The sequence below is a fragment of the Mustelus asterias genome, chromosome 8 (genome assembly GCF_964213995.1).
Source record: "Mustelus asterias chromosome 8, sMusAst1.hap1.1, whole genome shotgun sequence".
NCBI classification, from domain to species: domain Eukaryota; kingdom Metazoa; phylum Chordata; class Chondrichthyes; order Carcharhiniformes; family Triakidae; genus Mustelus; species Mustelus asterias.
Window position 1 is genome coordinate 79627145 of NC_135808.1, and position 207959 is coordinate 79835103.

At 41.5% G+C, this 207959-nt stretch overlaps 3 protein-coding genes across 8 annotated transcripts; 2 read left to right on the forward strand and 1 right to left on the reverse strand.

The window, feature by feature from the left end:
- The first annotated feature begins 5033 nt into the window (after positions 1-5033).
- On the forward strand, positions 5034-54404 carry npl (N-acetylneuraminate pyruvate lyase (dihydrodipicolinate synthase)). Of its 5 annotated transcripts, none has more exons than XM_078218319.1 (13): positions 5253-5277; positions 15930-15997; positions 16079-16152; positions 20507-20594; positions 22640-22697; positions 32191-32266; positions 33909-34025; positions 35432-35524; positions 35603-35748; positions 41311-41357; positions 43225-43309; positions 44909-44948; positions 49339-54404. In XM_078218319.1, the coding sequence occupies exons 2-13, from the start codon at positions 15930-15932 to the stop codon at positions 49482-49484; spliced, it is 1038 nt and encodes a 345-aa protein (XP_078074445.1). In that variant the 5' UTR covers positions 5253-5277; the 3' UTR covers positions 49485-54404. The 5 variants fall into 5 exon arrangements, with proteins under 5 accessions (XP_078074448.1, XP_078074446.1, XP_078074447.1 ...); XM_078218318.1 differs by lacking the exon at positions 5253-5277 and adding an exon at positions 14626-14645; XM_078218322.1 differs by lacking the exons at positions 5253-5277; positions 33909-34025 and adding an exon at positions 5034-5097.
- A 16952-nt stretch (positions 54405-71356) lies between these two features.
- Positions 71357-143674, forward strand: dhx9 (DEAH (Asp-Glu-Ala-His) box helicase 9). 2 transcript variants are annotated; one of them, XM_078218323.1, is made up of 28 exons: positions 71357-71420; positions 80300-80456; positions 82344-82484; positions 84247-84349; positions 89937-90043; positions 90905-91053; positions 97353-97399; positions 101167-101303; positions 102275-102364; positions 105365-105526; positions 108450-108527; positions 109581-109772; positions 110481-110622; positions 116525-116607; positions 121640-121796; positions 122547-122650; positions 123767-123980; positions 125781-125875; positions 126557-126630; positions 129956-130108; positions 130320-130480; positions 131015-131126; positions 133741-133902; positions 134030-134157; positions 135264-135493; positions 136559-136674; positions 138581-138778; positions 140907-143674. In XM_078218323.1, exons 2-28 carry the CDS (start codon positions 80346-80348, stop codon positions 141244-141246), a joined length of 3786 nt encoding a protein of 1261 aa, XP_078074449.1. In that variant the 5' UTR covers positions 71357-71420; positions 80300-80345; the 3' UTR covers positions 141247-143674. The 2 variants fall into 2 exon arrangements, with proteins under 2 accessions (XP_078074449.1, XP_078074451.1); XM_078218325.1 differs by lacking the exons at positions 71357-71420; positions 80300-80456; positions 82344-82484; ... (1 more) ...; positions 89937-90043; positions 90905-91053 and adding an exon at positions 95550-95686.
- A 3503-nt stretch (positions 143675-147177) lies between these two features.
- On the reverse strand, positions 147178-207251 carry LOC144497756 (testicular spindle-associated protein SHCBP1L-like). The gene is made up of 10 exons (XM_078219195.1): positions 206964-207251; positions 199619-199768; positions 192290-192504; positions 192112-192198; positions 178414-178632; positions 168915-169020; positions 155821-155974; positions 152633-152883; positions 150891-151013; positions 147178-148209 (listed from the first exon to the last, which is right to left on the reverse strand). Exons 1-10 carry the CDS (start codon positions 207249-207251, stop codon positions 147964-147966), a joined length of 1839 nt encoding a protein of 612 aa, XP_078075321.1. The 3' UTR covers positions 147178-147963.
- Positions 207252-207959: the final 708 nt, after the last annotated feature.

Sequence of the window (207959 nt, forward strand, 5' to 3'; positions counted from 1 at the left end):
CAATAAGGAATATATCTCATTTGCGGCTGGAGAGAAACTTGGAAAGGGAGGGAGTCATTCCGGTTGTCGTGAAACAGGAAGGAGATGCTGCTGAAAGAGTAATCAAGTGTAGTATCGACATGCTGTGCTTGGTTGAAGTCATTAGGTTACATTTTAGCTTCATTTGAAGCAATTTTTAAAAGCGGCATCTCGGCCTTTTGGCTAAGATGCAAATGAGATCAAGCCTTGGAGGAGGAGCTATGCCTACTCCAATCAAGTTGGATCATTTTCAGATAAAGCTCGGCACTTTCAGATAAAGCTCGGCACAACATCGTGGGCCGAAGGGCCTGTTCTGTGCTGTTCTATGTAGATCAAGCCCAAGACAGGAGCTGTCCTGTCCTGTCTTGTCAGCTTGGATTGGGAATGTCTCAACTTGTTGAGACTCTGAATTGGACTTGATTTGATTGAATTGGAATAAAAATACAAAAAAAAGAGTAATGGGAATTCAGCTCAAAGTTAAAAAGCAGGATCTCTGGATTATTGCCCACGCCAAATGCAAATTGGCATAGGAGCAGGTTGTTTGGGGGAATTTATGGCTGGTATCGGACAGAAGGGATTTTTTTCGTGGGAAACGCAACAGGAAGTTTTACTCAAGGGAATGGGCGCCACCTAAATTGGGCTTGGACCTGAAGGGATGAACAGGGAGGTAGCTAAGGCATCAAATTAGTAGAATGAATCTTCTACAATAAACGTAAGCAGCATAAAAAGAAAAAAGTTAGATCAAAAGTTAAGCAAGGGAATACATTGAGTTATAGTACGGAGATCATTTTAAAAATCAGCTAAAATGCCTGTACAGTAGTACAATATCTAATAAAACAGGAGAGCTTGTGACAAACATGCATGCATTTCAGGGAATCAGAAATTGGAGGGATTACTGAGGCATGACTAACAGGGATGAAAAATTTCCACCATTTGGAAGAATTCTGACTTTTAGATCATGGAAGATCATTTTCATTTTTTTCTGACCTCTGTCTCCCCTTGACTGCCGCTGCCTCCAACACGAGCAAAGATTTGATTTATTACTGTCCCATGTATTAGTATGCAGTGAAAAGTATTGTTTCTTGTGCGCTATACAAAGCATACCGTTCATATAGTACATAGGTGAGAGGAAAAGGAGAGGGTGTAGAATGTAGTGTTACAGTCATAGCCAGGGTATAGAGAAAGATCAACTTAATGTGATGTAGGTCCATTCAAAAGTCTGATGGCAGCAGGGAAGAAGCTGTTCTTGATTTGGTTGGTACGTGACCTCAGACTTTTGTATCTTTTTCCGATGGAAGAATGTGGAAGAGAGTATGTCTAGGTTGCGTGGGGTCCTTGATTATGCTGGCTGCTGTTCCGAGGCAGCGGGAAGTGTAGAAGTGCCAAAAACAAGGCTGGGAGCAGGCTTGGGGGAGCCACCATTCATTCCACCAGGAGGACAAGATTTGCTGCTGGATGCTTGGTGGAGCCATGAAATCAACAAGTTGGACGGCACGGTGGTACAGTGGTTAGCACTGCTGCCTCACAGTGCCAGAGACCTGGGTTCAATTCCAGCCTCGGGTCACTGTCTGTGTGGAGTTTGCACGTTCTCCCCGTATCTACATGGGTTTCCTCCGGGTGCTCTGGTTTCCTCCCACAGTCCAAAGATGTGCAGGTTAGGCTAAATTGACGCAGTGTCAGTGAATTAGCAGGGTGAATAGGGCCTGGGTGGGATTGTGGTAAAGCTTGTCATAAACAGGTCCAGGCAGCAGGAGACCGAGGGAGTCGTCCAACCCGACTGTCTGCCCCTCTACCACGGCTATATTCATGGCCGGGTGTCCCTGAAGAGGGAGCATGTGGTGTCTGAGGGCACAGTTAATGCCTTCCATGCCTGCCACGCATCGCAGGGACTGGGGTGCATTATTGACCCCTTTAATCACATTTTGATTTGATGTTTTAAGTTTCCTTTCCACTTTGTCTTTTGTTTCAGATGATTCCCTCCTTTTGGGAGCTGCCCATTTTAATTTGTCCCCTTGTTAATTTGATTTAGGTTATTTGGTTGGCCCAAAAGATTGGTGGGATTGTGGTTGGTGCAGACTCAATGGGCCAAATGACCTCCATCTCCACCATTTGGATTCTATGAAGTTGGGTGGAGCAGTAGAACCCCAGGCTAAGTGGTCTGCTAGTATTTATTGCCCAAGCTCACAGGTGAAGAATGACTTTTTGAAGACTGCCTACGTAACGACCACTCTACTATACAAAGTAATCAATTTGCTGTACAAAGACAACAACTTGGGACATCTGATAAACTCATATCAATGGGAGTTCTTTACTGTTAAGTTAAATGGGAGTCCTCTGGGAGCACCATAGAGTTATACCCACTTTCCTAACACTAACTTTCCAATTAAGAAAATAATACTTTAACCATCAAAACTAACAGTGTCTCTGAAATCAGGAGAAAATGTAAAATCTCAGCAGGTCTGGCAGCATCTGTAAGGAGAGAAAACAGCTGACGCTTCGTGTCCAGATGACCCTTTGTCAAAGCTAAAAGGCATAGAAAGTGGGAGATATTTTTACTGTAGGGTGAGGGAATGAAAGATGAGTCATAGCCACAAAAACAAGGGGAAAGGCTAAGAGGTGCTAATGGCAGTCCATAGAGAGAATAGAAGGTGTGAATGGCCAAATGGCAGAGAAGCTGAAATCAGAGCGTAAACTGTGACAGATGAAGATGTGGAGGAAAACACTAAGCAGCTTGCACCTCTTTCAATTTGGTCTATTGCATTCGCTGCTCCCAATGTGGTCTCATCTACATCGGAGAGACCAAATGTGGATTGAGTGAACGCTTTGCTGAGCACCTTCGGTCTGTGCACAATCAGGAGCCTGATCTTCCTTCGCTTGCCGTTTTAACACACGATTCTGCTCTCATGCACACATGTCTGTCCTTGACCTGCTGCTCACCTGATGAAGACAGTAAGAAGTTTAACAACACCAGGCTAAAGTCCAACAGGTTTATTTGGTAGCAAAAGCCACACAAGCTTTCGGAGCTCCAAGCCCCTTCTTCAGGTGACTCACCTGAAGAAGGGGCTTGGAACTCCGAAAGCTTGTGTGGCTTTTGCTACCAAATAAACCTGTTGGACTTTAGCCTGGTGTTGTTAAACTTCTTACTGTGTTTACCCCAGTCCAACGCCGGCATCTCCACAACCTGATGAAGGAGCAGCGCTCTGAAAGCTTGTGGCTTGTGCTACCAAATAAACCTGTTGGACTTTAACCTGGTGTTGTGAGACTTCTTATTCTACTGCAATGTTCCAGTGAAGCTCAATGCAAATTGGAGGAACAGCATCTCATCTTCCGGCTAGGCACGTTACAGCCTTCCGGTCTCAGCATAAAATACAACAACTTCAGATGATTAGCTCTACCCCACCTTGACCCCTTTGTTTTCATTTTATTTAATTTTTAATGGTTCTCTACCTTTCATTTCTTTATTCTCTTTATTTTTCTTTCCCCCCACCCTTTCCCCTATTTTATCCTCCTTTTCCTTTTTCTCCCCCTTTGCTTCCCTTTCCCCCTTTTTTCTCAATTTTATCTCTCTCCCCCCACATCTTCATCTGTTACAGTTTACCCTCTGATTTCAGCTTCTCTGCTGTTTGGCCATTCACACCTATTCTCTCTTTGGACTGCTATTAGCACCTCTTAGCCTTTCCCTTGTTTTTGAGCCTATGACTCATCTTTCATTCCCTCACCCGACAGTATAAATATCTCCCACTTTCTATGCCTTTTGGCTTTCACAAAGGATCATCTGGACTCAAAATGTCAGCTGTTTTCTCTCCTTACAGATGCTGCCAGACCTGCTGAGATTTTCTAGCATTTTCTCTTTTGGTTTCAGATTCCAGCATCTGTGTAATTTGCTTTTATTAACTGTGTCTCTGCTCTAACAAAGGGTCATCTAGGCTCGAAATGTTGGTTCTATTCTCTCCCCACAGATGCTGTCAGACCTGCTGAGATTTCCCAGCATTTTCTGTTTTTGGCTAACTGTGTAATATATGCTTCTGTGGCATGATCAGAAAATACTGAGGGAGTGCAGTATTGTCATAGGAGCTGGTTTTTGGATGAGATGAGACTGTAATCTGCTCACAGGTGAATGTCAATGGTGCCATTATGCAACTTGGAGGCAGGAATGAGTTCTTCCCAAGTGCCCTGGCCAATATTCACTCAACCATCATCATCAAAAAAAAATTATCAGGTCATTTATCTCATTTGCAGGATTGGCTGTGTTATAGGAAATAGAGATTAATGGTTCATAGATGCTTTACAAACTGGAGTAAGGTTTGTAGTGGAGTTCCCAGGGGGCCCTTGCTTTTCCCGACATGTAAATGACCTAAACCTTGGCGTACAGGGCATAATTTGCAGCTGGTATGAAAGATGGAAGCATTATGGACAGTGAGGATGATTGGAACTTCAAAAGGACGTAGACAGGTTGGTGAAATTGCTCATTCAGGGAGCCAACACAGACATGACCGGCTGAATGGCCCCCTCCTCTTGCAGTTGTGACAATCCTGACTGCTCGGGGTTTCTTCACTGGCCCGCGAGGCTGACTGATCACCCACAGAGCTCATTGATCGGCTGCACTCGGGGTTGCGGGAACCCACTGGTCCTCGTGCAAGGGGCTATTCGGCCTTTTGGCTAAGATCAAGTGTAGTATCGACATGCTGTACTTGGTTGAAGTCTTTAGGTTACATTTTAGCTTCATTTGAAGCAATTTTTAAAAGTGGCATCTCGGCCTTTTGGCTAAGATGCAAATGAGATCAAGCCTTGGAGGAGGTGCAATGCCTACTCCAATCAGCTTGGATCATGTAGATCAAGCCCAAGACAGGAGGTGAGAGCCCCGTCTTGTCAGCTTGGATCGGGAATGTCTCAACTTGTTGAGACTCTGAATTGGACATGTTGGAATAAAAATACCAAAAAAAGTGGGTTAGTCAGCTGACCAACGCTGGTCATCTGACCAGGGGTTACAGATCAGAGGGTGACGCGGGGCTCAGAGACGGCGCATGCTCCGGAGGGATCCTTGCTGTTGGAGTGGTGCAGGAGAAGCCCCGCAGGTAGGTAAGCAAGCCGACACCATGGGCAATAAACAGGTCCTGGGGAGCTGTTCAGCTCGCTTGGTCAATCAGTCAAAGGCTTGTGTTTGATTGACCGCGAGCTCAGCAATTTGTTAAGGAACAAGGGATGGTAACTGTGCCAAGCTGTCTGTCGCTGCTGCTAGCCCGACTTCGTAAACTTAATGTGTATGTGATTTATTAACCTCTAATCTGAGAAAATATCTCTCTGTGTAAATGGATTTGCAATCTGCCTCATTTAAAACTAAAAGCAAAGTATTGCCGATACCGGAAATCCGAAATAACAACAATTCTGTATGAACTCAACACCTGACGGATCTACTTGATGCTTCTGAGCTGCTAACTCTTGCTTTCTCTACAGATGCTGTCAGATCTACTGGGTTTATCCAGCACTTTCTATATTTTAATTTAAAACTACCTGTGTTGGCCTTTCCTCTTTCAGGGTTCTCAGCTCACAACTCATGACATGACTTGTTTTCAGTCCCGTGACATTGCTCATGCGGTGGGTAGGCACTTTCCTTCTGTACAACGTTTGCCTTCAGTTGACATCTTGCCAGCTCTAACCTGCTTGACTTGATTTGAGGTTACTAACTTGTTATAAATCAAAACGCAAAAGAGTAGGAAGATTTATAATGAACCATATTTAAATAAACATTATATTGTCTACAGTGTTGACTAATAAACAACAAGTGAATACACTTGACGACAAAAACATCGTGGATGTATTTTTTGTAGCTTCTAATTGAGTTGTTATACATTTTTACATCAAGTTACAAAAAACCCAATTTATTTCAGTAAAGTAAGGCTCAGTCCGCAAGGAGAATGCTGTTTACACATTAAATAAAAACAGAAAAAAGTGCTGGACCTACTCAAACTAAAAACACCGCTGGAAAAACTCCATAGGTCCGGAAGAGAGAAAGAGTTAACAGTTCAAATCCAATATGACTTTTCTTTGGAACTGAGGTGGGAGAAATGCAATTTTCTTTTGGTCGAAAAAAAAGGAGGGGGGTACTGGGATGAGTGAGAAGAGGTTGAGGAAGATTAAATACCAAAGATATCAGGGAGCAAAAGGCAACCGGAGGAGTAATAGTTGTGTTAGCAGGGTTTGCAAGGTGACAGGGTATCGCCGAAACTTCAGACAATACAAGACTCTCAAAGCCAGTGTCTGTTTAAAGACGTATCTTTCATTTGACCAGCAGCTGCTCGGAGTAGTCACCAAAGGGTTGGGGCTCCTCCAAACATAGAGCAGCCAGACCTCACGGATGAATTCTGATGTATACAATTTGAAACTGATCAATTGTACATTTTTCTTATCAATTACTGGTGCATTTCATTAGCTTTAAAACAGTCATCTTCAATTCATAAGTTATTGAAAACACCTGTCATATACATTAGCCAATGGCAATTCACCTTTTGACATCAAGGAATTTTATTAGTCCGTACAATCCGGAAGCTAACCCCATTTCCTTTATCACTTAACAACCCCAGAAGCCTGACCTCAAAGGTTAGAGGTAAGATTCCCACCAGCTAGTTCCACGTCATCGGCCAAACCAGACGAATGCGGTTTTCCCATGTCTGGGTAGCATCTGTCTTATCTGGACAACGAATATCGAATGTTCCTCCATAAGAAACTTTACTGATAATTTGCACATTGAAATTTTCATTGTTCACTAAGAATGTGATCCTGCACTTTTCACCCTTTACCATCCTGCCTTACAGCAATTTACCTTTGACTAAATTAATGCATCAATTTAAAAAATACATTAATACATTCAAAATATCAGCATATATGTTTTAAATCCTAATCACTTGTTTAAATCTCTTGCTGCATTTCACGTGTGTAAACTGCTTTCTTGTTAGCTTATGAGTCTGTTTTTAAAGTCAATGCTGGTAGTTGTTAATATCTAATGGTTTAAAATCATTTCTAACCTATTAAGATTTTTTTCCCCTACATTGTACTCCCCTTCTGGCCATTGGCAAGCCCAATACTAGGCCAGTAAATAAAGGTATCTAAGGAAATATTCTTAAATCCTAAAGGGTGATTTGGCTTGATTTCTCTTTTTTTACTTTGATTGTCTTCACTAATGCTGTATTGGTTGTGCATAACTGCATTAAACTGATCATCCCCACTAATACTAAAATCATAAGGGAAAATAATATTACCTCATGTAGGCCCTGAAATGAATATTTGATAGTATGTATTCTCATACACTGGAGGAGCGCTTGGTACTGGGGACATCTTTGCCCACATGAATTGATGCAACTGCTGCTGCACTCCTCATAGACTTCCCTGCTGAAGAACAGCAGCATCTAAACATTCATATAATTACAATGAACATTAAAATAATGATGAAGAAAAGCACTATCCCTTGTACTATGGTTGTTCCCAGAAAACCCATCCAGCCAGTTGCCCAGTTCTATAGAAGAAAGGATGTTGGTTGGTTGAGCTTATCAACCTCCTTTCAAATTAGTTATGTTCTGTGAAGTATCTGGTATATATGTACAACACTGATCCAATAATGAAAGCATATGTTCCACCCTTAGTTGCCAAGATGAAGTCTAATGCCATTTGATTCTGTAGTACAAGAGTGCACATTTCAGTGAGGGCAAAACTATACCATTGGGAAACTTTTCCATATCATGGCTTCAATCTCAATTGACAGTCTTACACATGCATACAGGAGCATCATCATACCAAGGAAGTTGTTTAATCCCACAAGGGCATGTCGATTTCTCCCAGAAGGGAGCTGGTGAGAATGATAAATATATAGAACCACATATCCAAGGTAACATGACCCCCTTCTAGCCATGGGTATGCCTTGTTTCCACAAATTCAATATCTGCCATTGAGAGTTGGATAAGTGTTCTCCTTGAAACAATGCAGAATATTGCAGGATAGATCATTACTGGGTAGATCCATACACATCCGGCTGGTTAAACTGAGTGGTGGCATCCGCATGTGCCCAAGTCCCCTCTGGGCCTTTTCTCAACACACAATATACCTTTCGGTTTTGGTTCTACTTCATTTAAAATAAGGCTGGGTGCTGGACTGGATGTGTTATAAACAGGTGAGTACCTTTTCATGTGACCTGGCCTACCTGAAACAAGAACTACTACCATACAAGTCTACTCTATCACAAGATCTAGGAAAACCCAAAGCCAATTTTCAGGATCTCTGAAAGACTGAGTAAGCTGATCCCACACAATTAATTATGACCATGACAGAAACACTGAGTGCAAAGGTATTCCTCTCTCAGCATGTATAGGAATGTGCGAGCAAACCCAATATTTAGATAAATTGGCAGTTCTAGCACAAGTGTGTGCCATATACAGATAAGTGTTAGTATGCCTTTCTCGATGGACTGTATCAAAAATTGTAAATTGAACAACAAAAGAATAGAAAAGTTTACAATCGTTTTGATGATTATCAACTGACAGTCTCTATCCTCTCTTTTTTAAATGTATTTATAGATCCACGCCACAATCACAATGGTTTTAATTTCAGGTCTGGCACTTGATAATCAGTCTTGGGGCTTGACTACATCAGTTGTTGTCTTCTCTTGACCTTGTAACTGTCTTGAAATTTTCATGCACGTAATATTCTGTAAATATAAACAGAGTGCCCTTCGGCATTTAAGTTAGTATCACTTTCATTGAATTTCTATTTCTTCTAATATTCCCCTGATTTTTTTGGTGTCATGATTTGGTATCATCTAGTCACTCATCTGCAAATTCAAATTATCCCTATTATTAGTAATGCAGCTACAGGAGCCATGATGATCCCCTGTTCCACAGGATGATTATCCACTCACTGGGACAATTTCGTTATTACTGGATTGCTCATTAGGATGTGGTTTCAGCTGTGTCCAGTGCCACCATCACAGACTGTACTTTTCATCAATTAGGGCACATGTTTGTCCTGTGACAATCGTGCTATAAGGCCCCTCCCATCAGACCCCTAGCCCCCTTTGTCTGTCATGAGTTTCACCATTACCTTATCCCCTGATGTAGGTAACTTAGGAGTGTTCTCCTCTGCCAATCTCATCCAGTCTCTGTACTGCTGTTGTGATTACTGCTTTTTGAGAGAATGTAAACAGTCTCCTAATCCCTCACATCGAAACACTGCTTCTTGGCTAACTCCCTATCTTGTTACATCCTCTGGGAGGCGCATTGCCCTACCAGTCATCAGTTCAAAAGGGGTTAATCCTGTGTCTCGGGAAGGAGTAGCTCTCTGTCACAGCAATAGTGCAGGCAAAGCCTGTACCCAATTGTTTCCCTCTTCTAAAATAGCTTTAGCTAAACTATTCTTCAGTGTCTGTTTCATTTGTTCTCCCATTCCTGAACTCTGGGGGTGATATAGTATAGGAAACCTCTGTCTTATCCCTAACATTCGACAGACTTCTCTTAAAACTCTTCCTGTGAAGTTAGTTCCCTGGTCTAAGTCAAACTCATGGAGGTATTATTTCATTTACCAATATCATAACTACAGGTTTGACTATGGCATCTTTGCACAGGAATGCATCCACCCATCAATAATTACTAAACAATAGGTCTTCCCTTTTGCTCTAAGTCGTGGTCCTGTGAAATCTATCTGCAAATATTCCCATGGCCCTTTGGGTTTTGACTGGTTCCCCATCTTAACCCTTCAATGATGGCCTGGTTCCACCAGGGTGCACTGTAAACATCTTTGACAGAATTTTGCCATGTCTTCTCCCATACCTTTTCACCACCACCAATTTCGAACTAAACTAGTCATTTTATCACTTCCTGTATGAGCTAATCATGGTATACCTATAACAAGGTTTGCTGTACTGCTTCTGGAGATATTATTTTCCCCCCTTCTCCATGCGCCATCTTGACCTATCTGCCTCCCTTGTTTTTCCCACTTCTGCTTCTCTTCCTCTGACACTTGTTCCTGTATTGCTTCACATTAATGCCTGGAATATCATCAACTTGTAATGCTGCCACACCTACTGTTTGTGTCCCTTCCAAACTCTGTTCTAACAAATCTTTTGCTGCTTTGTCAGCTTGACTTTCCCTTCTGTGCTAATCTTGTATGCCGGCACTTTTATTACAGCTGCTTCTAAGGGACTATGAGCTGCTCGGATCAGATCTTTCATTAAATTCTTATGCAGTATATGCCCCCTACTAGATTTTATAAAACCATGTCTACTCCAAGCTGTCATATAATCATTCACTACCCCAAAAGCATACCGACTGTATAGATGTTAATTCGCTTCTCTTTACTCCATTCTAAAGCTAACAACTCTGCTACTTGTGCTGAGATTTGTTCTCATGCAATCACTGTTGCTTCATCATTTACCACTGCCCATGCAGTGCGGGGTTTATCTTCAACATATTTTCTAGCTCCATCTACTTATAGGTTGATTGCCCCTTTACCTGAGTGGTTCTTCTGCTAAGCCTTCTTGCTTTCTCAGTCAATTTTGCAACACATTCATGTTCCGTTCCCTGCACTGTCAACCCTCCTGCGGGAATTTCCCTAACATCTCTGCTAATTTCTATATGCCTGTCTCCCGGCAAGAGATTTGCTTCCCATTTTGAACGTCTTCCATCAGAAACTCCTTTCAATCTCCCAGCTTCTGAAATCTGGGCGATTGTGTGAGGACTGTGGAGGATTATTTTTCCCATCAGGACGAGTGGCTCTGAAGCACTTGCTGCCCAGGGTTAGGATATTTTCCCCCCTACAGATTGTAATAAAGTGACGCCACCTTTTTGGCACCACCTGTGCAAAGAGTTAACGGTGAAAGAAATGTTAACTTTTCTACCCACACAGGCTGCCCGGCTTTCTGAACATTTCCAGCACAGTTGTTGTTTCAGATTTCCAGCAGCCACAGTATTTTGCTCATTCTGCAATACGTTTATGTCATGTTCTTTGCCCCCAGTTCTACGATCAGGGTTTAGAATTGCTGATTATGTCAGCAATCTCAACCTGCAAATTGAAGCTCCATATCAGCGCAGGAACTAAAAGGGCTAAGAGAATGCGATTTGTTTGCAAGCCGTGATTGCTAGTGTAATACACGTGGCGTGTATCCCGCATATAGAGGTAGTTTTGCCCAAACCCCCATCAGTAGCAGCACTCGGGATGCTAATTGGTATTCTAGTCAACTCCCGCTGAAGTTATGAACCGTACTGTTGATACACCAGTAAGCAGTGACGGATGTGGACTTAATGGAGCCTTGTGCACAGTTCATTTTCGGTGATCCAGGTCATTTGGGTGGTCCAATGTGCTCTTTGTGAATACATTAACATGCACACCTGTTCATAGAACTTTTTTTTTCTCTCTGCCGACTTTCCTAATGATTGGATCCGATCTCTGTGTGGTTATTTAGTTTGCTTCTCTGACTGTATTTGTGATTTTTAAAAAAAATTCAGATGTGACTTTGCAAAGTTTTTTTTAAGAAGTGTTGTTGAAGATTTTCCCCCGTTTTTACAAACAGCATGGATTGGTACAATAAAGCATAATAATTTTTACACATGTGCATACAAAGTGACAAGACCATCAAAGCAGTTGGTTCAGATTATTCATTACAAGCGGCGCCTCCCAAGATACAAACAATAAAGGGGGAAAAAAGGGAAACCAGATAAAGCCTGAGAACATGGCATAACGGCGCATGATCTTGCTTATAGGATCTGGAGACAGAGCCACATAACTTAGATTCGAGGATTTTCAAAGTAGCTACTGCTATTGCATATTCAGTCAAGGAGAAAATAGGATACAGATACAAAGGCTGATCAGCCAAAGGCTCTCTCATGATGCTAGGCATGCACGAAAGCATACTTCCCCATCTCCAGCTATATCAGGGGTGCCACTGACACAAAACAATGACTTTTCCCAGGACATATGCTCTGACTGCACCTTTACAGGAGTTCATCAGAGATTCTTTGATCCCAAAATAAGGAAAATAAAATACTGAAACAAGCTGTGTGACACCAATAGTTCTGAGGGGGTTTTCCTCACCAGCTGTGTGGGCTTATTGAGCTATCCCCGCAACCTCCACCAAACAACCCAACCGCCTCCTCACAGTGGCGCTACTCATTAGTCCTGACAAGAATAAAGGATACCACTTAGTATATACCACCACCATTATAAACGCATGGATTATAAGAAGAAAAAATAGCACAACCCCAGTGTCATACAACCTACTTGGCGCGCTCCCCAAGACTCTCAAGCCGTTCAAAGATATTAAACCATGAGGATTAAATTTTGAAACCGGACCAGAAGCAATGCAGTAGTCCTCCATGCCACTTTGCATCCCTGGCATAATGAGGATATCGTCGGATCAGATCTGTGTCTTAAGCTTGGAATAATTAAACCATTGAAACTAGAAGCAGGAGTAGACTATTTGGCCCTTTGAGCCTTCTCTGCCTTTCATTTTGATCACGGCTTATCAAATTAAATATTCTGATTCTCCCCCCTCATATCCCTTGATCCTTTTAGCCCCAAGAGCGAGATCTAATTTCTTCCTGAAATATCTCAATGCTTTGGCCTCAACTACTTTCTGTGGTAGTGAATTCCACACATTCACCACCCTCTGGGTGAGGAAATTTCTTCTCACCTCAGTTCTAAAGGGTTTATCTCTTATCCCCAAACTACGACCGCTAGTTCTGGACTCCCCAACTAACATTCTTTCTGAATCTACCTTGTCTAACCCTGTTAGAATTTTATAACTTTCTATGAGATTCCATCTTACTCTTCTAAACTCCAATGAATGTAATTCTAACCAATTTAGTCTCTCCTCATATGACAGACTTGCCATCCCAGGAATCAGCCTTGTAAGCCTTCGCTGTACTCTCTCTATAGGAAGTACATCCTTTTTCAGATAAGGACACCAAAACTGCACATGATGCTCCTGGTGCGGCCTCATCAATGCCCTATACAATTGCAGTAAAACATTCCTATTCCTAAACTCAAATCCTCTTGCTATGAAAGCTAACATACCAGTTGCTGCCTTTACTTCCTGCTGAACCTGCACGCTTGCTTTCAGTGACTGATGCATGAGGCCACCAATGTCTCGCTGAGTATCCGCCTCTTTCAATTTACACCCATTCAAGTAATAATATGTCGTCTTATTGCTACCAAAGTGGATAACTTCACATTGATCCACATCTTACTGCATCTGCCATGCATACTCAGCCTGTCCAAATCATGCTGAGGGATGCATTCCATTATAAACAAATGGACATTCCTGGTATTCGAAGGATAACAGGTAAAATTCACCTGTGTTCGAACACCAGATCGCCCCCATCAGCTCAAAAAAGGAGTGTATCAACTTGGGTTAAAGTTCATCCACTGAGTTCAGAGAGACCAAAGTCTTAGTCGGATTGTCGAAGCCTTGAGGATCCATCAGATATCACCCTCAGGATAAAGCAGTGCAAACTGCAGTCAGATAGTTTTCGGATGCTTTACAGCCTCATTGAAATCTCTGTGACCAAAGCTTTGAAAAAGTATGATTACCAGCTGGGGTCAGACCTTGAAAACAGAATACAATGTGAGCTTTTTAGATTAATACCCACAGCTTTTCTGTCAAGATTAAGAAAATATGGTAGCCAGTTCTCAAAAAACTTAGCTAGGAGCTTACCCTCAGCTCCTTCTCCAGCCCTGTTTCTCCAGATTGATCAGAGTATCTGACATTCCATTTAGCTGAAAGCGGCCTCAACTGAGGAAGCTGCATACTCGACAATAAGGATTCTTCCTTCTGCTTCTTCAAATGTCTAATCGGTACTCTGCAGTTTACCAATATGAACACTGAAATTCTTTACCAAAAGCAGAGTTTGTCATGCAAGCTAGCTAATCACTATGGCAATAAATCTGCCTTGTATGCAGAAATAGAACTCCAATCATCCCAATGAGCAAGACAAACTTTGAAAAGAATGCAGTTTTATAAATAGTCATTCAATTGCAAATTGCAGTTGAGTTATTCTAATGCAGAAAAGTTTATTTTCATGGGTATTTGATTCTGAAGTCATTTCGTGAATTCTGTATATTACCTTAAATAACCTGTTCCTAATAGATGTGTTTACTATTTGATTATCAAGATATCACCCTCTCTTAAATAATATGCAAGTTAGCAAATATAAAAGTGAGATTTGCTAGCAGAGACCTGACTGACTATAGGCAGATGGAGATGCATCGGAGGTTTAGGCACATGACTACCAAATGATGTAGAGATATGTAGAGTTGTGCATGAGAGCAGGGTGAATATTGCTCCCTTCAGGGAAAGTTACTGAAGCTGGTGGGAGAGAAAAAAATCCGCTTGCTCTCACAAGATCTTGTAAGAGGACAATAAAAGTGTTTGATTTGCTCACAGCAGCCACAACTCGAGACATCGTGTGTGAGCAAGCGGATTTTTTTCTCTCCCACCAGCTTCAGTAATTTTCCCTGAAGGGAGCAATATTCACCCTGCTTTCATGCACAACTCTGAATATCTCTACATCATTTGGTAGTCATGTGCCTAAACCTCCGATGCATCTCCATCTGCCTATAGTCAGCAATATCACCAGACAGGATTAGTGGTAAATATTGAAGAATTATCACAGACAGCAAATTGGGAAGTAAAAACAACTGACCTTTCATTTTATAAATTTAATAGGGACTGCAATAGACTGGGACCGACAGATTATCATTAGTTTTAAAAAGAAATTGGAATTTGTAGAATTTTTTATTGTATTTGTCACAAATGTCAGATTTGGACAAGGGTTGTTCAGCAATAGTTATCACTTAGTACATTGTCACAACACATTCAGTGAGACATTTTTCAAGGCTCTTTAAACAGCACTATTGCAGTCTAAAAGGGGAAGTTCACATCCATTCAAGTGATTTCTAAGGGACTTCAACAATGTACCTGTGAGGAAATGCAGTTGTAGACAGCAGAAGGTTCTGTCAGTTTCATGCTTGATGACAAATTTGAGGACTAAGGTGGACATGTAGAGATCTGATTGATTTTTACCTGATCTCATGACCACCTTCTGTTTCTGTGCTGTCCCTGTAATCGGGAAGAAATGTCACAATGTTAGATTTGCCTACGTTTTTGGGGGATAAAATTATTTTGGGTGAACCCATATGACAGTGCAAGCTGTTTGAGACAGTTCCATCCAGAAGGCTGCACTGAACTGAATGACCTTTCCTCGTACAGCACAGTATGGACACTTTGAAGTACCTTATCATAACACCTCGTAATTTTGAATACCATATCAGACCTCGTGACCTTGCTCCAATTTCTCCTGTACAAAAGCAAAATATTGGAAACCTGAAAACACACTGCTGGAAATGCTCAACAGATCTGCTTCTCTTTCTATAGGTGCTGCCAATATTGCTGACTTTTTCCAGCATTTTCTAGTTTTCTCCACCTCTTCTAATAACTAAAGTTTGTCCTCCTTGTTGTCAATTTAGTGAATCATCTAAGAGCACCAGAGGTGCTCTTGCCGAGAACCAGCATGGATGTGATGTTTCAAATAGCTGCCTCCTGTACAGTAATCATTCTATGATTCTGCACCCTATTGATGGCCTTGATATTCTTGCTGGAGTCAAGTGCCGATGCAATATTCTATCCAGTTATGAATTATTTAATCATCTTGTAGTTCTGATGGAATATTACTAATTTTATTTTGCAGATGTACAAGCTATTTGTACTTATGGTTTCATAATGTCATGGGAACGCCAGCAGAAAACTGTGTGCATTTAAAGTTGGGCAGAGTTCTAACTGCCATGATGCACTGGTTAAATGCTATGCATTGCATGGTATCTGGCTGTTTAATTGAGGTTTCTGAGTATCGAATCAATATTAATTTTTATTTCAGATGGCAATGCCCAGGAACAAGCTTCATGGTTTAGTAGCGGCAACCTTTACACCCATGACACAAGATAAGTAAGAATGTTGGTGTTACTTAATATCTGATATCCACCTGTTTATTGTCATATTGGCCTAAAATTCTTTCTTGTCTTCCAGTGAAATAAATCTGTCTGTAATTGGTCAATATGTTGATTATCTGGTAAAAGTCCAGGGGATTAAAAATATTTTTGGTAAGTTTATGCCAGAGTTGCAGGTACTGTTTTTTTTTCCATTTTTATTCTTTACCTTCCCAATAATTCCAAGTAATTTATTCTCACTTTACTATCAGAACTGCAATATCAATTGAAAACTGCCATCTACTACAAATTGCTTCCAAATTGAAGTGGAATTATGGAAATGGGAATTGAGCATGGGTTGTTAATATATTTTTAAACTGTATGTTAGAAATATTTTAGTTAATTTGCAACTTAGTGAAATATACACTTTAAAAAATAAAGTCTTTCTATTCCACCTTTCCTGCCATGCTCCAACTGTCCCCAGGTAAAATATTGGAGTCCACCTATTTCACTGTCTTTGTCCATGATGCATTTTTATTTTTTCTTTGTTCATTTGCAGGGGTGGAGTTTTCACTCTGCATCTGTGGGGTTTAGCAGGAAAAATATTCTCTTTATTTGCATATCACAGAACACATGATCTGTATTGAACCAGTCCAACCAGGCAGTGTTTAAAAATGTAATACCTTCACTAAAACACTGTTCAATTTTCTTTCATGTATTCAAAATTGGATTTGATTAAAACTTTTTCAGTTATACTTTTATCACAACGTGTGTCTTGCACCATCTCCTTCCTGTGTAACATGATTTTACATTTCTGAAATGTGCAAGACTTCTAAGTTTTGGACAGGTGTAACTGATAAACCTCAACATAAATTTTACTTACACTAAACCCTGTCATTTGAATGAGCGAACAAGTTTCATGCCATAAATCTTGTGGGAATTCAAAACTCAAGCTATGTGGCCAGTGTTCCAACTTAATCTATCATCTGGTTCCCAAAATATGTGACCATTGACCATCTTGGACTTTCGGTGCCAATGCCTTTAACATACTGCACTCGGGTAGTAAAATAATTCAGAAATAAAATAGAGGACAATGCAGGAAAATTGGCATAAAGAGAGCTACTAGTTTTATTTTATGGAATGTTACGATCCCTGAATGGACTGATAAAATGTGAAATCTTGACATGTCATTCCTTCAGCTATTAACTGGAAGTTCGCAATTATTTTAAAGTTAAGCCATTTACTGAAACAAACGACTAAAAACACTATCCCTTTATAGGCAATCTTTATTTTAAACCACAGAACAGAATATTTATGCATATATTAGGAGCAAGAAGGTAGCAAGAGAAAGAGTAGACCTACTTGGACAATAGAGGGAAATTATGCATGGAGCCACAGAAAGTGTGAGATCCTTAATGAGTACTTTGTGTCGGTATTCACTAAGGAGAAGGACATGACAGATGTTGAGGTCAGGGATAGGTGTGTGAACGCTCTAGAGAATGTCAGCATATCGAAGGAGGAAATATTGGACATCCTAAATTGCATTATGGTTAGACAAGTTCCTGGGGCTGGATGGGATCTATCCTGGGTTACTGCAGGAGACAAGGGGAGAAATAGCTGGGGCCTTAACAAATATTTTCACATTTTCTTTGACCATAGGTGGGGTTCCAGAGGACTGGAGAATAACCAATATTGTTCCCTTGTTTAAGAAAGAAACAGGGATAATCCAGGAAATTATAGGCCGGTGAGCCTGACGGTGGTGGGAAAGCTTTTGGAGAAGATACTGAGGGACAGGATATATGCACATTTGGAAGAAAATGGACTAGTTAGTGACAGGCAGCATGGTTTTGCAGGGAAGGTCATGTCTCTCCAACTTGATTGAGTTTTTTGAAGAGGTGACAAAGATAATTGAGGGAAGGGCTGTGGATGTAGTTTATATGGACTTTAGTAAGGCATTTGACAAGGTCCCATATGGCAGACTGGTACAAAAACTAAAATCACATGGGATTCGTGGTGTGCTAGCTAGATGGATACTGAACTAGCTTGGTGATAGAAGACAGTAGTAGTGGAAGAGTGTTTCTCAGAATGGAGATCTGTATCTAATGGTGTTCACAGTAAGAGTTTTAACAACAGGTTAAAGTCCAACAGGTTTATTTGGTAGCAAACACCATTAGCTTTCAGAGCGCTGCTCCTTCGTCAGATGGAGTGGAAATGTGCTCTCAAACAGGGCACAGAGACACAAAAATCAAGTTACAGAATACTGATTAGAATGCGAATCCCTACAGCCAGCCAGATCTTAAAGATACAGAGAATGTGGGTGGAGGGAGCATTAAGCACAGGTAAAAGAGATGTGTATTGTCTCCAGACAGGACATAGGGTCAGTCACGGGCATTCAGCCTCTGATCTTCAGGTAAGCGTTCTCCAAGGCAGCCTTCATGACACGACAGCGCAGAGTCGCTGAGCAGAAACTGATAGCCAAGTTCCGCACACATGAGGACGGCCTAAACCGGGATGTTGGATTTATGTCACATTATCAGTAACACCCACAGCTTGCCTCCTGGACTTGCAGGCTGTCCTGTCTGGAGACAATACACATCTCTTTAACCTGTGCTTAATGCTCCCTCCACCCACATTCTCTGTATCTTTAAGATCTGGCTGGTTGTAGGGATTCGCATTCTCATCAGTATTCTGTAACTTGATTTTTGTGTCTCTGTGCCCTGTTTGAGAGCACATTTCCACTCCATCTGACGAAGGAGCAGCGCTCCGAAAGCTAATGGTGTTTGCTACCAAATAAACCTGTTGGACTTTAACCTGGTGTTGTTAAAACTCTTACTGTGTTTACCCCAGTCCAACGCCGGCATCTCCACATCATGTCTAATGGTGTTCCACAGAGATCAGTGCAGACAGTCCAGACAAATGCGAGATGATGCATTTTGGAGGATCAAATTTAGTTGTGAATTATACTGTAAGTGGCAGAACCCTTAGGAGCATTAACATGCAGAGGGATCTGGGCGTGCAGGTCCATAGATCCCTAAAAGTGTCAACACAGGTGGCCAAGGTGATTAAGATGGCATATGGCTTGCTTGTCTTCTTCAGTCAGGGTGTTGAGTGCAAGAGTTGTGAAATCATGTTGCAGCTATATCAAACCTTGGTTAGACCAAATTTGGAGTATTGCGTGCCATCCTGGTCACCACACTACCAGAAGGACACTGAAGCTTTGGAGAGAGTGCAAAGAAGATTCACCAGGATGTTGCCTGATCTCAAGGGTGTTGATTATGAGGTGAGGTTGAATAAACTGGAGTTGTTTTCCCTGGAAAGACTGAGGCTGAAGGAAAACCTGAAAGAGGTCTACAAAATTGGGAGCCATAAACAAGGTGGATAGTCAGAGGCTTTTTCCCAGGATGGTTTAAAAGGTTCAAGGTGAGAAGGGAAAATTTAAAGGAGGTATGTAGAGGACGTTTTTCAAGCTGAGTGGTGGGTGCCTGGAACAAGCTGCCAGAGGAGGTGGTGGAAGCAGGCACATTTGCAACATTTAAGAGACGTCTGGATGGGTACATGTATAGGGAGGGAAGAGAGGAAAATGGACCGAGTAAGGGAAGAAGTGGGGGGGGGGGGTGCCGCCCAAGGCCCATATCTATGCTGTATTTTCTTTGCCCTCTTTGCCTTTTATACTTACCACACATTGCACTCTCTCTAAAATTATAATCCTGATAGCAAACAGCCACAGTTGCTTTCTGAGAGTTCACATTTCCCCATTTTGCTATGGTCATGTTGTAACTTCAAGTGACTGCCTCCAGCTACTTTCCTTCATTTTTGGAGAGTTTTTTTTAAACCCGCTCCCAGCAGTACTCATGAGTTTTCCCCTTGGGCCACTCCATGACAAATCTGCAATCTGTAGATAGCTGTGGACTAAATTTCGTCTGCTTTACTCCCACGTTTTTTTTTATTCATTCGTGGCACATGCATTTATTGCCCATCCCTCATTTCCCCAAGGCAGTTGAGAGACTGCTGCCATTATCTCCAAAAAGAGCAACTTATACCATCAGCCAGTTACGCAACCTGGGCCTCCCTTTGATATTTACTGCCCTAGACCTGACGTCAAGCTGACTTACAGGTCACATGACTCCATTATATCTTAGATTAAAGACTCGGTTCCAAAACATAATCTTAAACCTCATAATTGTAACAGGAACAATAAACTATAGAAGTGCTAAGCATGGTGACTGGGACTGGTGGGGAAAAGGATTATAAAGATACAGAATACGATACCATTTCATCAACTTTAACTGAAACTTAAAAAATGAAAAACCACAGTTGGAGGAAAATTCGTCATGTCGGCTATGTCGTCAAAACGCAGCAATGTTTTTCTTCTGCATAATTGTACGCTTGTCCTCATCTTGTATGGTTTCCTTTCACCTATCAAATGTGATGCTGATTTCCACAATTGCACCTGGTTTGAGATTTTTTTTTGCCAGTCATAAACTGACTTCCAATATCTAGATAACGTGTTGTAACTGTTGCTTTTCAGTGAATGGCACAACTGGAGAGGGCCTGTCTCTGACTGTTGAAGAAAGAAAATTGCTTGCTGAAGAGTGGATTAACCAAGGAAAGGGCAAGTGAGTAGTCACATTTGGATCCAGTCTGTGGATAATAAATAATTAGCCTTGTTCAAGTCATTGATTTATTAAAATCTGTTTATTTTCCCCCTTCCAACTCCTAATGATCTGTCCTTTTCTGCTCCTCTCTCAAAGGTAGACACTTGGACTAGGATGTAGTTTCAAAGGCATGTTAATTTTAAGAAATGCAATGTGACTCAACAAATGACGTTAAATGCCCCAGTAAGAGGCTAGATATATAGGAGAGAATCATAGAACATCTGTAGTGCAGAAGGAGGCCATTTGGTCCATTGAGTCTCTACTGACTCTCCGACAGAGCATCTTACCCAGGCAATTTATGGTATTTTTGAAGTGTAGTCACTGTTGCAAGATGGGCAATATAGGAACTTTGCACAGCAAGCTCCCAAGCAGTAATATACAAGTTATCTGTTTAATTGTTGAAGGATAATTATTGATCAGCACACTGGGAGAATTACCATGCTGTTGAAAATGGTGCTAGTGAATCTTTAAGACCACCAATGAGAATAAATAACACCTTTGGCATAGTAGTTTAGATTTTGTACTTATTCTTTGGAGTAGGACTTGAAATCCTAACCTTCTGACTCGGGTGACAGTGCCACCATATGATCAGTGGACACATTGATCTATCTTGAATGGAAGATGATCAGTTTTCCTGTGTCTATCAGGATATCGAATATCAATGTGCAGTACAATTTTGGCCAATCATTGGACCAAATTATTCCTGCTAACTGAAAAATTGCCGAAGTAGATTGTTATGCCACTTTGTATTTTGTGGATTCAATTGTGAAACAGGAAATTTTCTGTAGAGCTTGTTTTTGTTAGTAATCTTGCTGAAATGTTTTCTTTTGAAATGTTGCAGCAAAAATGTGGATGTTATGCCGAAGTGCAGTTTATTCTATACCTGCCATTAAGATTTTTTGATCTCATTTCGTTATTGAGAATTGCAACACTAATATTATAGGCCTAATATTGTGGAGGATCTATCAGCATTCATATGAAATTATAGAAACCCTACAGTACAGAAAGAGGCCATTCGGCCCATCGAGTCTGCACCAAACACAATCCCACCCAGGCCCTACCCGCATACCCTACCCACTAATCCCTCTAACCTACGCATCTCAGGACACTAAGGGGCAATTTTTTTTAGCATAGCCAATCAACCTAACACGCACATCTTTGGACTGTGGGAGGAAACTGGAGCACCCGGAGGAAACCCACGCAGACACAAGGAGAATGTGTGAACTCCACACAGACAGTGACCCAAGCCGGGAATCGAACCCAGGTCCCTGGAGCTGTGAAGCAGCAGTGCTAACCACTGTGCTACTGTGCCGCCCGAGAGATATTTAATTTTTAAAAAAGGAACAAGGATTTGAAATTAAGTGTTGGGATTTGTTTTAGAAATAACGGTGAGATGATTGGTACTCCAAGCAAATTTTAGTGACTGTAAAATGCAGCTAAATGTTGAAATTTGCTGTCCCGTATTGTCCTGCTGCTCCAGAAGTTGCCCAGTTGTGCTTGTCCAACAATGGTATCTTGCTGAGAGCTTGGCACTGAACCAGGTGAAATGCCATGAAGTTGATGTACTCCCATAATAAACCATTCATGGATTCGGCGAAAGTTAAGGCTTATCCATTCTAATGCGAATACCCTGTTAACGGTGCAGTGAGATTAATTACAGCTGAACAAACTCACTGGTATCTGTGCAAAAATATCATTCCTTCAGATTTGAATTTTTTCAGAACTATTTCCTCTTCCCCTCAATCCAACCTTTTTTTTCCTTCTCTGTTTTTGGATTTCTGTACCCAACTTGACATTGAATTCAATAATCATCTGCTCATCAATAATTCTTCACAGATGTACAGTTCGAACTGCTGACAGAGGGTCACATTTTTTCAATATTTGCTTGACAGGGCCTTCCACTGCAAAGGATTGGCGTAGCCTGACAATTCAGCCAAATGTTAACCTCTCTGTTGCATTTTTTTGACTTAAATTAATTTAAGCATAATTGTCTTCTTTCTCTCTAGGTTAGATCAGGTGATAATCCATGTGGGTTCCTTGAGTATAAAAGATTCGCAACAGTTGGTGAGCTTAAATAATTTTAATATACTAACTGTAGTTAGATTTCATTTGAAAGAAATTAATATGAATGATAAAAGTTGCGTGTCCTGAAAGTCGCTACTTGGATAACACAACTAAAATCTGAGAATGCACAGAAGATTCATCAATCTGAAAATTAGGGGGAGGGAATGAGAAACCATGAAATACTGGATTTGAGCCACAATAAACAAGTGGATGACCACTGGAAGATGAGGGCTGTCATTAGATTATGTGGTTATGACACTATGATGTAATCCATACTTGGGCAGCATGCATACAAAGAAAGCTATGCTGACAAAATGTGAAAGAGCAGACCAGTGGGGTGTTGAAACAATGCTTTCACTGTCTGAATGCCTCTGGAGAAGTTCTGCATTTTCAGTATCTATGGTTCTGTAAGGCCTGTCTTCAGACATATGGAAAGGGTGGCAGCAGCCTGACCAGCTGCTTGGCTGAATGTCAAAAGCAGATGGAGCAGCAAGATGGGAGTCAAACACTGTCCTGAGACAGGAGAACAGACTAGTGCTCCATGGTGCCACTATCATTTGCCTGTGGCAATCTAATATTCTGGAGGACAGACTGCTGGTTGACATTCTGCAAGCCTCTTTTGAGCACTGATAAATTACCTGAGCTTCCATTACAGCACCGAGTTATTGAATGGCATCTTTTTATGCAGCAGTGGAATCTGGTTGCATCTGGAAGTGTGTTAATGGAGTTGGCCAGCACTTACAACTGGAAAGGATGGGCTCCAAACACTGTCCAAAGCTTTTTTCCTTTCCAAAAATATACTTTATTCATACAAGTCTGAAAAACTCATTACAAAACATTTCCAGTTATTGCAACAGTAAAGTTCAATGATATTTACACTTTCACTTGAAGTCAAAATTTATGCTGAGTTCAGTTTGAGACCATTACATTTCAATATTTTCGTTATAAATTCATTACAAACTATGTACATTGGTCATTTTGCATTCTTCAGTGCTTCAATAAAGTTAAAGTTCAATAAAGTGAGGGTTATACACAGTCCACAGGGTTTACAGTTACTAGCCCCTCAGTGTACATTGGCTGAAAGGCTTTACACAGTGGACTTTCCCCATTGCATCTTGGTGGTTGCTGCCCCAAGCTTGAGTCCCTCAGCACGTAGTCCTGGACCTTTTAGAATGTGCCAGTCTGCAACCCTCGTTCGAGGCTAGTTCTTTGCACTGGAAGATCAAGTTTCAGACAGACCAAAGAGCATCTTTCACTGAGTTGATGACCCTTGAATAGCAGTAGATGTTTGTCTTGGTGTGTGTGTGTCCCTGGCAACAACCTGAAGAGCATAGCATCCTGAGTCACAGAACTGAATGGGATGAACCTTGACAAATACCACGGCATCTCTCTCCTGACCGTCTTTGCAAAGAAGGTGGCATGAGACCATCTCTTCTCCCTGCAGCCACTTCGAGGGCAGCGCGCAGTGGCACTGAGATTACTGATGTGCATGAAGGGTCTGACAAGGAATGCCCTTCTCACTATGAGCCAAGCTAGGTCTTGGTGCTTGTTTGAAAGTTCTGGTGAAATTGTGTTCTGCCAATTGACTCTGACAGTCTGCTCAGGGAACCAACCGACAGGATCGGCCGTCTCCTTTTCCCTCGGCCCTGAGGACATTACGTACAGACCACTGCCTTCTGGTCCCAGGTGTTTTTCTGAATATATTTTTGCACAAGGATCAGGTGATACGGTATGGTTCAAAGACTTGAAGCGTTCCGCGGCAACGTGGCCAGACCGATCCTTCACTACACCAGGGACAGTAGAACCTCTGTTTGTAGTGACACTTGGTGTTTACATGCTGAGGGTCTACACACTGCTTGATGCGGCCGCACACAAAGGTGGCCATCAGGACGATGGTGGTGTGGGTACATTTCTGCCTCCCTTGTCCAGAGATTTGTGGATAGTGTCCCTCCGGACGTGATCCATCTTGGATCTCCAGATGAATTTGGAGATGGCTCAAGTGACTGCAAAGGCGCAGGATCACCGTATGGACCAGATCTGTTCAATGTATACAGCCCTGAGAGTACTTCACACCTGATGACCAGGTTTTTTCCCCCACAATAGAGAGGGAGTATTGCTCCCACATGCCTAGTTTCTGCTTTACCTGAGCAATGTGCTTCTCCCAGTTTTTGGTGCATGCCCCAGCCTCTCCAAACTATATCCCCAGCACCTCAGGGAATCTGACCAGATGGAGAAGGGGGGCAAAGAATTGGTCACCCCTGTTCCCAAGGAATATGGCCTCGCTCTTGCCATGGTTGACCTTGGCTCCCAAGGCCAGTTCAAACTGGTCACAGACGGTCAGGAGCCTATGCACCTGAGCAGAAGACGGCAATGTCATCCATACGCAGGGAGACTTTGACCTGCATGCCTCCACTGCCTTGGATTGTCACTCCGCTTATGCCCGGATCCCTCCTGATGGGCTCGGCAAAAGCTTCCATACAACATACCAGCAGGATAGTGGGGAGAGGGCAGCCCTGCCCAATGCCAGATTTGATATAGAAACTTTCTGATTCCCACCCACTGATTGAAACTGCGCTCCTGATGTTTGTGTCGAACAGTTGAATCCAATTGCGGATTTCCTCCCTGAAATCGATTTTGGAGACCACCTCCATCACATGATATTCTGTCAAAACTCTTCTCTGGTCCAGGCTGATGAGGCATGTGTCCACTCTTCTGTCCTACACATAGGCAATTGTGTCCCTGGGTAGTGCGAGGCTCTTACTGCTGGGTATAGAGCAGGTCTGGTTAAGGTGGATCACCGACTCCAGAGCAGGCTTGACCTGATTGGCAATGACCTTGGCAAGAATTTTATAGTCCACAAATTAATCGTGAAATGGGTTGCCAATTTCTTCTCTCTCCCTCTTATGCTTGTAAATGAGCGTAATGATGCCATTCCTCGTGGATTTTGACATGATGCTGTCCAGAAGCATACTCTTGTAAACTTCCAGCAGGTCTGGGTCGATCCAGTCCCAAAGATCCAAGTACAACTCAGCCGGTAAGCCGTCATTTCCAGGAGTTTTACTCCTCTTAAAGGACTTAACAGCCTTTGTCAGCTCATCCAAAGATAATGGCTTGTCCAGCCCCTCCTGCTCACAGTCATCTAAGACTTCCTTGATAGACGACAAGAAGAACTGGGAGGCCATGCTGTCTGGCTTCAGGTCATACAGTCCAGCATAGAAGGATTTACAGTTTCTTAGAATGTCAGACTGCGGTGACTTTACTGAGCTGCCATCTTCCTTCAGGCTACTGATCATAGAGCGCTCTGTGTGGAACTTTTGGAAGAAGAAACAGGAGCACATTTCATCCTGCTGCTTGGAGCAGACTCTGGTTCAGAAGACGACCATGAAGGCTTCCAAGACAGAGAGCAAAGCTGGCTGTCGCTTCACCTCCTGGAGATCCTCCTTGACATCGACCCCCATCGACAGCAGCTGAAGCAGATTCTGCATGTTTTTCTGGAGTCAGGACATCCCCCCCCCCCCCCCCCCCCCCCCCCCAAATCCCCGGTCTCTCTCTTGCCTTTTGAACACCTTTTAAGGTTGAAGAACCTCTTGATGATCCCCTTGATCGCTCCCACCAGAACAATGGAGACTCAAAGAAGGATTTCACGGCTCTTCAACGTCTCCCTTTTGAGTTCCTCAAGGTTTTACATTCAGCTTCCATTTCCACCTGACCACCTTCTGGTTTTCCTGTAGGAGGCAGTGGTCAGAGAAGAATACTGGCTTGATGTCGGTGGATCTGACCATGAGCACATGGGACACAAACGGGAAGTCTCTCCTGGAGCAGACTAACCCATCTGGCTGCAACCATGTGTATCTACGCTGCACTCCACCTGCAGGATTGCTGAAGACGTCGTGCAGCTTGGCATCTTTTACCGTTGTCATCAGGACTCTTAACATGGCGTCCATTTTGCTGTTGGTCCTGCTGGATCGTCCAACTGTGTTGATGAAGCAGTTGAAGTCACCGTCCAGAATGATTGGCCTGGAAGTGGTCAGCAGCAGTGGGAGCTGCTGAAGGTCTACCAGCTGCTCATTCTTTACGGCTGGGCCGTACACATTAATCAGTCTGAGGGGAGTGTTTTTCTACATCACGTCTGCTACAAGGAGGTGTCCTCCCATCGTCTCCTTAACTGCGGAGATGGTGAAGTTGCCCTCCTGCAGCAGAATATCCAGGCCGGAGAAACAGCAATCGTTTCCTCCTGATCAGATGGATGGCTCGTGGGACCACAAGCTCATCCAGTGCGGAGATGTGGTATCCCACGCTCCTGCAGGAGCAGCAGGTCGAGTTTGGTATTGGCTAGGTAAGTTAGGTTGGCCACACCGCAAAGTGTCTTTAATGCTTCACATGTTGATATTTTTAAACCCATTTTAAAGGAAGTGGATTTACCAGTCTCGAATGTCCAGAGTCTTTTCCATAGTAGGTACAAGTTGTGTCCCTGCATACCTGTTGTGTTGACAGGATTAGCTGTGAGAGAACGGTACAGCTGTATGTCCTCACATCAATTCAAGTGAGGGAGATTGTCATTATTGAAGTGGCCATGGCCAGCATTGTAACTGAAAACATCAAAAGGTGATCACGCCCTCAAACCTAATCCTATTTCTCGTACCTCACTCCGTTTCAATCCATAGTCTCTTCTGATTTACAAGCTGCAAATAGTGCAGGGCTGAAATCGAGTAGCTCTTTTTGAAAACTGATTTCTTGGCCTTGATCCAACACTTGATCTTAGCCTAAAGCCAAAAAGCTCCTTTCAAAACTTTTGACACCATGTTGATGCTGGACTCCTTTGTACACCATGACATTGCACTCCGGCTTTCTAACAGACCTTCCAAGGTACTAAGCATTTCATTGCACATATCCATCAGCATTCTTCCACATAAGCCTGTCCCACTAAAGTCCCCATCCAAGTCTTCTGCAGCAGGACTGGTGTGACATTATCCTCTGATATGCTGACACCTTTGCTACCCTTGTCCCCTACCCTAGCTGCAAGCCACTCTTACCCAGTGTCTCGCCATCTGCAGTCCTGTCTCCAGATTCTATCTGAGCTGGTGGCTGCACATGAGAGCAAGTGAAGGTATTTTTTCTTTGTTGTCTTCCCGCTTTTTAGTCACTACCTGACAGGCTATCTGAAAGGGGAAGGGCACAAGGATGGAGTTCAAGTGAGGGGACAGGGAAATGCTGGAAGTGAACTTGCACTATTTGCAGCTTGTAAATCAGAAGAGACTATGGATTGAAGGAAAGTGAGATGCGAGAAATAGGATTAGGTGTGAGGGCGTGAATACCTTATGATGTTTTCAGTTACAATGCTGGCCATGGCCACTTCAATAATGACAATCACCCTCACTTGAATTGAAGTGAGGACATATAGCTGTATCAATATCACACAGCTAATTACAACTGTCTGCAGTTATGTGCTAACTTCTACATGAGAGCAGAAAGTGCATCAATAGAAGTGGCGCCGTATGTTTGGGTGATATAGTTGCTGTGGTTCAATAGCTGGTAAATGTGTGCATGTTGAGATGTGGGTATGCATCTGAGTAGCACTAAGTGTGCAAGAGTGCAATGAAGCTATGAATGTTAGATACGTCATGATAAAGAAACTTGATTTGAGGTCACTGTGTCAATGGTGTCTGTGTGTGTGATGTAACATTAGCACAATTGGAAGCTTAATTTACAATTAGTCCATGAATGGCGGCTGTTGAGCATTTATGGACTTGTCAATAATGATTTCATCCATTTTTAAGGTACACTAAGCCGGCATTTTCCAACTATGGTATCCTGTGTAATGAGAATTATTTTATTAATGCTTCAAGTGTTCTGATAATTAGAATTTGAACAAGCATAACTTCAGACCCATTCCTAACTGCCCGAGACAATGTGGTAGTAATCCAGCTTCTTGAATTGCTGCAGTCTATTGGGCATGGGTACACCCACAGTGCTGATGGAGAGGGACTTCTGATTTTAATCCCATAAGATTGAAAGAAGGGTGATATAGTTCCATTCAGGATGATTTGGAGGGAAACTTGTAGGTGATGGTGTTCCCATGCACCTGCTGCTGTTGTTGTTCTAGGTGGTACTTGAAAGATGCTGTTGAAGGAGGCTTGGTGAGTTGCTGCAGTGCATCTTGTATCGAATAAACACTGCTGCCACAATGCATTGGTAGTGGAGGAGTGAATGTTTAAGTTCGTTGATGGAGTATCAATCAACCAGATTGTTTCTACCTTGAGTTTGTAGAGTATTCCATCACACTCCTCGCGACTTGTGTCTTGTGTGGTGAACAGACTTTGGGAAATCAGATGGTGAGTTGTTACTGCAAAATTCCCAGCCTCTGACCTGCTCTTGTAGCCAATGTGTTTGTATGGCTTGTCAAGTTCAATAGTAAACCCCCAGGATGTTGATAATAGGGAATTCAGCAATGGTAATGCTGCTGAATGTCAAGGATGATGGTTTGATTATGTGGTGGGATGATCATTATGTGGCAGATGTTTGGCGCACGTTACTTGCCATTTCTTGCCCAACCCTGAATGTCATCCAGGTCTTACTGCATGGTGATATGAACTGTTTCAGTGTCAGTTCTGAATGCAACTGAACATTCTGTAATCAATCCCCATTTCTTAGAGAGAAGGTGGTTGGGCCTAGAATACAACCCCATGGAGATGCTTGGCTGGGGCATGGTTAGTTGGAGAGCACAAGTCTTCAATACAATTGCCAGGCTGTTGTCAGAGCCCATAGTGTTTACAGAATCTATTGACTTCAGCCATTTCTTGATATCATGAATAAATTGAATTGGCTGAATTCTGGAATCTGTGATGCTGGGTACATTGAGAGGAGGCTGACATAGTTCATCCAACTAGTGCTACTGGTGGAAGGTAGTTGTAAATGCTTTAACCTTCTCTTTCACATTAAATGTGCTAGGCTCCTGAGTCAGAGGATGGGTTATTTGTGAAGCCGCCTCTGGCTGATTGTTTAATTGTTCACCAACATTAACGATTGCATGTGGCTGAACTGTAGAGCTTTGATTTGATCCATTGGTTGTAGGACAGTTCGCTTTGTCTATCACATGCTCTTCAACATGCAAATAGTCACGTTGTTGTAGCTTCACCAGATTGACACCTCCATTTTCATGTATGCTTGGTGCTGTTCTTTGCATACACCCCATCCCTATTCTGCCATTGCCATCAAGCCAAAGATCAACCCAGGTTCAAAGCAGAATGAGGGGTATGTTAGGCAATAAAGTTGCAGCTTGTGGTTGAATACCATTTTGCTGCTGCTGATGGCCCATGACACCATGTGGATGCACATCTTCAAACCGCTAGATTGGTTCTGAATCTCTCCCATTCACATGGTGGTAGTGCCACACCACATGCCTGAACAACTTTGTGTTAAAATTTCATACAAAAAGGAGACACTTGTTGATTTTAAACACATTATCAATATGTACAAACTAGCTCCAAATCGTTTTACTAGACATGATCTGATTGTTATCTATCCGCATTTGTGAATGAGACTTATACACTTCAGATGTTAGAAATCTGACATAAGAACAAAGTGCTGAAAATATTCAGTAGGTCTGGCTGTTTCTGTGGAGAGAGAAACAAAATTGATGCTTCAAGTCCAACGTGACAATTCTTTCGCACTCGCAGGAAGTGGAAAGCAACAAAGGTGAACAAGGTAAAAGAAATAAACAGAAGACGTGTTGGAGAGAAAAGCAAGAAGTTCTTGCAAAACTTGCATGCTGAAAGACGAGTCAAGATCCTTTTTAATCTATATGCTTATAGATATTACTTCCAAATTAATTTTTGTGGCCTTTGCTTCGTATCGAAGTGAAGAATGTTGATGTGGAATAGATCTCATGCCTTTACTACCAACCTAGCTGAGCCCTACTAACTTGGCCCAAGTTGAGATTTGCATGTTTTATATAGCTCCCTGGCACACAGCAATGCATTTTAGTTTCATCAATGTTTCAATGACTGACAAAGTGAAACCTTGTTGGTTACTCAGAAAGACTTCCAGAAGTGAAAGTCTTCATTAGGAAAGTTTCCACTTGTGTTTAAAAATGGCAATTTCCATGATAAAGAAATCAATACAGTTGTGACGAGCTTAAATGTGCTGTAAATTGAAATGTAAATGAATGTCCAGAAGAAGTTAGAAACTATCTCCAATAACGCACCAAAATGAAAATTTTCATCCCTTTCGAAATTGCAAATGCACTGACATGTTTTCTACAGTAAGAGTTTTAACAACACCAGGTTAAAGTCCAACAGGTTTATTTGGTAGCAAATGCCATTAGCTTTCGGAAGCCTGCTGCTTCGTCAGATGGAGTGGTACGTTTTCTACTGCAGGGTGCTTGCCATTCTTGTCAGCATCATCCTTATATGCCTTTTGGTTAATTCAGGGATAAAATGTAGGTATGCTAGCTCGGCCAATACTGCACAATAGTAATGTACAAAGCTGTCGTTTTTTTTTCCTTTGGATGTTATGAGAACTCAGCAACATTTCCACAAAGTGGCATCTGCTGCTATCATTCCCCAACATTATTAGTTTTTGACAAATTTAAAATTGTTCTTTGACTGTTTGCAATTACTGTAACTTTATTGCCTGAAATTTTGGAAACAAATCTCTATTTTTACATCCATTATTTCTGGTTGATGTATGCATTCTTATGTATCCATCTGAGCACCAAGACTGCATTTAACTTAACATTTCATACAAATGATGTAGACTATTGCAACTCTATCAGCCAAAATTGTATGCTGTAATCCAGGAATGAGGGTCCAGCTCATTACCTTTTGCCTGAGACCAAGCTGCTGACATGCTGATGCTAGCATAGTGGATGGCATCCTCCAGTAGATATCTCCCGATCAATTAATAGTATCAGAATCTTCGTGGAAAGAACCCATAACCACTAATCTCAAATTATAATGCGTTGTTTTAGAGCCTTTTGACAGTTTAATTGAAGATGGTGACCAGAACTTACTTTTCAAATATCATGGGCTGGAGTGGAGGGAAAGTTGATCATTTCCAATTTGATCAATGAAAGCACAAGGTGCGAATAGTTTCTTAAACCACACAAAAACTGAAGAGATGTTTTGATACTTGAAAGGGAAAGGTGTATGTTCCCTTTTGTGTCCTTTTAGCTTGCGTGAGGGCAAACATTCAAATCTCATATCATTGTCATATGTAATTTTGATTGTAGTATGACCTCATACAGAGGGCAGTTAGCTCAAGTGGATGGAGTGTGGTGCAGAATAATGCCAACAGGAAGGCTTCAATTCCATACTGCCTGATGTAGTTATTAAGACCTACTACTTTATCTTGGCCACATCATGTTGTCATAGTATAAGCCATGATTAATGATCCTCAGAAAATGAGGGTACCACATGAATAGAGAGTTGACTACATACAGCCATGACATTGAATAAGGTGATTAATAGTGTTGTTTCTTTGTATTTTGTTTCAGGCAAAACATGCTGCCGAGTACAATGCTTCTGGGATTGCAGTCATTTCACCGTTTTTCTTCAAACCTCAAAGTATAGGTTGTGTATTTATGTCAGTATTCCACAGATTACCACACAAATGCTGACTGGCTATTCAGTCAAAGTTCATAGTACACAACATAGATTGAACTTTTTGTAGAAGATTGGCATTTTTTATGCAGTGTAGGTGAAAAACTGCTTTTGAAATGAAATGTGTATGAACCTCGCATTGAAAGGAAATCACGCTGAAACTGGTCAATTTAAAGAACATTTTCAAGTGTATGAATGGTAAAATAAAATCCATGTTGAAAACCTGTATCTTCCTTGCAATAAGAAGTTTAACAGCACCAGGTTAAAGTCCAACAGGTTTATTTGGGAGCAAAAGCCACAAGCTTTCAGAGCGCTGCTCCTTCGTCAGGTGAGTGGGAATTCTGTTCACAAACAGGGCATATAAAGACACAAACTCAATTTACAGAATAATGGTTGGAATGCTAATACTTACAGCTAATCAAATCTTTAAAGGTACAGACAATGTGAGTGGAGAGAGCACCAAGACAGGTCAAAGAGATGTGTATTGTGTCCACACAGGACAGCCAGTGAAATTCTGCAAGTCCAGGCAAGCTATGGGGATTACCGATAGTGTGACATGAACCCAATATCCTGGTTGAAGCCGTCCTCATGTGTGCGGAACTTGGCTATCAGTTTCTGCTCAGCGACTCTGCGCCGTCGTGTGTCGTGAAGGCCGCTTTGGAGAACGCTTACCTGAATATCAGAGGCCGAATGCCTGTGACCGCTGAAGTGCTCCCCAACAGGAAGAGAACAGTCTTGCCTGGTGATTGTCGAGCGGTGTTCATTCATCCGTTGACGTAGCGTCTGCATGGTTTCCCCAATGTACCATGCCTCGGGACATCCTTTCCTGCAGCGTATCAGGTAGACAACGTTGGCCGAGTTGCAAGAGTATGTGTACCTGGTGGATGGTGTTCTCACGTGAAATGATGGCATCTGTGTCGATGATCCGGCACGTCTTGCAGAGGTTGCTGTGGCAGGGTTGTGTGGTGTCGTGGTCACTGTTCTCCTGAAGGCTGGGTAGTTTGCTGCGGACAATGGTCTGTTTGAGGTTGCGTGGTTGTTTGAAGGCAAGAAGTGGGGGTGTGGGGATGGCCTTGGCGAGATGTTCGTCTTCATCAATGACATGTTGAAGGCTCCGGAGGAGATGCCGTAGCTTCTCCGCTCCGGGGAAGCACTGGACGACAAAGGGTACTCTGTCCACCGTGTCCCGTGTTTGTCTTCTGAGGAGGTCAGTGCGGTTTTTCGCTGTGGCACGTCGGAACTGTTGATCAATGAGTGGAGCGCCCTATCCTGTTCTTATGAGGGCATCTTTCAGCGTCTGGAGGTGTCTGTTGCGATTACAGATTAGCTGTAAGTATTCGCATTCCAACCATTATTCTGTAAATTGAGTTTGTGTCTTTATATGCCCTGTTTGTGATCAGAATTCCCACTCACCTGACGAAGGAGCAGTGCTCTGAAAGCTTGTGGCTTTTGCTACCAAATAAACCTGTTGGACTTTAACCTGGTGTTGTTAAACTTCTTACTGTATTTACCCTAGTCCAACGCCGGCATCTCCACATGTCTTCCTTGCAATATCAGGGTAAGCTGTAGATGATGATCTGCTATGACAAGTGAACTATATTTCTCTTTTCAGTTTTCTACCCCTTTCTCTTAAAGGCAAACTTGTCACGGTTAACATCTTCAAGGGCAACCGGATTTGTCCAACACGTCACTGAGATTAGTCTCGGCTTTGAGTATCAAAGGATAAGCAGTTAAGCCTTATTCTGTTTGTATTGCAGCCGCATGTGCATTTTCTAATGGGGCAATTGGATAGCAATCAAAAGAAGCCATCTTGACTGATTTTTTTTCTCCTGTGACTTAGAGGATCTGAGGCCAGTTATAGCATTCACCTTAGAATAGTATAGGAATCAAACCTGCTCAGCTTCAGTACCACCCCAATGGATTACATATTTACCATAATGATCAGGTCACTTGGGATTCATTTCCCCTCATTATAATGAAAACGAATGTAAAATGTGATGAGTGGCAAACCCACCATCCTCCTGACCACTTCAAGCTGTCTCTTTAATACAGTAGTTGGGTGGACTCCCAAATCGACACCCTGCTTCACTCAATTATTTAAAAATGGCACTTGAACTTGTTAATTGGACAATATATCAGGATAATACACTGCCCAAGCCATAACATGGTTGGTGTGGGCAGGCCGTTTTTAAAATAAAAAAAATTAAGTCAGTAAGGAAGGGGGCGGCACAACATTTAGTGGGTTGCCGTTTGCTCATCATGAGCACCACCCCAATTAGTTACCTCCGCCTTGTTCTTTCCCATCTGGTCTCCAAAACACGTCCTCGCGCCTCCCTACCATAGGGTGTCGAATCCAGCTCCGTTCAAGAACCCTGGCCTGTTTGGGTCTGGATGCTGTTGTGGGCCTGCTTGTTGTTCCATCAGCAGCCACTACTCGGTTCTGGCACTGCTGGCCCATCGGATTGCACTCACAGGGACTTAAGTTCACTCTTTGCCTCTCCACATCATTCACACCGCTGCCAGCATGTTCTTCTCGGTATGTTGGCCACAAGCCAGCTCTAGCAATGAGGTGGGGTGAAAAATAACAGCACCAGCACTACATCCTGTGAAATCCAGTCAGTGCTTTCATTCTGCAACAAAATATCCTGCTACTTTTGGCTGTGGGTGCTTCTAAACTACTTTTGACAATTAAGTTGTAGATTTAGCTCCATAATCTCATGGGTATCTTTAGCACCGAAGCATTTGACTGTTCTTGTTTTGGTGTGTTCTCTGCCCCCTCTTCCTGTCCACTATGGCACTTTGGACCAAATCAGGAACACCTTCGTGTTATCCACTTTTACTAGTTCAAATTTTAAGCTAATTAAAAATAATTTTGATGAACTATTTTTTAAAAATTAACTACTCTTTTGATCTGACTTTCTTGCCACAGCATGCAAATCTCCTCTGCCCTTTATTTAAACCTGAGCAGCAACTTAAAAGATCCACAAGTTATGATATGCGCAATTATAGATTTTCTTTTCATGTTATGTCTTGGCATACTTCGCAGAATGAATTATTTTTGAAGTGCAGCAACTACTGTGTAAGAAAGGTTATGCCAATATTGCACAAAGTTGATAAATTAATTTGTTGTTACAGAGGCTTTGACAGAATTTTTAAAGGAAGTAGCAGCTGCTGCCCCCAGCACCCCTTTCTACTATTACCATCTCCCTGAACTCACTGGAGTATCTTGTAAGTATAAAAATGTGCAGCAGACTCTAGCTACTACAAGGATCTTCTCAAATCTAACATAACTTTTACTCATTGCAGTAAATATTGTGGAATTACTAGATGGAATTGAGAAAAGGATTCCCACATTCCAGGGATTAAAGTTCACCAGCAGTGACTTGTTGGACTTTGGTCAATGTGTTCACAAGTACAAGGATAAATTTGCTATGCTGTATGGGAAAGATGAGGTATGGAAGTTTTGATAATTTACAAATAACATATCTCATTCTTAATTAAATTGAGCAATAACATGTTTTAAAATAGTGATTGGGCTTGCATAACTTGAGGAATGGAAAGCCTTTGGAAAGGGGGAAAGGACGTCTATGCTCTTACTAAGGGAACAGATAAGTGATGGGCAGTGGCGGATTAACTACCACCCGGACCCCTCGGCTGAGCTTTAGTAAGGCCCCCTGACCTTGCCCCCTGCCCCACCCTTCGTTGAATAGAATAAAGTGACGTTAGATAACTTATATCATTGTACTATGTATAATGGACTACATGTATAATATCATAAAGTTATATGAATCAATTACAGCCCTTTTATTCATTTATTTTTCATTTTCTTTACATTTGTACTTTAAAAAGCTTCCGTGTTTTTTGGTTTACAAAAGTGTCGATAACAGCATGTAAATCAACAGATCGAACTGATTCAATGTGCCTGAGTGCCAGATGACTAAGTTTCTCATCGCTCATTGTTGAGCGCAAATAGATTTTGATCCTCTTCAGTGACGAAAATGAACGCTCACCTGAACAGTTAGTGATCATTAAGGACAGATAAATTCTAAAGCAAATGTATGTATTTGGATACACCTCGTGCAGTCGATCTCGTGAAAATTTATTCACTCTTAAAAGGGTGAAACCAATTTTATTTTGCTCTCGGGAGGGAGGGGTGGGGGAGGGGGGGGCGCGGCTCCCTTCTGGGCCCCTAGGCTTAAACCTACTCAGCCTAAAGGTTAATCCGCCACTGGTGATGGGGAGCATATCTGTATCAAACTCTGTTCCAAAATGTATGCTGAAGAGACCCCTGTCTAGCTTGGAGTATGTATTTTTATTGCAAACAATAAGAACATGGTCTGTTGAGGTTTTTTTTTTGCTGTCTGTAAATGTATTTCATTTTTGACATTAGATTAGTACACCTGTCTGGGTTGAAAATTATATAAGCTGATTTCTATTGTATAGAATTGTGCATTCTTTCTGCCTGAACTTGGCAAATCCCAACTAAGTGTGACACAATGCTAGGGGGAGATAATAAAAAAGCTAGGTTATACAACTTATATATAGTTGTACTAAAAATAGGGATGTGGACGTTCCTTCATTATCTGTTTTCTAAAATTTTCCTATTCCTTGAGGTTCTTCATGTGCTATGTAGCTATGCCCTACTACCACTGCAGTAAGTGATTTCCTTTTGTTTTCCTTTTGATGATGGTGCTCTATACTCATTGCATTGTTAGTTCCTACTTGATGGAAAAACACTCGAGATATAGAAAAACTGAAACTCCCAAGGTTCACATTAATAATTCCCTGAAGATACCCACGCACATAGATAAAGCTATATAAAAGGCCAACAGTGTTTTGGGCTTTATAAATTAGAGACATTTGCCTACTTGAGGAAAAAAGAAAAAAATTAGCACACTATTATTTGGGCTACGGTTCGAGTACACTCTGTAGTTTGAGGTACCAAATTAAAGAATTACCTTGAATCCATGCAGAACACACAGTAAAGATTTGCAAGGATGATGCCAGAGATGAGACACTGTTTATGACAAGATTATGTTTGGGTCTACAGTTGTACAAATTTGTTGCTGACCATTGTAAAATCCAAAAACAAACTTTGGTATATACGCATGGAAAAGTCACATTTTTGATATCAATTGTTCAGTTAAAAAGTTAGATGAGTGATGTCTTTGAGAGATTGACTTGCAAAATTGATTTGGGTCCAAAAAGGACCAAATGAACTGAAATAGTATTCATATTAGTTCTCTTTTTTTTTAAAGTACCTTTTTTTTTGTTTCATTTTATCACTTTACAAACGAATTCATGTCATCCAATATAAATAATCTGGTATAATGAAATAACCAGGGTGGTTAGCACTGCAGCTTCACAACGCCAGGGACCCGGATTCGATTCCGGCTTGGGTCACTGTCTGTGTGGAGTTTGTACGTTCACCACATGTCTGCGTGGATTTTTTCTGGGTGCTCCGGTTTCCTCCCACAGTCCAAAAGACATGCTGGCTAGGGTGTTAAATTCTCCCTCTGTGTACCCGAACAGGCACCAGTGCGTGGCAGCTAGGGGATTTTCACAGTAACTTCATTGCAGTGTTAATGTAAGCCTACTTGTGACAATAATAAAATGTTTTTTAAAAAATTGAAACAGATTACAGTAAAATATTTTAAAATCACACTGATCACTATCTGATTCACCAAACAATTCGCCCCAATCACCTGGTTGTATAATGTCGTCATACAAATCCACAAGTAATTGGCCTTAATATCGTTTAATTTTTCAGGTTTTAGAAATGATTTTTATCAATATTAGGATCAATTTTCCAAGCATCTGCGACCGATTGTCACAATCTTGCTCGTGAGGATTTTCACACATTGCTGCATTTAGTGAATGCTTCCAATTGTTCCACATATTTTTGATATTATCCTTGGGAGATTTATTTATGCGCACACACTCAAGGGCTGAACAACACTCATTGGACTGTGGGGAATAATACCACACTGGTGTTGGTTGATCTCGCATCATGAACCACATCGTTGACAAAGATGGTATTTGAATGTATTCCAGATGAGCAAACTTTTTTCCTTTGCATAGTCCTCCTGGACTCAAATTCCACACTACCTTTAATACATTTCTTGTAATGGCCTTCATCCATTCAGCCTTTGAACATTGATGACAATGCCTTTCTGAAATTTGCACTTGAATATCACCATTGGAGTTAATTTTGTGCTATTTGCCATAGTTAGAGACCAGATCAGAAACCCCAATGTATATTGTGAAGTTGTACTAGAACCCAACTTTTTTTACTTTGGCATTAGTGTGAGAATAAGGCATTTTACTTAGGTGTGATTCTATTGACACACTAGGAAGCTTTTAGCAAAACAAGTTTTATTTTAACAATACAGTTTAAATACAACAAATGAATCAGCTTACCGATTACCAATTAAAATACTTAAACATGATTAGATATAATTCTTAACTGCGAGCCTATCTCTATTAATTCCAATTTAAACAATATTCCTCATAGACTTAAACCCCTCACCAAAACCAGTCAGCAAACAGCACAGGCTTAAGTGCTTTTATTTGTTAGCAGTCTTAGAGCCTTTGAACACTTCCAGAGAGAGACAGTGAGACATCTGTCTTACACTCAGAACAGCAATCTTCAGAGAGAAAAGAAAACCCTTGCTTCTTTCAGGATCAAAATTAAGTTGAACAGGAATGAATGGAAAATTAACCGTTTTTCCCTGTAAGCTTAGCTCCACCTATTCAGATGACACTGTTTCGTCAATCAACCTACTTAAACCCTACTCTGAAACCCCAGGAGAAAACCCTGAAATGCACAAAAATGCATTGACTCAGATTAATACAAACACCCCATTATCTCAAAGGAATTATTCTCCTGCATTCTCAGCATGTGGACTGCCTTGTGCAGATAAATTGGCAGCATCAACACAACCGACTTCTAAATGTATCCTTCACAAGAAACATAATATAAATACATTTGTTAAAGCCACAGTATCATCACACCATACAACATGGAACTATTGTGAACCATTCCTTATGGTTCGTCTTTATAAGGACATTTTGTTCATTAATCTTGGTAATGCTCTTGTTTGCTGCTAAGTTGAAGTTCATTAATGTTTCACCCATATTTCCAATGCAAGGCAATCACTGTTGGATGGCAATAGAGTTGAATTTGATTATTATATTGTCGGGTTCAGGTGCTATGAAAATTTTGTTTCCTGAAGGAATACTAAATTGTATCTTTTCATGAATCTTGTGCACCATCTGGCACTGACCTTGAATTCCAGAGTACCATCTTTCTTTGCTTTTCTTTGGATGATAATATGAACATTTTGCTGATTCCCGTTCATCCATTCTGCCACATTTATTTTCTCCAGTTTAAATTGAGTTATTTGTTAATCTTTCTCAAAGGCATCGTGATAGATCATTTGGTACACATTAGTCCAGGAGTCAATTTGGTACTGTTTGCAGAGGGGAAATCCAAAAGGTTCCTGCATATATCTTTTTAAATTAATGAACTGTAGTGGTTACTGAGAAATAATAAATACTTGATCCTTGAAAAAGTAGGGCCAACTTTTACGCAAGGTATATGAAAAAGTGAAGGTTTTTTAGGCCAAAGATCATGGGGTCAACCTTTACATGAAATTAACTTTTAGACAAGTGTATATGCTGTGTTTAAATAAAGCAAATTACTGTGGATGCTGGAATCTGAAATGAGAACAGAAAATGCTGTAAAATCTTAACAGGTCTGACAGCAACTGTGGAGAGAACACAGCTAACCTATAGTGTGTGGATGACTCTTCATTGCTGAAGAAAAGTCATCTAGACTTGAAAATTATCTCTTTCCACAGATGCTGTCAGACCTCCTGAGATTTTACTGCATTTTCTGTTTTTGGTGTATATGCTGTGTGGTTCTTTTCACAACCATTGGACTTCTCAGTGTTTCACAGCCAATTACACTTTTTGGAGTGTAGGGAGCTGTTGTATGAAATAGCAAAACAAGTATATGAATTAGGAACAGGAATATGCCATTCAGGCCCTTCGAGCCATGAATGGCTGATCTGATTGTGGCCTCAACTCCACATTCCTGTCTATCCCAATACCTTTTCACTCCCTTGACAGTTAAAAATGTCTACCTCTGCCTTAAAAATATTCAATGACTCTGTCTCCACTGCAATCTGGCAAAGAGTGTTCCAAACCCCCATAATAAAAAAAAAAGGCCAGATAATTTGGTTTTTTTTGTAATGGTTATTGAGGTAATGGTTATTAATATTAATCAGAACACCTGGGATAACTCCCTAGCTCTGCAAAATAATACCATACAATCCTTTGCAGTCACCAACCAGTCAGATGGGTCTTTGGTTTAATGTCTCATCTGAAAGACAGTACCTCCTTCAGTACAGTACTCTTCTGCTGCACTGGGGTGTGGGACTTAATTTTTGTGCTCAAAAACTGGAGGGGGACTTTAACCCAGTGATGGCCGTATTATCACCCAGTCTTGAAACTTGTGACTCAGAGACACGAGTGCTACCAACTAAGCCACAGTGAACATGCAAGATAGATTGTGTCTTTCTATTCTGTTATCTTGAAATTACTTTCTGGTTATTTTTCCCCTAAAGTATTCCTTAATCCAGGTTCTCCAAGACCAAAGTTTTTTTATGAAGTGCTGATCTGTTTGTCTTACAGTTAAACAAAACAAAGTGTCCAAGCTTTTTGGCTTTTTATTGTTTTGAGTACCATGAAGCCTTGGGAAACAAATGTATTTTAACTTCTATGTTATTAACTTGCTTATAATAGACCTTATTCTGCTTAGGGATTTATCCATCTATAAGGCAAGAACATTAAGAATGGCTCTTTCAAACTTCTAGGCCCATAGCTTCAAACAGGAGAAAATATCAAGTAAACGAGTGAAGTACACTCAGCAGGTTGCCTAGGTTTTATGGACTTTTGCAGTTTGCTCACCTGCTTGTATACCAGTTTTAAACTCAGCTTTTGTTTTTCAGCTACTCTTGTCTGCAATGGTATTGGGAGCAAGTGGAGCTGTTGGCAGGTAAATCCTTAATATTCAAACCCTTACAATATATGAAATTTCATTAATTGTTTGCATAGCATTATTGACAAAACCACTGATTATTAGTGACAGATTAGTTAATTTTTAAGTATATAACATTCTGAGGTTTAAATTAGTGCTCCTGTGATTAGGTTCTGCAGTTCTATTTTGATATTAAAAGCACAAGCCCTTATCTTTAATAATAAATGGACTGCCTTGGTGTTTTTATTTTTCTGGGTGTCACAAAAGATACATTATATTTATGAATGATGGCATTTTGTCCCTCCAGATATTGCTACCTTTCAGCAATATCTGAGTCAATTTTCTTCTGTTACATTCTCTCTCAGAATATCAAATTGGAGAACCTGTTTTCCTGTTGGGTGAAAGTAAAACATTTTTTTGTGTGGTATGGCAAAATGTTTGGAGCTGTACATGATGAGTGTTGCTGCCTGTGCTAGTCAGGCCTCTGGAAGCAGACATAACTACATGTTTATATTAGAAAACATAATTTTATTTAGAAAGCTTTGTGTGGTTTCAACATCAGGTTCCCAAGACGTTGGGTAGTGATTGCAGAGAAGACTGCGTTTGGTGCAAATTGTAAATACACTCATATTATGCAACAAGATAAAAGGCTGGTCAAATTCGAAGAACAAATGCATTAAAGAATCATTTTTCCTTCACTGTATGCTCATGGGAGTTTAAGATCTTGGTTTCTATGAAAAGAAACAGCTGGAATGTCTAGTATTTCTATTCGAAAGGTGATTTTTCTTATTGTTAGGTATATCCCAAGTCTTTGAAATACAATTTTTACCATCAAATCTCACTTCCCCTGTCAAAATGTATAAATGTGCCACTGCAAAATTGTTCTTTTTCTGTATTAAGTTTTTTCTTCCTATGATACAGCTCCTGGAATTATGGGGTCACGATATTCCCATCTCAGAACATTCCCATTGTAACTACTGTTCCTTTTATGTAATCCTTGAGCCCATTCAGCTTCAGTTTTCATACAAAATGAGCTAAATTGTGGAATGTGATTTCAAAATACAAATTTTAAAAATTGAATCACGCGAGTTAAATTCAGTTTTATTTTTTGCAACGACTTTGAAACAGTGGCCTTGGTCATTGGCCTTCACTCACTGCTATTTTTCATGAGTGTTTCATTAGCCTGTTTAAAACTGTTAATCAGTTTTTGCAAGTTTTCACACTGCCATGTATGCCTCCTGGTTACTGGATTGCAGTGGCAGAGCTGAAGACCAAGGCTCAGTGTTGGTCTTTGCTGTTTTCACATTATCCCCGAGCATCTGCGGATTTCTGCAGATATGCACATAGTGCTATAATAGTTTTTAAAAAGCATGCACAGAAATGCTGTCATTTAAAATCTGAAAAATAGAAGAGAGAAAAGTATGGGAATACTCAGCAGACCGGGCAGCATCTGTGGAGACGACAAAGTCAGTCATAGCCAGTTCACATTTGTCTGAAAAATCAACTGTTTGGGTTTTCCAATCTAAAATGTAAATTAGCGGTTTCTCCAAAGATGCTGTCATCTCATTCAAAAATGAGATGCTGAAATGTTAGCTGGCTGAAGCCTAATGAATTGCAACTGTTGAGAGTGGTAGAATATTAGTTTCAATCAAATTTAAATGCATTATGGGTGCCTGACCAGGAGTCCAGTATTTGTCTGAGATGGGACCTAAGATCAACTTATTTTTCAAGATTACTTCTGAATACTTGGTGCAAAACAATAAGGAACAATAACAGCCTTAAATGTTTTTCCAGCTATTTATTGAAAATAAAGACTTGAATTTTGAAGATCAAAGTATTTGTGCAGTATTCTTGCTACTCACTGTGCTATGCTGTTTTCTTTCAGTACTTACAATTATATTGGAAATTTATGTAATAAGATGCTGACTGTTACGGAAAGAGGAGACTTCATCACGGCCAGGGAGCACCAGGTAAGCTCATTTTACAGCTTTTCTTTTATTTTCACTTCTAACAGTACAAAACATTTGTGTGTATCATTTCAGAATCTTGTGAAAAAGCTGAAAAGTGAAGGCCTTTAACTCGCAGCATGATGATGTAGAAGTTTTATCCCAGTTTTAAAGAAATGTAACTCTAACTTAAGAGTTGCTGTTTAAAAGTCATTTTGGTGACCTCTGATGAGGATAGTTTAAAATCTATCCCACACATTTTGTAGCTTCACTTCAAATTGCTATTTGTAGAGGGTGACCCATATATAAAATGACCTTATACTTTCCAGCCTCAAAACACCCTCAAGGTCTTGACTTATGACTAGGTACCCCTCTCCAGATTTGGCCTCCTTCAACAATGTCTCTGATCCTTTTCAATCTCCCTTTTCGTCCTCTATCTGGCATTTATTGTTTACCCCTAGAGTGCTTCAAGATGCCATCCTTTGGTGAGGAGATTGCTCGTGACTTTGGTATCGTGCTGTGCTTCCACCGCATATCTGTACCACTAAGGCTGCCTATCTCCACCTCTGACTTCACCCTGCCTCAGCGCATCTGCTGAAACACTTATTCATACCTCTAGACTATTCCAGCACATTCCCCACCTGCCTCCCATATTCTATCCTCTAAACTTTAAGCCATCCAAAACTCAGCCTATGTCCCCCCCCTTGTGCCATGTCACATTCATCTATCACCCCTGTGTTTGCTGATGTACATTGGTTTTTGGCTAAGCGATGCTTAGATTTAAAAAATTCCCATCTTAATTTTCAAATCCCCCCCACCCCGCCTTCCATGGCCTTGCCTCTACTCCATCTCCTCTCTGTAATCTCCTCCAGCCCCACAACCCTCAGATATCAACTTGCCTTTAATTCTAGCCTTGCGACCATCCCCAATTTTAATTGCTCCCCCAATGGTGGCTGTGCTTTCAGCTGCCTAGGCCCTAAGCCTGGAATTCCCTCATGAAACCTTTGTGCCTCTGTTGCATCCTTTAAAACTCTCAACGCCTAACTTTTGTCCAAGCATTTGGCTATCTGTCCTAATGTTGACTTACGTAGTTTGTTGGTTTAGAACATTCCTGTGAGTGGTTGTGTTTAGAACATTGCTGTGAGTGGTTGTGTTTCATTTTATGATGTTACTAGGTGCTAACTAAATATAATTTATTGTTACCGAGTACTATGAAAATGCAAGTTGTAAGGAATGCAGAGGGAGGGGGATGAAATCAGCTGGACCACTTCTGATTACTGTCTGGTATAAGGCATGGGTTTGTAAATATTGAATGAACACAATTGGTCTACGCTTGCATCCAGGATCAAATAGCCTGCCCACTGTCTTCGTTTGATATCATACATGGCAAATGCTGACTTGAATGAGGTCTCAGAACTGCTGGATTTATAGCCTAGCATGAATCTGCATATTTAACTCTGGAAGGGAGGGCAAGGTTTTGAATGAATGCAACAAAATATTTAAAGCCACACAAGTATATTTTGGTTCTGTTGCTTTTACTTTCTGCTTCCTTCCACACACCTACACCAAGGACAGCATAGTCATGCATACTAATCATTTTCTTTAATCTATCATCTTTTGCAGGCTGTAGTCCAGGAATTCATTGGTTCTGTGAGTCGATTTGGTGAGTAGATTGGGATTATTATTGAAGAGTCTCGACTATTTTTCCATTTACTGGATGCCAAGGCAAGGTCAGCATTTATTGTTGATCCCTAATGCTCGCTGGTCCCAAAACTGTGAAGTCCCAAAGGTTTCATAAGGGAATTCCAAATTGATCCCGAAGGCAACAGACCTTTCCATGTTCCGTCCCTCACCTGCTCCGATTCCCACGGCAGGCGGGGCAATAAAATTTGACCCATGTGATACTTAATATCCCAAGTGTTAATGTTATTCTGTTGTTGCTGTCTGTGGGTGTGGACTGTTACGATCCCAGTTGATGTTGCTACTGGATGGAAAGGTCCCAGAATGAAACCCTGCCTCAAAAGACCGTAACTTTTACTTTTTTTTGGAAAATGTGGATGAACAGAGGCACAGGACTGCTAATTAGCTTTTACCAGCAGAAAGATAATTATTAGACATGAAAAGTTTGAGTATAATGCACTGCTCCTTCAATTCCACTTATCTTCACAAATATACCCAGATTTATTGGATAACACAGTTTACAGGATATATCTTAGTACAATGTCCTCAGTAAATACAGTCCCTGTAACCCAGCAGTTCAAGCTTCTACATTTTTAAGATCTATTCAAACCATGGTTCTAATTAATGTCAACACTAACCTATCCTGATTGGACACATATGGGGAAGAAAATCACTTGCTGTTGATCCACTCAAGTGATTGAAATGCTTAATCATCGTGCTCTTAGCAATAGTGTCTTTCAATTCACTCTCTGGTGTATTTTTTGTCCGTTCTGTGTTTTTACTATTGGCCTTAAAAACAATTTTAAAGCAATATCGTCACAATTTCTTCCCAAGTAAATTCATTTGCAAGATAGAATAGAATCCCTACAGTGCAGAAGGGAGAAATTTGGCCCATCGAGCCTCCCACCCAAGCCCTATCCCCGTACCCCATGTATTTACCCTGCTAATCCCCCTGACACTAGGGGGCAGTTTAGCATGGCCAATCCACCTAACCTGTACATCTTTGGAATGTGGGAGGAAACCAGTACACCTGGAGGAAACCCATGCAGACAAAGAGAGAACATGCAAACTCCACACGGACAGTCACCCAAGGCCGGAATTGAACCCGAGTCCCAGGTGCGATGAGGCAGCAGTGCTAAATACTGTGTCACTGTGCTGGAGGTACTGTTCCTCCAGTTTGTTTTAGGCTTCATTAGAACATTGCAACAGGCCAAGGATGGACATGTGGATAACGGAGCAGGATGGTATGTTGAAATGACAAGCAACAGGAAAGTCTGGGTCCTGCAAAGCGGTCACCCAGTCTGCATTTGGTGTCTCCAATGTAGAGTAGACTACTGGGAGCAGCGAATGCAATGGACCAGATAAAGGAGGTGCACGTGAAATGCTATTTCACCCAAAATGAGTTTGGGTCCTGGGATGGTGAGCAGGAAGGAGGTAAAGGAGTTGCATCTTTTACAACTGCGTGGGTAAGGTGTTGGGTGTGATGGACAATTGCATGGGAAGGTGCGGTGGGCAAGATGTTGGGTGTGATAGAAGAGTGGGCCAGGTTATCCTGGAAGGAACAGTCCTTGCGGAATGCTGACAGGGGAGTGAGGGGAAGATGCGTTAGATGGTAGCATAATGCTGGAGTAGGCGGAAATGGTGGAGGTAATTCTTTGAATGCAGAAACTGGTGGGGTGAAAAGTGAAGACCAGGGGGACCCTAACCTGGTTCTGGGAGGGAGGGCAGGGAGTGAGAGCAATGGTGCAGGAGATGGGTTGGACACGGTTGAAAGCCCTGTCAACCGCAGGGAAACCATGATCAAGGAAGATGGAAGACAGCAGCAGCACTTCTGACATTTTGGAAAGTGGCATCATCAGAACAAATGCTGCGGGGGCGAAGGAACTGAGAGAATGGGATGGAGTCCTGACAAGATGTGATTTGTTTTGTTTTGATTTATTATTGTCACATGTATTAACATACAGTGAAAAGTTTTGTTTCTTGCGCGCTATATAGACAAAACATACCAATCATAGAGAAGGAAATGAGAGAGTGCAAAATGTAGTGTCACAGTCATAGCAAGGGTGTAGAGAAAGATCAACTTAATGCAAGGTAAGTCCATTCAAAAGTCTGGCAGCAGCAGGGGAGAAGTTGTTCTTGAGTCCGTTGGTACGTGACCTCAGACTTTTGTATCTTTTTCCCGAAGGAAGAAGGTGGAAGAGAGAATGTCCAGGGTGCGTGGGGTCCTTAATTATGCTGGCTGCTTTGCCAAGGCAGCGGAAAGTGTAGACAGAGTCGATGAATGGGAGACTGGTTTGCATGATGGATTGGGCTACATTCACGATATGGGTTGCAAAGAGCTGTAGTCGAGATAGCTGTGGGAGTCAGTTTGCTTGTAATGGATACTGGTGGACATTCTTATCACCAGAAATGTAGAGAGTCAAGGAAGGGAATAGAAATGTCAGGGATGGACCATGTGAAGGTGAGTTGGAGTGGAAATTGATAAATTTTTCCAAGTCCAGATGGGAGCATGAAGCGGTACCAAAATAGTAGTTGGTGTACCTTGTGGAAGGGGGCCAGAGTAGGACTGGAACAAGGAATGTTTCACATACCCCATAAAGGGACAGGCATAATGAAGACCCATGCAGTTACCCATGGCCACACCTTTTATTTGGAGGAAGTGAGACAAGTTAAAGGAGAAATTGTTGAGTGAGAGAACAATTTCGGCCGGACAGGGGAGAGTGATAGTGGATGGGGATTGTTCAGGCCCCGGTTCGAGAAAGAAGCGAAGAGCTCGGGCCACCCTGGTGGAGAATAGAGGTGTAGAGGGATTGGAATCCAGCATCTGCAGTATTTTGCTTTTGTCTGAGGGATTTTAGGGGTTTGGGTTCACAGGATTTAAAGTCGCACCTTTAGTTGATAAAGTCATAAACAAAACACAATTCTATGTTTCACCACAAGGTATAGTCTAAATGAAGAAGTACTGATAAGATTATATAAAACATTCAGTTAGAATTGTGTGCACTATTGAACAGTATATTGTTGAGAATTGGAGAGGATACAATGAACTTTCACTAGAATTCTGCATTGTGAGGAAATAGAAACGAGATGAAAGACTTGGAAAAAGTGGTTCTTTTTTCATTAGAACAGTACAAATTAGGAGACAAAACATTTGAAGTCCAAAGTTATGAAATAGAACTGGATAACTTGAGTAGAGATTGTTTGCAGTTGCTGAGGGGTATAGGCCACAGACAAAAGATCAAATGGAAGAGAATTAGAACCGAGGGCGGGGAAACTTTATTTCAAGAGTTAAGAGGCTGTGAAATTCTCAGATGAACAGCATCACATCCCTGATCAAAACTTTTGACAGGCAGCTTGCAAAATCCTGCGTACCTGGAAGATATTTCTTCAGTCAAAGTTTATATTTTACACAGTTTATGAACATTCAAAAGCTGTGAACTCAATCATTCCTGGTTATGATGATTCACATGTAATTTTCTCTTTCTATTCTAAGTCGGGTGTAAATGTTGGAATTTCTGGAATAGCAGCTTTTGTTAACATGCTGTCATTTGTGAAATATTCATTTTTTTTTTAAGCCAGTAGTTTGATTATATGTTATACTGGCAATGAAGCCATTTTTGCATGAACAATAAAATTCTGTTCTATTCCATTCATGTGCATACACTGTTTTGAGAGATTGATCACGTCTTAAATAGATCAAATACCACAGGTTAGTCAGATGTTAATTGTTGAGTTAAATTTCTAGAAATGCTAAACGAATCTTTTTGGGGACAGTAGAATTTAAGTTTTAAATTGAATTTCGGCATTTGAGTCAGAACTGTTTTCTTGTTGGAGGTTTTTGTGATTTTAATTTTCAGGCTTGAGGTTCACTTTCTAATTAGGTCTTGGTCACTTGTAGGCTGCAGTGCATTGAAGTATGTGCTCCTAACTGGTCTATCTACTTGTTAATACAAAAACATGACTTGATACAATTGCTCTCTCTCAAGCACTTTTTCAAACCTTGATTTATAATATAAATAGAAAATTATGGAATAGCTCAACATAACTGTAGGGATCCAGAAGAGAAAGGTGGGCTGAGCATTCCTTGGATGACCCTTCAACCAAATTGAGGAAATCGCAGTTCATATTTAAATCTTTTCTCCCGATTCTATTTTAGAACTGAACTGATCTGCACTTTTGTCTGACTCTTTATTCCTTTATTTACAATGGGCTATTTAGTGATTCGACAGTCCCAACCTGGAACCTTGATAGTTGGTAACGTAGGTCAGAGATAGTGTTATACTATTATATTATAAAACGTATCCAAGTTTGAATCAGTTTGTAAAATAATTCTTACATTTTTCAAGTCTTATGTTTGGTAATTCTTTCCACAGGTTTTGGAGTGGCTGAAAACAAGGTAACAATGATGCTTGTATCAGGAATTCCACTTGGACCCCCTCGCCTACCATTATTAGAATGCAGTGAAGAGAAGCGAGCAAAAATATTGGCCAAACTGAAAATCCTGGGAATATTGACATGAGCACTCCTTGTAACAATGGATGAAATTTAAGCTTTGGATACTCCTCCTATTATGGTGTATTATTATCATTCAGTTTTTCTTTGCTATTGTCAGTTGGATACAGGATAGACCAAGGAAGACTCTCAGAATCACAGAATTGTTACAGCATGGAAGGAGGCCATTCAACCTGTCGTGTGCATCAAATGAGCAATGCACCTGTTGCAATTCCCCTGGTTTCTCCCTGTAATCCTGCAATTCTTCCTTTTCAGATAATTCAATTCTTGAATGCCTTGATTAAACCTGCCTTCCTAAACTCTCAAGCAGTGCATTCCAGATCTTAACCACTCACTGTATAAAGAAGGATTTCCTCATTTTCCATTGCTTCTTTCGCCAGTTGCCTTAAATCTGTGCCCTTTCATTTTTGATTCTTCCAGCAGTTGGAACAGTTTTTCCCTGTCTACTCTGTCCAAATCCCTTACAATCCCTCATAATTTTGAACATCTCTAACAAGTGTCCTCTTGAGCTTCTCTTCTCCGAGGAAGACAGTTCCAACTTCTCTAATCTATATGCAACAGAACTTCCTCATCCCTGGAACCATTCTCATGAATCTTTTCTGCACTCTCAAATGCCTTCATACCTTTTGTAAAGCAAGGCACTTGGAATTGGACAAAATAGTCCAGTTGAGGCCAAACCAGTGTTTTAAACCAGTTTAACATGACCTCCTTGATCTTGTACTTTATGCCCCTATTAATGATGCCAAGGATACCATCTGCTTCATAAACCATGCTTGCAACCTGTCCTTCAACGTTCATTAATTTCAGCGTACATACACACAGGACCCTCTGCTCCTCATTTGGAATTGTACCCTTTATTTTATATTGTCTTGGTGTTCCTCCTATCAAAATGGATCACTTCACATTTCTCTGCATTGAATTTCATCCACATCTTGTTCGTCCATTCAAACTTGTCTATATCCTTTTGAAGTTCTACACTATCTCCTCACAGTTCATAATACTTCCAAGTTTTGTCTCATCCAATTAGTGTCCTGTACACCAAGGCCTAGGCCATTAATACTGTAGGAGCGTTTTTCAGAGACTATGTATTATGCTGGCTTTCACTTAATTATTTGAGATTTGGGGCAGTTCCAAATCACTCTGAAATTACATCATTCTCAGTATTGCAATTGTACAATTTTCAAAAGCCATTTTCCCATCCCTTGCTCACCCCAGCTGGGTATGAGCCAATAAATATTGGTATAGATTATTTACCTTGGCCAATAACACTTGTTCCTGGACAGCATGGGACTGCGTGATCAGCTCGTGGGCTTCAAGAGTCTTCCTCACCGTCTCCTGATGCTTACCAGACAGTTCTTATCTGGTGTAATGTATATCCTATTCATTAGAACTGTCTGGGACCTCTGGTGTGCCCTTGGTTAGTGAATATCCTATTCATTAGGACAGTCTAGAGATACTGATAAGAGTTGCTCTTCCCTTTGCTTAGTAGCTGCATTGTTCCAAGGAATGTGGTTCTTTTTACTTGACTGTCCCATCATGCCTTAGAACATTGTGCTATTGACCAGGATATATACTTTTAATATAGAATGTTTTTAAAAAATGCATGTCAAAATTCTCTAACCGTGGTTATATGTGCCCCTATGCAAGCAGTATATTTTTAGGCACTTTGTAACTTCTCTATACTCTCTTCACTCTGATTTAATCTACCCTGATCAGTTAGGCTTTTAATCCCAAATTATTCTAAATTTTGTCTTACAAATATATATCAAGAAAAGCAAGAGTCCTGACACTGACCCATGGGGAACTCCAAACCTTCCTCCAGTCCGAAAAACATCCATTAACTACTATTCTGTTTTCCTATCACTCAGCCTATTCCATATCCCTCTTGTTACTGTCCCTCTTATTCCATGAGCTATAACTTTGCTCACAAGTCTATTGTCTGGCATTATACCAAGTGCCTTTTGGATGTCCATGTAGAGCACAAGAATGACATTACCCTCCTCATTCCTCCGTTACTACTTCAAAAAATGATTTGTCCTTAAACCCTCAAGTAACAATTAAACTTAGTCCTGAATCATTGTTTCTAGAAGCTTCCCCACCATAGAAGTTAAACTGACTGGCCTATATAGTTGCTGGGCTTATCTTTACAATATAGTTTTAAAAAAAACACTTGCAGTTCTTCAGTCCTCCAGCACTAACCCCGAGTCTAAGGACGACTGGAAAATTATTCCTGTTCCGCTGCATTTTCTATTCTCCATTCCGTCGGTTTCCTTGGATACACCGAATCAGTTTTATCAGGTTTGTCTACAGACAGCCTATCAAATACCTCTGTCAATTTTAAACCCTTCAAGTGTCTGAATTACCTCTTTCACCATCACCCCAGCAGCATCCTCTTCCTTGGCAAAATAGATGAAAAGTCTTCCTCAACTATGTCCCCTTCCTCCATGAATAAATCCCCTTTTTGGTCCCTGATTGGTCCCACTCCTCCTTTTACCACCCTTTTACTTTGGCTGCTAACATAAATGAGAATCCCAATCTCTCTTCCTTCTCTTAGCTTCTCTTATTTGCTTTATCTCTTCCTCTCTGAACCTTCTGCATTCAGCCAGATACCTAGTTGGATTATCCATCTGACGTGTCAGAAGCACACTTTGTCGTCTTCATCGTAATTTCTATCTCTTTTGTCTATCTCGAGGGATTTGTTTGCCCTACGTTTCCCCTTTGTCAGAATATACCTTGACTGTACCTGAACTACTTTAATGGTGACCCATTGTTCCGTTACTGCCTTGCCTGTTAACTTTTGATTCTAATTTACCTGGCCCACGTCCATTCTCTGCACATTGTTTGCTTTCCCCAGTTAATTATACTGGACTGTTCTTTTCCATAGCCACCTAAAGCTTGTGATAGAATGATTAATGAGATCTAAATGTTTGCATACTAACCATTGAACCACTTCATTCCCAAGAACCATGTTGACCAGTGCTTCCTTTCTTGTTGGACTGGACACATACTGCTGCAGAAAGTTTCCCTGAACACACTCACTCCAGGAGCCCATGCCCCTCTGCCTTTTGCACAACTACTATCCTAGTCATCTTCCGATAAATATTGTCCCATTATAACTATACAATTCATGCATCTCTATAATCTCCTTGTGAATTGGCCCCTCTGCATCTTTTTGCACTATTTGATGGCCTATGAACAATACCAAGCAATGTTCCTTAACCCTAGCCAAATAGATTCTGCCCTTGACTCCTCTGGAAAACCCTCACTCTCCAACACTGCAATGATAATCAATAATCACTCTTCCCTCTGTTCTTCCATTTATACCTTTCCTGAGCATCTTGTATCCAAGAATATTTAGTTCCCAGACCTTTCCTTGAGGCTAAGTTTCTGTTGTAGCGACAACATTGTATTTCCACATGGTAACCTGAACCTGTAACTAACCATTTAACTTGCTACACTTGGTACATGCACAGTAACCTTGCTATAGATTTGTTTGTATCATAGAATCCCTACAATGCAGAAGGCGGCCATTTGGCCCATCAAGTGCACTGACTCTCCAAATGAGCATTTTACCCGTTTCCCACACAGTCACCCAAGACTGGAATCAAACCCAGATCCTTTATGCTGCGAGACAGCAGTGCTAACTACTGTGCCATCCTCCACTTTCTCCCTTACCCTGAACTCACCTAATAACTTATCTATGTTCTGTGCACTTTGGCATTCCTCTCTGATGTTGCCTCCTGGCTCCCACACCTAGCCAATTTTAAACACTCCCCACTGCAATCGGAGTAGTTCATTCATTTTATTTGTTACAATATATTAAAACTATTGCACTTTATATTGTTTGACATGCTTTAAAGGGCTGCAATGTGTTTTTATAACCAGTGTTGTCTTTAAGTTGCGCAGGTGGGTTGCCAAACAGCGATATGAAATTTGTTACACGGGGAACAAACAGGCCACACACACTGTGCACCTGTACAGCCACCCATTTAAAGAGACCACACACTGCAACAAAATAGACTGCGCAACGAAGAAAAAATAAAGGGAACATTGGTTATGCATCTTATTGTGGAAGTGTGACGACTGAAGAATCATTCCAGTTTTCTACTCTTGTAACCTTAGTTTATCCTCAGTTAAACTGAGGATAAAGTTTTCCCTATCTTGGCAGATTTAGGTAGCGCACTAACTTAGTTGAGTAACACAAACAGTTTACTGAAAAAGAGTCAAATTCAATTCGAAACATGAACTCTGTTTCTCTCTCCTTCAATGCTCCAGTCATGCTGATGATTTTCAGCACTTAAAGGCAGGGGATTAAATTTGGAATCTTCAATCTATTTATTATCGATTAAATAAGGTCTTATGAGGAAAGGTTGAGGGAGCTAGGGCTGTTCTCTCTGGAGCGGAGGAGGTTGAGGGGAGACTTAATAGAGGTTTATAAAATGATGAAGGGGATAGATAGAGTGAACGTTCAAAGACTATTTCCTCGGGTGGATGGAGCTATTACAAGGGGGCATAACTATAGGGTTCATGGTGGGAGATATAGGAAGGATGTCTGAGGTAGGTTCTTTACGCAGAGAGTTGTTGGGGTGTAGAATGGACTGCCTGCAGTGATAGTGGAGTCAGACACTTTAGGAACATTTAAGCGGTTATTGGATAGGCACATGGAGCACACCAGGATGATAGGGAGTGGGATAGCTTGATCTTGGTTTCAGATAAAGCTCGGCACAACATCGTGGGCCGAAGGGCCTGTTCTGTGCTGTACTGTTCTATGTTCTATGTTACTGAGGTGTCTTGGGAAACACTATGAAATTCATTTGAATGTCCATTTTCTAAAACTTGAGTGTTGTGCATATAAAATATGGTGCTTTCTTTATATCGATGGAATTGTAAACTGAAAGAATTAAAACTTGACTTCCAATTTCCTACCCTCCTGATTCACCCTCGTGCATTTATTCTTTTATTGCATTTTTGGACTATGTGACAAATTTCACAGTCTTGTATGTTTTTATCCATGCTTTTTGTTACTGGGCTGTCAAAATGTTTTGTTTGTTGCAGTTAAAACTACCGTTCCCCTCAAGTAGCGAGACAAAGTCACCGGAGTGGATTCAAGATGATTTATTGACTTGACAGATCTTTAAGATCTGTCAAGAGTACAGAATTCAGAAATACACAAGCAGTTATAGTTTCAAATTTGATTACAAGTCATTGGCAAATATCAATCAAGGTATGAGTTGCCTCTATTCACTCTGTTATTGATTAAGGTTACATCATTCAGATATTAAAACCAATCACGACCTCACAATTGCTTAATTATAATATCCAATCAGTGTGAGGTTTAATTACATCAATAGGCTTTTCCAATTGACTGGTTTAAAGGCCTTTCCCAGCATAAGTCATGAACAATCCCACACTATGGTATCTTTCTCCCTTTCTTATCTGAAGGTCTGACGTCTGGAACTAGCTGCTTACTATTCTGATATACATGTTTCTGCAGTTAAACTTTGTCTCGGCTTTTGTCTCTTCTAACCCTTTCACTGGACTTAGTTATTAATATTGCCACTATTCTCCATAATTAGTATCGGTATTATTCCCCCTCACTTTCCCTAGTTATTGGTTAAGTTTAGTTTCCTCCTCCTCACCAGCTTTCCATTAACTGATAAATAATAAAGCTATTGGGAGTTTTTCTTGTCTGTTGTAAGCGGGTGACCTATAATCTCAGGATGAAACTGAGCTGATTGCTTTTATGAGACTGATTTTCTATTAATACTGATCATTCCAGATGGTTTGAAGTCAAACTTTTTGCCAACAATTTATGCCAAGATAACATAAATGAGCATAATATAACATTTTGGGTACCAAATTTATTTTCTCTGAAGGCAATACAATTCAATTGATCATCCTAACCACCAACACACTATCTAGTGAAAAATCACCATTTACTTCAATGTGTAGATGTAGCTAACCAAAAATTTTCAAACTAGTTTGATTTAAATTTTAAGTTTAAGGCCAAAACAATCAGGGTTTCATTTTGTCATGTTGATTATTGATGCAAATATTAAAGTAATTGCTTTCACATTGTAGAATTTTATGCGCTACAATTGAAATACAAAATGAAAGGCTGTAGTTCCCAGTATGCTAAGAAGATGGGATAATTTCCCATTGCTGTTGTCAAAAAATCATTCATCAGCTGAGCAAAGACTTCCACAAATGTGTAATGTGTTCCTAACAACAGAATTAAAGCAAAAGTTAATTTTCGGTTTTAAAAATCACAGTATACTCTGTGCTAATTTATAGGGTGTTCCATGATCATCAAATTATATTGGGGAAATAGCTACAAGTGAACCATAAAATTATGGAAAAAATTTAATTTGGGGGCAAAATGGTATTTTGTAAACAGCACTTCAGTCGATTCAATTCAAATTATTTGCAACCTGACTATTAGCATTATATTCCTTCTGGATTGCATATATATAGCATAGTGTGTCCAATGTGCATTTGATCTGTGCTCTGTGACACTGAGGGATATCGCATCTTAAGGCCTCACCCCATCGTAGGGAGAAAAATAATTGGCTGAAATAAGCACTTCGTTATGTTAAGTTCTTAGTCAAAAATTGAAAAGCAACAAGTTACCAAGAGGGCCAAACAAAACAGCCTTTTTTTTTTGTTCAAATCTGTTAAATGTATGGAGGAACAACTACACAACCAATTAGCTACACTTCTTTTTTAACTTCTGTTTTCCTTCTCCATATGCATTGCTGTATATAATTTTTTTAAATGCTTTTGTGGAATGTGGGCATCATTTGCTAGGCCAGTGTTTGAAGCCTATTGTAAATTACCCTTGAGGAGGTGGTGGTGATGAGCTGCCTTCTTGAACTGCTGCAGGTGTAGCTACAACTACAATGCTGTTTGGAAAGGAGTTCCAAAATTATGGCTCAATGATAGTGAAGGAACAGCGATATCTTTCCAAATCAGGATTGTGAATGGCTTGGAGAGAAGCTTCTAAATGGTGGTTCCCATGTGTCTGCTGATATTTTAGATGGTAGCAGTGTGAAGTTTAGGAAACATTGGTGAGTTCCCGCAGTGTCATTTATAGATGGTTCACTGTGCGTTGGTGGTGGAGGGAGTGAATGTTTGTGGAAGGGATACCAATCAAGCGAACAGCTTTGTCCTGGGTGGTCTTGAGCTTGAGTGTTCTTGGAGCTGCACCCATCCAGATATGTGGACAGTATTCCCTTATACTCCTGACTTGTGCCTTGTCAATGGTGGACAGACTTTGGAGAGTTAGGATGCAAGTCACTCACCACAGGATTCCTAGTCTCTGACCGGCTCTTGTTGCCACAGTATTTCTTTGCTGAGTCCAGTTCACTCTCTGGTCAATGGTGACCCCCAGGATCTGGATAATGGGGCTTCAGCGGGAATAATGCCCTTGAATGTGCGATGGTTATATTCTTGTTATGGTCATTGTCTGGCACTCAAGTGGCATATATGCTAATTCCCACTTGTCAGCTTGAGCCTGGATATTGTCCAGGTCAACTGCATTTGGGTATGGACTGCTTTGTTGTCTGAGTCGTCGCGAATGGTTTTGAACATTGAGCAGTCATCAGCAAACATCCCCCACTTCTGACCTTATGATGGAAGGAAGGTCATTGATGAAGCAGCTGAAGATGGGCGAACCTAGGACACTACCCTGAGGAACTACTGCAGTGATGTCCTGAAACTGCAATAATTGATGAACAACCACAGCAATCCCTCTTTGTGCTAGGTATGAGTTTTCTCCTTGATTTTCATTGATTTCAGTTTTGCGAGGACTTTTTGACACCACAATTGGTCCAATGAAGCCTTGATTTCAAGGGCAGTCACTCTCCTCCCATCTTTGGAGTTCAGCTCTTTTGCCCATGTTTGGATCAAGGCTATAATGCAGTCGAGAGTTGATTAGCCCTGCCAGAGCCCAAACTGAACACTAAGTTATTGCTAAGTAAGTACTGCTTGATAGTACAGACGACACCTTTTATCATTTGCTGATGATCTAGAGTAGACTGATGAGATAATGATAAGTGGCTGGGTTGGATTTTTCCTGCTTTATGTGCACAGGGCATACCTGGGCAATTTTCCATATTGTATACCAGATTTGTAGCTAGAAATTGTTGTAACTAGAAATAATATTTCAAACTTAGAGATGCTGCAAATCAAAAAAATTATACATTCCTGGGAATTGTTTTTAATAAAAGTACTGCTGATAAATTTAGAATCTCAGCATTTTTTTAAAAACCATGTCTCCAAAGCCTTAGAAAAACATTCAATTATCAAGTAAAAATTTTGGTTTACAAGAAATCCCTGGCTTATTTTATAAAGCAATAATCAAGTGATTTTATTTGTTTTTGACAACAGGAATGTGAGGACATGTCCCTTTGCCTCCAATTATTTTTAAAATGATGGTCTGCCTCAATAGCCACGTGGGAAAATATTCCATGGTGTAATGTACCATGTCAGATATTGTCCACTTGTGATATCATAGAATCCCTACAGTGCAGAAGGAGATGATGTGGCCCACGAGCAACAATCCCACCCAGGCCCTCTTCCTATAACACCAAATATTTACCCTGCTAATCTCCCTGACACTATGGACAATTTAGCATAGCCAAACAACCTAATCTGCACCTCTTTGGACTATGGGAGGAAACCCACGCAGACACAGGGATAATGTGCAAACTCCACACAGGCAGTTACCCAAGACTCAATGTCACTTCTTCAAAGAAATTATGGTGTATAAAGCAAGATCAGGCATGATGGAATATTTGAGCTATAGCAATCACACCATAATAAGGTTCCAGAAAATGACTGAGAAGGACACAAGTAAGACAAAAATAATAACCTGGCAAATAAAAGCTGATTTGAAGATGATGAGAATGGAATAAACAAAATCAAATTAGCCAGTGCTGACACACGATGATTCAATAGGTAAGGGCAACACTGAAATTTAAAAAAGAATATACACTTGAGTACATAGACAGTAAAGAAGAGGATGACGGAAGGCAATACACAAAGGTTAAGAAAGAAGTTCTAAAAATTGGAAAGCAAAGAGAAAATGAAAAGTTAAACCAAAAGGGATATAAAAAGAAATGAGGTTTGGCAGACCCACAAATAAAAATCAGAACATGGATTGGGCTACTCAGGTTTGCATGATGATCTTGCTGGTGTGAAATAGCTGAATTGGAATTTACCAGGGAGATGAACAGGTGGACTTTAGAAGAAATCAAAAAAGATATAAAGGCATTTAAAATAGAAAAGGGGAGATTGTTGATAAACTAAACTGAATATAAAATCCTTGGTTATAGAGGCACTGGAAATGATGCAAAAACATTTACTGAATGATGCCACAACTGAGCAGCTATCAGAAAGATTGAATTGGCTGGGCTCTTTTTTTGCGATAGAAAAGAGAGGAAGGCATAGCCTGATAGAGGTCTTTAAGATTATGGAAGTATTTGGTGGGGCAGCTGTGGAGAGGATGTATCTAATTGTGACAATCATGCCACAGCTGAGCATTTTTACCGATCAGCAGACACCTACATATGTGGCATTTGTGCCAGACTTTGATGACCTGTTTGTACCGTAAGTACTATGTAACCCTACATGTGAAAATATTTATTCCAATTTCTTAATTATTTGAAACAATCTTGTTAATGTCTGTTTGTCACACAATCCCAAGTTATGAATGGAAGTGTACTAAGTTAGACGTAATTCAGTGGTCAGTCCACTCATTCACTCCTCTAACAATCACAGATAATACTGGAAACACTTCGCATCTGGAAAGAGAACCCGATGATTTAATATTTAAGATAAGGGGAATCAAACGCACTCCGCAGCAAAAATAAAGATTAAAGAGATAAGAGGAGACACAATGTCAGGGCAGATGATAGATACAGAGCATGTATTCAGCCCCTCTGATTTGTATCTATTCAGCTGTTCTTCCTTGGCTGTTGCTGGTTTATCTCACTCACTTGTGATGAAAGATTACGCTCTGAAAAGGACATGTTTGCCCCTACTGTTGATTGATAATCTCAGTGTTTCCAGCATTTTCTCCTTTTAAAGCTCACTATTCCATCATCCTGGACTGCAAAGATAACCCCCGGCTTCTTCTGCATACAGTCTTAACCACACCTCTCCTGTCAGTTCCACCTTCACCTCCAACAACATGTGAGGGGCTCATAGATTTCTTTATCACTAAGATTGAGGTCATCCAATCAGTTACCTCTGCAGCTACATTCGCTGAGCCATCAGTCTCTTAAGGTCTCTTAGCCCTAACCCTGAGCTTGCACATTTTTCAAGTTCATGTCCTTTTGGAGCTCATGTTGTCCATGAGACCCAACTGCTTTTTCTTTGTCACACTTCCTGCTAAATTGCTAACCACCTAGTTATTTTTTTTTTAGTTTATTTATTAGTCACAAGTAAGGCTTACATTAAAACTGCAATGAAGTTACTGTGAAATTCCCCTCGTCACCACAGTCCTGTTTGGGTCAATGTACCTAACCAGCATGTCTTTCAGAATGTGGGAGGAAACAGAAGCACCCAGAGGAAACCCACACATCTTTGGGGAGAACGTGTAAACTCCACACACAGTGACCCAAGCTGGGAATCGAATCCGGGTCCCTGGCACTGAAGCAGCAGTGCTAACCATTGTGCAACCGTGGCGCCTAACATCCCTTCCTTGCTCCCATGTCAACTGACATTATTAATCATCATCTGTCCTCAGGTTCTGTTATCTGCTCTTCTAAATCTACCACTATCACCCTTCTCATTAAACATCCTTCTTCTCATTAAACATCGTTAACACAGTTTCCTTGCAAATGACCATAGCGATCTTCAACTTTCCTTCTTCCCCACAGTCTGTGAACGTGTTGCCACTTCCCAACTCCCTGCCCATCTTTCCTGCAACTCCATGTTTGAATCACCCCAATCAGGTTTCCATCCCTACTACAGTTCTGAAACAGCTCTAATCAAAGTCACAAATGACATTCGATGTGTGACAAAGGAAAACTATCTCTCACCCGTCACAACCTGCCCACAGCCTTTGAGATACTTAACAAGAAAACAGAAATAGGAGAGGATTGGGCCATATGGTCTGTCTAGCCTGTCCTACTATTCAATGCAATCATGGTTGATCTTGGGGTCAATTCCACTTACCCACCCACTCCACATATCCCTTGATTCCCTGGGAGCCTTAAATGTATTCAGTAATGGAGAATCTTCAAATCTCTGAGGTAGAGAATACCAAAGATTGGCAATCATAGAATCTCTGCAGTGTAAAAAGAGGCCATTCAGTTCATCGAGTCTGCACTGACTGTCCAACAGAGCATCTTACCCAGGCCCACCCCCTGCCCTATCCCTACACATTTATCCCTGCTAATCCCCCTAACCTACACATCTTAGGACTGTGGGAGGAAACTGGAGCACCTGGAAGAAACCCACATAGATGGGGGGAATGCGCACCTCCACACAGTCACCCAAGGCTGGAATCGAACCTGGGTCCTTGGTGCTGTGAGGCAGCAGTGCTAACCCCTGTGTCACCATGCCACCAAACCCTTTGAAGTAGTTTCATTGTGGTGCTAAAAAATTGGCATCATATTCTGAGGCCGGCCCTGTGTTTTAGATTTCCCGGCCAATGGAAACAACCTCTGTGATTATCCCATCAAGCCCCTTCAAATTCTAATTGGGCCATAACTTCCGTCCCGAATCCCAACTTAGAGTCATAGAGATTTACAACATGGAAACAGGCCCTTTGGCCCAACTTGTCCATGCTGCCCTTTTTTAAAAAAAAACCCCAAAGCTAATCCCAATTGCCTGCATTTGACCCATATCCCTCTATACCCTTCATACCAATGTAACTATCTAAATGCTTTTTAAAAGACAAAATGTACCCACCTCTACTACTACCTCTGGCAGCTTGTTCCATACACTCAACACCCTCTGTGTGAAAGAATTGCCCCTCTGGACACTTGTATCTCTCCCCTCTCACCTTAAACCTATGCCCTCTAGTTTTAGACTCCCCTACCTTTGGGAAAAGATATTGACTATCTAACTGATCTGTGCCCCTCATTATTTTATAGACCTCTATAAGATCACCCTTCAGCCTTCATACGCTCCAGAGAAAAAAGTCCCAGTCTATCCAGCCTCTCCTTATAATTCAATCCATCAAGTCCCGGTAGCATCCTAGTAAATCTTTTCTGCACTCTTTTCTAGTTTAATAATATCCTTTCTATAATAGGGTGACCAGACTTGCACACAGTATTCCAAGTGTGGCCTTACCAATATCTTGTACAACTTCAACAAGACATTCCAACTCCTGTATTCAATGTTCTGACCGATGAAACCAAGCATGCCGAATGTCGTCTTCACCACTCTGTCCACCTGTGACTCCACTTTCAAGGAGCTATGAACATGTACCCCTAGATCTTTGTTCTGTAACTCTCCCCAACGCCCTACTATTAACTGAGTAAGTCCTGCCCTGGTTCAATCTACCAAAATGCATCACCTCGTATTTGTCTAAATTAAACTCCATCTGCCATTCGTCAGTCCACTGGCCCAGTTGATCAAGATCCCGTTGCAATTGGAGATAGCTTTCTTCACTATCCACTATGCCACCAATCTTAGTGTCATCTGCACACTTACTAACCATGCCTCCTATATTCTCATCCAAATCATTAATATAAATGACAAATAACAGTGGACCCAGCACTGATCCCTGAGGCACACCGCTGGTCATAGGCCTCCAATTTGAAAAACAACTCTCTACAACCACCTTCTGGCTTCTGTCAAGAATCCAATTTTGTATCCATTTAGATACCTCACCCTAGATCCCGTGAGATTTAACCTTGTGCAACAACTTACCATGCGGTACCTTGTCAAAGGCCTTGCTATAAAGTCCATGTAGACAACATCAACTACACTGCCCTCATCTACCTTCTTGGTTACCCCTTCAAAAAACTCAATTAAATTTGTGAGACATGATTTTCCACTCTCAAAGCCATGCTGACTGTCCCTAATCAGTCCTTGTGTCTCTAAATGCCTGTAGATCCTGTCTCTCAAAATACCTTCCAACAATTTACCCACCACAGATGTGAGGCTCACTGGCCTGTAGTTCCCAGGCTTTTCCCTGCAGCCCTTTTTAAACAAAGGCACAACATTTGCCACTCTCCAATCTTCAGGCACCTCACCCGTGTCTATCGATGATTCAAATATCTCGGCTAGGGGTCCTGCAATTTCCTTCCCAGCATCCCACAATGTCCTGGGATACACTTCATCAGGTCCTGGGGATTTATCTACCTTGATGCTTTAAGACTTCCAGCACCACCTTCTCTGTAATATGTACACTCCTCAAGACACCATTATTTATTTCCCCAAGTTCCCTAATATCCATGCTTTTCTCAACAGTAAATACTGATGAGAAATATTCATTTAGGATCTCACCCAACTCTTGAGGATCCACACATAGATGACCTTGTTGATCCTTAAGAGGCCCTACTCTCTCCCTTGTTACTCTTTTGCCCTTTATGTATTTGCAGAAGCTCTTTGGATTCTCCTTTGCCTTATCTGCCAAAACAATCTCGTGTCCCCTTTTTGCCCTCCTGATTTCTCTCTTAACTCTACTCCTACACCCACTATACTCTTCAAGGGATTCACTTGATCCCAGCTGCCTATGCATGTCATGTGCCTCTTTCTTCTTCTTGACCAGGGCCTCAATATCCTGAGTCATCCAGGGTTCCCTACTTCTGCCAGCCTTGCCCTTCACTCTAGGAGGAATGTGTTTACCCTGAACCCTGGTTAACACACTTTTGAAAGCGTGCCACTTACCAGATGTCCCTTTGCCTTCCCTCAGACTCCCCCAATTAACTTTTGAAAGTTCCTGCCTGATACCATCAAAATTGGCCTTGCCTCAATTTAGAATTTTAACTTTTGGGCCAGACCTATCATTCTCCATAGCTATCTTGAAACCAATAGAATTATGGTCACTGGTCCCAAAGTGATCCCTCACTAACACTTCTGTCACGTGCCCTTCCTTATTTCCCAAGAGGAGGTCATGTTTTGCCCCCTCTCTAGTCGGGCCATCCACATACTGAATGAGAAATTCCTCCTGAATACACTCAACAAATTTCTGTCCCAGTCAATGTTGGGAAAGTTAAAATCTCCGACTATTACCACCCTATTTTTCTTGGAGCTATCTGTAATCTCCTTACATATTTGCTCCTCAATTTCCCGCCAACTATTTGGGGGCCTATAGTACAACCCTATCAAAGTGATTTCCCTCTTCTTATTTCTCAGTTCTATCCATATAGACTCAGTGGCCGAACCCTCGGATATATCCCCTCAGTACGGCCGTGATGCTTTCCCTGATCAAAAGTGCAACTCCCCCTCCTCTCTTACCTCCTGTTCTATCTTTCCTATAGCATCTGTACCCTGGAACATTGAGCTGCCAGTCCTGTCCCTCCCTTAGTCATGTTTCGGTAATTGCTATAATATCCCAGTCCCACATACCCATCCATGCCCTGAGTTCATCTGCCTTGCTCGTCAGGCCTCTTGCATTGAAATAAATGCAGTTTAATCTGGACTACCCTTGTTCTCTGTCCTGCTTTTGCCTGATCTGTCTGGTACTAGGATTACTGACGCTGCCTTTAACTACTTAATGTGCTCTCTTTAACTTCTGTGCTGTCCTCACACTTCTCTTTTGTCTCCCTACTGCTTTGGATCCCACCCCCCTGCCAAACTAGTTTAAACCCTCCCGAATGGCTCTAGCAAATCTCTCCACCAAGATGTTAGTCCCCCTCCAGTCCAGATGCAACCTACCCCTCTTGAACAGGTCAGCCCTTCCCCAGAAAAGATCCCAATGATCCAAAAATCTAAATCCCTGCCCCCTGCACCAGCTCTCAAGCCAGGCATTCATCTGCCTAATCCTCCTATTCATAGTCTCACTAGCACGTGGCAGCGGTAGTAGTCCTGAAATTACTACCTTCGAGGTCCTGCACTTTAGCCTTCTGCCTAACTCTCTACATTCACATTTCAGGACCTCATCCCTTTTCCTACCTATGTACGGGGATTGTGCACTGCACATGCACTTCAGGACAATACGGAAGTCCCAACGCAAGATATGCGCATTGAAAGCATGCCAAGTTGAAACTTCTGGTAGAGCAATAAGGATTGAAGCGCTGAAGTCCCTCTTAGAAAAGTGTTGACTTTGCTTACTTGCCCTGATGATAGGTGAGTACGGTTATTTATTTGCACACTTTTGTTCTGCTCCAGCTGCAGCCAGTAGAGGGAGCAGACATTCTTTGAGTGGGTTAACCTTTTTTGTAAATGTGTTTAAAAGATATTTAAAATATATGTAATGTACAGAAAGTGAAAGATTTTTAAATTTTTTCACAACTTTGCTGCGACATACTGTTAATTCCATTCCTATATAACTGAGTGGGTTTAAAGTCTGTAATAAGTTTCATCTCAAGTTCATTTGGATTTTGCTATGTATTTTAATCAGTGTTGTTTATCACAATTTTAAGAGTCTCCCTGATGCAATGTTGTTCCTTCGAAGCCGCTTAAGACATAGGGTGAAATGATCTCTACATTTTCAGTGGGAGGCATGTGATTTGGCTATTTCAAATGCTTTAGGAAAGTGCATTCCTTAAGACGACATATACAAGCCTCCTGTAAGCTGATATGAACTATCTCTCTGATAGGTATTGCAAAGTTCAGTGCAGATTGGGGTGATGCTCCACCACTACTGGCACATCACACTTTTGGTTTGGCTTCTTAAAATTGCTGAAGTTCTTTTGAGGCTTTGACATAGGTTCAGAGATCATGAGAGAAGAGACAGGCTACTTGTAAAAAGTACAATTAATATGTCCAAACGCTCCCCTCCCCTCCCCCTCACTCCTCCTCCTCATCCTCATTCTTCCCTCCCTTTCTTCCTTGTTTACAGAGACAACAGAACCGTTCTTTTAAAATAAAAATAAATTATTGATCATTGTGTTAAAGAGAAAACAGTTCATTGTAAGAAAATTGGAAAAGATGAAGCAATTTAACAAAATGTCACGGCGTAGCTGCTAAAGTAAAATCAAAAGAGAAAATGCTGGAAAATCTCAGCAGGTCTGGCAACATCTGTAAGGAGAAAAAAGAGCTGATGTTTTGTGTCCAGATGGCCTTTTGTCAAAGCTCTTTTGGTTTCAGATTCTAGCATCCGCAGTAATTAATGCTAAAGTAAAATGTTTAGTTAAATGTTAACATGGTATCAAAGTTTTGTATTTATAGCATTATCTTTGTTAATATTTTCCATTAAACCTTACAAAATTCTGCAAATGCTTTATTGAAACATCAAAACATACAAACACTTACACACGCCATGTGTAAAGTTATATAATAATGTAATGCAGATTTAAATAGTAGCTTCACAGATTTAAAACAAATAAAACCTATGTTCATTTATACATATTAAAAGTACTCATCTTCAATCATAAAAATAAAAATTACACTTTAAATGAACAAATAATAGGATTAACTGCTTAAATGAAATAGCAAAAGAAAGGGAAAAATTCAACATACCTTTATAATAGCAGGGAATCCTTTTGATCTCTCTGCCCTCACTGTAAACTGCTGTTTCAAAGCTTGACCAAGCTGGCCCCGTCACAAGGGGGCAAAGCTTGAATCCTTCTGCGCCATGCTGACACCTGTGGAGATTGTCCCACTGAATGCTGCTGCTCCCATCGAGAGTAAGATCGCAATGTTTGCAGGTAAAAGTGCACAAAAATTCTCCTCTATTTGGTGGCCCATGGCTTTCCGCGGCTAGGTGGAAGTTATGGGCCATTTATGTTTTAATGTGATCGCCTCTCATTCTTTTAAACTTCAGAACATATAGAGCCCAATTTATTCACCCCCTCATGCTAGGAACCAATTTGGTGAACCATCCAATGTTTGGAAAGTTGTCAGATGCCTAATTGAGGTGTTGTTCCTCAAGTTTGATAGGGAACACTGCAGGAGGCCAAGGACTGAGATAAGCATGAGAGCAAAGTGGAGAATTAATCAGTACCTTGGGATCATTCTTGTGCAGAACAAAGGTGTTCTGCAAAACAGTTACCTATCTGTATTTGGTCTCATTATAATATGACAGATGTTTTTTTTAATAAAAAAAGATATTTCTAATTTTTCTGGCTGGATTTTAAAAAAATAAGATGTAATCCTATTAAGACAATGGAGGTCAGCCAGAATATACAATTTGCATTCCATCTGAGCAGCATGAAAAGAGAAAAGACACCCAAACCCTCTGAGGAGCTCGAAAAACCCCAGCTCCTTTTGATTTTCACATTATTGTAAGTTCTTGATACTATATAAACGCAGAGCCATAATCAGCATTTAAAGTCTCCTTATACATTAAGTTTTATTGCTTTCTTTTCACACAAGATAGCAGTCCATATATCCAATTGTGCTATAGGTATCAGTATTGTATGTCCTGTAGAATTTATTAAAACGGAGGCTTATCAATGTGTTTTTCTTGAGAGAACTGCTTTGCCTTATGTTTTTATTATATCTGTCAGTGCTTGGTATGAGTCAATTAAAATGCAGAATAGCTTTACAAAAATTACAAAGTTATAGAAATTACAAAGTCTATACAAGGTGCATATGAAACAAGTGCTTGAAAGTGATTGATGTGCTAAATATAACATGACACATTCAACTAATACATATTTCTAAGTAATGAAAATTAAAAGAACAATAGAGTTACAAAAACTAATTACAGAACTTGATTCTAAACTTACAAAATCAATGATGGTTCCATACTGTGAAAAAAATTGACTTTTTAAAATAATGTTTTTACTGAAAATTTTCAACTTTATGTTCCATACGGTACAGAACAAATTCCCAGGATTCAGTACAGTGCAGAATGATCATCATTTCACATACATACATTGAACAGGAATTTTGTGTCGGTCTTCACAGTGGAAGACACAAATAACGTGCCAAAAATTGATGACAAGGAGGCTATGGCAGGTGAGGACCCAGAAACTATCATTATCACAAAAGAGGTAGTGTTGGGCAAGCTAATGGGGCTAAAGGTAGACAAGTCTCCTGGCTCTGATGGAAAGCATCCCAGGGTACTGAAAAAGATTTTGGAAGGTCTAAGACAGTTAGGAAATATACAGTAAATGGCAGAACCCTTATGAGTATTGATAGACAGAGAGATCTGGGTGTACAGGTACACAGGTCACTGAAAGTGGCAACGCAGGTGGAGAAGGTAGTCAAGAAGACATACGGCATGCTTGCCTTCATCGCCCGGGGCATTGAGTTTAAAAATTGGCAAGTCATGTTGCAGCTTTATAGGATCTTAGTTAGGCCGCGCTTGGAATATAGTATTCAATTCTGGTCTCCACACTACCAGAAGGATATGGAGGCTTTGGAGAGGGTACAGAAAAGATTTACCAGGATGTTGCCTGATATGGAGGGCATTAGCTATGAGGAGAGGTTGGAGAAACTTGGTTTGTTCTCACTGGAACGATGGAAATTGAGAGGCAACCTCATAGATAGAAGTCTACAAGATTATGAGGGGCATGGACAGAGTGGATAGTCAGAAGCTTTTTTCCAGGGTGGAAGAGTCAATTACTAAGGGGCATTAGTTTAAGGTGCGAGGGGCAAAGTTTAAAGGAGACGTACGAGGCAAGTTTTTTACATAGAGGGTGGTGGGTGCCTGGAACTCGCTGCCGGGGGAAGTAGTGGAAGTAGATACAACAGTGACTTTTAAGGGGCGTCTTGACAAATACATGAATAGGATGGGAATAGAGGAAATTGTTCCCAGAAGGGTGGGGGGTTTTAGTCCAGTCGGGCAGCATGGTCGGTGCAGGCTTGGAGGGCTGAAGGGCCTGTTCCTGTGCTGTAATTTTCTTTGTTCTTTGTTAAAAGAGATGGCGAGAGAAATAGCAAATGCACTAGTGGTAATTTACCAAAGTTCGCTGGACTCTGGGGTGGTTCCTGCAGATTGGGAAACAGCAAATTGACGCCACTGTTTAAAAAAGAAGGTAGACAAAAGATCGGTAACTATAGGCTGGTTAGCTTAACTTTTGTAGTTGGGAAAATGCTTGAATCTATCATCAAGGAAGAAATAGCGAGACATCTGGATATAAATTGTCCCATTGGGAAGCTGCAGCATGGGTTCATGAAGGGCAGGTCATGTTTGACTAATTTGGTGGAATTCTTTGAGAACATTATGTGCGCAGTGGGCAATGGGGAACCGGTGGATGCGGTGTATCTGGATTTCCAGAAGGCATTTGACAAGGTGCCGCACCAAAGGCTGCTGCATAAGATAAAGGTGCACGGTGTTACGAGTAATGTATTAGCATGGATAGAGGATTGGTTAACTAACAGAAAATAAAGAGTGGGGATAAATGTTTTTCTGGTTGGCGATCAGTGACTAGTGGTGTGCCTCAGGGATCAGTGTTGGGACCACAATTGTTTACGATTTACGTAGATGAATTGGAGTTGGGGACCAAGTGTAGTGTGTCAAAATTCGCAGATGACACTGAAATGAGTGGCAGAGCAAAGTGTGCAGAGGACGCTGAAAGTCTGCAAAGGGATATAGATAGTCTAAGTGAGTGGGCAAGGGTCTGGCAGATGGAATACAATGTTGGTAAATGTGAGATCATCCATTTTGATAGGAATAACAGCAAAATGGACTATTATTTAAAGGGCAAAAAATTGCAGCATGCTGCTGTGCAGAGGGACCTGGCTGTCCTTGTGCATTAATCACACAAAGTTGGTTTACAGGTGCAGCAGGTAATTAAGAAGGCAAATGGAATTTTGTCCTTCATTGCTAGAGGGAGGTTATGTTGCAGCTATATAAGGTGGTGGTGAGGCCTCACCTGGAGTACTGTGTATAGTTTTGGTTTTCTTACTTGAGAAAGGATATACTGGCACTGGAGGAGGTGCAGAAGAGACTCACTAGGATGACTCTGGAGTTGAGAAGGTTGGCTTATTAGGAGACTCTGATTAGACTGGGGCTATACTCATATGCATTCAAAAGAATGAGGGGAGATCTTGTAGAAACATATAAGATTATTATAAAGGGAATAGATAAGATAGAAGCAGGGACGTTGTTTCCACTGGCAGGTGAAACTAGAACTAGGAGGCATGGTCTCAAAATAAGGGGAAGCAGATTTAGGACTGAGTTCAGGAGGAACTTCTTCACACAAAGGCTTGTGAATGTGTGGAATTGCCTGCCCAGTGAAGCAGTTGAGGCTACTTCATTGAATGTTTTTAAGGTAAGGATAGATAAATGTTTTAACAGTGAAGGAATTAAGGATTATGGTGAGTGGGCGGGTAAGTGGAGCTGAGTCCACGAAAAGATCAGCCATGATCTTATTGAATGGCGGAGCAGGCTTGAGGGGCCAGATGGCCTACTCCTGCTCCTAGTTCTTATGTTCTTAGATGGAGAAGACCATCAAAGATCAATGCAAATAATTCAAAGAATCAGACATCACAATCGCTGCCATCATGGTCAGTGCCTCCTCCTGTGTCGATATTGAAAGAACAACAGAAAAAGAGTGTGGAGAGTCAGGACAACAGGTTAAGGCCACAAAATCATAGCATTATGGTACATACCCTTTTGCAGGGCAACAAAATAGAAACTCAAAACTCAAACCCATCACCCATGCTTGGGCATGCACTACCGCACACCTTCCCCACACTCCCACCAACCACAAGCGCCAAGGGCAAGGAAAATAAGTCCTTTTATTCTACCAACTGTGCTAGTGTACATGTGGGCCCAGGGAATGTGTGACATATAAATGGTAGTTGTGAATTACCTATTTGTTTTAAATTTGGGAAGTATTTTCATTGTGCAAGATTAATATTTTCAATTAATATTTTCAAGATTACATTGTGAGCAGTGAATAGTACGCTGAACTAAAAGTGGCTCCCGTAAATCACTTTCCCTTGAAAGGAGTGCTAGCGCCTTGGATGAAGAGATAGAAGGGCTGGTTTCGTATTGCCTGCGCTTGAGTGGGAAGGCGCAGTGGGAGGGGGTATTGGGAGTGATTGAGGAGTGGATCATGGTGTTGCAGGAGGTTGGTGGTGATGTAAAGTTGGCTGTGGGTTGGAGGCTGGTGATATGGTTCTGGGAGGAAAAGGAAGAGCAGAAGCGTGGGAAATAGATGGGGCACGGTGGAGGAAGAGTTACACCCACCTCACTGACCAAACTGTTTAACTAAAGCTTTCTGTGCTTTGATGTTTCATTGTGCTTCATGGATTTTTTTTTTTGGTCATATCCAATTCAATCCAATCCAAGTCCAATTCAAAGTCTCACCAAGTGAGACATTCCAGATCCAAGCTGACGAGACAGGCAAGCCTCTTCCTGTCTTAGGCTTGATCTACATGATCCAAGCTGTTTGGAGCAGACATTGCACCTCCTCCAGTGCTTGATCTCATTTGCATCTTAGCCAAAAGGCCTAAATGCCGTTTTTTAAAAATACTTCATATAAAGCCTCAGTGTAACCTCATTGACTTCTATCAAGTGCAGGACACCAATACTACACCTGATCTTAGTTAATGGATTGCCAGTCTTGCTGAGACAGGCGCTTTCTAAATGTAAGTTGTTGTTGGTGTAGGCTGATGTCATCAGGTATTATCCTGAGACAAACCAACTGGCTCCAAGAGAAGGGGGAGTTCTATCAACTTTAAATAATAAATTACACGGCATACAGCTCAGTGTTAGATAATCGCATTTTAGTTTTTAAGAATTATCTATATATATTCGCATTGTAATTATTTCCAGCACTTAGTCAATGTATATCTTTTAAAATACAAGGAAGGTTTTCGGATTAATTCCCCCGTTGCTGCGGAAACCGCTGATCCGGGGGTCCAGTCGCCATTTTGATGTCCTGGGTCGGAGACCCGAGGATCAGAACCGCGGATCGGGGTGAGAGACCGAGACCGGGCCGGGGACGGGGAGAGACCGAGAGCCTGGTCAAGCCGGGGACGGGGAGAGAGAGAGACCGGGAGAGGACTGGGGAGGGGGAGCGGAGGATGGGGAGGGGAAAGAGAGACCGCGGCGGGGGCGGGAGGATGGTGAGGGGGGAGGGGAAGGAGAGACCGCGGCGGGGGCGGGAGGATGGATTTGGGTGGCGAGCATGCAGCATCAGGGGGTGAGGGGAGAATGCCTGGGGGAAGATTGGCTGCGTAGGGAGTGATCAGATGGCTGGTGCATGTCAGGGAGCAGGAGTGGGGGCGTGGTGCCAGGATTGGGCATAGGAGCTACATGCAAGGGAGCAGAGTGGGTTGGAGGATTGGGGAGGGGGTGGTGGTGTCGGGGAGCAGAAGTGTGAGTTCGGGGGGTGGGTAGGGGAGAGGGATGGTAGTTGGAGATGGGGCTGCCTTTGATGAAGGTGAATGAAGAGAAGTTGAGAATGGGGTTGCCCCGCTGATGTGAAGCTGATGACTGCCGATGGCCACCTCCCCCTGCTAATGTGGTGCTGTTGGCCCAGGGGCTTTGGGGCATGGGGTGGTGGAGGAACTGTGAGAATGGACAGGGGTCTGAGTGAGAGTGTCTGAGGTTGTGTGGCCACATTGCTTGGAGCTTTTGATTGTGGGGATGCGGATTGTAATCAACGGCAGGTTTTGTGATGTTTTCAGAGAACTGTTACCTTTCCAGAACTAGCTATATAAAGTAGAAGTTTGAGATTTGGACCTTAATGGAAGCTTTATGTTCGTACGGTTGCACCACCCTGTTAAATTTCGCTCTCTCTTGTGATGTGTGTCTTAAATCTTGTTTGAAAAAAAGTTGTCTTATTAATTGATATGACCGTATTAATAATTAAAACTGCCTTTGCAAGCTGGTCACACCTATTCCTGCTCTTGGTGTCGCTACAACAACCCCACTGTTGGAATTATATTGTGCCTGCTTCATCTGAGCACTTGGCCTTGACTCTCAGTGTGAAATACAAAGAACAAAGAGAAGTACAGCACAGGAACAGGCCCTTCAGCCCTCCAAGCCTGTGCCAATCATGATGTCCTAATGAAACAAAAAAAAACTTTCTGCCTTACTCGGTTCGTATCCCTCTATTTCCTCCGTGTTCATATACCCATCTCGATGTCTCTTAAATGTTGTAATGTGCCTGCTTCCACCATCTCCTTTGGCAGCGCATTCCAGGCACCCACCACTCTCTGTGAAAAATATCCTCCGCATATCTCCCTTAAACTTTCTCCCCTCACCTTAAACCTGTGCCCCCTTGTAGGGGAAAATGCCCCTTGACTATCTACCCTGTCTATGCCTTATAATTTTCTAGACATCTATCAGGTCTCCCCTCAGCCTCCATCTTTCCAGTGAATACAATCCTCCTCAACCTCTCCTCATAGTCAACACCCTCGAGACCAGGCAACATTCTGGAGAACCTTCCTTGCACACTCTCCAAAGCTTCCACGTCCTTCTGGTAGTGTGGTGACCAGAACAGCACGCAATATTCCAAATGCAGCCTAACCAAGATTTTATATAGCTGCAACATGATCTGCCAGGTCTTGTAATCAGTCTGCCGGTCGATGAAGACATGTTTGTCATATGCCTTCTTAATTACCTTGGTCACCTGTGTTCCTACTTTAGGGAACAGTGGACCTGCATGCCCAGATCCCTCTGTAAATGTTCCTCAGGGTTCAGCCACTTACAGTATAGTTCACAGCTAAATTTGATCCTCCAAAATGTGTCACCTCGCATTTGTCCAGATTAAACTCAATCTGTCATTTCTGTGCCCAAGTCTCCAATCTTATCTATATCCTATGCAATAGAAAATTGATTGGCAGCTTTACAGAGAAGCTTGTAGATTAGCTGGTTACATTTTTTACTTGCAACATAGTGTTCATGTGTTCAGTTGTTGCAAATATGGCATGCATTTTTTAACTTGTGAAATTAGAAGGATTTGTTACATTTGGGATATTGATATTAGGTTGTACATCCAGATGCAATGGGTTCTGTGCCCATTGTAAACTGTTTCAACTGGACAGCAACTTTCTTGCAGTTTAAATTTATTTTTATCGTGATAAAAGATTGAGATATTGCACGGCATAGCTGTAAGGGAGAACTACCATCTTTGTAACTGGAAAGGGCAAGTTGACAAGGCTGTTAAAAAAGGACACGGGATCCTTGGTTGGAAGGTTGTGTCCAGTGGGGTCCTGCAGGGGTCACTTGGGACCGTTGCTGTTTGTGTTTTATATCAATGATTTACACTTGAATGTAAGAGGGTTGATCAGTAAGTTCGTGGATGATATGAAAATTGGTAGGGTAGTAAATAGTGAGGAGGATAGCATTAGATTATAAAGTTTTTAAAGTTTATTTATCAGTGTCACAAGTAGGCTTACACTAACATTGCAATGAAGTTACTGTGAAAATTCTCTTGTCGCCACACACTCCGACGCCTGTTGGGGTACACTGAGGGAGAATTTAGCATGCACCTAACCAGTACGTCTTTCGGACCATGGGGGGAAACCGGAGGAAATTCACGCAGACACGGGGAGAACATGCAGACTCCGCACAGGCGGTTACCCAAGCCCAGAATTGAACCTGGGACCCTAGCGCCGTTAGACAGCAATACTAACCACTGTGCCAGCATGCTGCCTTTCAGGAGGATTAGATGGACTAGATTAGATGATCTGTGGCAGATGGATAAGTGTGAGGTGATGCATTTGGGCAGGATAAACAAGACAAGGGAATACATGATGAATGTCAGGACTCGGAAGCACTGAGGATCAGAGTGACCTTGGTGTCCATGTACATTGGTCCCATAAGGTAGTACAGGTGGATAAAGTGGTTGAGAAGGCATATGGTATTCTTGCCTTTAGTTGCCAAGGCATAGAGTTTAAGATGTGGAGATGCCGGCGTTGAACTGGGGTAAGCACAGTAAGAAGTCTCACAACACCAGGTTAAAGTCCAACAGGTTTATTTGGTAGCAAATACCATAAGCTTTCGGAGCACTGTTCCTTCGTCAGATGGAGTGGATATCTGCTCTCAAACAATGCACAGACACACAAATCAAGTTACAGAATACTAATTAGAATGCGAATCTCTTCAGCCAGCCAGGTCTTAAAGGTACAGACAATGTGGGTGGAGAGAACATTAAACACAGGTTAAAGAAATGTGTATTGTCTCCAGACAGAACAGCTAGTGAGATTCTACAAGCCCAGGAGGCAAGCTGTGGGGGTTACTGATAATGTGACATAAATCCAACATCCCGGTTTAGGCCGTCCTCATGTGTGCGGAACTTGGCTATCAGTTTCTGCTCAGCAACTCTGCGCTGTCGTGTGTCATGAAGGCCGCCTTGGAGAACGCTTACCTGAAGATCCAAGGCTGAATGCCCTTGACTGCTGAAGTGCTCCCCCACAGGAAGAGAACAGTCTTGCCTGGTGATTGTCGAGCGGTGTTCATTCATCCGTTGTCGTAGCTACAAACACAGTAAGAAGTTTAACAACACCAGGTTAAAGTCCAACAGGTTTATTTGGTAGCAAAAGCCACACAAGCTTTCGAGGCTCTGAGCCCCTTCTTCAGGTGAGTGACATACAAAGGGGCTCAGAGCCTCGAAAGCTTGTGTGGCTTTTGCTACCAAATAAACCTGTTGGACTTTAACCTGGTGTTGTTAAACTTCTTACTGTGTTTACCCCAGTCCAATCTTTTCCACCCAGAGGGTGGTGGGAGTCTGGAACTCATTGCCTGAAAGAATGGTGGAGGCAGAGAGACTCATACCATTTAAGAAATATTTAGATGTGCATTTGAGATGCCACGGTGTACAAGGCTATGGGGTTAGAATAGTTGTGTGGTTTGTTTTTGACCAGCACAGGCGCGAGGGGCTGAGGGGCCTTTTTCTCTGTTGTACATCTCGATGACTATGTATTGAGGTACAGGAGTATAAATACAAAGAAATGATGCCCAACCTTTATTAGTTACTGATTCAGCTTCAACCAAACTATTATCTCCAATTCTGGGAGAATTTCAAAGCTTTAGAGAGGGTTCAAAGGAGATTCCCTAGAATGCATTGGGACCATGGAAACAAGTCTTTAGAGAAAAGGAGCTAAAAGGGAAACCCATATGATGTCAGTAACCGGAGGGCACAACTTGAAGATCATTGATAAAAGAAACCGGAGGGCGGCACAGTAGCACAGTGGTTAGCACTGCCGCTTCACAGCTCCAGGGTCCCGGGTTCGATTCCCGGCTCGGGTCACTGTCTGTGTGGAGTTTGCACATTCTCCTCGTGTCTGCGTGGGTTTCCTCCGGGTGCTCCGGTTTCCTCCCACAGTCCAAAGATGTGCAGGTTAGGTTGATTGGCCAGGTTAGCGGGTAAAATATGAGGGGGTAGGGCCTGGGTGGGATTGTGGTCAGTGCAGACTTGATGGACCGAATGGCCTCCTTCTGCACTGTAGGGTTTCTATGATTTCTATGATTTCTATGAAACATACAGGAGATTATTTTTTTTAATCTTCAAGCTATTATGAAATGTAATGCCTGAAATGAGTGCTGGAACTGATTCATTAGTAAATTTTCAAAAGTTAATTGGATGCACACTTGAAATGGAAACATTTACTGAGCCCAAGGGAAAAAGGAAGTGACATTAATTGGATGCCCTTTAAAGAGCCAGCACAGTGTGATGGGCTGAATGGCTTACTTCTAAGCTGTCTGAATCTAAGATCTTTACAGCATCAATTCTAAAACATAAAATTAACGAAGCATAGAGGTCAGAAAAATTTGTTGATATCTTCAATTACATTATGTAAGTATTTACCTTTCTGGATGTTAAACCCACAGTGCAGGAACTTAGCGCAGCTACTGACTCGATTGCCATGGACAAAGTTTTAGGTGTTGATGTTGTATGGCTCGAACTCATCAAACGTGGGAAGCTTCTGCACAAACTTTTCTGTCTTTTCTGGAGGGTGTTGCAAAGATTGTGATCCCATACGAGAATATGGGTAACTGCAGTGATTCTAACAACTTTGGGGCGTCTCTCTGCTAAGCAAGGTGGAAAAATATTTGCCCATTTTGCCCTTGTCAGCCTGCAGTTCCTAGCTGAGTCTCAGTTTTGTTTCAGAACTGGGAGATCTACAATTGAGATGATCTTTTAAGTCCGGCAGCTGCAAGACAAATGCCATGAATCAAGGAGAGCACTATATATTGCCTTCATTGATCTCACCAACGTATTTGATACTATGAGCAGAAGTGGTCCATTTAAGCTACTGGAGCAAATTGGCTGCCTGCTGAAGTGGCTCCATGTGATTTCCTCTTTCCAGACAACATAATGGGTAAGGTCAGTTGTGATAGGGCAACAACCATTCAAACAGGATTGTGTTCTGGCACTGACATGCTTCGGCATATTCTTCTCTTTGCTGCTGTCATATGTCTTCAGATCATCCACTGAGAGTGTCTACTTACCTATCAGAACTGATGGAAAGCTGTTTAGTCTTCAGTAGCAAATGGAGATCCTTTCATGCCTGTAAATGGTTGATTTGACCAATAGCATCAGAACATCAAATGTTATGGTCTAGGTTGTTTCCATACACCATTTTCAGCATTGGCAATGTGGTGCTGGAAGTTGTTGATAGTGTCATGTATCCAGGTCCACAATTGACAGATATCTATTGCTTGATAGTGAAATGAACATGCATCATAAACGCTACAGCTGTTAAGTCCAAGCTGAGCAACAGTGTGGAACAACAGCAACCTGACTGAGAACACCAGACTGCGAGTCTATTGAAATCTGCTTTCTCTGTGCACTCCCCCACAATGGTGAGATCTGGACATTATATGCTAGGCACGAGAAAAGGTTGAACTGTTCCAACCTTCACTGTCTCAGATGTATCGTCAGCATCTCTTGGCAGGACGAAGTCACTAACTTTGAGATCCTGAAGGGGGCTAAGTCCATCAGCATACACTCATTGCTAAGCCAGTGAAATCTGCATTTGCTTAGCCACGTTCATCAATGAATGATGGCCATATACCCAAAGACCTTCACAACAGTGCATCACAACCTCCTGGGTGTTCATGCTTTTGCTACATGGGCACTCCCAAGTGAAATATAATGATGGTGAACATTTCCTGACAACTGAGAGATAGTCAGTAGTGGCCATGATGCCTGGGGGCTGTTTTGAAGAGGCGAGCAGAAAAGAATAGCACAGCTGACCGAGGAGAGTACCCAGAGAAATCAGGCCAGAGGATCGAATGCCCTGTCAGCCAACTGTCTAATTTTCAGCAAGTGTGGTAGAAACTTCCAAGCCAGAATGGGGCTTCTGAGCCACACTGGGCAATGCTTAACAGAGTTGACCACCATAGCGTGAGTCACTGCCTCATGAGAGGGAAGCCTGCCGCCATGTAAATATTTAAAACCGAAATGCAAATGCACAGGAAATCTGATAGCATCTGTAGAGAGAACAGGCATTCAGTTTTTTGATTTGTATCAAAAATAACACACAAGCCTAATAATGGAATTCGAAAAAGCTGCTGGGAGGGGAAAAACAAAATGGCAGAACATAAAAGCAGAGAAATATTAGTGTAATAATTGGATGGTGTAACTGATCTAGATATTTGAACACCATTTTTCAGACATTTTTGAAAGGAAGAGCCACAAGGAGAGTGGAACCTTCAGTCTTTTTTACATTTGTTTACATTGGGTCACATGAGTTGTCCTGGGATGCCCCAACATTGATTCTGGACCCCATGAACTCTCAACAGGTCAAATGTGGGCAAGGAAAGCAAATCAAATAAAAATACTGTGGCTACAAGAGCAGATAAAGGCTTGGAATCATATGGTGGGTAACTTGCCATCTAACTCCTCAAACCTGTCCACCATCTACAAGGCACAAGTCAGGAATGTGATGGAATACTCTTCACTTGCCTGGATGAGTGCAGTTGCAACAACACTCGAGAAGCTCAACACTATCCAGGACAAAGCAGCCCGCTTGGTTGGTACTCCTTCCACAAACGTTCACTCCCTCCACCACCGATGGAACAGTCGCATTAGTGTATACCATCTAAAAGATGTACTGCAGGAACTCACCAAGGCTTCCAAACCATGACCGCTACCATCTAGAAGGACAAGAGCAGCAGATACCTGGGAACACCACCACCTGAAGGTTCCCACCTAAGTTACTCACCATCCTGACTTGGAAATATATTGATGTCCCCCTTGATCATGGAGCGAATTTGAAGTACCTTGTCTAAGGGAAGTGACTGTCACCTGGCCCATGTAACCTCCCTCCCCAATGCACTGCACTGTCTGAAGCTGATCAACTCTGAACCACCAAGTTTGTCATGTTGCTGACACTTACTGTAGATGTGACTGTTGTGGATCACACTGATGTACACCAGCACGCACCCCCATCCCCATGCTGCAGATTCTACAAAGCATCTGCTCTCCATCTTTACTGTGTATGATGCAATAGAAATATTGCATTTAGAAATACCACTGAGCAATTATTTGTAGTTAGATCAAGAGGTTTATCTAGTTAACCTATAAATTTAATACAATACTATTTATCAGTATCTGTTTAAACTACTGCCCCCTTTATAGAGAGAAGAAAATAATATCAAAATAAATTACTGGGGAAAGTTGCCCCTGAGAGACACAGTACCTGTGAAGCTGTCTGCCCATTGAAAAAATAAATTGCCTTCTCTCAATGGCATTTTTAAAGGTGATGGTAGTTGACCACTGAGGAGCAAGAAAGAAATAAGGTAAAAAGGAAAATTTGCATTGACGTCACTTCACGACCATCACAATGTCTCAAAACGCTTACAACCAGTCATGTGTCACTGTAATGTAAGGAATATGGCAGCTTATTTTCACTCAGCAAATTCCCAAAAACAGCAATTGCTAATTGATTTTTTTGTGATGTTGATTAATAAATATTAGTTTGCACCGGTTCACGTGTTCCCCAGAAACTTGCCCTTTTTGCAATCTTGCTGAGTCCATGGACCATGTTATAGGCTGCACTCCCTTTTCAGTTACCTTAAAAACTTTTTATTGATGTTTTATTTGCACTTCAGTCCCACGCTCCTGGTCTATGGGCACCCAGTGGGGGGGGGGGGGGGGGGGGGGCGGGGGTAGGTGGGGGACCTCCTAGTGAACCTGCTCCTAGGCCTGGCCAAACTTGCCATCAACAGATCCAGTCAGCGGGTGACCGAGGGGATCATCCGACTGTGCTCCTCTACTGCGGCTACATTTGCAGTTGGGTATCTCTGGACAGGGCGCATGCGGTGTCCGAGGGTACTGTTTGTGGCCTTCTGTGCTCATTGGGCACACAAGAGCTGAGGTGTATTATTGACCCCTTCAATCACATTTTTAGTTTGATGTTTTAAGTTTCCTTTCTGCTTTGTTTTCTGTTTTGGGCGGTTCCCTTTTTGGGGCCTGGACCTTTTAATTTATCCCTCAGTTAATTTGATTTGATTTATTCATTTAGTCAAAAAGATTGACCAGTATCCCTGGTCCTCTTTGAAATAATGCAGTGGGATCTTTTACAACCAGTCAAACAGGCAGGTGGGGCCTCAGTTTAATGTCTCATCTAAAAGATAATGAAATGCTCCCTCCATACTGCATTGGGGTGTCTGCTTAGGTTTGTGCACCCAAGTCCTGAAGTGAGACTTGAACACATACCTGTGACCAAGAGGCATTTGCACTACCACTGGAAGCATAGCAGAGATGGGGTAATGTAAGCAAACAAAAAAAACACTTTCAAAAGTGGACTCGTAACAAAATGTTCTAATTAACTATGCCTTGCAAACTCCTTCCATGTTTCTATTTTGGTTTTTCATTTAATGCTGTTCCATTTTCACAGGGAGCAAATAATTTGCATTGATACTGGCAGGGACTGAAACGGAATCATGACAGATATAAAGAATTTTCTGTACGCTTGGTGCGGAAAGCGCAAGGTCACTCCAAGTTATGACATCCGTGCAGCTGGTAACAAGAATAGACAAAAGTTTGTTTGTGAGGTATGATACTTTTAGTTTTCTGTTTAAATTGGTGTCCATGGAAAAAACTGACTTGTTTGCAGAAATGTATCGATTAAGGAATAAATAATCTGTGGAGTGTGATATTTTGACCTTGACCCAGCTTTGATCATTATTGAAAGCTGTTTTTGGACCTGCGGTAATTGAAATTCTTTCCATGTAGAATTTTGATTTAATTTGATTCCCTTTGTAAGATGCTGGAAAGATTTCTTTTCATTAAATCACTTTCCTTTCTCTTTCCCTCGTGGGGCTGATTAACATTTCAATTTAATGTGTTTTAGCCAAGCAGGGCAATTTTACAATCGCCTTGACATTAGTCAAGTTGATTAAATGTCATGAGTCTTCCTCATGACCTGATGCAAAACTGTGGAGGGTGATTTTTTTTTTAACTGCAGTTTATCCATTAGGGTTTCCCTTCAGCTTTTCCTCATGAACATTTGTACTCTCTATGTTAACTATAATATTCATGCCATTTAAAAAGAAATCCTTGTAATTCTCAGATTAAGCAGCACCAATGGAGACAGAAACAAAGTTAACACAGGTTACTCTGTTTTTCTCTTTCCAAAAATGTTGTCAGAGCTGAGCTTTTCAAGTATTTTTTGCTTCTATTTCAGATTTTCAATAGCTGCAATTTTAAAAAATATTTTTGCCACTGTTTATTCTTCGCTATTTTTGCATGGGAGTGTATCCTGGTACGAGCTCATTATGTCCCATTTATTTACCCTTCAAACCTGGTAGTCAACTCTGAAGATTTATGTTTGACTGGGAACGGAATTGAATAGGAAATTTAGACTCACCTTAAGTCTCTGGAGTTTTGGTGCTTTTATGAGAGACCATATTTAAGAGTCTGTTTAATTCTAGCTAAATTTAGACTGGGTCTTTGTTTGTTTGAAATTTTCAGTGGTTTTGAATCTAATGGGATTCTTGGTCTTTTAATATCACCAATCAAGTAGTTATTGTCATGATGGATAGGATGGGAACCTAAGAAGCTATTGCAAGTACCTACCCTACTGATTGCTATCTCTGGTGAATCAGACTGCAGTTCACTTGCTCAAGGGAAGAGGATTCCTACATTAGGCTTACAGTTAACGGCACAAAAGAATAGATTAGTTTAAAATGTTTACTGTTCAGTAAAGAGGTATGATGTGGCAATGCTGGCATTGGATTGGAGTGGGCACAGTAAGAAGTCTCAACGCCAGGTTAAAGTCCAGCAAGTTTATTTGGTAGCACGAGCTTCCGGTGCGCTGTTGCTTCCTCAGATGAGTCACCTGATGAAGGAGCAGCGCTCCGGAAGCTCGTGCTACCGGATAAACCTGTTGGACTTTAACCTGGTGTTGTGAGACTTACAGTAAAAAGGTAGGCATTGAATGGAACAATTTATGCATGCAATTGCAAATAAAGCTACAAAATATGTTAGCTCAAGTACAGTTAATACATTGTCTGCCAAGTAGACAGCCACACATATTTGCAAAGCTTTCATTTCCCCTGGTGTTTGGTTTATATTCCATTTTAATTTGCAGCTGTGCCCTCTCTCCTGTAATGTAATTTTATGATATTGACCACTTTTTAAAACAAGTTATCATTTTCTTCCCTTTCCACAGCACTTGCTTCTTTGTGTTAAGTAGTTTTTTTCACAAGGTAAAGTCACTGATTACAAAATAATGGGCCCCATTCTTCTGTGACGTTGTTGGCAACATTAGGGTCGTTATTTTCAAAAGTGATCTGAAGTATCCACATCAAAATACAGACCCAACTTTTGATCTTTTACATGTCCTTGTATAAACTAGCTGCTTAGATGGACAGTCAACAAAAAGGTATTTGGAAAGCGGAAATGGAGACTGCATTCATCCACAACCCAATTTTATTTAGGTTCGGATAGATGGATTTAATTACACTGGTATGGGAAACTCTACCAGCAAGAAGGATGCCCAGACGAATGCTGCCAGAGACTTTGTCAATTATCTTGTTAGGACTGGAGCGATGAAAGCAGATGAGGTTCCCAATTTAAAGGTTAGTACATGTTTGCTCATTTTTTCCTTCAAACCTAGTTAATGCAGGTAACGAGTAAAATAGAAATTTTATTTGTGACCTTTACTACTTTTTGCGTTGTAGCAGGTCTTTGCTGTTGAGCCAATTCTATGTTAAAAATATTAAGGGATGCAGGCACTTTTTTAAGAAAAAGCTTTAATCATTCTTCTAGTAGTTGGGATGCTTTTAACTATATTCTTTTTCCTTTTCTCCTTGAACGCCTTTATAAAAAAATAGCTTTGATGTAAAAGTTTGTGGATTGTACACGGGTTTTAGAACAGTATTACAAATTACAGAGTAGAAATTTCATGTTTGCTGTTGCTTGAACTTTTATGTGAAATGTATGACTAAAACCTGCAAGTGTCTCTAGCTTGATTAATTACAAAATTTTAAAGTTTACATTAAAAGTTGCTTTGTCATACAGAACTTGAATATAGCTGAAAAGAGAGAGACGCAAGCAAGCACTAAGGCATTAGCTCATCACTGAGTACAGCTAATCACAGTGTGAATTCGGTGGGTGAGGGAATTCACTGCAGTGAAGGAGGAATAAAACATATAATGAGGGTGGTAGATGGGCCTTTTTTAACTGAATAGTGGAGAGACATGATGGTATGAGGGGAGATGTAGAAATCAAAGGATAATGATAAGGACCAGAACAGGGTTGTGATTTGGATGAAGGTAACCAGAATGTGACAGGAAGGGACAGAGTACAAACTTATTGCACCAGAGCAGGCCAGAAATTGCAAAAATGGTAAAAAGACAGGCTTAAAGACTTTGTATCTGAATACATTAACAAAATGAATGAACTGTTAGCAAAGGTAGTAATAAATATGTGAGACCTGATAACCATTACGGAGACATAGTTGCAGGGGGACCAAGGCTGGGACTTGAATATTGAAGGCTATTTGACATTTCAAAACAATGTGCTGGGGAAAGGTGTGGAGCAGCTCTACTTAAGGATGTCATTCGTACAGTGGTGAGAGATGACCTTAAATCAAAAGAGAAAGATGTGGAATCAGTTTAGGTAGACATAATTGTGGTCACATGTGGGAGTAGTTTGTAGGCTGTCCAGCAGTAGTTACACAGTAGGACAAAGTATACAGGAAAGAGGTAAATGGGGTAAGTGAGAAAGGTATTGCAATAATTAATCTACATGTATATTGAGTGAATCAGATTTCATAGAATTCATAGAATCTCTACAGTGCAGAAGGAGGCCATTTGGCTATTGAGCCTGCACCAACAACAATCCCACCCTATCCCCTTAATCCCCACCTATTTACTCTACTAGTTCCCTGACACTAAGGGGAAATTTAGCTTGGCCAATCAACTTAACCCGCACATCTTTGGATTGTGGGAGGAAACCGGAGCACCCGGATGAAACCCACACAGACATTGACTTGAGATTGGCAATCAATCAGCACCCTTTTCACCTGTGATATAAATTATGATAATTTGAAATTTGTTATTCTTGCATTTGTCCTGATGAGGGCAAGACAAAAGGCTTTGTTAATGTATCTCTCTTTTCAGCAAAATTGAACTTTATATAGATGTATGTGTTTAACTTCAGTTAGTTCCTTTAATCAAGTTCTTGGTTATGGCAGTAATTTTATGGCTTCAATTAGAACCACTCTTTACACTAATCTATCTGATGACTTGTCCATCCATGTATATGTGAGTAGGCTTTTGATAGATGTAATTTTAAATTTAAATCAATGTTGATGGTTGCCGCCTTTAATTTTGATAGGGAATTGAACCCGATGCTGTTGATAGTGGTCAAAGTGTTGTACCAGGAGAATTGCCATCCAGTGTTCCCAGTGCTCCTCACTTGGCTGTGAAGAGTGAAACCGGTGAGCCTTTCTGAAATTTTTTTGAAGTAGGGCTATTTCCGGCATTTATAGTACACTGAACAAATTCCTTCATGTTTGGGAGGTGCTGGTAGGAAATGAAAGCTAATTCAAAGAACATAAGAACATAACATAAGAAATAGGAGCAGGAGTAGGCCATCTAGCCCCTCAAGCATGCCCCGCCATTCAATAAGATCATGGCTGATCTGATAGTGGTTTAGTTCCACTTACCCGCCCGCTCCCCATAACCCTTAATTCCCTTATTGATCAGAAATCTATCTACCTGTGACTTAAACATATTTAACGAGGTCGCCTCCACTGCTTCAATGGGCAGAGGATTCCAGAAATTCACTACCCTCTGAGAGAAGAAGTTCCTCCTCAACTCTGTCCTAAGCTGACTCCCCCTTATTTTGAGGTGTGTCCTCTAGTTCTTGTGGAGTTGCAATCAAGTATTTTATTTAGTGAAGCATCAATTAACATTTTCACCAAATAAGCCAAAAACAGCTTATGTTCATGCAGTAATATCTGTTTTGATTCATCCACTTGGGTTTTTCTTTTCATACTTCATGCTAACTTTGTTGCAGTTACTTCCCTCACAGTTCAGAATTTGTCATATACTATGAAGCACTAATATAGTGCCATCTTTTTTTCTTGCAAGAACAAACTCATTACGCTTGAACTGTGTAGAATAACTGGCCAAGCTTCTCCTCATTTTTTTCGTATGTTTGAGTCTCTGGAAAGAACTTGTACAGTAGTTATTGTTGGATCGTATGTGAAACATTGTGAAAGTTGCAACAAAGAATTAAAAAAATAAGTTTGACTAAGTTCATAGATACACTAAGTATCTTTCTTGAGAATTATTCTGATATCTTACCCTCCCCAAAAGAAAACATTTCTATGTTTAATTAAGAAATGATACAGCGAATGACCGAGAAGTCAAAAACAAATTGATTTGACATGTTAATTGCCATATCTACTGTCTTCGTAGGATCCTTTTCCATATCACTTTTAAGCACTTTTACAATTTGTAAATGTTATTCTTTTGCTGCTTCCAACTTAACTTCCTTCTCAACTTTTATATTAACTTGTTTGACCAGTGCGTATTAGGATTTTAAATGCATCTCATTTAATGAATATTGGAAGCGATAGATGGCCCTTCAATGAATTCTGAAGTATTTTATTCCATACTTTTCCTTTCCTCCACTTTGACATCACTACCCCAATAAATGCTTCAGCAATTTTTTTAATCAACACCCAAATTTTACTGTGAGTTGCAATCCCCCAAGGGTCTCTAACAATGGCTTTTGGAAATTTAAATTTAAATTGTCCACTTGAAAAATACTCCTTTAAGACAAAAATCTGTGATCAGGCATGATTTTGTTCCTCTAAACCAGGGGTCTCCAAACTACGGCCCGCGGGCCACATCCGGCCCGCAGCGGGCTAACATCTGGCCCGCAGCCAGTGGGGCGGGACGGGATTCCCGCTGCCGAAAACATTCCCGCATCCGGAACCCTGCCGCTGACTCAGGATCCGGACGCAGGGACGGAAGCCACAGGCCGGACATTTGCTGTCGCTCCGCGCAGTGTCTGATGGACCCATGGGAATCCCCACCCTCTTTACCGGCCTGTTGTCCAATCAGAGCTGCTGTCCTGTGACTGACAGTTCATTAAACGAATCAGCAATTGAGACATCTGTTATCCAATTGCCCCTCTGCATTGACTGAGTGACAGCTGCTTTATCCAATCCGTAAGCTCCATCTGTTTGAAATGAGCAAGAACAATGACAATGATGGTGGCAATTCAGACCAATTCAGATATGGAAGGAAAAAATAAAAGAAAAGTGGTCAGTGAGTGCCACCTGTTTAATGAAGAATGGGGTGTAAAGTACTTCTTTGTACAAGCAGTTGATAAAGCCTTGTGTGTCATATGCAACGAAACTGTTGCAGTTTTGAAGGAGTACAATGTACGTCGGCACTATGAGACCAAACATGAACCAAGTTATTCCCAATTCACAGGAACACAGCGTTCAGAAACATTTGAATCAATGCAACGCAGATTGCTTTCCCAACAAGCTTTTTTTATGCCGAAGATAACTGAAAATGAAGCTTTAACCAGGGCCAGTTACAGACTAGCTTATGTGTTGGCTAAAAGAGGAAAGCCATTCACCGATGGAGATCTCATCAAAGAGTGTATAATGGAAGCAGTGGAAGAGTTATGCCCAGAAAAAGCAAATCTGTTCAAAATCATCAGTCTTGCGCCAAATACTGTTGCTCGTAGAATTGAGGATATAGGAAGCAATATATTTCATCAAATTGCAGACAAAGCAAGAAATTTTCAGTTGTATTCTCTCGCCCTTGATGAATCGACTGATGTGTGTGACACATCACAACTCCTAGTATTCATCCGTGGCGTCGACAGTGAATTTAATATGACGCAAGAATTAGCATCAATGCATAGCATGCACAGCACAGTAACTGGAGAAGACATCTTCAAAGAATTGCAAAAAACTGTTAGAATATAACCTGGAGTGGAATAAACTGCAATGCGTGACAATTGATGGAGGAAAGAACATGTCTGGGGTGAAGAAAGGTTTGGTTGGACAAATCACAAAAGCTTGTGAGGTTGTTGGATTCTCAAAGCCCATGTTTCTGCATTGCATTATCCATCAACAAGCATTGTGCGGAAAATATGTGGATATGTCTTGCGTTCTGAAACCTGTTGTTTCAACAGTGAATTTCATTCGATCTCACGGCCTTAATCATCATTTATAAAACTAATTTTTTTTCTTTGGCCCCCGAAAATGTGTAAAATATACAATGTGGCCCTCATACTGAAAAGTTTGGAGACCCCTGCTCTAAACCCAATGAGATGAAGTTCACATGTCATGCACAGTAAGAGACTTGCTTTTACAGAGCAACATTCACATCCTCTTGGACTCAAGTGATCTGAGAAAATGAACTTCTGAAGTACAATCATGAGCAATCAATTAGCATGCAGCAAGGTCTCACAACAATGAGCTAAATTACCAACTCATTTTTGTGGCTTTGGCTAAAACATATTGGGACAACTCTGCTTTTATTAAATAGTGCCTTAAGATCATTTTCATTCACTTAAGTAGGCAGAGAAGACACCTGTTTTATGTCCCAAGCCAAAGGCAACAGGTTTTCAGTACAGTAACTAGTCAGCCTAGATTATGTAGCCAAGTTTTGTAGAGGCTCCGAAATGAGACCCCAGCAAGTGCCAGGTAGTGATTATCTCCACTCGACATTGAATTCCATTGCCATCATTGAAATGTTCCAGCATATACATCCTGGAGGTCACTATTGACCAGAACCTTAACTGAACCAATCACGTAAATACTAATCGAGCAGATTAGAGGTTGGGTATTCTATGGGAGTAACTCCTTTCCGGACTCCTCAAACAAGTTCAGCATTTTCAAGGCAAAAAGCAGAAGTGTGAAGGAATACTTTCACTTGCCTAGATGAGTGCAGCTCTAATAAAATTCAAAAGGTTCAATAACATCCAGAGCAAACAAGCCCACACAATCAGTACCCTATCCACCATCGTAAAGCATTTGCTCCTTCCACCACTGGTGCATTGTGTTCAAAATCATGGATTGTTTTGATAGTCTCTTGGCAGTCTTCTGTATCGTGTGGCAATGATTTACAACTTGATCAATTATCTGCCCCATTCTGGCATCTGCTGCATATTCTGCAGATGAACACAATGGGCTGAGAGAGTGCAAGCTTTGCTGAGCTCTTTTCTCTAGGCTCTCTTCTCAGCCAGTTGAGATTTCCACTTCATGTTGCTGTCGGGACAAAAATACAAAAGTCTGAGGTCATGTACCAACTGACTCAAGAACAACCTCTTCCCTGCTGCCATCAGACTTTTATATTAAATTGATCTTTCTCTACACCCTAGCTATGACACTTAACACTCCATTCTGCACCCCGCTTTCTTCTCCTCTATCTACTCTATGAATGGGATGCTTTGTCTATAGTGCACAAGAAACAATGCTTCTCATTGTATGCCAATACATGTGACAAATCGAATCAAATCTTCCAATGTTCTTCCAGACAGTCAGCCTCTAGAGTTGTAGCTGTCGGCAACTCTCTCCAACTTGTCTGTTTTAGTGTATGCAGTCTCCATATCTTCATATCTCATTTGCACATGTTTTTGTAGCAGAGATGTTGATATCCAGTGGGTCGTGACCCAGTGGCTACTTCTGTGTACGGAAGGTTTTTGGGTATATAGTTGTCATCCATCTGATGAACATGGCTGAGCAAGCACAGATATAATTGGCTTAAATGTGAGTGTATGCTGGAGGAAGTAGCACCCTCCAGGACTTCTGACTTGATGATCTTGCTATGTCAAGAGATGCTGAGGATACATCAGAGACAGCAAAGTTGGAAACTGTTCAGCAGTTTCTTTTGCCTAGTATTTGTTGTCCAGGTCTCACCACTATAGATGAGGACACGGGCATGATAGACTTAGTTTGGTTTTCTCAGTCAGGCTGCTGCTGTTCCATGCTCTTGCTCAGCTTGGGCATAACAGCTGTAGCTTTTGAATCTGCATCAAGCAACAGATTGCTGGTGATTGTGGAGCCAAGCTATGTGAAACTATCAAAACCTCCAGCATCATATTGTCAGTGCTGATTCTTTTTGAATACTCTTTCACAGGATATGGGCAACACTAAGTGGGCCAGCATTTTGCTGCCCATCTCTAATTGCTCTTGAGATGTTTGATGGCAGTACCTTGGGCCATGATATTTGTCCGCCTGCTGCTGATTGGCAAACCCAACTCTTTACAGATGCGAGTGTGTCTGCCATGTGCAGGCGTTCCTCTACATGGAATGCTAGTGCGGTATCATTGTGTTGAGAAACTGTGTTGAGACGTGTCATGTCTTTGCCTTGGATCTGAGGCAGGCAAGGCTGAACACCTTCCCGTCAGGCCTGGAATGTTAGATGACATGAGGGCAGAGTAAATAAGGAAAAGCTCTCTGGTGGCAGAAGTGTTGATTATGGAGATCACAATTTAAGGTGATTGGCAAAAGAACCAGAGGTAACATGAAACATTTTTAAACCCAGTTGTTGTGATGGGTAACACACTGCCTGAAAGTGTTGTGGAGAAGTAGATTTAATAGAGAATTGGATAAATACCTAAAAAGGGAAAAAATATGATTGGGGGAGGAACAGGATTAATTAAATAGCTCTATCAAAGAGGCAGAATAGGCACAGTGGGCCCAATATCCTCTTATCCTCTTTCATTTTATGGTTCTATTAAGGTTGATCTGGATTTAAATGTGGTAAGTTTAAATCTCCAAGCACCACAGCTTAATTGAAGAGAATAAGCTAGCTTATGCATCGTGGTGCCATGTCCATCACTTGTAAGTCCAGTGAAAACAAGCTTGCCATGAGTCTAAAATAGCACTGGTTTGAATTGATAAGATTGTTGTCTGTGGGATGTATGCGTCAGGCACCAACAACTCGAAAGTAATATCAGAGTGCCTTTAAACTTGGTCTGAGTGTATTGTAGAAAAGGTTAATAATGTTCCTTAATAAATATTGCTTAAAATGATTTTGCTGTTATAGATTCTGGCTTTGGAGGAAGCGGGGCAGGAGGATTCGGTGGTTATTGGGAACGTGGAGCCAATCTGAAGGAATATTATGAGAAGAGAGATGAACAAGAAGCCCAAGCAGTAAGGGACATGTATATGATAAGTACAGCTGTAATGTGACTGTCTCCAGTAATTCAATATGTTCACTAAGATAGTTTGAGAAATATTTTCTACACAACGCATCCTAATAAAAACAAACACAATAGCATTTCCTGCAAGAAAAATACTGCGAATGCTGGAAATTGGAAATAAAAACAGAAATACACAGCAGGTCTGAACATTTTCGCTTGTTGCAATTTTGAATTCAGATTGAACCAAATTATATTGTAAAAAAGATGAAGTCTGAAATAAAAGTTTTACAGATGTCTTTAGTTGGAATTGTGAATTCAGAAATATATTTGTGCCTATTTGCATTTTAGTCTTCCTGATAAACTGCATAAATGATGGAATAGACAATCGGAAATGATACTCCCTGGTGTCTTAGTGGGTCAGTGCGTGGCATGGTGTGGCATTGGGTTACACAAAAAGTTTGATCTCTGATTTGTAATGAAGTAACTGAGTGATGATAGTGGCACTGCAATTGGTATTGATATTGTTGGGTTTGGAAATGAGCAGATTTTCACTTCTCGAAGGGTAGGGATATAAACTGCATGAAAACATGATTTTGCTCTAATGGATCCGAGGTGCAGGGATTCTGACCAACCTAGTTAGACCTGTCTTTCCCTTTCAAGGTATAGCACTGGTTGATAGCTAACCACAGACCAAGGGTGAGCCTGAGTACCTCAGCATGTTTGGCAGTCCACTTAGCCATTACAGAAATAATTCTATTTCTTCACAGTATTTTTTATGTGTTGAAAATATAGCCACGGCAATTTGTATAACAAAAAAATGAGGAAGATTACTTTTGCATAACTTTTTGTAACAAATAACTCTTTTTCCTAGACTCTGGAATCTGAAGGCTTGGATTTGAATGCTGGCCTTCATGGCAATTGGACACTTGAAAATGCCAAAGCTCAACTTAACCAATTCTTCCAAAAAGAGAAGATTCAAGCAGATTATAAGTATTTACAAGTGGGACCTGACCACAACAGGTTTGATATATTTTAATTGTGGACTAGTCAGTTGAGCAATGCAGCAATAATAATTTTCATGATTTTCATGTTGTGCAATTCTGAGATGGTAAATTAGTATCCCATTCATCCCCACTTTTCAAGTGAGGTTAAATGGGAACAATGCGACTATGGCTTCCCATGGATATGCCCGTAGTGGATTTGCAATTCTGCTTGAAATAAAAATAGTAATCCTTTTAGAAACCACATAATAAAGAATAGAGCAACTTTTAAAGTTCATCTAGTTAAATGAATAAATGTTCCAGAGTAATATTTTATCTGTCATATTCAGTAAATCAAATGTATATTATTCTTATAGATCCAGAAGATAATTACTTCAGTCATTTGTAAGAATTACAAAAGTTGCAAACTACTTAAGTGTAAAGTTGGTTCAGTGTAGTACATATGTCTCTGAATCAGAAGCTGAATTGAATACAGACTTCAGAGATTTAAGCACATATTCTAGACTGACACTTCAGTGCAGGACTGCAGAAGTGCTGCACAGTCAAGGATGCTGTCTTTTAGATTAAATGGTGAACTGAGTCCGTCTACCCCCTCTGATGAATATAAAAGATCCTGTGTAAAGATTGTCATACGAGTAACATCGTCCTGGCTAACATTTATCCCTCAACCAATCTCTCAAAGAAGAAGTAAGGACAGAAAATGCTTGAAAATCTCAGCAGATCTGACTGCATCTGCGGTGATAGAGAACAGAGCTAATGTTTCATAAGGGCCAACAAGTTCTAATTGTTTTTCTCATTATAACAATGAGAACATCTCAAATGTATTTTATTGAGAGGTGCTTGGTAAACTCAGAGGATATAAGTGGTGCTCTTCAAATGCTTATTTACTTTTTTCTTAAGCTGCTAGGATTTCTTGTATTTTTACTTTTCTAAATTGGGCACCAATTCACTTTATATTCAAAATTGAAAATAATTTGAAAATGCTTCAGGAATCGGTTGCAATGTTTTTTTTTTTGGCATGATTCAGACTTACCCAGATGGCAAAGATGCATTATGCATAAAAATGAACTTCTTTACTAATTACTCAAATTCGTTCTCCTTTCTTTTGGTTTTTACCTAGTTGTCCTGGGTCCTAGAGGATGTGTGAGTAGTAACTGAGAAAGATGACCCGGTAATCTCTCAGGACATTGCAATGCCTTTCTGAATAATACTAGTTTGCATAAAAGCTTGACCTTTTTTCAAAATGTATTTTTATTGAAGATTTTTTTCATTTTATACAAATAACGCAACAAACTCTCAAAGATTGGTGCAGTAAGGCAAGATCATTTTCAAACAAGCATGTGTAGGAAAAGAGAGGAAAAGGAAAATTACCAATCCAGTTGGTTCAGATTATTCATTGTATCCAGCACCTCCCATCTCACAAGGAACAAAAGGATATATTGAAGGTTGGGGGGAATATTAGGACAACAGGATACGGCCACAATTGGCTCAGTGGTGCACAACTAAGCTTGCAGGATAATGGCGACAGAGCCACGGAACTTACAGTAAACTTGTTGGAGTAAACTAGACCATGAAGAGTCCAGACTTTAAGATAAAGGGACCCATGCTTTACGGAATGTATCTGATTTAGCTCAAAGTAAACTAGTTACGAATTCCACTGGTATACATTCCAGAATGATTTTATGCCGTATCCGAATTGAAGGGGCTTATCACTAATCCATGGGCAAAGAATATTCTTCCGTGTTGCAAATAGGATCTTATACAGCCTTTTCTCATTCACATTACTGATCCCTTTGTCTGGGAGACCCAGTATCGAATGCAAGGGATTGAACTTTAAGGCCACATCAAAGATCCTCTAAAGCTATTTAAGAACATTGAACCAACAGGCTTTCATTTTGACACGGGACCAACAACAGTGCAGGTAATCCTCTGCGCCCACCTCGCATTTCTGGCACAATGAGGATTTGGCCAGGTCAACCCTGTGCACAAACTTGGAGTAATATGCAGGCAGTGCAGTATTTTAAGCTGAGTTTTTGTTTTGTTTTATTCCAAACTGAAATTTTATTACTACATTCTCAAATACCACCCTATGTCCCCTTGTCAAGATTTACTGCGAGGTCTCTTTCCCAAGACCACAGTGTCCAATGTATTGTAAAATCTAGAGCATAGTGGGTCGGAAAATTTGGGCTCCACAGATAGCATCTAAAAGAAGAGTTGTTTTAAGGACAAAGTCCCTAAGTTGCAAATATCTAAAAAGGAGTGTTTTGGAAAATCAACATAGCTGCTCAAAAGATAATAGGGTAATGCCATCAATTGTGCGCCTTAATCTACAGAGTCCTCTATCCTCCAGACATCAAACCACGATTCATGCGACCAGGCGGGAAATCTGGATTACCCTGATCTCCCCTCCAACTCATGGACAATGATGTACGTCCCACTTAATGGAGGCTAGTAATGGAGGAAAGTCCACCTTTGAGAACTGCTGAAAACCAGGGGCAATATGAATGCCCAGATAAGTAAACCCCAATGGGGGGGCTATCTGAAGGGAAAATGAGAAGAAGGAGGGGCCTACCCCTTAACATGCCCAGGGCATTGCCTCTGATTTCACAAAGTTAATCTTATAACCCAAAAAAATCTAAATCTAGCTACCACATCAATAATAGCAGGAACGGAGACAGCCACCATGGAAACAAGCAACAACATATCATCCGCATATTTTATGCTGTCTTCCTCTACTCTCGAACCCATAAACCTGGGGTCATGTCTAATGGCCTGCACCAAAGATTCAATAGCTAGATCAAACAAAAGAGATGAGAGACATCCCTGCCTTGTCCCTCTCGAGGCCAAAAATCTAAGATCTAAAACTATTTGTAAGGACCATCGCCACTGTGTTCTTAAGAGTACTTGAATCCACTTCACAATTCAAACACTCGCAAGCCAAACTTATCGAAGAAATAATTCTAATCTACCCTATTGAAGGCTTTTTCGGCATCCAAGAAGGATGAGATCTGACCCTTAATAAATCCAGTCTGATCACAGATAATCACAGGAAGGATTTTCTCCAGGCATCTTAGACAACACTTTCAAATCAACATTCAAGAAAGAAATTGGTCTGTGAGAAGTACACTGCTCAGAATTTTTGTCCAGTTTCAGGATTAAGGAAATATTCGGCTCCTGAAGCGACTGCAGTAGCAGACCTACGCCAAATGAATGATGAACACACCAATTAGTGGGTATAATTACAAGATGAAGTTTGATCAGCGAAAATACACTTTGTTTGTTTTTGGAATCTCCAGCAACTTTTTTCTTTTTTCTCATAATGCTGTTTTTGAACTTGGTGGCAGTGTTGCAAGGTGAACTTATAATGCTGAATGCATGCCAACAGACTGTAAAAGACAATTTGTCTCATTTGATCAGTTTGAAATGTACGGCAACTGTTCAATGTTTAGGGTCTTCAATCTGTAATTACTCAAATAAGGTTGATTTGAGTAATGGAAAGAAATTTCAGCTAAAATGTACTAGTTCGGTCACATCAAGTTTTTAAATTGGTTTTGAATACTTCAGCATTGAATCTCAAGGATTGACTCGTGAAGCTTCTTTAACTCAACTGACAGAATGTAATCCTAATACATTTAGAGCACTGAAGGAGCAGATAAGCAGGATATTGTACTAGCCAATGGGAAAGCTAGTGTGAGTGAAAAGTATTTTTAAAATTGTCATAGTAATGTTCCAGTTGTAGCTGATGGTTTCTGTTTGTTTGAAAACTGAGTTGTTCCATACTTCATGGTATGGTACCAGTATGTTTCTCAGCCAGCTTGCCTTGTTATATAGAGCTTTCTATGGGGTAGTTGCCCAGTACCCCTATGAATGCTAAGAACATTTTAAATATGATATAGTAGATTCCTGCTAATTGGAAAATAACAGATTGGTGAATTTCTATTGGATTTCAAGATGCAACATATTGTTCAAAGGTGATGATTTTCATTTATTTGGAGATTTTATGACTTTACAGGGCCAAATAGCAGGGATCTACTGTACAAGCACTTTCCTATGTTGCCCATACGTTTGGGAAGGTACTAAATTACCTAATTACATTCGACCTCCCAAAACATTGTGCATTTATGTTGAGTATGCAAAATTGTTTTAAAAACATAGGTGCACATAAGTTATGTACTTTGGAAACTCAGTGGGCAGAGTGTCTATAATGTGCAATGATATTATGATTTCAAAACTTATAGTGTGTTTGATTGCAAATATTTTTACAACATAGATGACAAATTGTAAGATAGAAAACTTAAACTAAATAAAAGTGACAAACCTGTCACTCCTTTAATATGTCATGGGGGTGAGGTGACACCAGAAACCGCTCTTGCAAACATGTGACGTTGCTTAGGCTGCACTAAGCTGTCACATGGTATCCTTCCATTGTAGGAATGATGGTACAAGCAATCATAGACAGCTGTTGATTTCTGGTGTCACTTTTCCTATAGGTTTTCTAGGGGACCTAGGGCTGATGGAGATTGGAACTTTACTAAGCTTGGCAGAGAAACATACTGGCATCCAAGAATGGTGGATAATGGGCCTATTAACAGGCTTCTCTGAATCGTGAAGTTGCTGTGCTTGATCTCAGTTGACCAAATATAGGATCAGAAGTGAGTTATACAGATTAAAACAAGATGCATGCATAGTACTGAAGAAAAGCTGTAGATGCCAAGAACTAGATTCCAGGACTGAACCATATATTGATGGCACATCATTTGCTTGTTATCTTTCAAACTGCATGGCCAAAACCTGTGTTTGGATGCATGTCAAAGCAATAGAAAATTCGGTTGATACGACAATACTGTGGTTTACTTTATTCTTTAATGAAATTGGTCAGTCAGGAAGCTAGTTCCAGCTCAATAGTTTTCCATTCAAATGCTAATGCACAGTTGAAATTAACCACATATACAATGCTGCAGTACCAAAGTGTGTTGGATGCAACTTTCCTCTTTTTTTCATACAAAGTGCAGGAATGTGTTTTTCTTAAAAGCAGCTCACTGACATTTTTTAAATTACAGGTATAAATAGAGAAAGTTTTAATACAGCTTAAAATCTTTGTATGTTGTGTTCCAATTCATTTATTTATATCAATGCATTTCTAAAAGTTTGCCTCTAATATAAAATGGCTGTCTTGGATTTAATGTATATGCGAATAGGTAGTTTGTGGCAATTAATTATGATTGGATTCAAAAAATTTTTTAAATTGCATGTCCATGCAAAAGCTTGCAAACTTGAGATTAGAGCACATGGTTCTAGAGCACATAGTTCTTCAAAGCTAGGAAATTCAATGCTTTCGGGTAACCATTGTTTTATTATGTACATCAATCATTTATTTTTGTATCACAGGTAGAAATGGATTCATAAATGAGTATGGAATTTATTAAATACTTCCACGCAAGTGTATGGCAAATATTTTCAAATACTTCTGAGCCTGTATATGGCAAAGGATGGGTTACATAAGCTGCTGTACTCAGCTGTGATGCACAGTAAGATGATGACATTTAACCACATTTGGCTCGTGGGACTTGTAAATAAGTTCCAAACAATGGATGCCCTATCAGTTATGGCTTTTTTTCTGTTTATGCCAAGACTGTGTTGCAAACCCAAGTAACCATTTAAATTAAGGATTTTTGTTTTTCAATTGATATTCAGTTTTCTCTGCTTCCATTCAATATTTTTGTGGTAAATGGTATGTACATAATCATCTATTAAGTTACTCTAATGCCTCTCTGTAATGCTCCCCAATGCCCCTCTGTAATCCTCCCCACGGAGGTCTGCAAGTAGAAGAACCCGACTTGCCTCTTGGGTTTCTACTTAATTGCATGCCTAAAATGAGATTGTCTCCTTGTGGGGAGACATTGGTATAAATGCTGTTCTGCATTTCCTGCACAGCAACCAGTAGTGTTGTGCCACTAATTGTGCACTATGGTAAAAATTTGCATTGCTTCACTAAAATTGTTTATATTTGACTTTGAAGCCCATTGATTTTTTATCTTATTGTTTTGATATGTCTTATTGTCACCTTTAGAAGCTAGAATAGATGGAATATTTAAACTCATTTTAAATTTCTAGATTACTATGTGCAGCGATTTTATCACTTACCTCTGAAGTATTTGCATAGTACTGTATTCCCACTTCACAAATCATGCCTTTTACCATTTGTTCAGGATGTGTTGGGCATTATTTCGTTAAATTTTATTATATGGTTCAGTATCACTGGGTTGGTGGAAGTGCTAAAATGGCAGATTTAATTTCATGTTGTGCATGTCATTTCAGGAGTTTTATTGCAGAGATGACTATTCACGTGAGACAGCTGGGAAGAAGTAAGTAGCCACTTACATTTTGAGGTGCCTAGTTTTACCCTTGACTCTAAGACTTGTAAACAATACTATTTTAACCAGCTGCAATAACAGCTCAGCTGCCATGAAATTGTCTGTATGGGACATTCAGCCCAGCAAATCAGTATGCATTATTAAACTATTGGAATATATCAGGAGCAAAATTGAAAAAAATACTTGATGTAACAAATCTTTGAAACTGCTTACAAAGGTGGGGGGAAATCATATTTTGGTGAAGGACTGAATCTAAGTGTGGCGATTAAGAGGAAAAAATCAGGGGGCGCTCTTACCAAAAGAATTCGAAATGCCGAATGAGTGTGAAAACGGGATAGAATCTCACCAATTTTTTGGGTGAGCTCTCAGACGGTAACTTATGCCACTTAGTGCAAAAAAGAGGCAAAGTGTGAATCACATCAGTAGGCAGAGTGGATGGAGTCTATTCTTGTCAGGAAGCCAGCTGCTGACTGCAAGGGGCACTGTTGCGCATGCACCTTGGATTTCTGTGTACGCTCCCCCTCCTCTCCCCTCAGCTGGCCTCCCCAGTCAATCGCCGCTCACCCCCCAATCCCCAATTTCAGTGTGCGCAGTCCCACCCCCTCCCCTTAGGCTCTGTCCCCTGCACTGCCCAGTGGGAAGTTCCAGGGTGCCAGGCTGGCACTGCCCAAGGGGCACTGCCCTTCCCACCCGAAGGCCATCACGTCTTGGCCCCTGTTGCTGGGACCATACATGATCCTCGCTGGTGAGGATCTCCTCCATGAGGCCGTTATGGCAAGTGATATTTAATTTGAGATTTAAATATTATAATCAGCCTCATGCCTTTCCTGGGCACAAGCCTGATCACGCCAGTGCTGGTAGTGTCCCAAGAGGTCAGAAACTGGGCACAAAGCCAGGTTTTTGCCTCTCTTGCGATTTTACTGGCTCACCACGCTGATTGACTGACACGATGAGTCGTAAGGTGCCCCCCCGCGCCCGCCAAATTGTTAACTGTATTTAAGAATACAGTTAACAATTAGCAATAACTTTTACCAATTACAAACAAGAAATAAACAACCATGATATTGTATAAACCTTAACCACTAAATGCACTGTTCCAAACAAGCACCCTTTTTGGGATTAGCACAGGAAGCTCTTATGTTCATGTTTTGTTGTGGGATTCTGCAGTTTTCTTAACACACACGCAGGAGTCAGACACTTTTTCTTGACAGTTTTTGTGACACGCACAAACTTGAAGTCAGAACAGCTTCCCAAAACACCACGTTGAAAGAGGCAGAACACGGCATCCAGCCTGAAGTCCAACCACCAGAATAAGAACTCTTCACAGAGAAAAAAAACTGTCCCACCTGGCCTGTCAATCATTCTTACCACAACAATTCAAAAGGTCGTAAACTCCCAAAAAGTGCATTAGGCCCAGAGTAAAAATGAACAAAACCCCATTTAAATCTCTGAAGCAGCAATAAAAAGGACATCTAATCAGGCAGCTGGTGCCACAACGAACAAAAACAAAGCTGCTTGTAACTGTAGAGAGCATGATTTTAAAAAAACATTTCCTAAAGGCACAGTAACGCCACAGAATGAAGCATAACATTTTCTATTTTTATGTAGATAAATTGGCAAGCTGAAAATTCCAGGTTTGTACTTCAGGCATGTAGAAATACAGTGGCTACTGTATATAAGACTAGAAATTTTATGTAAAGGCAAAATACTGTGAATGCTGGAATCTGAAACAAAAACAGAAAATGCTGGAAAATCTCAGCAGGATTGAGAATGATCAGATATGAAACGTTGGCTCTATTCTCTCCACAGATTCTGTCAAACCTGCTGAGATTTTCAGCATTTTCTGTTTTTGTTGTAAAGAATTTATGTACCTCATTTAGGATTAAAAGATAAGCAGTTCTCTGTACTTGGACCAAGCCCTCTTCCAGGTTTTTATGCTGGTCGGTTTCTTTTAAAACTATTTTGTTAAAGTTAAAGGCTGTAGATGGAGTACGCTACTGGTATATGGTTGAACACAAATGTTGTCATTGCTCTACTCTTCTGTTGCTTTGCTATTTAAATGGCAACTTGTTCTAAACTAATTTATAATTAGAAAATGTTGAGCTGATTAAATGCAATGAGATTAATATTAACATCAGGAGCCAGTGTCAGGTGTAACATTTGGAGGGAGTAATTAGGGTTGCACTGATTGGAAAGAGCGCAAATATATTTGTCCACATCAGTTAACGTGAAGATGAGAGTCTTGATTAGTATGTGTTGTATAGTGACCCACATCGTCATGGTATTTTTTGAGGTGGAGTTTTGGACAGACCTGTCTCGGATGTGAGTATATATGTCTGTCCCGCAGTTGCTGCCAAGTATAATGTTCATCATCACAGTGAAGAAAATAAAACAGTGGCTATATTCTGCATTGAAATGGGTGAAGATGACTGAAGCTTAATTTTACCTTTAAATAATTTTAATTTGATTTTTTTTAAAAATTCAATCCTGGGATGTGGTTGTTGCTGGTTGGGCCAGCTTTTATTGTCCATCCCTGAGAGCATTTGAGAGTCAACCACATTGCTGTGGATTAGGAGTCACATGTCGGCCAGACCAGGTAAAGATGACAGATTTTCTTCCCTAATAGATGTTAGTGAAACAGATGGGTTTTTTACGACGAGCGACAACTGTTTCATGGTCATCATCAAACTTGTATTTCCAGATTTTTTTTATTGAATTCAAATTCCAATTCTGCTGTGGTGGGATTTGAACCCAGGTCCACAGAGCATTACCCTGGGCCTCTGGATTACTAGTCCAACGCAATACTGCACCACTGCCTCCCCTACTGTTGAAATGCAGTAATAAATGTGTTCAAATTAGAATCCATGCATTGGTCCGAGGATTAGAAAGCATTCTTCACTCTGTATGCAAATACAAACTCTGTTCAGGATTGGGGCCATCACCCTGCTTCCCCGCTGAGCTGCGATCCAGACAGGTCCATTTGAATCCTCACTTGGAATTGGGGAACTTGAAAATGAGGCACATTTGAGTCTTGGTTGTGTCATAGACATTGGCAAATGATAATTCTTCTTAAAACTCAAGAGTATCTCCAGTTTATTTACAGTTGTCTGTCTAGATTACTAGCTTTTTAAAGACACACTAAATTCTTAATAAATTGTTTACATTGATAAGGTAACATGACAATTATGCCAAAGATTGTGGCTTATCCATATGAGTCGTGGGTAGTTTATCAGTTGCCATTATTGCTTGGCTCAGCTTTTTTTGCTTGAATGTTTGTTCCTTTTAGCCAGCTAAACATTTGTGGGTAGGTAGAATTTAGTGAAGTAAACAGCAATAAGTTAAAACAGACTGAAAAGTTACAAGTTTAGTTTACAATATTTAGGATGGTGAGTGCCACATTTTAAAAAAAGATTTTAAAAAAAATTTTCATTGACATTGGAAATTAATTTATTGTATAATTTCCGACAACAGTTTCTGACTGCAGAAGAATATGGTGGTGACGTGCATGAACATTCACATATGCCGATGATCGTGAAATTTGTGCACTACAGAAAAAAAATAGTAATTGCAATTTTATAGCCCAGTCATTATAATAGTTGCAGGTAGAATCATGGAGCATCTTGTTGGATGAAACAATTTATATTCATCTTTAAGTTCCTAGATTGGGCACCTTGTGAAACTGCATGTGCTGCATAAATAACGTTGTAAAATTCATGCTAAAAGATGAATTGGAACTTTGTATTGTTTCCTCTCTTAAGGAATCACAGCTCGTGAACATGGTTCAAATAAGAAACTGGCTGCACAGTCGTGTGCACTGTCGTTGGTCAGACAGCTTTACCATCTGGGGGTGTTTGAAGCTTTCACTGGACATACAAAGAAAAAAGAAACAGAAAAGGTGAACCATTTAATATTTTGAATGTTTCGTGACTTTACATGTTATTGTATTGCAAGGTAGACGTACATTTATGATTACATTTTCTTTAATCAAATTTTCCTTTCGTGATGGCAGTTTGAATTGTTTCATGATGCACAAACTGACTGACAAAATACCTATTGTAAAGGCTCCCACATTAACTCAATAGGTTTAACGATAAATATTGAGCAGATGTAGGAATGCCACATATTTGATTCTTTTGTCAATCCTCCACTCCCATTTCAGCTAAGTGAAAGAGACACAGCAATGAACTTTCTTGTCTCCTAATTAGGGAATAAAATGGATCAAGGTTCCTGTTCCTATTATCCACTAGTCCCTGCTGTAAGTGTGAATGTTGGATGAGTACAGGGGAAACAATTGAGGATTTCTGCTTTTCACTATCCTGGTGATCATTGTAACACACGAAGACTGACTGTGGGTGAGGTACTGGAGGATGATCAGCACCCATGGAATATTGTGCCTGCCATGAGTTCATGTCTTTAGGAAAAGAAGAGAAAACATTAGCCAGTATAAGGGAAATATTTGCTGTCGTGGCTTCAAGAAGGTAAGTGGCAGTGGATGAGGTGGGGTAATGTTCAGTATGAAGCACTTCATTTTCCCCTTCCAAGAAATTATGGTTAAAGCCAAGTCCCAGGTTTAAGCATTTTGAAATTTTATAACTTCCGAGCACAATGAGGGGTGTTCTGACCTGTATTAATCTCAAATACATGTGTTACAGAGTCTCTGCAAATCGCTCTGCAATATTCAATGAGGATAAGTGATAATTTGGGTTTTAGATCCATCCAAAATCTTAGCAATTGTGAAGTACACTACAGGAAACTATTTCTATTTTGAATAGTTTTCTGTAACTTGTTTCTCTGAGTTGCATTCTTTGTAAGTTAAAACGTATACTTGTAAGAAGGCTTTTATGTTGGTGTCATTTATTCTTCTAGGTGGAACCATATGAACTGAATATTGCTAGTGACTTGGAACGTCAGCTTGAATCTGTTGTAAGTGAGCTGGGATTGCAGCTTGTACCACCAGTAAGTATTCATAATAACTAAATCAATTTATTGGAAATATTGAGAGGAAAAAAGTGGTCTTGAGTGTACTATTATTAATTTGAAGTATTGTATCAATGTTGTCCGTGGTTTATCTTCGATATGGTAAAATTAAATTAATTTACTGTTTTTGATACTGCTCAAAGCAATCACATATTGGAGCACCATTGCAATAAAAAATGCACAGGCTGTTTTCCTTTCATAAACTTATTGCTGTACGTTTTTAAGATAAATCATTTGTTTTAAATTGTTATCCAGCTGTTAACCTCTATCCGCTGGCTTTGTTTCCCAGCAGATGCCTCATTTTATTAGCTTGATTGCTGTAAAGTTAATTTTGTGTGTAAGTTGGTTACATTTAAAAAAGTTTGGGATGTGCTGTGAGTTAGTTAAGGTTTTATCATTACTGAAAATTTAGAGAAAATATCTCAGACTCATGATGCTTATGCCTCGATAAATTTGTTGCCTCTACTTCCTTTTAGTGAATTAGCTCTCTTTAAAATGGAATAGAGTCATAGAGGTTTACAGCATGGAAACAGGCCATTCAGCCCAACTTGCCCATGCTGCCCTTTTTTTAACCACTATGCTCGTCCCAATTGCCTGCGTTTGCCCCATATCCCTCTATACCCATATTACCCATGTAACTGTCTAAATGCTTTTTAAAAGACAAAATTGTACACACACACACACACACACACACACACACACCACCCCCCCCCCCCCCCCCCTCACCAACCTCTGTGTGAAAAATCGCCCCTTTTGTATCTTTCCCCTCTCACCTTCAACCTGTGCCCGCTAGTTTTAGACTCCCCTACCTTTGGGAAAAGAAGTTGACTATCCACCTTATCTATGCCCTTCATTATTTTATAGACCTCTATTAGATCACCCCTAAGTCTCCTACGCTCCAGCGTAGGAATAGTGTTCAAGTTGAGCAAAATAGGAATGGCTGCCACCAATCCACAACTGTCCTGTTCTATTCCATCTAACCTTTAAATGGTTTGAGAGAGCGTTTGCTTTTGCTGTTACTTCTCTTTTGAGTTGTTATAAATCAGTGAGGAAAGTTGTGGGGTGTTGTTATGGCTCTAAGGCACTTAGTTATATTTACTTTTCTTCAATCCTGTCAAATTTCTCCAATAAGCACTATCTTTTTTGAAATTGAATATAATTAACTCACCTGAGTTTTTTTTTATATAGGATATTTGTTAGATTGAAATATTAGAAGTTTGACATAAGGCATGAGGTTGATTTCCTGATGTCCCAGCCAATATTTATCCTTTAACCGGCACCTAAAAACAGATGTGCTGGTCATTTACTTCATTGCTGTTTGTGGAATCTTGCTTTGCACAAATTTCATAGCTCCTACACTACAACACTGACTGCTTCAAAAGTATTTCTTCAACTGTAAAGTGCTTTGGGTCATCCTGAGGGAGTGAAATATAAATTCTTGACCAATCTGTCCTTGAAAATTGCCATGGTTTCTCCAATTTCCTTTTCTTTCATAAACCTTAATTGGATGTCATCTCTCAAATATTTTCCAGTCACTTCATGTTCGAGCAAGCAAGCCTCTGCAAGCAAGCCTCTGCCACAAGCCTAAAATAGCCCTAATCACAAATAACATGCTACAACTTTGCTGTCCATAACGACTTTTCACATGGTTGAAAACCATCCTCCTCCAGTGCCTCTCTTCCATTTTCCAGCTGAGGTGGCCTTTGTTTTATTCTTGTCTATCCAATTATGGCTACGTAATCTCCAGCAATGGCTTGCCTTCCTGACACTACCCCCTGTTGCCCCTGGAGGCATCCAAGGACATGGTGTGAGCACCCTTCCAGTTGTCATGTACATGCCCCTTGGTGACATTCATCACCTGAAGACATGACATCAGATTCAACATGTTTGCTGAAAAACACCCAGCTTTATCTCTGCGCCATAACTTGCTCTTGAATTTCCTGCAGTTAAACGATGGGGTGATCAAAACGATTATTCTTGGCCCCTGCCACAAGCTCTATACCCTTGCCAATTATTCCATCTCCTTCTGTTTTGGGCTAAACAAACTGCAGTGTCTCCATCATATCCTTACCACAATGGAGAATGCCTGTTTCAGTCTCAACTTCTGCTGTCACTGCCTTCTGTCTCAGCATGTTTGTTGCTGAAATTTGTTGTCACCTCTATAAATGTTTATTCCACTGCTGTCCATTGTCCATCCTCTATAAGCTTGAAATAAGCAAAAGCTGTGCTGCCCATATCCTAACCCACAGCAAATGCGCTCAGCCATCACCTCTTGCTAACCTACATTGACACATGATGCATCAATGTATCACATTTTAAAAATTCTCATTTGCATGTTTAAAACCCTTAAAGGTTTTTCCTCTCCCTTTCTCTGTAACTTCTTTCAAGAACTCTGCACCCTGATAACTCTAGTCTCTTAAGCTGGACCTTTAACTATGTGGGCCTGAAAATCTGAAATTCCCTTTCTAAAAGTGCCCGCTTTTCATTGCTCTATTTTTCTTTTGCATTGCTCAAAACTTACCACAGATGAAGTTATTAGCCATCCCCTTTCTCCAGCATAATATCCCCACAATATCTCCTCCTTTGACCCTCTCAATTTTGGCTAATTCCAAAGCACTTTTTAGAAGCATAATGTTTTCCAACATCAAAGGCACGAATCAACACAAGTTGTTATTTCAGTGTTCAGTTTTGGCCTTGTGGGGAAGCAGTTGAACAGGGAATGTTAGAATACATCGTCAGAATGGTGGTTCACCACAGATTGATCACCACCTTGATTTGGTTGGGTGTTTTCCATTTTTTTTAAGGAGGAGGAAAATAAAAAAAATTTAGAATTGCTCAACAGAGTACTTCCGGTGATTATGGTGAACAAAATAGTGTTGAGAGTCCTATGTAAGTGTACAATTTTTGCACACTTGATGCATTCAAAGCTATTTTGTATACACAGCATTAACGTTGATCTGCAATCATTTGATTCTATAGCCTGAAGACCCAGATAATCCGGTTTCACTTACTGTTGGCAAGCTTGCCCATTTTGAGCCATCAATTCGACAGAACTTTGCAGGGGTTGTACCGTGGTCACCTCCACAAGTCAACTGGAATCCTTGGACCAGTAGCAATATTGATGAAGGGCCTCTTGCATATGTAAGTAATTCCAGAAAATGGAGTGACTGTTGTTTGAAACTTGGGAATTGTAAAATGCACAATTATATAGCTACTAAATAGACGAGCACAATTGATATAATTTCCAAAAATTGTTTGTGATCCCATTATATGGGTGTGAGGAGCAATGTTCTTTTCTTTTTGCTGTGCAAGTTATAACTACTTCTGAGCAATTCTGTTTTTGTTCCTGAGTAACTTGCATTTTAAAAGTCGTTAAACTTGCACAGCTGTGTGAGCAGACTGCATACACGATTGCAGATTACCTATTCTATCTCTTCTCCCTCTCTGGTCCCTTTCTATCCCTGCTTACACATCCCACAACTGGACTGCTAGGTCCCCTTTTCACTTAAAAGTGAGGAGGATGTACAGAGTTTACAAGACTGGGACTAGATAATGCACAAGCTTAAATATCCATTCATCTCACCAGCCGAAATGGAACCTGTGACATGGTGTCTCATCCATTATCTATTAAGCTATATATGTCAATTAACTTGTCAGATTCCAGACTGGCTTTTTATTATTTAGTGAAAGCAAATCCCTGAATCTAAGCGATAGCCTCTTCATTTGCTGAGTTTAAAATAATTGGTCCTTTTGTCCTTGGTAATGTGCAGCATTGTTTTGTCTCTCCACTAGTGAATAAGGGGTTTGCACTGATGTCCCAGTAGTGAAGGTTGACTGCACAGGGATCTGGTCTGCCCTGAACCTGTTTAGCAAAGACCATTATTCCTGTAATCGTTCAAAGCCTGCCATTTGACAGATATAATTTGTCACAGAGAACCTGTTAGCGACTTCCAATATTTCCCATTCCTTGATCCAAAGGAACTCTGCTGGTGGATCTTGCTTGGCGTGGGTGCTCCATATGGGGCATTGAGATGGAAGATGGGCAGTTGGTGGGTTCAACAGGTCATTATCAAGTGGCGAGTAAGGTGCAGGGCAGATTGTTTCGATGTGAGTTTTTGTCAGTGTATGTGTGGGGGAGTGATCTTTTGAGAAGACTGGAAGCCGGGGAGGAGCATTGCGTGGAGGTTTTCAGTTTTGATGTAAATTGAGTTCCACAAGATGTGTGAGAGATGACCTTTGGCAGACAGGTGCCCAATACTCTGCTGGAGAGTATGATAGAGCAAATGCTGACGTCCAGAATGTTGCGGCAGGAACAACCTACTTAGATCCTGGCAAATTTGGTTAGCAGATTGTTTCTGGGTTTGAACATTGCTACTGTTTTGTTTCAAATGTTTCTGGAAGGACAAGGTACTATCTAGAGTCGCTCCCAAGCATGTTAGGGTGGGATCATGCTTTGGCTCTGGCCATTCATGTAGATATGCAATTTATTTTTTGGGTGCTGGCATTGGGGAGGTGGAATACACTACATATGGTTTTGGAGGGATTCAATGTGAGATGAGCTGCAGTAGTCAATTTTGTAACATCTTAATTAAGGGTCTGGTTGAGAGTGCAGGAGGGTAGATGGTTCAGTATTAGCAGACTGAATTCCAGGCTGGAATATATGACTCAGTCAGTGCTAAAGGTATGTCTTCTCGAAGCTCACTCCCACACACATACACTGACGAAAACCCATGTCGAAACAATCTGTGCTGCACCTTACTTGCCATTTGATAATGACCTATTCAACCCACCTACTGTCCATCTTAGTGCCCCTTATGGAGCACCCACCCCAAGCAAGATCCACCAGCAGAGCTCCTTTGGATCAAGGAATGTGAAACATTGGAAGTCACTAACAGATTCTCTGTAACAAATCGTATCTGTCAAATGGCAGGCTTTGAGCTATCACAGCAATAATGGTCTTTGTTGGCCATATGTATAAAATCTAATATCTTTCATAAACCTGCCCATCAGAAAGCATTGGTGAGGGTGAGGATAGTAAGATCCCCCTCGCTTTAAAATGGGCACTTTGCAGGGGAGTGCTCAGAAACTAATAACTCATCAGAGAGAGAAAATTTCCTCGTATTATTGGGATTGAAAGTACTGTGGGTTGGAGAGATGGTTGAAGGAGGTCTTTTGCAAATCTAGAGCAACAACAGTTTTTGTTTCACATTATACAAAAAGCAACTTGCACAAGGAGTAAACTAACGAGGAAGGCCATTAGATTCTCTAGTTCAGTAAAGTTTGTCTGGCTGTTTTGGAGCTTTGATGAAGAGGAACCTCACAAAGCTTTGACAGGCTGGCCAGTATGACAGTCCCTTGCAGGAAAACCATGCAGCAGCATCATTGTTTGATTTAGGCTTTCCATTCAAAAATTATATTTCCAGTAAAGATGAAATGGGAGTGGTGGAATCTCCCTTGTCATGAATTTCATGCTACCCTAAGAGGGGAGCACCATTTTGTTCTCTATATAAGGGTGTTGATAAAACTTGTTCTGTTACATTAAATATGCAGATTAAATTTTCAAGCAAATCTTTTAAAATCCAGTCTCAACATTTCATTAGAAGATCCTAGTCATAAATTACTCTTTGCATTTGGAAACTTGAATTTGTTGACGTAATGGCACACCATATTCTGATTTCATTGAAATTTGCATTACCTGTTATTATGGAGGAGAGGTCCCTGTGTGTAATCAAGAATACTCCTAGCACATGCGTAACTTCAGCTTTCCAATTTAACACAGAAGGAGCTCATTAAAAACACTGCTTTGAACATGACCATGTTCCTCTCCCCACAAACTCTGCCCGCACACACACACACACCACAGCATCCAAAGAGTAGATAGTACTCAATTATCACAATAATGCTGTCAATTAGTTTATTAATTTCAACAGCCCCAGTGACTTTGAAGGTGAAAAGAGAAGGTGCTTTTTCAGATTTTTTTTATTACTTACCTTTAACAACATTTTTGTCCTTGGCAGCCACATTAATTAGAAGTGCCATTGTAACTCAATTGTACTTTCTGTAGGCGGCACCAGAACAAATCAGTGCGGACTTAAAGAATGAGCTACAATACCAGGTGCAGAATGATAGCAACCTGCAACACGTACGTACTATTTTTCCTTTCTCATGTGTACTTTGTAGTTCTTTTGCATAATAACATCAGCTGTTATTTTTGAGCACTGACCTGGTGTTGAATCATTTGATAGTTTTGCATAGTACCCAGCACATTCATCTCTTAATTAAAAATTGAGTTCAGGCTCATTCGGGGTTTAAGCACACAATCTAGGCTGACAATTCCGTGCAATACTGAGGAGGAATACAGTATTTTCAGAGGTGCAGCTTATCGAATGAGACATAATCATCTCAATGAATCTCTGTCTCTTACTCCAAGACTTTGAAACCCTTCCTAAGTACTTTATAAGTACTTATATTAAAAATCCCACATCTGTCCCCACTACTAATGTTCACAATTTGATTTCAAGTTGTCTTTGTTTATTTATGTTGCTCTTTTCCAATTAGAAATTTCTGTCATTATTGTGACTATGCAAACTCTTCACTACTATCTGAGCACTGGATTCTCAGATTCCAAAATTGCTAACAAAAAATGATCATTATCAGAAAAGGGGAGCACGGGAAGCAATTTTGTTTCCAAACCAGTACTAACTTCACTCTTTACAGCTTACCTGAACTTAACATGGGAATTAAATTTTAAAATTCAGATCTCCCCATGGCCTTGTTCGCTCCCTCCCCACCTCTGTTGCTTCCAACTTTGCAATTCTCTGAAATTGCTGTGTTCCTCCAATTCATATAAATCCACAATTTCTCCCTAAATCTGATGTTCTCTTTCTGAAATGCTCCTTAAAGCCAACCCTTTTGACCAAGATATTGGTTCCGTGTCCTAATATCTCCTGATGCAACTTGGTGTCACATTTTGTTTAATAATGCTGCTGTGAAATGCTTTGTGATTTTTGCTACACTAAAGGTGCTGTATAAATGCTGGTTGTTACATCAGTAAGTTCTTGTTCTAAATTGTATGGGACTTTTGGGGTAATGCACCCTTGTGAGGATGAAACAAGCCCAATAGCATGTCCTTTTTTAAGCTTGTGTTTTTAAATCAAAAGTTGAGTATTGACAATTGTGTTTTGCCTCACTACAGATACTGAATGAAAGAAGCCAATTACCAGTCAAAAATTTTGAAAATGAAATCCTTAAATCAATCGGCTGTAGTCCAGTAATCATTATTCGAGGCCAAACTGGGTGTGGTAAAACTACTCAAGTCCCTCAGTACATCCTGGATGACTACATTAGAAGTGGCAGAGGTTCTGAGTGTAACATTGTAGTCACACAGGTGCGTGAGAAATACTAAGAGATGGATCTGTGAGAAATATACTTATTCGCTTTACAGACCATCTCCAAAGGGATGGATCTGTCCATTTGATTCCAGATAATCGTGCAGTAGGTAGGTGGTTCCAGTTGGGTAGATAACAGGAAGTTTGTGGTGCTGTCTGTTAGTAGCTGTAGTTTCAGACCTGACTAGGACCTCGCCCAAATCCTCTAGGTTCAGATAACTATAGAGTTCATTCTACATTAGGCATGTCGAAATTGCTGTGGTTTTGGAGACTCTTTTATAATTAAAATATTCTGATGCCAGAAAAATTACTCTTCCAAACCCATCTCCCAAAAAAAACTCCCTCGTAGAGGTATGCCATCTTGATATTTTAGGTTACTCAAATAGACATAACGTGTGCAGGTGGTTTGGAGTTGACTGCTTGTAGAATAAGACTAAATTACTATTGTAGTCTACATTTCAAATTTAGATTTAATCACTATTTTTGCACACGCAGACATGTTAATTAATTTTTAAAGTAGTCAGTCAAATAGTATTTTGAAAACCCAAAACAAATAATACAGTGCATTTTTAAAATTCTGCAAGCTGGTTAGTAGCATATATTGAAAGAATGCAACTTGATGTTTTGGGCATTGAACCTTTCTGCTACTAGAAATATTGCTTATGTTTGCAAACCTATATTTAATTTCTTGTTGTATTATTTTCCAGCCTCGACGTATTAGTGCTGTGTCAGTTGCAGAACGTGTTGGTTGTGAACGTGGAGAAGAATTAGGCAAGAGTTGTGGTTACAGTGTTCGTTTTGAATCCATATTGCCAAGACCACATGGCAGCATAATGTTCTGTACTGTAGGTTAGTATTGCATTGCAAGAAAACTGTCTTGTAATCAAATTGTTTTGTCAGAAAATATAAAGCTAACAAGCAAATTTTAAAATTTTGTTTCGGTTTTGAGGGAAGAGCTGTTGAGACGTCCTCATCTAAGTAAAGGATGTTGGTACCTGGGGCAAATTAGAATGCAGTTATACTTTTTAAAAATCCCATTGAAATTAAATGTTAATCTGACTGAAGGGGTTCCTGAGCAACAATCATAGAATCATTCAGCGCAGAAGAGACCCTTTGGCCCATCGAGTCCACACCGACGCATCAGAAACACCTAATCCCATCTGCCAGCACTTGGCCCAGAGCCCTGAGTGTTGGGGTGTGCCAAGTGCTCATCCAGATACTTTTTAAAGGATGTGAGGCAACTCGTGTCTACCATCCTCCCAGGCAGCACATGTCAGACTGTCACCACCCTCTGGGTAAAAAAGTTTTTCCTCACATCCCCCCTAGACCTCCTGCCCCTCACCTTGAATCTATGTCCCCTTGTGACTGACCCTTCAACACAGCACTAATAGCTGCTCTTTATCCACTCTGTCCATGTCTCTCATAATTTTGTGAACCTCAATCAGGTCACCCCTCAGTCTTCTCTGCTCTAATGAAAACAACCTAAGCCTATTCAACCTCTCTTAACCTAAATGTTCCATCCCAGGCAGCATCCTGGTGAATCTCCTCTGTATCCCCTCCACTGCAATCACATCCTTCCGATAATGTGGCGACTAGAACTGCACACAGTACTCTAGCTGTGGCCTCACCAAAGTCCTATGCAATTCCAACATGGTTTCCCTGCTTTTGTAATCTGTGCCTCAATTGATAAAGGCAGGTGTCCCATATGCTTTTTTCACCAACCTCCCAACATGCCCTTCCACTTTCAGAGACCTGTGGACAAATACGCCAAGGTCCCTTTGTTCCACAGAACTTCTTAGTGTCCTACCATTCATTGAATACTTTCTTGTCAAATTACTCCTTCCAAAGTGTATCACCACACCCTTTTCAGGGTTAGATTCCACCTGCCACTTATTTGCTCCTTTGACCATTTCGTCTATTTCTTCTTGTAGCCCAAGATACTCCATCTCACTTAACCACCCATCCGATAATGTCCAGGCCTTTTCCCTTTGTGGGTTACTTTGCTTTGTACCATAGAGACCTGTAGGCCACGTATAAAATTAATTTTCATAGATTTTAAGCTGCTCAAGTGAACAAATCTTGGTGCCATTGCCTCAAAAATGGCTACATCGACATAAGGATAAGTCTCTGCAGTCTCCAATATTAAGTAGAACAAAGCAGCAGGTCGTACATTATATCTGAAAGGAACTGAATTTCTTGTGTTTTGCGAGATGGAAATTGCCCCATGGAAATCCATGATTTAAATGCACAATGCGGAATATTTGTCTCTTGAAATACTTGTCAATCAATGCACCCTTACTGTTTGTTCCCTGTCGTAACAATCTCTGTTTATGAATTGCTTTCACATATCTATTCAATTACTTATTACATAGTAGTATGATAAGAAGCAAATGTTCTGGGAGAACTGGGTGGCACCAATTTCTAGTCTGTGGATCGGAAACCAGTTCATCATCATCATCATCATAAGGAAAAAAACTAGAAACATGAGCAGTTGGAATAGGGAATTTTTGGATTAGGATTGAGTGGGTAGGAAAAACTATTATTGACGATTAGTTTATTAATTGACCAAAATGTGTTATAGTTCAGTTAATGTAATGTGTATTTTTATTTTGCTGCCAGCAAGCTTCCCATTTGACTTCGGATTAAAGCAAAATACTGTGGATGCTGGAAATCTGAAATAAACACAGAAAATGCTGGATTAACTCAGGAGGCCTGGCAGCATCTGTAGACAGAGCAACAGTTAACATTTCAAGTCCATTGACCCTTCGACAGTAATAGAAGTATGATTAATTATATGGTGGGTGAGGGGGGTGGGGCAGAATAGAAAGTCAGTGACAGAATGGTAGAGATTATATGGGCATGAGACAGGGGGCTGTTAATTGTGCCATTAGGGACTGAAGAGTGCTAATTGTGGCAAAGGTAGGATAACAGAAGAGTTTATTAGTGACATAAATAGGCTTACATTCACACTGCAATGAAGTTACTATGAAAATTCCCTATTTGCCACACTCCAGCGCCTGTTCGGTTCCACTGAGGGAGAATTTAGCCAAATGTGTTAATAGGAAAACAGTTCAGTGCTCAGGGGGGCAAAACTGAACAAAGGACAGTGGCCATGTGGGGGAGGGGTGGGTAGTGTCGAGACAAGCCAGGGAAACTGAAGACAGAAAACAGGTCTGGGGGAGTCATGATGGAGGGGAAAGTACACGGTCAAAATTGTTGAACTCCTTGTTGAGTCCAGAGGACTGTAACATGCCTAACTGGAGGATGAGCTGGTGTTTTTCCAGTTTACGTTGGGCTTCACTGCAGCATTACAGCAAGGACAGACTTGGGCATGAGGACAAGGTGCTAAGTTGAAATTGTAAGTGACTGGAAGGTTGGGGTCGTGCTTGCGGACAAAGTGAAGATGTTCTGCAAAGCAGTCACCCAGTCTCCATTTAGTCTCCGCAACGTAGTGAAGACTGCATAGCGAGCAGCAAATACAGCAGACCCAGTTGAAGGAGATGCAAGTGAAATGCTGCTTTAACCTGAAAGGAGTGTTTAAGCCCTAGGACAGTGAGAAGGAAGGAGGTAAAGGAGCAAATGTTGCACTTTCTGCGATGGCATGGGAAAGGGATGAAGGGTTGGGGGCGATGGAGGAGTGGACACGTGTCAAGGAGGGAGTGGTCCCTGTGGAATGCTGATAATGGGGGAAGATGTGTTTAGTGATGACATCATGCAGGATGATCCTTTGAGTGTAACGGTGGTGGGGTGGAAAGTGAGAGTGAAAGTGAGAGCAAGAGGAACTCTCATGGTTCTGGGGGTGGGGAGGGGAAGCGGTGAGGACAGAAGTGTGGGAGATGAGTTGAACACATTGGTGGGAGAAAACCTCGGTTGAGAAAAAAGGCAAACAAGACCGAAGCACTGTTTTCGAAGGTGGCATCATCCGAACAAATGCAGTGGAGAAAGAGAAACTGGGAGATTGGGATGGAGTCCTTACAGGGAATGGGGTGTGAGGAGCTGTTGTCGAGGTAGCTGTGGGAGTCGATAGGTTTGTAATGAAATATTGATGGTCAGTCTATCACCAGAAATGGAGACAGAGAGGGGTCAAGAAAGGGACGTGGCGGAGATAGATCATGTGAAGGCTTGAGAGGGGTGGAAAATTAGAAGCAAATTCAATTGTTTTTTCCAGGTCTAGATGAAAGCATGAAGTGGCACCGATTTATAGTCATCGATGTAATGGAGAAAGAGTTGTGGGAAAGGACCGGAGTAAGACTGGAACAAGGGATGTTTCACATCCTCCATGAAAAGACAGTCAAAAGACAATGCCCATGCGGGCACCCATTGCCACACTTTGCATTTGCAGGAAGTGAAATAAGTTAAAGGGTTAGTTGTTAAGTGAGAGAACGATTTCACCTAGGCAGAGAAGAGTATAATGGTGGATGGGGATTGTTCGGATCACTGCTTGAGGAAGAAATGGAAAGCCCTTGGAACCTCCTGGTGTGGGGTGGAGGTGTAGAAAAATTGGAAGGCCATTGTGAAGTGGCGGTGATTGGGGCAGGAGGTGGAAACTGTTGATGTGACGTAGGGCATCAGTGGAATCACAAATGTAGAAGGGAACAGACTGGACAAGGACAATGAAAATTGAGTCAAGATAGGAAGAAAAGAAGTGGGCAGAAACAGGCTGATACGAAGGGCCTTCCTGGGCATCCCTATTTGTGGCCTTTGAGAACCAAGGAGTGAACTGTGTAGAGTTGGGGGACTATGAGGTTGACAGCTGTGGAGGGAAGATTTCCAGAGGTGTTGAGGTCAGTGACAGTCCTGAAAACAATGGCTTCATGTTCAGTGGTGGGGCCATGGTCCAATGGGAGGTAGGAGGAAATGTCAGAGTTGGCTCAGCCTCTGCATGGTAAAGGTCAGTCTGCCAGACAATACAAGCAACACCAGTACCCTTGACGGCAGGTTTGATAACCCACTCAGGATTTAACTTGAGAAAATGGAGTGTAGCAAGTTCAGAAGGAGTCAGGTTGTCATGGGTAAGAGCAATTGAGCCAGTCAAGGCTGCTCCGCCAGTTCTCAATGAAAAGATCAAAGGCTGGTTGGAGGCTAGAGGGAGAAGATTGGAGGCTGGTGAAAAAGTCAGTTGAATGAGGTACGTTCTCACGCCCAAAGAAGTGAGCACGGAAACGAAGGCAACAAGAAGAGTTCAGCATAGTGCCAACCTGCAGTTCATCAGGTGAGGGTGTAAAGAGATGAAGTGGAGTCCTTTGCTGAGTACGGAACGTTTGGCATCAGAGAGGAGAAGGTCAGAGGTCATAGTGAATACACGGCAAGGACTGAGATTGGAAGAAGGATGGGGTCAGAAGGACGAGAAAATGTGGAGGGTGTTGGATCGACATTGGTATCCGTAAGTTGCTGGAGCTTGCATTCTTTAACACCTAAAAGAAAGAGAGCTTTTTGTTAGTGTTGGATGACGTGAAGAATGAAATGAAGCTGGTGATAAAAAGTATGACTTTGAGGAAGTGAGTGGGTGCTGCTGGCGGCACATGGCACTGTGTGGATCTCCGAATGTGGCGAGAATACAGTCTGAGGAGCATTGTATGTCATGGAGATAACTGTAATCCTAGGTGGATTCAAATCATGAAGGATGGAACTTCAGTTGGAATCCACATGGGGTGACTGCCCATGTGCCCACTGTTAGTCCTCAGCCTGGTGCACTGCTCCAGTGAAGCCCAATGCAAGCTGATAGAGCAACACCTCATCTTCCAAATGGGCGTGTTACAGCCCATTGAACTAAACATTTGAGTTCAACAACTTAAGGCTGTGAACTCCCTCCCTCCCATTTGTATTCAGTTTCCCTGGCTTGCTCCAATGTGACTCACCCCTCCCCACATGGCCACTATTCCTTGTTGTTCAGCTTTGCCCCCACTGAGCACTGAACTGACCTTTGTTTTCCTATTAACACATTCTGCTATCCTACCTTTGTCACTATTGTCACTTTTCCGTCCCCAATGGCACCATTAACAGTCTCTTTGTTTCATGTCTATAACATCATTAGCAATCTATCTTTAGCTCCAATCTATCATTGACTTTCCATTCTGACCCACCCCCCTCCCCCAGTACATAATTAATCACATTTAATCACATTGTTATCACTTTTCAGCTCTATAGAAGGGTCAAATGGACTCAAAATGTTAACTGTGTTTCTCTCTCCATGGATGCTGCCAGACCTACTGAGTTAATCCAGTATTTTCTGCTTTTATTTCCCATTTGACCTACTTCAGAAACCAGTTCAGAGTATTTTGCTTTTAAAAGTGGAGTGTTTTATCGCCTGGAACAAAAATGAGGAAATTTGAACATAACAACAAGTGGTTAGGATCTCAAATGCATTTTCCTGAGTGTATGGTGGAGGTAAATTCAATGATGGCTTTCAAAATATAAGTGGATCAATATTTGAAGAGGAAAAAAATTCAGGATTATGTGGAGAGTGGGATTGGGTGAATTGCTCTTCCAGACACAACAGGTTGTATGCTCTCTCCATTCTCTGATTCTGTGGTAGGATTTTGAAAATTAATAGAAGGCTAGTGTGAGTACAGAGAAAGCTGCCTGTAGATATGTTATGGAAATTCTCAGCAGAGCCTGTGCAGGTTGCAAAAACGATATCTCATCTTTTAGTAGACCAGGAGTGACCTGATGCAATCTACCTGAAAGTTTGACATAGATGTCAAATAAATTTCTTTGTACTGAATGAAATTGATGATTGTTGTTATCTTAGGTGTACTGCTAAGGAAATTAGAAGCTGGCCTTCGTGGTATAAGCCATGTAATAGTGGATGAAATCCATGAGAGGGACATTAATGTGAGTATTTGCACATTCTTTGCTTCCAATGAGACATCCAATATGTCTGTCTTCCACGTTAATGTTTTTTTTCTGTCATTTCAATTTTTTTGATGGAGCCAGGGATTTCTTTTCTCTGTCAGTTGTCTTGCATTCTATGTGCTGTAGGCACCATCCCCAGCCAGGAAAGTATGCCTCTGCAGCATCAAGTCCATTTGTTTTTCCATCATTTTACAGAATTGGCAAAAACAGCATTTTGTGTTGACTACAGATTCCGATTCAGAAGGCCCGGGTTTTTGCAACTTCCTGCACATATTTACTTTGTAAGAAGTTTAACAACACCAGGTTAAAGTCCAACAGGTTTATTTGGTAGCAAAAGCCACACAAGCTTTCGAAGCTCTAAGCCCCTTCTTCAGGTGAGTGGGAATTCTGTTCACAAACAGCTTATAAAGACACAGACTCAATTTACATGAATAATGGTTGGAATGCGAATACTTACAACTAATCAAGTCTTTAAGAAACAAAACAATGGGAGTGGAGAGAGCATCAAGACAGGCTAAAAAGATGTGTATTGTCTCCAGACAAGACAGCCAGTGAAACTCTGCAGGTCCACGCAACTGTGGGAGTTACAAATAGTGTGACATGAACCCAATATCCCGGTTGAGGCCATCCTCGTGTGTGCGGAACTTGGCTATCAGTTTCTGCTCAGCGACTCTGCGCTGTCGTGTGTCGCGAAGGCCGCCTTGGAGAACGCTTACCCGAATATCAGAGGCCGAATGCCCGTGACCGCTGAAGTGCTCCCCAACAGGAAGAGAACAGTCTTGCCTGGTGATTGTCGAGCGGTGTTCATTCATCCGTTGTCGCAGCGTCTGCATAGTTTCCCCAATGTACCATGCCTCGGGACATCCTTTCTTGCAGCGTATCAGGTAGACAACTTTGGCCGAGTTGCAAGAGTATGTACCGTGTACCTGGTCGATGGTGTTCTCACGTGAGATGATGGCATCTGTGTCGATGATCCGGCACGTCTTGCAGAGGTTGCTGTGGCAGGGTTGTGTGGTGTCTTGGTCACTGTTCTCCTGAAGGCTGGGTAGTTTGCTGCGGACAATGGTCTGTTTGAGGTTGTGCGGTTGTTTGAAGGCAAGAAGTGGGGGTGTGGGGATGGCCTTGGCGAGATGTTCGTCTTCATCAATGACATGTTGAAGGCTCCGGAGGAGATGCCGTAGCTTCTCCGCTCCGGGGAAGTACTGGACAACGAAGGGTACTCTGTCCACTGTGTCCCGTGTTTGTCTTCTGAGGAGGTCGATGCGGTTTTTCGCTGTGGCGCGTTGGAACTGTTGATCAATGAGTCTAGCGCCATATCCTGTTCTTATGAGGGCATCTTTCAGCGTCTGGAGGTGTCTGTTGCGATCCTCCTCATCCGAGCAGATCCTGTGTATATGGAGGGCTTGTCCATAGGGGATGGCTTCTTTAACGTGTTTAGGGTGGAAGCTGGAGAAGTGGAGCATCGTGAGGTTATCCGTGGGCTTGCGGTACAGTGAGGTGCTGAGGTGACCGTCCTTAATGGAGATGCGCGTGTCCAAGAATGCAACCGATTCCGGAGAGTAGTCTATGGTGAGCCTGATGGTGGGATGGAACTTGTCGATGTCATCATAGAGTTGTTTCAGTGATTGTTCACCATGAGTCCAAAGGAAGAAAATGTCATCGATGTATCTAGTGTGTAGCATCGGTTGAAGGTCCCGTGCGGTGAAGAAGTCTTGTTCGAACCTGTGCATGAAGATGTTGGCATATTGAGGTGCAAATTTGGTCCCCATGGCTGTTCCGTGTGTCTGGATGAAGAACTGGTTGTTGAAGGTGAAGATATTGTGGTCCAGGATGAAGGGGATGAGATGTAAAATTGCATCTGGAAACTGGCAGTTGTTGGCGCTGAGCACTGAGGCCGTTGCAGCAATGCCATCGTCATGGGGGATGCTGGTGTAGAGTGCCGAGACATCCATTGTGACGAGGAGCGCTCCTGGTTCAACTGCTCCATGTGTGCCGAGTTTCTGTAGGAAGTCCGTCGTGTCGCGACAAAAGCTGGGGGTTCTTTGTACAATGGGTTTCAGGATGCCCTCGACATAGCCGGAGAGGTTCTCGCACAGGGTCCCATTGCCCGATACGATGGGACGGCCGGGTGTGTTTGCCTTGTGTATCTTCGGGAGGCAGTAGAGATCTCCTACGCGGGGAGTACGTGGGATGAGAGCACGGAGGGTGTTCTGAAGGTCCGGATCAAAGGTCTTGATCAGAGTGTTGAGTTGACGGGTGTGTTCTTTGGTTGGATCTGCAGGTAACTGTCTGTAGTGTTCCTCGTTGTTGAGTTGTCGGTACACTTCTTTGCAGTAATCCGTTCTGTTCAGTATGATGATGGCCCCTCCTTTGTCTGCTGGTTTGATGACAATGTTGCGGTTGGTCTTGAGAGCGTGGATGGCGTTACGTTGTGCTTGGGTGATGTTCGGGGCTGTCTTGTGAGTGCGGCTGATGAATTTGGCTGATACCTGCAGAGTTTCACTGGCTGTCTTGTCTGGAGACAATACACATCTTTTTAGCCTGTCTTGATGCTCTCTCCACTCCCATTGTTTTGTTTCTTAAAGACTTGATTAGTTTTAAGTATTCGCATTCCAACCATTATTCATGTAAATTGAGTCTGTGTCTTTATAAGCTCTGTTTGTGAACAGAATTCCCACTCACCTGAAGAAGGGGCTTAGAGCTTCGAAAGCTTGTGTGGCTTTTGCTACCAAATAAACCTGTTGGACTTTAACCTGGTGTTGTTAAACTTCTTACTGTGTTTACCCCAGTCCAACGCCGGCATCTCCACATCATATTTACTTTGTCAAGGTCTCATCCTGTGTAAAATCTTTACAAATTTTTGTGAACTACAGCAAGTCCCAGAAGTTAACGGTGCAGCAGTGTTTCAACTATTTTTCCAGATTATCAGCCAGAATCTTAGCTGAGCAAGGCCACGCATGAGACACTGCTTTGTTTTGTATGCTAATACCTGTCCTGTATTGTTTGGTATAAATTATCCCCATATCCAGAACAAAACATTCAATTCATGTCAGCATTATTCTTAGAATCATAGAATGTATGGCACGGAAACAGGCCCTTTGGCCCAAACTGGTCCATGCCAACCAAAATGCCCATCTAAGCTATCCCCACTTGCCTGCATTTGGCCCATATCCCTCTAAACCTTTCCTATCCATGTATCCAAAAGCATTTTAAATGCTGTCGATGTCCCTGCCTCAACCACTCCTCTGGCAGCTCATTCCACATACGTACCACCCTCTGTGTGAAAAAGTTGCTCCTCAGGTTCCCATTAATTCTTTCCCCTCTTAATTTAAAACCTATGTCCTCTAGTTCTCAATTCCCCAACCCTGGGAAAAGACTGAGTGCGTTCACCCTATCTATGCCTCTCATGATCTTATACACCTTTATAAGATCACTCCTCAGTCTCCTACACTCCAAAGAAAAAAGTCCTAGCCTGTCTAATCTCTCCCTATAACTCAGTCCCTTGAGTCCTAACAATATCCTTGTAAATCTCTTCTGCACTCTCCAGTTTAATAACATTTTTCCTATAGCAAGACGTCCAAAACTGAACACAACACTCCAAGTGCAGCCGCACCAACGTCCTGTACGACTGCAACATAACTACCCAACTTCTATACTCAATGCCCTGACTGATGAAGGCCAGCATGCCAAAAGCCTTCTTCACTGTGACTCCACCTTTGGAGAACCGTGCACCTGAACTCCAAAGACCCTTTGTTCACGGTACTTCCTAGGGTCCTACCATTCACTGTGAAAGTCCTACCTTGATTTGACTTTTCAAAATGCAACACCTCACACTTATCTGTATTGAACTCCATTTGCCATTTCTCGGCCCACTTCCCCAGCTGATCAAGATCCTGCTGCAATTTTTGATGAGCTTCCTCACTGTCTACAATACCACCTATTTTAGTGTCATCTGCAAACTTACTGACCATGCCTTGTACATTCTCATATAAATTGTTGATATAGATAATAAACAGCAATGGGCCCAGCACTGACCCCTGAGGCACACCACTAGTCACAGGCCTCCAGTCTGACAAGCATCCTTCCACTGTTACGCTCTGCTTCCTACCATCAGGCCAATTGTATGTCCAATTTGCCAGTTCTCCCTGGATTCTATATGATCTAACCTTCCAGAGCAGCTTTTGTGGAACTTTATCAAAGGCCTTACTGAAGTCCATATAGACTGCATCCACCGCCCTGCCCTCATCAACCTTCCTGGTCTTAGTTTCATTATTTGACTTAGAATATTGCTGTAGAATATGTTTGCTAGTGCTACTGGGGAGGGTTTAAACTAGAGCGATGGAAACCAAAATGAAACATTGGAAAGATAAAGCAAGCTGCACAAAAGATTTGCAGAGACTGATAGCACTATGTCAGAAATTGTGTAGTATTAGTTGGGATGAGAGTAAGATGGAATGCAATTAAGTCTGTTAGCTTTAAGATGCATGTTATGTGAATGATCAAAATTTGCAGACATTCAGTTATTCACCACTTTTCATTGACCATTGTTAGTGTAGATGTTTGGTTATTTAACACAAGGCACCTTTGACAAAGTGAAAAGGCGGCAAATTTACTTAGATATGGTAGATTTTTAAAAAGGGGACAAAAAGGTCACTGTCCTTTAGCACAGTAGGAGGCAATTTGGCCCACTGAGTCCCTGCTGTCTCTCTGGAGCAATCCTTTTCTTTGACTGAGGTTATAGGTATCTTTGTAAAATTAATTAATTCAATAAACTATGCCACATTAATTTGTTATGAATTACTGCTGTTATTTCTCTTCACATTTCAAAATGAGGATCACCCACACCAGCAGCTAACATTTTATACTCTGCGTATAATTCGGAAAGATATTTAGAGGCTGCAAAGGTTGACTTATATGCCATGATCTAAGATAGCCATTGCTTTTTTCCAAATGTGAACTCCTATGTAGTGAACTACTTTCATGGAACTCAAACTTCTTAAATCTCTTTCAGACTGATTTTCTCCTTGTGGTTTTGCGGGATGTTGTTCAAGCTTATCCTGATATCCGTGTTCTTCTCATGTCTGCCACTATTGACACCACCATGTTCAGAGAATATTACTTTAACTGTCCAATAATTGAAGTATTTGGAAGAACATTTCCTGTTCAAGGTGCGTAAAAACTGGTGTAATGCATTACACACAAGCTGCAAATTAAGGATTATACTTACTGTACAGTTACTTATTTTGTAACTTGAGGTTATGTATAATTTAAATTATACATATTTGTATCACTTTTTGATTAGTTGTTTGGGTAAATTTAATCACTGAAGAATTTTATTGGAATATCAAGTAGGTTTTAGGCAGCATCATTCACCAAGCTAATTTGAGGTTATCAAGGTTGGACTGTTTTTCAAGATGGGAGAGTGGGTGGTTAGCAAGAATAACTGATCTATTACTGTCATTGTCATTTTGATGCTTCAACATACAAGTCTAATCAAAATAAGTTGTTAAAAATCGCACTTTGGTATACTGTAAAAACTAGACATTCTCGAGAAATAGAGGTTTAGTGTAGCAACAGGGGTGCTTCAGTGCTGAAAGTGTTTTATGAAATAGCTGCTTTTTTAAAAAAAATGACTACCAAATCGTTTTCAAATTTTACTGTCGTATTTGTTTTAATGCTGTATGCAAGAGTTATAGAAAATAATATGAATCTTTGATCAAATTATGGAGTACGATCCCCAGAACTTTGGAAAATTTTCAAGAAATTTCTGGATTTTACGTCAGGCAGCATAAACCAATGGCAATTGCTGTAGATTTTCACCATTGTTAAACAGTGTCCTGCCTTTTCAGATTTCAAATTCATGTTACTAACTGCCTTGATGATTTTCATGCTTTAAATACCGTTGCTGATTATTTCAGAATATTTCTTAGAAGATTGCGTACAGATGACTCGATTTGTTCCTCCTCCAAGAGACAAGAAGAAGAAAGATAAAGATGAGGATGGTGGTGGAGATGATGAGGAGGTATAAAAAGATCTGAATTCTGATTGGGGATCTTTTAACTGTTATAATTTCCTTAACTTGTGCTTTTATAGCATACTTAAATTACTATTACTGCTCGAGTGGGAGAGCTCTGTATTTCCTCTCCACACACCAGCTTGGCTGTCACACTGATCCTCCAGAGAGCACCCATTGTACTGAGCAGATGTAGTACATCTACTGCTGTCCCAGTAATGATCAGGTAACAGCATAGATCAGTGAACAAACATAGGAACTTCTGTCTGCATATCTCAGTTAATCACTGGACAAACGAAGCCTTCGTGGAATCCACCTTGCAGTTTTAGTGGAAGAAGTTTTAGTGTACATTATATCCAGAGTCACATTTGCTTGTCTCATCTCCAACTGACAACTGCACTAGATTTTTTTTTAATGTGCAGTAACAAAATGCAATAGACATCGTTATTAAACTTTCTATTAGCAATGTGCAATTATTCTTGATACTTTGAATCCTGTACGCTTTATTCAGTCTGACAAACCTGAAATTCATGCAAACTCTTCTACATCTTTCAATCCAGAATTTTATTTGAGACATTGCACTGGAGGTTTGAATTTTTTATTGCCTAAAGATCTAAATTTGAAGTTGAAAAATGTAATCAAATGAGAAAAAATATATTTAATGGTAATTATGCAAAGAAATAGAACAATTTATGCTTTTCTTGGAGTTGCAGTTATCAGTTCGGATCTCTGGGCGACAGGGTGGCACATTAGTTAGCACTGCTGCCTCATGGCGCCAAGGACCCAGACTCAATTCCCGACTTGGGTCACTGTCTGTGCGGAGTCTGCATATTCTCCCCGTACCTGTGTGGGTTTCCTCTGGGTGATCCGGTTTCCTCCCACTGTCTGAAAGGTGTGCTGGTTAGGTGCATTTGCCATGCTAAATTCTCCCTCAGTGTACCCAAACAGGTGCCAAGTGTGACGATTAGGGCATTTTCACAGTAACTTCATTGCAATGTTAATGTAAGCCTATTTGTGACACCAATAAATAAATAAAATGGATATTGGTTGGGTTCGAAATAATGTCAGTTCGTTGATGTTGCAGTCGAGTTTTTTGAATTTAATGAAGAATCTCTACCTTACTAGGTGAACTGTAACAATATCTGTGGTGATGACTATGGGCCAGAAACCAAACGTGCTATGGCTCAAATGAGTGAAAAAGAGACCCCTTTTGAACTGATAGAAGCTTTACTCAAGTACATTGAAACACTGGATGTAGATGGGGCAGTTCTTGTTTTCTTACCAGGCTGGAACTTGATTTTCGCAATGCAAAGACATCTGGAAACAAACCCGTATTTTGGTATGTGTTTGTCTTATTTTATTGTACTTTTTTTTCAAGTATGTATGTTGACATCTTGAAATGATTGCTTATTGTGACCCATGGATTTAATAGTCTTTTCATGCTATTACTTCTTGGTTTGTCAATTTGCTAAGTGGGAGGAAGGAGTTGTTGACTTAAACTTTTGTTTCCCTTTAATGGATCATGCAAAAGACTTAAGATTTGCTTCCAAGCTTCGACCACTGATTCACAAAGAAGAATATGAGAAAGGCTTAAGGACAAGATTGCTTCTGCTATTTTCCCAATTATTAGCAAGCCTCATTTTTCAAAACTGTTTATATTTTACTTCTGTTTTTCTTGAAATTTATTTCTACATTCCGCCATCTTATTTCTCAATTCCCAAATTCATGCTTTTGTACAACTATATGGGTGCTGGTGCGCAGGCGTACTCATTCTTCAAGATAGATAATGGTTAGGAGCAGGAACTCTGGGTGATTTTCACTTGCCTAAATCAAAGGGCATTGCAACCAATTTTAGCATCTTCATAGGGATTCCATGCAGGATCAGATGACTCGAGGAACTGTGGCCAAAGGCTAGGACATTCCTGGTCTCCATGGCTCAGTTATTCACTGTGTGAATTCACTTAGCCATTTGGGAGTGGTAAACATTTTTCAATGCCTGAACAAAGGACACTTGTATTTGCCAAATCTGAATCATATCAGGGACCAGAGCAGAAACTCCAAGGTATATTATGAAGTTAGCCGAGACCCCCAACTGTTTTTGATTTTGGCATTAGTGTGAGCGTAATGAGTTTCACTCCGGGTGTGATTCTATTGACCCACTAGGAAGTTTTTATTAAAACAACCTTTATTTAACAATACAGTTTAAATAACAGAAAGAATTAGCATAACTTTTATCAATTGAAATACTTGAAAACAAGGTATAAATCTTAATTGTTAGCTATCTCTATTAGTTCCAATTTAAGCAATATTCATCACAGATGTAAACTCCTCTTCAGAATCAGTTAGCAAACACACATAGGCTTACGTGAGTTGCTAGTCTTCCAGCCTGTTAACACCTCTGGACAGATACAGAGAGACACCTGTCTTCTGACTCTCAGACAGCAGCCTCCACAGGAAAACCTGTTTTCACACAGCAGAACTCCAGAGCAGGTGAGGGAGAAAATATCTCTTGCCTTCTGGAGCGTTATACCTATTTTCTAGTAGGTCCCCAGAGTTCAATTTCCAGAAAGAGAGACAAGGTGCTCCTCCGTTCAAAACCAAATAGCAACTGCCTGCTTTTTTTTGCATGATTTTCTTGTCAATCAAACCCTACTCTAAAAACCCCAGGAGACAACCTTAACATAACAAAACTGCATTACCCCAGATTTTTAAAAAACACTTCAATAATCTTCTGCAGTATCAGCAGCTGGTGTGCTTTCAGTACTGACTACTCTGATTAACTTACTAATATAGTTGAGAATTTTGGCATGTTAAATCATAATGATTGAACTATGGAAGTTTAAAGTCTATGCAGAAAACTTGGGTATAGAATAACTTGAAAGAAATGACTGCTTAATAAATTGAAACTGTAAACCAAGTAAGTTTCCATTGCTTGACTTTTAGTCCTCGGATATTGAATGCACCTTTAATGTTGTTAAACTAATTGTTTTTTTAGGCTAACACAGCTTTAACATAATTTAAAAGACTTAGAATCACCAGATTTGTTTTCAATATTACTGATGCAATTTATAAGCCAGTTCCTTTTATAATGCCAGTACAGTTTATGGTACAATAAATGTTAAAACCTTCTACTTAACAGGAAACCACAGATACAGAATTTTGCCGTTACATTCGCAGATTCCAAGGGAAGAACAACGCAGAGTGTTTGATCCTGTGCCATCAGGAGTCAGAAAGGTTAGATAATAAATGATTATTTTGAGCCAAATGTGCATTTAACATGCAAGTAATGCTACTCGACTCTTAACTAGTTGGTAGTATAATAGTATTTTGAGTGCAGTGCTAAAATGTGAAGCTTGATGCTGTAGTTTTTCAATGGTAGGGGTGAGAAACATAAAGCCCCCTGGCAGTTTGGTTGTGGTGGTCTTTTTCTTAATATTGATTAAGATTGAGGTAGTGGCATTTCCTGGGTGCAATAATATGTGGCACACAAATATCTTTTTTTTAATTACTATTGGCAAAGAATTACGTTTTAGCAAACTAGCTTTTAAAATTTGAAGAAGGATGGTATGCATCTTGGATGTTGATCTTAGCCACTTAAAATTCAGGAAAAATACACATGTTTGAGATGTGGAAAGTACTTCTGCACCTCTGCCTCCTACTGCCCCAACACAATCCTTGATTAAGTTCTTTTTGGGAATGGTGGGAGAGATGATTGAAAGACTTGTCTTCTAGTTGCGATAATGCAATTTTAAGTCCAGCCTGTATTAAGTGATCAGCTTTTGAGATCTACAAAATAGATGACATTTTTTACATCCTGAGAAGTGTTGAACTGTTCTATGATTAGGACAATGCAATGAAGTTGTGAGCAGTGCACTTTGTTTTAATTATATATGCCATATGCTTTACCACCTCCAGGTTATTTTGGCCACAAACATTGCAGAAACGAGTATTACCATTAATGACGTGGTTTATGTCGTTGATTCGTGCAAGTGAGTGAGCAGCTTTGTATTTTGATTTTTGAGGAAATTATGGTTTGTACATGTTAACCGGCATCAGTATGTGTATTGTGTTCAGGATGATCCAAAGTGCTTCACAGCCAATCTTTGAAGTGTAGTAACTTAATTAAGAGGTGAATACAGCACCCAGTGTATATACTGTCATTTCCCACAATCAACAATGAGATAATGATCAGTTAATCTGTTTCTATGGTTTTGGTTGAAAGTGTGTCCAACAGGGCGATGTGATGAGTCTCGTGTGTTTGAATTGACTCATGTAGATCAGGCCCGGGACAGGGTGGTTTTGGTCTCCCGTCCTGTCTTGTCAGCCTGGATCTGAAATGTCTCAACTTGTTGAGACTCTGAATTGGATTTGATTTGATTGAATTGGAAAAGTATAAAAAAAAAGTCTTCTGCTTTTGTGAGTTTGTGCTAAAAATAGCCCCAAATGAATGGGCATGGGGAACAGCTGCTATGGCTTTCTCCAGTGGGAGGGACTTGGGTGTCTATTGGTCAACCTAGTCGGGCAGCCCCTGACTGTCCTGCCACAGTCCATCTGCTGCAATGGGTGTTTGAGCTTGGAGCTCCAGCAGCAGAAAACACAGGAGAGAAACATTCTGTGATTGGAGGAGCAACTACCTACAAAATCTGTCACTTCCATTTTGGTGTATTTTGAACTTTGGTTGGCAGGCTAAATGGAAACCGTTGAGGATCTGGACTCTGGCACACAGCGACGTATGTAAGACAAGAACAAAGATGACCACAACGATTGGAACAACTGCTGAGGCATCTCCCTGCTGAATATCATGAGGAAAGTATTTGCCTACGTTGACCTAGTCAGACTGCAGATCCTGGCTGAATGCATCTACCCCAAATTCCAATATGGTATCGAAACTGGGAGATCTACAGTTGACGTGATCTTCTCATTCCAACAGTTGCAAGAGAAATGCTGTGAACAAAGGAGACCACTGTATATTACCTTCATCAATCTCACCAAAGCATTCAACCATATGAGCAGAGGTGGTCTATTTGCTACTGGAAAAAATTGGCTTAATGTGATCTCCCCTTCCCATGGCAACTAGATGGGTAGGGTCAGTGATGCGAGGGCAACATTGGACTCCTTTGAGATCTGCAATGGGGTCAAACAGGTTTGTGGTGTGGTGCTGACACACTTTGGCATATTCTTTCTTGCTGGCATATGCCCCAGGTCATCTGAAGAGAGTTGCTCAATGCCACATGAGCATTCTATATTGAGGAACTACCTCAGCAGCAAATGGACAGACTCTCATTCTTGTAACAAGTTTGGTTTGACCATCAGCATCAGGAAGGTGAATGTCATGGTCCAGGATGTTGCCATACTACCAGCATTAACAATGTTGGAGGTTGCTCATAGTTCACATATCTGGCCTTCACAATCACCAGCAATCAGTCACTTAATGGTGAAATAAACTCGTGCATTTCAAAAGTTGCAGTTATATAATGTCCAAGCTGAGGAGGAGAGTGTGGAATAACAGCAACATGATGTTACTGTGTAATGATGCTGCAGTCAACCCAAAAAGACATTCTGCCTGCCATACAATTGAGCATCATCATGTATGAATATCAGTGCAGGTGCGATCCCGAGTGAGCTAATAGCTGCGTTAACAACCAATTTAAGATAATCAATTATAATAACTCAGGAAACCCAACTTGAAAGGAACATCATTTATTATCATTAATAAATCCACAACCATGGTGCACACACTAATCCTTGCTTGATACTGCAGTTCAGCAGGCTCAGTCCTGGGCCTAACTTATAAAAGACTTAGGTAATGAGTTCCAGCTAGGTCAGCTACTGCCTGTTATCAGGAGAACTCGTACTCAAAAAGCCCCACAGGGAGACCAATCAGTGATTCTCCATGGGCCTCGTGGGGGTTATCACATCAGCCAAGCGTATAACATGGGCTCATTTACTTTTGCTGGAAGAAAAATTAACAGTCACCTGTTCTCTGAAAACAGAAGGAATTAATTCAAGACTTGTGCATTTTTATTGAATAACTTGGGTACATGGAGTGTCTATAATTTTCCCCATTTCTTTTTCCATGGCAATGTCTTGGCCAATCAGAGTTGACTTGTTGACCAATCGGCACCCTTACCTTCTGTAGTTTAAATTGTTAGCGATCATTTGAAATTTGGCATTTTTCGTTTGTCCTGAGGAGTGTTAAATGAAAAGCTTCAGAAACTTGTCTCTTTTTCAGCAAATTCAAGTTTTGTATTACCAAATGGCTATTCGATAACGCATGTTCTGCCTGTCTGGTGCAGCAAACTAAACTAACAAATGAGTTATTGTGGACATTATTCTTTCTGGGATCATGCTGTGATAACTTTGGTTGCCACATTTGCACACAAAACAATTGACACATTTCAAAAGTCATATATTGGCTGTGAAATGCTTTGGGCTTTCTGAGGACATTAAAAGTGCTATATAAATTCTTTAATCCCTCTGCTATTCAGCTTGTTTAATGTCAAACATTAACACACGGCTCCACAATATCTTCAATAATTAAAACGAAGGACTGAGACTTCACACTTCTTAAAATTTCAGTGCTAGAGATAATTGCCTGTAATTACAATTTACACGGCTGTTTAAAAAATGATTTATACTGGAATGGATAAACACTACCATTGTCTGGAGTGTTTAACATTTGTTAGGTGGGTAAGCACTGCAACTTCACATACTGTGTGTTTTGATGCCAAGTCTCTTGTTGAGGTACCAGCATAGCTAAGTTTGTACGGGTGTTTTGCAGACCGTATAGCATCGTCCTGATTTCTACGCTTAACACATTTGTGGATGCTGCCAAGTTGCTATCTGATGTACTCCTTAAAGATGATGAGAACTGAGCCTTGTCATTGTTCTTGCACCAAAATCTGGGCTGTTGTGTTTCAGAAATGAAAAGCTTGCTGCACTGCCATCCAGTGGATTTGTGCTGAAACTGCATGCTAATTTACTGGACCAAAGTATAGTACAAGTGATTTATTATTACATGATAATTCAGCACTGATTGCTGTGATCCACCTATTGTTTTTAAAATATATTGTTACTTAAAATGCTGGTATTTGGAAAAAGCACAAGATAACTGACTAATTTGCTTGCAGAATGTGAATATAAGCAGCTGATCAGTATCTGCCAATTTGTTAGTGTTGACCATGTTCATACCACACTGTTTTTGTCATTGATACATATCCCTCAAGTAATCAAGATTATATCATGTCTTTACTGCACTTCTAAAAGTTACTTGATAACTGTCCAATTTTTGTCTTATTTGAACTTGCTTTTCAGGCAAAAAATGAAACTATTTACATCTCACAACAACATGACCAACTATGCTACAGTGTGGGCTTCAAAGACCAATTTGGAACAACGACGGGGTAGAGCAGGACGTGTCTGTCCTGGATTCTGCTTCCATCTCTGTAGCAGGGCACGGTTTGAGAGGTATGAATTAAATTTCAACTTCAATGCAAACAGACATGTGCCTGTGTGGTTTGCCTTGCAATGCAAGTCACTGAGCTTCCATCTTTTGTAGCTTTGTAGTCAGGTTCAAGTTTATTGAAATAGGTTTCAAATTTGCAGAGTTAATTTTAAAATTGTTCAAGGAAACAAGAGGTTCTTCTTTCATCATCAACCAATCTTTGCTCACTCTCAGACTTGAAACGCACATGACTCCGGAGATATTTCGCACACCTCTTCATGAAGTTGCTCTGAGCATCAAACTTCTTCGCCTAGGAGGAATTGGACCATTTTTGGCTAAAGCTATTGAACCCCCACCGCTGGATGCAGTTATTGAGGCAGAACACACTTTGCGAGGTGACTCCTAGTTACATGGTCATAAAGCTACTTCGTTTTTTAAAAAAAATTATTAAAACTGTAATGACCCTAAGATCCAAAGATGTGCGGGTTAGGTTGATTGGCCAGGTTAAAAATTGCCCCTTAGAGTCCTGGGATGCATAGGTTAGAGGGATTAGCAGGTAAATATGTGGGGGTAGGGCCTGGGTGGGATTGTGGTCGGTGCAGACTCGATGGGCCGAATGGCCTCCTTCTGCACTGTAGGGTTTCTATGATCTCTATGAGACTAGGGCACCTTACCTTGCAGTACATTAATATTTAATTTTAGATAAGATTGTGCCACTTTTTAACTTTACCTAATGTATGAAAAGTGATAGCTGTGAAAACTCATTTAGTAATATGTTCTCATAGTTTAAATTCAGAGATTGTGGAGCGTTTTTCCAGTGTAGTTCATCAGCCCTCACCGTAGTTGCAGCACCAAAGTTCCTACATTGAATGGTGCCATTTGATTGATCGCAACATCATCCTAATTCTCTCGTTTCTCCTCTTTCGCAGAACTTGATGCTTTAGATGCAAATGATGAGCTGACTCCCCTGGGCCGTATCTTGGCCAGACTTCCTATTGAACCACGCCTTGGCAAGATGATGATTATGGGTTGTATATTCCAGTGAGTCAATGCACAGAGAATGATGGTGTGAATTACTGGGAAAGGATCATATTCAATAGAGTAATATTGTCATTCTTTTCTGGCCTCAGGACTTAGAATTTAGAACAGAAAATGCAAATCACATATAGACAGTGACGTAGGCTTCATTAAATGTTCTCAATCTGTTACATAGATCCTCTAAGATACATGGAAGAAATGTAAAATTGTTGACCTGTTATTGGATGAACTAATAGTGTGCGGTCAACAATAGAAAAGTATTAATAACTGGGATTTTTTTCTGTTGATTTTGTGTTAATGGTCTTGTGCTGCTTTCATTATTCCTCATCAAGGAAAATTGATTAGTTAATATAAGAATGATCGGAGACAGTAAGCCTGCTTCCTGATCTAATGGCTTCCAGCATCCCTACCTATTGGTATAACAAATTAATTATTTCTGAAAGTAAAAGTTAATTTTAGAACCTGGAGATCAGCAACCCCTTGCAAAACCTGTTATATTTTTGACATGTCACGTTTCCATGCATATCCTTCCTGCTGTCGCAAAGTAGAAACAATTAAAGTTGCACTTTGAGGTGATGGGATTTCACTGTTAGGTTAACCTGAGGCTCATACATTTCAAATCTGAAGTGTATCTGCATGTTGTCTGATGATCCCCACAGAATTTTTTATATATTGTTTAAGCCACATTCAAAGGAAGTTTCATACAGATGCACATTTGATATAAAGACATAATGTCACACAGTCTGCTTCAAATATAATCATCCTATAATCTAGAATTAAATTAATTTCTGATATATTTTTAAGATATTGACATTCTAAAATTGCAATTATAAATCCTGTGTAAATTCAAAAACGTCAACAAAATAGCTTGAAATAGCAAAACATTAATGTACAGCAAAGTAAAGGGACAAGCTGTATGTTTAGTTCCCTCAGTCTCACTCACTCACTACTTAACAGTGTAATAGAGTAGGATATGCAGATGGTCACACTTCTTCCTGTCTTCTGTCAACTGGCCAAAGGGGGTTGCAGCGGGACATTGGGATTGGGATTTATTACGCGGTATGTCTGGTGGATCCAAAGTAGCAAATATAACCCTTCTATTCAAGAAGGGAGGAAGGCAGAAAACATGAAATTATAGGACAGTTAGCTTGATATCTGTCATGGGGGAGTATTAGAATCGATCATCAAAGTTTTAGGAGGGCACTTGGGAAAAGTTGAGGTAATGGGGAGGAGTCAGTATTGTTTGGTGAAAGGGAAATCATGTTTAACCAATTTATTGGAGTTATTTGAAGGTGCAACATGCATTGTGGATAAAGGGGAGCCTAAAGATATACTGTACTTGGATTTCAAGGCATTTGATAAGGTGCCACGTAAGGAGATCATGGTGTAGGTGGTTACATATTAGCATGGATAGAAGATTGGCTGGCTGACAGAAAACAACGTATACATAAATGGATATTTTACTGATTGGCAGGAAATGGCGAGTAGAGTCCCATAGGTCTGTGCTGGGGCCTCAGAGCTTAGGAGCACTGTTTTGAAATTAGGAGTTCTTTTTAGGACAGAGATGAGAAAAAATTCTTCCTCCTGAGGGTTGTGCGACTTTGGAACTTTCTGCCTCAGAAGGTGGTGGAGGCAAAGTCATTGAATATTTTTAAGGTGGTGGTAGGTGGATTCTTGTTAGCAAGAAAATCAAAGGTTATCAAGGGTAGGTGGGATTGTGGCATTTGAAACACTTCGGACTGCGGGCAAGTTGGACATTAGACATGGGATGAGCGTCTTGCTTGGTCAATTTGTGCAAAATCAGGTTGAGGAAAGCATAGACTTCATCTTGTATTATAGGCACAGTTGCAGTGAATGCTGAAATGCTGAGGACACTTTGGTGATCTTATACAAGTGCATTAATCCACAGTCTAGATGGTAATAGAAGGTATCAGAGGGAAAACACATATTTCCATCTGTTTTACGTCTAACAATTTAATCTATTTGAAGTGGTCTAAAAACATTTGCATTCACTATACATCATAAAGGGCTAAAATTAGATGATTTCTTGTTGCAAAATTTCAGACCACTGTCATCCCTGTTATTGCATTATGGGGTTTCTATTTGTGAATATCCCATCTTCTATCCTCCATAACTCAGTGTTCGCTGACCTACATTGGTTGATTTTAAAGATTCTCATGTTTTCAAATTCCCGCAAGACCTTATTCCTCCATATCTCTTTATTCTTCTCCAGTCCTGCAAACATCTGTGATAGCTGTGTACCTCCAGTTCATCCCTGATTTTAATTGCTCCACACTTGCTCTGATGCCAACAGCTGCCTACACCACAGATTCTGGAATTTCCCTCCCCATCCTTTCTCCTTCAAAACCTTCCTCTTCTACCTAATATCTCCTTATGTGACTAGCTGTCAAACTTTGTTTGATAATGCTCATGAGGTACTTTGTTGAAGGCACTATGCAAATACACGTTGTTGCAATGCTTGTTTTGTTTGAATAGTCACAACTGTTCCTAGCTTGACATTTGTATGATTTTATTTCTACATATGTCTTTGTCCTAAATAGGATTGGAAAGCTATTGCTTTTGATGACTATGTTATAGATTTTTTTATCTGTTACAGTGTTGGGGATGCAGTGTGCACCATATCTGCAGCTACCTGTTTTCCAGAGCCTTTTGTTAATGAAGGCAAGCGTCTTGGTTATGTGCACAGGAACTTTGCAGGAACCAGATTTTCGGACCATGTGGCTCTGCTTTCTGTTTTTCAGGCCTGGGATGATGCAAGGTATTATTCCAGCGATGAGCATGAGAACAAATCCCTGCCAAATTGTCTTTACGTTTTTGTATAGTACTTTATAGTACAATTTTGTAAGCTTCATCATCTCTGTATTTGTATTTCCATTTTTTCCTAGAATGGGAGGAGAAGATGCAGAAATGCGGTTTTGTGATCATAAAAGGTTAAATATGGCAACTTTGCGGATGACATGGGAAGCTAAGGTTCAGCTGAAGGATATCCTTATCAATTCTGGCTTCCCTGAAGGTAATGCTACATGTTTTTTTTATTGTTCATTAGATGTTATGAAGTCTAATATGTAATCTATTTTTATGTAGGATTCAGAAGTATTTTGTTTAGGTTATAAAACTGAGATAAAGTAGGGGCATTTCAAGTGATGTACTCTATTTGTGTTTTTTTCATTCAAAATAATGTGCACTATTCCTGTTTGATCTTATTAAAGATAATTTTTTTTTAAAAACTGGGTATATGTATCAACTTGATGACACGCTGTAATCATTCAATGTCTGGAAGGAATCAATTTCTTGCTTTAGAGTTTGGTGGTCTCAACAGTTTCAGAGCACTGTTGACAACCTGGGTGAAAGGTTTCCTTGCCCTCTCTCAGATAATGCTGTTTGCTGCAGGAGTTCTCAAAGCATGTCACACACAAGGAGGTTGTTTGGTCTATCTGTGCTTGTGTCTGCTCTTTGAAACAGCTGTCCCACACCCCTGCTCTTTTCCTATCACAATGCAATTTTTTCCCCTTCAAATATTTACCCAACTTCCTATGGATGTTACCTTTGTGTCTTCTTCCATCATTCTTCTCTGACAGTATATTTCAGATCATTGTAACTTAACTGCCTTAAAAAAAAGTTCCCGTCTCTCAGGTTCCTTTGTCAGTTACCTTAAAACTGTGACCCCCTTATTCCCTATCCTCCTGCCAGCAGAAACGGTTTATCCTTATTTACTCCAAAACCCATAATACGTTAGAACATTATGGAGAACAATTCAACTTCTCCAATCTCTCCACCAAATGAAGTCGCTCGACCATGGTACCATTCCTTTGAATCTCCTCTAAACCCTCTCCAAGACCTTGGCATTGGGTACCCAGAATTGCACATTGTTTATAGCTGAAATCTAACAAATGCTTTATGAAAGCTGCATAGGTTTACACAGGAATCCACCTGGATAGTAAGTTAAATATATGAACCTAATTTCATTCGTTGCGTATCTGCAGAGTTGAGACTTGTATTCCACATTAACAGTTGTGGTAGTTTACAACTAGAATTTTTTTCCTTTTGCTTACCAATAATGATTGCCTTAAGCAGACTTCTGAAGCAGATGTTAATTGAGACACTTTTTCTTTTAAACAGAGTGCTTGATAACACAAGTATTTAACAATACTGGACCAGATAATAACCTTGATGTGGTTATCTCACTTCTTTGCTTTGGACTTTATCCCAATGTCTGCTACCACAAGGAAAAAAGAAAGATCTTAACTACAGAGGGACGTAATGCACTTATCCATAAGTCTTCTGTTAATTGTCCCTTCAGCAATCAGGATACAAAGTACCCTTCTCCATTCTTCGTGTTTGGGGAAAAGGTGAGTAATGTACTCGTGCAAACTACTTAATGTTCAGAACAGCCTGAAAAGCTATTTCATTTCAGACATCTTGACTCGCAGATGATAAATTTCCATTTAATTTGTTTTCTGCCTTGTTTCCCATAGTTCCTTCTGTTAAACCTTTAGACCATAAGATATAGGAGCATAATTAGGCCATTCGGTCCATTGAGTGTACTCCGCCATTCAATCATGGCTGATAGGTTTCTCAACCTGTCTTTTCCCCATAACCTTTTGATCCCCTTACCAATCAAGAACATATTTATCTTTGTCTTAAATATACTCAATGGCCTGGCCTCCACAGTCCCCCAACATCAGCCTGCCCTATGGTCCCACTAAAATCAGCCTCTCCTATAGGACAATTTTTATTGCACAATTTATCTTACTTTGAATTTTCCTAGCCAACTGCTGGCTCCCCCACTCCTCCAACCAGCTGAATCGTCCGCTCCTCTGAGCGGCTGCCTCCCCCCTCGTTCCTCTGACTGGCTGCCTCCCCCCTCGCTCCTCTGACCGGCAGCCTCCCCCCCCCCGCTTTCTCTGACCAGCAGCCCTCTCCCCCCACTCCTCTTTGATCTTGCTTTGAATTTTCCTAGCCAACTGCTGCCTCCCCCACTCCTCCAACCAGCTGTATCCTTTGCTCCTCTGACCAGCTAACTCCCCTGGCTCCTCTGACTGGCTGCTTCCCCCGGCTCCTCTGACTGGCTGCTTCCCCCGGCTCCTCTGACCGGCTGCTTCCCCCGGCTCCTCTGACTGGCTGCGCATGTTGAAGGTGTACAGAATATGAATAAAGTTGAATTTTTACAGAGTACTTAATCTAATTAATTCTTCGCTTCAAATCTCTAGAAAATCTTTCAAACTGGAGAGATTTGCATTTCATGTTGTGGTTAATTTATTGTTACGTTAGAATCTGAGGTATGGCCAGGCAACATTATATCCTATTGTTTTTTCCTTAAATTTAATAAATTTGCTATGAAAAATGTTTACGTGTTGAAAAATAATTGGCTTGGCCAATTCCTGAGATATTGATGGGCAGGTATTTCTCCTCAGATACGAACTCGGGCTGTATCTGCAAAGGCAATGACTTTGGTTAGCCCACTCCAATTACTCTTCTATGGTTCGAAGAAGGTAACTGCAAATGGAGAAATTATTTTGATGGATGAATGGTAAGAAAATTTGAAACTCCACAAACCTATTAGTTTCAGTTGCTGTTGGAGGTTAATATTTGATGCTGGAGGATCATTTCAGTCTGTCAGTTGTGCAGGAACTTTTTGCAATTGTCCTGTGTCTAATCATGGTGAGTTGTGATAAATCAAAAAGATTACATTTGATAGTGTTAAGTAATGTCATGTCAAAGTGTAGTACTACATGATCATTGATTTTTAAAAGCCGCCCGCCTATTTTGTGATCCAACCAGTGAATTGTTCATTTTCCTCTCCCATTTGGAACTTTACAATTCCTGAGAAATGATATTGAATTTATTACTTCTGTTCACTTAAATTTCACTGTGTTTGAATTACAATTGTTACTGGAGCTGACAAAGTCTGCATAACCTGTTCCTGCAAATGATCTTTCCAGTGACTAAATAATGCTGAAGAGACTTTCATGGAAGCATTCATATATTTTAGCTGTGATATCTGAATTGCCCTCTTCGGGAAAATGTCCCCAGGGTTGAGGGGGGGGGGGTTGGTTTCTCCCAATAAATCACGCTGGTTTTTTCAGCGGGGGTTTCAAAATTAATCTGTCTCACTCTGAGCGCTGTAGAGTGCACTAGCGTGAATCAGTCCAAAAATCAGGGGGCGGTGCCTATCCCCGCTGAAGAGGCCGCCAGCATAGTGCTGAGTGGGCCACTGTGCATGCACCGATCTGTCAGCACCGAGATTGGCGCAAGTGCAGTGGTCCCACAGTGCTGGCCTCCAGGTCACTGACCCACGACCAAATTGCTAGCACTCCCAACATGCCCAGGCCAGTTTGACTCCCCCGACCCCCCGCCAACCCTGCCTCGAAGCCCTGTTCCCCCCCAGCCATCTTCACCACTACCTCCTCTTCCCCCCCCCCCCCCCCCCCCAAACCCTGATGGCTAGCCCCAATCACTGGCCTCCCTCCCTCTGTCACACAGCCCAAATGCAGAGTGGCAGCAAGAGGCCCCATCCCCTATTAGGCCCTGTCCTATGCCTGGTGGGTAGTGCCAAAATGTCCCCTGTGCATTGGCACTTTACCCCTTGGGCAGTGCCGAGGGCCCAGGCTGGCAATGCCAAGGTGGCAATGCCCAAGGGGAATCCTCTGGCGCCCGACCCTCTGGGGAGCCTCGATGGCCCCATTTCACTCCAGTGGGGTCAGAGTGAGTAAATAAATTATGCAGCTCGGCGCCCGAAATACAGCTGCCGGAGACACTCGGAGGACGTGGTGACCAGCGGGGAGCCCGTGAAATGGCCTCCACTCAAGTCTCCTGGCCCGCTGCACTACAAAAGCAGTGCAGCCGGCTGGGATAACCGGCCCCTCCAAATCTGAGTCAAGTAGACTCTGATGAATGTATTTCTTCCTGTTAAGGATATGATATACTAGTTTACAACATTCTCCTTAAGATACTTGAAGCATTCTGTATGCTTGGTTTGTCATCACTATATGCATCTGCAATCCTCTACTTAAGCTATTTTAAAAAATAATCCAGTTTGATGTGTACTCTACATTCAGACGCACTTTGTAAATAATTACTGTTTCCTGGGGCATTGAAGTTGATACTTCCTAGGTTTGCAATGGAACGTCCATTTTATTAGAGAAATATCTAGAGATGGGAAATTATTAATATTGCCAATTATAACACTAGAATGTTATTCATATTAACTTTGTTCTCCCAAAAATTATTTGTAATTTTGCCTTTTACTGGACAAAATGAAGCATTCTACAACAAGAAATGTTTTCTGTTGGTTGAAGCATATCGTTATTTATTGTTGTATGGTTTTACTTTTCAGTTCTCGTTAATTCTAAGGGGCTTTTGCAGACCAACAAATAACTTGTTGATTTGTTTGACATTGGTAATGTTAAATACTAAATATAATTTGTACCTTTTAGGATAAAGTTGAAGATGCCTCACTATACAGCAGCTGCAATTGTTGCTTTGCGAGCAGGAATGGAGGCATTGGTGGTCGAAGTTGCCAAGGATCCAGAATTCATACGCCAACTGGATCCTACACATGAGCGGTTGTTGAATGTGATCCGGCAGGTTTCAAAACCTGGGGCAGCGGGCATTAATCTCATGGCAAATTCAAGGTGAATTGCATTTTTATGATTTTAGATTACACTTGTAGGGCAATTGTGAAGGTCGAATGATTTCATAATTTTGCAAATTTCATTCTCTGATCAATGTGAATCCTAAAACTGATTGCAGAAACCATTATACTTTATGCAAGGCTCTTGTGATCTAATCTTACCCTGTTATCTTTGCAGCATGGTTCATATTGTCAGGTTGTCAATTGTGTAACATGTATGTTGTTTAAAGTTGTGTTCCTTAGAAAAACGAGCAAACAAGGCAGTTGTTGCACCCTTACACCCCCCCCCCCAAAAGATGGTGCATATGCAAAGCCCAGGCCTCACGGGGATTTAAATGGCAATACCAGAACAAAAACACAAGGGATGCAATGGTTACAATCTGAAGTTGTAGAAATAACTGTCTGGAAGGTTGTAAAGCAACTAATTGATAGATTCTGATGGAAGTAGATTAGTGTGAGTGAGAGAAGGAGGTAAATTGAGACGGCTGGTGTCTGACACATCCCAGTGAAGAGATTGAGGGGTATGGGTAGATTGAGATTTTTGTGCAGGGAAGATTCTTGGCAAAGCATAGGAGTGAATCTTTTCCAGTTAAGAACTAAAAATAGTTAGATTGATGCCTTGATGTTCCAGATCAAAATATCCTGCTACTGTGTACTAGGCAGGAATCTTGCTTTAGTAACCTTTTTCTGCGATCTTGTATGTTGTTAAGATATTTTGATTGCAAGCCAGAAAATGTTTGTCATTACTGGTCAGGGGCAGTGGGCAATCCTTGTATGCCAGTATATTTGGCTCCTTAAACTTTGCCATGAACTAGCCAGTGTCTCATTCCTCAGTGATTCATCTGTGTGTGTGGATATTGGGCAAGGGTAGGCTTGGCCATTGCACACCTCATTTTGAAGAGCCTACTGCTGCTCAGAAAATCAATTCACATGAAGGGAATGGGCACTCAGATAGCTGCTGGTAAATAAGTGGTCCAACTATTCAGCCAAAGTCAGTAGATTTAGGAGGTGGAATGGGAGAGAAAGTAAATTTATTTGGGCAATCAAGTTATTCAGTTGGACTTATCTCAATTACTGGATTAATAGAACAGTGGATTGGGTGAGCTGTATTGTGAGGAAAGGTTGGACAGATTATGCTTGTATCCATTGGAGTTCAGAAGAATAAGAGGCGACTTGCTTGAAACATAAGATCCTGACAGGGTCAATGTGGAGAGGTTGTTTCCCGTTATAGGCGAATCTAGTACTAAGGGCCAGTTTTAAAGCAAGGGAGTCACCTATTTAGCACAGAGATGAGGAGAAACCTTTTCTCTCAAATGGTTGAGTGTCTTTGGAACTCTCATCCTCAAAAGATGGTGGAAGCAGTGTCTTTTCATGTTTTAAGGCAGTGGTAGATAGATTCTTGATAAGCAAGAAGGCGAAACGTTATCAGGGGTAGACAAGAGTTGAGGTTACAATCAGATCAGCCATGATCTTGATGAATGGCTGAGCAGGTTTAAAGAACTGAGTGGCCTACTCTTGCTCCTAATTCACATGTATTCACTGGATTGGAACAATGTTTGGAAAAAAAAAAGGTAAACTCAAAGTCAGAGCTGCATTAATTCATTTGCACTTGGAAATAACGAATGATGGAAAGTGCTAAGAGTCTGTCCCAGCTGCAAAAATGAAACTGAAAACCAAATATTATTAGTAGCATTAGGGTTATGTACAAGAGAAAGTTTGATCTATACTTAGAACGATTACAAGGAGCCACAGCCACTGAGAATTAAAAGTTTATTAGAGGTAAGTTATAGTCAGCATTGTCATTTTTCACTGATGTGGCAGAAATTAATTGGAGGTAAATGTATTCTGAAAGAAGAACAAGTCAGAAAGCTAAACTAATGATTTTGTCTTTTCGCTGTAGCAACATTATCATTGTAGCCCTCTTAGTATGTATTTACGTGTTTTTTTACTCCACTTTTGTACTGATCATTATTGGGATTAAATGGTTTAACTTGTGAAGACTAGAAAATAATTTAAATTGGGACAACTTGTTTACCAACTCACCACTTCACTTTTGTTATGTTCTTTTTTAATGTTATGGCTTTCACTGGTTATGAAGTGTTTATGTCATCAATTGTGATTTATTTCAGATTTGGTGATGGTCCTCGTCCTCCCAAAATGGCTCGGTATGACAGCCAAGGATTTGGTGGAAGAGGAGGGGGTGCTCGTGGTTCCAGCTACAGGGGAGGAGGTGGTTATGGAAGAGGCAATGGCTATGGTGGTTCCCGTGGCAGTTACAGTTCTGGATACTATGGAGGAGGAAGAGGTGGTAGTGGTGGAAGCTACCAAGGTGGTGGATACCGCAACTACCAAGGTGGTGGTGGTGGTGGTAGCGGAGGAGGATATGGAGGTTACCAAAGTGGTGGATATGGGGGCTACCAAAGTGGTGGCGGTGGAGGAGGATATGGTGAAGGCAGAGGTAACTATTAGAGATTGCAGGAGACCAAAAGTTGCAATTTGTGCACAGTTTATAAGTACTGATAGTAATACAGTTTTGTATTTAATTATTTTCAGAACAGAAACAATGCATGCACATTGCAAATGTTGTAATCAGTTTGTCAGTTCTTTTTATGCAACTATTTTCCGTACTGGTGTGTACTTTAAAGTGCAATCTTAGAATAAGCAAATGTACTTGTGACACATCTTAAATGGCAGTTTAGAATCTTTAAGTATATTAAAATTTACTTAGCGAATCACTAGTTTTGAATGTCTTTGTTTGATTCTCATTGTATTACAGAGAAGAAATAAAAGGGCAGTTGGAGAACAACAATATTTGCATTTGCCCTTTATTGCCCAGTTTCAGTATAGGGTGAAGTTGAGCAGCTTAATATAGAAACCTGTTCTGACTTGAAGTGATGCATTAAACACACTAATCAAGGCTAGGATTAGCAAAATTAAATGAACCACTTTGAAAGTAAACTCATTCTTCTATGCGTGTTACCTTTGGCTTAATTGAAAGCACCAGTTAGCATGGAAGGAATATTTCATCATTCATTTGAACCAAAGATTTAGTCAAGCTGCACCTTGGCCATTCCTCAGCCTACCTTCTTAAACAGTACATCTCATTGCAGTTTGTGGGACCATGATGTATTTCTTTACATCAGTGATTGTTGTTCAAAAATAATTAGTAGAGTGTGAAGCACTTTGGAACATCTAGAGGTCATGAAAGATATTATAAAACGTGATGAGCTGTCAAAGATCAAATTGGATCACTGATGGATACTCGAGGACAAATTATAATGAACTTTTGGAATATGGAGAAATATGAAATGAATACTTTGCAATGTATTGATTATTAAAATAAATATTTGGAATGTTTATTAACAATTTCACTTTCATAAATTAACAGCAGCAGTTTATATTGTAGACTATCCCGGTATTTGGATAGTTTTAACAAGGCACTTACTGCATCAAAGTATTTCCAATTGGCCAAGAGCAAAAGTCTCTGGAGTTTCCATTCCCACTTCTAATATTTGCTGAGTGCAAACTGCTAATATATAGACCAAAGCAACCATTAGCCTCTTGGATGCTTCCAATCTGACAAAGCTCATTACATCTGGTGATTTTGAACCACTTTCCTGGACTAGCAGAGTTCCTTAATCCTTGTATTATCTTTCACTCATGCTTCCTACCCAGCTCACTCTGTCCTTTATGGCATCTTTTTTTGTTCTGCATATGCTACCTCTCATCTGGGATAATATTTCATGACCATGTGAGCTTAGGCTGTTTCAGGACATTGCAGTTAAACCTCATCGTGTCCCATCCCAGTGTGAACAGGTGAAGGCTTTACACACACTTGCAATGTGATAGGGGACTGGCATCAAGGTTAGCTGTGGAAATTGAAACACCTTTTATTCTTTCATGGGATGTGGGTGTCACTGGCAAGGCAAGCATTTGTTATCCATCCTTAACTGCCCCTTGAACTGAGTGGCTTGCTAGACCATTTCAGAGGCAGTTTAGAGTCAACCACATTGCTGTGGGTCTGGCGTCACATGTATGCCAGATCATGTATTTACGGCACCTATCGGCATTGCAAAGTGTCATCACATCAGACTTTGAAACATGCCATTTAATTAGAACAGCAACAGTTCTATTTCTGTTAATCTAAATACTAAATTTGCTAGCAAGCCATCTGTGCTTATTTTGGAAAGCACAACACAAAAACAAAATCTTTTCTGTCTACAACATTGACGCTCACTCTTTGAGTGTACTAAGGTGATGAAAATTTGGGTACACCTACAGTTAAGGTTATGACAAGTTTATATACTATTGTGCTCTTAATTTGCTTATCTTTGCATCATTTTGAACTACCAGCTTTTTGGGGTCTGCCAGCTTTGTTTTCTAGATCACTATGATTTAGGTACTGTAGTGGTTTGAAAACAATTGTGTTGTCTTAAAATTATATAAAAATGTCTGAAAAGAAAACGCTATTCCCTTTGTTGATGTACTTCTGCAACATTTAGATCTTAGTCCAAAATGGACACAAATATAGTAAATTAGCAAATGCTACTGTCCAGACTACTCTTAACTACTTGTGTAACCCCATTAAATAGATCTGTGTACAGTCATTTGTAATTCAGGAAATCATTATTCCAGATTATTATTGTTAACAATGTCAAAAATCATGGGGTTTATTAAGAATGATCTGTAAAATAAATGATCCAACAAAGTTAAGTTTAACCATGTGATTTCAAATTACTGAGCAAAGTATTATCACTCACATGTAGCCTTTTATTTTAATATGTCTCTGAAATGTCTTGGGCTATGTTTCTGATTAATGGAGCTACTTAACTGCAAGGATATATTGGAGTAATTGAATTAGAGCAAATCTGAAATTAATAAAAGTGAGAGTTGGTCTATAAGCAAAATGGTCTCAGTGAATAGGAAGCCAATTTTTTTAGTGCACAATCTTATTTCCAGTGAAATTCACAGAGCGACAGCTCAAACTTTTGAAACTTTCTTATTCTGTCATTTTTACTTAGTTTGGGAACAGAATTACATAGTTAAAATGTTTAACTCATGTAAGTTACAGTAAGAAGGGAATAATCAATTCTTTGGCAAAAAATAGCCGAAAAGATAAAGCTCATACATAAGTGAAAACATGATCAACAAAATAGAGTATGTAATATCAAGGAAATGAAGTATTACCTAGCACAAGAAAGACAATACAGGAAGTTAACCCCATACAATGTCATTTCCCATTAATGTTGATCTCCAACTAATGCCCTGCATTCGGATTGCATTGCTGCTGTTTCACAATAACATGCAATGGCTATTGCTGGAACTCTTAACTTGCCAGCAACAACAATGAGAATTCTTAAACTGGTAAAATTTTAAAAATTCTGCACGTTAATAACTCCTCTGGCCGCTGTTAGATTAAATAGAAATAATCAATGGAATTATGATGGACACGGAAAGACATTTCAATTGATCAAATGCATATCTCTTTAATGTTAATCTTAAAGATTTATGGTGAAAGTTCAAACATAGAACCATTTAATGCTAGTCATGGATGGTTTGCAAGGTATAAAACCTTACTGACCTGCATAAGGTTGTAAATAGAGAAATATTTTATTTCATGGGATGTGGGCATCATTTGGCAAGGCCAGCATTTGTTGCCCATCCTAATGTCCTTGAACTGAATGGTCTGTTAGGCCATTTCAGGAGTTAAGAGTCAACCACATTACTGTGGGTTTGGAGTCATAAATGGACTGGATCAGGTAAGAATGGTAGATTTCCTTCTCAAAAGCACATTAGTGAACCAGATGGGTTTTAATATTGACAATTGTCACGGTCACCATTGCTGATTTGATAAAATTCATATTCCAATAGCTGACATGGTGGGATTTGAACCCATGACCTCAGAGCATTAACCTGGGCCTCTGGATTTATTGTTGTGATATCATATGCCACCATCAGCGAGAATAGGGATACGAATGGGTGGGATTTAGCATGAAACAAAGTGAATATGATCGTGTTGTGCACAATTTTGAATTAGTAGAGGGTGGATAAAAGGAGACAACTAAGGAGAGTCAAATGTGGAAGTGTTGAAGCTCTTTGACAAGAGTCTTTCTGCTGTATGAGATTGGGGACATGGCACTGACAAAGACCTTACTGGAGGGACAATGCTCTTGTGACTTTCTTCTGATTAAATGAGTCTGTCCTAAGCTAAATTGACATCAGTGGGTCCTTGGGGCGGCACGGTAGCACAGTGGTTAGCACTGCTGCTTCACAGCTCCAGGGTCCCGGGTTCGATTCCCGGCTCGGGTCACTGTGTGGAGTTTGCACATTCTCCTCGTGTCTGCGTGGGTTTCCTCCGGGTGCTCCGGTTTCCTCCCATAGTCCAAAGATGTGCGAGTTAGGTTGATTGGCTAGGTTAAAGAAATTGCCCCTTAGAGTCCTGGGATGCGTAGGTTAGAGGGATTAGCGGGTAAAATATGTGGGGGTAGGGCCTGGGTGGGATTGTGGTCGGTGCAGACTCGATGGGCCGAATGGCCTCCTTCTGCACTGTAGGGTTTCTATGGTTGATCAGTGCCTTTAGGGGATGTAGGTTGGTTCCTGTTAAAAGCCCACATCTGGCACTCCTGACCTGGCAGGCTCCATTGCATAGCCTACTCCTTCATAATATTCATGGAGTTGGGTTAAGGTTTTAAAGAGTCATGGATCATGGCCCTGCAGAGAAACCTAGTCTGCACGAGGGTACCTTTTTGAAAGGTGAGTTCAAAAGGTTCTCCTGAGCACTCCCCCACCCCCCAATGACAAACTCTGTCCTTCCAGTCAAACCCCATGGCTCCTTCTGCTCAGTGCTCTCCCTCCTACTCCATTTGGCTGCTCATGCTCCTGATGCCAAGCTATGATACTTCAATGCTCGTTGACTTCCCTTTTCACTGCATAGAACCAATGAACCCAAAAGTGACAACAGGAAGTGTAAAATAAAAGTTTCAAAAAATGTTCATAACCTATGTTTGAAAAAAAGTCATTTCACTAAGCCAATAAAAGTATTAATCATTCAGATCCTTGAAGTATCAACAACAAAAACCCCAAATTCTTGAACCACTTAACCTTGTGCAGACAAATATTGTGAAATTGAGTGCAAAGATGAGAGTCTGAGCTATCACTTAAGCCAAGTTTTCTCTGGGGTGCAAATGTTTCAACAAGTTTAATGGATCTCTGGGCTCTCAGCCTAGCCTTGGGTGTTTGGAGGGTGAGGGCTGGAGGGCCTTTGTGTTTTTAAATGAAACAAAGTCCCATTGCATGGAGGGGGATCTTATAAATAGCATACCTTTGCACCTGCCCACCACCAGCAAGGAAGATCTCGCCTTTGTGACCACTTTTTCCTTGGGTGTATGGGCTGAGCTGGGAACTTTCACAACTCCCTTTACCCACCTTAGCATCGCAAAATCCCTACGGTGCAAAAGGAGGCCATTTGGCTCATTAAATCTGCACTGCCTCAGCATTTTACCCAGGCCCACACCCCACCTGTCCTATCCCCATAACCACTAAACCATATAACCTACACAACTTGGGACACTAAGGGCATTTTGGCAAGGGCAATCCACCTAATCTGTACATTTTTGGACGTAGGAGGAAACCCACACAGACATGGGGAGAACATAAACTCCACAGTTACCCAAGGCCAGAATTGAACCCGGGTCCCTGGCGCTAAGGCAGTAGTGCTAACCACTGTGCATTGAGGATGAAAGTCAAGGCTGTAATTTGTTGTACAATTTGGAGTTGCATCAAGTTTCTTACCTTGTTTCAGCTTTGGGCAAACGGATACTGAACAACCCTATAAGGTGGAAGATGTGACTCTACCGTTCTGCTAAACTGGCATCCTTTGAGAATGAAGTCTAGGTCCCACTGAAGCATCTGTAGTAATAGCTTCTTAACTGATGGATTACTCAACTAGGCTTCTGGTGTAAATGTTTTTGCACTAATTAATTGGCCTGTGGTTCCACCATATTCGCCTTTACCAAAAGGAGGAGGAGGAGAGAAATGTCATGGCCCCAAAAATTGGGTTGAGGTTTTGGAGTTATCACAAAGTGGTTGCTCCCTTTAAATTCAAGATCTATATTGCTGTAGCTCGACTGACAGCTTTACCTGATGTATCAATAATGGTGGAATAAAAATGGTCAGTGTGAATTCAAAGATCAGTATATCATTTTGCTGATTGTCAATATTTCCTTAGTTGCCACTTTAAATTTGAAACTAAAATGTAATCAGACAACTCTTAAATCAGGAAGTCTGATTCTGATGCAGATTTACTTTATTTCAAAGTTCAGGATTTATAGATTTCAAATCGATCTGCACAAAATTTGCAATTCTGCAGATGTTTTACACCCACAACATAATTACACTGACTGCTCATAATGCTGTGTCTGCAGACATATGCATCCGATAGTGAGATAATACATCATTTAATGAAATGCATACATACTGTATTATACCCTCTAATATACAGCTGTATACTGTCATAAAAATACATTATTTCATACTTAGATCACGAGTGCTCTCGGATGTTAGGCTTTAAAGACTTTTATTATATATTTCAGGGACCCATACAGAATATCAGTTTTGTCTTCTGAGAAATTGGGTTACACCATTTTGGGTAAATTTTCTTAAGACATTAAACTTGCTTTCCTTCAAATCAGCTGCAATCCATATCAATGTGGCAACTTTGTGATAATTCCATGCCATTTAGTTTGTCACAAACTTACAAAATATTCAACTTTTCTGTAGGTGACTTAAATACAGAAACTATAACAAAGTTATGGAAAATTTATGAACTTATATAAAAAGAACAAGTCCTAAGTCTTTAATCAGCTTTTAAGTATAGATTCTTATCAATACTGGTAGCAAAGAACAAGTTTGAAGCCCAGCTAAAGCACACTTTATGACTACCATTACTGCCCAACATATTGATAGAAAATAGTTGAAACAGTTTACTATACAGATAACTTCTGAACTATTTCGATTTATTGTTTGCAGTTATATCTCAGCTGTACCACTTAAACATCAATATGTTTATTACCGATTTAAAAAAATGGAACAAGTATTACAAAATCGGTAATTAGAAATCTGTTTTTGATTCAAGACAAATGTTAAACAGAGTTTCTAACTCTGCAATATTCTTTCATACTAGAGTAATTAACAAACAATGACACCTATTTCTCCCATTGAATTGTTTTCAAACTTATTATTGTTCATTTCAAGACTCATATTCTGCATTGCTTTGACAAGATCATCCCTCTTATCACCCCCTGCGGCGCATTCCAGTACCTCCTCCTCTGCTTCACGGCAATGTCTGTCATCAGGCTGGATTATGGTAACAGCGTAGCCATTATTAGAATGAACATAATTGTTATGAAGTTTCAGTTTTGGTGGAGGCAGAACCTAAAAAAGGCAATGTTCATTTAATGAAATATCAGCCATCACTCAAGAGTCCCTTCAACCCCATTCTTGCATGGATCCCAGAATTTAATTAAGAATACATTTTAATTGGTGCTCCTAGTAGGGACTTTATATGCTGAAACACATCTCAAAAAAACTTGCATTTATATAGCCACTATGCCATATAAGGCTATATTAGGACAGATCTTTAACACAGCAAGGCCCTTTCACCCATCACCCCTTTCCCCAATGACATTGGCTCCTGGCTTGGCAACACCTCGACTTTAAAACTCTTGTTATCACAAGGAATTCAAATGCTTGAGGGTGTAGGCAGCTGAAGGCATAGCGTTCAATGGATGAGTGTTAAGAATGGTGGAGTGCTTAAAAAATTGTGATTTTGAAGACTGGAGGTAGTTACAGAAATATTGGAGAGATGTGAAAATGGGAGAGTTTTAAAATCGAGGTGTTGCCAAACCAAGAGGCAAAGTCATTGGGGAAAGGGGTGATGAGTGAAAGGACCTTGCTGCGAGTTGGATAATAAACTTGTTCATCCAAAGTTCTATGTACATAAAGGCAGAAGTAGGAATAAGCCATTCAGCACTCTGAGCCTATTCCACCCTTTCAAGAGCTAGGTGTTGTCAGTGTACATGTGGAATTGTTCAGAGGTGAGAAATGGGAGGGGGCCTTGGATGGAAATTTGGGGAATCCAGAGATAATCATGCATAGTGGGAAGAGAAGCCATTACAGCTGATTTTCTAGCTATGACAGGCTAGGTAAGAATGGAACCAAGCAGTGACCGTCCCACCCAACTGGACAATGGAGAAGAGGAGATGAAGGATAGTATTAAGGATTGCCAATAGATCGAGAATGATGAGGAGGATGAGCTTACCCCATTCACAAAGGATAACAGTAAAATACTGCAGATGGATTTGAAACAAAAACAAACATGCTGGAAAAACTCAGGTCTGGCAGCATCAAATTGCAACGAAGATGTGTAGGTCATGAGACAGAGAAAGCGTTAATGGTAGGGATAGGTGCTAGTTGCATAAAGGTAAGATGCAAGTGTGTTAATGGAAGAATAAAGGTCAGTGCTCAGTGAAAGGAAAACGTAAGAACCAGTGATGGCCCAGTGAGGGAAGAGTTTTTTTTGCTTTGGGACAAAAAATGTTTTGGCTATATAAAAAGTCACAAAGGATGTCACAAAGGCTATTTCAAGTACTCAGTAAGACACAAAAACCTGACTGAAGACATTCAAACATGAAGTAGCAAAGAATTTTGGGGGCTTCAAAAGATTCAAGAACTTTAGAGGAAAGCACTGATGTTCCTTTCTAAAAGGATGGACTTGAAAAGCAGAGATGTGTTCAACTTGTATTGGTTAGATCAAACTTGCAGAAAAATAGTCTTGATATCCATATTATAAAGAGGACATAGAAGCACTGGTGAAGAGTGCAAAAATGATCTAGCAGGATGATACAGAACTGAGAAGTTACACCATGAAGGATTGAACCAGTTGGGGCTCTTTTTATCAGAAGGGAAAAGGCTAAGAGATCTAAACAGTTTTTAAGATCATGAAAGGGGTTGATAATGTAGACATAGAGAAGATGTTTCTGAGACCATAGTTCAGGACCATAAATAAAATATAATCATTAACAAATCTGATTGGGAATTTTTAAATCTATGAGGGCGAAAGGAATAGAAAGATATGTTGACAAGGTTACATGAAAAGGGGAGGGGCAGCTCATGTAGATCACAGACACCAGCATAGATCAGCTAGGCATACGTGACCTGTTTCTATGATTTTCACTCAGTTAGCTAATGGGAATGAGGAATTAAAAATTTGGTAGAAGATATTTGGAAATTAGGTGTGGGATGTCCAGAATTATCCTTTAAGATATGCAGCTCAATTTCTGATATGTTCTTCTGGTTGGTGAGGCTTAAACTCAGAAAATTAAGATTTTATGTACAAATTGCAGGTCTACTGATGACCAAGGTGTGACACTATCCACAACCCAAAGGTCCCAGGTTAGACTCTCACTTTGTGACAGACTAGTTAAATTTAGCCAGGGCAGTATCTGGGACACTGTGATTGACCTCAGTGCCTCTGAACAGGGAGGAGAAAAAAAATCACGCAGGGCTCCAACTCTTGATTACCAATTTATGATCACCAATGGAACCGCATGTGAGGATATGAGCTGAGAACAGGGCTGTCTGTGTACACGATATCCTCCAAAGGCCACTTGTGCCTGTGGAAAGACTGCTCAGCATCAGCCAGCACCATCAGGAGAGCAGATATGGGGATAATACTTGAGAGAAAATTCTATAATTATACCTTGTTATTGTATCACCGAAGTAAAGTCTACAATCAATTTTAACAATTTATAATAAAGTAATAATTCACAATCTTGTTTTACAGGTTAGTTTTTTGGGAACTATTTAACAAAAACTTTGCAACACAAAATCTTATTTCCAGGTACAGGATTTATACACTAATTTATAGATCAGCAGCAGAAAAGTAATAACTTAAAATGCGTTTCTCAAGATCATTTAAATGCATTTCAATGGCATGTTTCAAAGTTCCCTTACTGAATGGTTCATGTTTCAAACTTCATCAGTTCTCTACAATCAAATAACTCTTCAAAAATATTTTTATCCAAAGTGAAAATGACTATTACTCTTCAACTTACCTTCAATTTAATTCCTCCCAACATACTCTTGAGGACATCAGAGCTTTTAATACTGCTGCATTTGTGAATATCATTTCCTTCCAAACAAGCTACACTTCCTGGGTATAGCTCAACACCTGGTCCCTGTTAATATTAAGATTGCAAGTTTGACATTGTAACATAACATTCAATTAAAGTACTGCATATTTTTGTGAATACCAAAAATTAGAAATGATGAAAATACTAGCTGAAATGAAATTTTAATTGGCTTTGAAATGAAATTTGACAGGCTAGCCCATCAAAGCAACCTAGGTTCAACAATCATTTGTAGTATAAGTGTATAAAATTAAAAAATGACCATTCAGCCGAACCCATGATGAACCATATACCACCACTTCTGAAAATGTGGATCATAATATACATTAAAGTGAATTAATATAAGGAGATTTAGGATCAATAGACACATTTTTGGATAGATTTTGCATTTACTGTTTAGCTTTCATATTAGCTTGCTATAGAAAATGCCCTATTTGCAACACTGATTTCACAACCAGACAACAAGTTGAAAATCTACCCAATAAATTCAAAGAATGTGGTCAAAAATTTAAATACCATTAGAGTGCTAGGATGGATAGCCAGAAAAATAGAATATATGCTTAGTGAAGTTTTGCTTTGGCAGAACACACTTAGGATGCAATCTACTTGTCTTATTATTTCAAAGATACTTAATTAAAACTAATTTATTATTCAAAATTCACAAAATTCCCACTTGCTTGTGTCTTTTATCTGTTTAATAATTCAAATTATTGAATAATTCAATGATTTTGAACTAACAAAATTAGGGTTAGTCTATACTACCTTCAGTTTTGGTCACCATGACAAAAGAACATGCATGTGCATTCAATACAGAGGAAAAACATGGTTGTTCTAGGGTTCCTGAATTTGGTATAGAAAATTATCATTTTTTGTTGTGTAAAATAAAGTCTGCTGCTTGTTAGATCTAGTACTGCAAAATAGCCTGACCTCCATTTCAGTGGCTTAGTTTATCCTTACTGAGGACATATCATCGTCCAGACAGATGCTGAGCTGATAAATTCATTGTTTTATGTCTGCACCATGCCTCCACAAATACTCTGAGAAAAAGCTAAATCTGGGAATCATAGCTCTACAGTTTGACTCAGTTAGTTCTCAAAGTAGTTGATAGTCAACAAAACAACCTTACTAAGGTTAATATGCCAGGAACTTTGGAAATGCCACATTCCTAAGCTCAACCCCTTCCTCGTGGACTCTCTTCTGAAAAGAATAATGATTCCTAATAGGGGTAGAAACTGCAGTCACCAACTTGCCAGCAAATTTGTGATTATTCTCTCTTTTTCTGCTATGTTCAAATTCAGGATAAATATGGATTCCTGATTGCTTGCTGTACTTGCATACTAACCATTTGACATTTATGCACTAGGATACACAGATCTCTCTGCACCTCAGAGCTTTTCAATCTCTCACCATTTAGATAATATGCTTCTTTTTATTCCTCCTGCCAAAATGGAAATTTCATCTTTTCCTACATTATATATATTCCATTTGCCAGATTTTTGCCCACTCCCTTAACTTATCTATATCCCTTTGTGGCTCATGTCCACTTCACAGTTTACTGTCCTACCTATCTTTGTGTTCCAAACCATGGTACACAAGTAAAAGCATAAGTCAAGTTCAAAGTTTCTGAATGCAGACTAGTTTCTATTTTGTCACCATGTTATACTAACTTGAGCTCCTGTCAGTTCACAGTTTTTCATCGTTAAGGCTGCTCCTGTGAGAACACAAATGCCAGTGCCTTCACATTTTAAAAGACAATCTTCAAGAGTCATGTGGCCAGATTCTACCACCACAATGCCATCAGTAGTTCCCCGCTGTACTAATGTCAGGTGAACTAAGCTAATGTTTTGGGATTTTGATGCCACAAAATTGTCTTGTGTAGGATCTGAAAATATTACGATTTCTTCACGGCTTCCAGCTCCTGTAAATGAAGCAAATATCTCTTTATTCTGAATATGTACGTTTTAACAATTGCAATTACTAGCATCACCTTTGATTGAAATAATGATCACATTCTTTTTTTATAAGGATCTTTAAATTTCAACGTCTCTATTAAAACAAAGAATTTTTGCACAAGTTGAAAAAACGTATTTGAAGTTCTGCACATCATATAACCACTATGAGCAGTTCAAAGACAGGAAACGGTTAAATCATTAAAAATTAGGAACCCTCATAGATTCAGTGATTTCCTGACATTGATCTAATTATTTTGTTATAATTGGGATTTTAATACTACAATTATATCAGCACTATTGAAAAAATTACATTAGTAAGGATGTACAACAGGAACGTTTGAAAGCAGCAAACATTTGGGTCAGTTCTTGTCCTCCTATTCCCAGGAAATATTGCAGATGGAGTTCTCCATCTGATTTAACCTGACCTCATCTGTCTCTGTAGATTCAGGTAATTTTAATCACCCCTTAATCTGTAGCAAGGGCACTAACTGATGATTTCAGGACTTTCTAAGAAGTATTCAGAAACTCTGTCACTCTTGTCTCAGGACGTTGTGAGTTCAAGTCCCACTTCAGGGAAATGAAAACAAAATCTGGGCTGCATCTCAAGTCGTCACCATAGTCCCAAATGACTATAGGGAGAGCTGACTGGTGGTGATTTAACCTGAGGATCACCACACCTCAGGGCAGGGCTAAGGTTGAAAAGGCGGAGCCTTCATGAATAACCTCAGCCAGTGTGGGAATTGAACCCACATTGTTGGCATCACTCTTCATCACTAACCAGCTGTTCAGCCAACTAAGCTATCCAACTCCAAATAATGGTGCCCAGCATGGGGCCCAAACCATGACCCTGAGATTAAGAGTCTTATGCTCTATAAGCTGAGCTAGCCGGGCAGCGAGTGCTGTGCTGTTGAAAGTGTTGCTTTTGGAAGAGACATGAAAGCAAGGCTCCATCTGCTCTTTCAGAGGGATATAAAAGATGCTGAAACACTTTCACAGAAGAGTAGGGAATTATCCCTGTTGTCCTGATCAAATGAAGTCAGATACAAGTCACATTGGGATGGCCAGCATATCAAGTTCAGTCAATCAGGTCAGTTAGGCTGAAGTGGAAGTTGGCATCAAGGCCATGACTGTGTTTCCCCAGGTGGAGGGGGTCATTGACTATTCAGGTGCAAATCAAGGATGCTTCAGAACAACCTGACACCTTTGTAAACGGGGAGGATTCACTCACTTAAATGTTCAAGTTGTTTGCAACCACTGTGGCACAATGGTTAGCACTGCTGCCTCACAGCGCCAGGGACCCGGGTTCAATTCCAGCCTCGGGTCACTGTCTGTGTGGAGTCTGTATGTTCTTTGTGTCTGCGTGGATTTCCTCCGGGTGCTCCGGTTTCCTCCTATACTCCAAAGATGTGCGGGTTAGGTTGATTGGCCATACTAAATTGCTCTTTAGTGTCAGGGGGATTAGCAGGGTAAATATGTGGGGTTATGGGGATAGGGCCTGTGTGATATTGTGGTCGGTGCAGACTCAATGGGCCTAATGGCCTCCTTCTGCACTGTAGGGATTCTATGAGGGCCTTTACACAAATCCAACTGGCACAAGACATATACAACCACTGCCAGCCATCAAAGCACCTTGAGGGGAGCTCCACTGCCTGAAGCCTGCCCCTTCTCTGTCTTTTCACTCTTCTGTGGTTGCCTGGAATGGTTGACCTCCTGGCCACGGAAATGAGTAAATGCCCATTTCACCAGCTCATCGCTCCATGAGTGAGGCCGTGTTACAGAGGTCTATAACATACCCTATATTCACTAGGTGCAACGCTCCATGTGTCTCTCTCTGTGAGGTTTGCCACTCCCTTAATGGAGGATTGTGTGCATTCACATGCCAAAGATATGTAGCCACTCATGTCATGGATAGAGTCCTCATGGTTTGTGCATGAGGCTTCTTGGCCTTTGGAAACCAATCTTCACACATATGGAACAGCTGAAACTTCTGCTGCTTTGCCGATGACACCCAACGCTTGCCATTTTGGCCTCTCCTCATTCCTCCAAGGGGAAATGGCCACAGTTGTCACTGCCACCATTACCTCCCCCTGCAAGTTTGTGCAGTGCCCAGATTGTGCCACCTATTCTACATGTGGAACACAATCCACTCTCATGAGTGTATCTGCATTGATGGAAGGTGCCCTGTAGTAACAAAAAAGTGCAGTGCATCCTGTGAACTTTCCAATGTAGAAGCAGACAGAGTCTGTTCCTCATCTGCTGTTGTTCCTGATGGAAACAAATTATTTAAGTGAAACAGCTGCTCCTTCAACCAAGCCCTGGTGCATCCCCTTAGTCAGGAACTTCAGTGGTGTTAAAAGCCCACACAGATGTGACAGGCCTTTCACAATCTAGTGAACAAAAACAGAAAATGCTGGAAATACTCAACAGGTTTGGGAGCATCTGTGGAGGATGAAACAGAGTTGACATTTCAGGTCAATCCACTTAGACCAAAGTGTGTAGAATTCAGTGATTACGTGGTGGGGAAGTAATGTACACTAAATATACAGCAACAAAGTGAGAAAATGCAGTTTTCATTTTTCCATTCTCTTAAATGTCCTTCGTATACTCTTCCTTTGTTATTTTAGCAGAGGTGCTAGCATATATCAAACAAATGAGTTAATGTTTGTTAATTTAGATGTTAAATTTTTGTACAGTCTGCCTAATCATTGAAACATTCATAATTCAGTTAAGATTGGCTGCCTTCCAAGTGACAAAACCAATACTAATTGGAAGCCTTCTATGCGATGGTTGAATATTCCCAAATAAACTGTACCTAATATTCTTCCATATTTACATTATATAATTAAGATAATCTAATTAGTAAATGGAGAAGTAATAAGAATATATATTATTTCAAGACATACCTCTAATGATGATATCATCTGTTAGCATTCCAAATCCTGAAGCATGATATTCTCCAGGAAAAATTACTACTGTGTCACCACTGAAACAATTGTCCAAGGATGCATCTAAGTTGTCATGTTGTTGAATTAGTGTATTAGCAGAGAAATCCTTAACCTGCAGAAAGCAAGCATAACTGTAGCCCAAATAAGTAATTGCATTCAATTTGAAAGATGGTATAACCTTGTGAGATCAATAAATTTTGAGGAAACTTGGATAGAAGTCCCTTCCAGCACTTGTGCACCCAGCTTCCTGTTGCATTAAATCATGCACTAGAGTCATTCTGAGACGTATCTACTGAGAAATCATCGGTCTTATGGCTGATTGCTCATGCTCTATAGCAGGGTTTCCCAAACTGACCCAGCCGTGGAACCCCTGGTTACCTCCCAAGAGCACTGGGGAACTCTAAACATTCTTATCATGTCAAAGATACTTCTTTGCCGTGAAATAGGTGCGAACACAGAAACAAGACATATACAAGTCTTTTCTAGCTATATGTATAAAGCTACACTCGCCAGTTCCATGGATGCGCATGCCATCTCCCCACAAAGCCGTCTTTACCATAGCCCCCCACACATCAGCCTCTGCTATGACCCCCCTCACATGAATCCCATCCCATTGCCCCCCGCTCACATCAGCCTCTCCCACGGCTCCCCTCACATGAATCCCCTGCCTTGGCCTCCCTCACATCAGCCTCTCCCACGGCTCCCCTCACATGAATCCCCTGCCTTGGCCTCCCTCACATCAGCCTCTCCCATGGCTCCCCTCACATAAATCTGCTGCCCCCCCCCCCCCCCCCCCCCGCCCCCCCACATAAGCTCTCATAAGGGAAAATTTTACTGCAGTGTAAGAGGGAAATAATGAATATGGTTAAAGGATCTTTAAAGGAGTTAAACGATTACATCAAAAGGGACTAGGGAAACGATGTAATTTAGTAAAGGGACTTTTTAAGAGGGATTTGATGACTATATGGTTGTATTTGGAAATGTTTTCAGTGTTGAATGCTTAAGTAGTTAAACAGCCTAGTATCAGTAAACCTCAGATGTCTTTAGGGCCCATATCAGTAGCCTGAATGCCTGGTGACTTTTGTACTCTTCAAAGACCTGATTTAGTAAACAAAGTCCAAAGAGAAAGGCCGAGCCTGGTAGCACCAGGCACTGGGACAAAGATTAAGAGCAGCCTCTGGGAGACAGGAAGGACAGATAATGCCTGGGACAGTAGACACTCTGCCTCATGAAATTCTGCAATCAAAGATATTTGTTAAATGTAAACCTAAACTAGACAAGGTTGGAATTCAAGCAACGTACCGCCTGCATGCTTCTCAATGTATAAATGACCTATGGTTTGGAGTGGCACGGTGGCAGTGGTTAGCACTGCTGCCTCACAGCACCAGGGACCCAGGTTCGATTCTGGCCTTGGGTGTCTGTCTGTGTGGAGATTGCACGTTCTCCCGGGTGCTCTGGTTTCCTCCCACAGTCCAAAGATATGCAGAGTAGGTGGATTGGCCACAGTAAATTGCCCCTTAGAGGGCAAACTTACAAAAAAATTGTAAATGCTGAACCAGCATGAAAATGGGGGAGTTTCAGACTTGTTTTTTCGGTGAGTTGATAAATGAAATCTTATGCCTTTTAAAAAGCATTTAGACAGTGACATGGGTAAGATGGGTATCGAGGGATATGGGCCAAATGCGGGCAATTGGAATTAGCTTAAGGTTTTTAAAAAAAAGGTGGCATAGACAAGTTGGACCGAAGGGCCTGTTTCCATGCTGCGAACCTCCATGACTCTATGACAGTCAAAGAAAATGTGATTCTCACCAGCAGGGGGAGGGAGCCTAATCTCATTGGGAAGCCGGCTGCTGAGCTCTAGGGGCCACATTGTGCAGGCGCCCTATTCTCCCAGCCCACTGTGTACGTCTGATACTCCACCCCGTTCCCTCCCTTTCCATGGACAATGGAACCCGTTGCCAAAAGTTCCCTGTGCTAGGCTACCCCCCCTTACCCCGATCGCTGCCCCGGCCAATTGCCCCTCACACCCTCTCCCTGCCCATCAAAGGACCCCCCACATAGAATCCCTACAGTGCAGAAGGAGGCCATTCGGCCCATCGAATCTGCACTGACCACAATCCCACCCAGGCTCTATTCCTGCAACCCCACACATTTACCCTGCTAATCCCCCTGACACTACGGTCAATTCAGCATGGCTAATCAACCTAATTTGCATATTTTGGGAGTGTGGGAGGAAACCGGAGCACCCAGAGGAAACCCACGCAGACATGGGGAGAATGTGCAAACTCCACACAGACAGTGACCGAGGCCGGAATTGAACCCGGGTTCCTGGTGCTGTGAGGCAGTAGTGCTAACCACAGTACCACCCTGAAGAGTTCCCCCCTTCCCGCCTCTATAGAGCTCCCCCGCCTCCTCCCCCATCATGGCCCTGGCCCCCACCCCTTTGGCACTACCTGGTGAGCAGTGCCAGAGTGCCTGGTGGGCACAGTCAGCATGCCAGTGCAAGACTGGCACTACCCAAGGTGCACTGCCCAACCCTGCCCACAACCATCTGGGGGTTTCAATGACCTCCGTTCCAACCAGCACGGTCATTATGTCTGGCCCCTGTTGGCGGGGACCATACATGATCCTCGCCAGTGAGGATCTCGACCAGTGAGGGGGTAAGTGCAAGCGAGCTCAGACGATAGTGTCCGGGACTCACTCATTATGTTGAAATTAGGTAATGAATATTTAAATTCAGAAAGGACGCAAAGACGATTTCACCAGCAAGTCAGTGCCAGTCGGTGCAAACCCGGTTTATTGCCTCTCATGATCTTACCAGCTCACCGCGCTGATTGACCAGCGTGACAAGCCAATAAGATTTCCCCCTTGGTGTCCAAAGATATGTCTGTCAGGTGGATTATTATGTGTAAGGTTATGGGGATAAGGGAACGGACCCAAGTAAAATGTTCTTTTGGAGAGTCAGTGCAGATGCGATGGGCCGAATGGCCTTCTTCTGCACTTGAGATTCTATGATAACTGGGAGAGTCTTGCTTCGTAGGTGCCCTCTGAGATAGAACTCTCCCAACATGTTGGAATAAATGATTGTTCTATACCTGAGACTCCTGAGATTATTTTGTATAATAATCATCTCCTACAACATGTACAGTTTCTCTTTCTTAAAGTTTTCCTCCACTGCCTCTGCCGCTCCTCCGACTGCTACCTCCAATGCTCCTCGCCCACTGCACTTCTCCTCACCACAAAGACCACTCCTTCAATCGCTCAGCCCCTGCCTCCCACTTTTATTCTTGGTGTCCAACAACAGAAAAAACAAAAATCAAATTGGCCAGAGTCAGGATTCCACATGAGCTGATTAATGATAAGCTAACTAGCCAACCTATCACAAGCCAATGCTCAGAGAGGCTGGCCTCTGATTGGACAACGTGGTCTTTTTGTTCTTTTCTCATTTATGGTCATTGTTCCCCTGCTTTTTTTCGAATCTTTGCTGCAATATTCTACTTCAACTGACTCTCATGCTAAATTATTTAACAGGCTTATTTTTCCTTTTTTTAAAAAATACTGTTTTTTGCCATGTTACTCCCTGGGCTGTTTTGCCGGTGAGATTGGCTTTGTGCCCAGAAATGGCCGTTTTATTTAAAGCTGTTTTAAATATTAATGACTTGCTTGACACGTCACTAGCGAGTCCCGGATGGCATTGTCCAGGCTCACTTGCACTTATTTCCTTACTGGTTGGACCTCAAACTGGCAAGAATCACAGCTGGTCTCCATCAGCGGAGTATCAGAGACCATTGAGCTCCCAGATGGTTTGGGCATGGCCAGGTAGTGCCCATGGGCAGTGAGCCTGGCAGTGCCCATCGGGCACCTTGGAACTACCCACTGAGCACCCTTGCACTGCAGTGGACAACATAACTGTGCCAGGCCAGGCAAGAGTGGGAACTCCGTGGGGCGGGGTGGGTTCTGCACAGGGGGAGACAAGGGGGGAGCTCTGCAGGGCAGGGTTGATTGGCAAGGCGGGGGGGGGGGTGGGGCATGCAAGGGGATGAGTGACGGGGAATATGCAAAGAAGGGTGATTGGCATGGTGGGGGGAGTTCGGCATAGGAAATGATTGGCAGAGGGTGGGAGGAAGAGACCAATATAGGGAGCAATCGGCGGGTGAATTGCACTTCTGTCCAAAAATGTGACAGATTGTCATTGCATCTTTAAACTCATCCAAAAGACAGGTCTGAAATTCTCCCATTTTCTTGTTTGTTTAGCACTTAGAGGGTGCAATCCTGCCAGCTTGCCACGCTGGTCGATCGGTATGGCAAGCCCATTAGATAGGTGGAGAGGTAAAAAACAAAAAATCGGGTTCGAGCCCAGTTTCTCACCTCTAGTGATCTTGCCCAGAAAGGGCGCAAGGCTGATTTCAATATTAATGACATGATTAATTTGTCATTAACGAACCCTGGACACTATCGTTCGGGCTCACTTACTCCAGCCCCCTCACCGGTTGAGGTCCTCCCAAGGGGACCAGATGTGATGGCTTCGCCGGTGGGACCGGACGCCATTGAAGCCCCCAGGTGGTCAGGAGCAGGGCTGGGCAATGCCCATGGGGCAGCACCTGCCTGACACCCTGGCAGTGTCAAGGGGGCAGGCTAAGAAGGGGTGGAGCCTGACTGGGGGGAGTGAGGGAAAGCCTCACGGACATCGGAGACCCCCCCAACATTACTGGCCCCCTCATCACCCCCACGGCCCCGATGGCTGACTGACATGACCCTTTCTCTTCTCTGCTCCCAATCATCACAGAGGCACAAATTCACCCCCTCCCCTCCCACCGTCCCATCAGCACACCTGCAAGTCCTGACTTGACTTGTCCTCCATGGTAACAAGGCAGACTGCATTAAACTTGTTGGAATGCTCTAACGGGCGCATGACTCACCCAGACTGCCTGCAGCTGATCTGCCCTAACAAGGGAGTGCTCCATAAAAACCCAAGGATAGACAGACAGGCAGGCAGTACAGGAAGAAATTGCCTCCAGGAAGGCAGCTCCCAGTTTTTCGGATGCAGTTCTGGCCAAGTTTCTGGAGGCGGTGGAGGCAAGGTGGGACTCCCTCTTCCCCCCAGCAGGACGTCATCCCAGAGCAAGGGATGGAAACGAAGTCTGGGAGGCGGTGCAGCATGCGTTAGAGCCAGGGCACTGGCCAGGAGAAACGGGAGGCAGTGCTGCAAAAAACTGAAAGCAAGGGTGTGTTTAACCTCATCTAGCATCTTCCCCCTAAATGCGCCCCCCCCCCGCCCCAAAAGAGTATCACAACCCTCTGAGGGCCAACCCCTGAAACCCTGCAGGACTTGTGCCATCAGATTTTACATGGCTCCTTCTGTCCCCACAGAAGAATAACCATAATTGCCGGGAGAGGGGGAAGACAGGGGGTGGACCTCACCCCTCCCTTTGAGGAGCAGGCACTGGATCTTGCGGGAGAGATGGGGCTGTGGTTCATTAGTGACAGCATGCTCGAGCTGGAGCATGGAGCTGAACACCTGCCAATCCTCCAATTGTTGGAGAAATTTCAAGTAAGTTGCATGCAGCCCAGATTCCTCTCCCTCCCTTACGTCCTATGTTGCAGGTAGGGACCCTGACACGCCTGAGCCATCTGGCATCACGGCCCCCATTGCTGCTCGCATCCATCCTGCCCTGACAGCTCGGAAGACTCCTCGGAGGAAGCCGATGAAGGGACCTCTGAGGCTGGCACCAGTTTTGAGTCAGCTTCCACCTCGCAATTCACCATCCCAGAGATTCTCTCATCGGTGGGTCAAGTTAATGCTGAGGCATCTGGATCACTCTCTGGTGCGCACGACACATGCTGATGTACGTCGGGTGGAGGAAGGAATGCCGAGGCCTCTGGTACGTGGGGGCCTGCTGGAGGTGAGGCCTACATGCTGGGCCTCTGCGATTACTTCTCCCTCAGCTACCAGAGATGACGCAACAGAACCACGGAATGCAGGAGGGGCTGACAGCAATACTGGACCGACTGAGAGGCTGTTGGGAGGAGTCCCAAAGCTTTCAGGCAGACCAGCTATTGCCCGTCTTGCGTGATTCCCAAGCCAAAACTATAAAAGGGAGGAGTCCGTGGCGGAAAGCCTGAGGCAGGAAATCCTCACCATGAGTGGCAGGGTCCAAGTGATGGCCAAGTCACAGCAGGCCACAGTGAAGTCCCAGTGGGCCACAGCCGAGGGCCTCAACAGGCTTCTCAAGATTCTGCGGCACATGGCTGAGAGGCTCGAGAGCTTGCAGGAGACCCAGCGGACAGCGCTGAGACACAGCGGGCTATGGCAGCAGCCCTTGAGAGCATGGCCCTATCACAGAAGGTCATGGCTGAGGGGCTTTAAAGTGTGGTCCAGTCTGAGGGCACTTGCTGCTGCCATTGACACATGGCCCTTGACTCAGAGGGCCTCACTGCAGAAGCACCGCCGTCCCATGGAGTGACCCAGGGGTCCACAGCAACCCCAAGGGAGGAGGCAGGGCTTGAGCCCATGCCAGGGCCTTTCACCCAGGAGACTGCGACTGTGGCTACACCTTCTGACTCCCCCCTTCCTGGGGCATCTCAGGGGCAGTGGGATGAAGAGGATGTCATGGATACGTCGTGACACCTGGAAGCCGGACAGGGCCCTCTAGGTCCAAGCGCTCCAGAGGACGATTAACAAGGGCATCACAGGCTACGGGGCGCGGTAGGCTGCTGGCCACTTCCAATCTCCATCCTGGGGAGACACTAAGATGGCACGAGTGAAGGGCAACACTAGTAGGCACTTTAAAGTCTCACGTTCATATGTTATTTCATTTATTTTTGAAATCACTGTATCACTGGCAACAATAAATGTTATTTCACCCCATACCTGTGACTAACTTGTCTCTAATTAGCCTCTAACAGAGGTGCACTTACCCCGACAGTCACCAGAGGGACCCTGTTGATGTCAGTGGGGGAGGTCTTTTAATACAATGCTACTGAGAAAATCAAGGCACTCAAATAATTTATTGGCTACTGTGGGTGGCATACATTGGCAGCGACTTACAGCATCGGCCATGGCATCCCCAGAACCCACAAGAGATTCCCTCTCGTCCCACCCCCCACCCCAGGGCCCTGCATGGAGGTTTAGTGCTCCCTTACCTAGCACCCAAATGCCAGCATACATGCGGAGCTCAGGCAGGAGTCAGACGAGTTTGCACCAGAATGTCATCACAATGATGCTTCTCGTCATCACCCTCCTGCCTGCCACAGAAACTTGCTAACACAATGTACCCAGACCCATCACTCTGGTGTTACAATCATAGAATCCCTACAGTGCAGAAGGAGGCCATTCGGCCCATCGTATCTGCACCAACAACAATCCCACCCATGCCCTAACCTGTAATCCCACCTATTTACCCTGCTAATCCCTCTAACCTATGCATCCCGGGATACTAAGGGGCAATTTAGCATGGCCAATCTACATAACTCACATATCTTTGGACTGTGGGAAGAAACCAGAGCACCTGGAGGAAACCCACGCAGACACAGGGAGAATGTGCAAACTTCACACAGATAGTGACTCAAGCCGGGAATCGAACCCAGGTCCCTGGAGCTGTGTGACAGCAGTGCTAACGACTGTGCCGCCCTACAATGTTGCAGGAGATTGTAGGACTCCAAGGTTGGGGGAGGGGAGTGGATGGTGGAACCCACGTGTAGGCAACACAAGCCCCTAGTGACTAAAGCGTGGTGATCAGAACCTCCCTTGCATGCTTGATCCTTGCTGCTGCCAGCCCTCTAGTGCCTGGGTGGTGTTGCTCATTATCACCGTCTTCCTCCTGCTGGGCAGTCTCTTCCCCAGTGAGGGCTGGCTGGTCGGCCTCCATGTCCTCTGCCTATAAAATGTCTCCTCGCTGCTGCGCCAGGTTGTGTAGGGCATAGCACACCACCACGAAGCAAGATGATATCAGGGGGCTATATTGGAGGGCTCCGCCAGAACGGTCCAGGCACGTGAACCTCATTTTGAGGAGCCCTATGCACCTCTCCACTAAACTATGGCAATGTGGGCCTCCTTATATCGGGACTCCGCACGAGTCTCAGGCCTCCACATTGGCGTCATCAGCCAGGTCCGAAGCGGGTACCCTATGTCCCCCACGAGCCATCTCTGCACCCTGGGCTCCTCCTCAAAGATCTCCGGAACATCAGAACTCCTCAATATGAAGCTGTCATGCACACTGCAGGGTGTCTGGTGCAGACGTGCATGATATTCAGCTGATGGTCACACACCAATTGCACATTTATTGAATGGAAGCCCTTTCTGTTTATGAATCCTCCTAGATTCTTCACTGGGGCCTTGAGGGCAAGTGGGTGCAGTCAATAGCCCCCAGCACATTTGGCATCCCCACGATGGCCACGAATCATGTAGCCCAGGCTTCAGGCTGGGCCTGGTCCAGGTCTAATTTAATATACTGACCAGCCCAAGCATACAGGACATCCATAACCTCCTTGACACACTTGTGGACAGATGATTGGGGAATGCCACAAAGGTTTCCACTGGCAGTCTGGAACGACCCCGTGACGTAAAAGGTTTAAGGGAGGGAATTTGGGGAAGGGGAGAGACAGAAGGAGAGGTTCAAGAACTCTGCTCACCTCCTGCCCAGCAACACTCACTCCTCATACCCTCCCCCAGAGATCCCTAGCAACGCACACTCCTCATACTCAACAGCCCCCAGCAACACCCCCTCCCCCCACCCATACAAGAATGGGAACTAAGCCCCCCCCCCCCCCACAGATACAAAAATGGGAACTAAGCCCCCCCCGCCCCAATTCGGGTCCCGATCGCTTTTTTTTCTCCATGGTAAAATGCGAATGGGCACAAAAAGGGGCACCATTCTCACTAGTTGCATCTCACACGATTTTATGACATTTTCCCACCGCAAAACGGGCGTGATGAGGTTATGAAATTCCACCCACGGTCTCTTATCTATTCTTTTGCACTCTTTTCGATCAGTCTGTTTTGTCTTTCACTCATTGACACAGAAGGCTGTGGAGGCCAGGTCATGGAGTATGTAAGAGATCAAAGGTTATGGGAAAAAGGCGGGAGAATGGGGTTGAGAAACTTATCAGCCATGATTGAATGGTGGAGCACACTCGGTCTCTGTATCTGTGGTTTTTTCACAATTGGTCCACTGGGTGTTCTGAATGGTGACAGAGATGATATTGAAGGACAAGGGGTCTTCTCCAGCTCGGTGTCACTTTCACTCCTCAGACAGTTTTCAGGGCTTTCAGGCTTTAGTTGATTATCCATTGCTTCACTAGAGGATTCTGGTTCTTGATCTTCAACTGCACTTTCTGGTTCAAAGCAGGGTTATGTTTCATTTGGTTTCTGTAGGAATCTCCAGTTTCTCTTGTCTGTTTGGAGTGTGCACTAAGATCTTGTTTCTCCTGAGATTCCTATGACAACAGTGGGAAGGGGGTCCCTTCCTGTTGAATCCTCATTGTCTCTCCCATGTTAAGTTCAGACAGGGGTCATGCGCTTCAAAGTATTGTTTCTGCTTCTACTGCCTCAGTTTGAGCAGGTCCTGTATGCTGTAGCTTACTGAGTGTGGAAGTTTAGCTCTTCATCTTCTCCCTATCAGGAGCTGTGCTGGAGATGATTCAATGCCCTCTTCCTGAAATCCAGCAGGGCCAGGTCTGTCTTCACCTTCTTTGACAGGTATTTTAAGGTCTACAAGGTCCACCATTCCCTTGGAGCAATCATTATTGTTGTGTTCCACTGTATTTTTGGCACACTGCACACATTCACCATTTCCCCGATTTGTGCTCCCATTCCAGGCTAATACATCTCATCTCGAGCTCTTCTCCTGCATATTTAATACTGAGGCGACTTTCATGTATACGTTGCAGCATTTCTTTCTTCAGTGTTGCAGGAATTATCATCTTTTCTCCCTTGAAAAGTATTCCCACTGAAGTTCCTCAATATGAAGTTCCTCACAAAAATTCCAGTACTCAGAAGGGGCTTTACGCCAATATAGGCCAGCCAGTTTGCAAAATTTGCTGCAGCTTTTTCAGGGTGGCATCATTCTTGGTCTCTCCCCTGATCTTATCCAGTTTGGTTACAGCCACAGGCAAGTTCTTTTTCAGCACGTGAATTGTGCTTCTATTTCTTTGTCCTCTTCTTATTTGATGGGTAGACATGCATGTGACAGAATATCAGCAATGTATGTTTCTCTTCCCGGTTTATATTTAACTCGGACCTGGTCCTCCTGCAGACGCAGTAGTAATCCTTGGATTCTTGGTGGTGTATAATTCAGGGGCTTTTAAGTAGAGCTTCCAAAGGCTTATGATGAGACTCTGCCTCCACATTTTTGTCATAGACAAATTTATAAAAGTGTTCTGGGTCAAACACAATCGCTGGTATTTCTCTCTCTGTAGGTTTATTGCTGCTGTATTTCAGTCGTTGCCTTTGAAGTTGACACAACTGGTGCCTCATTTTGCAAGAGGACTGCTTCCAGGCCAGTTTTTGAAGTGTCCACCAATATCTTGACTGGCTGACTGACATTGTAATACTTTAACACTGGTGTCTGGCTCAGTATTTTCTTTAGGCTAGTCAAAGCATCTTGGTGACTTTGTTCTCAGTGCCATTCCAAATCATTATGTAGACGTTCTCTGAGAGGTGCTGTCAGGTCTGACATGTGTGGAATTAATTTCCCAAGCTAGGTCACCGTACCCAAAAATCTCTCCAAGTCTTTCCTACATTCTGGGGATAGCATGTTCATGACGGCTTTAATTTTACCCTGATCCAGCTTCAGCTCCTCACTTGTTAGCACATGTCCCAAATACTTGGTTTCATGAAGACCTATTTTGCACTTTTCCTTCTCAAACTTGAAGTTCCTTTCCCTTGCTCTTGCCAGCAGCTGCCTCAATTTGTGGTTGTGTTCTTTCCTTGTAGCTCCCCAGACCAGCATATTGTCAAAAGAGGTTTCCACACCCTCTAACCCTTCAAAACAGCTGCTTCACTGTTCTGTGGAACATCGAAGGAATTAAATTAATACCAAAAACTAAGTGTAAAAACATGTAACACCTGTGTGGTGTGTTGAAGGTAGAGAAAGGAGCTGCGTTCATCCAGCTTGATCTGCCAGAAGCCTGAACTCGCATCCAAGACTGAATAGTTTCCACTTGATCCTTTCTATTGTGGGCAGCTGATAATGCTCTCTTTGTATTGCCTGGTTTAGGTTTCTGAGATCCAGACAAACTCGTAGCATCCCATCTGATTTTTCTGCAATCACATTCGGTTTAACCCACTTTGTTGGGTTCTTCAAATTTTTTGATTTTGTGAAGTTTCTCCATTATGCCCAACTTTGCTTTCAGTTGGTCTCTCAGCATTACTGATATTTTCCTGGGCGGGTGTATTTTGGGTGTGATAGTTTTGTCAATCTTGATTATGTCTTCCCCCTTTTGGCAATCAATCTCCTTAGACACATCTTTGTACTCACTCAGGATGTCATCAGAGGTGACAATCATTATTCTCTTGATTAGCTGCAGATTTTCAAAAGCTTTGATTCCAAAAATAGTGTGAATTTGGACAGCTTGAAGAATCACTCATTCGAGATAGAATCATTTGCAGGATCGCAGATGGTTCTCCGAGGGAACGGCTTTTGAAAGAAGTGGATCTCACACAGGAGAAAGCAATAAATATCTGCTGAGCAGCAGAGGCAACAAAATTAAACCGATGACAGAAGATGGTAAGCCACCATCGATTAGGCAGTTTTTAAAGTTTATTTATTAGCGTCACTAGTAGGCTTACATTAACACTGCAATGAAGCTACTGTGAAAATCCCCTAATTGCCACACTTCGACACGTGTTCGGGTACACTGAGTGAGAATTTAACTTGGCCAATGCACCTAACCAACATATCTTTTGGACTGTGGGAGGAAACCTGAGCACTCGGAGGAAACTCACATAGACACAGGGAGGACATGCAGGCTTCGCACAGTGATCCAAGCTGGGAATCGAAACTGGATCCCTGGCACTGTGAGGCAGTTAAACAGATGAGTGATTCTTCAAGCTCTCCAAATTCACACAATTTAGCTTGTTTTCTCAGCTTAGTTACATACTGACTAATGTTGTCACTGCGTTGAATGCATGCTAAATATTTGTATTTTTCATGTGATTTTTTTAGGTATGCAGTAAGCTTAGAATTTTTCCATTATTTCTTTCAAGTCATTTTGATTCTGATCAGTTTCAAATGTGAATGTTATAAATTTCTATGGCTTCTTCCCGGGTACATGAAAAAAAGATGGAACACTATATCTGCAGATCTTTCTTATCACTGCCCATCGCTGTGAGGTACAGGCCAAAGTGCTGCCAGAATCGCCTGGTTTCGTCGAGATTGCCCTGCAAACTAAGCTTTGTCGGTGGTTTCAAAACCTCCGTTGTTGCGATTAGTTTATTTCCGACACCATGCATTGTGGATATGATGTCGGAAGAATGACACCATTGCTGTAAACTAACTTTATTAATAACATATTTTTTGCAACATGAACACAGAATTGCAGGACATCTGCAGCTTTATTTCAACATTCTCTAACATGTGCTATCTGACCTTCAATTCCCAGGTCAGGCAACCCAATATGCAGTACAAAGCATATTGTATAGTAGCTAATACTGGAGTCCATAACCACAATAACCTAATAACATGACACTTTTTTTGCAATCTTTATGGCCTTTTCAACTTACAAAGTTACGCTTAGTATTTTAAGTATTTGAATTCTCAGATGTTATTGCCCCCTTTATGATTTAGTTTTTTACTTTCCGAGGATTAAGTGGCCTCCTTATGGATTAAACCTATGACCTTGTGCTGCATGGCAAAGAATGGCACAAACAACAACTAAGCCATTAAGGTATCTCCAAAAAACAACAAATAATTTTACTTTTTGATTTTAACAATAACATTTGTACATTACTAATCATGCACATTCATCAGGGCTGTTACTTCACATTTGCCGACAAAGTGATAGACATGCATATTTAACAGTCAACCTAATAACACAAAACTGAAATAACTCACCATGTCAGCTGTCATCATCTTTGCCACAATATGAGTTACAATTTTTCCAGAAGATCGTTGTCCCTTCCTACGCCTCAATATTCGTGGAAAGAATGGTCCGTGTGCTCTGTTATCGACAAGAATAATGATAAAAAAACTGAATTCATTCTGTAATATTAACAACTTTGTATTTAAGTTTTCACATCACAGAAACACAGCATTCCTTTCCATCACATATCCTTTTGAGGAAACTTACATTAGTATAGAATTTGTCAGAGCTTAAGTCCTTCGGAATTATCCAAGGTTTTTTTCAAAATGGATGATATTAATGAAAAAGTTGCCATCTTTATTCACAGCTTTCTCTACAATACTGCAGAGTTCAAAAATCTGATTGTTTTCTTGTTGACAGCCTTGTTAATTCTAATTTGTAACATAGTAAAATTATTCACGTTAGTTATGGCAGTTTTTAAATTAAGTCTGGGTCTTCAAACAACTGCCTCATTAGCCTGATGTTTGGATTGGCAGTGGGCTTCATGATGTTGAAACAAAAAACATAATCAGAATATAAAGGGGAGGAAGGATTCAGATTTGAGTAAATTTATAATTCGTAACATGACTGATGAATTAATGACACAAATGGAGATAATTGGGCAGGATTCTCCGATCTCATCCGTGTCGGCATCACTGCAAGTGAGAACATAAAATTTGGCATTCCAGCCAAAACTCCATTCACTTTCAGCGGCACTGGAGAATCCCAGCCACAAACAAGGGAGGAGGTTTTCAGCAAATAACTTTAAAGATTTCCCAATCCTCTAGGTTCCCACTAATCTTTGCCACTTTGTATGCATTTTCTTTCAATTGGATACCCTCCTTTATTTCCTTAGATATCCATGGTTGATTATCTCTTTTTCTACAGTCCTTCCTGATCACTGGTATATACTTTTGCTGAGTACTGTGAAAGATTGCTTTGAAAGTTCTCCACTGTTCCTCAATTGTGCCACCATAAAGTTTTTGCTCCCAGTCTACCTGAGCCAACTCCTCCCTCATCCCTTTGTATTCTCCCAGCAGCAGCCACTGCTCCCGACGGCTGCACAGATCAAAGGGTTGCTGGTCATCCAATTGGCTGACAGCTCCTGGAAGCAGGACATCCTGCTTCAGAGGCGCAAAAGTCATGGCTGCAGGCAATTATTTGAATTGTGGCTTGCAGGGTCAGTGGAGCCAGGCTTGTCCCAATTTACTGGGTGGGTCCAGCGTCTCCACGTAAAATCTTGGTTGGAGTTGCATGTTGACAAAATATTCCAGGTATTTTAACTTTTAGAACAGACAAGTAAATGGAAAAGCAGGTGAGATAGCCCTAAAATTAAAGGATGAGATAAAGACAGAATGAAGAAAGGATCTTAGCCCAGAAAATCAGGGTGTAGAAGAAATATGGGTGGAGTTAAGAAATAACAAAGTGTGAGTATTTATGATCCCTTGACAGTAATCATAGTGTTGGAGTACAAATCAGGAAATTATTTGATCAAAACAAATGATGGAAGTTTGAGGGACTAGTTGGCTGGGCTCAATCAAGAGCATAATTAAAATATACAACAGTAAATGAGCAATGGCAAACATTTAAATAAATAATTCATAATTCTCAAGGAATATACATTCCCTCGAGGAATAAGAGGCTCCAGTGGAAAAATAGTACCGCCATGCCAACTAGATAAGTTAAGGAGGGTGTTAGATTAAAAGCTTACAATATTCCTATAAAAGGGGAGTAAGCCTGAGGACTAGGAGTATTCTAAAAATCAGACAATGACAAGAAGTTGATACAAGGAAAAAATATAGAAAATGGAAATATAGAAACATTGAAAATAGAAGGAGTAGGCCATTTGGCCCTTCGAGCCTGCTCCACCACTCATTTGAATCATGGCTGATCATCAAATTCAACATCCTGATCCTGCCTTTCCCCCATATCCCTTGATTCCCTTTAGCCCAAGAGCTATATCTAATTTCTTCTTGAAATCACACTGTTTTGGCCTCAACTACTTTTTATGGTAGTGAATTCCACAGATTCACCACACTCAGGATGAAGAAATTTCTCCTCTCCTTAGTACTAAAAGGTTTACACCTTATCCTCAAACTATGACCCCTAGTTCTGGACTCCCCCACCATTGGGAACATTCTTTCTGATTCTACCCTGTCTAATCTTGTTAGAATTCCAAACGTTTCGAGGGGATTCCCTCTCACTCTTCTAAACTCCAATGAATACAATCCTAACTGAATTAATCTCTCCCCAGATGACAGGGTTCTCTCACAACTAGATTGCCAACTAATCCTTTCTCATTGCACATTACCAGGTCCAAAATGGTCTGTTCCTTTGTTGGTTTCTCCATGTATTAGTCCAGAAAACCACCCCATATACACTCCAGAAATTCCTTCTCTATTGTACTGTGACTAATTTGACTCACCCAATCTATATGCAGATTTGAGACATCCATAATCATAGATGTTCCTTTATCACATGCATCTCGGATTTCCTGTCTAATGCTATTCCCAACATTACTACTAAGTTTGGTGGTACATCAACCCCACAAATGTTTTTTGCCCCTTGGTGTTTCATAACTTGGCCCATACAGATTCCACATTGTCTGTGCTAATATCTTTCCTCAATATTATATCAATACCTTCTTTAATCAACAATGCAACTTACCACTTTTTCCTTTCTGTCTGTCCTCCCTAAACACTGAATAGCCTTTAATGTTTAGTTCCCATCCGTGGTCACCTTGGAGCCATGTCTCCATAATCACAACTATATCATACCTCTTTACATCTAACTCTGCAATTAATTCATCAATTTTGGGCAGCAATGTGGCAGAGTGTTTAACACTGCTGCCTCACAGCGCCAGGGACCCGGGTTCAATTCCAGCCTTGGGTGACTTTGTGTGGAGTTTGTGGGTTCTCCCCATCTGCATGGCTTTCCACTGGGTGCTCCAGTTTCCTCTCACACTCCAAAGATGTGTGGGTTAGGTTGATTGCCCATGCTAAATTGCCCCGATTACTTAGGGGGATTAGTAGGGTAAATACATGGTGTTACAGGAATGGGACCTGGGTAAGATGCTCTATCAATCAGAGAGTTGGTGTGGAACCAATGGGCCGAATGGCCTCCCTCTACTCAGTAGGGATTCTATGATTTTATTTTGAATGCTCAGAGTGTTCAGGTACAAAACCTAGGCTAGTCCTTTTAACATTCCTTGTCCCATTTCTACCTTTTTTAAAAAACTGTGTCCTTATCTGATTCTGGCCCTTGATTTCTTTGCCCATCACTTTTCTTATCCTCCTTGCTGTCTTTTTCTCTTGTTCTTGTTTTCCCCCAGCTCTGAAGCCTTAAAGGGGATTTTCCCACAATAATTTAATTGCAATGTTAATGTAAGCCTACTTGTGACACTAATAAATACTTACACTTACTTAAAACATAGGTTCCCATCTCCCTACCATATTAGTTTAAACCATCCCTAACCACTTTAACAAGAACTCCCCTCCCCCGTCGCAGTCCTGCCCAGGTATAACCCGTCCAGTTTGTACAGGTCCCACATCCCACAAAACCAGTCCCAATGCCCCAGGAATCTGAAACCCTTCCCGTCACACCATCTTTTCTGCCATGTGGCATTGGTAGTAATCCTGAGATAACTACCTTTGAAGTTCTACTTTTCAACTTGCTTCCTAGCTCTCTACATTGCTTTTAGGACCTCATCCATTTTTGGAACATGGAACACAATGGAACACATTGGCCAATGCAGTGCTTATAATGAACATCCTGTTAAAGACTGCTCATGACACCACAGACAGACCATGGATGAAACTTGGAGCAGACCTCTTCACATTCATTGGAACTGATGATCTCATTGTAATTGACTACTATCCAGGCAACTGGGAGTTAGGCCAGCTGATGACAATCAGTGAGATTGTAGGAGTATAAACATCTCCACACTATTCCCAAGTCAAATGGATAACGGCGGCACTGAAAACCATAGGGATCATTTAAAAATTGATGAGATACAACATAATTGTGCACAAAGCAATCTTATTTGAGTGGAGAAATCCACCTATTGAAATCATGGAAAATAGTCCAGGCAGTGACTAATGTCACAGCACACCCAAATTACTCTTCGAACAACTAAAAAAATCTATTGAAGCTCGAAGTGGTACAGCAGTGAATGACAAGATAAAAGTGAAACAACAGAAAACCAAATTTCAGTCCGCCAAATCATCAAAACTGGCAGTTGGAGAGTTGGTCATAGTACAAATATTCAACTCACCTCAACAAAAGGTCAGCCTAATTAGCAACTTGGAACCTGTATGGAGAGGTTGTCACTTCAGTGGAAAGTGAACGGTCAGATCTATCATCACAACTACAGCCATTTATGCTCAACTGGAGAAGCACCCCCTGCATAGCAGACAGCCGATGAGGCAGATATTACACCGTCTGATGAACTGTATGACCATCACTCTCAAAGGACAGCCATTCCCCAACAAAGGCAACAAATCAAGCAGCAACAATTATCACGGCAGCAACACATACCTTGGCAACAATATTACCCAGAAAAGCAAAGTCACCCAGAAACCAGCAGACACCAGAGGAATAGCCAAGAACAAGTTGATGCATACCATAAAAAGACCTGGAAACTTTAGTCTATGGGTGGAATTTCATGTCCCCTCCCCTGACGAATTTGGTGTGAAGGGGCATTTAATCAGGCAACAGGGCAGTAGGTGGGGACCCTGCCACCTTCCTGATTAAGTCGATGGCAAGGAAAGCTGTGGATGGCCTTCCTGTCCTGATGCCAATTGAGGTCCTTAAGTGGGAAATTAATTGCCACTTAAAGGCCTCATCCAGCTGCCATTGGTATTGGCAGTGGGCTCGCCATGTGGGGAGCATGACAAGCAAACCTGTGCAGGGCTGCTAACGCACTCCCAGAGTGGGGGGTTTGGGGATCCCTCATTCAAAGGCACTCAGTGCTCAATTATGGGGCCCGGCGTAGTAAAGGAGGTGGGGTGGTGAGGGGGAAACTGCTGTGAGCCACCATGCCCTTGCTGCCAATCACCCCTTCTGAGACCCCACCCACCATCACTCACTTGTGGCCTGGGATCCTGCAATGGCCTTCAGCTTTGGGTGGTTGTTGTACAGGCAGCAGCCACACTGCAATTCAATAGAGCTACTGGTCTCCGATTGGTCAGCATTCTTGGCAGGTGAGTTATTCCCCCAGGGGTCACTGATCCCAGAGAAGTCCCACCGCTGTCCAGTTAAGGGCCCGAGTGCTGTAATTTGGTGGGCCTTCCGTTATAACCAACGTTAAGTTCTCCCCAGTCCCCATCACCTCCATTAATCACAGCCTTTATATGTGTAGTATGTGTGTAAGTACAGACAAAATTAGAGCAAACTGGAAAGAACAAACAGCTTCTGTCACAGGTGATAGTTTTTCCTATGGATTATGTATGTGGCATAACTTACAAGTGATAGTGCATGAAAATGTTTTATTTTGTTTTTATGAAAAGCAGATGTATAAATAAATACCAGTGGCTTGCTATAGTCATGTGACCTCCGATATTATGATATGTAAATAAAGATGTTATGGTAGTAGTCATTTTAAACTCCACATGAAACATACATAACTTGTCAGTAGGAGGCAAGAAAGACCTACGTGCAAAAGTACATCAAAAAATTAATGGGATCTCCTTTTTCAAGTTAATCAAGAATATTTATATTCTATTAGTTGTTTCCAGTTTTGGATAAGGATGGACAGTTGAGGATGTGTTGGCAGTCACCAATAAACAAAATTACTTTAATTCAGTCATGTGTGCTCTGCCTGAAGACAAGTCCTTGTCTTAGGCCTGAATTTTTATGCAGACAAATAGGCACTCTGTCATAGTAAAATGGTGCTGGAGACTCAAATCTGGAAGTCCCATCTCCCACCATTTTCGCAGTGGTAGGGGGAGAAGGTTGCTTGAACATCCATGATTCACAGAAGCAGTTGTACATGTTAAACTGCAGCTGCCTTCAGTCTAGACTAATTTTTGTTAGTGCGGTGCGCAAAATATTATGTGCGCACCTTAGGCTTATCAAGTGAAGGTCTAAACTTTCCAGAGTTCTTTGGAGATGTGGGAAACCCTTTTGGCGAGGTAAAGTACCCTTTTGGAAGAAGTAAGGTGCCCTTTGGGATGATAAAAGTAGATATGAATGAGCATAAAAAGTGCATATTCATTGGAACGGTCAGACATTGAAATCTTCCGCCCTTTAAAATATTTGAAACAAAAACTGCAGCTTTATAAACAAAAAACAGTGCTTACTATTTCACTCTGTTGGCTCACAAAATCCTGAGGGGTATAGGGATAGTATTTCATGACTGATTTAACAACCTAGTATCACATGGGGTATTTGTCAGATCACAATTTGATTGACAGCTCTAAGTGATTATAAAATCTTGGAAGTGGGACTATGATTATATAAAAAAGCTCTCGTGAATTTTTTTAAAAACCAGAGTTATTTTTGAAATGTTGAATTCATTAGACATTTATCTCAGCATGGGTCCTGAGATCTGCCCTTGATGGGTGTAATGGTAAAGAGTGGTGGATGGGGGGCATGAGATGGCATGAATTGGCATTAAGTTTGCTTGGGGCTTTAAAGAGCCATGGGGGTAGGTAGGCAGCATGTGCTGGCATGGAGGGTATGAGTGTCTGGGGGCATGAAGAGACATGGGAGCTGTATGGGTAGGTGAGGGCTGGATGGCTTTTTTGTTTTATTTTATTACAACTTTTTTTTAAAAAACAGTGCTGGAGCACCAAGACAGACCTTTCCACAGCCCACCTCTGTATCTGAGAACCCCTATGGCTGCCTCCAAACTTTGCTCCAAGTGTTATATCTAACTGCTTCTTGAAAACATACAATGCTTTGGCCTCAGCTACTTTCTGTGATAGCGAATTCCACAGGCTGACCACTGTGTGGGTAAAGAAATTTCTCCTTATCTCTGTCCTAAACAGTCTACAATGTATCCTCAGACTGTGACCCCTGGTTCTGGATACCCCACAATCAGGAACATCCTTCTTGTATCTACTGTATCTAGTCCTATTTGAATCTTATAGGTTTCTATGAGATCTTCCCTCATTCTTCTGAACTCCAGCAAATACAATCCTAACCAACTCAATCTCTCCTCATATGTCAGTCCTGCCATCCCAGGAATCAGTCTGGTGACCTTTTCTGCACTCCATTTGGAGCAAGAATATCCCTCCTCAGATAGAGGAGACCAAAATTGCACACAATATTCCAGATGCGATCTCACCAAGGCCCTGTGTAATTGCAGCAAGACATCCCTGCTCCTGTACTTGAATCCTCTCGCTATGAAGGCCAATATACCAATTGCCTTTTTTACTGCCTGCTGCATCTAGAATCCATACAATGCAGAAGGAGGCCATTTCAGCCAATCGAGCCTGCACCGACAGCAATCCCACCCAGGCCCTATACCCGTAACCCCATGTATTTACCCAACTTGTTCTCTTGACACTATGGCAATGCTAAATTGACCCTATCAACCCAACCCCATATCTTTGAAGTGTGGGAGGAGTACCCAGAGGAAACCCATGCAGACACAGGGAGTATGTGCAAACTCCATACAAACAGTCACTCAAGGCCGGAATTGAACCCAGTCCCTGGCGTTGTGAGGCAGCATTGGTGATCAGTGTGCCACCATACCTGCATGCTTACCTTCAGTGACTGGTGTACGAGGATGCCCAGGTCTTGTTGCACATTCCCTTCTCCTAATTTAGAACATAGAACATAGAACAGTACAGCACAGCACAGGCCCTTCGGCCCTCGATGTTGTGCCGAGCTTTGTCCGAAACCAAGATCAAGCTATCCCATTCCCTATCATTCTGGTGTGCTCCATGTGCCTATCCAATAACCGCTTGAAAGTTCCTAAAGTGTCCGACTCCACTATCACAGCAGGCAGTCCATTTCACACCCCAACCACTCTCTGAGTAAAGAACCTACCTTGGACATCCCTTCTATATCTCCCACCATGAACCTTATAGTTATGCCCCCTAGTAACAGCTACATCCACCCGAGGAAATAGTCTCCGAACGTCCACTCTATCTATCCCCCTCATCATCTTATAAACCTCTATTAAGTCGCCTCTCATCCTCCTCCGCTAAATGGCCAGTTAGTAATGTGCCTCCCTGTTTTTGCTACCAAAGTGGATAACTTCACATTTATCCAAATTATACTGCTCTGCCATTCATTTGCTCACTCAACTTGTCTAAATCACACTGAAGGATCTCTGCATCCTCCTCTCAGCTCATCCTCCCAACCAGCTTTGTGTCATCTGCAAATTTGGAGATATTACATTTAGTTCCCTCATCCAAATCATTAATATATATAGTGAATAGCTGGGGTCCAAGCATTAATCCCTGCAGTACCCCACTGCCTGCCATTTGGAAAATGATCAGCTTATTCCTACTCTTTGGTGGGATTTTATGACCTCGCTCATCCTGAAACCGTAAAATCTGGCCAGAGATCAACAGACATTTCCATTGTCTGTCCCTCACCTGCTCCGATTCTGTGGCTGGCAGGGCGGTAAAATTCCAGCCTTTGTTTCCTGTCTGCTAACCAGTTTTCTATCCATCTCAGTATACCATCCACAATCCCATGATGTGGGACTTTGTCTCAATAAACCACATCCATTGGTTTCCCTTCATCAACTCTATTAGTTACATCCTCGAAAGAATTCCAATAGATTTGTCAAGTATGATTTCCCTTTCATAAATCCATGCTGACTCTGTCCAGTCTTGCCACTGTTTTCCAAGTGTTTTGCTACAAAACCTTTGATAATGGATTCTAGAATTTTCCCCACTACCAACATCAGGCTTACTGATTTATAGTTCCTTATTTTCTCTTTACCTCCCTTTTTAAATAGTGGAGTGATATTAGCTACCTTCTAATCAGTAGGAATAGTTCTCTAGTCTATAGAATCTTGGAAGATGACCACCAATGCATCCACTGCTTTTTGGGCCACATCCTTGCGTACTCTAGGATGTAGATCATCAGGCCCTGGGAATTTATTGGCCTTGAATTCCATCAGTTTCCCCAATACCATTTCTCTACTAATACTGATCTCCTTCAGTTCCTCCCTCTCACTAAACCCTGTGTTCCCCAACAAGAATAAAGTTGAAGCATTTAATTTCCCACATGATGAGTTTCCAATCTTGTTTGCACTGTCAGGGAAAGGTGAATTTCGATCAAGAATGAAATTCGAAATGATAGGGTTTTCCAAGAAGATGTCAAGTATTTACAAGTGACCAATTCAAGAGTACAATCATCACAGCATTAAAATAAGATTGTCTGATTTCAATCGATTCAGGTAACTAAATGTATCCAGTAAGCAAAGGCCTAAGGAAGGGAAGAAAATAAATGCGATGGGAGATAAATTTTCAGTATGATATAATTTAGCATTAAATTTTACATAATCAAGATCCATTTTGATGCTGTTACCTAAGACGCAAATCCTCCCAGATTTTTAACAGTCCGCAAATCATTAGGATTTCATAATATTTTTTCCAACATTCCACTGCTTCAGCTGCTGATGGATCTTCTCTAATATTGCTTTGGTACTCTATCAGCTCCACACGTTTGTTTCTATATTTTTCCAATGTTCTTTTGAAACGTTGGCCTACTGGGCCTGGTATTGTTCCATCTTGAATATCATAAAATCTAAGAAAGGTTAAAGAAAAGTGGATTACAGAAACAAAAATACTTAAAATATTGCAACAATTTAGCAATGGCTTGGCAAAGTATGTTACCAAACTATGAAAGGCATTTCCCAACTGCTGAACATTATTAAATACATTTCTATCTCAGTTACAGTTTGATCTTCTGAAAAGCTGATATAGTGATTTGGTTTTATGTGGTAACATAAAAAATTTAAAACCAATGTAATTGTGAATATTTCTTTTAAAGGCATAAATCCACACCACAGTGCAGCACAATCTTGAAAGAACCAGTTTTTAGTTTCCTGCCTTTTCCATGCTCGGGCTTTTAGACGGGATTGCAACAACATGTTTATATAGCATCTTTAACATAATAAAACATCCCAAGGTGTTCCACAGGAACATTTTTTTTTTGTTTATATATCCAATTCAATCCAATCAAAATCCAATTCAGAATCTCAGCAAGTGAGACATTCCCGATCTAAGCTGACAAGACAGGCCTCTCACTTCCTGTCTTGGGCGTGATCCACATGATCCAAACTGATTGGAGTCGGCATTGCACCTCCTCCAAGGCTTGATCTCATTTGCATCTTAGCCAAAAGGCCGAGATGCCGCTTTAAAAAATTGCTTCAAATGAAGCCACAATGTAACCTTATGACTTCAACCAAGTACAGCATGTCGATACTACATTATTGATGTTAGCCAAAAGGCCGAGAAGCACAGGAACATTATAAAACAAAATATGACACCGAGCCACAAGAGGTGGTGCTTCCGAAACTTATTTTCTGCTGTGAGCTCTATTTAACGCTTCTTACTTAGACTTAGTGCAACCCCAGGGTGAATTGTGGGTGTGATGTGGTGTTGATGGTTTGGGGTCAAACTGCAGAGATACAAATCACAAAAAACAAATAGGATACCATTTTGCAGATTCTGTCGATGTCAGCAATCAGGCCTCAGAGGTCAGTGGATTAGGCCACGCCCACAGGCAAAAAAACACACACATTTAAAGGGGCCTTACAGCCGATTTCAGGGCTATCAAATCTGAGCCGCCACTCCACTGCCACCACTGCTGCCTCGAAGCTCACAACTCCAATTGTTCATCCGTTAACTGACTGGGAGTTGTACTCTACAGTTTGGGAACACTGACATATGGAGATATTAAGTCAGATGACCAAAAGTTTGATCAAAGAGTTTGAAGAAGTGTCTGAAGAGAGAAAAAAAGTGAGGTACAGAAGAAAAGTGCAGGTATTCCAGAGATTAGGGCCCAGGCAACTGAAAGCATATCCACCAATTGTAGAGTGATTAAAATTGAGGATGTTCAAGAGGCCAGTATGAATGGAATGCAGATATCTTGGAGTTATAGGGTTGTAAAAGGTCACAGAGATAGGAAGAGGCATGACCATGATGTATTTGAAAACAAGGATGGGAATTTTAAAATAAAGGCATTGCTTAACTGGGTGCAAATGTAGGTCAGTGAACATAGGAATGTATAGCAAATAAGACTTAGGTGCAAGTTCAGATATGGGCGGCAAAGCTCTAGATGACCTCAAGCTTATAGTGGGTGGAATGTGGGAAATCAGCCAGGAGTGCCTTGGAATAGACAAGACTGGACATAACAAAGGCATGAATGAGAGTTTCAGCAGCAGATGAGCTGAGACTAGGATGAGGTCAGGTGATGTTAGCAAGCAGAAATTGATGGTCTTAGTGATACTGCAAATATGACACCAGAAACACATCTCGGGATCAAATGTGACACCAGGATTACAAACAGACTGACTTGATCTCAGACTGTTGCCAGGGAGATGGATGGAAATGGTAGCTTGGGAATGGAGTTTGGAATGAGGACTGCAAATAATGGGGGCGGGGGGGGGGGGGGAGGGAATTTTCTGCCCCTTTTGTCAAGGTGCGGAAATGGCGAAGGGGGCAGAGAATTGAGCATGAGTTTAAAGTTTATTTCTTCGTGTCAAAGTAGGCTTACATTAACACTGCAATGAAGTTACTGTGAAAATCCCCTAGTCACCACTGTTTGGGTATATAGAGGGAGAATTTAGCATGGCCAATGCACCTAATCAGCACTTCTTTCGGACTGTGGGAGGAAACCCACAGCGACACGGGGAGAACGTGCAGACTTCGCACAGTGACCCAAGCTGGGCATCGAACCCGGATCCCGGGTGCTATGAGGCAGCAGTGCTAACCACTGTGCCACCATGCTGCCCAACTTAGATGAGACCCATAATGACTTTACGCTAGGGGGATTTCCCCACTCAACTGTCCCTATCCCCCCCCACCAGTGGCGTAGCAGGATTCCAACTTTAGGAGTTGGGATCCCCATTTACGTTTAGTTGAATATGCTTATCAGGTGTTGTGCCCCCAAGTTGGATTGTCCATTCATGTCTTCACTTGAAGGGATGCCGAGATGAATCAAGACAGTTCCCCCACGATGTGCAACTGGTGAACAGAAGCTGCTGGAGGTGCGCAGGTGAGTAAAACCCCGGGGGGGGGGGGGGGAGATCATGCCCGATCAATATCCTGGCACTGCCCATGTAATGCCAGGAGGCAGTGCCGAGGAGGAGGTAGATTCCATGTATGTGGAGTTTTTGTTTTCTCTATTTTTATTTCTTTTTTACATGGGGTGCCCTTTTCTGATCTTTCAGAGATCTAAGTTGAGTCCACCCCACCAGCATGACATTGTGGGACCCGCCCCTTACTTTTCTCTGGACAAAGTATCCAAAAATATGGTGGGGAGAACTGGCAGGCTACATTCCGCTTTTCCCTCCCAAGCTGATACTTTGCCAAAAAAAGGGCAAAATTCCGTTCAATGGCTTCAGTTTTTCCTATATTTAATTGGAGGAAACTTCTATTCATCCAGTACTGGATATTGGATAAGTAGTCTGATAAGTTAGCAACAGTGGAGGAATCAAGAGAGGTGCTGGTGAGTTCGGGCTATGTTCAGTTTATACTGGTAATAAGATATTCAACAAGAATGATTACCTTTTTCATTGATTTATCTCATATAGCTATGAGCATAAGAAAGTCTGTATTGAGAAATTGTAATTCAGCCTATGAACCACGCTCCTATCAAGGAGACACATATAACCTTAAAATTCTCTAGTGAATAACAGATAAATCTCAAAAAAATTAACAAAATTGGTCCCAAATAAGTTAACTTCCAATATCAATGACATTATAGTTCATATTATTCATTCCATTCCAGACAACATCCCAGCAGGACTAAAGTAAGTGTTCCGTAGATTATCTGAATCCATATCTACAGTCATTTTTCGTATTCTTCAATCGTTTACATTGTTTTATAAAACATTTAAATGGTGTTAATTAACAAAGCATTAACTACTTTCAGTGAGAATCAAATCTGTACAATCATACAAACATATAAACCATGAAGAACAGATAAAGACCCTTGGGTCCATCTAGGCTGTCCCACACAACTCTGGTACATGCTGTTTCAGCATATGGTGAAAAAAGATAAAAAAACAATTTTGGGGAAAAATATTTTTGAAATCTTCAACAGCTTTTTCCTCTCCCTTGAACATATTAGGAATAATTTTCACCTTTATCACTTGCGTGATAAATGGAAAAGAAAACAGGAAAGGTTCTCTAATGTGTGAATCTTTCCACTGAATGTCAGCAGGTATTACAATGGCAAGCAAATTGCAGCTGAGCCCAATTCTATTCTCACGTGATATCCATGCATTTATGCCTTTGGAAAGGGATCAGGAACAGAAACCCCAGCTGCTTTTGCCTGCCCTAACCTACTGGCAGCATCTCTACCATCACTGTGGCTGAAATGAACTCCTTCAGCACAAACTGAAGATGGAATTTGGAACCTTCCTGATCTCAACAGCATACTTGATAAACTTGGGTCATCTGTGAATGTAAAGAACAAAACAAACAGAAGCATGAGTAGGCCAATCCAGCCCAGGAAGCTTGCTCTACCATTCAATGGAGAATGGCTGATCTTCTACCTCAACTCTATTTTCCCCCTTTCCCCATTGTTACCATTTGGTTTGGGACCATTAACATTTAAAAAGATATCCGAACACCTTGTTTTAACCAACTAAACTAAGCCACAAGATTTTTACTTTCGTTAACAAAACACAAATTTTATTTAATATAGAACAAATGAAACAAAGCCAATATAAGTAGGTTAACACTATAGCTTGCAACCACGTATGTTGTGCACTCAGGGTTATTTCTTGCATATCTATCTTATTTACTTCTGTAGGGACCACCCATAAGTATGTCACAGTCCACTGGAAAATATCTACCTTTAATCCTCATCAGCTCCAACTAATCTCAGAGGTAAAGCTTTCACTTACCATCCCTTGACTGTGAATGCCCCAGTTCCTTATTTCAATACTTCTAAGCTAATGCAGCTTATTACTTCCTTTTGCAATAAAACACAGAGGTCCATTGTAGATTTTTTCACTGATTTCAAGTTTGGCAATCTTCCAGCTTCTATTCCCTCAAAATTCAAATGAGATCAGTCCTCAGCTGCACTCCATGTGGTCAATGGTGAGATCTTCCAGTTGTTCATGCCGGCGGGATCTTCCAGTCCACTGTCGGCGTACACCCGCCATGGGTTTCCCAGTAGTACTGGATTCAATGGGAAATCTCATTAACAGCCACAAGACCAGAAGATCCAGCTGCTGGCCAATGGGAGGCCCCCTCCTGCCACCAAGAAACAGTGAGCACAGAGGGCAGAGAATCTCGCCCAAAGTTAATGTTTTACTCTGTTAGAGCGCAGGTCTATCTAACTGTCATTTACTGTGGTTATCACTTGGCTAGGTGTAAACTGCACAAGGTCTAAACTGCAACTAAAACCTCTCTCAGCTAACACACAGATAAATTGAAACAGAAAAACTTCCAAAGTCTGTCCACCATCTACAAGGCACAAGTCAGGACAGCGATGGAATACTCTCCACTTGCCTGGATGAGTGCAGCTCCAACAACACTCAAAAAAGCTTGACATTATCCAGGACAAAGCAGCCCACTTGATTGGCACCACATCCACAAACATTCATCACCATCTCCACCATACTAGCAGCAGTGTGTACCATTTACAAGCTGCACTGCAGGAAATCATTAAGGTTCCTTAGACAACACCTTCCAAACCCACAACTATCCAGTAAGGACAAGGGCAGCAGTTACATGGGAACCACCACCTGAATGTTCCACTCCGAGCCACATCCTAACCTGTAACTATATCACTGTTTCTTCATTGTTGCTGGGTCAAAATCCTGGAACTCCTCCTTAATAGCACTGTGTGTCCCCTACATCACATGGACTGCAGTGGGTCAAGAAAATAGCTCACCACCATCTCCTCGAGGGCAATTAGGGATGTGCAATAAATGCTGGCCTAGCCAGTGAAGCCCACATCCTGTGAATGAATAAAGAAAAACATATTTCTCATTGTTAACTTCTTGCAGAAACATGTCTTATAGGTGTTGGACAGGCTTTGGAGAGTCAGGAGGTGAGTTACCCACTGCAGGATTCCTAGCGGAAACATGGCCCTAGGCTCCAAGTTTGCTTTAATTTGTTACAATATGGTTAGGGACAGTAACTTTTTGGTTAAAGTAGACAAAGTTTGAAGTCCCAGAGGCCCATGAAGAGAATAAAGCCACAAGATTTTTTTTTTAAACAAAATAAACTTTGCAAAGTCAGAAAAGTAAAGCAAACAGCAACATCTAACTTATACTTTAATATCTAAAATTAACATGAGGTAAATATGAATTAATAGGTAAAATGTGGTGCACCACACTGCATATTAAATGGCAGATGCGACAAAGACAGGTCATATAGATTTCACAGCAATCCAGCCAGACGTCAATGACTGCAGTGAGTCACAAAATCCCATTAAAACTCTATCTCCCTCAGGAGGGGCTTCAACTCTTCACTTTTGAAGATTTTGCCTTGGAATTCCCCCAGAAACTGCTCCAACTCAGACTGCCTCAACGACTGCTTAACTCCTGATGGTTCAACCTCTTTTGCTGAGATGCATTCCACGGGACTCAAAGTTGCACTTGCATCTTTAAATACAGCACAATTCCAGCTCTTTTCCACCACTAGCTACACGGAGCTGACACTACATTTGGGTTTCTGCAGATCTCCTTGCTGCACTGCTATAAATGGCTCCCTGGGCTTCTCCTGAGCCATAACTGCCTCCAGCATGGAACTGTCAATCTTCCACCAGTTTCCCAGCTCTGCTGTACCTCTGTGCTAAATGCAGCACCTTTTTGGTATCCAGCCTCTTCCACTGCTGCAGAAGACTTTCTCTAAGCAAGCACATAGATAAATTGAAACCAGTCTCCATGACAACTTAACCTTCCACTAAATGGTTTTAAATTAATTTAGCTCTACCTCCCAAAGCAAAGCACCTCTCTGAATTGCACTTCTTTGCCAGCAGCATCGACACCTTTCCAATAACATCTGTCCCAAGACTAGAAATTCCCACCCAATGTCAATAGACCTTTAAATGATTTTTGCAGGAGGGACTGAAAATTTTACCTTCATGCCTCCAGTTCTCAAGATAAATAAGCCCACCTGCTGTTTTAGGATCTTACCTTTCTAGCTTTTAACCCCTTAAGTCAACATGGCCCCAATGTTTTAAGTGTTATAGACTCCAAGCTGCTTTAGTTGCATTTATCCTACTTTTTACAGTTGAACTTTAATCTTCTCAGAACTAAACATTACCTATAAAATATTAATATGAACTAAATATTTGTCACAAATTGAACTGATTTTCTAAAGTTAAATTTTAATTCCTAAAACTAAATTTTTTATAGTAAAGCACATGAACCATGCAACACCATATCCTTTGATACCTTTAGCATCCAAAGATTTATTGGCCTCGGTCTTGAATGCACTCAACAACCAAGCATCTGCAGCCCTCCGGGCTAGAGAAGTGGCACCACTGTAGTGGGTCGGATCTCAACAATGATGAGACAGAGTACAGGGAAGAGATAGAGAATCTGGTGAACTGGTGCGATGCCAATAATCTCTCGCTCAATGTCAACAAAACGAAGGAGATAGTTATTGACTTCAGGAAGCATAGTGGAGGACATGCCCCTGTCTACATCAGTGGGCACAAAGTAGAAAGGGTCGAGAGCTTCAAGTTTTTGTGTATCCAGATCACCAACAACCAGTCCCGGTCCCTCCATACCAACACTATAGTTAAGAAAGCCCACCAATGCCTCTACTTTCTTAGAAGACTAAGGAAATTTGACATGTCAGCTACGACTCTCACCAACTTTTACAGATGCACCATTCTTTCTGGTTGTATCACAGCTTGGTATGGCTCATGCTCTGTCCAAGACCGCAAGGAACTACAAAGGATCGTGAACAAAGCCTAGTCCATCCACTCAAACCAGCCTCCCATCCATTGACACTGTCTACACTTCCTGCTGCCTCAGAAAAGCAGCCAGCATAATTAAGGGCCCCATGCACCCCAGACATACTCTCTTCCACCTGTCTGAGGACACGTACCAACCAACTCAAGAACAGCTTCTTCCCTGCTGCCATCAAACTTTTGAATGGACCTATCTCACATTAAGTTGATCTTTCTCTACATCCTAGCTATGACTGTAACATTATATTCTGCACTCTCTCCTTTCCTTCTCTATGCACAGTATGCTTTGACTGTATAGCACACAAGAAACAATACTTTTCACTGTATACTAATACATGTGACAATAATAAATCAAATCAAAGAATTTCAATGATTCACACCCATTCAAGAGTAGAATTTTCTCCTCATCAGTTCTAAATGGCTGACCCTTAATCCTGAAATTATGACCCCTAATTCTATACTCCCCAGCTAAGGAAATCAGCCTTTCAGTATCTACCCTAACAAGCACTCACCTCTCATTTTTCTGAACTACAGCGAATATAGGTTGATTCTACTCAGTCTCGCCTCACAGGACAAACCCCTCTTATCCTAGGAATCAATCTAGTAAACCTCTGTTACACCCCATCAAAGGCAAATACATCCTTCCTTAGGTAAGGAGACCACATTGCATATTACATACCAGGTGTGGTCTCAAAGTCCTATATAATTGCAACAAGATTTATTTTCTTTTATAATCCAATACATTTGCTAAAAACGCACCATTTGACTTTTTAATTGCTTGCTGCGCCTACATGTTACCTTTCTGTGATTCATGTACAAGGACATCCAAATTCCTTTGCATACCAACATTTAGTAGTATCTCATCTTTTAAAAAATGTTTACTTTTTATTCTTCCTGGCAAAGTGTATAATTTCACATTATAGCACATCTGCCACCTTCTGACCCACTCACTTAACCTGTTAATATACCTTTGCAACCTCTTTGCATCCACTCATAATTTGGGCAGAATTTAGTGGGACTCACTGAATCAGATGGGCAGGCAGGCCAGGAAAATTGCATGAAAGGCTCTACATCCAACTCCCCACTGGGGAAAAACTGTCCTGCATTTAGTGACTGGTGGGAAGGCAATTAGGTTCATTAATGAGCAACTTCAATCCAATTATCTGAGATGATGGGAATTTATTGGTTCAGGGATTGCACGAAACTAACAAGTATTTGCCAGTCACCTACACGCGGTTGACGCCTTCCGCGACCGCTGGGCGCCGCAGGGGCTGGGGTGTGTTATCGACCCCGATAATCACCTTTTGGTTTGACGTTTTAAGTTTCCTTTCGACTTTGATTTTGGTTCGGGCTGTTCCCCCCTTCCTTTTGGGGAGCCGCCCCTTTTACTTTGTCCCTAAGTTAATTTGAGTTCGTTTACTTGATTGGTGCCGAAAGAGCTGCCAGTCACCTACAGGGTGGAGGGGGATTCATTCACAGCCACTCAGTGTCCAATTAAGGGCTTCCCATCAAGAAAGCAGAAGCTCACTGAGAACCAACCCCTGCCCTTGAATCCAACCCCCTGTGCCAGCAATCATAGAACATAGAACAGTACAGCACAGAACAGGCCCTTCGGCCCACGATGTTGTGCCGAGCTTTGTCTGAAACCCAGATCAAGCTAGTTCCTCCCTATCATCCCGAAGTGCTCCATGTGCCTATCCAATAGCTTCTTAAATGTTCCTAAAGTTTCTGACTCCACTATCCCTGCAGGCAGTCCATTCCACACCCCAACCACTCTCTGAGTAAAAAACCTACCTCGGACATCCTTCCTATATCTCCCACCATGAACCCTATAGTTATGCCCCCTAGTTCCCGCTCCATTCACCCGAGGAAATAGTCATTGAACGTTCACTCTATCTATCCCCCTCATCATCTTATAAACCTCTATCAAGTCTCCTCTCAACCTCCTCCGCTCCAAAGAGAAAAGCCCAAGTTCCCTCAACCTTTCCTCATAAGACCTACCCTCCAAACCAGGCAGCATCCTGGTAAATCTCCTTTGCACTCTTTCCAGTGTCTCCACATCCTTCTTGTAGTGAGGTGAACAGAACTGCACGCAATATTCCAAACGTGGTCTCACCAAGGGCCTTTACAGTTGCAGCATAACCCCACGGCTCTTAAACTCAAACCCCCTGTTAATGAACGCCAACACACTATAGGCCTTCTTCACGGCTCTATCCACTTGGGTGGCAACCTTCAGAGATCTGTGGATATGAACCCCAAGATCTCTCTGTTCCTCCATATTCTTCAGAACCCTACCTTTGACCCTGTAATCCACATTTAAATTTGTCCTACCAAAATGAATCACCTGACATTTATCAGGGTTAAACTCCATTTGCCATTTTTCAGCCCAGCTCTGCATCCTATCTATATCTCTTTGCAGCCTACAACAGCCCTCCACCTCATCCACTACTCCTCCAATTTTGGTGTCATCAGCAAATTTACTGATCCACCCTTCAACCCCCTCCTCTAAGTCATTTATAAAAATTACAAATAGCAGAGGACCAAGCACTGATCCCTGTGGCACTCTGCTGGTAACCGGTTTCCAGTCTGAAAATTTTCCATCCACCACCACCCTCTGTCTTCTGTTAGATAGCCAGTTACCTATCCAATCGGCCAAACTTCCCTCTATCCCACACATCCTTACTTTCTTCATAAGCCAACCATGGGGGACTTTATCGAACACCTTACTAAAATTCATGTATATGACATCAACCGCACTACCTTCATCAACACACTTAGTTACCTCCTCAAAAAACTTCCAACAACCATTCCTGTCCTTGTTCTACCCATGTCTCCGTAATGGCCACAACATCGTAGTCCCAAGTGCCAATCCTTCCGTGACTTCCATCCCATCCCACTTACCTCTGTCAAAGGATACAGCAACCCTCCCTGATCCTAGTGTATTACCAGTAGCAGCTACCACTTCCAGTTGTGCTGCTTGTAATAGAGAGTAAGAAGTCTCACAACAGGAGACTGAAAGGAGCAGCGCTCCGAAAGCTCATGATTCCAAATAAACCTGTTGGACTTTAACCTGGTGTTGTAAGACTTCTCACTGTGCCCACCCCAGTCCAACGCCGGCATCTCCACATTGTGTAAAGAGAGCTACCAGCCTCTGATTCATAGAAATAGAATCATAGAAACCCTACAGTGCAGAAGGAGGCCATTCAGCCCATCGAGTCTGCACCGACCACAATCCCACCCAGGCCCTACCCCCACCCCCACATATTTACCCCCTAATCCCTCTAACCTATGCATCCCAGGACTCTAAGGGGCAATTTTTAACCTGGCCAATCAACCTAACCCACACATCTTTGGACTGTGGGAGGAAACCGGAGCACCCGGAGGAAACCCACGCAGACACGAGGAGAATGTGCAAACTCCACACAGACAGTGACCCGAGCCGGGAATCGAACCCGGGACCCTGGAGCTGTGAAGCAGCAGTGCTAACCACTGCCAATTTATGCGATCGGTGCTACCGTGCCGCCAATTTATGCGATCGGTGAAAAACTTTGAAAAATAACTACGCTGGTACACGGAGGCAGGGATCTTATTCTCCTAAACTTGTTCATCAGCAATGCCAAGCACAACATGTACTCTGTCAAGTCAATAGGCTTTTTAGCAAACATTCCATTCTTCAACATTTGTTTGATAACATTCCTGTGAACTGCTTCGAGATGCTTTATGTTAAAGGCACTTTATAATTACAAGTTGTTGCTGTTATTATTCTTTTATTGAAGAAGCAGGCTTGTGTGGGTGGGATTAGACAAATTTGCTTGACTGGAGAAAATATTCATTACATTTACAGATTAGTTTAGTATGATCAAATTGTAATTTTCCATCCTCTCTGACCAACATTTTGTCAGTATTGTGGAGGAACTTAAGCAGGAACTCATGGCAATTCTTGTTCATAATGCTGTGAAATATAAAGTTGTGAGAGATTCAGTTGTGAACTAGTACAGAAACTCTGTGGTTTCACCCGAATAAGGCTTAAAAACATTTATTTCACTCAATTTTTGAGACAATGAAGGAATAGTAGCTACACGTTGACAGATCAATTGGATTTATATCAATCAAAATTGCATAAAACCTATCGTTTAAACAAAACACCTTTAGTGGAGGAGTCCCATTTTTGAGATTGAATTGTTTTTAAATTTAGAACACTGAAAATGTACATTACTATTATTCAGATAGTTATCAAGTAATGTTTCATTCTTATAAACTATTGTCACTGTCCTGGAGTGTGCTAGCATCAGTTGAAGTTTTAAGCTCCCCACAGGAAACTGGTTGGCAGGTGGGGGGAAGGCATCTAAATTCAGATGGTGTGACAGGGGGTGGTGTCCAAATTGCCTACCGAACTCCACTGGAATTTTATCAGTAGCAGGGTAAGATGTTAGGTAGCTTATCTGCCCTGGGGACAATTGATGCTGTTAAGTGGCCAATTAATAGCCTTTCTGGTATAACAGTGGGTTGGGGGTGCCTCCTAGATTTAAATGGAAGAAGAGGAATTCTTGCAGAATTCTTGCAGGAATTCTTGCAGTGTTTCCATAGCTGGTGATTTGCACTCACACACAAGCAGCCAAAAAATTACATTATGTGACCCAGACTTCTGGGGCATATTGGATATCACTTGCCTTTGTCATCGACAGCTTGGTAGAGAAGTTGTGCCATTTACTGACTTTCAGACAACATCCAACTTTGGGATAGTTTTGCCTGTTGCATTTAGTTACCACTGAATTGCACTTTTATGCTACTGGCTTATATTCTCAGGGTTAGTTAGTCATCTGTACAATGATACACCAAACAGGTCACTTCAGCCTTATCTGCCAGAACCAATACATTTGTCACTTTACTAGTGGAAAGGAGGGAACAATTGGAAAGGACACAGATAATTTACAATATTTTGTTTTGCAAAAATAGAGGACCTCAAGGATTATATGCATTTTACTATCAGAGCGCCAAATATCCATCTACTGGTATGTATAAACTGACTCTAATTTCAGTTGATCAATGTTCAGGAGTTGTTGAAAATAATAATGCAGAATAAAATGTCACACTAACTTTGACTCTTACATCTTGAAATAATTAATGGTGCCAAAATATTGGAAAAGCAGATGAGAAGGGTGGATGGCTGCTGGACTAGAGATACATCTCCTTCCACTGACAGTAGTCGGGAAACTCCACACCAAAACTTAAAGTAAAAAGGCTTACATTTCCAGCTAAATTCTTGTTGCATGTTGAAACAATATATCCAAAACCTGACAGTTTGAGGGTAGGATTCTACCTCACACCCTCAAAAAAAAGGATTATTTATGTTAACTGTGTTCTGCACAACTTCATCAATAGAGTTGAAGAATCCAAGGAGGGAAACTGAGACTGTGGAGGAAGATGATGAGAAAGGAGAAGTCTCACCAGCTGATATACAACTAGGCATACAGGCCGAGCATTTCAAGGCAGCTGTTCACCTCTACAAGAGCAGCCTCATGACTATCTATACACTATTTGCTCCATGCTAACAAATCGAGCAAAAGTCATATCTACCACCCCTACACATTTGCCACTAACATCAATAGATGGTACTAACTGGTTGTTATTGCTTCTGCCTGCCTCTTCTGCAACTAAGGTTGACAGCTGGGGGTCGTATTACTCCTTATCCTGCCAGGTAAAATTGTTCTGTTTCTCCTTCTGCCATATCATCATTGTTGGCATATTTCTTGCAGATGGCCAAAGATCTTTTCTTGGCTATCACTAAACATAGTGGAGCTTAGTTATGAAAGTACCTCCAAATCAGCTCGTAGCCTCTATAGACTAAAAGTAGAGCCTCTTGTAAAGTGGGTCTTTCGGTCTTCACTATGGCAGATATCATGCTGCCATACAAAACTGCATCAGTGCTTTGGCTCTCTATGCATAGAAGATTCATATCCCACATTTAACCCAAGATTGGGATTTTACAGATTATTATTCAATTTCTTAATTTACATCCATGCATTAATCAAAAAACAGTGAGTTTTGCTCATCTCTGTATTTTTCATCATCCTTCGTTGTTGCTCTTTTAGAAACAATTTTGTTGAACTGACTTACAAACGTATACGTTCCTCAATAAGTGCAGTGTAATTTTCACAGCCTTCCTCATCATCCCAGTCTCTCCACAGAAAGTCATAAAAAAACCTGAAAAAAAATAACAAAAGTGTATCTGTAGTTAACAATCCATGGAAATTAATGTGATTATTAATGTGGAAAAGCTTATTTTTGTATTTACCGAACATTTTCCAGAGCTTGAGCAATGCCACATACAGCAGAATCCTGATCATCTACTGGATAAACTTCCAACAATGGAACACAGTGATCTAACTCATCCAAAACTTCATCAACAAGTTCCCTTGGCAAATTAGCAATATTAGAAGAATACGGTTCTATAATTGATACGGTAGCTCGGAGATGAGAAGATTGGCTTTGTCGAGGCCTGCACGTAACCTACAAAGCATTACAGACAACATAAAATGTTAGATTGTCCAGAATTACTATGACCTTAATCATTCATTTAAAAAGTGCAGGCTCTGTATATTTAAAAAGTTACCATTATCACACAAGGAAAAAATACTTGAAGATACTGTCCTTTCAAGACTTTTCATTCTGCAGTCAGATAATGTTCCCTCCTGTACATAGAGCTTTGTTTATGACATAATTTTCTAACCAAAGTAAGCAACATAACCGAAAGAGCATGAAAACATAACCAACTAAACATCAAGTAACTCCTAGCCATGTCAGAACAGAAAGTGAAATGAGAGGCAGACTGCAAAGAAGCTTTTTATATGGAGTTTGAACTTCTTTCAAAACTTGAGGAAGACAGCATCTAAGGTAGGCATCTAACAGTCTTCCTGATTAATTTCTTAATTCCATCTCTACCAAGTTAAGCATGTTATAGTACCAAAACAACTGGGTCTCTATGGATCTTCATCGGCAGACTGGCTGAAGCTCAGCTTTACTGATGTGACTCCCATATCTTCTCCATCACAAAGACTACTCTACTGCAACATTATCTGTCTTCGTCCCTGCAGATGGAACTCGCATCCATGCCCTTGATACCTCCAGGCTACACTATTCCGATGCTTTCCTGAATAGCCTCCCATTTTCCACCTTTATAAACTTGAGCTTCTCTATATTTCGCCAACATTCTAACCTATATCAAGGCCTACTGAACCATCACGTACATCTCAATCTAAAATTCTAAACCTTTTGTTCAAATCCCTCCATTGTTTCACCCCTATTTTTGTAACCTCATCCAACTCTATAACCCTCCAAGAGCTCTGCTTTCCTCCAACAGTGGACTCACCCAACAATTGCTGGCTGTGGCACAGGTCCTAAGCTCTGGAGCTGTATTTGTATACCTCTGTGCGTCCTGATTTCTTTCCCCTCCTTTAAGGCCCCCCCTTCCTCTTAAACCATACCTCTTTCTTTAATATCTCCCTTTGTTTTTTTTAAACTACGTCTTTCAAGTTACAAAGCCAATGCTCAGAGTGGAATGGGCAAACTCAAATCCATTCTTTGCTTGCTTCAAAAGCCAATTCAAAACAATAATGGTCTCAAGCAACAAGCTTCATATTAGTCCAGGATTTTAAAAACTGCATGTATGAGTCACCCATCCAATTAGAACCCAATTTTCCAGAAAATCAAAATAGAATATACAGTTCATTTCACGGTTGCTATGTGCTGCTTAGTGATGATTTTACCTGAGGTTCAATCTATAAAGTGGAGAAACACTGGCTGATCATTTTTCTTGACCAATCTGCATCCTTTGACACAGTTCACCACACCATCCTCCTCCAACACTTCTCCATTGAATCACTGTCTGCAGACTCTGGCTGCAGGATAGCAGTCTCTTCTGCAGACCTTTCTGCCGTGCATTCCTACCTGGTGCTGCATCCCACTGTGCCTGTATCTCTCCTCCCACAGGTAGGTCCCCAGGACACTGCCTGTGGATACCTGGACTCCTCGCCCTTATGTCTCTCTCTTCCTCAACAGGTGAGATCCCACCAACAGAAATCCTCCAAGAAAGTTGGAAAAATGAAAGAGACCTCAAACAAAGCTACTAATGCAAAGTTTAGCAGAAACCACAGGAATTTTTTTTAAAAAATACTTTTCCAATTCAATCAAATCAAATCCAATTCAGAGTCTCAACAAGTTGAGACATTTCAGATCCAGGCTGACAAGACAGGGCGAGTGACCAAACCACCCTGTCCTGGGCCTGATCTACATGAGCCAAGCTGATTGGAGAAGGGGGAGGTTCCTCCTCCAAGACTTGAGCTCATTTGCATCTTAGCCAAAAGGCCGAGATGCCGCTTTAAAAAATTGCTTCATATGAAACATATGAAGCTTCAGTGTAACCTAATGACCTCAACCAAGTGCGGCCGACCATGGGCTGCCGACCATACTACACTTGATCTTAGCCAAAAGTCGAAACCACAGGAAATGCTACGAAAAATAGCAATAAACCAGCAGCAAACTGTCACCTGAACTCCTAACAACTCACACTGCCAATGCTCTAACTCTCTTTTATCCCACCCTTGGATAAGAAATGCAACAAAACGTACGGCTGCCTTTCCATGTTGCACTTACAATGAGCGCAAAATCATGCAGGTAGCCTAAAATTATGTGCGACCGTCATTATTGGGCTTACTTGCCCGTTTAATTGTTCACGGGTATGCTTCTGATTCCCGTATGTGCCTACCGGCTATAACATTGTGAGAGAACGCTAAGATGTTGGGACATGTACCTGGCATGTTCTCAAGCAATTTCACACGAGTTTGGGTCGGGCATATGTCTCGTAGCAAGCAATGTAGAATTCTGGCTTAGGTCTCCTTGTTCATCCACATCTATTAGTCTTTCGAGTATGTAGTTCCATTCTCTATTTTGCCTCCCAAACAATGTATTACTTCATATTAAATTATATCTGCTAAATATCTGCAGATATTTCTTCATGGCCAGTATTTATTGCCATTCCAAATGTCCTTGAAAAGGTGTTCAGCCATCTAGTTGAGCTGTTGCAGTCCATGAGGTGTAGGTTACCACAGTGCTATTAGGAAGGGAGTTCCAGGTTTTCAAGCCAGCAACAGTGAAGGAATAGTGATATTGTTCCAAGTCAGGATAGTGTGGGGGAACTTGCAGGTGATAGTATTCCCATGTATTTAATGCCATTGTCCTTCCAGATGGTAGAAGTCTGCATTTGGATGGCGATGTCCAAGGAGCCTTGGTAAGCTGCTGTGGTACATTTGGTAAATGGCACACATGCTGCCCTGATGTGTCAATGTTTGAGGGAGTAAATCTTTAAGATGATGGATAGGATACTGATCAAGTGGGATGCTTTACTTTGTCCAGAGTGGTGTCAAGCTTCATGAATTTTGGAGCTGCATTCATCCAGGTGAGTGTGGAGCATTCCAGCTGACTCCTAACATTTGTTCTGTAGATGTTGTACATGTCGTGAGTTACTTGCCACAGAATTGACAGACTCTGATTTGCTCTTGCAACCACAGTATTTATGTGACTGGTTCAATTACATTTCTCGACAACAGCGAATCCTAGGATTTTGATGGTACGGGATTTCAGTAATTTCATTAAATGTCAGAAGCAGTTAATTTCATGTTGAAAATGGTCATTGCCTGGCAATAGTTTGGGACTAATGTTACTTGTCACTTATCAGATTAAGCCTGGGTGTTGTCCAAGTATCACTGCATATGAGCATAGGAACGTAAGAACATAGGAATTGGGAGCATAAGTAGGCAAATTCAGCTTTTCGAGCCTGCTCCGCTATTCAGATCATGGCTGATCTCTCCCTGGTCTCAAATTCACCTCCCCACCTGTTCCCCATATCCCCTTATCCCATTTTTTTTAGAAATATATCTAACTCCTTCTTGAAACCATTCAACGATTCAGACTCCACCACGCTATGGGGCAGCGAGTTCCATAAATTCACCACACTCTGCAAGAAGTAGTTCCTCCTCATCTCAGTGTTAAATCTACTGCCTCTTAACCTATACCTGTGACATCTTGTTCTAGATTGCCTCATTTTGTCTACATTTACTTTGGTGGACTTTATCATTTGAGGAGTTTCAAGTGGAACTGAAGACTGTGCAATCATCAATGACTATCCGCACTTCTGACCATTTAACAAAAGGAAGGTCATTTATGAAACCTGTGAGATGGTCAGACCCAGGACTGCCCTAAGGAACTCCTGCAGTGAATTGGCCCTCAACCATCACAATTATCTTTTTTAATGCTAGATATCACTTCAGCTAGTAGAAAGTCTCTTCCCCAATTCCCATTGACTTCAATTTTACTCCTTGATGCCTTGGCATCCTTTTGAAGAGGAAATCTGCTGTCCTCACCTGCTATGGTTTACATATGACTCCAAGCTGGTGGCCCTCTGAAGTAACCTAGAAAGCTACTCAGTACTATCAAACCACTACAGAAAAGTTGAATAGGAACAAATGCAAATCGGTCACCCGGCATCAACATAGGAAATGGGAAAAGACAAAGGCACAGATGACTCTATGAAGCCCTCCTCACTAACACGAGGGGAAAAATTGGGAGAGCTGCCTCACAATCAAGCAACAGCCTGACATAGGCAAATTCAATGAAAATCAGCCAATGTCCCAGACTCTAAGAGCACCATCCTTGGATTTGTCCTGTCCCAAGGTGGTAGCACAGTGGTATACAGTATACAGGGAGTGGGCCTGAGAGACATTAATGTTGATTTTGGACCCCATGAAGTTCCATGGAATAAAGTCAAACAAGGAAACCTTCTGCTGAAAGCTACCTATCGCCTTACCTTAACTGATGAATCAGTGCTTTTCCATGGTGAACAACACTTGGAAGAATCAATTAGGGTAGCAAGAGCACAGAAGGACAGAATGCACTCTGGGTGGAGAACTTCAATGTCTAACACCAAATATGACTCAACAGCATCACTACTGACTGAGCTGGCTGAGTCCAAATGACTTATCTGCAAAACTGCACGTAGAGCAGGTAATGTGCTATGGTTTCAAAGTATTTTATGGAGCCCGCCTGGATCATAAGTTTTGCATCTTGAATTTGGCTAGGATAAGCATGATATGTTTCACTTCAGGTATGATTCAAATGACCCACTAGGGAGGTTTTATCAAACAAAGTTTATTTAAGAATATAGTTAACATATATAGTCAGAAAATTAGCAAGAACTTTTATCAATTACAAACAAGAAACAAAACAACCACTATAATGTATAACCCTTAACAAATATATCTAATGTGTACCAATCAAACCAATCTCATAGACAAAAGACCCTTTTCACAGGTTTAACACATCAAAGACTAATGCTCACATGATACTGGACTTGAGTCCTTTGGATGAATGTTGTGGGCCTCCTGATACTCAGAACAGTTTGAAGTCAGACCAACAGGGAAAGACTCTGGTCAAACCACAACAGCAGATTCTCTCCTTCAGAAAGGCTTTCAAATAACTAGCAGAATTTCCAAACAAAACAGGGAGAGAGAGAAACACTTCTTTCCAGCTTGCTGTCCCTTCGAAAACTCAACTTTAACTGCAGCCAAACAGAAAATGAAACCTTAAACTCACTGGAAAGGAAAGAAAAACTGTCCAGAAACACATGACCATCCTCCCAACAATGCAGGATCATAAAACAACCCACAGTTAATATAAACAGACCCCATTTAAGCTATTGAAGTAGCAATAAAAGGACCCCTCATAGACAACTCGGCAGCAATGAAACCAAACTGAAAAAGGTCTGCTTACAACTGCAGAGAACAGGATTTTAAAAAAACCTTTCCTAGAGGTGCACTAACATCACAAATGGGAAAACAAATTGGAGTAAAAAACCTACTTGATCTTGACCTCACTAATCTACCTGTTGTAATCGTACAGTAAGTTCTCACTTAGTTGGAAAATCATCACTTGAAGTAAAATGACTTAAGTGAAATATTTTACATTGTTAAATTTCTACATTGATAAATGAAATAACCTAAAATCAAAAAGTTTAAAAATATCAAAGAAAAATGTAGCTTCCTACTTACAATACCTCCAATCACTGCCAATCCTACTTTCTGAACCTCCTGGTCCCTAATCCTCCTGGTTGCTGCCGATTCTCTCCCTCCCCAATCCTTTGAGCTGTGGCCTCTCCCCCTCCCCGGCCTGAGTTGTGGCCTTTGCCCCTCCCCAATATCCGAGTTGCGGCCTCTCCCCCTTCACCACAGGCATACAATGGTAGTTATGATTACAATACATTAGTTGTACTGCAGCAACTCACCAAGTCTCCTTTGACGGCATCTTCCAAACCCATGACCTTTTCCACTGAGCATGTATAACAAATGCATGGGAACCCCAGCTGTAAGTTCCTCTCCAAGCCACACACCATGCTGACTTGGAGCTATATCATCATTCCTTCACTATTGCTGAGTCAAAAACCTGGAACTTCCTTCCTAATAACACTGTGAGCATACCTACAGCAAATGGACTGCAGCAAATCAGGAAAGCAGTTCACCACCATCTTTTCAAGAGCAACTAAGGATGGGCAATAAATCCTGGTCTTACCATCGACACTCATACTCCATGAAATTAGAGTTTCTACCAAGAAACTACAAAGGGTTCTGAACGTAGCCCAGTCCATCACGCAAACCAGCCTCCCATCCATTGACTCCGTCTACACTTTCCGCTGCCTCAGAAAAGCAATCAGCATAATCAAGGACCCCACACACCCCAGACATACTCTCTTCCACATTGTTCCATCAGGAAATGAGGGATATGGGCCAAATGCAGGCAACTGGGACTCGCTTTGGGGTTTTTTAAAAAAAAGGGCGGCATGGACAAGTTGGGCCGAAGGGCCTGTTTCCATGCTGTAAACCTCTATGACTCTATGAAAAAGATACAAAAGTCTGATATCATGTACCAACTGATACAAGAACAGCTTCTTCCCTGCTGCCATCAGACTTTTGAATGGACCTACCTTATATTAAGTTGATCTTTCTCTACACCCTAGCTATGAATGTAACACTACATTCTGCACCCTCTCCTTTCCTTCTCCTCTATGTACTCTATGAACAGTATGCTTTGTCTGTACAGCGAGCAAGAAACAATACTTCTCATTGTATACCAAAACATGTGACAATAATAAATCAAAAATAACATTTCAACTTTCCCCTTGCCTGCATTGCCTCCATCAATCAAATATTATTGATACTACATCAGTTCTTAAAGATGAATGTCCCAATACCAAGAAACATCAACCAAGGAAGTTCCCTGATTTAAACTTCTGTCAGTGTTAAGTTAGTCATTGCAGTGGTAAGAGCACATCAAATGACCTGGGTGTCCCTGGCTAGGGCAAAAAAGATATTGCTGGGGAACCCTGCTCATTACCATGATCCAGTAATCGTTACTCATTAAGTGTGCATGTCTGGGTAACAGAATATGGCCCTGATTAGATGCCCCATCATGTGACCAGTGATTCATTAAGCAGGGTCATATGTTTTTCCTGGAGACTTACGGTCAATTAGGCTAAATAGTCATGAACAAAAGTTGTCAGTTTGCAAATGTAACCTACCTCAACCAAAACACCAACATAAGGTATAGATCCTTCATCATACTTTACAAAGAATAGCTCAGGATTTGTTTTCCATACTCCTAACCATGTACTTCTTGCATGGAGCTTTTCGGTGAGATACTTGCTCATTGCTTCATCTGCTTCTTCTGCCTTTGTAGAAATAAAAAAAATATTTTAAGCTTTAGTCCACATAAATGACGAGGCACGCAACAAATACATTTAATCTATTTGACAAATATGTTCTGTAATTCAAGCAAAACTGTCACACTTCATGATCTTTAAAACAAAATTGGTATTTTTCAATTTTTTTTATGGCAGACTTCCATTATCTCATTCAAGTTACTATTTTTCAGGTGTTCTGTGCCGTATATTCTATGTATTCTTCTGTAATATTCTGTAAACTGTTACTCAATCATTGGAGAAATCCCAATGAGCCAGATCCTGTCTTCACTTGACCTTGACTTGTGTACTTTCCAGCAGGGTGAAGATAGATAGCTATTATGTGAATCCTTGCTAATCATTTTGCCTCCATAACTCAATCCCAGCTGAGGTTGCTACTGGGCAGTCAGATTCCAGCAGCTCGATAGATCGTAACTTCTATTTTTTGTTTAAAAGACATGGATGAACAGATGGATGGACAGCCATTTAACTTATAACAAAAGAATAAAGCATTTATTAAACAAGAAAATATTAACTATAAAATAATACTCCTTCACCCCAACTATACGTTTACAGGTGTGTACAGATTTATAAGGATTATACAAGTTACAAAATATCTTATATCTTAATATTCTCAGTAAGTAGACACCCCACACTCTGAATCCAAGTGACAGATTCCACCCAATACAACTTCTGTGGATTTCTCATCAAATCTCCCCAGATGCTTGTCAATTGTGAGCCAACAGGTCTCACTGGAATTCTGACTTACGTACAAGGCTTTCTAAACTCCTGTCGAAGTACACAATTTGAAATCTTCTCCCACATGACTCTGTCCCTCGGATGCATCCACCAAGGATCCACACCCAGCACTTCAACCTCTTTCAGTATTCCTCTGCTTTGGATTGCCACGTGCATTCAAGCTGCCACACAATCTTTTAGGTACCCAGCTATGCCAACAGAACATAGAAACATAGAAGATAGGAGGCCTTTGGCTCTTCGAGCCTGCTCCGCCATTCATTATGATCATGGCTAATTGTCCAACTCAGTAGCCTAATCCTGCTTTCTCCCCATAACCTTTGATTCCATTCGCCCCAAGTGCTATATCTAGCCGCCTCTTGAATACATTCAATGTTTTGGCATCAACTACTCCCTGTGGTAATGAATTCCACAGGGTCACCACTCTTTGGGTGAAGAAATTCTCCTCACCTCCGTCTGAAATGGTCTACCCCGAATCCTCAGACTGTGACCCCTGGCTCTGGACTCCCTCACCATCGGGAACATCCTCCTTGCATCTACCCTGTTTAGTCCTGTTAGAATTTTATAAGTCTCTATGAGATCCCCCCTCATTCGTCTGAACTCCAGTGAAAACAATCCTAACCGTCAATCTCTCATCATACATTAGTCCCACCATCCCCGGAATCAGCCTGGTAAACCTTTGCTGCATTCCCTTGAGAGCAAGAACGTCCTTCCTCAGAAAAGGAGACCAAAACTGGACACAATATTCTAGGTGTGGCCAGACCAAGGCCCTGTATAATTGCAACAACATATCCCTGCTCCTATACTCAAAACCTCTCACAATGAAGGCCAACATACCATTTGCCTTCTTTACCATCTGCTGCACCTGCATGCTTACCTTCAGCGACTGGTGCACAAGGACACCCACGTCCTGCTGCACATCCCCTTTCCCAATTTACAGCCATTCAGATAGTAATCTGCCTTCTTGTTTTTGCTTCCAAAGTGAATAACCTCACATTTATCCAAATTATACGGCATCTGCCATTAATTTGTCCACTCGCCGAACCTGTCCAGATCATGCTGAAGGATCTCTGTATCCTCATCACAGTACACCCTCCCACCCAACTTGGTATCATCTGCAAACTTTTGAGATGTTACATTTTGTTCCCTCATCCAAATCATTAGTATATATTGTGAATAGCTGGGGTCCCAACGCCGGTCCCTGTGGCACCCCACTAGTTACTGCCTGCCAATTTGAAAAGAACCCATTAATTCCTACTCTTTGTTTCCTCTCTGCCAACCAGTTTTCTATCCATCTCAATACACTTCCCCCAATCCCATGTGCTTTAATCTTGCACAATAATCTCTTATGCGGGACTTTGTCAAACACTTTCTGAAAGTCCAGATATACCACATCAACTGGCTACCCCTTGTCAACTCTACTAGTTAAATCTTCAAAGAATTCCAACAGATTTGTCAAGCATGATTTCCCCTTCATAAATCCTTGCTGACTCTGTCAGATCCTGCCACTTCTTGCTAAATGCTCCGCTATAAAGTCCTTGATAATGGGTTTGAGAATTTTCCCCCTTACCGATGTTAGGCTTACTGGTCTATAATTTCTTGTTTTCTCTCTACCTCCCTTTTTAAATATTGACCACTGCTTCAGAGGCTATATTAAGGTGTCACCAACCTTAGGATTACTGCGGACCTCTGGCTTCTCACTAGCTGACTTCTCAAGGTCTGCACCATGCAGCTGTCTTTAACTGGGAGCCTCTCTCTGCTCCTTTAACTTCAGTGAACAGTACCATTTCAGATTCTGGTTCTTTGTTCCTTTGACTTCAATCTTCCAGGGACTTTTCACTTTTCATTCCTGTTTTTTGGAACTATCTGTACTTTAAGTTTCTGTGAGTTATTTTCTGCCCTTTACTCTATTGTCCTGCCTGTCCTGGCAGCTTCTGTGAAAAGTCTCTTGCTTCTTTGTGACCTGGTTACAACTGAATGCAAACGCTTCTATTTTTCAGTGTGGGCCTCTGGTTACTAAGCAACAGCTTAGTCTTTTTAAAGCTCATAATTGCTTCTACGTCGTAAACTCTTAATTACAATACAGGCAAGTTTAAAGTGAAACTAAAATCTATAGCCGTGTAGGCACTTTTGTTTAACATAAAGCGGCATGGTGGAACAGTGGTTAGCACTGCTGTCTCACAGCGCCAAGAACCCAGGTCCGATTCTGGCCTTGGGTGACTGTGTGGAACTTGCACATTCGCCCTATGTCTGCATGGGTTTCCTCCCACAGTCCAAAGATGTGCAGGTTATGTTGATTGGTTATGCTAAATTGCCCCTTTGTGTCCCAAGATGTGTAGGTTAGGCGATTAGCAGGGTAAATATGTGAAGTGATGGTGATAGGTCTAGGAAAGATGCTCTGTTGGAGATTCAGTGCAGACTCAAACGGCCAATTGGCCTCCTTCTCCACTGTAGGGATTCAATAATCCTAGGCTAACAAAAGTTTTAACCCTTTCCTTGCACACAAATGTATTCCCTGCCTAACCCCAGATTACTTTATATGATTTTATTTAAGAAAGGACATAACTGCAGCAGAATCACTTCAGAGAAGGTTCACTCGACTGTTTCCTGGAAGGAGGGAGTTAGCCTATCAGGAAAGTTTGAACAGGTTTGCCCTGTATCCATTGAAGTTTAGAAGAATTACAGATAATCTTACTGAAATATATAAGACTATGAGGGAACTTGACAGGGTGGATGCTCCTTGTGGGAAGGACTAGAATGAGGGGAACCATTTAAAAATAAGAGGCTCCCATTTAAGATGAAGATGAGGGGAATTTCTTTCTCTTAGTCTGTGGAACTCTCTTCTCTAGAGGCAGTGGAAGCAGGGTCATTGAATATTTTTAAGGCTGAATTAGATTGACTCCTTTGTCAATCAAGAATCTAAGGGCATAGGGGATAGGAAGGAAAGTGGAGTTGAGGCCATAATTAAATCAACCATAATTTTACAGAATGGTGAAGCAAACTTGAGAGTCGAATGGCCTACTCCTGGTCCTAATTCATATGTTCATAAGATTGAAAGACACTAAATGTGCATGTACATAACATTTAAAATGACAGACAATTCTCTAAGTTCCACTCTTTTTAATGTTTCTCATTCAGTGCCCAAGCATCAAGATTTTAGATAGTTTTGCACCATTATTTCCTTTTTATGAATTTACTCATAGCAACAAAAGTTAAGCCTATCCAGTTGGAAACAACATACTGTGAAAGATAATTCTGTACAGAAACCTATAAACAAGTTTTATTAGTACTTATTACAGAGCTATAGCAGTTGTATAACATACATCAAAAATAAATAAGCCACCATCTAAACGGGAAAAGCACCATGATACTGTTCCTAAGAGGTATACAGAAACCTCATGGATCATTCTGCTGTATACTAAATTTCATTTTGGCAAGGATCCCTCAGTTCAAAATTGCTTGAATTTGATCTTAACATGACTAATTATGTTCTATAGAACAGATTATTTTACTGTTAATGTCAGTTCACTATTAAATATGCAAAATGTTTACAGTACTAGAACATATTAGCTACATGCAGGGATGTTCATGGTTCATATGTTGCCATGAATCGCAATATAAAATCTTGAGCAGGTTACAACTGTCAGGTGAAATCAGTTCCATATTCTGATCACTATTTCGAATACCACTTTTGTGCTAATAGGACATTTTATTCTACTGTGGGTCTGATCTTATTTAACAGAAAACATTGTGAAATGGCAGGAATCCCGATTGCCTGCTGAATCAGGTGTCACAGCTAAAAATGGGATTCCTGTCGGACATGAAGACATTTGGAATTCACCCGGTCTGTCCCACTGGTCCAGAGTGGGCAAGAACCTCAAAATTATATAAAACCTCTCATTGATATATCATTAGCGGATGGCCCATTCCATGGCCAACTGCTATTCATCCGCCACTCCAGTGGGAACTCTACTTGGGTGGAGCTTTGGTGTAGTTCATGACCAACGTAGACCTGGTGTGTTCGCCCCAAGGATGGTGAAGAAGATAAATCTAGTGGCCATGTGCCCTTCTGTTGCTGCCAGACTGCAGAGGGAGCGCCCCCAAGGATCCTGGAGGTTGGGTGGGCTCGAGCTAAGGCAAGGGTTGACCTCAGCACTCTCCTCCATTCTGGGGACTTGTAGCTAGACTGCCTTTTCTAGTCCTAATGGTTCCCTGGGAACTGGAACAGCAGGCTAGTAAATGTAGGGACTGGGAAAGAAAATGATTTTGTTAACAATTTGTTAGATGTGTCCGGGAAGGCTTTTTGATACAGTATGTTGACTATCCAACCAGGGAAGGGGCCATACTAGACTTGGTATTGGGGAATGAGCCAGGCCAGGTGATCGATGTTTCAGTGGGGGAGAATTTTGAGCTTAGCGACCATAATCCCATAAGGTTTCAGGTAGTCATGGATAAGGACAAGAGTGGCCATCGGATGAGGGTGCTCAATTGGGCGAGGGCCAATTACATCCAATTAGACAGGAACTGGGGAATGTGGATTGGGAGCGGCTATTTGAGAGCAAATTCATGTATGGGAGGCTTTTAAAGATGTGGAGATGCTGGCGTTTTAAAGGCCAGTTGATTGAAGTGCAGTACAGGCATGACCCCGTAAAAAAGGAAGGATAGCAATGGCAGGATTCGGGAACCATGGATGACAAGGGAAATTGTAAGCTTAGTCAAAAGGAATCATACAACAGGTCTCGGCATCTAAAAACTAACAAAGCCCTTAAGGAGTAAAGTGGAAGTAGGAAGGAACTTAAACATGGAATTAGGAGGGCTAAAAGGGGCCATGAAATGTCTTTAGCAAACAGGGTCAAGGAGAATCCCAGAGCAAGAGGGTAGTAAGAGAAAGAATAGGTCCACTGAAGGACAATGGTGGGAAGTTATGCGTGGAGCCACAGGAAATGGGCAAGATCCCTAATGAGTACTTTGTATCAATATTCACCAAGGAGAAGGACATGACGGATGTTGAGGTCAGGGATAGGTGTGTGAACGCTCTAGAGAATATCAATACATCTAAGGAGAAAGTGTTGGGTATTCTAAATTGCATTAAGGTAGAAAGTCGACTTGTCTACCTTAATGTAATTTAGAATACCCAATAATCCCAGGTTACTGTGGGAGGCAAGGGGAGAAATAGCTGGGGCCTTAACAGATATCTTCACATCCTCTTTGACCACAAGCGAGGTTCCAGAGGATTGGAGAATAGTCAATGTTGTTCTCTTGTTTAAGGAAGGAAGCAGGGATAATCCAGGAAATTATAGGCTGGTGAGCCTGACGTCAGTGATGGGGAAGCTTTTGGAGAAGATACTGAGGGGCAGGATATATGCACATTTGGAAGAAAATGGACCAGTTAGTGACAAGCAGCATGTTTTTACATGGGGAAGGTCATGTCCCACCAACTTGATTGAGTTTTTTGAAGAGGTGACAAAGATAATTGATGAGGGAAGGTAGTGGATGTAGTTTATATGGACTTTAGTAAGGTGTTTGACAAGGTCCCACATGGCAGATTGGTACAAAATCACATGGGATTCCGGATGGCCTGGCTGGATGGATACAGAACTGGCTTGGTTACAGAAGACAGAGTAGCGGTGGTAGGGTGTTTTTCAGAATGGAGATCTGTAGCTAGTGGTGTTCTGCAGGGATCAGTGCTGGGACCTCTGTTTGTAGTATATATAAATGATCTGGAGGAAAATGTGGGTGGTCTGATTAGTATGTTTGCGGATGATACAAAGATTGTTGGAGTTGCTGACAGTGCTGGGAATTGCCAGAGGATACGACAGGATATATATAAATAGATTGGAGACTTGGACTTTTCAACAATTAAACCCCAACACAATTTCCCAGAACAAGTAGTATAAGTGACAGAAATTTGGAAAAAAATCGAAGCTTATGTATGAGGGGATACAGTAAGAAGTTTCACAACACCAAGTTAAAGTCTAACAGGTTTGAATGAAGTCCATTCACCTGATGAAGGGGCAGCGCTTTGAAAGCTCGTGCTTCCAAATAAACCTGTTGGACTTTAACCTGGTGTTGTGAGACTTCTTACTGTGCCTACCCCAGTCCAACGCCAGCACCTCCACATTATGTATGAGAACTGTGCTCTATGCGACTCAACAACTTGGCATTGTTATTGAGTGCCTGAGTGTGTTTTTAATAATTGGTCAGTTTTTGCAAGTTTGAAGGCTGGCATGCAAGTGTACAATAGATGGGGCCCAGAAACCAAAGTTACAATCATCCTTCCATGGCCTCCCCGCACCTTGTGCCTCAGCTATTGCTCCTGGTCTTTGGCTACCTGTGTATCCCACACTTTCCTTTCCCTATCACCTCCACCCTACTCATCAAACTCCTCCTAGTTGCTTAAATCCCTGTTCCCTCCAATTTTGCTTTATACCTTGCAAGAAGCTAAAATCTGATCACAGTACAGGTTCATCCTGCTCTCGGGGGTGAATTTGACGGTTGACACATAAACCGGCGGCAGAACATTCGCTTCTTCCAACTCCTCGGACTCCGCCGGTCTGCACTTCATCTCCCGCTGAGCCGCTCTCACCGGCCGAGGGGAGGAAGTCAGGAGTCGACCAGAGCTGCTTTCACCGGCGCTCTTGTCATCCAGCTCAACTTCTGCCGAATGGCTCATTTGCACCTCGCAGGCGATATCCTTCTCGGAAGAGCACGACGCCATGTCACCGCTAGCCCGTTGCTCTCAGCCCAGTCCAACCAACCGCCCACAGGAGCGCGCGGTGCAGCCCGCCTGAAACCGGGCCGCGGGGTGGGGGCAGAAGCTTGAGGGAAGGGTCGCAACCGCGCGAGAGCACGTCCCCTAACAGGCAAAACGACAAAGGAACCATTTGACGTCCAACGACACGAAGAACACGAGACAATGGGCGCGCGCTGGGGCGCAGGCGCAGAACTGAGCGGCGGGCGGAAAGGGCGCACGTGCTGGGCTCTGCTTTTAAATTGGCGCGTGCCAAGCGGTTTAGTAACGGCCAAAGCAACAAGCCTTTTTGCTGCGGGATAAACTGAGCGCCCGGTGTTTACTGCATTGGATTTCTTTTTTGTTTGCATTTTTAGTGCCTTTTGTTTCTTATTTTGCGCTGCAGCTCATCGCGCACACACATTTCCAGCTGTAGAGCGTTGGCTTCCTTGATTCCCCCCGCCCCGCAACATGGGCTATATTCTTCGGCGAGTCCATTCTACACGGGAAGACAACAACCTGCAAGGTTCGTCGAGGATAATTTTCGATGTGCGGATGTTTGGTGCTATGTTGCAATGATGGGCTCAAAATAATTACATTTCTGAACTAAACTGAATTGGTGGGCGTTTTGTAGACGCGACCGGCATTGATAATTACTTCTTAAAAAATTCATTCATGGGACATGGACGTTGCTGG

Excerpts from the sequence above, each read along its gene's own strand:
- npl (XM_078218319.1), top strand. The coding sequence starts at position 15,930 with ATGGCAATGCCCAGGAACAAGCTTCATGGTTTAGTAGCGGCAACCTTT. Across the intron at positions 16,153-20,506 it reads GGGGATTAAAAATATTTTTG|TGAATGGCACAACTGGAGAG; the intron begins GTAAGTTTATGC and ends GTTGCTTTTCAG. Across the intron at positions 41,358-43,224 it reads GCAAGTGGAGCTGTTGGCAG|TACTTACAATTATATTGGAA; the intron begins GTAAATCCTTAA and ends GTTTTCTTTCAG.
- dhx9 (XM_078218323.1), top strand. The coding sequence starts at position 80,346 with ATGACAGATATAAAGAATTTTCTGTACGCTTGGTGCGGAAAGCGCAAG. Across the intron at positions 84,350-89,936 it reads GGCTGTGAAGAGTGAAACCG|ATTCTGGCTTTGGAGGAAGC; the intron begins GTGAGCCTTTCT and ends TTGCTGTTATAG. Across the intron at positions 116,608-121,639 it reads TCCATGAGAGGGACATTAAT|ACTGATTTTCTCCTTGTGGT; the intron begins GTGAGTATTTGC and ends AATCTCTTTCAG.
- LOC144497756 (XM_078219195.1), bottom strand. The coding sequence starts at position 207,251 with ATGGCGTCGTGCTCTTCCGAGAAGGATATCGCCTGCGAGGTGCAAATG. Across the intron at positions 169,021-178,413 it reads TGGGAGGATTTGCGTCTTAG|AGCACACGGACCATTCTTTC; the intron begins GTAACAGCATCA and ends TGTCGATAACAG. Across the intron at positions 151,014-152,632 it reads GTGAACTGACAGGAGCTCAA|GGACCAGGTGTTGAGCTATA; the intron begins GTTAGTATAACA and ends TAATATTAACAG.